The sequence below is a fragment of the Poeciliopsis prolifica genome, unplaced genomic scaffold (assembly GCF_027474105.1).
Source record: "Poeciliopsis prolifica strain line A6 unplaced genomic scaffold, Auburn_PproV2 SCAFFOLD007, whole genome shotgun sequence".
Taxonomy (NCBI): Eukaryota; Metazoa; Chordata; class Actinopteri; order Cyprinodontiformes; family Poeciliidae; genus Poeciliopsis; species Poeciliopsis prolifica.
Genome location: NW_026562382.1, coordinates 1,486,161 through 1,688,558, shown reverse-complemented (window position 1 = coordinate 1,688,558; position 202,398 = coordinate 1,486,161). Strand labels below are relative to the sequence as shown.

General features: G+C 41.1%; 11 protein-coding genes across 19 annotated transcripts; 3 read left to right on the top strand and 8 right to left on the bottom strand.

Annotated features, from left to right (window-relative positions):
* The first annotated feature begins 3,967 nt into the window (after positions 1–3,967).
* zmym2 (zinc finger, MYM-type 2) lies at positions 3,968–38,165 on the top strand. 2 transcript variants are annotated; one of them, XM_055031874.1, is made up of 26 exons: positions 3,968–4,054; positions 10,004–10,174; positions 11,399–12,112; positions 13,676–13,838; positions 15,113–15,267; positions 15,864–16,012; positions 16,164–16,326; positions 17,657–17,869; positions 17,981–18,125; positions 20,246–20,361; positions 20,762–20,881; positions 21,238–21,388; positions 21,601–21,773; positions 21,887–22,052; positions 22,563–22,591; positions 23,092–23,233; positions 24,366–24,487; positions 25,408–25,543; positions 25,674–25,820; positions 27,819–27,943; positions 28,034–28,214; positions 29,815–29,957; positions 31,437–31,551; positions 32,620–32,862; positions 33,520–33,661; positions 34,413–38,165. In XM_055031874.1, exons 3-26 carry the CDS (start codon positions 11,414–11,416, stop codon positions 34,627–34,629), a joined length of 4,155 nt encoding a protein of 1,384 aa, XP_054887849.1. In that variant the 5' UTR covers positions 3,968–4,054; positions 10,004–10,174; positions 11,399–11,413; the 3' UTR covers positions 34,630–38,165. The 2 variants fall into 2 exon arrangements, with proteins under 2 accessions (XP_054887849.1, XP_054887850.1); XM_055031875.1 differs by lacking the exon at positions 10,004–10,174 and having other exon boundaries at positions 3,972–4,054.
* Positions 38,166–44,709: 6,544 nt separating this feature from the next.
* LOC129361409 (gap junction alpha-3 protein-like) lies at positions 44,710–52,286 on the bottom strand. Its single transcript, XM_055032236.1, has 3 exons — positions 52,138–52,286; positions 51,643–51,704; positions 44,710–50,655 (listed from the first exon to the last, which is right to left on the bottom strand). The coding sequence occupies exon 3, from the start codon at positions 50,618–50,620 to the stop codon at positions 49,232–49,234; it is 1,389 nt and encodes a 462-aa protein (XP_054888211.1). The 5' UTR covers positions 50,621–50,655; positions 51,643–51,704; positions 52,138–52,286; the 3' UTR covers positions 44,710–49,231.
* A 1,228-nt stretch (positions 52,287–53,514) lies between these two features.
* On the bottom strand, positions 53,515–58,743 carry gjb8 (gap junction protein beta 8). The gene is made up of 2 exons (XM_055032244.1): positions 58,586–58,743; positions 53,515–57,423 (listed from the first exon to the last, which is right to left on the bottom strand). The coding sequence occupies exon 2, from the start codon at positions 57,395–57,397 to the stop codon at positions 56,615–56,617; it is 783 nt and encodes a 260-aa protein (XP_054888219.1). The 5' UTR covers positions 57,398–57,423; positions 58,586–58,743; the 3' UTR covers positions 53,515–56,614.
* A 1,902-nt stretch (positions 58,744–60,645) lies between these two features.
* Positions 60,646–73,827, bottom strand: cryl1 (crystallin, lambda 1). Its single transcript, XM_055032463.1, has 9 exons — positions 73,714–73,827; positions 72,803–72,910; positions 72,328–72,454; positions 69,936–70,097; positions 69,138–69,233; positions 68,606–68,704; positions 63,965–64,073; positions 61,455–61,561; positions 60,646–61,078 (listed from the first exon to the last, which is right to left on the bottom strand). Exons 1-9 carry the CDS (start codon positions 73,752–73,754, stop codon positions 60,974–60,976), a joined length of 954 nt encoding a protein of 317 aa, XP_054888438.1. The 5' UTR covers positions 73,755–73,827; the 3' UTR covers positions 60,646–60,973.
* A 328-nt stretch (positions 73,828–74,155) lies between these two features.
* On the top strand, positions 74,156–92,288 carry ift88 (intraflagellar transport 88 homolog). Of its 6 annotated transcripts, none has more exons than XM_055031400.1 (28): positions 74,156–74,341; positions 74,502–74,564; positions 75,713–75,772; positions 76,093–76,146; positions 76,286–76,349; positions 76,555–76,624; positions 77,394–77,484; positions 77,707–77,811; positions 78,038–78,127; positions 78,232–78,334; positions 79,084–79,430; positions 80,325–80,395; positions 80,496–80,582; positions 80,786–80,885; positions 83,075–83,161; positions 83,321–83,507; positions 84,251–84,359; positions 84,515–84,665; positions 84,761–84,876; positions 85,157–85,209; positions 85,305–85,370; positions 85,470–85,576; positions 87,530–87,593; positions 88,884–88,934; positions 89,465–89,479; positions 89,611–89,655; positions 91,687–91,797; positions 91,974–92,288. In XM_055031400.1, exons 1-28 carry the CDS (start codon positions 74,261–74,263, stop codon positions 92,093–92,095), a joined length of 2,670 nt encoding a protein of 889 aa, XP_054887375.1. In that variant the 5' UTR covers positions 74,156–74,260; the 3' UTR covers positions 92,096–92,288. The 6 variants fall into 6 exon arrangements, with proteins under 6 accessions (XP_054887375.1, XP_054887374.1, XP_054887376.1 ...); XM_055031399.1 differs by having other exon boundaries at positions 87,530–87,599; XM_055031401.1 differs by lacking the exon at positions 78,038–78,127 and having other exon boundaries at positions 87,530–87,599.
* Positions 92,289–92,405: 117 nt separating this feature from the next.
* il17d (interleukin 17d) lies at positions 92,406–97,883 on the top strand. The gene is made up of 2 exons (XM_055031430.1): positions 92,406–94,499; positions 96,042–97,883. The coding sequence occupies exons 1-2, from the start codon at positions 94,186–94,188 to the stop codon at positions 96,361–96,363; spliced, it is 636 nt and encodes a 211-aa protein (XP_054887405.1). The 5' UTR covers positions 92,406–94,185; the 3' UTR covers positions 96,364–97,883.
* Positions 97,708–100,609, bottom strand: eef1akmt1 (EEF1A lysine methyltransferase 1). Its single transcript, XM_055031429.1, has 5 exons — positions 100,555–100,609; positions 99,423–99,651; positions 98,989–99,071; positions 98,191–98,480; positions 97,708–98,105 (listed from the first exon to the last, which is right to left on the bottom strand). The coding sequence occupies exons 2-5, from the start codon at positions 99,567–99,569 to the stop codon at positions 97,978–97,980; spliced, it is 648 nt and encodes a 215-aa protein (XP_054887404.1). The 5' UTR covers positions 99,570–99,651; positions 100,555–100,609; the 3' UTR covers positions 97,708–97,977.
* A 1,884-nt stretch (positions 100,610–102,493) lies between these two features.
* Positions 102,494–150,327, bottom strand: xpo4 (exportin 4). Its single transcript, XM_055031397.1, has 24 exons — positions 150,055–150,327; positions 146,437–146,542; positions 145,411–145,552; positions 144,856–144,994; positions 141,995–142,111; positions 141,757–141,909; positions 131,844–131,957; positions 120,382–120,539; positions 114,936–115,110; positions 113,804–113,980; positions 113,564–113,706; positions 112,660–112,805; positions 111,405–111,582; positions 108,472–108,631; positions 108,220–108,389; positions 107,156–107,330; positions 105,879–106,085; positions 105,389–105,475; positions 105,015–105,195; positions 104,807–104,928; positions 104,573–104,703; positions 104,269–104,386; positions 103,859–103,951; positions 102,494–103,102 (listed from the first exon to the last, which is right to left on the bottom strand). The coding sequence occupies exons 1-24, from the start codon at positions 150,145–150,147 to the stop codon at positions 102,905–102,907; spliced, it is 3,483 nt and encodes a 1,160-aa protein (XP_054887372.1). The 5' UTR covers positions 150,148–150,327; the 3' UTR covers positions 102,494–102,904.
* A 5,541-nt stretch (positions 150,328–155,868) lies between these two features.
* Positions 155,869–184,130, bottom strand: lats2 (large tumor suppressor kinase 2). The gene is made up of 9 exons (XM_055031398.1): positions 183,934–184,130; positions 175,613–176,299; positions 166,462–166,594; positions 164,547–166,111; positions 163,480–163,707; positions 163,020–163,374; positions 162,337–162,519; positions 162,126–162,232; positions 155,869–161,306 (listed from the first exon to the last, which is right to left on the bottom strand). The coding sequence occupies exons 2-9, from the start codon at positions 175,949–175,951 to the stop codon at positions 160,764–160,766; spliced, it is 3,453 nt and encodes a 1,150-aa protein (XP_054887373.1). The 5' UTR covers positions 175,952–176,299; positions 183,934–184,130; the 3' UTR covers positions 155,869–160,763.
* Positions 184,131–188,974: 4,844 nt separating this feature from the next.
* On the bottom strand, positions 188,975–192,900 carry LOC129360906 (uncharacterized). 3 transcript variants are annotated; one of them, XM_055031411.1, is made up of 2 exons: positions 192,625–192,900; positions 188,975–190,686 (listed from the first exon to the last, which is right to left on the bottom strand). In XM_055031411.1, the coding sequence occupies exons 1-2, from the start codon at positions 192,800–192,802 to the stop codon at positions 189,338–189,340; spliced, it is 1,527 nt and encodes a 508-aa protein (XP_054887386.1). In that variant the 5' UTR covers positions 192,803–192,900; the 3' UTR covers positions 188,975–189,337. The 3 variants fall into 3 exon arrangements, with proteins under 3 accessions (XP_054887386.1, XP_054887387.1, XP_054887388.1); XM_055031412.1 differs by having other exon boundaries at positions 188,975–190,629; XM_055031413.1 differs by having other exon boundaries at positions 188,975–190,614.
* A 444-nt stretch (positions 192,901–193,344) lies between these two features.
* Positions 193,345–199,311, bottom strand: ska3 (spindle and kinetochore associated complex subunit 3). Its single transcript, XM_055031408.1, has 11 exons — positions 199,076–199,311; positions 198,909–198,970; positions 198,425–198,596; positions 197,875–198,301; positions 197,443–197,498; positions 196,922–197,115; positions 196,637–196,840; positions 195,253–195,429; positions 195,078–195,136; positions 194,059–194,195; positions 193,345–193,832 (listed from the first exon to the last, which is right to left on the bottom strand). Exons 1-11 carry the CDS (start codon positions 199,191–199,193, stop codon positions 193,675–193,677), a joined length of 1,764 nt encoding a protein of 587 aa, XP_054887383.1. The 5' UTR covers positions 199,194–199,311; the 3' UTR covers positions 193,345–193,674.
* Between the last annotated feature and the right edge of the window lie 3,087 nt (positions 199,312–202,398).

The following is a 202,398-nucleotide window of genomic DNA, read 5'->3' as shown; positions in this document are numbered from 1 at the left end:
ATTTGATCAAAAGAGAGAGGAAAAACACGGTTTACGTTGGCAACAGTGAGTTATTTGGGGTCAGTCGGGACTCGCCGCCACCACACAGGGGAAACATATTGAGGTCGGACCAATCGGAATTCTGGATATTCTAAAATGGACGCGGAATCTGCAGCAAAAGCTGCTCTTAAACCACCAACAGTGAAAATGTATCTTGGTCATGTATCTCTCTTGTGATTGCACTATGATTGTGGAAGGAATCCACATGTTTATGTTCAAGATAAGTTTCAGTGAATTATTTATATAAAAATAAAACCTCCAAATCTGATTCTGCACTTTTAAAAACTAACAACTGAGAAAAGCAAAAGAAATAAATAAATCCATTCCCCTCATCCCCTCATCTATGGATCGGTCGTAGTCCAATGTGATGTGTTTGGGGGGAAAAAGTCAAACAGCATAATTAACCTTCACCCTTTGGTGTCATAGATGCAAAAAGTAAGATCAGGAACTCCTGGAAGCATAGATTTCTTTTAAACTAGGCTGCTTTGAGGAAAAAATCCAGTGTGGTGTGATGGAAATTTTACGTGAAAGACAAACACTAAGAAGTCCAGTGGAAGGAAAGCAATTTACAGTTTTCTTGATTTTCTTTCAAATTAATTTTTGAATGCTCCTGAGTCGACGCTTCTAGCTGAAAGTCTGTTTAGCGGTGTGTCTGTGTCAATTTTGGACATGACCAAGCTGAAATATTCTTTTAACGTGTCCATAAAGTTGTACATTGTTCCAGCTGTTCTCCAATCTGTCCAGTTTTGAAAATTAACACGTATCAGACTATGTGACAACACAAGTTGTTACCAAAATCGTGCAAGACCCAGCGTCTTCGATGTGTGTAAACTTCTGAAATTAAAGAAAGCTTTTAAAAATTCTCCAAAACAAAAAAATACTTACCATTTTTTGGTATTTATTAAGTAAAATACCATTGCTCATTCTCAGTGAGGTAAAACTTTTAAAAATTACGTTCATGTAACAGCAAACAGTAAGGGGCATCTCTTTGTGTACAGTGCATATGCGCAGCATCTTCATCAACCCCAGTAACTCCAAAACATATCGCCAGAACTACAGCTGAGGGGTTTAGATCATAGTACGTTGATGTGTCAGAATGGCCCAGTCAAAGTCAAAGTGAATTTCTGAACAGACTTCAAAATTTCTGCATGTGAAATTTTCTGCAAAAGTGATCAGTTTTCATTCCTTCATTTTTGTCATTGAAAGTGTTAAAATAAGATGTTTTTTTTAACCTGGACATTGATCTTTGCGGGTTCTGGAGGAAGATGTTTGATACATTTCAATAGAGAATAAGAGAAGGTTCTTTCTATCTCTGCTAAGGTGAAGCTCGTTTTTTTTTTTTTTTTTTTACTTAAGGCGTGGTACTCTCCCACTATAAAAGGAAGCGCATGTGATGCAGAAAAACTGAGATGGTCTAGATAACAAAGGCTTACTTGTTTAACAGCCAACTTAGCAGAAGGAAGTTATATTGAACGGTGACACCTTTTCAGGTTTTCAAGAGCTAATAAGTACCAGTTAAAAAAAATAAATAAATAAAAGAAAATCCTGATGCAATACCTGAAAACATTTTTTTTTTAAATGTGGCACATTAATCTGACTGGAGGGATATTTGCTTGAACATAAAAGTATGCAGTGCTAGTTTACTGTGCTCTTTTCTACACTTGTTCTGTCGTCTCTGATCTGTCTGCTCATGGAAAGCAGGAAGGTCCTCTCTGTGAAAAGGAGGTTGTTAGTTTTCATGGTTGCTGCATGCTTTCACAGGATGAGAAAGTGACCTGATGAAAATAATGGCCCTTTTTCAATACTTTTGTTCTAGAACCTAACTGAAATCTGATTGGTTGAATTGTTTTTGTTAGCTTAGGTTCTATATTTCTGAGTATAAACCAGTCTGTTCACCCACATAAATAAGGTGAACTAAATTAGTTTAATTAGGATCACAGTCACATCTGAATGTTGGATTATGACAAATGATAGGACTGAACTGAATTATATGTAGCTGTATTAATGTGAGCGGACCCTAATAATAATATTTTGCTTTACATAAACACAAATAAAAATGAATCACGTGAGTAAAGTCTAATGCTTTCTGCATATGGAGTTCTTCCAGGCATACACACACGGTGTTAGACTATTATCATTTCATCCAAATTTGTAGGGCGCTTATCTTTGCGCACGTATGCAAGCGGAAATCTCTGACATTTTGTGCAGGACACAATAGGCAGATCTGGCAACCCCGGGAGCGACTCCATGTGTCTGGTTTGGAACTAATAAAACGAGTCCTGGACCCGCTCTCTGGAAAAAAGGTGTCGCGTTTTCGGGATGTGTGCGGCCGCATAACCAGGGACGTTTCCTGCACCGTCATCTGAGGGCACAAATCAGGTCTGCGCATTTCGGAGAGATCTGAACGCACCTGGTCCGCCATGTTGCCATCATCTGTTCACAAAACGCGCCAGATTAACCCCAATAAAAGCCATCATGCGACTCAAAACGGATCTGCTTTGATCAGAGAGAAGTTCTTGTCGCACGAATATGCATTTTTTTTGTCAACATCCTGTCTTATATTTAGCGCGAATTAAGAAGGTGGTATTTTTATTATTATTATTATTATTTTTAGGTCTTTGTGGTTATTAACTGCTTTTCCTGGCCTCTTGGTTTCTGGCACACGTCTGGATGAAATTAGTGGGGAAACCCGACGTCGTACCGACCAACACAGCTGAGAACATGAACTCTCTCAACCCTGATCCCTGCTTCTGATTGGACCCGCGCGCGCTCAGTGCAGCGCAGCGACTTGTTTTACCTATGAGAGAGGAAATAATAAATAAATAAATAAAAACAGCTTTCCAACTTTAATAAACGCTCACTTCCGAGCTGAACTGCGGAGTCGGTTGTCATGCGAGACATGATATGCGTCGATAAAATGCAATTAACGTAATGGCGCGTTTTAATTGCCAGCCATATACCGCTGATTGCCGCCGCTGCCGCGCTTGCGCGACGGACGAAAGAAATATTGAGGAAAAACGAAAAGAGAAAAAAAAGAAGAAAAAAAAATAGCCCTTCAGATAGGATAACGTGTGTGAGAGGGTTCACTCTGCCTCTATTTCTGCATCAGTTTTTGTTGACGTTTTATATGCCAATTGACCTGCGGCTGTTCAAAAATCAAAGCTTTCTGAAAATTACATAAAATCGGTGAAAAATTATATTTTATACAGAATTGTTGGAAGAAGAAAATGTTGCGACCAGTGTTTTTCAAAAATGAGGGCCGCGGCCCCATGGGGTGCCACCAGGAGGCGCCGGTGGGACCTCAGAAAACTGGAGGGGAAATTTGAAAAGCACGAACAAAAAAGAAGAGAATCAACTTATAATCAGAAAATAACAAATATCTTTCATCATAAATCTATTTATTCAATTATTACATAATGTAAGTGTTTACAGAAATGTTATTTAACATCTTCATCTTTTTATGGATAGAGAAAATTTTTTTGAGAAAAACCATGATGAATGTTTCTTTACATATTTTGATGTGGTACAGGACGGTGCCATCCTTTTCAATTCTAATACCTTGCACTCCATTGATCCACTAATAACTGCTTCATTCTTTGATCGCCATAAACTGGAAAGTGTTCAGCGGTTTTTGCTAAAAATGGTTTAAAATAGTATGTGGCTTTATAGTGATGTCCCTGAGTCCTTACTGTGTAAGACGAATTGTTGCCATTACAACTGGACACGTTTTGAGTTAATCTGTTGGCGAAGCAAATAAAATTACAATAAACTGCATCGGAGAAACGGTCTGAAATGTTGCTTCATAATAAACACAAAAATTGAAGAGACTTCTCTGGACCGTGATCTCTGGACCGTGACCCTCCTGAGACCACGCACTCAACGGGGAGTGAGCTGCTTGTGCTGTAGACGATCTTTGCGAGGAACGTGAAGGGTTCTGCGTAGTGCGCACGCGCTTCCCTCTCGGATTAATGTCAAGGCACAAAAGTGGCGCTACAGCGTTTCGAGCTCTCCTCCGGTAAGGATATTTCCCACAAGGGTTTTATTTCCCACTTTCGTGCCTAATTGATTAAAGTTTCGGGAACTTGTGCGGGGGGACCCGTGGGGCTCCTAGGGAGACTCTGTGGAGCCACAGCGACCAAAGGAGATGCACTGAGAACTGAATAAACAGTTAATTTGTCTAGCTTTCCTCCCCGGCTCCGCGTACTGTGGCCGCTGCCGCCTCTAGTCTCCAGTATTGTTCCGTTGGTTCCCTAATGGCGGACAGCAGGCAGTGCTGCTTTCCGCTGGGGGGTTGTGGGAGGTGTGTGGAGGGGGTGGGAGAGGGCTCGCTGTTATCTGGTTCCGTGACTAATGACTAACACCTGGATTTTTTTTGTAACCGTCAAGCATGCAACGTAAATGCGCTTTATTCGCGTCTACCATCTCCAGCGCATGACATAAATAAAGGCAGTTCATGTGAAGCGAATGGGGAAGGGCGCCCCTAGTGGAGGCCGGTATATTTGCCACTGATTGCGCCAGGGTGGACTATGTGCAGGCTAACTTTCCAATTAAAACCCCAACGTGACAGGTAGCGTAAATGTTGGCGTTTTTAGCGGAATTTCGGGCCGGTTTTGGTGTAATTGTTACATGTGGCGCACCAGACAGCACAAATGGGCCCAACAGGATGGGGGTGTGCGCGATTATAAGCGTTTGCAAAGGTTTTCTTTTGGGGAGGGGAGGAGGAGGGTGACGGGGTTATTTCTGGGTGTCGAGGTGTGTATTGTGTGCAAAATTTGCTTCCCTGCGTTTCAATCTTAGCAAGTAGTTGTCGTCTTTTTTCTTTTCTTTTTTTTTTTTTTTTTTTTTTTTGCGGCGTTTTAACAATGGCGCAGTCTGTGTCGGCTCTCCTCCCCTCTATCCACCGCTAATCCAATGGCTGTTTGCGCCAGGAAGGGCAGGCAGGGGTGGAAACGGAACACCCTGAACCACGTTTTCTCCTGAACACCCCCCGCCCTCCCCTCCTTCCAACTTGGAGGCTAGCTTTTCCTCCAACTCGGGTTATTTATGGAAGAGTTGCGCAGCCCAGGTAGCTGGCCTCACTGTCTTTGATCAAAGTTTTGGAGCAGCTCTAGTCATCGGCCAGTCGAGACAGGATAAAGCGCTGAGAAGCGAAAGGGGAAACGGAAGGAGAATTGGGTGGAAGTGGAGCGGGAGCGTGGAGGGGGGGTATAGTCCCCCACAGCCCCCCCGTGGTAACCGGGCCCCTGGACCTCATTTGCCGCTGTGGTGGCCGCTCCAAGTCCTGGTAAATGATCAAGGACACGGAATCCTGAAATCCTGCTACGTGCTGCCTTCCTGTGGTCAATGTACATTTTTCCTTTTCACCCCAACTCATCAGCTGCTGTGATGCTGTGGTGGCCGCGCATTACGCATCACATCCTCAGTGACATAATACTTATATAATGAGCTCACGCTTTTTGATTTGAATAAGATATGCTGTCTTCTTCTTCTTTAGAGCAAACGGGGGGCAAATGCTGTGTATCTCCGTGTTATGACTCGCTGCGCAAGCCGGATGGTGCTGGGAAGGTAGAGGAGCACCTATGGTGATGTGGCGCAGACGCTGTTTTGCTCCCATGAAGCAGGTTTTGTTGCAGGGGAGGCGGGTCTCTGTAACACGCCGCCCGGCCCCTCCTTATCTCTGTCCACCTGGTGTTGATGTTGGGAGCAAGGTTACATGTCAGAGCTCATTAGTACCCGGATCCTCGTTTTTTTTTTTTTTTCCTCTCATCCACGTGCATGCAGACTGTCTCGCAGCTCTGCATTGCAGTCTGAACTCAGTCTATTTTTTCCCCCTTCAGAGCGCCACTGCTTTGCACTGAGATTCATCCATCCCTCCACCTTCCCCCCATTCATGAGGCTGGCAGGCTGCAAAAAAAAAAAAAAAAAAAGACTGGCGTCCATTGCTTTTTGCGGCTTGGCTTTGGGGGGCTGGGGGGGTGAGTAGTGCTGCACATTGTCCACAGTATTTTAACATCGATTACCATGGCATTTGCAAACAGATGTTGTTACCTCAACACATGTGGTCTGATGACATCAGCCTGGTGTTCTGGCTTATGGGAGGTAATGCTGCTCCTGCTTGCAGCTGCTTTGAGAGCGAATCTGGTTTTAGGAGCTGCCACAAAAAAAATCTGACATGAAGATCTGGGACTGACATTTTGTTTTGCTGTGAACTTCCTGTCACGTGAGCAGACGCAGCGAGTTTTCCTCATTCAGCTTCAGTGTTTTGCAGGAAAGCAGATCTCGATTACTGTAGGTTTTAACGTTTCTGCAGACCTTACTAACACATTTAAACACATAAATGCATTGTATAATTGTATTGGTTTTCATTTTAAATGGAAGACCAAGCAGTTATTCCTTCCACTGCAAAACAATATTATAAGGTAACAGTTTTCACATTTCTGTACAAAATGTGTTTCTAAATAGCAACATGTTTCTTTCTTCTACATGAGGGGAAATGCCTAGTGGTTTTGTTTCAGCCAGCTAACCAGCTGGGTGCAGCAAGAAGTGGAGGAGGGGCAGCACTGCTTTACTTCCTCCATAGAGGTTAAAAACCCGCCAGCCTGACACTTCGTCTAGAATCTATAGAGGATGGAAAGTAATTTTAAAACGTCACTGTACCTTTATCGCAGTGACATAATACCAACTGTTAATTGGTATATTTTTGAACCGGCAGCTCATTTATGCTCATTTACATGTTTAACTATAAACTATACTGAAACTGTTGAGTTGTGAGAAAAGCACAAATATATACGTTTACATTTAGGACAATACTGAAATGACTTTTTCTTCATTTTATGAGAATCTTTTATTGGCCCATATTTTGATAGAATCTTTCTGAGATAACTGGGATCATCACCACATCAATATAGGCAGGTCAAGCTTTTTTTAAAGATCGGTGATCGGCCAGAAAACTGCAATCGGTGCACCTCCAGTAAACGTGCTATTAGCTACGGACTGGTAGCCCCGTTACTGTGTTGCATCAGACCGACTGCCGCCCCCATCAAGGTACTTTTTTTAATTTCCCCTCCGTCTTCGCTCCAATCAACTGTTGGCTCCGGATTCACATGCAGCAGCAGCGAATCCATGGCAACCCACCCTGCTGACTCTGGTGGATTGCCAAAGAAAATATGATGCAAAATTGCCAGAAACAGAGACTAAGCTATGCTGCTGCATACATTTGCCATACCAGCTCTTTTACACATTAAAAAAAAAACATTCTATGTTTATAATGGGAAATATTATTTTTCCAGTTTATTGCCTACCTTATTGGGAAAAAACAAAACACAAAAAACAGCTTTTTTAAAAAAAAAATTTAGTGCTGAATACTTCATATTTTTTGCCTTAATTAATGCTATTAAAATATTGTTTCATTTAATTGGTTTATTTTTTCTGTTATGTTGAATAGGGCTGAAATGATTAATCATGATTAGTTGGCAGGAAAACTTGCTAAGCCCGATGCTTGGGGCGCGAGGGCAGTCATTCAGCCGGCCGCCATGTTTTTGAGTTAAAAAAATATTTAAAGTTGACATGAAATTTGAAAATGTTACTTGATAGTTACGCATTTTGGGAAAAGTGGATGATTAATAACTAAACACCAACTATATAGTCTTAAAAAAAAGGCAATAATTTAAAAGAAAAACCTAAAATAAATTAACAATGCTGAGCCTGGTGGAGGCACAAGTCTAAGCCTTAACCTAAAACTATACAAATAATTTTCACATTTGGTATTTAATATAAAAATAAAAAAAATGTGTCTCTAAATGTTTTTCTCAGTTCTCCTCAAAAGGCAAACCTTTAGCTTTACCGGGTTAACATGCATGACAGTAGATCTGTGTTATTGCATTTCAGACAATTAAAATGTTTTTTTTGATTTTTTTATTTAAAGAAGGAATGAAATTAGTTGTTTTAATATTTTTAATGCATTTCTTGTAGTTTAAGTGGTTAAAGTAAAAAGTCTGCAGGATTTTAATTTGATTAATTGTTAGAATAACTGATGACTAAATAATCGTTAGCTGCAGCCCTGACATTGAACATGACATTGTAAATTTTCAGTGCAGTTTTAAATGTAAAACTTTACTTACTTTAAAACCCGATGAAACAATGTTCTGTTTGATTATGGAGTTTAAATTTTTGTCATAACTTTCTTGTGCGTGTTGTAAAAGATTGTCCGCTTGGCTATGTGCATCTCAATAGACTCGTCTTTTATTCTTTGTGATATTTAAGCAGTCAGGAGGTTTTATCATATCCATATTCATTAAAACGTAGATTGTGTGCTGGGCCTCCTGGAGCGTGGCTAAACAGTTGTAAAACGTTTGTTTCTTTTCACTTGCCCTGTCCTTAATTTAAAAAGTTCAGAGAAAAAGGAACATGTTTGGAGAAACAGTGTGTGTCGCTTTTAAAATATGCCCTGAAACTTGACATCTTGGTAGCCTATGATGAGTCTTCACCAGTTAAAGTAGGATGTGTCCCAGTTTAGAACCATGTGACGTTGCACAGGGAGGCCGGGGGGGTCATCCGCTGGCTGCACCCGGCTCTGGTTCAGATCTGGGGGTGAAAAAAAAAAAAACAGGACGGGGATTTTCTCCCGCCTCATCAGGAACTTAAAACGACAGAAAATCCGCCATGCTGAAATTCAGCTTGACTGAAGTAAAAAAAAAAAAGCTGTAAAATAGTTTGTGACCGGACACTTCCTTCCCCCCCCAAACCCACCTCAACCCCCTCCCACTGAGATGCAGCCGTGGCTGGGATCAAAATGGCCACCAGGATGTTGTGGTACTGGGGACGAAGCGCCGCCTGGCCTCTGCTCTGGCTCCGGGAGATGTGTTTGTGTGCGCTCAGGCTCTTCCTGTCTGTTGAGGGGAATGACGAGCTTCAAAGACCAGCGCATCCGTTCATGTGTACATGTGCGTTTCTGCGCCGCAGCTGTCAACGCCGACGTGACGTATGGGGCTCGCAGCCAGCCCGACTGCTACGTGACACAAACGCACCCAGCTTTCACACCGCGCACATCCTCAAAACGTTCTCTGGCTGCAGAGCTCTGCCATTCATCTTTGGTTTTTAGAGTCCTCCTCGCCGTTTAAGCTCCACTCATAAGTTATGTATTACTTTGGTTGATATGGCGATCGCTAAATCAACATCGCCCGGATGAGGCGCGCTCAGAGAGCCAGACTTTTAGAGGCGGTGGGCCTTACCGTCACCCTGGCAACTAAGGTGTAGCTTCACCGGTTGCCAAGGACGACGAGTGAGCACCTTTTTGGCGGAGAAGTGGAAGCAGCAGGTGAGAGAAGGCCTCCGTTTGGTGCAGGTGTGCTGGAGCAGGGATCTGTCTGAAGGTAGCTCTGCTGCATTAGAGGTGGGCATTTATCCTAATATTTATCGTAAATATGTTCAGAAACCCTCACAACTTTCTGTGTTGTTGAGATTAATTTGACTATTTTTGCCATGGCTTGTTCAAGGAGAGTATCAATAAATGTCAATGCAATCTGAAAATACAGTTAAATGAAGTGACTGTGCAGTCACTTCTTTGCACACAGTGCACTTCTAGTAATTACTTTGTTATTACTAGAAGTAATAACTAGTTCTTATTGTCACTTTATCACAACAGTGTGGCAAAATATGGTGATAAAACTTGTACCTTCATATCGCCCCCTCCCAGTTATCCTGAAATTTTTATGATATAATAGAAAATTGGATTTATCCTCACAATAAATTCCAATTAATGTTGAAAATCCTCAAATGTTTTGTTTTGGGTTATTTTTATTTTTTTCCCACTCTTTGTTCCATACAACCATCAGTACATTAGAAAATATAAAATGCAGTTACCATGTTATGTTTAATGAGAATAATGTCGATTCTTTATGTAATGGTATCTTGAAAAATGTCTATTTGAGTTGTTGTTTGTTAAGAGCAGTGTTTGTGTCCACAGATTTATCGACCAGCCAATTTATCAATGCTGATTTCCTTAATTTTGGGAGATTGGTGATCGGCTGATGCGTGTGAAGCCGACCTTATGCACCTCAGCCATGGCTTAAAAATGAGCCACTGACCTCTTCTGCTCTGCTGTGAGAGAGATTCAACTGATAGATCGGCCCATCAGGTCATGTCTGCACGTTTATAGTTGACAATAGTCACCCCACGGTTGTCAACTCGACAACTTTCTTGTTATATTTAACACTTTTTCAGACAAAAAATATTGGCATAGGCCAAAATCGTCATTGGCAGGTTAGGCTTTTTAAAGATCGGTAATCTGCGATCGGCCTGAAATCAACAGATGTGGTCAAATACATCTTCAGTCTATTGACCTTTACTTTTCCCAGCCGCTGGATTGATTCATCTCTATCAGGCATCTGTTTGTGATCAAACCGAAGCAGGAAGACATCGTCACTGCTTAGTCATGATTCTGTTTACTTCCTACAACTGTTATCGTCGTGGCGGCATCGATTGGATCGCAGGTCAAGATAAAATCTGCGCCATCCCAGTTAAGCCAGTTGCAGTTAATCAATTAATCACAGGATAAGTTGAAATGAGCTTGATAATTTTCATTCTCATTAATATTTTTTAAAGGCAACTTTGTTTAAAGACTTAATAATCCATGATTTCCCTATTTATCTCTACACAGGTTGTTCCTCTGTACATCAGAAACACTGTTGCATCTGTGGTGTTTTTTGTTTGTTAAACACAAAAAAAGTTTTTTGTCCTTCAGCCTCGCTTTAACAAATGACACTAAATTGAAATGATTTAGATATTAATCTAATATACGGCTAAAGAAAGGAAGTTATGTTCAGAAAAGCTAACCCAATTAATTCATCTTTATTTCAAGTAATATAATTTAGATTCCATCTGTGAAAATATTAAAATAGGTTTTGTCAGGTTTAATTTTGCTAATAAGTTAATTACTCAAGTGGTTAATGACATATTTGCTGTAGCTGTAAATAATTGCATCCCTTTTTCATTTGCTTCTTGTAATTGTAATAAATAATCGAAATGCTTGACCTAAATCACGCATGGTCACGACGGCGACGCCAAGACCTGCATTTTGACTCATCCAGAGAAATGTCGCAGATTCTTTGAAGTCAAAGCGCAGAGTTAGGAGAAGCTGAAACGTGACAACGGATGTTTTAAAGGGCTAGTGCAACTAAATTCAATGGGCGGGAAATGGAGAACGATCTCAACCCATAAACAGGGTGAAACCATGGCGACCACGGGTTTTACCTCAGGGGATACCTGAGCTACCTGTCCAGCTGTCAGACATTATAAAACTTATTACTGGCGCAGGCCGCCTCCTAATTGCGTCCTAAACGGCTTCTGTTTGACTCGCCAGGTGGTTGCCTTAGCGATGGATGGGGAGTCAGAGCCAAGCCCTGTTGTGGCGGAGGACGTGGAGGAGAAGGCGGAGCTCCTCGACGCCACTCCCTCCTCCCAGCCACCATCCCCACCTCCTGCTGAGGAGTCTGGGGAGCCGGTGTCCATGGTAACGGGAGACGAAGCCACAAAGGAGGGTGGCACAGAGGACAATGAGGATGATGACGTTGTTCTCGTAGAGGAGGAGGCTTCCCAGCCGCTTCCTGCCGCCGCTGCTGCTGCAACCTCTTCTCCACACGGACCCGACGCAGAGAGTGCCGAGCATGCGGGCGCTGCGGCAGAGGACGCAGCAGAAACGCCTTCCAAGAGCCCCGACTCTCCCCCGTCTTCCAACGCCTCCATGGCGGCGGCGACGGCAGCGGCCCAGAAGCCTCCGACCGCAGCCCCGGAGCCTATCGTCATCGACGACGAGGAGGACTGCGAACAGAAAGAAAACTCTTCCCCCTCACCTGCACTCCCCGGGGAGTCCTCCGCCTCCCACTCGCCCGCCGCACTCAGCAGCAACGACCCGGACTCGGAGATCAGGATCTCCAGCGTCACCACTCTGGGCCCCAGTAACCAGAGGGGCTCGGCGGCCAACACGCCGCCACATCCAGACGATGCCCAGGCTGACATCAACCTGATGATCACCTCGGTGACGTCCCTCCAAGGCGGAGCGATGGCTGTCGGAGAGGTGAGGATTAGCATTGGAAGCACAGGTGGAGATGAAGCGATTCTGTTGGGTGGAGAGCGACTAGGACAAAGAGTTGAGGCCATATGAAATCTGTCTGATTACTTTACAAATTCCACTTCTTCTGTTTTTCTATTCCTGAATTTCTTTTGTTTTTTTCAATTTCAAATCAACATAACTTTTTTTATGTTATGAAGTTATTCCATCATCAGAAACATACCTGGAATGTTGCTTTGATTCTTTTATGGATGTTTGAGAAATCTTCCACTCTCTCATGCCAACCATTGAGCTGTAGAAAACGCCTGGATGGATCTAGCTCCACCTTCGAGGTGCAGTTCTTCCTCAGAGCTGCAGTTTCCAAGCTTCCCTCACTGAGCAACCTTTCCCCACCTTTCCCCTCATTCAGCTCCTTCAGACTAGCCGGCAGCAATTAGCAAATACCTGCAACTGCTCTTTGAGCTACTTCTCTGTATAATGCTGGTCTAAACGTTGCTAAAAGGTTAATGGAGGAAAAATGCGGTGACAATCTCCTAAAGGCGGAGTTTCAGGAAGAGCAGGAATTTATAGAGAGACAAAGACCCAATTTCAAGGTGTTAAATCAGGAAGGAAAATTTCTTTTAAGTCATATTATATACACATGCAACTAGCGAAGCTACCATAGTTACTTGATTATGGAATAAAATGGCACAGTGTGGCTGCAAAACCCATAATACTGCCCTTTCACCTTGTTTTATTAACCCAAGATATATGTAATTATGTTGTGAACAAAAACAATTGAGCAACTCAAATAGCTAGAGTTCCACATTTACTAATAGTCGGTTTCACAAAAATAACAAACTTCTGTGGTTTAACAGAACATTGGTTTTACAAGGTGTTAAAGTGTTTCCCCCCTCATTTGTTTTAAAGAATTCAAACATTACGTGGAAAACTAATAATCAAGTTTTCAGTGGAATACAAGAAAACTTCCCCTTTACTGAGGCTTTCGAGTTTAACCCAGAATTTGGGATGCAGATCAACAGTCGCCTACAACTCTCAGGTCTACTGATTTATTTAAATGTTCAACAATTAACAGACGTGACCAGGTGTTAGCTCGCTTCTTTATGTTTTTGAGAAGTCGTAACCTGGTGCCTCCACGCCAAAGTGCAATGACAAAATGTACAGAAAACGTTCTTTTTTTTAGGTGAAAACGTCAACGCTTTGGATTTTTTTTTTCATTATTATTTTTTCCCATGGCCGACCGGTTCATTCTGTGTGGAGAGGAGAGCCCAGCTTAACCAGCTAACTGGCTACAGGAGCTGCTGTGGCCAAAATACTACGCAGACTGCTGTACATCATCCCCTTTCCTCCAGTATCAGCTAATTCTGTGAAATTCTGCGTTTTCTCATTAATTTAATTTTGTTTATCGAATAAACAATCCCCGTCCGCGTTTTCCGCATCACAGAAGTCACGTTGTCCTTCATATGTCATTGGTTCTTCATCGCGTTGCTTTCGATGTTTCTGCTGAATGGGGGGAAAAAGCAACAACAACATAAAAAAAAACGTAACCTCTGCTGCATCTGTCCTCAGGCGGATGAAAACGAGACAGAGGAGAACGGTCTGCAGATCAGCAGTGCCTTCAGTCTGAATCCTGACACCCCATCTGCTCGACCAACCGCCTCCTTCAACCCCGGCCGAGGCTCCGCCAGCCAGCTGGTCCAGAACGGAGACACGGGGACGCACAAAGGAGCAGGTAACGCCTGGACTCAACCGTTTCCTGTCAGGCGAAGGGTGAGCGTGAAAACCCTCTGTCGATTCGGTCGCTGGAAGATGGGGCCAGCTAGCAGCACTCATGAAGAATTAAAGCCTCCCGCTGCCGTCCTTGGTGTCATCTGAAACCCACACGACGAGTAACGGACTAACTAAACCGCCTCCCAAAAGTAGTCAAGCCTTTTCACATTTTTTTCACATTACAACCATAAACTTTGATTTATTGTTGGAGGGGATGGGGGATTTATCTGGGGAAAAAAAGCACAATGTATGTAGTAGGAGGAAAAACATTGGACATAGAACAACTTGAATAAGTTTTAATACATTTTCAATGATTTTATTAAGACTTCTGTTGAAAGTTAAAGGAGTGAAATTTCTGGGTTTTCAGTATTGAGAATTTAAAATTTTGAGCCTTTAAACAGCTTTGTCTTTGAAAATAAGTTATTTTCCAGTTCTTCATAATTATGCACTACTTGCTCCCTGTTTCACTAAAGATCCCTGTTAGCTTTCATATTGGGAAAATGACGGATATTTATGCAGGTATTGTACGCTATAATGTCTGTATTGCGTAGATCCCCTTAAGGCTCTTTATTATCTACACATTTTGTCTTTTTAAACCGACTGTATGGACATTTCTCATAAATCATGGGGGGTAATTGTGTGGAGTTGGAGGATTAAACAGATGCAGTTTAATCCTAGACTAGGAATCTGCTTAGGACAGGAATTACTTGGCTCTGGTTGACCAGTATGTCTAGCAGCAGCACCACACCACTACATCCAGATTGTCATGATTTACAGTTTTCAAGCTGCTTTTTTACTGCAGCTTCCTATACATCTGCACACGACTGTGGAAATCAATATTTCCAGATTAATCATCATTTATTGATTTTTCTTTTGTTTTCCATTTTTAATTTTTTTTTTCCCAATAAATGATTTACATGGTCTACAGTCCTTTGAGATTTATTGTTTTGGTTGTTTTTAGTTATTTTCTTTCAGTTCAATCATTGATTGAGTTTTGTTTAAAATTTTAGAAATGTCTTGTTTGCTGTTTAAGTCAGCCTTTCAGAAGTTTTTGTAGGATGTATCCTTATTAATGTTAGGATTCTCTGAATGTTTCAGACCTTCGCAGCAGCTTTCAATATGCCACTTTTGCGCTTAGCCTCTCTCTGCCTCCTAGGTTTCCAATAAAAATGCCAAATGAGCTATTTTAAAAGTGCAACCACGTAAGATTTCCTCTCCTTCTTCCTCTTGTTGTAGACTTGTGGATCTCTCAGTCGGCCTCGGTTCCCCGGAACCAGAAGCAAAGCGGGGTGGACTCTCCGTCGCCTGCCACCTCGCTGCCAAAGCCTGCAGGCCAGTCTTCCTCCTCCACCTCCTCCTCAGGCTCCCAGACACAACCCAGGACAGTCAAGGTGGGTCCTGCTGTGTGGGGATCGATCAGTCACATGTGTTAAATCGACCATTTTATAGGAAAGTGCTTTAAAATAATGTTTCAAGCACTTTCCTAATGCTAAATTTGGCTGGATGATAAATTGTCCCAATAATTGCTGCAATAAATGATAATATTGTTGTTTTGAGACTATACTGAAAGGATTAGTTTCAGTATAAACCCTTCCTTGGATGAGGAACAAGACAAAAAATTAAACAACATAAGACATGAGTAGACAGGTATAATACAATACAATATATATTGTATTATTATGCCATATATTGCTAAAGTTTGCCCTCTCAAAGAATAACACTTAAATTTTGCAATGAACATTTAAGACCGGAACTGGGAGATATTTTAAATATCCGAAATAAAACATGACAAACAAAAACAGTAAATAAAATGAAAATAAAAACCTACACAGAATCAAAATCATAAGTAAAATGCATTGTAAACAACATTGGCCTTCAAAAATGACAAACACGCAACTTGAGTGTTTGAAACTACACAATGACAAATGTGTAGTTTCCCTACATTTGGAAAGCTTCCCTCTGTTAAATCTGTATTTTTACCTCCCAGGTGACCTGCGCCAACTGCAAAAAGCCTCTGAAGAAAGGCCAGACAGCCTACCAGCGAAAAGGCTCCTCTCACTTGTTCTGCTCCACCACTTGCCTCTCTGCCTTCTCACACAAACCTGCACCCAAGAAAACCTGCACCATGTGCAAAAAGTCAGCCTTTCATTTTCTCTTTTTATGCCTGAAAACGCATGTTACAAGCGCATGACAAACTTTTCCTTTAGACACAAGTTTTCGTTTTAGGTTCTCATTTTCTGTAGATTTTTTGTGTGTGATTTCTTTGTTGTTTTCTTTCTTTAAACAGGGACATCACACACATTAAGGGCACCATTGTGGCCCAGGTGGACTCCAGCGAGTCTTTTCAGGAGTTCTGCACGACCGGCTGCTTGGGCGCGTACGAGAACAAGAACAACCCACCTAAAACAGGCCTGAAAAACAAATGCACCGTCTGCGGGAAGCTCACAGAGGTCAGTCTGTCCAGCAACCGCAACATCTTGTTTATTTATTTATTCATACATTCATTTATTACTTCTTGTTCCCAAGACGTGAATGTACCCGGTAGAGCTGCGTTTGCAATTGCAATTTTACTGGAAATCGTAAACCTTGTTCCTAAACACAGGCTGCAGTTTGGGATTTATAGGTCGTTGTTTGCGGGACTCCCTGTAAACTCAAGTTGGTGATTCTGGAATCTGTAATTTTTCACTCCACTCAGGACAGTAAAGAGCGTTCACAGGCATCGAGTGCTTTTACAAAGTAAGCTATTGATCCTCGGACAGCTTTTGTCGGGATCCTGAGACAAACTGATCTGTCCATCCACTGTCTCTTTAAACCACAGTATTTCCTTGGTATTCAGAAAAGCAGGAGGAAGATCAAGCATACAGGATGAGGCATTAAATGTCAAATAATAATACTACGGGTCGGATTTTCTGGATATAGAAAACCAAACTTCTTCACTGTTTAGATGTTGTTTTTTTTACTTTAACTTGTTGTGGTACCTGTCTCGAGTGCTGTGTGTCACCAGCTTGGTTTCCATTACAAATGTGGACTGGTGTCCAAAAGAAGCATATTACAAATGGGAATGTTTTTCCAAGAGCAGAATTTGTATTTGTGGGACTATAATTGCTGTGACACACAGTTACGAACATACAGTTACCAATAAAGGAAGTAATAAATGGTTCTTATCACTCTTATCATTATCGCAATAGTACCACAAAATATTGCAATAAAACTTTTAACTCTGTATCGCCCACCACTACTGTAAAAACACAGCTGCTAAACCAATCCAGAGGAAACTCTAATTCTCTCATGCTGCTCCATACATGGCATCTTTCATTACTCTGTAGCATGGCCTCAGTTTTCTGGCATGACTCTACTTGAGAGTTTTGTTTTTGTTTGTTTTTATGACATGCTACATGGCAGAGTCCTGTTGCATTGTCTTCCAGTCATCATTCTCTTGTCAAACCGTATCCGTCATATTGCTATTAATCTCAACTTTGCCGTATTGTATTTCCCCTCACATAATGAAGCATTCATCTTTCGTCTATCGTTATTCTCATCTGGTCTCGGTGTAATCTAGTTCAATCTGACTGACCGCTCTTTCCTGTCTTCTCTCTACAGATCAAATTCTGATCTTTGTTCATTTTGATGCGTATTCTACCATAGAAGAACTTTTTAACCATTAAGTGATGTAGATTAAAGTTTATCTGCGTAGAGACTCCGTTTTTTTTTTTTTTTTTTTCCCTTTTATTATTATTTCTCTGCTGCTTTGTGAGAGTTTTTATTTTCCCTGTCTTCCAGATTCGGCATGAAGTCAGCTTTAAGAACGTGACCCACAAGATCTGCAGCGATACATGTTTCAATGTTTACCGCAAAGCCAACGGGCTGATCATGAACTGCTGCGAACAGTGTGGCGACTATCTGCCCAGCCGGGCGTCGGCCAACCACTTCCTGCTGGTCGACGGCCAGCAGAAACGCTTCTGCTGCCAGAACTGCATCAGGGATTACAAACAGGTAACACCCGCCACCCTGCTGTCTCTTTTTTTTGTTGTTGTTGTTGGTTTTTTTGGGATCACAATGCTTCCGTTTGCATCTTGTTTTGACATGACGTTTTTCCCCTCCCAGGCCCACAGTAAACTCGCCAGCTGTATGACTTGCAAAACACTAATCAAGACGGGGGAGGTGCTCCAAAGCCTCGGTGCAGGCAGTGCCATGAGCTCCTACTGCTCCGTCAGCTGCATGAACAAGGGCAAGCTGACGTCATTCATCAGTGAGTAGTCGGAGAGAGACGCACCGCTCCGATATTAGTATCGATACTGATACTGAAAATAATTCTAGATCAGGTGTCGCAGCCCGATCCATAGGGGCAGATCTGGTCAGTCTAATTTCAGTGACGTCATAGTGACGTCATAATTTATTTTACATTATATTTAGAATTCCTAATTGCACTTTCTGAACCATTTGAAAGAAAGTTTGTTGAAGTTTATTTCTACATGTTGCACCGATAGGCAATCTATTGTCTTAGTTTCTTATTTACTTTACAATTGTTCTTATGCTGCTCTTTGTACTGACTGAACAAATTAAAAGTTGTTTTGTTTTTACATGTCTGACTACACTTATAAAGCTATTGACATATTAAAGTGATGTATTTATTTGATCATTGGCGCAGAGTTATCAAAATAAATTTGTAATTCAGTACATTTGTCTGAAAAAGTTCATTCAGTAGTATTTTTCTGCATCAGATTGGTATTTGCAGATGAACCTCATATATTGGTATCGGAAGTGAAAAAAGTCGATTTGCTGCATCTTTAATCAGAATGCACACTTATCAGGATCTTACAAACTTTTGAACACTTTATTAATTAAAAGCAGACTGGTTTAAGATCAGTTTTAATTCCACGTTTCAACATCTGATGTAAAACAACACCAGTTCGTCAAGTTTGTTTTTAAAGGTGACGGTGGAGAACATGGATTTGTTCCATATTCAGTATAAATAATGAGCAATGAATCAATATGCTTGGTTCTATGTTCAGAAATGATGGTGTCAAAAATTGTTTGCCTCCTTCTTGATTTTGTGTTTTTTTATTTTTTTTATTTACATGATTCTCACTTCAGTGTTTCAGAACAACAAACTGATTTAAGTATTAGTCAAAGACAACACAAGTTAGCACAAAATGCAGTTTTAAAAGAAGATGTTTATTATTGAGGGAGCCTAATGAAGCTTTGCAGCAACAACTGCAGTCAGACGTTTGTGATAACTTGCAGTGAGTCTGTTCCAGCTGGGCTCACTCATCTTTCCAGAATAGTTCTAATTCAGGATTGTTTTCAAGCTTTTTAAAAGTAATCTCAATAGCATTTAGGTAAGGACTTTGACTAGGCCACTCCAAAAGTCTTCATCTTGTTCTTCTTCATCCATCCAGAGATGTGTGAGGAGGCTGGTGTGTCTGGAGAGCCAAAGTTAGTTTCATTTTGACGTCATCTACAGATGACTGAATGTTCTCTTTTGTGGGTTTTTTTGGGTAGAAAGCAGAATTTGTGTTTCCATTTATGACACCAGGACTTCCAGGTCTGGAGGCAGAAAAACAGCCCCAGACTATCACACTACCACTACCATGTTGTACCGCTGACATGGTGTTATCTTTACGCCTGATGTAACGGGGCACAAACTCACAAAGATTACAGTTTGTCACTCGTCGGTCCTCTGAAAGTTTTCCCATAACTGAGCCCAGTCTTGACTTTGTTGTGCTCAGTAGTGGTTTTCAACTTGGAACCAGTTTTGGCCTGAGGCAAGTGAGGCCTGGACTTCTCTGGATGTTGTTGTTGGGTCTTTATGACCTTTTGGATGAGTCATAGCTGCGCTCTTAGGGTAATTTTAGTCGGGGAACCACTCTTGGGAAGGTTCGTCACTGGTCCATGTTTTCTCCATGTGTGGACGGCGACTCTCACTGTGGTTCTCGACGCCATAGAAACGGCTGTGGGGCCCTTTCCAGAGTCATTTCGGTTACTTTTTTTTGTCATTTGTTCCTGAATTTCTTTGGATCTCAATCTAATGTCTAGCTTCTGAAGAGACGGTCACTTTCTCACACAGGGCCAGGGAGATTTTGAATCTTTCCTCCCTTAAACATTCATTTAAGAACTTAATTTTTTTGCTTGCTTGTGTTTCTTTTGACTATTTAAATTGGTTTGATATTCTGAAACATTGTATAATTAATTGAGAAGACAGGAGGAATTACTGTATCTTTGCTTTTTGTCATTTTTCATGAATCAGTTACAGCTTTTAATTTGTGATTAGTAAATTAATAAAAATAAAAATAAATGTATGTATGAAGAGAGGCATAAAAATACAGTGAAAAAGTTTTTATTTTTGTACATGTTTGTGTCTGTTTGCAGACAAGGAACCCACATGTCATTTCTGTAAAAGAAGCTCATTGCCGCAGTACCAGGCCACGCTGCCAGAGGGCGACATCCTCAACTTCTGCAGCTCCCAATGTGTGACCAAGTTTCAGGTGAGATCATAAAACAAAAGATCCTTCTGCTGTGTTGATGCAGTAGGTTAAAAGTAAAACAGCTCTTTAGTAGAGAAGGAAAAGGGATTGTAAAAACAACATATTTCTATTTTATGGGTTTGTGTGTTCGCTTTGGGTTTTTACTTTCTTGTTGCAGCTCAATAAAATAGATTGTTGTTAATAGTGAAATTGTTTATATATTCCAAAGAATAACTTTTATTACACAGATTCAGTAAGCACAGCGTAACATATTTAAGGAGTTCATTTCTGTCCATTTCAAGAAATTGACCCATTATTTATAAAGGCAGGTTTGCCCCATATGAAGTCAATTTGTTTTGTTTCAAGAATTTCACAGTTTTTACGCCTGATCTTTTGGGGTTTTTTCCTCCTTTCTTTTCAGAACGCTTCCCTTCCGACAACTACCAATGGTCAGACGCCCCTCAGCAACAGCTCTGTCCAGCTGAAATGTAACTACTGCCGAGGAGCGTTCAGCCTGAAGCCCGAAATTCTTGAGTGGCAGGTCAGACCTTCAGAAATGTCCCAAAGTAACCCCACTAGTTGTCGGACCTTATTTTGGACAACAAAGGAACAACTAGCAGACATTAGATAAATGAGTTTTCACTTCATTTAAGCATTTCTATCTCTATTTTAAAAGTAGAACTGCTAAAAATGAGCCAGCTCTTTCTTTAAAGTATAAACAACTTATACTAATATTTATTTAAAAGCATTTTCCAGTCACTACAAAATAACTTTGCAATCATTTTTCTTATGCAAATTTAAAGATGTGAGGGGGAAAATGTATGTTTATGACACAAAAACTAATCTGGACCTGAAATGGCTGCAGTAATATTGACATAAATGTGTGTGTGTTTTCAGGATAAGGTCTATCAGTTCTGCAGTAAAACATGCTGTGAGGACTACAAGAAGCTCCATTGCATCGTGACGTTTTGCGAGTACTGCCAAGAAGAGAAAACCCTTCATGAGATGGTCAAGTTCTCTGGTGTCAAGAGGCCCTTCTGCAGTGAAGGTACTGCCCCAATTCTCCTCAAGGACACTTAACGAATGCAGCTTTTCCTTGAGAGCTTGAAGGAGGTACAATTTGAGTGTTTTTCTGAGCTGCTTTAGTGAAGTCTGGTTCTTAAGCAGCTCCTTTCTCCTAATTTAAAGTGATTAAAAATTGAGTAAAATAATTTTTTCTTCACCCTGCTACTGTTTTATATTTGTTTTCTGCTCCTCCAGGCTGCAAGCTGCTGTTTAAACAGGATTTCATCAACCGGCTGGGGCTGAAATGTGTGAGCTGCAACCACTGCAGCCAGCTGTGCAAAAGAGGTATCACCCGGCAGCTCGGCAACATGACCCGGGACTTCTGCAGCGAGGCCTGTGCCAAAAAGTTCAACGACTGGTATTACAAGGTCAGCTCTCTCCTGAAAAAAAGTCAAACCAATTCACAGGTGGTTTATATTTGTTGGGGAGAACGGGGGGAAAAAAAGACGCGGGTGTTGACGTTCCTCTGCTTGGCCACCAGGCGGCGAGGTGCGACTGCTGTAAGGTTCAGGGAAACCTGACGGAGTCGGTGATGTGGAGGTCAGAAATGAAGCATTTCTGCGACCAGGAGTGTCTGCTGAGGTTCTACTGCCAGCAGAACGACCCCATCATGGTCACCCAGAAGGGACCAGAGAACACCATGCTGGGTACGGACGGAGCCACTTCCTGTCTATTTTAGTGATCAATTATTCTAGAAATTATTTGATTAATTGAATAAAAAAACAGCAAGTTCTGCAGATTTTTCATTTTGCCACTTAATCATACAATATTAGAAATGCATACATCAAGTCTGATTGGGCAGACAAGAATTTTCTTTTAATAAATGCAAATTGTATATATTTTCTGTACAGTTTTGGCTCTGAGTGTGTTCTTTCAGCAAATAGCAGTATTTAGAGTCTGTGTACTCCAGTTATTGATGAAATCGATTACTAAGTTAATTGAAGATTATTTCAATAATTGATTAATTACGATTAATCTGATTGATGGTTTCAGCCCTAATACATTTGGCTGTTTTTAGGGAAAGTTTAAGCCTTTCGACAAACTGTTCTGCCTCAGGATCTCTGGATCTCTGGACCATAAAGTTTCTTATTCTATGTACTTTCATTTGATCAAAATTAACTCTTTTTGTGGAAATCTTTTCTTTTCCCTTCTTATAGGTATAGACATGCATGCCGCAAAAGCTGGGGTAAGTAAGAATGAATAAATAAAAATTAAATACCTGAGAACATGTAATTATTTGTAATGTAAGACAACTCAAACCTTCCACACCTGCAGATGTCGCAATATGTAATTAATCAGTTAATGGCATAATAAAAACAATGTATATTTCTTGAAGAGCAATTTTGTTTACAGAGACGTAATCAGTTTTACTTATGTGTTTGGTTGTGTGTTTTTTATTTCTGTTTCATTTATTGCTTTTGGTTTGTCGTGTTTTTATTTTGGATTGTTAAAATATCTTTGCGTACCAGTCTTAAGTGTTTGTTGCAAAATTAAAGTTTATTAGCCTTTGAGAGAACGAACTTGAGTTCTTATGCCATTATTGTCTAAAAATGGTCTCCAAACCACAATGTTATTGTTTATGGCAGTAATTACTGCCTCAGTTTGTCGTCGTGACCGGCCTACCTGCAGACTAGCCTGTGCTGTTTTCCGTTTACGCTAACCGCTCCATTTCCTCTCTTGTTTCAGCTGGTGAACCAGAGTGCTGTGGCGTACTCCAGTGGAGGAGTGATCAGAGATGTGAAGAATAAGGCGGTGCTGTGCAAACCGCTCACCCTGACCAAAGCCACCTACTGCAAGCCACACATGCAGAGCAAACATCTACAAACGGGTAAAATGCAGCACAGATGCAGCCAGTCGAACTTTGCCCTCATTTTGTCACTTTGCCACCACAAACCCTAAAGGGTTGCAGCTGTCCTCAGAGTAAAATGGGACTCTGCAAAGTGTTGAGTTAATATCAGCTACTGTGATCTGTCAATTATAATTATTTTAAATTTTGGTGTACCGTGACAAAATATGGGAAAAAGTAACAATTATTTATTATTGTTTTTTGTGAGGCTGCTCTATTAATCAATTTCTTTGGTTTTTGAAGATTGAATATTTTGAGAATCTAGGATTTTTTTTGGGCTTTTTTTCCCCCCACAAAAACACTTCTTGGGTTTCCATAGTTTAGAGCAGGGGTGTCAAACTCCAGTCCTCAAGGGCCACTGTCCTGCAGTTTTTCGATGTGGCACAGGAATACAACAAAGCAAGCGCAGACGCTTCAGAAACGAGTCGGCTCAATTAAACCTGCCGGAATGAAATGGCTTAATTACCTCCTCCTTGTGTAGATCAGTTCTCCAGAGCCTTGCTAATGACCTAATTATTCTATTCAGGTGTGGTGCAGCAGAGGCACATCTAAAGGTAGCAGGACACCGGCCCTTCAGGACTGGATGTTGACACCCCGGGTTTAGAGTGATGTCAGCACTCCCACGGCCGCCATCTTGTTTGGCAAGCGGACCTTACAGCTTCTATGTATTTCCATTTTGATGTATTTCTACAGTGGAATATAAGGGGTCAAGCTAAGATGTTTTGTTTTTTTGTTTGATTTAAACATAAAGACGTATGACATTAAGTCAAAATAATACAAGGATAAAGTGTTATTACCTGAGTGAAGTCCTATTATTAATAGAACAAAGTAGTAATTTTATGAGAACTCCAAATATAAAAAAAATATTTTTTTTTAATTAAAACTTCTCAAATTTAAAACATTCTTCCAGTGCAAGAAAATATTCTGACTGTTTTCTTGTATTTAAACAAATAAAACTCACAGAAGGGACAATTGGAATAAAAAGACGCTTTTTAGAAAATAAAAGCAATAAGGAAAAAAAAAACAATCTGGTATGGGGGAAAAATAGAAATATTTATATTCAAACTGATTTCCTCATGCTTTACACTGTGTTGTGGGATTTCTCTGTCTGCAGATGTGGATGACGGCGTGAAGCGGGAGTATATTCCCGTACCCATCCCGGTACCCGTCTTCATCCCAATGCCTATGAACATGTACGCCCAGGTCACCCCCACTCCATTCTCTATGCCTCTACCGGTGAGCTCCGTGTTTCATCAACACATTTATTGTTAAAAGTAAACACACACACACACACTCGCATATTAATTTGAAGGTGTTTCGGACTGGGGGGTCCAAAGTGAGGCCACAATTTGTGGCGGCTGATTCGTAGATTGGAGCAAATCTGGTTTAAAGCATAGATGGGTGATTCAGATGGACACTTTCATCTTTTAGGACACAGGTGTCAAACTCCAGTCCTGAAGGGCCGGTGTCCTGCTACCTTTAGATGTGCCTCTGCTGCACCACACCTGAATAGGATAATTAGGTCATTAGCAGGACTCTGGAGAACTTATCTACACAAGGAGGAGGTAATTAAGCCATTTCATTCCAGTGTTTTGTACCTCTGGCACATCTAAAAGCTGCAGGACAGCCGCCTTTGAGGACTGGAGTTTCAGACCCCTGTTTTAGGGCAATGTTTTGGGTTTTTTTAACAGATAAATAATATCCTCCTAAAAAATATTAGGCACAACATTTTTTTTGCATTTATTAACTACGTTTTTTTCCACTCATCTTAGATTTTAGGTAACTGGAACCACAAACGTCGACCTAATTTTTCTTGAAAGCAAACTTTACTTCAAATTGTGCAAGACCTTTTTTATATTTGCTTCTGCAACAATGTACCAATAAAAAAATCTGACAATTTTGTAAGTTTGATTAAAATGTTTTTTAGTTTGTTATTGAGGAGCTTGAATAAAAAAGGCACCACAAATGTTTTTTTAAAGAATGTTACAAAAGATATTAAAAATTGTGGCCCAAGTGCTTTCATCTTAACAATTTTGACCCTCCTGGTAAAATGTTTGGACACCACAGAAGGATAAATTTAAAAAATAAAGCCTTCTGGAATTGGAAATATTCAAGGCGTTCCGATTTTCTTAAAACCTAAATCTTGCTCCTTCCAGGTTCCTGTGCCTGTGTTTCTGCCCACCACGCTGCAGGGGGCAGAACAGATTATTCACAACATGAAAGATCTGAAAAGCGAGGCGCCCTCTAATACCGCAGAGGCGGCTGTAATCATCAACGACGATGAGAAACCAGGTGAGAGTCTGCCGAAATGCGGCGAGTCGCACGCGGCTTTGTTGAAGCGCGGACGCTTCAGAAACGAGTCGGCTCAATAAAACCTGCCGGAAGTGTCGACAGTAAGAGTCTGCCTGGTCGAACGTTTCAGATGTGAAGCCGTTGGTGGTGAAAAGAGAAAGTGTTAAGGAGGAATCCTCCAGCTGTGGCGGCAAAAAAGAGGAAACGGGGAAGGAGGAGGATGAGGAGGAGGAAAAGTATGAGCCCGACCTGGACCTGGAGGCGGATTTCCCTCAAAGTAAGCACCGTCCTGACTGCCGGGCCGGCGCTGCATCAACATACTGAGTCTTCAATCGTATTCACACCCCTTGGAATATGTTAGTTTGTGACTTTTCTACCTCAGACTTATTTATTTATTTATTTATTAAACATTATTTTTATTAGAATTTTATAGGAACCATTCATACATTTGTTACATTCTTAATAACCATAGAGATATAATTCACACAATTCCAAGTTTGCATGGGTTCCAGTGACAGTAACTGTTCAGCAATCAACACATCGTACCTAAAACACCGTTCTGTCACCATCATGGTGTCGGCCAAGCTCTAGGAGTCGCTTTTAACTCAATCTGAACCGTGACTCTCTGTTCTGCTATCTCACTTCTTGTGTCACATTTTTATCTGCAGAGGAAGAACTCAAGCTTTAGCACATTGTGGCCTGTTTGTTTATTCGGACTCATCCTGTTAGCAAAAAATGAAATCTCTTTGTCACCCAGGTCCCTTATGATCTTCTCACTGACCGTCTCTGTTTTAGTTTGTCTCTTAATGGAGCTTTTATCTGGCGCCATCTGAATCTGTCAGTAAAACAGCTGAGGCAAATATTTCTCCCTCTGTGGGTTTTTTTTTTTCCCAGCACTGTCGACGCTCATGTTTTTAAGGGTTGGATTTTGTCAAGGGATTTGGAAAAGTGCTGGAGTTGTCTCATCATCTCGCTTTATATTTGGGTGTGAAAAACTTTTCTTGCAGGATGATTAAAGGTTTATTGAGTTATCTTGGACAGCTAGTCCCTGATTGCTCACATACAGGAGAGAAAAAAGTCAAAATATTTCATACACCACAAATTTCTTGATTTAGAAGGTAGCATTATTTATAACAGAACAACAGATTTGTAAATGAGCAAAAAACAAAATAACTGGAATGTATTTAATGATAGATGTCAAAGTGTGCCCTATTACACTAAATACTTCAGCTGTACTTAATGCTGAGCTTGTCCTCTGTGGTGGGTTTGCCTTTGAAAACTGAATATCTGATCAGAAACGTAAGATCTGCATAATGGAGCTGAGAGCAGATATTTTCCCACCGAAAATCTGGTGCTCTGTTGAAAATGACTCCCATCTTTAATAGCTGCATTTCCATTACAGCCATTGCAAAGAATGTCCTGCTAATGTCAAACAAACAACTTCACAATGGAGTGTTTCCATTAAATAAGAAAAGCAACTAAAATCCTTTGAATGCGTTTTATTCACAGGATAAGTCCTTAAAAGATATGTAGCGCTGTCGTCCTCCGATCAATTAAGAAAAAGACCTATTGTCTTTTTCTTAATTGTTAGTCTGATTGTGATGATTTAGTCATGTGATGCAAAATTGTTAGTCATGTGATGCAAAAAATATGTTTGCATTGCAGTTTTGCCAAAAAAAAACAACCTCATGCTGGTGGCAAAACTTAGCCATTTTTTTATTTTTTATTTTTTTTGCCATTTTTTTATTGAGGAAATGTACTTTTGAAATGTCAAATTGTGTTTCCAGCTATATAGTCATTGGAAGCGCAGCTGTAGTTGTCACCTGAATTTGAAAGACAAAATTTTAGTCAAGTTTATTTGTATAGAAGTTCAAAGAGCTGTAGGTAACAAAAACATCATCCAGTCACCAATTGGGAAATGAGCAATAAACATTAAGTTTTGTCAGATATCATCATAAAAATCATTAAGCAAATATAAATAAAATATATCAATCAACTTTAGAGCATTTTTTCAGTTTTCTGGAAGTTCAGTGGAGAATAAGAACTGAATGCTGCTTCTCCAGTTTTGGTTCTGGGGATGCAGAGTAGAAACCCAAAAGTTTGCAGCCTGCAGCATGATGGGAAAACAATTAGGCCTCACTGTTAGGCTCTTTTAGAGAGAAGTGTCAAGAAGGACTTAGGATTTCCCTAATTGGTTCCACATTTTAACTCATTTCTGCATATTTAAACAAACTGGTGAATAATTCAGCTGATCTTTTGTGCATACTGTCCTCAGCGTCGGATCCTGTCCCGGTGCTGGAGGGAATGGACGAGGACATGAGCTTTTCTCTGCCTCCGGTCCTGGCAGAGGAGAAAGAGGAGCTGCAGGAATCTGCGCCTCGACTTCGGTCCAGAAGACTGGTGCGTTCGGACACGTGCACGCAACCGAGTTATCCTCCAGCTCAACACGCAGCCTGATGACTCTAAATGCATGCAACTATTGTGTTACAGGGGAGTAAGAGGCAGGCCGTGGAGGATCTGCCTTCATCCTCTCCGTCACGTCCAAGCAGCAACTTGGAAGGAAGATCGCTGCCCCTCAAGTCTCGCTATGGCATCAACGCCTGGAAACGCTGGGCGCTGTCCCTCTCTGACCAATCAGAAGACACCAAAGAAAAGGATACCTCCAAACCAAGTGAGCTGAGTCCAGACATACTCTGTTGGAGGAGAATGTAAATGAAAAACTAGAATGCAGATGTGAAATGAATAGTTTATAAGCTGATGTTTACCAAAAGAAAAAGGTTATGTTGGTCTATTTCAATGACTTTACTCCTACACACAGGACGTTTGTTGAAACTTTAACATCTCCACATTAATGTTAATGTCAGCTTCGGTTCTGTAACGCCTACAATGTGGGATTTTGATTCAACTTTATATTTGAATCGAAATATAAAAAGTTGCAGACTGTTTTTCATGATCGTTAACAAAGACGTTTGACAAAAGGCTCTTCCAAACTGCAAAATTCAAAATCAACTGTGTTTTTGTTTAAAAACCTAATTTCTTAAAGATCTCAGAGAATTAAGTTTAGGATTTCATTATACTGGAAAATAACGGTATCCGTAACTAAACAAGGTCCCTGCTTGGCCTAAGAGTATGGAGTTTTACTTATTATTATTTTTCAAGTCCAGATAAGGTTTTGAAAAAGACATGAGTCTGAAAGGTCTGTAGATTTTTTTTACCTTTATTCTTTTATCTAAATGATTAAAAACTTAATTTGTGGAGAGAATAGAAAAGGGGATTTTTTCTTTTACAGTTTTTAAACCGGGTTTGGTTGGGACACCAAGCAAACTTATATTTTTCCAAAGCTACATAAACGTGGCTTATAAACTAAGATTTAAATAAAGTATATTTAATGCAGAATTTTTACTGTCGTGATAACAAATTTTGCTGGAGGATAAATTGTCTTAAATATTGTTGTTTTGAGACCATTTTCAAAGATTATATTTACAGTGACATAATAATGCAAGTTCACCTCCACAAATACCAATAAACTTTAAAGAATACTTAAAGCTGCAACTGGAAGGCATTTTAAATATTGAAATTAAAACACGACGACCAAAAACAACAAATTAAAATTGAAATAGCAACCAGACACAACCAAAGCCAAAAATAAAATAGCTGATGAAGCAAATCCCGACCATTTGTGTGAAATATAGTCAAAGATTGGATCCAGGCTGTTTTCACAGCGCATGGGGATCATTACTCTGAATTTGTTTCACAGGATTTTTCTCTACTGTGTGGGATTTATTCGCTTAACGACGATGGTTATTTTGTTGTAAGCACATCTCGACAGTCCTGTAGACACAGAATGAAAATAACTGGCGTAACAAAATGGTGGGACTGCAATCTTTTGGAGCAGCACTTGAACTTGTTCTCAGCAAACGACAACTATGATATCACCTCCCAGATGATGAGCCCAGTGCTTTATCATCAGAGCCATGTCATTTACCTAAGTTTATTTTGTCAGAAAATTAGTTAACTCACTTATGTTTATTGCTTTTTGCTGTAACCTCCCCTTTTGCTTCTCCCTCCCCTGACACATAAACACTTTTAGAGGCTTGGAGAACTTTCCTGGTTGGTGGTGGATTTTGTTACAACCTCAAGAAATCTACGCAGTTATTGAAGACGTCTGACTTTAGACAACATGCATTACTTTGATGATATTGATTCGCTTTCCCTCCCTGTTCCAGAGTTTATTCGTAATAAGAGCCTCTGTGTGTTTCCGTGTCTTGCAGCTCGGTCGAAAAGCAACCTGTTGTCGTTGAACGCAGAGGAGCTGAACGCCGCTCTGTCCCGGTTCGTCAGAGAGGCGTGCCGGCCAAACGGGGAGCGCTACTCTCCAGACAGCATCCTCTACCTCTGTCTGGGAATTCAGCAGGTCAGTGCACTGAAATGTTTACTACCAGATCCCGCAAAGCTTCAACCACTGAGCAAAAATAACTGGTACAAAAATACCCAGAGGTTACTGTGCAAAGCGATGTCGGCTCCCAAAAAGCATTTGGTTCAGTGTCCATGTCAAAGGTGATACTGGGATGTTTTTGTGTTGCGTAAAGTTGAAAATGTCTGCGTGTCTGCACCTAGTGGTCACGGACATGAACTGCAATTTGTCAAAATGACTGACGACATCCAGATAAGATAAACGGTTAATTCAAAAAACATTTGGTTGATCCGCCTCCTGCACTAACCATCCATGATGAAGCACAGGTCTCTGGGGTTTTTTTCTGGAAATTAGAGTAAATTGTGCTGAAAAACCTTTTTAATGCTGTTTTCTTGTCGACTGCTTTCACCGGTGCTGTAGACTCTTCTGCTTCCCGAAGTTGTGCTTTTGGGTTAGTCCACAAAAAACAATCATTCATAGCTTCACTTTTACCAACAACACACATTTTACGTTTTCTCTCTATAAGCTTTTACTTTTCGAGAAATATGAAACTCTTAACTTGCAGAGCTTCATGTCGGTTTAGCCGATTGGTCGGAAAATGACGAAGGGAAAACTCAAGATTTATAAAATAAAATGCTGTTACTCTGCAGGCTAGCAACAAAGTCAAACTCTTTTTTAAAACATTACTGATTGCTTGTAATGTAGTTTATCTTGTTTTTTTTTAGGATTTATATTTTTTGTGTGTGAAAATATGTTGATGCTGACATTGTTTTTATTTATATACTCCAGAAAATGCCATTTACACAATCAGTAAAGGATCTTTTTTTTTTTTTTTTTTAAGCAATCTTTATCAGCAAATACTTAATCTGATCATGTGTATAAATTAGCAACTTTCCTCATTTTGCTGGCTCTATTAGTAACAACTGTAATAAAATAGGGTAAACAATTCAACTCTACAATTTTGAAAATAAGTGTAAAACATTAAAAAGGCTTTTGTTGACATGTTCTGTTTTCGGCGGTAGGAACCAAATTTAGGGTGAGTGTTTCCAGTAGGACAGGTTTCGGTGGTGCACAGCCTTTTCCCTCCTCTTCACCCATGTGGGGATCAGATCATGGCTGCTGAGAGGAGCACACTTTTATCTAAACTCATCCCATGTTGGAGTTTTCTGGCAGAAAAAAGTGAGATCTGACTTGAGGTTTTTTGCTTCAAGTTTTCTTGAACGTTTCTAGAGTATTTTGGTTGAAATGTTTTCGTCTCGGACTTGTAGTTATCCTCTTTTTGTTTAAAATATGGTGATGTTATTTCTGTAAGCCTAAGTTGCTGTTGTGTCCGGTGACTATATCCATTGCTGTTCACATCCTGACCAACTGTGATGTTGACCTTTTTTTTTCTGAGGACACTAAAGCTTCGTCCGCAGACAGGTCTCCATGTTTGTCCTCTGTTCTGATGAGCTTTTTTTTTCCCCTCTCTGTTTGAAGCATCTACACACCAAAGGCCGGAAGGATGATCTGTTCAGCGACCCGTGTTACCAGCAGTTTGGAGAGGAGCTCAACAAGGTGCTCAAAGACTGGCAGCCCAGTGTGCTTCCTGATGGTAAGAGGAGCTGAACTCAACCGGCACACCAAATCTTACTGCTGGAAAATTGTGTGGGCTTTTTTTGTTGTCACTCCCTTAAAGTGACTATTAGCAGCAGTTTTTAAACGCAGCTAGACCACGTGTGTCAAACCTGGGGCCTGGGGGCCAAATCCAGCCCACCATTTCTTTCTATGCGGCCTCTAAACTCCAGAAGGATGAATGAGTAGATCCTTCAAGAGACGTTTTGTGCTTAAATATCATTTTATCAATCAAATCAAAGCAGCTTTTATATCAATCAGTTCCTCCAGTTTTTTGCAATTCCACGATCGCAGAAAATTACGCAAATCAAAAAAAATTCCTGCACTTTTTTTTTTTGCAGTAATGCATAATTGAGATCATAACAAATTTTTAACAGAAATGGGACAAAGTTGTCCCATTTCTTGTATTATTGAATTATTTCGAATTAAGTTTAAATAATACAAGAATATTACCTCTATATTCTTGTAATATCACAACTTTATTCCCATAACATTATGAAGTTACTCAACTTCATTCTTGTAATATTGACTTTTGTCTTGTAATTTAATTTAATCTTAATATCTTATTAAATTAATGTTTCATTTTGAGAAGTATTGAATGCAGACACAGCTGTTCATAGATATTTGAACCGTTTAGTTGGTTTTATCAACACATTCTGGCTCCTTTGAAGACATTCGTGATGTTGATGTGGCCTGTCGTGAAAATGCGTTCCACATCCCCGAGGCAGAGGCTATCAGTGAAACATGTGAAGCTGCATCTCTGCGTGGCGCCTGGAAACAACATCATCTCTCACTGATAACACAGTGACATGGTGAAGTGGCAGCATGGCAGGGCGCAGGTGTTCCTGTCAGCAGCGGCCGGCCGCACAGAGGCGTCCGGCGGGTCATGTCCAGTGATTATAACCTTTCTGCTGTTCACATCCTGATGCTCTGTGATTGCATTTTTGAAGTTGTATGAGGACATGCGGGGGGGAGGGGCTTCTTAGTCTGTCGCACGGTAACCGTAGGTCCCTCGTAATGGTTACCGGCTGCTTTGTGCTGCGTTCAGGCTCGCTGTGGGGCCGGGTAGAGGAGCAGAGCCTGTGGAGCGGCCGGCACCTCGGGGAGCAGAGTCCGGCCTCCCTGCTCCGCTCGCTGGTCTACCTGAACACCAAATACTTTGGTCTGCGCACCGTGGAGCAGCACCTGCGCCTCTCTTTCGCTAACGTTTACGGGCCCGACACCATCCATCCTGTCAGCAAGGAGCGCAGCGTCTGCATCCGCGTGCCCTCCATCCCTCAGGATCACCACGGTAAATTGGATGATTTGGGTTTCGTTGTTGTTTTTCTTTTACTAAATCTACATGGTGGCAATATCAAGTTAACAGCTGGTTTAAGACTCCTTTAAACTCCTTTAATTGTTTATTTCCCCTCTAGAATATGATTGTTTAATTAGACAAATGTGTTATGTACTTGACTGCAAAAACACAATTTTACCAAATATCTTTTTACACTTGAAATGACAGAGAACTAACTCACAAGTAACTTTCCAGCAATATATCAGAGCTTGTCTTAATATTGGTTAAATCTACAAGCTCCACTGGCAAATTTTTTTTTTCTTTTTTGAACTTATAACAAGACATTTTTTTTCCATCTCACAAGTGAAAAATTACCAGATTTTAGTACTTTTTCATCAACATTAAGGAATTATTTTCTTAATTCCTTAAGTTAGTTTTGTCTTACTTCAAGAGGACTAAAATATTTGCTCTAGAAACTAAACCAAATATACAAAAGTTTAGGTTTTGCAGTGTGTTGTAAATTCAAAGAAACTAACACTTTGGATATCTTTGCCAGGATATTATTTTTTTCATGTTTTATTGCTTCTCCTTGAGTGTTTTCCTTTTTTGCCAGAGATATCAGTTCAATATTTCACTGCCCTTTCTTTCTCAACGCTGTATTTTTATGCTCAGGTGAAGCACAGACAGAATCTAGGAAGAGGAAGCGCAAGCAGACCGAGGTCAAACGGGATGAAAACGAGACGGGCCACCCGCCTGTCCGCTGCCCAGTAAAGAAGCAGGAGTGTGGTCTCTATGAGCTCTACAGATCCAAGTGGTAAACACACTTTAATTCATGCACCACTTTTATTTTTAAAGTTGTAATTATGTATTTTAGCTGCAGCATGAAAAATCAAATTCCCATTTAAATCACTGAACCGAGATTTAAAGTTAAAGTAGAAAACTTGAAAAATGACAATTATTTAGCATAATCTCATTTTACTCTTTTTCAAAGTGGGGGACTTGAGGAAAAATTAGAAAAAAATTGCAACAATAAAAATAATACAACTTTAAGCAGCGGATAAAAATAAATTGTAATATCAAATATATTTTAATAATTACTTTAAAATACAAGTTAAAATAACTGAATGTTATTTGACATTCTGATTGGCTGCCTGTGAAATTTCTGGTTTGAGGTGGTATTTATGCTAAACAAATAAAAATAAAAATATGAAAACTTTCTAAAAGTTATTTCTTCACATATTTTGTAGAATTTGAGAGCCCCCAGTATAAAACACAGACAGAAATGGCCTTAAAAATCTGATCGAACAAACATGGAATCCAGTAAAACCTGGTCAGTCCTGTGATTAAAACTCTTTGCTGTTCACATCCTGAACTTTATGTTGACTGGTCAAAGATGAGGACTGAGAAAGTAGCTCCATTTAGTTTCTCAAATTTTTGGAGTAGATTCTGTTTTGTCCTCTAACTTCTCCTTCTTCACTTCTACCCAAAAACCCAAATCCTTCCTTCATCCTCCCACCCCGTTTTGTCTTCTCTTCTCCCCTCCTCCCTTTGTCCTTCCCGTCCAGTCCGCCGTTGTTATGGGAGCGCCTAGACGTCTTCTACGTTCAGCCGGACCCGGCCCGCGACCCCGGTGACCCCGTCTGGTTCAGCTCCACTCCGCTGGAGCGTCAGATCCTCGAAAGCCTCCTGACCAGAGTCCTCCTGGCCAGAGACATTTACACAGACAAGCCACTCCGGGAGGAAGACGAGGAGGAGCGCGGCGAAGGACCCGGAGGGGAGTAGCGCCCGCTTTCGGACTACCGTTCAGAAACCCGACAAGAGCATTCGGGGTAATCTAGTCGTACGTTGTCCCCTTCACCCGTCTCTTCTCCTCGTCTCTTCACCGACTCTAGTGACTTACTGTTTCCTCCTGGTGAGGGACGCCCACGGCGAGCAGAGGAAGCTCACAGCGGCCCAGACTTCTGCCTCAAACAGGAAGTCAGAGGACGAAGCCTTTGATTTTTTTTTGTTTGTTTGTTTATTTTAGAAGATGGCCACGAGTAAACGGAGTGAGCCAAAGCTTGTTCTTACCATCAACGACCCAAAAAAAAAAAAAAAAAAAGGTTAAACGGACGGTGTGGATGTGAAGGGATATCAGGATATCGTTTTCAAAACGTGCAGATTTTAGTTCTCAGGCCAGCAGCTCAAACATAGGAATGTCTCAGTCACCGCCTCCTCAGGCCGCCACTCAGAGAAACCAGGAAATCCCTCATCACGTTCATGTCCTTTTCACTCTCACTGGATGGAGAAAGTAAAGCAAAAAGTACCGCAGCCTGAACCCACAGGGAAACGTGATCCTTGAAGCAGCCGGTTACGAGTCTGGAAGACGTTTAAAGACGTCCAGCTTAAGTTCAGTCCACATTCAATAATTTGAGTTTAATTTTCTCGATTCTGAAACAAATTTGTTTGAATTTTGGTTCCTCCCTCATAACGCTGTGAGGGGAGCCGGTCGGCGTTCCCCAAACGGTTTTATACAAAGGAGAACATCAAACATTAATTAAAATATTTCTAATTCAATTTCTTTTTAAGTTTTCATCCCACTTGGTTTACTGTTAATGCATTCACACTAGAACTCATCAATACACTGACAGCATATGACTTGTTCTGGTTTTTCTAGTGCTAAAACATGCACAGTGTGCTATATCCAGCACTCAGAGACGGTTTTATATGTATTAGAGATGCACTGATCAGATATTTTGTGGCCAGTTTCTGACATCCAATTTTGGAAAGTTCTAACCCAATATCAGTTTTAATTATTTCTTTAAAATCTATTTTTAAAAACAATGTTTATTTCTTAATTTCTACTTCTTGACACCATATTTATCGTAAAATAAAATGATGTCTAAAAGAAAAATCGGGCCACAGTTTCACAGCTTGCACTCACCTTCACTGAATATCTACATTTTAGGCTTTTTGGCCTGATGCAACTATAAACTAAAAACCCAATTAAAAAGATTGACAGTCTAATTGTTTATTTTTCTTTATTTTTTTCTCAATTTTGAACATCTAATACGCATCATCTTGAAAGACATACATTTTTTGCATTCAAAATAAGTTAATTCTCCATACTTATGTCTAAGAAAAGGCCGGTATGTTTTCATTAAATAGTTTTCTCATTTACAGTTCAAGAGAGCAAACAAGACGTCTTCTGTCATCAATTATTTATACCAGGAGCAGAGGTGACGTCACACCATGTGAGGGAGAGAGCAGCCGATGTTGCACAGCTCTGCGGTCAAAGCATTCCACTATTTGAAAACAAATAGAACATCATCAGTTTACATTTTAAACCTACTTTACTTTAGGGGGCCATCATTTCCTGCTTGAGCCGATAAAGCCGATAAAGTGCAACTTTTCTGCAATACCTTTAGCTTCCTGTTAGCATTGCTAAAACAGTGAACACCTGGAATGTTTCCTAGAACCTTCAAACATCCTTTGCGCTTCCTCTGACTACTTTTCTTTTTAAAGAAAGCCGCATTATGTCATTCGGTAACAGCTTCCACACAAAAGAGCTGCTTGGTTTTTATGTGGTGTGTTTACTGCCTGGGAAAAGAATGGATTTTTTGGGCTGCTTTGGGGTCGATGAATGAGTGAAATCAGCCTGTTATTCCAGCAACCAGACAATTTCTTGGTGCATCTCTAATTTCCATGCTTCGTGATTCTCTTAAGCTATTTTTTAAACAAGTGAATCCTCAGAGTTTGGCCTGTACCAGAAAACTGGTTTAATTATTAAGCTCATCAGAGGAAACCAGACTTTTCATTGCAATAGACGGTCAAAATCGACACCACGAGGAACTCAGAAATGCAGAATTTAAATATCAGAGCCAGATTATTTAGTTTAAACTAGGTCAAGCCATCCCCCGTTTGTCTTAATTTCAGAATGTCCAGATGGTTAAACTTGTCTGTGAAAAGCGAAGGGAGGAAAAGCATTTGCTCAAACTTGCATCGCCAGCTCAAGACCAACTGAACGGCATTTTCTGTAGCGATCGACTTACGTTGACGCTTGTTCAAGGGGCTACTTTGACACATTCTCAAGAAATGTCTTTAGGAATCAGAGTTTAGTTTGTTTTATCTTTCCCCAGGTAAAAAAAAAGAAACCAAGTCATCGGGATGACCTTGAGGTCACGAATGCTTGAAAATCAAAAATGTGACGTTCTATTATGTGTTGTTTGACTTCAGGTGTCTGCACACTCTGTAAAGGTGGTATTATAAAGTCTTCTTGTTTGTTTGTTTTTTTTAACCTCTGCATTAACTAGGCTGCCTTACCTTCCAACATGCTGTGTCTATTGGTTCACCCTCGCTCGTGTGATGTAGCATTACCAGAGTACCGAACCCAGACTGTCATAAATGCGTCCGATTCAGGTTGGTTATCTCACATTGTCAACACAGGAAAAACAACTGCAGCTTGCAAACCTGCAGGGTTGAAAGTGTCTCTAAAACTTATTTATTCCTTTTTTCTTTTTATGTTATTATGTTGGGATTTTGCGTCTGCCATTTTCTTTCTCACCTCGTTTTCACCCATTAGTTGCTGCTGTCTGTCCTGCGGTGGTGAAGGATCCCGTGAAGCATGAAGGATGAGGATAGTTTGAATCCGGAGCACTTCTTTTCAAGTCTCCCATTTTCCTGACTTTTGTTTGTTTTTTTAAAAAAAAATTTATAGATGTCTAGTACTGCAAATTAAGAACTTTTGTTGTAGCAAATTATTCATTGAATATTTTTTTATTCGAAACAGTTACTGTTTTTTTTTGTTTTGTTTTGTTTTTTTTCTACTCGTCTCTTAAATATTTTTTTTGTTTTCTTGTGGAGCTAAAACTCTCAGACTTCAGGCTGCTTCTCCTGTTACGTCAAACTTGCCTTGTGTGCGTATTCCCAGTCGCTGCTTCCCTCGAACTGTGACGTTCTCTGAAGAACGGACTGTGTTTAGAGGCCTGGGTCTGCAGTGAACACACTATGGCGGTGTATCCCCCTGGGAGAATATTGGTCAGGTGGCTCCATGCAGCTTAGAAACCCAAACATTCAAATTTTCAGAGGAAACCAGTTATTATTATTATTATTATTATTTTATTTTAATTTTTTTTTCCCCTTGCTGGACTAAGAGGCAACAACCAAACCTGCCACTGGTTTGGCCCTGCAGTACACGCTGTGGCTGGCTTTAATGCCTAATGTGAATGTGCCTATCTGTATATAGTGAAAGTGAGTGATTGTGACCTGAATCCGATGCTATGTGTATGGGCTGTTCTGCCAATACGGTTATGTTTAATAAATGATTTCCTTTTTTCTAACCAGACTTGTTTGTGATGCTGTTTCAGGCGTTGGCTTACTTATCACTTCTTAATGTTTACTTGTAGTTAAGTTTTGGATTATGAAAGTAAGTTCGGCGAAGTTGATTTGCATCCTTAGGGCACATTTAAGTGAAAACACTTTAGTTTTTGTGTGCAATTGTAATTCAGACTCTAAAGTCTGACCGCTGATGTTGCTTTAGAAGTTTCTTAATGAAAATAACTTAGGAAAAATGTTCTGAGTAAAATAATTTGCAACGTTTCAGATGGAATTGCTTTTCAATGGTACAAGTTTGGAAATGATAAAAAACTGAAGAGAATCCCTTTCCACAAACAAATTAATTTTCTCTTTTTAATTCATATTTGGCGAATGGAACCCAAATTACAAACTTTTTTTTTTTTTTACAAATAAATTATTTTTTCTGAAAATGAACAAGATTCTCTTCAACAAAATGAACAAGATTCTCTTCAACAACCCCAAAACAAAGGCTTTGTTTTGGGGTTGTTTTTTTCAAAAATTTCCAACCTCAACCCAACTCATGCATTTAAATATAAGTACACATGGACAATGTGGAAATTTTTTTTGTTCAGTTGTAAAATTACTTGATTTTAAAATGAACTTCTACAAATTCAAGATTATTTAGTTGACTGGATTGAGACAATTCTGCAGCAATCCCTTATACCAAGCATGCATGTGGTGACAGTGGAGAGGAAACCTCCAGCAGAAACGGTTTGAGAAAATGAAGCACCCACACAATGAAAACAGATGTACTGATCTAGGAACACTTTCAATATTTTTTGAAAATGTAAAGTGTTAAATGTTGGCAATGACTCATTTAATTTAAAAGAGCTACATCTATTTTGAAAAAAGGCCATTTTTTAACCATTTGTTAAAATGCAGAAAATTTAAAGTTGGTCAAAAATATATAAAATATTCAAGCTTATTTGAAGCTAATATTTGATACATTTCCGACGTAATTACCATATTTATTCCCACGCTTTGAACCGCGCGGCTTTTAGCCCGGTGGATTTTTCTTCAACCACCAGGGGGAGCTTTAGCAGAAAGTGAATCATTGGAAGTCAAAGAGAAAGCGCTGATTTTCATTTGAAACGAGCGCAGACGGAGAAATGTTTTCAAACTCATCATGGAAAAACCAGACAAATAAGACCAAATGGTGCAGTTTTTAAGTTGGAGCGGGGGTCCTCTTACGTTTTGACCTTCTTGGCTGTCGTGTCCCGTTTTCACAAGGTGCTGGATGGACACGGCTGAGGCAGCGAGGGTTACGGATCACGGGTCAGAACTCTTCCTCCATCCTGGAGAGCCTCATCCAGCTTCTCAAGCTGCTGAGCAGGAAGCAGGTTGTTCCACCTCAGGAGTCTTGAAGTTTCTCATTCCAAGAAAATTGGTGTCAAACGCTTGGTCCAGCTAAAATGTCTTGTTTATTTATGCCTTTATTTATTATTTTTTAAAGAAGGTTTCCAGAGGTCAGGACAGGTCAACTTTTATGAAATCAAACCAAACTGATGTCCATGTGGTTGACCTTTGGAAAGGTCAACCACAGACAAGGGGTGCTGGTGTCTCCTGTTGACCTTTGGAAACTCTTTTTTAATATCTTGGTCGCACAAACGTTTGGTACCAATTTCGTTTGATTCGGGTTAGGTGAGGGAGAGAGTCTGGTTGACCTTTGAGCTTTCACAAATATCTTCAGAACAAAAGCAGCACAGACGTAGCAGAATCAGACACCAATTGTGTTTGATTTAGCAAAAGTCAGGGGGGCTCGGAGGGGCTGGTTGACCTTTCGTGACCTCTGGAAACATTTATTATGTTTCTGACTGATAAAACACACGGAGCTGCTTTGCACCTCAGGATAACTTAGTGGCGCGAAATAAACGAAAACGACAGACGGAAACGTGCTGTGGAGGAACCGTCTGTATGGGGGGCGGGAGGAGGGGAACCCAAGAATTAAAATCAGAAGGTCATGAGGCAGCATTTACGCAAAACAAATGTGAAAAAGATTGAAGACTGATTAAAAGAACGAAATATTCCAAAAGTGTCTTTCTCTGGCGATCACAGCTTTTCAGGACTTTGGTTGACTTGCATCGTGTGGTTTCGGGATGCAGTTTGTCGCCGTGGTTCGTTGAAAGAGCACTTTCTCATTTCTCCCTCTAGGAGGCGCTGAACCCCCGCTGGCAACCACTCCCCTCCAGAAACGGGAGAATTTTCCTCAATTCCCGGTTGATATCTGCACTACAACAGCATCCAGCCTGTCAAAACCCCAGCGACCATCACGAGCCGGCAGACACACCGCCGTGTCCACGTCGGAACCGGAGCGCCGCCTGCAGCGACCCTCCCAAAACCCTGCGCGCACACCTCCCCTCCGCGCCGCCCCGGCCTCGCCCTCCATGGAGCCGAGCAATCCCTCGTTGCTGCTGAAGGTGGACGGTGACGGTGATGAAACGCCGTTGCGCAACCCGAGCATTTGAAGAGGCCAGCTTTTTCCTTTCTGTGCTCTCGGAGTTGGCCAGGCTCCAATAATTTGACCCGTTGATCCGGAGCTAGAGCAGCCCTGTGCGCCCGCGCGGCCCGGCCTGCGAGGGAGCAGGCAGGGTGTAAAAACATTTTTCCACCCTTGTGTGTGTGTGTGTGTGTGTGTGTGTGTGTGTGTGTGTGTGTTCTTTTTTTAAAACTTTTTTGTTTTTGTTTGGGCTCAATCCCTGGCTCTTTCAGGCGACACAAAGAAAGCGCTGCACTCAGCAGGGTCGTGTGGGCGAGGGCCCGGGGCGAGACTATAGGCGGCGATTAGGGCCTCTAATGTGCAACGAATCCTCTTTAATGATGAAACGACAAAGAACCGCTGCTTGTGTCTCTGTAGAGTTTAAAACATTTGAGATGCTAAAAAAAAAATCTCTAAAAAATTTTATTTTTTAGAAATGTTCTAGAAAATTTTTTTAAAACGTGAAAATTTCAGCATTTTAAAGAGTCACAAATATCCTTAAAAAAAAAACCTCAGAAGTCTTGAGATCTCTCATAAATTTTCTGGAAAAAACCAAGGAAATTTCTGAATATCAGTTTTATTGACTAAGTTCATATTTAGTCAGATTAGATGGAGATCCTCTGAAGATTCATTTTCCAAGTCTGGACTTTGACTGGTCCGTTTCAATCATTCCACTGCAGCGTTGCCTTGGAGGTGAGCCTCTTTCCGAGTCTCAAACTTCCACTTTGTGATTCGCTGTCCAGATAAAGAGGTCAACTAAAGAGGCGCTGCTTCATGTGGTCTGTCACACAAGACGTCGACGCTTGCAGTTTGCAGTTCGCCGAAAGCGACTCAAATTCTTTTCACGCCAAACGTCCGAGACAAGAAAACGTCCCCAGGGCGTTAAAAGTTTCGTCCCGACTCATGAAAGTTTCCGTCCAGCAAATGGCCAGAGGTCAGGCCTCCAAGAAACAAATTCATCACACTCCTGAAATACATAAAGAGGGCCTGAGGTATTTGTGGTGTGGACTGAGTGTGAATTTGTTGGGTGATTAAAGGCTAAATTTAGCCTCCTGTCCGCTGAGGGCCGCAGGCCGCCGAGCCGGTGGCAGACGTTTGCTTTCTCTTTTCCATCACTGGCCTAAGAGGGGCTTTACTGGGACCAAAATGGACAAATGTCACAGCTGCTGGCAGTGGACGTCTTTTTTTTATTTTTCCTCCCTCTCTACACGCTGCAACGTATGTTGATTTTATTAAATATTTTCTTCATTGAAGGCAGTTTGATGCAGCGCAGCCATCATGTGATGCTTTCCCAGCTTTGACCAGTAGGGGGGGGGGGTCTGCTGATTTTATTCTTGATGATCGAAATGTGAAAACTGCCCTTCTGTAAGAAGCGACTTGAACGTAAAATAGAAAACATTTGTTCGTTGAACTTTGCACGTCAGATCAACTGCAACTTTCACAAGAAGGAAATGTGGTGGCGGCAGCATCATGATGTGGGGACACGTCAAAGTTTTTGTATGTTAACACATGATCTAGTCTTTCTTACCAGCAGTCTGTATTACGAAGCTGGTTCCATATAATCTGGCTGCTTGGTTAAAGTAACTCAACCACTTCAAATTTCATTAAGCGATACTACAACAATAATTGCTTTGCTATTGCTTTGTACATGTTAAATCCATGGAAGCGCAGAAGTGCATGCGAATGGATAGATGTTAGCATCCCATTATCCTGACAGTGTAAAATTATCTCCTCAGCCTCATTTCAATGCAACCCAACATGTTTGGGTCCAGATTCAAATACAACCACGTATACAGCAATTCAATTACGTTCTAATTTAGTTGGACTGGTCAGTTGTAAAATATCTATCAGAAAGGCCATCTGATTGCAAAAGTATCACAGTATTGCATTTTATTTGATGTCAAAAATCCAAATAACAAAGGAAAACGAGAAAAGAAAGAAAAGAAGCTCCAGATAACACCGCCCCTTTAAAACGCGGCTCCATGTTGGTGCCAAACATAATGTATTAATGTGTGCATGAATAAAAATGTAACAATACGAAAACAACAAACTTCATATGAACCTGAGATTTTTGTATAAGGTCCAATGGTGAACATGGATTGATTACAAAAGCATTCTAAGTATTGGGGACGCCCCTAAAACTTGGAGCCCTGGGCTACTGCCCTTACAAGCACTTTCTAAAGTCCAGACTCTTTTCAGAGGGTTTCACCAGAAAAATCCCTGTAGATCAATACTTTCTGAAATGATCACACCAGCAAATATAACTAATCCACTTTATAAGTTACTTTTCATCAATTCCTCACTCTGCAGTGAAGATTGAAGATTAGTTGTTTTACTGGGGGGGAGGTTCTATTTTTTTGTTTTGTTTTGTTTCCCCAGCGTCCTATGTTTGGGTCTTCCTTCCTTCATCCCCCAGTCCATGTCACCTCAAGCGCTCAGCAGACGATCCCTGGCTTTCTTTTGCCTGGAAAAAAAAAGCTTGACATTGTTTTCTGCTGTTTGTTCAGCTGTGCACAGTGAAGTCCTGCTTTCTGCCTCAGGCTTGTTGTTGGGGGGGAATCACATTGTGCTCTGGTACTTTTTTAAATAAGTTTTGAACACTTACTGGTGGTTTTCTGCAGCTACCATGTCCAGCTGATTTCTACCTTGTACCTCATGTCGCCATTAAGGTGATAAAGTGTGAGTTTCACCCATCTCTGCCAGGTCTTGAGCAGAGTTGTAAATCCTTTTTTCTCGCGTAGCCGTGTTAGAAGCCCGGCTCTCAGGTGTGAGACTGACACACTCGTCGCATTTTAATCGTCAGTGGTCGTTGTTATAAAACGAGCCGGACTTGGTTCAATCCTGGTCGGAATGTGGAGGGAGGAACGAAGGTGAGAGGTTAAGGAAAAACTAACAGGAAGTCAGAAGGACAGGAAAAAAAAAAAAAAAAAAACCTAGCGACTTTTCTTTTGATGTCTTCAGCATCTAGGCCAAATAAAGTGCAGTTAATTTTTTTTTTCCTTTTCTTTTTTTTGCAGTTTGGTCGCCACAGTGGGGGACAAATGCTTCCCTTCCCCAGTTGCTTCCTCTTGCTCCTCCAGGGAGACGCTGAACCGTCCAGTGACAAGTAAAGGCCGTTCTGCCTGGTAACAGAGAAGTAAAATAAATAAATAAATTCTTCTCTCTATTCTCTAAATTTTTCTGTTCAGTTTTTATCTTAAAACATTGATAACCATGTATATGTTTTTTTTTGTTGTTTTTATTTCTGTCTATTAAATTAGTTTTTTCTGTCAAACTGGCATTTAGAGGAAATGATGTCAAAAATGTTTTTTTTTTAAACTCCTTTTTACAGAACATGTGAACAAGATTTGTTTTTTTTGTTTTTTTGGTTATTTTAAATATTTCTTTTCTGTAATGATGAGTTTCATATTAAATTAAATCCATTTTGTAGGGAGTCACAGAAATTTTCAAAGTGAGGTTGTTCATGATGCTCCAACATGATTAATTGACGTTCATTGTGTTTAAGTTCTGAGGTTTCACATATCTGAAAATAATAATAATAATAAAAAACACATGATCATCTTTGTTCTTCCTACATGATTAAATTCAGGTGAGATGCATGTTGACTGCAGTGAAACTGGTAATTGTTTGAAATTTGGGGTTTAATATGTGCTGGTTGGAGCAGATCATTGTTTAACTCACTTTATTTTTTCCCTTTAACCCAAGTTGCATGATTTTATGCTGCAGGAGGAAACCAGGACAGGAACAGGAAACCCAACAAACTACAAAAGGAAATGTTCCAAACTAATGTTCCCACCAAAAGGCAGCAATGTTAATGTCTCCTCTCCTACCTTACGCATCCTCTGTTTGATTTAGTCCAATCTATTTATTTTTGTGAATGTAGATCAAACTCTGGAATACTAGTTATCACTCGGATTTCAAACTCGAGTCGCTTCCGCAGCTTCGTGTTTCTGCGAATGTTGAATTTCATTCTTTGCGTGAAGCAAAAGACAAAGCCAGAACGGCATGCATGGTACAAAAAAATTTATTTAGTAACAGTTTTTTTTTTTTTTTGTAAACACTTGAGGTAAATTAACATTTACATCAACTTGTCCTTACAAAGAGCATCATTCATACACAAGGCACTTCTCTTGTTTTAAGACAGCGTTTGAAAACAGATTGCTGCTGTGAGCGTCGTGAGATGGTTCCTTCTCCCCGATGGGCCGGAGACGTTGTGCTCCGCACGTAAACGATAAATGGAAAAAAAAATAAATAAATAAATACTGTTAGTGGAAAGAGAGCTCCCAGGAGTCACGGGGACAACGCTCTTTGAACCCAACATCCTGTCAGGGTGGCGGGGTTGGGGAAGGGTCAGCCACCCCGTTCTCTCTGAACGAGCAGGGCTGCCTCGACGTGTGACGTCTGACCAGAGTCCCAGCACGTCTGTGGGAACACATTAACTAAACAAACACAAAAATATTCCAGCTGATTTCTCTCCTTTTCCCAATGTCCGGACACTGTGCTGTCAGTGCGCGAGACGAATGAGCCTTTTGGTAATATTCCTATGTCTGTGAACAGTTGTGGTTCTTAAGACTTTTCACCCTGTCTCTAGCAGCCTTGCGTCACATTACGTCTCTCTGCCTGTTAATACTGTTAGCTCTGCTACTGTAGAGGAGCACCTTTACTTCCTACATGTGCAAGTACCGACCAAAATGTAAATGTTAAAAATCATAAATAATGATAATAGCAAAAAAGCAAATCTCTCTGGTGCTTTTTTTCATTTTTTAATTGAAGTTACAAAGGCTGGTTTTAGCTTTGTGTTTTATCCTTGCATAGTTTTACACCTGTCCTTATACCTATAAATAAGGTATACTATGTTAGGATTATACAGTAACATGATTTTGTAGCGTCTCTACTTTGCCGAAAAGTGAAAAATGTCCTCCTTTACCCTGTTCCTACTCCAGTCTCTCACCGTAGCTGCTGGCAGTGCAGACAACATGTGAAATACTGCCTACATAAAGTAGTATTAAAGGAAGGACTTTCATATTTTTGAAGTGAAGTTCTGTTACATGACTAACTACAGCAGCAGATAACCCACTAAGTCTCTTCGTTTGAGTTGGTCCTGAAGGTTGTGTCTAGTCTAATGTGGGATGAGACCAAACTGTAATGTCCATTGCATTAAAACAACTCTGACGTCAAATGTGTCGGTGGTTCCATAAACCACTAGCGTCATAAAACATAAGTTTTATGAAGAATGAAACCATTTTCACATCCTGCAATATCAACATGTGAAATGGAAGTCGTTGGCACTGCGCCACCAGTGAACTTCATGTTCAAAATACGAACTAACCCTGGAAGATCTCAGGTGTTTGTAGCAGTTTAAGCCAGTGCTTTTTTTGTCCTTTTTGTAGTGCTTAACTTTTGTATTATTTACATTTTGCTATGAAACTGTGCTTAATTCACTGTACACATCTCACATTGGAACGCCACTGGTGGCGTATCAGCTCTGACCTCCATCTCAAGTGTAAACCCCCCAGCAGTTTAAATAGCCATTGACTGCTAATAGGAACAGTTTTAAGGTTGGTAAAACAGCGTTCATGCTGTTTCGCGATTTGAGCATTTATAAGATGGTAGAAGACTGGGAACTTTTTGGATTAGCTAGCTGCTAGCTTCTTCCCACTCAGGCTGACGCTAGCTTCTAGCTTCTGTCTCCAGGGCTATTTACTGTGGATTTACGCTGATGATGCCTCAAGACTCATCTATTGCAAATACGTTATTAACTTTATATGCCTTTAGCAGAATTTCATTTTAAAATCTTTGAAATTTCTCTGAAATCTCACAGATCGCCATTTCGAGATATTAGGATTTTTAAAATGGTAGAAGACTGGGGAGTTGGTCTTTTTGGATTAGCTAACTGCTAGCTTCAGTCTCAGATGCTAAAGCTAGCCACTAGCTTCTGCCACTGAGGAAGAAGCGAGCTACTAGCTTTTGTCTCCAGAGCTGGCTAATGTGGATGTACACTAATGAAGATGCCTTGAGACTTATCTATTGCAAGTAAGTTAACTGCTTATGTACCTTTAGCAGAACTTCACTTTAAAATTCTAAATTTTGAGATTTCTCTGAAATCTCAAATAATGCCATTGTGAGATATTAGGATTTTTAAAATGGTAGAAGACTGGGGAGTTGGTCTTTTTGGATTAGCTAGTTGCTAGCTTCAGCCTAAATAGCTTCTTCCACTGAGGCTGACGCTAGCTACTAGCTTCTGTCTCCAGGGTTAGTTACTGTGGATTTATACCAACGAGGGTCCCTTGAGACTAATCTATTACAAGTAAGATATTAACTGCTTAAAAGCCTGTAGCAGAACTTCACTTTAAAATCCTAAACTGTCCCTCTAGTCCTTCATTGTGGTGTTATGCTCAATAACATGTCAGGTAGGTTTTCACTCAGGTGCCCTGGTGAGGACAATATACAGTAGATTTAGGTTAATGTAAAATGAAAATGCTTGCAGCATGGACAACCGAACAGGACAGTGACACACCATGTATACAGAAGCGTGGCGGTTGGTTGATGAGTGATGAGATCACTTCCCAGGTTCTCTGAAGGAGTCTTTCACTAACTTTAAGTATCGCGACGAGCACGGGAGAAATGAAAAGCATTAGTGGGGGGTACTGCACAACAGCGTTTCAAAAACGCACAACAGCTGTTTTTGTTTTTTTCTTTTTAATCTGAGTTGCTGCTCAGTCAAAAACTGACTGCTACAGGGATGGGGCGTGTGAGTAAAATTCAACTCAGTTTCTTAAAAAAATAGCACTTTTCAGAATAAAACCAATGAAGAAGCACATGGAGTGTGTAACAATAAAAAATAATGAAGCTTCCCAGGTTGCTATCATTGTTCAGATGTGATTAAAAAGGTAGCTGTGGGTAGCTGTGGGCAACTACAAAATAGTTGTTACAAATCCTTAACCAAAACCCTCTGGGATGCTATATTTTGAACATTATGTTGGCTGGTGTATTTTTTGCTTTATATTTTAAATGTTTTTGGCATGCAGTAACTATGTGCAATATGATTTGACTTATGTTGGTTGAAAGCAGAGGCAGGTAACCATTTTCCTCTGAGAGGACAAGGTCAATTATGGGAATCACTTGGTTCATTTTGACCTGCATTGTTTTTGTTTTTTTTTTCCTTCATCCTGATTTATCAATTTTGTAAAATATTGGCAAAAAAGACACATAGTGGATTTAGGGTCAAACTAGGTTAATGTGCCGGTGCATCGGTGAGTTGAAGAACTACACTTTCTGCAATGATCTGTCTTGAAAACAATTATGTTGTCACTTCTTGTTCTTCTTCTACAACCTTTTGATGTGACATTGATTTCAGAGTCTTTAGTAAACCCTCACAGTGAGCAATAAGTAAGCTAACATAAATTGCAATAACATATCATAACATAGAGCACTGACATTTTTGTAGAACATCAATGGTGCTTCCTGCAGCTGAAATGCAAATTTTCATTCTCTATTAGGCCGTATCAAGGAATACTAAGGCTTTTAAGTTTTCTAAAGCAATAAATTGTTCTGTTATGCCACTCCTACCATTTCAATCATCTTAATAAAATCTCAGAGAAAGTGCCAAAGTGACCGGTGCTTTCTCTCCCACTTGTTGCTGCGCACTGCCGGGCAGCTGGCCAAGACAAAGCCACGTCACGTTTCCCTCACTTACAGAAAAGTATCATGGTATTGGAAACTGAAACAGCACCAGCAATCCCTCTTATGAAGGCAGTTCAGTTCTAAAACGACAAGTGGCAAATCTAAAGCGGCTGACCGGATAGGCTTGCTACCTGAACAGATAGCCAAGCTAATAACCAGGTGGAGATGTCATGGACATAGTGGTATTTAACATAAGAATCTCATTATCTTGACACAGACATGAGGAAAATGTCAGTTTGTGCCGACAAATAAGAGTGAAACATCAAGTCTTCCACCGAACCAGGTTGCTAAAATGAACCACAGAGAGTTTTACCTTCTGCTTTTTGTTAAAAGGTGTGATCACACTTTTTTGTGCACAGTCCTGCAGCTCGACAACTCACCGACTGCACTAAGAGGCTGCAGCTGGGGGTGATAGTATTTGACCCAAGACTCTCAACACCACCCTGAGTCCCCAGAGCCTGAAACCCTTCCCGGTTCTCACATGGTGGCAGCTGCCACACTTACAAATGAAAACCTGTCTGTTACAGCTAATGACTAGTACATTTAGTTTGGATTTAAGGTTGACAATTGATATGTTTGTGTTAGGCCATAAGATCAAATATTTGAAAGCCAGAAAAGGACTTAGATTGGTGGGGGCAGGGAGAGACGGTGAAGTCGGACCCTTCTGTCTGGGGGAGTGATTCCAAACTAGCAGCTACATTTTATGCTGATTTGATTTCCTGCCTCTTTTTACTTTGTCTTTTTGTATTTTTCTTAGATTTTGTTCCTACCTAAAGCAAGTATGTATTGCTTTCCTGGCGTGTTTAAAAATCACAGTGTTTGAGGGCATGGTAGAGGGAAGCCAGAGGTGCTGTCGGAGGGGTTGGGGGACCGTAAAGGGCCAAAGCGCTTCTAGACAGCCAGGTCGCTTGGCCTGGCCCTGACGTTGCTGCTCTTGCTCGCCCGGCTGAGCCGTCGAGGGTCTGTGCTGGCCATGAGCGGAGGCTCGTGCATCTCCACTGTCGTGATGGTGCGGCAGACCTCCTCCTGCGTGTCGTCGCCTCCTCCGCCGCCTCTGTTGGTGGCCGGGCTGCTGCCGCCGGTGCTGCCTGAGGCGGCGTTGTTGGTGGTGTTGGCGTTGCTGTTGGTGTTGTTGCTGGGAAGAAGCGGCGCAGCACCAGCCGGCGTCTGCTGCTGTTTGTTCTCATTGTTGGCAGAAGAAGACAAGGATGGCGAAGGGGAACCCATCTCCCGAGTCTGCTGCTCGGTGGCCAGGTTGGCCCAGTTCTGCTGCGTGGCCAGCCTGTGGTTGTTGCTGATGTAGTACCGAGAAGGGGAAGAAGATTGCTGAAGGGACTCGTCCTGCTGGAGGTCACCCATCTTGAACTCGGCTGCTGAAGCCATTGCTGCCGGCTTTCCAGGTGGCAGGAACGCCGTCACGTCTACGTAGTTGGGAGGGTAGCTGAGGCTGGATGGGACAGTTCTGGAGGCCGAGGCCAAACACTGAGGCTCTGCGGCGTCGGCGCGCTGCAGCGACTCGCTGTCAGGGGCGAACTCGTTCGTCATGCCTTGCTTGAGTTTCTTCCATCCGAGGTGATAGATCTCTAACAAATTCAGCAAAAGAGACACGCAAGCCACCACAAGCATAAATATAATAAAAATGGTCTTTTCAGTGGGCCTTGATATGAAACAGTCAACAGTGTTGGGGCACGGCCAACGTGCACATTTGTACAGGGGCCTCAGCTGGAAGCCATACAGGAAATACTGGCCCAAAATGAAACCCACTTCAAACAGGGTCTTGAAAATAATATTGAACACGTAGGTGCGCAGGAGCGCACCTCTGATGCGGATTTTGCCGTGCTCATCTCTGATGGGCGGCTTCTCCTTCTTCCCGCCGCCTCCGGCGTCGCCGCCGTTTCTGTATAGGAGTTCCTTCTCCTCTTGGAACCTGTTCGCTTTGCGCATCTCCTCCTCCTTCTCCTTCCGCTTCTCCTCCATGCGAATGATGTGCAGCACGTGGCCCAGGTAGATGAGGGTCGGCGTGGACACGAAGATAATCTGCAGCACCCAGAAGCGGATGTGCGAGATGGGGAAGGCCTCGTCGTAGCAGACGTTCTCGCAGCCGGGCTGCTGGGTGTTGCAGGTGAAGTCGGACTGCTCGTCGCCCCAGACCTCTTCGGCCGCGGCGCCGAGCACCAGGATCCTGAAGATGAAGAGGACGGTCAGCCAGACTTTGCCGATGACTGTTGAGTGCTCCTGAGCATTCTCCAGCAGCCGCCCCAGAAAACTCCAGTCGCCCATCCTTCCACGTTTCTAGCCTACGGAGAAAGTACAGGCTGGAGTGGAGGGGGGCAAAAAAAACACAAGAGGACAGAGGAAGAGATTATGTCAAGAGAAACAAACAACCAATGACTCTTGAAACAGCTTCAAGGGACGAAGGTTCTTACCCTGAACTGAGACACTGTACATAGACACATGCAACAACTGTTGGCATAAAACCGTCTATACCACTGAATACCTATCAGAAGAGGATCTGGACACAAAGCTGCAGCCTTTCAATACAGATGCTGCTGTACTGTACAAGCCACCTGTGTGATTGAAGCCCAGTTTGTTGGCTTTTCTCTCTGTGTCGGTGTCAGGCCCTGTCTCTGTCTCCCACCTGCTCGCTCCGCTGCCCACCAGGCATGTGCTGAGATCGACATTATTATGTTCGAAAACAGCATTTAGCAGAGATGGGGCTCTGGGATGCCACAACGTGGACACACACACACACACACACACACACACACACACACACACACACACACACACACACACACACACACACACACACACATTCACACATCCCTCCCTCCCCTCACCCCGGTCTCTGTCTGGTGTAACACACAAAAAAACTGCCTGAACCATGAAAAAAAAAAATCTGTTACTGTATTTTTGACATAAGAATATTGTTATTAAAACTTGTTTTAATAACAAGTTTTAACATGTTATTAAAACTTCAAAACAGAAATTTAAAATGACATATAAGTATATCTTAAATAGCATTTTAGTTGAAAATGTTGAAATTGTCTCCAATTACTATTTTCAGGGTCCAAAATTGATGAATTCAAATTTTTCTGGTGAATAAACAGAAAAGTCGATTTTAATCCATTCATTTTCAACGGCCGGCAGCTATATCAGTCATTGCCTTAAACCTTAAATCAACTATTTCCAGTGGCTTTTAAAACTGTGTATTCCAACCCGCGTTTTTGCCAGCAGCTTGAAACGAACGCGTAATGGCCCAAAATTTGAATCAAAACTAAATTTTTAGAGAAAACACTTACTGAAAAACTCTTGAATTAAAGGTGACAAATCCATCGACTAAGGTTCACAACCCGTTTGACACCTAGAAGAGAAAAGCAATGGTCGAACATCAAATGACTGAGTTTTTGCAACATAAAGCTGAACTCGCACTGCAGTCGAACTCTTTTGAGTACAAAATAACACCAAGAAACAGGAAATGGATGGTCACCAGAGACACTCTGCTTGTTACCTGCTGTAAACTTTGCAAGACATAAAGGAATCCCACAGAGGTGACCCTCACCGAGTCAGAAAGTTTTCCTTTCCACTTTTCTGTGGCAAAACCTCAAATTCAGCAAAGTTTGGCGGCATTTAGGCCCAGCAGCCGAACAGAGTCAGGTTCAAATACAAAGCCATGCGTGCCAGACTCACAATGCAGAGTGTGCCAGAGTGCCCAGACTCCCTTTAAGCGCCACAAGCTTTGTCAGGCTTTTTGTCCCTCTGTTGTTCAGTAAAACCCCAGAGCTGGTCTTAATTACCTTCAGATTTCTTCATTAACTCCCTCCTGACGACCAGAAGGAGGGAAAGTTTCGGGTCGCTTCAGCGTTTGTCCGTCATACCTTTGAAGATGTCAAAGTCACACAGGAAGATGAAATCCATCAGCCCGTCAGCGGTGGCATGGTCGGAAAAGCCTTGAGACCTCCTGCTGGGAGGCTCCTCGAAGACTTACTTCTCTGATAATTTCATCAGCTCTTTTTTTTTTTGTTTGTTTTAAGTGTGGCCGCAAAAAGAAAAGAAAAACCCTTACGGACTAACTTTTCCAGCTCCCTGGTCTGTCCTGGGGCTATAAATAGTTTCTGGTAACACTAATAATAAGAGGAAAACGTTGCCCTCTGTTGTCAGTTTATGGAGCATCGGCCTGGTGACGCAGATGTTGCTCGGTTAAACGGAGCTGGGACCCTTTTCCACCCATGTCTGGGCGGTCACACTGTGTGATCACGCATGAGTGAGTCCACGGAGTCATCTGCCTGTCCAGAATCACACCACGCCCCGTGTCAGCCCCCCACCCCACCCTCACCCTCCACCCAAAAATAAATCTGCAGGCAAAAAGAAAAAAAAAAAGGACCAATATTTACATTTAAAGTATTTCCAAATGAAACCAATTTTTTAAAAAACTGCTTTGGGATTACTGCAATGGTAAGAGGAATGCAGAGATGCATGTCGTGATCTTACTTGACCTCATGATATTGATGTGTTTTAATGAAAAAGTTATCTTTTCTACTGCATTTAAAAACTAACGTAAGATCAAGGAATGCACCGATTGCAGTTTTCTGGCCGATCGCCTGCTTGTTCCAACTTTGACCAATGACAATTTTTTTCTTTTTTTTTTGTTTGAAAACATTTGCTAAATAAAGCAACAGAGTTGCTAAGTTGGCAACACCGGGACGATAATTGTTAACCACGCACATGGAGGCATGACCTGTCTGTCAGAAAGGTCTCTCTTATGGCAGAGCAAAAGAGAAGAGTGGCTGATTTTGAGGCTTTTGCAGAGGTAGACATCTTTGCATCGGTGGAGAACATGGGTTTCTTGTCAATCAGTAGATCTCCCAAAATTAAAGAAAATCTGAGCCGACGTTTCAATGCACAAGATAAACATTGTGATGTGGCATTTAGTCAAAGTGTGACCCCCCAACCACGGCTTTCAGAACACCTTGTGTAATGAGAGCATATTCTCCACTACAAAAGTGAATACATAAACGACAAACCACACAGGAAGAGGTCACGAAGTACCCTAAAACTAATGCTCCACCCTCAACTTCCTTTTTTCAGAAAACTCAATACCTCGAAATGATAATATCTGATCTTCTCCACCAGCAAACAAATGAGCAAAAGAAAAAGAAAAAAGAGTCAAGCAGTTGTGTTTTCACTAATTTATAAAAAATTTCTCAAAGGGAACAACAAGTTGAAGGATCAAAGTGCAAGTGTACAAGACATCTCATTCAAAAATCACAATCTGAAGCGTCTCATTGGTTCATTTCTCTCTGTTAGCGTTGCATAGCTGTTAGAATCAAACTATTACATTACTGTGGAAGCAAAGTTAGTTTTAAAGTCTGCAGTGATATGGGGATAATAGGGGGGGAGGGGAATTACATCAGGAGGTCAAAGGTCATTTTAGAGAGGGTTTACAATTCATTTTTTTTTCTTTTTTTTTTTTTTTAACAACTCTAAGTTCCCCAGAGTGCAACACTGTGCGGGTCGCTCCAAACACCAAACAACTGCATCAGCAAGAGCTGTTACGCAACCGAACCACGCTGAGCGTCTCACCCGGCTTTACTTTCTATAACAGGGGAATTTACACATCTAATTGGCGCCGGCTCATCTCACTTAGCGGTCATTGCGCAATCACAGAGTCACCGGCTGGGTGCCTGTTTCGACAGACAGATGTGACTAATCCGTGACGTCTATTCCTGGACGGACGCAGCCCTGTTTGGATTTGAGATTTGTCTCAGTCGGGAGGCCGAGTTGTGATCGGAGAGGCGGCTAAAGTAAGACGCACGCTGAAGGCTGATGGATTCAGGGCGGCGTCGGTACATGAGGTGAATACAAGAAGCAACTGAAGCTGTGGATAAAAGCGAAACATGGATCCAGTTGGCAACATTTGTCGGCATATTTCCATTCAGAAAAAGCGTTGAACTTAGGCAAACCAAACATTACAAAGAGCCAAAACTCACATTGATACATAGTTTACATACTTCTTTGATTCTCTATTTAATTTCGTCTGAATGTCAGCAGAGATGCAGCTCAGCCCATCAAAATAATTCGTACTTCTGGAAGATTTAGATTTCAAATTGTTTCCATTCATCCAAGAGATTTGTTTGTGACAAGAAATGACACAACAGATAAGGAGGATCCGTTTAATGAAAAGCAGTCTTCTAGTTGTATTTTATTAAAATAATCTCAGTGATCGATGGAAAAATATTTAATCGCCAGCCAACTTTTTGCATGTTATTTTGTTGCTTGATCTTCAATAAACTCCAAGTCTTTGAGTTTGGATGTCCTCCTTACCATCACCCTCATCTTAAGGTCCCCCAAACATTAAAATGGCGTCAGAAGTCAGTAGAATCATATTTGAAAAAATGATCAGATTATTTTGAATCTAAATCTACCAGGGTTACGGGTAATTTAGGATTTAACTGTACATATTTCTGAAAACACTATTCATCTGTGCAAACTTTGCAAAAGTATTCACACCGCTTAAATTCTCACACAGTTTGTCACATTACGACCACAAACCGGTCAGCTGTGAAGCATGGTGGTGGCAGTATCATGCTGTGGGTTTAGGTAATAGTGGAAAGAAATAGTGGAAAGAAATCAATTAAAACTTGAGACTACAACACAAACTCATTTAAGAAGCATACATTTTCATGTGTTTGAAATGGCCCAGTCAAAGTCCACGAAAGCCAAATCATAATTTAGAAAAAGATATGAAAATTGATGTTCACGGCCACAAAATGTGTTCACCGCTTTGGTATAAAAGTCCAGTAAAAAAACATTGACGTTTGTGGTTGTATGACAAGACGTGAGGAGTTCAAGTGGAATGAGCTGTTTTGTAAGACGCCGTCCAAAAAAACTGGAGAAGAAGAAAAAAATCTAAAAGTTTAAGAACATTATAATCAGGCAAAAGCTAAAAGATGAATTTGGTTTATTAAATTGGAAACATGACGGCTCTATTCTGTATGCGGCGTCCAGAGAGACTTTTCACACTTTCACTATTAACATTTGATTGAATACCAGACTGATAACTTAAAACGCTCCCTGTATTATTGCACCTTTTTTTATATTTCATGTTTTTTTAAAAGGAAAACGCTGTCTGATTTTGTCTTGTATTTGGTCACAATCTCCCCCCCCCCCCCATAAAACAAAACAACAAAAACATTTGATTGATTTTAGTCTCTTAATAAAGTGGGACTCCTGCATTCTTCTCAGTTAAATTCTCACACACAGAAAACGTAAACGTGAAAAGACGATTTAGTCAACACAGCTACATTTTTCACCAATCCGCCTTTGATCAATTGCCGTGAAAAATAGAAATCCCTTTAATTTAGTTCTCGCCTCTTCTCATTGTTCACCACGAGATGTCAGTGTAGGCTCATTCTCCTCCATAGCAATAAACTTGAGCTTTTGTTACAGCTTCATATATCTCTCGTGTAAAAACAATAATAATCAAGGTATCGCTTGGCATTTTGCAATCTGCTGGGGTTTTCCGTGAGAACAAATTGATATTTTGCTTCTCATGAGCAGCTTCATGCTGGTTCTTCTAGCCAAAACATTGTTATAAAACAAGGAATTATTACACATTTTATGTCAAGTCAAATATGCCTTTGAGATTAAGAGCAAGAAGTCCTTCTGGCTTTAAAGCAACTCTTCAAAATTGTAAACTAATGTTTGTTAAACTGCTTTGATTGTTAGTGAGCTTGCTAGGTAAGTGGCTAGGTAGAACTCAAACTAAACTAAAAAGGAAAAACAGTGCATGAGTGGAAAATTTAAGGCCACACGTGAAAATACACCACCGAGTTCTGCTGCAGGTTAAGACGCAGAACTAAAACTTTCCCACAGGAAAACAGACTCTGTCTCCCACTTGACCAGGGGTGGACAATCCTGGTCCTCTAGGGCCGGTGACCTGCAACTCATTGGATGTCTCCCTGGTCCAACACAGCTGAATCAAATTGCTGAATCATCTCCAAAGTGCAGCGTTTGGAGGACAAAAAGAACCTGCTGCTGGACATCAATCAACCGAATAATGGATGTAATATATGAATGTTTGACGAACGAGGGATTTCGCTTCTTTTTATTTTTTCTGCTAATGACCTCATTGACTCAGGTGTGTTGAAGTAGAGACACATCTAAAAGTTGCAGGAGACCGGCCCTCGAGGCCTGGAGTTGCCCACCCCTGCACTAGACGGCTCTAATGGAGGTCCACAGATGGGACCAAAAGTCCATCCCTCTCGTCGCTCTTCAGCACACGGTCTTGTTGCTGGACGAATCCGTGGAGGACGACAACAGCAGCCTCTCGTTCTTCTTGTTGTCCCTCGACGCGCTCTCGGCGTAGGGGTGTTTCCTCTTGCTCGACCGGTCCATGCACCTCAGGAGCGCCTTGGAGATGAGGTAGAACAGCTCGGCCACGTTCAGCACCATGCAGATGGCCGAAGAGGCCACCATGAAGATGGTGAAGACCGTCTTCTCCGTCGGTCGGGAGATGAAGCAGTCCACCTTGTTGGGGCAGGGCCACTGCTCACACTTGACGAGCCGCGGCATCTGGAAGCCGTCGTAGACGAAGTACAGAGCGTACATGAAGCCCCCCTCAAAGATGAGGCGGAAGAACAGGCTGCAGGTGTAGGTCCACCAAAGAGGGCCCGTGATGGGCAGACGCCTCTTTTTCAGGGTCTCCAGGTCGCAGTTTTCGGTGCCGTTGGAGGCCAGAATGGTCCTCTTGTCGCCGCGCTTCCTGTACGCGACGTGCATGGCGACGAGCAGAGCCGGCGTGGAGACAAAGATGAGCTGCAGGCACCACATGCGGATGTGCGAGACGGGGAAGAAGTGGTCGTAGCACACGTTCTTGCAACCGGGCTGCTGCGTGTTGCATGTGAAGTCTGACTGCTCGTCGCCCCAAACGCTCTCGGCGGCCAGGACCAGGATGGTGATGCGGAAGATGAAGAGGACGGAGAGCCAGATCTTCCCGAGGCTGGTGGAGTGCTTGTTGACGCCACCCAGCTGGGCGTAGAGGGCCCCCCAACTCATTGTGGTGACGAGGTCCGCGGAAGCTCCTGTAGGGGTCAAAAGAAGGTATCAGCTGAGTAAACTGAACCTGTCCTGATGTCTCTGACGACTGGGTACATAAAAAACACCACTATCTTCATCAGTGAAGAAAAAGATGGCCTTAAGCAGGCTTTTGGACACGTAGGAATGGTGTATTTTAAAGTCAAATTGTCACAACTTCAGAGAAGTAACGTCTCTATATGACAAAGCTAAGTTATTAGTTTGACGACAGTTAGCTTTAACAACCATACAAGACTCTGAAACGTTGAGACATCCCGGTTAACTCATAAAAATGGCAAGGAGGCCATTTAACCACTTACAAAGATCCTCTTTATTTCAAAAAGAAGTTTTATTTCAATATTGTTTTATATTTATAAGAACAAAATTGCACTATTATCAAAAATATAAAAGCTTATTACCTCACGTATTACATGGCCGTGTATAAGACGATAACGATATTTATCGTCAGGTTCAAATGTTAGGACCTTCAGCTAATGTGTCAGCTTTGAAATCTGGATATTGTTCAGATAAAGTTAAGCAGAGCTCGTTTACATCATGTTGGACCACACTGACACACATATGGTGACTTCAGACATTGAAAGTGGCTTATAATGACGCATTTTTGTTAAAAAGTCCCACATGGACCAGTTCATGTCTTCTGGCTCTTTAAGAAATCTTATGCATTAACCTATTTTCAGAGTATTGATGACCAACGTTATATTGTGCAGTAAGACATATATGTCTGTACTGCTGAAAACATTGGTCTGCCTCCTAAAAGATTAGGAATCTTTTTATGTATTTTATGTCCTCCTACCTCCTTTATTATTACTATTATTAATTTACTTATATCATTTGAAACTGCGAGTCTGTAATAAAGCCTAACTTTCTACAACTCTATTAAGTCAGAAGGAATAAAAGGCTTAAAGCATGGTTATATAAAAAAAAAACACCAAAAAGCAATATTACACTCAAAATTAGTTGACCAAAAGAACACTATTTAACGAGATTTACATTAACTTTGTATTGTAATGTTATTTTGTATTTTAGAACAGAATCCTACCAAATACTAACTTCTCAATCAATAAAATGTCGATTAAAAATGATCAAAACTATTAAAAATGTGTGTGTGTGTGTGTGTGGGGGGGTCCAACCAGGGTTCCCCACACTTACCTTTTTCCTGTTTGTCCTATAAATTAAGATGAAGGTTTTTCCCATGAAGAAGGAGAAGTAGTTGGTCCTAATGTCCTGCGCGGCGCGGCAAGAATGAAGAGCGTTTGCGGACGAGCGTCTTTGCGCAGCGTTGACTGAGGCGCACCTGAGTCTGCGGAGGCTTTCCATCATCCTTCCCCTCCTGTCGACAGAGAGGGAGGGAGGGATTTGGGGAGGGAGGGATTAGGGAGAGAGGGAGGGGCCAGGCCGGGGCTCAGCGTGGCGTCAGACACATCTGAGGGTCCAAGAGATTAATGACTGATAGGAACAGCTCCACTTCCTCATCATTTAACTGCGTTAATATATTTGTAGGCTAATTAAATTAAATACAACTTTATTCTTTTGTCTAACTCTTTTAGACACTTCAGCAATGTTCAATATTAAATATTTTTGCTTGTGTTACTGCTAATGGCATCAGGTTTCCCAAAAGTGTCTTACTGAGCCTTTAAACAACTGTAAATGTACATGTGCACTATACAGGATCTTCTGTCCAAACTGATGGCAACACGCTTCATTTAACCTCAAAATGTTTAAATCTTGAGGTCAAATTAGTTTTAGTTTAGTTAATACATGGTGTTACATCTGACCACTTTTTCCTTCGAGCCTTGGATGTTTGGGTCATTTGTTTTCATGTGTCCTGGTTTATTTATATTCGTCAGGGCTTGTCGTATTCAGTTCATTTCTCCGTGTTTATTTTTGTTCCGGTGATGTTGCAGCATCAGCTCCTTCCTTTGGGTTTGGTTACTTAGTTTATTTTTGTGTTTTGCTTGTTGAGGATTTGAATTTAGTTCTGTTGGGTCAATGTTTTCATCTTGGTTTGTCATTTCTTTCCGTCTCAGGTCAGCTTCCTTTGTTTTAATTCATCCCTCTCCCTGTTCCTGTGCTTTCTCCCCGCCACGTCTCCTCTGATTAGTCCACCTGCCTCCTTCGTCATCCCCTCATTCCCCTCTCACTGGTTTTCACTGAATCTTTCCATTGCATCACCTGTTCTCTCTCCTGTTCTTCCTGCAATTCAACCTTGTAAATTTTCTTTTTTGTTGTTATTAAAAATGATATATGTAGCATACTATTATCACTTTCTTCAACGTTGACCCTGTTGTGACGAACTGACTGAATATGTAAAACAGATACAAAAGAGATTCAGGAACGCAATGTTTAGATCTTATTCTGCTGGTGTTCTCTATATCTGAATTTGTTTGGCCTTTTCAGTTAGACTCTTTGCTTTTTAAATGACTCGGATGAGTGTTAAGAGACCAGATATCCAGATAAACATCTTTGTGAACCAGGCCTGTCACAATAAACTATTAATCAATTAATTGCATGATAAATGAAAGGAAACTGGTAATTTTCAGTTGCTCAATTTATTGCTTTTCTCTTTTCTTTTTTTTCTTTTTTTTTACCAAAAACTGAATGAAAGAAGCACTTAATCTGCTTCTTTCAGCTCAATTATCCCGTTTTTTGAAAGATAATTTTGTTTACAGAGACTTCATAATTCATTTTATTTGTTGTTTCTGTTGTTTTCTTTATTTATTTTTGAATATCTTAAATGTCTTCCAGTCCCAGTGTTTAAATGTTCATTAGAATTTAAAGTTTATTAATCTATGAGAATATGTTCTTGCATTATCAAGCCATTATCACTTGACAATGGTCTCAAAACAACAATGTTGCCATTTATCGCAATAAGTTCTGGAACAATTTATTGTCCAGCAAAGTTTGTGATGGTGACAGTCCTGCCGTCATGATCAGTCCTTTCTGCTGCTTTCTCTCAGCCATGATTCATGAAACGTCCGGTGTTTGCACTCTGCTCAGAAATCTCAGTGACACTAAAGGTTTTATGGAAGCAGAGAAAATCATTTGAAAACAGGAAATCCACTCAAAGCCCACGGTGCGTTTTCCGTCACTTCCTGCTGTCCCATGCAGCTTTGTGTTGGTGGAAACATTGATGAAAGAAAACAAAAATCACCTCTGCACAATAATGGTCTTCTTGAAATAATAAAAAAGTACAATAATAGAAGCAACTCTGGAATTATTTCTCAGTTTTATTTATCAAAACATCATCTCACAATTTTTCTTTTGATTTTTTTCCTCACATTGAGTGTGATTGTTTTCATCTTCCAGGTTACCAAAAAAAATCTACAAAGCAGACTTGAGAAAACTAAAGCAAGCTCACAAAAATAACGTCAGCGTAGCGAATGCTGGACAATTACGATTAACCGCAAGAAATGGTTTACAGAGAAATTTTACAAAAATCTTCCAAAATTTCATCCTATCAGTCGCATGATTGACAGTGGAATAAGGTACTTCCTGATTTCAGCAGTCCGATTTGATTCTGGCCTTCGCTCGTTGAGCTCAGTGGTCCTTCTTTAGCTTAGCCAGATGCATGAGCAGCAGGTCCCTCCTCTCCTTCCTGGCTGACAGATGCTGCTGGTCGCAGGGAATAAGCTCAGACATCTCCTGGAGACATCAGCAGAGGAAACGAGTGAGAGGAAAGACACGAGGAGTTTCAGGCAGTGACACGGTGACACGGCCTTGGGCGGACTTGTTGGAGTTTCTTCTACACCGGTTTAACGACAACAGAGGAGCTATGAGGCTCTTGGGGCCAACCGGTGGACAATCAACCAGGTCGTCAATGTCAGGGAAATGTCTATGCAAGCAGGAACTACTGGCTTTCACTAAGTCGGAGCCAAAAACATCATCAAAATAACTACAAATGAAAAAACAGGTCAATAAGTCAATTCTGGTAGAGTTTGAAACTCAGGTTTCTATAAACGAGCATCATGTGTCTTTTCTTGACTTTCAGCTAATGTCAGCGAAGGTTCCTCCTGGTTACCTTAACGACGCGCTTGGCTGGCTCTCCGAAGAAGTCCGGTACGGGCCCGAAGGAGTTCAGGAGCCTGGCTATTCCCTCCCCGTAGCGTCTCATGTAGTCCTCCAAACCTGGAAGAGGGGACAGTGCCGGGAATGAGGAGCGGATCGGGGGAGATGCTGATATCTTCAATTAATCATTCAGGATCATGAATATGTACTCCCATCCCATTCAAATCCCATTTAGAGTTCGCCAGAATAAAAAACACATAAAGAGACCAAAATTCAGCTCTATGGATTCAGCAAGGGAATCTTAAATATCTATAAACACTGAATGTAAATCAAATGTAACTTATGTAAGAAAAAAGAAACAGTCTGAACAAAAGGTCTCCGTCAAGTGGAAAGCTCAGTGTTAAATGCCTTACTAATTAAGTCTTAAGTCTCCATTCATCTTCTTTTAACTTTCAGAAAGATTTAATGGAGTAATTCTCTCATTTATTAATCTTTAATGACTAACTTGTGATGAAGTCAGGACCCCATTTGGCTAATAAATGATTTAAGTGCTGATCAAACAAATGGTTACATATTAATCTGTGTGAGTTGTGCATCTGTTCCTCTATAAGACTTGTATGCTGAAAATGGGCAACATTTTTAGAAGATGCTTCAATCCATCTGGACAGCTTTCACACTGAAAATCCATAAACCTGAGCTGTCGTTTATGATTATCAAGTAGGTTTTACCTAAACTCGAACGATAGCGTCGGGAAATGGCTCGGCTCGCTTGTCTAAATGTCTTCGGAGCTGCAGGATCTCCGAAACACCGACGCAGGCTTTGGAGCGGCGACAGCGACGAGGAAGATAGTATCAGAGGGAAGGCGGGCGGTGTGGTATGTTGACAGTCCTCTGATAGGGAATGCTGCTGGAGAGTTCTACATATTTGAATAATAATAATAAATTTAAAAAATCCCTGAAGGAAAATCTGGGGGCTACAAGAAAAGCAATATGTCCAAACGGCTTCAGACTAATTTAGGCCGGGTGCGGCACAAAAGAAAAAAAAAAAGCACTGAAAGAATTTTACGCTGGATTTCAAAGTTGACCATCTTCTGAGTTACTGCTCCCGTTTATTTCCACGATGTGAAAGCAGTACAAGCCCGAGAACCACACTTATCTGTCTGGTATTGTCCTCATGCTGAACCCCGACTGTTTGAATTGTACTCCTACCGACCCATAGCACCGCGGTGCGATAAGTGCCATCTACGGTCAACTAAACATCTCCCTGCGATGAGAAAGGTCGTCCCCTGCACCGGGAAACTTCATCGCTGTCGTCTGAATTTATCCACTTGCACATGTTTTTTGTGGTTTTACAGTAAATTGTCTGAACCTGGAGCACATTTCTGCAACAACTTTACATTTTGTTTACTGAAACTTTGTGTTCGTCAATGATATATAATCATTGAGATCAGTGGTTTTATATGACGCAAAACGATGAATACTTTTTGTGACATTTTCAGTTATTAATCTGTTTCTTAAATTTTGAATTTCCCTTTTTGAAAAAGGTTCAACCTTGTTGCTTTTTCCAAGGACTGTGGATGTCTGTAACCAGATGGGAGCTAACAGCGGCTACAATGTTTTCAACATAACACAACAAACGTCTTCTCTGTCCTTGGCTTATTACCTTCTTTACGCCTGGATAGTTTATTGCCAACACTTGTTTTTCCTTTTCGTCTGATGCAGGTGCTTCTGACAGAAAAGTGGGTAGCGTTGCCCGCGTTTATCAAAGGAGCTTGTGGGACTTCCTTAAGGCTACAATCAGGGCCTTTTTAGTGGGTTACTCCTTTGAGGAACAATGTCCCGCTGTGTACGTTAATAGTTTACAAAAGTGCTCAGGTAGGGCCCAGAGGGACAGAGAGACAGAGTATCTGATTGGACGGATCTAAGAACCTGCAAGACAGACCTGGAGTAGGTCCGAGCAATCCTTTAAGAACACGATACATACGACTGCTTCCTGAGAAGGAGAACAAAAATCCGACCCGTACTGTAACTACACGTAGAGTTGGCACCTGGTTTGAAGGCCGCGATGAGAGCTGTGTGAGTTTTAGATTACTGGTGTGAGGGAGAGCATTCAGCTACCCATCAAAAGGCAGCTTTGTTCGGCCAGAACTGTACTTTATCTCTCTGTGTGTGTGTGTGTGGAGTCAGCCAGGGATACTCTCTGGGTTTCACACTCCCCTTTGATATTCTCCATCACCATGAGGTTTCGATCGCAGTGCGACACACAAACACACACACACACACACACACACACACACACACACACACACACACACACACACACACACACACACACACACACACCATCACAACATGGTACGTTACACAAATGTGAGCCACGTCACCGACATGAGTTACATGAATTCCCAATAAGTAGCCTTGACCTCCACCTGTTTACAGATGAGTGAAACGTGGAATTCAAACTTCAAAACGCATCACTAGCTTAATCACACACCCAATCTACACCTAATGACGGAAACATTACCTTCGGGTGCGTTCAGGTGCATCGTTTCCATGGGACCTATAAAGGCGTAGCGCATTCCCAGTCCCTCTGACATCACCAGGTCGATATCCTTCACTGATATCACACCATCCTGTCAGAGGAAGACATGAAACAACAATAAATATCTCATCTGCAGGAAACTGTATTTGGCTCAACTAGATTGACAAAGATTGCATCAGTGGCTACACTTCCTACCAAAACTATTTGTGGTTCTGCGACAAGAAGACAATTTCCAGCTTGTTAAAAAAAGCTCAGTCTCCGTCAGATTAAATGGAGAGAATCTGAACAGTGATGTTGAAGTCTTGCCAGAGAGTCTCATCCTAACACATGAATATCTTTTGATCTGAATCACTCCGTTGTTGCTCCGGCTGTTTGGATTGCCTTGTATTGAGTTCCTCCTGTGTTCTCATTTGCTCTCATCAGCTTTCCTGGTCCCTGTTGAGCAAAACCTTCCCCACATCATCTCACCATGTGTTTATGGGGATCTGCATTGTCAGCTTTGCACCACACATAACGATTCTGGATCAGTCTTAAAGTTCCAGTTTGGTCTCATCTGACCATTTCTCAACAATGTCGTTTTGTTAATCTGGCCGTTGCGTTTCTATAAAATTCAACTCGATTCTCCTCTCCCTTCAGCGCTCTGTCTGGGATTAGTTATTAGTTTACCTCTGGTTTAGTTTTAGCAATAGTAGCGTAGGAAGTGAACAGTCCGTGTTGGCCACACTTCCAACATGACGAGCAATGAAAGTCAGAGCTTCTCTCTTTGCAGTGGTTGTTTAGAGCGCACACAATTTCCGGTAAGCTTCATAGAATCAAACTGCCGTATTATATACATCACGGCCAAACGTTAGCAACTGGGTAAAATCAGATCCAATTATTGAAAACTTCATCAGAGTTTATGCCTCCAGGAAACAATTGTTTTTCAATAGCAGAGGGTCCAACGCTCTGGATGAACCAAATTGAAGAACAAGGTTTTGTTGGCTGTAGTGGCCTTTATTTGCAAGAGAAAAGCAGGTAATGAGAGAGAAGGAAGACATGCACCAAAGGTCAACAGGCAGGGTGTCAGGTTAAACTGAGCAACCCAACAAAGCTGCAAATTTTTGCTTCTAATGTCTTCTCAGGGCCAAGTTGTTCCTGATCCCGTTTTTAAACACTCTCACCATATAGAGTTTCTCTGACCCAGCAGCTTCTGTGCAGGGAGGAGACAGCCGAGGATGGAGGGATGGAAAGAGGGCCAGACGGAGGGAGTGGTTCAGGTATCTCTGGGTTTGAGATGCCTGTTGGCTGACCACAGAGGAAACAGATACAGAGAGGTGGAGGAACAGGACAGGGTCGCCTTTGTTTGGCCCCTACGTCCAACAACGGCGCTGTTATCTGAGAGAGATGGGGTCTTTTCTCTCCAGTAATCACTGGGAGTAACGAGGCGCTTTCTCAGCCGCTCTGCTTTCCACCGCTGGCCTCGACTCAAGGCCCCGGTTTTTTTGTGTTTTTTTTTCTGGGTTTGTGTGCGTTTCAAGGGGTGAGAGAGAGTTTTGTTACGTAAGGAGGAACGTATAAGATTGCAGCCAGAATGGTGTTCCTGATAACCGACGCAGACCTTTGTGTCCTGTTGGAGTTCTTTTTTGTTTCACAAACCCAGCAGCTTTTTTTTTTGTACTTTTACAGCTCATTTTGTTTCTGATGAGGGTTTAAGTAAGAAGTATCAGCAGAAAGATACAATGTGCGCTGTTGCTATTATTTTTATCCGCCACCTTTCCTACTTTTCCCTCTTTTTTTAACTTTTTTCCCTTTTTTTCAGTTTTTTTTGCGTGAAACAGGCTGATGAAGCCCACTGTGAAACTAAATTTTTCTGACTGCAGCGACTGGTGATGGAGTGTTTAACAAAACTACGCAGCTACATTTAAAACTGCACTCAGAAAACATCTTGGAACTCCTAAAGCTAAAAGAAGGCTAAAAATTTCTATTTTGAAGCATATTTTTGATAAAGTTTCTAATAGACAGCAGAGGTCAAATAAGTTTTATATTTGAGGGTTTTGTTTTTTTTAAATATTAAACCAGTTATGAATTTCATGTTGCTTTTCTGATCATGGAAGATGAAAAAAATAAGCAAATTAAATACAAATTTTCTAAATTTTAGGCTTAAAAATAAGTGAATTTCAACTTTGTTGAAAATACCTTAAGGGGCCACTACAATTTAAAATCAACTTTTTAAACTTTACATTATGCTATAATGTTGTTTCCTCATCCAAATCATAGAGTTGCTGCTTTGATTCTTTCGTGCATGTTTGAGAAATCCTTTAATCTTCATGGCAACCATTTAAGTGTGCAAAACGCCTGGTTGGACCTAGCCCCGCCTTCGAGGCACAGCTCCTCCTCAGATCTCCAGTTTCTAATCTTGGAGCCTCTGCCTCACAGAGAAGGCCTCCCCCACTCAGCTCCTTCAGACTAGTCCGCAGCAATTAGCAAGGGCCTGGTGGAACTCAGCACCTGTTAAGCTCATTATACAAGCTTCTTTTCCGTTGATAAAGGATTAATAGAGGAGCCATGTTGTGATGACTTCCTGAAGATGGAGTTTCAGAAAGAGCAGGAGTTTCTTAAAGAGACAGAGAGCCAATTTCAAGGTTACAAAGTAAAAATTTCTTTAAGTCGTATTTGATATAGGCAGCATTTCTTTTATAACAACTGAAGGCGACATTGTTACTTGATCATGCTAAAAATGGCACTTTATGCCCAGAAAGCACATATGCAAAAAAGTTAAGCGATTCAGATATGAATGATGTAGCAATTCTAACTTTTAAACTTCTGTTAAGAGCAAGTTACATCTACAATGGTAAGTAAAGATCTCCAGCCCTCCTACGTTTCCTGTCATCCAAACCTTTGTCCAATCCTTTTGTGACCTTGAGTAATGTTTGCTCAGGCCTAGCGGAGGCTTGCCTTATTTTTCTGCCTTCTCGTCTTCTACCTGGAAAATCTCGCTGAAGCGGTCTGCAGCGAACGTCTCTCACATGCAGCAGCGGACGTGACAAAAACAGCGAACTTGTGCCTACTGCTTGCATTAATGAGTCATATGTATGTAAATCAGCTCAGTTAGACACTTACTGTGCTTCTAACACATGTTGGCAGTCGCTGAGCAGGACGCAATTTCCCCTCGTTTGAGCTGATTTACAATGAGAACCTGTTTGACTGAGCTGACAACACAATGAATCTGCTTCAATTCATGCGTACTTTATTTGATGTACAGTAAAAAAGAAAAAGAAAAAGAAGTTGCATGTTCATTGCTTTGTTTTAATACTTTGCTAAGCAGAACAATAATTTCAGTTTTACATGATGTTTCAGAGACGCTTCATACAAACCGATGTCGCGCAGCTCCACCCAGTGTGGACGCATGTCACTTACAGAACGTAACAAGGCAGTAACTTTAGTTTTGAGTGTCGACATGCTTTTCGGAGTGCGCCTCGCCTAGTGACTGACTGGACGACTTCCAGCCTCCACGCTGGAGCGTCTTCAAAAGTGAAATTCAACGCTTCTACAACAAAGTGGCATTTAGGCCAAATGGGACCCCGGCACAGCCTCGGAGGTCGCCCTACCCGATGTAAACCTGAAAATGAAGTGATGAGGAATGTCATGAGCCTGAAATCTCGAATTTCCTTGAAGTGACCATCTGTGCTTTAGTTCCTAGAAGAGGAAAGTTGACTGAACGGCGACTGTTCAGTTGGGTAACAGTGACTAACACAAAGTGCGTTCTCACCTGACTGCAACCCTCCTCGCCTCAGCAGTGGGATGAAAAGCCACTCGTTCGCTCAGTGACTCCTCAAAATCTCACAGCTGTGAGGAGAGCTTGTCAGATCTGTTTTGCTGAAACTTAAAGAATCTGCATGGATAAACCTCAAGAAGCTCAGTGCGCAACCCCCCCCCCTAAGCAAAATGCTCGATCGTAAAAAACCAAAACTGTATTTGAAAGGATGTTAGCGAAACTAGCTCAAGTTCACAAGGGTCAAAGTTCAACAATGAATAGTTTGGAATCCGAAGCCGCAGCAGCAGCACTGACTGCTGGCTCCCAGGCTTACTTAATGTCTTGCCGGTCTTTAGGAGGAAAGACTAACCATTTGCACACATACTGTAGCAGAGCTAACTTTTTGTTTGGCGCTTTAGCACATGAGCTAACTTTGAAAAATTTACCGGCGGCATGCTTAGCTGCAGTTTACGTGGCTGTTTTATAAACTTTCAGTTGAACAAACGTCTGTGTTGACGTTTTGTTTTTGTTTTTTTTGTTTTTGACCGCTTGCAATTTTTCAAATAGACGTTTATATTCGTGCTCTTATTTTGAAGGGAGCGAGTGACGTTTCTTCCGTGCACAGACTGCATCGCTGTAGAACTAGTTTAAAGTCGACTGAAACTCAAGGCGCTTTCTGACCCAAGTCCAGTAGACTGGTGCACCTCATCATCAAGAAAGAAACATCATAATCATATCTCAAGAAAACAGCCGAGAAGTTAAAGCTCGGGTTCAAATGACAGACAGCAGTCACATTAGTTAATAAATGGGTTACCCAGGTTCAGGTAAAAAGAAATGTCACAACTTGACTTCAGTGACAACACAATAGCAGACCTCACCCTGACACTCACCTGAACCAGCCTCCAGGACTCAGCAATAATGGCTGCCTGAACTCTGTTGACGGCAAAGCCGTCAATCTCCTTCCTCAGCAGGACGGGCGCCTGGCCGACCTGAACCAAAACAGACCAGAGTTCAGGCAGGAGAGCCACAGAACCAAAACCTGAAATTTAAAGCTTCTTCCTGGGACAGTTAAATTGTTTCATTTGTTTTGATTTAACAGGTAAAAAAAACCCAACTGAATCAAGATTCACAGTAAAGCTTTGACTTCTGGGAAAAATCTCTGAGTCGTTTTCAGGGATTAAAGGTTATGAAGTTCAACTTTAAAGTCTTACAAAGACCTTCTTTTAAGCAGTGATTTATTGGTTATGGATCGGCAGCTTAAACAGGCGTTTTCAGCCGTCATGTGGAAGACGACTCAGTACCAATCAAGCCAACCTGCAGAGTTAGTTTGAAGTCACGGCCTGTTATACCGGCCAGTCATTTCATCACCCCGACATGTTCTAACTTCAACCATCCAGGGGAAGTTTAATCTGCAATCTGCACCTTGGTCATCAGAGAATGGGTGGCGTCCATAACGGCTGCTGCCGTCTCTGGGTGAGGCACCAGCTCGACCAGTTTCACATAGTAGGGTGGGTTTACCTGGAGGGAGCGAGACACGAACGAGGAAAGCTGGTTATCCTTTTATCAGAATATTTGCTATGGTCACAAAATCTATTCATTCTTCACTGTTGGATGTCGCGCAGCTGTTAGTGTGGATAGACACCCTTCAATTTTTATGCTTTTCATGAAGATTGTTGATTTGTTTCACATTGCGTTTGTGGTCGGAGATGGAAATACAGTGTAAGGAGATGTATTACAGCGGTCGTAGATATAAAAAAAAAAAACAACAAAAAAAGCCAACAAAGAATACATTTCCACCAAAAAAAAAAAACTGCATGTGTTTTGAGATTAATCTCAGAAATTTTCTGCAATCGAAAATATATGGAGGTCTCTGAGTTTGAAAAGTTGCGCATTTGCGAGAAAAAAACTCACAAATTTTGATTTTAATCTCAGAAGTTTTCTAGAAAAGGCATGGACATTTCTGAGTTTGAACAGTCACGCAGTTTCGACTTTTCAAACTCAGAAATCTCCATGTTTTTTCTAGAAAATTTCCAAGATGAATCTAAAACAATTTCTGAGTTTTTTTCTTGCAAATTTCAGACTTTTCAAACTCAGACGTTTGCTTGCTTCTTCTAGAGAATGGGGGGGGGCAGAAATGTACTCCTTCTCATTCTTTTTCCTAACACCATGCGCTGGTGAATTAGAGCTCTTCTTCTGCTGCGGTTCTGTGTTGGCACCAACCGGGTGGGACACGAGGCAGCGGCTTCTCTCCTCCACTTTGGCGAAGACGCTGCTCGGCACCAGGCAGGAAGTGGAGCTGCTCAGAATCGCCGCTTTACCCACGAAACGTTCGACTTCCTGAAAGACGCTCTGCTTGACTCCCAGCTCCTCGAAGACGCACTCCTGGAACAGGAAGACACGCGCAGATTCGTGACTGGACCGATCACTTACTGCAGCACCTTAACCTAACATCATCTGTTCTTACTTCTCAGCCTTTTCACAGATTTGTTAAAAAAACAAAGAAAGGAAACGAAGGAATGACCTTTCTGACGGTTGATACAAAAGACCAAAATAATAAATGAATCCATGTAACACTGCTTACAAGCACTAAGATTATGATACAAAGGCATATTCTTTATTGTCACTTCGAGGAAAATATGTCTCAGACTCAAACGCCCTACGCTTAACAAACAAGACAAGAAAAATACAATATTATAAAATAAAATACAATATTTGTTGTTTTTGTCATCCCAGAACAACTAAGCCATGCACTTAATATGTCCTCAAAAGATAAAAACTAAAAACAATTTCTCACTTTTATTGTTATCACAAAATATCACAACAAACCCTCAATGTGAAATCGCGGATCTGACCGGTGAGGATCAACGCTAGTCCTGCTAATGACCTGCAGTTTGAGCGGGGAAAAGCTCTCGTGCTTCCTCCTCTCGACTAGAATATGTGATCAACAGAAAAGTGACCCGCCGGGCAGCTTCACATGGGAAGAACACGGGAAGTGAACAGCGATGCCAAGGAGGGAAAACCTTGTTTTGTGTCGCGTTTCCTCGTCTACATTATATCTTGGAAGGCTGCTTCAGTGAAAGTGAGCGCTCATTTTTTCGCCCCCTGCCCTCTTTCCTCTGATCATATCTGCAGGGAAGAACAGCAGCCTTGTCTTGCAGGCCTCCTTTGGTTCTTTGTTTAAAAAAGGTCAGCTTTCTATCCGATTTCAGGTGACTGGTACTACATTTTAAAAGGGTTTTAGCGCTGATTGTGGTTTGGGCTCCCAAGAGTGGTGGGGGGAAAAAAAAGGAGATTAGGAACTTTCATCATCAGGAGGTCAAAGTGTGAGTTAAAAACCTCCTGTCTGTTAAACATCAGAGTAAAAAAAAACACTCCCTGCATATTCTCTTTGCTTTAAAATGCAAGAAGCGTTTGGTCAAACGTCAGACTTAGGATGTTGCACCATATCACTAAAAAAATCTATTTTGAAAACCTTGGAGTGAGCCCCCTTGATGAAAAATATATTCAGTACCTGCTTAAAAGTTATTTTCAAAAGCTACTTTTAATCTGACAAACAAAACCCGTTCTTATGTTCTGACTGATTGAATATGGCTTTAGATATTTGTGCCTTTCATCTGTCTATTCATCTCTTCTCTCACAATATGTGACTGGGGGAATAAAGCTGGAAAACACAAATATTTTCCCCCACTCCATTTTCTTTTTTGACAAACATTATGGAGCAGAAAATTTGAGAGAGCAAATTCCACATTTTATTATTTTCTTTTTTTTGCATTTGAACTCTGTACTTTGTCTGTTTTAGCTCATCTGATTTGTAAGAGCTCTACAATCATTGGAGCTCAGTTCTGGGTTTAATAGAGACCAACAGGAGCCCTAACCAGGGCAGGATGTGATGTCACTGGGAGTCTGCAACCTAATTGTTTCTTCCTCTTCTCCAGAAATTTCTCATTTCCGACAAAAACAATCTGCAACAAATAAAACCCCAACACAGGTCAATGCAAAACCGGCCATATATTTTTTTTTTGTTTTCAGATTTCTCTGAAGTCAAACTAAAAGCCGTTTTGCTCCGCAGAGAAAAAAAAAAAAAAAGAGCTCATCTGCATGTGTTGGTAGACATTAAATCTCTGGTATACATTTCTTGTTTTGATGTTGCTGTTTTGACCAGTGAGGTTTTTCTGCTTGTTTCCAGTGAACTGCTCCTTTAATTAGCAAAAAGCAAAATCACACAAGAAAAAGAATGTTTTTAGTCACCAGATACTTTTTGTTTGCTTTGGTTTTAGAACAAGTAGAGTCCAGAAACCCCCCAAAAAATATATATATATATTTAAGTAATTCATTTAAAATTTTAAACGAATATATTGAGTTGATTTCACTTAATAAAGAGCAGGAAAACAATGTGCTATTCTGCCCCCTTCAGTATAAACAAGGCAATTAAAGAGCCAGGATGTTTTGCACTGAGCTCAGTGTTCTCAGTTTGTTGAAGTAAAGATAAGATAGCACCAATTTCTTTAAGTAATGGAAATCACTGCTGTCCAACCACATTCCGTTTGAAATCAGCGCAGCACATCCCCCTTGGTTTTCAGGAGACGGACGCAGACTCGTCTGTTTGCGTTACCTGGACGAAAAAGGCTCCCTCCAGCGCTGGGGCCAAATCGTCGTAGGAGGAGAGCAGGGCGAGCTGCTGCACGGCGCTGAGGTCCCCCCTCAGCATGCGGGCCTCTTCCAGCTCCTCCAGCTGCTTCCTGAACCCATGAAGAAATATGTCAGAAAACCTCCGACGCAACCAGACGGGCTTCGGAGACGACAGGAAGCATTCCTACTGAACTTCCTGGAGGAATTGTTAAAAAAATGTAAGCTGTTTCTCAATGCTCTCCAGCCTAACAATAAGGATATAAAATGTAGTTCATTTAATAGACAATCTAATGTGAAAAAAAGGAAATCTACAGAGATTGCATATAGTAACTGCTAGTATTTAAGGTCTCTTCGTGCTCTCTTTCATCACATGGTATATACAGTAATGTTGGCTTTTAACAGTAAAGATTTAAAGAGCCTCCCGACAGGAACATATTCCATGCACATCCGTAAGTCACCTGATCTCCGTGACAGCCCTTGCAGCCTGCCCTGGCTGGTTGTCGTAGATCTTTACCTGGTAGCCTCCACTGATGAACACCATGGCCCAGGAGCGGCCGATCAGACCACTAAACACACGCAGGAAGAGAAGAAGTGTGAGGAAAAAACTATTGAAACTTCACACTGCAAAATCTGGCGTGTGATGTTATTTCTGTAAAATCACATATGAGCAAGTTAAATGCATAGCTAGTGCTGTTTATTTGTGCTTGAACATAAAGTAGGCTTCTGTTTACCTCCTTCTTATGTCTAACTTAATAACTGCTAAAGATCATTTCTGATCTCCTGAGAATCTCCCACTGTGTAATGATACATTTACTGAGATGAGTCCTTTAAAAGAAACAAAAACAAAATCAAAAAGGTTTTCAAAACATCTGAGTCACCAAAATTGATACACGACCTGAAGAAGACTAACTGCTGAACCTGAAACAAAATATTTACCATATTTCTATGCAAGCTATGAACTTTTGCAAGCTTCCTCTTGCTTATTGGTGCAACTGCTGACAATTCAAACTAAAGATGACTTTGTGTTGACGTGACCTGTCAACAGAAAGGTCACGTTCAGCTGACTGCGCAGAAATGCTGATCAGGGTACAAGAAATGGGTTAAAATGTAAACCTGTACTGACAGGGATCGCAGGATACAGACATGCAGTCAGCACGGCTGCCAATGAATTAAAGCAATGCTGCAGTCGAAAGAACAACTCGGACAACTCCAGCTGAAAAGGACAGACGCAAAAGACCCCCAAAAGTTGGCATGCAAAAGACAGACTAAAGCTGCGTGCAGAAAGCAGCGAACTGAAGATGAAGACAGGCAAACTGGAAAACATCCAAACTCAACCTGAGCTGCTGTCATTTTTCTGTTGTTTGCTCACCTGCCGATCACAGTGATGGTTTTCACCTCAGACGCGCTCATTATTTGATATTATAGAGCCGAAGTCCCTCAGTTACCACATTATATCCTGCACCGCCCCTCCGGGGTCACGCTGTCTGAGCGGTACGGCAGCCCAGATGGACAAACATACTTTGGCAAAGAATTCAATATTAAGAAGATGTAATATGTTTGGGTAAAACATCACACTCTAATAACTTAACTTGATATATTTGTTATGCTATCGTTTTATGACTTAATATAAATAAATAAAACAACTGAGTGCTAAATAAAACACATCGATGTCGTAGCTTCCCCGCGTATCCTAGCAACCAGTGAATTTCTTCATCTTTATCCAATCACATCAGGCCATCAAGTGGATTGACGTCTAGACACCCAATCAGAACGTCGAAAAGAGACTTTAATCCCGCCCGTGCCGCGTTGACTTGTGGGACTGAACTCTGAAACGTCAACAAAAATCTTTCTGCTGTTAATGTTCACAGATAACTGCTCGCTTTCCGTTCAGCTCGGTGTTTCCCCGCGAAACAGAGATGGAGAATGTTCACCTGGCCGTCGAGGAGGACGACCTTTATTCGGGTTACAACGACTATAATCCCACATTTGACTCCGAGGTGAGTAAAAAAAACAACTCCAAGCTGCGTTGACGACATTGTTAGCCGTCGGTGCTGAAGCTACCGCATTATGCTACATGCGTAGCTGTAAAGCTACAGGTTGTTAATTGATAATTGAGACATCACGGTATATAATCACACATGTTGTGACCTTTTTAAGGAATTGGAGAACGATGTGGGCTTCCAGCAGGCAGTCAGGACCAGTCATGGAAGGAGACCTCCGGTGAGAACAGACTGCAGCAGTTCTGCTAAAATGTTCATGTAATGAATCATAAAGATTATAAGGATGAGTTTGTCACTAATCTGACAAATTAATAAAGATTAGTTTAGGCTAATCTAAACTAATCTAGATTAGTCTAACCTAAAGATTAGACAAACTTTACAAACTGTAAAGTTTGTCTCTTTACAGTGACAAACTATAAAGATTAGTTTAGTTCTTTCATAACTTTTTCAAACTATAAAGATTAGTTTGTCACTGGAAATAAGTCAGCTCATGTAATTAACTTAGCTAAATTAAGTCATAAATATTAAATTATATTTATCTTAATTTTTATTGTGTACTATGCTGGGACAAACAACATTTCCCCTTCTGTGCATCAATAAAGTGTTATTTTATCTTATTTTGCTTATTTTATTTTGCTGTAGTTTCTCTACCATAAAATACACAAATTTTGGAGTAGAAACGTAGTGGGTTAAAGATCCCTCTGTAAGTTCCAGTCTTGTGTGAAATACTAACGGTGAAGAATATAGTAAAGCTCTAAAATTGTTCATGCTCCAACAACTTGGATTTCATTGCTGAACATGAATAATAGAAAATCCCAGTGGAAATGTGCTGTAAGAAGGGTTAGATCACTGTAAAACCCTTTTCCACAGATTTTGAATAAGGCTGTAAATATGTTTTTGACCGACAATTATTATGAAAATGTAGATAAACAATTTCCCCCCAAACAAATGTGTACTCCTTTTTCATCTTTTATTATCTTTTGAGACATCCTGTCTCAAACAAACTTCTTGGTTGAATGGATCTAATCTGAACCTGCAAGGAGTATGAATAACTTTGGTCTTCATGTGACATTAAATACGGAGGACTTACAGGGTAACAGCAGGGGAGCCAATAATTGTGCAACAGGGAGGGGAAGAGTTGTTTTTTTTTCATAACTGAGTAAATGTTAAATTGAAGTTTGGATTTTTCTAGATCCTTCTAGTTTTAGACGATGTGATGACAATAAAACATTATTTTAGCGTTGTATTATAATTGTTCATATCCAAACTTTTCCTTAGTATTCAAGTAATTTGGGGCTTCATTGCACATATTTAAATAAGTAGTGTATTCATTTATAACCTTAGAAATTGTTTTATTTAATTATTTAGATGACTGCGAAGTTTCCAGGCACCGCCATCGGAGGTCGACCTTTAGTTTCATCTTTTGGTGTAAGTATAATGTAGTAATAACACATAATGCTCAGCAAATAAACAGCCTGGTTTTTTATTATTGTTTTTTGTTTATCTGTGCATGAAAATGTGTTGTTTCATGAGTTTCATGATGTCCCCTTCAGTGATCATTTAATTCTATTGTTATGGAGAGAAAAGAGCAGAGAGTAAAGGGTTACTCTAAATTTACTGTGCCATACATGTTCTAGGACCCACTGTCCAAACACAGACGTTCTTAATTAAATGAGATAACCACATGTTTTTGTCTGGTGTCAGCATGTTAGGTGCTAACATTTCTTTGTTTGTGTTGTCTCATTTAGTCCCGAATCCCCATGGCTTCATCAATGGGCAGACCCATGACTGGAGCTGTCCAGGTGAGAGGAGAGTGTTGCTTGCTTTTTGCCCTCACTGTTCATGGAATAAATCTTGGATGGTTGTGTTCAGCTCATGCCCAACGAGGGCAAAAACAAAAGTGTGTTTTCTGATTTTAAGTGTATTCGTTTCATTTAACAGGATGGCTCCGCCCGTCCGATGACGGCTGTCAGAGCTGCAGGTTACTCATCCTCACTGATGCGTGGTAAGTTTAAACAGAAAAGGTGTGCTCTTCTTTCTGCTGTGTGGTTATTTATGACCCAATGCATACATTGATATTTGTTTTACCCCTGATAAGAGTCTTTTGAATGAACAAAGCTTAGAAGACCATGTTGCCCTTGACAATTATTTTTTCTATGAGCTGATTGTAGATGTGTATAAAAACTTAAACAGGACATTTGCATTTCCAGGCTCAACCTTTGACCCCCTGGGACAGTCCAAGGGGCCTGCGCCTCCACTTGAAGCAAAGAATGAAGACACGTGAGTTACCTCACTTTGTGAAACAGTGAACGCTGCTTACAGTTGTGCACTGGGTACAATAGTTTTCACAATTGAACCAGGTTCACGCCACACAGACAGTTGGAATATTGGAATAATACTTTATCACTAAGCAAAAGGTATGAAAAAAACATCCAGCTGTGATATATTTGGTAGATACTGTGTTGATGATATGCATTGCGATAAATCCAGATATTTTTTTTTAACCCTTGTGTTTCTGCTCATTAGGGTGAGCATTTATCATATTGTTTAGCATTTATTGTGATAAATTTCTTATCATGAGAATAATTTTGTTGTATTGTTGCTACAATAAATTCAAATTAATCATGTTTATAAAAGAAACACAAAACTTTCTGAATTACTAGTTTCACTGTTTTCTCCGCTAAATGGCGACATCATCACATATCAATATATCAAGAAATATGGTTAAATGGAGTTCAGTGATACAAATCACACTTCTTCATGTAAAAAGAAGTAATAAATAGTTTTTATTGTCACTTTTATCATTATAAAAATACCACAAATGAACTTTAAGTCCGTTTCACCCACCTCTGCTGCATAATATATTGTGCAGCCCTAATTAATAATTAGCAACAACTTTTGTAGTTTTCTAGTTATGCCATCTAGCAAGTCCAAAATATTTGTTCTGCCACAAGTTATAATTTTATTAAAAGAGAAAGGATGGGTGTTCTTGTGAAAGGACTGGAAATCGACCCATATTTAGTATTTTTCTACCTTTTGGGTTTTGCAGGGCGGAAGAGAAGATCAAGATCCTGGAGAAAAGAGTGAACGACCTGATAGAGGAGAGCTGCATGGCACAGAGCATAGGCGCCTTACAGCTGGTCAGATCCCAGATCTGGTTCTCAACATAATATTGATACTGCTCATGTCATCTCAAAGCTGACATTTGGCGGAATATCATCTGTAATAAATCTTGATTTTGCCGTGACCGCTCATTTAACGACAGAGCGAAAGATTTCCTTTTCCTTCTGCCAACCTCAGACATACGGCCTCGTTTTTTGCTGATCGGTGTACATGTGTACGTTTGGATTGGGTTTCTGCAGGCTCTTGAAAAAGCCAAAGAGGCAGGGAGGAAAGAGCGAGCGCTGATCAGACAGAGGGAAACGTCCGGACAAACGGAGCACATCAACTTAGACCTCACTTACTCTGTGAGTAAAGGTTGCACTCGCCCACAGTTTTGATATCGTCCCTCATCAGTCAGTTATTAACAGAATCCCTCACATTCATGATTCTTTCCGGGGGGTTTTGTCCGAAAATAATGGCAAATTGTTTGATTCTGTGTTGCTAATGTTGAAGTCACATGCGTGCAGGTTTTAGTCTTTTTACTGCTGATGCTTCTATATTTGACTGTACTGATTTCTTGTCACATTGTAGGGAGAGGTAATAAAACAGGGATCAAATATGACTACCGTGGCAGCAAGCATTTCGACTCAGCTACACTGGCAGTATGAGCAGAGAAAAGCTGTAATCTTAAGTTTTTTTTCCCCTCTTAAACCGTGCCGTGATTTGGAGGCTAATGAAACGAGTTCACTCCGCTCCTAAGGACGTGTTGATTCTGTTATTACCAGGTTCTGCTCAACCTTGCCAACCAGTACGCGAACAATGAAATGTACCCGGAGGCTCTGAACAGCTACCATGTCCTCGTGAAAAACAAGATGTTCACTAACGCAGGTAAGAGAAACGGCGTGCGTGTTTTCCCGACATGGCAGCTCCACTCTAAAGTGCTGGTCTTCAAACACTTTAAACGAACAAACAAAACAACGGTCCTCATTTTGTATTTGTAGTGTTTGATGCTGCTGCTATCTTAACACTGGCTGTTGGGTTGTAAGCCAACTCTCTTCCCTTTCTCCGTGACTACATTTTTCCACAGCAGTTGCCTTTAACTGACTTATTACTCCAAATGCTCCGTCATCCGCTCTTTCTCTTGACTGCACTGCAAAAATACAAAGATCTTACCAAGTATTTTTGGTCTAATTTCCAGTGCAAATGTCTTAGTTTTGTCTCATTTCAAATGTACTAACTTACAAGTAACTTCTCAGCAAGACATAGGAGATTGATTCCTTAATATTGATGAAAAAATGTACTTCTTCCACAGGCAGACTATTTCACTCATAGCATGGAGAAACGGTCTTGCTATAAGTGTAAAAAAATACTAGTTTTCATTTCATTCATATTATTCATATCAATAATATACTACAATATCCAAAGTTTAATTGTGTTATCTTTAAAAGATAAATTAATTTTGAGCATTTCTGTGTCACAACACTCCCACTGCTAAGTACGATGGAGGTTTTGTGATGCTGTGTGCCTGATTACATTCCCAAAACTCTGAAACTCTAGGATTACATGCAATTGTGGACTACCTAGATTATTCAAATGGAAAAAAATTAAAAATAAATCAGATTTTGCCCTTCTTCTAGGCCGCCTCAAAGTCAACATGGCCAACATCTACTTCAAACAGAAGAACTACCCCAAAGCCATCAAATTCTACCGCATGGCGCTGGATCAGATCTCCAACGCTCACAAGGAACTGAGGATCAAGATCCTGCAGAATATCGGAGTGGTGTTTGTCCGCCTGGGTCAGTACTCGGACGCCATAACGTCCTTCGAGCACATCATGGCAGAGAGTCCCAACATAAAGACCGGCTTCAACCTCATCCTGTGCTACTACGCCATTGGAGACAGAGAGAGGATGAAGAAGGCCTTTCAGAAGCTCATCTCTGTTCCACTGGGCATCGATGATGAAGATAAGTACATCCCAGCCAGTGTAAGTTACAGAAATGCTAGTAAAAGTACAAAATTTGACTCATTGTACAGCACAAATTTATATGTTCAGACCTGCTGAACCGCAATGGGCAGTCCAGCAGCAGCGAGTGTGACACTGGGGGAAAGCCTAAATTTTATTCTATCATATTGGCACTTTGGAAAATGTAGAAGGAGAATTATGTATGGTTTAAAGCGTCTTTTAGAAGAATCCCCTCTGAGTAGAACCACCTTTTGCTGTAACTAGATTAGTTTTTTTGGAAAACGCCTCAAACTGCTTCGAATATCTAGAAACCGAAACTTTCTCCTGTTTTTGTCTTTGTAAAAATTAGCTTAATCTCACTCAGATTGAGTAGACAAAGTCTATGAATGTCAGCTTCCAAGTCTGATTGTGTCGTTCTGAACCATAATCAGTCTCTGGATTCAGGGTTGCTATGAGGGAAGGTGGAACTCCACCGAGCCTCAACTTGCTACTTCTAACAAATCTTTCAAAATTTCCAGCGTGTTTAGCTTCATTTATAATGTCAAATTGGCTTTTCTGTCTCCCTGAAGAAAAGCATCCGCAAAGCATGATGCCGCCGTTACCATGTTTCACTATGAGGATCATTTCCACAACATACAGTGTTGTGTTGCCTGATTTAATGTTGTTTTTTTTCCTCTTTTGTAATAAAACAATCTCTAATTAATACATACTTTGTTGTCCACATTGCAGCCATCACTGCTCTGTGTTTGTTCATCATATAAAATCCAACTGTGAAGTTTTTGGTTGAAAAAATAATGACTTGTATTTACACATTCGCTGTTATTTCCAATTGAGGTTGAGATTTTAGCAGATATGTTTTGGGGTTTTTTGCTGTTGTTTTGTTGCCCTTCATGTTGTGTGTTTGACCTTTTCCAGGACGAACCCAGTGCAAACATGGTCATTGAGGCCATTAAAAACGACAAGCTTCACCAGATGGAGAGGGATCTGTAAGAGGAACTGAGCTCTCACCACTCATCCTCGGCACCAGCAGTTTGTTCTTAGTCCTCTAAGTTGTTTGTACTTTTGTTTTTGTGTTGCTGCTCGTAGGAAAATCCTGGCTGAGAAGTACATCATGACTGCAGCCAAACTCATTGCTCCGGCCATCGAGACTTCCTTCGCTAGCGGCTTTGACTGGTTCGTTGCTGTAGTTCATTTATCATCCTCCTGTCAAGAAATTTAGTCTCCATAAAAAAATCAAAATTATTTTGAAATTGAGTTTCATTGAATTTACTTGTCTTTAAACCTGAATCTTGCTTAACTATGTATCCATTTGGCTGATTTTGTTGCTCAAAAAGTGTCCAACGTGTAACATAAACAGCATCTCAATGTTTTCTAAGGTGTGTTGAGATGGTGAAGTGCTCGCAGTATGTCGAGCTAGCCAATGATCTGGAGATCAACAAAGCCATCACCTACCTCAGGCAGAAGGACTTCAATCAGGTGAGTGTGTCCAGGTTGTAGCGTGGTAAAGGAGAACACCAGGTTTCAGTTCTGCATCCTCTGGACTTTGTAGTTTGTGCACTTCATCTGGGACATTGTACTGGGAAAAGTCATTTTTGGTGCCTGTGTGCGGGACGCATACAGAGCTCTTTATGCATCCTGGTTAAGATGTGTGAAAATGTCCTTACATAAAATCTGTTTTGTTGCAGTCACAGAGACTCACACTAAAAATGTTAGGGATTTTTTTTTTATTCTTTCATTTGACTTCATCTAATTTAAAAAAAATAAATAAGAAGAAGCTTTCATTGTTAAAAAACAGAATAATTGTGTTAAGTCCTAATGCGGCCCAGTTTTGCAAGTAGAGCAGCTCTGGACTTAGAGAGACGGATTGAGAGGGTTTAGTTCTGCTAAAAACTATTTTCCTAAACGTGAAACTTTTCCAATATTTGTTCTTTTTTTCTCAAACCAGTTGGATTTCTCAAAATGTTTCTGTGTGAGTATATGATCCTGTGATAAAAAGTGAATTATTTTAAGGTTTTGTTTAGGACATTTTTACCAGGTGTAAGAGTAAATTGCAATTTTGTGATATTAGGTTAAGAATTTGCTTTATTTTTTAGTATATACGAAGGATTTGTTTTTCGTGTAAAGAGTAATGTTTACGGTATCATCTAACCACAGTATGAAAGTGAATCATCATGGTTACAGCATGCACTTCTCATTGTCCTCCCTTCTCTTTTGTCCCATTTTCCTCCCATCTCTGTGGCTAAGGTTGAGGTATGTTTGCTTTTTGTTTCCATGATCACCTAAATCATGTGCTTTTTTTTTTTTTTAACTCTACATACGAGTGTCCAAAAAAGATCCTGCCAGGACGAGTTGTTTTTTTTTTTATATATATATATGTCACAAAGCTGTTGGCAAAACTCTTTAAATGGAAAGGAAACTATTCTAAGTGAGATTGAGGTGCACCCTGACTGTCCAGCCTTGACAGGAGAGCAGCTCTTTAGGTAACATTATGCGCTGGAGGACACTGAGCAGCACCAGCGTCCAACAGCATTACTGTGACAGCATCAGTTTTGCCATTTGTGTTAAAAGAGTGCAGTGAAAAAAGTGCATCACTTTTTTAGCTGATGCCTGAACGTGACTCCTTCATGCTGCTTCCATAACCTGTAACGTCTCTGCAGCTGCAAGCCGTCTGGAGGTTTGACAAAAATACTCACTTTTGCACTCTCAGGTTCTAATTTGATGCAGCTAAAGTTGATAGTAACCCACCGGGGCAGGGAGTCATGTCACTGAAACGGGTCAAACCTTTCAGACGTGCACAACTTTGAATTTTTAGTTCTTTTTTAAAAATCAAAGAACTTGGATGCTTTGAAAGTCTCCATTGAGGTGGTAATGTTTTCATATTTACATGTTTTTTAAGGCCTGAAACACTTTTGTACTAAAGTATTTAATTTAAAAAGTGTAAATAAGTTTTAAAAAGTGTAAATAAGTTTTTGTAAGTTCAGCTATCAACCAGGAGAGGCAGCATGTAGTCAGATTATCTACCGTTCCTCGTTTTGCCACATTACAACCTCGTACTTCATTGATTATTTTTTTGTAACCTAGTGATTTTTTTATGTGGTAGACGTCATAGTGTATCATTTTTCCCCCACTATTAATTATTTAAAGTGTGGCACACATTTATATACTCATCCACTATGAGGCAATATTTTGTTGTGATTTTTTGCTGCAATTACATCTTAAAGACGTTTGGATTTGCTGCAACCATCTTCACACATCTACAGACAACATTTCCTAACATTTCTTCTTGGTAAATACACTCAAGCTCAATCAGATGGGGCGATTAATGATGTATGGATTCCATTTAATAATTGATTATTGAACGTGATTGGTTGGACTGGATTTTATTTATCAGAGTGACGATGATGCAGCCACCATTATTTCTATTTCTATATGTAAGAAAATTCGTAAACTATTTTGACAGTTCAACATAATTTACTGTCTGTATGTTGGTTTATCGTGTAAAATCTCATTTTGATACATGGTTGTGTGTGTGTGGTGTTAATTTGACAAAACGTGTCACTAGGGTATCGATACTTTTGACGCCATAAAGAAAGAACTCTCTTCTGGACAAAAGAGACTCACACGGAGGTGTACGCTCCTAACGTTTAGTTTTCACCTGTGAACAGGCGGTGGAAACTCTGAAAACATTTGAGAAGAAGGACAGCAGAGTGAAAAGCGCTGCAGCCACCAACCTTTCTTTCCTCTACTTCCTGGTAAGATTCTCTTAGCTTCGTAAAACATGTCTGTACTTAAATACTGTGAAATGATAGATCTCGATGGAGTTATAAAAAAAAAAGCAAGAGTGGTAATGCAGAAGTGACGAATAAGAGTCTCAATTTTCTTTTTCACCTTTTTTCTTTAATATTTTGCAGGAGAAGGACTACGATCAGGCTGACCGATACGCTGACCTCGCTATGAACGCCGATCGCTACAATCCCGCCGCCCTCATCAACAAGGGCAACACAGTGTTTGTCAAAAAGGACTACGAAAAGGCTGCTGAGTTCTACAAAGAGGCGCTGAGGAATGACTCGTCCTGCACTGAGGCCCTCTATAACCTGGGTATGGCTTCTGTTCAGCACATTGATTTAAAGCTCAATGTCACTGACACAAAATAATTTTTTCAGCACAGGAAAGAGCTGAACCTTAGACCTCAGTTTAGTTTGGTCTGTTATTACGTAAATATTGGTAAGTTGGAAATTGGGTTTATTTGCATGGTTTCTACAAATGTCTGAAAAATTTGTCCACCTGTCTGCTGGTACTGATGCTTCTATTTCTTAAGAACTAGCCGCTGTCAGAACATCTGTCATAAAATCGCAATAAAAATGATTTTTTTTAGGGGTGCACTGATTGCAGTTTTCTGGCCGAACTCTGATTAAAATAAAATCTGACCTGCTGATTCCGACTTTGGCCAAAACCAAGTTTTTTTTATTTCTTTATTTTTTTGTCTGAAAAGTTGCTAAATATAACAATGAAACATTTATTTTCTTATTTAAAGAAGGAGACTTGAACTCCATACCTTTACTGCATGTCTCTCCTGCCTCCTTTCTAGCCCCTTCCTGCCTGGATGCTTTCAAAATAAAGGCCTCGAGCACAAAAAAAAATAAAAGAAAATGAAAAGGAATCGACTTGTTTGTTGATTTTCATCTTTTTATGTTTTATAATATTGTATAAAATGCGTTTATACAATATAATAGACATCACCGTTTTGTTCAAACTGATTTATCAGATTATCCCTGGTATTTATATCGCATAAAGTGTATAATAAATAACTTGTAGCCATTTTTGCTCTTTACCTCCTGTAGGTTTGTCCTATGAGAGACTGAACAGACTGGAGGAGGCCTTGGACTGCTTCCTGAAGCTTCATTCGATTCTGAGGAACGGCGCTGAGGTCATGTATCAGCTGGCTCACCTGTATCCACCATGAAACCTGTGAGGTCCAACGAGGGAACGCGTTCCCACATAGTTGTAAACAAGACGGTTTTTGTACCCTCACCTGGTTTGGACACGTAAACCTACATCTGTGATGTCATGCAAGCGTCCGTCGGCCCTTGACATCTTGGTTTCAGCTACGAGCAGCTCGGAGACCCTCAGCAAGCCATCGAGTGGCTGATGCAGGTCATCAGCGCCACGCCCACGGATCCACATGTACTGGCCAAACTGGGAAAGCTGCATGACGACGAGGGGGACAAGTCCCAGGCTTTCCAGTACTACAGTGAGGTGAGAGAGGAGCTGCTTCTCTCTTAACACAGAGAAAGATCGAACCTGACGTTTCGGGTCGTTAAATGCTGTTAATTTGCTGCGGTGCTGTTCAGTCTTTCAGGTACTTTCCCTCCAACATCGACGTGATCGAGTGGCTCGGGGCTTACTACATCGAGACCCAGTTCTGTGAGAAGGCCATCCAGTACTTTGAACGAGCAACGCTCATACAGTGAGTCAGATATTTAAAACTAAAAGACTAAAACAATATTGACGATTATTGACAATGACTGATGTGAAATGCTTTTACTGCGTGTGTATCGTTCAGCCGTCAGTCTAGCCCTGGACAACTGTTTCAATTTAACCACTGACTGTTTTAGCTAAATAAGACGTACTTCAAAATAAAGCGACACAATAAATAACATGATGATATTAGTTTTGAAATAAATTCTGCTCACATGAAAGCCAAAGATCATCCGTTCTGATTGGACGTGATCTGTTGTGTCCCACAGGCCAAACTGTGTGAAGTGGCAGCTAATAGTGGCGAGTTGTTACAGAAGAAGTGGTGAGAATAAAACTAATAAATCAACAAGGTCAGTTTGGAAAGTTATCAATCAAATGTTTGCTAACAGGTTTGTCTTTTTTACACCCTTTTCCCAGGAAACTACCAGAAAGCTCTGGACACCTACAAAGAGATCCATCGAAAGTTTCCAGAAAATGTGGAGTGTGAGCCGCTGTTTTGTTTTGTGTCGTACTTGTCAGTAGCACAAGCAAATTCTTCAACATTGCGAAGAAAATTAAAGTGACTTCTGCGCTCGTGTTCAGGCCTGCGCTTCCTGGTGAGGCTGTCGACAGACATGGGACTGAAGGAAGTCCAAGAATATGCCACCAAGCTGAAGAAGGTGGAGAAGATGAAGGAGCTCAGAGAGCAGGTCTGTGTGTGTACTGGGTTTTTATATCCTACACAAAAGCGTTTCACTGTAAAGATGGTTTGTAGTGTGTTTTGTTGCAACCTGAAGTGTTGCATCATGCTGTGGGGATGCTTTTCTTTAAAGCAGAGAGTCTAAATCTGGTCCGTGTTGATGAGAAGTTGGCACCAAATACCAGACAATCCTCAAAGAGCCTGTTGGAAGCTCAACAACAACAAAATGCATGTTTAAGTCTCAGAAACACCCAGAGCCTAAATTCATTTGAGATTCTGCAACTAAAACTGATGTTTGCAGATGTTCTCCATCCATCCCGGCTGAACTTTGAACTATTGTGTTGAGCTTGTAAAGCCCAAAAGACTTGCAGCTGCAATAGCAGTGAAAAGTGGTTTCACAAAGCACTGACTGAGAGGGGCACAGCATGCACCACACCGTTCAGATTTTATAGTTGGAAAAAAAAAAGTTAGGATTATGTCAATAGTTGTGCAATAGTAAAATCCGGTTAAAAACATTAACAATTGCGGTTTGAGAATGACTAAACTCAAAGAGTCTCAGTGCTTTTGCAAGGCGTTGAAACTAGTTGTGAGTAAAGAGTTTGGGTAGATTTTTTTTAATTGATTTTTTGTAGGATTTAACCATGAATCTGGTTGCAGGAAAGACTAAAACAAATGTTCAGCCACATACATCATGCTGTGTTGGAGTTTTATCCGTGTTAGTAAAAGCCTGCCTGTGTTGATGCGTCCCACATCTTGCTGTCTCCTTAATCACGTCACCGTCAGGTCACGGTGTCTTTTTGTCTGTTCCCAAACCCTGATTGAAAACATGCTCTGTGTTCTTATTGCTACAAAACGGGATGTCGGCATCTGGAGCTTCAGAACCAAGTGGGAACCAGATGATCCTCTTCGCTGTTTATCCGATTGTGTCAGCAGATGCTTCACAGCTGTCTAATCCCTGGCTGTCAGTAAGCGAGTGGATGGCTCCGTTTATGCAACGTTTGATCAGTGCCACCTGAAACGCGGGCGTTGGCTCGCAAAATGATTCACATCCTTGGAACTTTGTCACATTTCGTCGTGTTGCATCTGATTGGTTTAAAACCCGACGCCACATTGAACTTTTTGACAACTTTTTTCCTATCCGGCTGTGTTTGGTTGGTCTTCACAACGCTATTTGTTCATTAATTGATGTCCTCTAAGAAAAGAAACAAAAAAACATGAAACCTTCACAGACCAGCAACAGAGACATTACTCAGCTGCTGGGAAACATCCTGGGAATCACCGTTCAGCTCCGGGATCCAGGAGAACGATCACATCTGTCTTCATAGATGCAATGTTTACGATCTTCTCTCCATTCAGTTCCTAATCCAATACCGAGAGGGAATATGATCCGACGTTCTGCTAACAGTTAGGCTGTGGAGGCCGTGAGCGGAGCCAGGAGTTCTCCAGGAGGATGAATTTATCAAACCATCACCAGCTGCTTTAAATCTGGAGAAACAGGCTGAGAGAGACAAACAGAGCTGGAAAGTTTGGCTTCTTAATCTCACAAAACGCCACATGGAATGGTGGAAGAAAACAGCTGATAGCCTGCACTACTTTGCCAAAAAAATAAATAATACTAACCAGCAGTATTTGTATATACTCACAGAACATCTGCTTTCACTAACACTGAGGAATAACCATCAGTATGACGAACTGCACTCGACAAAATGTATTGTAATATAAAACTTGATTGATTGATTGGTTAATTGGTGAGAAGATCCAGTAGCGGTGAAAACTCTGTCATTCAACAGAACCTGTGAATGTCATGCAAATATTTCTGTTTCAGCGTCTGACTTAGAAATGCACCTGGTTTCAAATGTCTGACTTTCCACAATAACTTTCAGGAGCCGTTTGAATCGCTCAGATTGTCTGGCTTTTACCCTGAAGCCTCTCTTGTTCTCTTCTCCAATCGTTCTCCTGGCAGAGGGTGAAGTCGGGCCGAGAGAACAGCGCCAGAAGTCGCAGGGAGGGCAGCACAGGGAGTGCTGGTGAGTGTAAGTCGCCATCACACGTCGTTCTTGCTGCCCCTGCAATAAAAACGTTTAAAATGTCCATTACTTCCATCTGAACCCGAATAGTGACCTAAAAATGACGTTACTTACTCTATTTTTATGTGGAGTGTGGCTTATTTCTCAATTAAGAGGCTTCAACAAATTGTTTTATTTATATATTTTTTTTAATAATGGTGACTCAGTTTGGATTCAAAACAATCCCAACCGAGTTATTTTTGCTAACCCAAGTATGGGCGGATCTGGTTCTGAGTTCATGGGTTTGGATCAGTACACTAGGTTGAGTTTTCAATCCAACAACTGAGTGAAAGAGACAACGGTTTGATGTGAAGCTGACTGAAGAGCGGCGTTGAAAGAGTAAGTCATAACTTGGGAAACTGAACCAAATCTAAATTTGGGATCAAATTTGTGATTTTGTTTTTGTTCTGCATTTAGACTAAAAAGTATTGTTGTGCAACAAGACTTCAACAGCAAGATCACTAATCAGGACACAAAACTTTATAAAACCTTGCCTGTGTATTTTGACATCATGACAAGTTGTCTGGTCGCTAGCGCCACCTTATGGAGCTAGCGACCATAATGTTCATAAGCGACTAGAACATTAGTTTTATCCAATGTTCAGATAAAACTACCAAATGGCAGGAGTGGATTTTTGCATCTCAGTGTGACGTGGGGTAAAAGAAAAAAACACGACAAATTACAAACTAGCACCTTTGTACTTTCAGTTTTCGTGTTTATGCTTGTTTTTTCCACATGGCCAACTTGTGATGAGATCAAACAAGCATTCACTTTTTTTTATTTCATTACAACTGTGACATAAATAGAAGAAACAGATCCAAAACAGATCATGTCTGTTTGGATGGGTGGACAGGAAGTATGAATACGTTTGTGTCTGTTTATAGCTCCAGTGTCGGCCATCTTCTCTACATAATTCTTTCATTATGTAGGGATCCATAATGGAAGCGTTAAAGCATTTTCTCTGTTTTTTTTTTTTTAATCATGGTATCTCCTCACTTCTTTTTTCATTTGATTGCAGTCTGGAACTTCACCACTAGATGGTGCTAACTTAAAAAGAAACAATGTTTTTTTCTTTTACTATTATTGACAACATCATGGGAAGAATTCTACATACTTGTGTTAATAAACTGCGGTTTCTTTTCATGGCTTTTCTTTATTCTTTTTCTCTGACATCAAATGTTCAAATCATTCCCATTTTATTTTTTTTTCTGCTTTTGTCTCTGTCGCCTCTGCTGTTGCTGTCCGCCGCAGCCATCGTCTCCACATCTGTCCTCACCTCTCCTAAGAAGTCCGACGTTACGGGTATCGTTAACTGAGGCCCCATATCGAGCTCTCCTACATCACGCTTTCATAAAAAATAAAAAAAGACACTGGAAACCTGGCTTCATCACATGGTTGTATTTTAAATGCAGTCCAGACAAACTAGAAGTGCTTGTAGCCATGAGAAAGTCCCGCTCCGTCAGGACCCTCTGGTGTTCTTATGTAAATATACAACTAGCTGTCAGCTGCTGATGTGTGTGTTGCTGCCAGGATGTCCATTATGTGTCTGTGTTTGGATAGAGCAGATTAGGAAACCCTGATATTTTTATAGTGCAGTAGAGCCAGAGTATGTAACTCCATCCAGTGTATAAATCCTTTATGCACTAATTCGATCTTAAATGTTTAGAATCTCTCTCTTTCTTTCTTTCTTTTTTCTCTCTTTCTTTCTTCCTCTTCCTTTTTCTCTTTCTTTCTTTCCTTCTGTCCTTCCTTCCTTCCTTTGTGACTTTATTGGTTTGACTAATGTAAATAAAACATCCGATGCTTTTTGTTATTTTCTTGCACTGCACCAGAAAATGCCAAAGCAGGTAAGAGAAGCTGGAGTTTAAAACACAACAAACAAAAAACACTCCATAACTCTTAATTGCCCCTCATTTTAAATGTTGGTTACTTTTGGTTTTCCTTGTCTTGTCTTCTCCGTTTCCTCTCTGCTGTTCAGAGCCTCAACCTGAGCGTAAACAGTTCAGTCCACTGTTGGACTCAGGTACGTACGGATACTTGCGTGATTCCGCCTGTTGGTTGTTGTTTTCTTTTTAACGGTAATTTTACGTTGAATCGCCGGCAGCTGTGGTTACCAGGATCCCATTGATTTTAACTTGTTTTGCAATCAGAAGGCATTGTGATTATACCAGAGCCAAAGTTTCACTGTTAAAGATTTTTTTTTAACTTGAGGGGGGAAAAAATCTAATGTCTTTCCCTAATATGAGCATCAAAACAGCCAATAAAATAAATGTGCAAAATATTGTTTTCGCCGGTGAATTAATTTTTTCACATCAAATCAGCAGCTTTAAATTGTCTTTAAAAACTCTTTATCACTGTTAAATATGCAAACATTTTTTACAGTGCGTACTGAGTGGTGAGTTTGAACTTTGCGAAACTTTTTACGAGATCCAACTTTGTTTTCAGATTCTGGTCAAAGCTCGGCGAGCCTGACCCACAAATCTTCTGACGGGGATTTCATGAAACCTTCAAATCGTTTTTATTACGTCTGGACTTTATTTTAAGCATTCAGGACGAATATCAGCCTTAATACTTAACGTGTCTAATGTTTTTTCTCCGACAGACGTTGGCTGCTGTTTGTAATGTTTCTCATTTGCGGAAATCATGTGCAGAGGCGCAAGAAAGTTGGACTTGTCTTTTTAAGTCTGCTTATGCAATTGAGAGACGAGAAAAACCAGACAGTTTTTATCTTGTTGTCTCCCTGCTGAATATTCTGAGCAAAGAAACGCTTCCCAGTCGCTCCAAGAAAGAAAGGAAGGAAGAAAAAAAAACACAATTTTCCAGCAGAAGTTTCAGTTGCCTGTTAGTTTGGGAGGCCTCGTGTGAGATATTTGGGATTGTGAGTGAGAGGAACATCGGGCCTCTTTCCTGTTCAGCTCTCAGACGTCGTCGTCTGCGGTTGCCAAGGCTACCTGGCAGCCAGATGTTTGTCCTCTGGGCGCCGATCGTGTTTGTCCTCCGAGCCCAAACCTCAGATTTACTGAAGCACTCGCTGGTTTAAAAATAAACACGGGACGCTCCGGCGAGCAGGCTGTTAAAACGTGGGCCAGTGAAATCACAAGAGCTTGACCAGACATGGATTCAGCCTCCTGCCATCGAAATGTAACGTCTGCAGGAAATCGAAGAGCGGAGCCTGGACAATGTAGAGCGAGATGGAGTGAAGAGGAAAAGGTCAAAGGTCCATATGGTCTGGTCATGTGACACGTTTTGCTGCAGGACTTGTTGATGTCTGAAAGTGTTTGATAAAAGCAATTCTTTACTACATTGAGGATTTTTATTTATTTATTTTACTTCCATCTAGTACATATGTACTAATTAGATGTTGGATTATATTGTGTTAGATTATAAATAAAAACTGTTTTTGGGGGGGGGAGGGGCTGTAACTACTGATTGCTTCAGTAATCGATTATTCAGTTGACTGTTTTGACGATTAATCGGATATTGCAGATTTTTCAATTAATCGCTGAAGCCTTTTTTTTCATAGAGTATTAAAAATACATTAAACTATCAGGAAACTTTTCACTGGCGAAAATGCGATGACAGGATTCCTTCAGCGTGTGTCCTGTCATTTGTAGGAAAAACAAAATCCTACAATCAACGTGTGAGACGCTCAGTACTGTGTAGGAACGGTCTCTTGATCATGTTTTGGATCAATTGATTATTGGATGGCAAAAGGTGCTCAACAGGATGCTTGTTTTTCTTTTTTCTTTTTAAAGTATGGCAGCAGGGCGTTGGTAGCTGCTTAAAAACCCTCACAGCGAGACGTCAAATTGATTCACTGGGAAAGTCGAGAGGAAATCGTGGTTGAGCAGCTGCGGCCCGGGTCACAGAGCTGCAGTAAATCCAGATCATTCACTGATTTCCTTTTGAGGAGCGGGGGACTCTTCGCACCACAGCCATTAAAACGGAGCTGCTGGGGGCGGCAGAGATTTTTAGGTTTCCAGTCCTTTTTCTCAGTTGTCTAGCGATCGAGCTGATAACTCAGGATGCGTGTCTGGGTGTGTGTTCACTGCAGACAGCGGCCGCAGCAGCAGCAGCAGCTCTAAGGGGGAGCGTCTGAGCGCCAAGATGAGGTCACTTCCTGGTTCCAATGAGCCCTATGAAGCCAGCAGCCCAAAAGAGCTGGGTGAGGAATCTGCACAGTTTCCATCTAATTCAGGAAAGTACGATGAGCTGCTTTGTTTTCCTCGCAGCTTGGGTCACTCCCTTCACACAGAGCACTGTGTGAAACTGCCAACATGTTGTTTTGAAGCCATTTCAAGCAAACCAGGTTCAGACAATTCATAATTCTCATGGGTGCAGATGCGTCGTACGTGGACCCGCTGGGGCCTCAGACGGACAGACCAAAGACGGGGGCCAAGAAGCCGGCGGATGATGATGACTTTGCAGACGAAGACCTGGGAGACGACCTGCTACCGGAGTAGATCCATCGACTAGGACAGCTTGACCTCTGCCGGTGATGAGCGACTGACCTCCTGACCGGAGACGAGGACAGAGAGGTTCTCCTGTGAAGGATCAAATTAATCTCAGATCTGCATAAAAAGCAAACACACACCTGAATGGATTTAAAAAAAAAAAAAGAATCTGTTAGTCCGAATATCTATGAATGAACCTCTTTAGAAATGGAAAGTGTCTCAGCCGACTGGAGCTGATCCAAACCTTGGCTCAAATGAATTCATATTTATTTTTGTTTGAGTATTTTTTTTTTTGTAATAAACTGTTGTTAACTACTCCAGAGAAATCTTTGAGGCGTTTCCTTGAGAGCAAATTTCCCCTAAAACTTAAAGAAAAAACTTTAATTAGAGCTCTGACCTCACATTCAAGCTAAATCTTTCTTTCTTGATCTCTTCCTTATTCTCAGTTTATATGAAATGTCCATTGTTCTATTCAGAATCAGAGTGACAAATGTGAACAGGACTATTCCTGTAGCACTTTGATCTGTTTCCTGTGGATTTGGACCTCTACTGTCCTTCAGATACCAGGACTATAAACAGACCAGGAGTTTCTTGTGTGCAAATGTGCAACTACGTGGCATGGAAGTAATTTTATGATTTCCAAACCAGGGAAGTCATAAATGAGTCTTAGATCATTTTCTACATCTCTACTTTTAGGTTTTATGGGTTTAAATATATTCATTCAAGGATCAGTACTACGTGTTCTCCAGGCAAATAGTGACATTTTATGGCACTATCAAGTAAATATTTTACCTTCAGTTGTAATTAAAAAAAAACAGCTCTATGTATCTAATATGGCTTAATAGAAATTTGATTTCCTAATTGAATGCCTTGAAATTGGGCTGCTGTCACTTTAAGAAGCTCCTTCTCTTTCAGAAACTCTGCCTTCTGGAAGTCATTGCAACATGGCTCCTCTATTAACCCTGTAACAACGTTTTTACCAGTGTTGCTCTGACATGTGGCTCCGATAATGAGCTCAGCAGATGCTCAGCTCCGCCAGTTGTTTGCTAATTGCTGCTGGCTAGTCTAAAGGAGCTGAGTGGGGGAGGCTGCAGCTCTGAGAAGGAGCTTTGTTGCTTCGACTTCGAAGGCAGAGCTGGGTCCAACCGGGCGTTATATGTAGTGGAGTGGTTACCATGGAGATTAAAGGATTCCTCAAACATGCATGAAAGAATCAAAGTGACATTCCCGGTGTTTTTGACGAGGGAATAACATTATAACATGATGTAGAGCTTAAAAAAAAGAGAGAGAGAGAAACAACTTTACAAAAAGCCCCTTTAAGTAAAAAGTCATGACATGTCACAAAACTGCCAATTAGACAGACTTTTAAGGAAAATATAAAGAAAAGGGAATAAACCGGTTCATTAAACCCCCAGATCAATCAGGATGAATGAGCCTCTAAACGTGTTGATGAAGTTAAAGTGACCGATCCCAGTTTCTCCCAGCCGGACCAGAACAGGGGGGGATCCCAGCCTGCATCAGCTGCTCTCATGATCGCTGGAATGTTTTTATTTTACCGCCACAGGCCGATGTTTGAGAAGGGGGGGATCACTTTCCCTGTCGTCGCCTCAGCTTGATTTAGATGTCCGTGGAAATGGCGCAGCGCGTTGCTCTGCGCGCCCAGCGGGCTTTGCGCCCTGAGCAGAGCAAAGGAGAGATCTCTCTCTCTCTGCCTGTCTCTCTCTCTCTCTTTCTCTCTCTCTGTGTCTCTCTTTAAACAGAAAGGAGGAGATCTAAATCAAATATCAGCATTTCATCCTTCTTGTGACGAGGTTCTACCTGGCGGCGCTGTGGACGCGACGAGCCAGAATGTTGGAACAGTTTTCCTGGCAGCGCGCCTGCGGCTCGGCTTGTTTGTCCGCTCCAGACTCCGGGGCGCAGAGATCCTCCGCGAACAGAGAACAAATGGCTTCTGGGCATAAAGCGTCTTAAAAACAACAACAAAAAAAAAAACAAAAAAACAAAACGAACTTCCTCCTGCTGTCTGATCAGAAAGAAGAGGGGGGAGAAACGACGAAGCGGTCTCAGCTGTGCGCTACGTGGCACAACGAAACGCGGCGATGCGCCGTCGGATCTGCGTCCTGATTCCGCTGCTGCTGCTGCTGACGGTTCTGGTGCCGGTCTGGCTGGCGGAGACGGCGCGGGCTCGGAAGAAAGCCGCCAGAAGCCGGCCGTGTCTGGACCTGCCGCAGGAGGTCCTGGAGCAGATGTTCGGGCGGCTCTCGGTGGGGGTGATGAGCGCCTTCCACTACGCTCTGCAGCTGGAGCCCCGGGAGCAACAGAACCTCACCTGCCCGACCGCGGCACCGGGCCCGGCCGACACCAAGACCCGCCTCCCGGTCAACCTGCGGAGCATCTCACCCTGGGCCTACAGGTGGGGAGATTTTATTTTTGATTTTTTTTTTTTTTGTTCGTTTATTAACTATAACTATTAGTTGCCTGTTCTGATTTCAAAACAGTTAAACATTTTTTTTTTATAGAAGTAACATTTAGTTAATTTACTAAACGTCAGAATTGGACACTTTGCGCAAACATCTGGTTTAAATCCAGTCTGTAAATCACAGTAATTGTGTTTTGATCCCAGTAAACAGGAGAGGAGTCCAGGCTGATCCTAATAAAAAAAAAAAAAAGCAAATTGCAAACAATCTGGTTTTGGGCAATTAAGTGAGAAGTATCTGGAAACCTGCAGATGGCTTTGGTTTGTCACTTTAGCGTAAATGTTTCTGCAAGCATGAGGTGACCGTGGAGAGAAATGACTTCCCTTTGACCTGAACAAACCTGGAGCTACAAATGTTACACAACTTCCACTCAAATTTATACTTACGTTTTAAGCTTTTATATTATGTTTTAAATATCACACTTTTTTCTCTCTCTCTCTTTTGAAAGTCTTCACTTTCTATTCCATGTGTGTGACCAGCGCAACACAGATAAACACGTTTTCCCTTTTATGACGGCTAAATCTGTGGAGGATCAACAAACACTTAAAGGAGCCAGTTGATCCGTGTCTCCACAAATTATCTGCCTCATACTGTGAGTTTCAACAAATATGTAAAAAAAATAAGTCAATTAAAAAATTAGATCTGCTACCTCTGCAAGTTCTTCTTCTTCTGTTTTATTTTAGACACTAAGACCAAAATGTGCTCTCGGCTGAGATGCAGACGAGCAGTTTTACAAATCGACGATTATTTTAGCAATCGATTATCGTGCACAAATTATTTTCATGAACATAGTGTTCAGTTAAAGTCCAACTAATCTAAACATGTCATATTTTTGACCCGCTAAAGGTCAGATGCGATCCAGAAGATTGTGAATCAGTGAGACGACTCCAGTCACAAAAACATGCAGAATTTGACGACACGTTAAGCAGCGTTTGGATGGCGACCAACTACATTTACTCAGTTATTTTTTACTTTTTGGAGTAGTTTGGCCCAGCGGCACTGTTACTTGAGTAACCTCATTAAAACGTATCGTTCCTCTGGAGTCAAATTTCTGATTTCTCTCCCTGCTGTGAGTCACTTCTCTGAACGAGGATCCAGCTGGTTTTAGCCAGGAATTCACCAGACACACATCTGCAGTTCCTGTTATTGTTTCCTAAGTTTTATATCCAAACAAACTGATTTAGAATTAGGCTATTATTATTATTTTTAACTATTAAATGGTTGGTGTTTTGATCACTTTTTTTGTTTTTTTACTTGAGTCATTTCTTGGACGTCAACTTTTCACTTTACTTTTACTTGAGTAAAAATATGCTAAGTGTTGCGAGTTTGACATTTACTTGAGTACATTTTTGGGCACTCTACCCACCTCTACATGTTATAAATTACAATTTATTTACCATATTCAGATTGAAAAAAGAAGAACAAAAAACAAACTCTGATTACAGTTACTTAAGCCTTGTGCTGGATGTGTTTCCCAGGATCTCGTACGACCCGAACAGATACCCCCGCTACGTCCCGGAGGCCTACTGCCTGTGTAAGGGCTGCCTGGTCGGGCCGTACGGAGGGCAGAGCCAGCGGTACCGCAGCGTCCCGGTCTTCGCTCCCTCCGTCATCCTGCGGAGGACGGGCTCCTGTGTTGCTGGACGCCACTCCTACACCGAGATCTACGTCTCCGTGGCCGTGGGGTGCACCTGCGTGCCGCTGATGGAGAAGGAGCGAGACGGCCAGAGCAGCAACAAGAGCGTGGAGGGAGTGAAGCCCAAAACCAGACAGATGTTTTCTACTGGGAAGAAGTCGTGAAGGAGACCTGGAGGGGGTAGGGGGGGGGGGACATATGACCTTTGACACATAGACAGCTTTGGTTAAACAAAAGCTGAATTTCAACAATTGGACTCGAACATTGTACACCCAGGAAGACTTTATTTATAAATTCAAGAAAAAACTGGACGAAAGTGGTTGCAAGATTTTAATTTGGAGCAACGAGAGTAAAGAGGCTGAAAACATTATACCATTAAAAACAGAAAAATACAAATATTTATGACATTTATTTTTTCTTTTTTGCATCGAGCTCCGTCTGAATTTTGTCTTGCTTGCCCCAATTTTGCAAAAAAGTCCACCAATCTATCAATCATCTTCTCCTTGATCTGGGTCTCCTTCAGGTTTGACATAATTTCCCCGACCGATGCCGCCCTCTACTGGTGGGGAAAGTAGCTACAGTTCAGTTACCGAGTTTTATTTACCCGGATAAAACACACCAAGGTTTTATTAAAACGTCCCAGCATGACGAAAGGATTTTGGCTCCTTCAGTTTGTTGTCTTTTTCTGCCTCTTAAACTAAAATTTAAGAGGCTTAATTTAATAACTCGTGCCCACGACTTAATGACTGTAGTGGGAACGACTTGTTCGACTTGTGGCCACGAGTCGTGTTTTTTTTCTCTCCCTTGTCTCCCATTTGTCGGGCTCCCTCCTCTACTCTGATACTACTAATATAAAAACCTGATTTTGAACCGTCTTCCACTTTTTATCACACAGCTGTTTTTATGGAACTCAGTTTATCAGGGAAGCGATTCGATTTGATCCCGATATTTAGGGTTTGAGAAAGAGACAATTTTCGATTAAGAAACCAATTTCTATGTTAGAGCCGAGAGTCTGATTGAATTATGAGGCTGACAAGAGGGTAAAAAAAAATTAAAAACCATTTAAAACAATTCTATATGCTTCCACATTATTCCGTTTAAACAAAAATAGGTTTGTGCATCGTATTATGTAACTTAAATTACTATTACTAAGTTAGCTTAGCCGTCTTGTTTTTCCTAAATAATAATAAAAAAAATTATTAAAATATTTTACAAAAAAAAAATTATCCCAAAATTGCTTGTGAGCAGTTTGAACAGAATCAATTTCTTCCTTCACCCCAAATTTGTTTAGAGCAGTTCACAGAAACACCCAGATTTAAATTCAGATTTACTCAGTCACACAAAACTTATTGGCATCAATGCTGAATTAGTGCATAATGGGGGAAAAAAAAATTAATTTCAACCAAACTATTGTTTTTCTATGATCAGATGGAAGGTGTTGACTTCTGGAAATGTTTCTTATATGAACAGAGACAACTCAAATGAAAAGCTCTGCTTCAGGCATGTGATTCACATATGAGTTCAGCAATCAGTTTAATGGAGAAAAGAAATGTGTTGAATGTGCATGTTTTTTTGAGGTAGATCCACTGAGACACAAGAGCAGAAACGTCTCACTCGCTTTGATGTAATGAATGAAAAACGCATAATAAAAGTTGAAAACACTTCATGGGTTTTGCCAAAACAATACTGATATCTTTTCTCTCTTTTTTTAAACCCACTCAGTAATGTCTCGTCTAATTGATTCTGTTAACTGAATTCAATTGTCCACTTCCTCTTCCTCACAGCAGGTCCGAGGGATAGTTGACGAAACACCGGAACTCGTTGGACAAGTTCCTGTTGTGTTTGGGCAGAAAGCTGCACATTTTTACCCCCAGCAGTTCTTTGGCGACGTTCTCCATGATGGCTCCTGCAGAGGCAGAACCGGAAGACGTTGCTTTAAAACAACAGAGCGTCACAGATCCCGCACTCCAATCAGCTCCTCGTGTTCTCACCTGTGCACAGCAGCACTTTGCCTTTGCTCAGGTACTGGACGGTTCGGGCCACTTTGCTCAGACACTCCTCGGATAAGTACGGCGGGTCGGCGAGGACGATGTCGAAGCTCCGCGGCGCCGCGCTGGACGGGAGGGACAGCGGCTCGTTGTAGTCGTAGAAGATGAAGTCGTCGGCGTAGGCTGCGAAGCGGCGGTCGTACTCCAGCACGACGGCCGACACCCCGTCAGAGCCGGAAACCACTCCCTGCTTTAGCTTCTGGTAGACGCTGGGGGCGCTCACACACGCTATCCTGACGGAACAGGGAAGCAAAGAAGAATGTAAACCACCCGAACCAAATCCGGTTTGCATTTGTCCACAAATCTGCCCAACTGAGTATTACTACAGTCTGTCATAATCCACATCCTTAAAATGTCTTCATTTAAACAATCAAGCTAACATTAAATAAGTTAAGCCCAGGCCTTTTGTATAGGTAGTTTTTATTTGTAGCTCAAGAAGCTACCGCTAACTAGCCACTAAGAATCTCTGCTAGCAAGTAAGTGTAACTTATCGCCAGTCAGTCAGACCATTTATTACTATTATAAAAAAATTATGCAACTTTCTTTTGTAAGTTTGTGTAGTGATACAGGTCTTGAATTTAAATCCTGTTTGTCTTAAAACATCTTAAATTTGAGTTGAAGCCCAGCGGTTTCCAGGAAGAACCGCCTTCCCCGAACCAAAATAAGAGGTGCTGCCATCTGCAGCTTTATCCGGGTATTACATCCATGTGCATCTCGTCCTCAACAACGTGCGAACTTTACCTGCCTCCCTCTCCGGCTTGCCGTACCGCTTCCTCCGCCAGCACTGCTGCCGTCTCGTCACTGTACCAGAACTGACTCATCCGCTGGCAAACAGACAAGTAAACCGGTGTCAATGCAGGTTAAAATTATCTCCACGCATTAGGAGCTTGGCTCTACTTTTCTCATTTCTTCCCTCCACCATTTTACGAGGAAAATCCCAGCATGAAATTCAGAAGGCATGAAGAGCTCACAATGTACAACTCAGTATTAGAAGAAATAACATCACAAGAATAAAGTTAGAATTTGACAAGTTTATTCTTGTGTTTTGTCTTTATTCTAAAAACGGGAGACATAAATGGGAATCTAAGGATCAACAGAAGTCTCATACAAAATCTCTCAGAGAGTTGGTGTGTGAAGAGTGAACTGGTGAACCAGTTCAAAGCGCCGGAGCTCACCCAGTCCTCCTCCACGGCTCCCACGGCGAACGGGTCAGCCGGCGTCCCGTCCCGATCATCAGGACCGGTTCTGGTCTCGTAGAACTCCTGCAGGGCAGCCAGGGTGTGAGCGGACAGGGTGGGAACGTCGTCGTCACTGTCGCTCATGGCTGAGTGAGCAGAGGAAGATCAGGTGGAGGGAAAACCTCTGGGCAGCACAGGAAGAGAACCCTGTGCTGGAACTGAAAACCTGCAGCGTGAGAGGAAGAAAATAAGAATTCAGACATGGTTACGATGATTCCATAAATTTATTTAGAATGAACTAAACAAGCAAATAAAAATGTTTCTTTTCTTCAGGAACTTTCTAGTGTGATATCACAATAAGATGATTTCTGGTCAGAATTAAAACACTTAAGGAGGACTCTAGTAACTTTGTTGGAAATTTACTTCCAGTAGTAGTTCTACTCCAGCATACTTGTTTACTTCTACTAGAAGGATATTAATTTGCAGTTCTACTACTAGAGTACTCTCTTAACTGCATAATATTTCTGGATGTAACTTCACTGAATGAGGAACAAACATGTTTGAACCAAAAATGCGTGAAACAGACACATACCTACAGTTTATGACAAAGTGAGACCTCTTGTTCACGCACAACCTTTGTTGTTTTAATCTTTTCTACTTGTTGAGCCTTTCGAGGCCAAAAAGTCATTTTATATATTGTCGCAGAAAGTACTTTACATATTGTGTACATCTATAGTAGTTCCATAAGTTGTATAATAAAAAAACATTTGTTAAAGTGTTTCTTGTGCCTAATTTGCAATTATTTGTATTATTTTCTTCGTTTTTGTCATTAAACTATCAGAATCCGCGCATAACGTCACACAAGTTGTCTGTCTGATGACACCATTTTGACCTACTAAATCAAATGTTACTTACCTACTTTCTTTTTTTTTTTACTTGAGTAATTTCTAGGCCGGCTTTACTTTGACTTGAGTAAAAATACGTATACGTCTCACAATGTTCTCCAGCTTCCGGTGATCAGAGCCGGAAATGATTTGATCCCGGAAGAAAGAGTTTTGAATATAATGTTGTTTTCTCGTTAGCAGACAAACCGTGACTCTTTTAGTGCTTTCTCCTCAGATAAACCTACCCGACTAGGAACTCTTCTCCTCCTCTCTGCTGCTGCTGTCAACATGCTGCTGTCGCTGGGAGATGACGCAGTAGGGAAACTACGGTCACCGTAGAGGGTCAAACTGGTCTATTTGTTGAGCAAAAGCTAAAACGAGGCTTTAATCTTGAATATTTATTTTTTCTATTCTATGACTATTTTTGTTGCTATTTACTACTAATGTCCATTTAGGACTTACTGCTTTTCTTTTTAGCGCTGGTGTTTTATGAGGTTCTAGTTTGTAAAACGTTTTTTTTAGGTTGACACTGAAACCAATCATTATGAGCCTGTATAGATAGACATTTTTGCCCCATAACTGCTATATTTACAGCTGTATAAGAGGCTGATTTCATAAATAAGTACTAAAGATAATGAATTAAACTGAAATTTATTAAAATTTTCAGACAAGAACATTTACATGAAGACAGCCAGATGAGTGAGTCCTTCCCATAAATATCATTGGATCTCTTCTGTTGTATTCTAAGCAAATATTGCATAAAAACATTTCTCAACACTCTCTAGTAATAGAATACTCCTCCATTTTAACATATGGGGAAAAAAAAAATCATATCTCCACATCACAGGAAAGCATGAAAGGGTTCAGTTCGATTCGATTAAATAAATAAATACATTTTGGTAGAACTGTTTAGTAGCCGCTTGTTGAATCAGGCAGTAATTTCATTTCACTACAACCACTTTGATTTACTGAGAACCAGAAGACAAATAAAAAATTCTTATTCCTTGAAATGCTAACTAGCCTTAGCTGTTGCTTTGTTGCCAAGAAGTAAACAGAGAGAGGAGCAAAAATGATTGACAGCACTAAGACCCGCCTCCTGGCTTGGTTCTGTTGCTTCTAGTTTTTAGATGATCCGTCTCATACCAAATATGTCACATATTTACCGTTTCAACAAATATGTAAAAAAAAAAAAAAAAAAAGCTTTATAAAAGTCACATACTGCACATTTATGGTGAAGGTCAAACCCCCAGAGAACCTGTTTGGACTTTTATCATCTCTTTAATTACAGTTCGGTTTAAAATAAATCAATAAATAAATACTGCAGACAGCACTCTGAAAAACACCAGAGAGACCGGAAGGTTTTTTTTATACAATAACTTTATGTACACTTTTACACTTCATTAACAAAACAGCCATCTACAATAACTGGGACAGGGCTCTTAAGGAAGAGGATTCTGCCTCTAACATAATGCTTCCCTCAAGTGGCTCTGCTCCTTTTTATTTGGTACGTTATTGCTGTCCTTCACTTCCAACAGTCTCTGCTATAATCCAGTGTTTGAGTCGTCGTCCTATGAATGTGCTGCTGTAGAAAAATAACCTGCTGCGCCAGGTGGGACCTGGGCCTTCTTCTTGAGTGGAGCCAGCGGATGCAAAAAGGTCAACTAGAATCCAAATGGAAAATGAAACAAAAAAGAAAAACAAACCGTCAAACTGCTACGGTCAACATGGCCGAAGTTGCTCCCTCTTTAAGCTGTACAACCTGCTGACTTTTACTGGCATATAAAAACATTTCAGTCGTCTTTATTCTTTAAAGGAACATTTCCCCAAGAGTTCCCGGTGAAAACATCATACATTTATAGGTTTACTGCATATATATATACATATACATATATGTATATATATACACAGCCTCTTTATTTTGGTTTTCTGTGGTCGTCGACAAGCAGACGTTCCCTTGTGCCGTGTGGAGCAGCGCTCTCAAAAGAAAAGGCGAGGCCCGGCCACACATCTGTTGTCACGCCGACGCTTTTTTTTTTTGTGCATGCAATTCAAGACTGGAGGTGCTGTACTCTTGGCAGAAGGTAGGCACAGTCTGTATAGTTTGACTCAATGTATGACATGATCCATTCATACACACATCCAACAATCAAGAAAAAACAAAGGCACTCTGGGAAGGACTGGGTGTGTGTGTGTGTGTGTGTGTGTGTCTGTATGCTGCGACGCTGCACTAAGAAAATGTTACATCTCATCCAGGATCTAATTAATGGCATCAGGTCTCACTTGCAGTGAGAGAGAGTGTGTGTGTGTGTGTGTGTGTGTGTGTGTGTGTGTGTGTGTGTGTGTGTGTGTGAACATTCCTTAGAACGAGTCCGTCTGCTCTGCAGTCCGGTTTTTAAGATGTCACTTCATCAGAAACTGTCTTGGCGCCGCAGGAGTCGTCATACGGAGGGGTAAAAACAAAGCAATTAAAAAGAAACATTCAGCTGAGTGGAGGATCCTGGGAGGCGGACGGATCCTGCTGAGCGTAGTGGGATGCAGAGGGGAAGGGGCGGGTCCTCAGAATGATGGAGTATTCGGGGGATTGGTTCTCAGTGGTTACTTCACGCATAGGAGGCCGCCCACGTTGGCCACGAACTCCTCCAGGCTCTTCAGGAAGGCCACCTTCTGTTTGCGGTCCATGGTGGGCGGCGTGCTGCTGGCCGTCAGCTTGTTGAAGGCGTCGGCCAGCCGCTGGTAGATCACGGCGTCCCTCTGGGAGGAGAGCAGGGTCTCCACCAGCTCTGAGTACTCCGCCTGAAACGAGGAGCAGCGGGGATGGAGCAACCAGGAAGGGGAAGTCAGGGTTTCTGCAGGTTTCACCTACTCACATTTAAGGCTGTTTAATAAATATATTAATAGAACATTTTGTATCAAAATAGCACCAAGCTTTTTCTTTTGTCTTTATTTTTTGCCTGGTGCAGGTCAGCATCAGAAGCGATGATGCTGGCTAACCAGCAAGAGTTTGTTTGCAGCTAGTTAGCGGTAGCCTCACCCGTCACATGACGTCTGCAGCAACTCAAACTTTTTTCTGACAGAAAATTCCCAACAGAAAAAATTAAATTACGTAGCATAAGTCGGGTCACAGCAAAATGCAAGACCTGTGATTAATGTATTTAAGGCCAACTTGTGTTTTTTTAAGATGAATTTAAGACATTTGGATATTTTTGAAGATAAAATAAAGTCTAAATTTAAATGCACAAAGTCAAAAGCAAAGTAACAATTATGATTATTCAGCTTGGCTGCGTTTATTTGACCCCATTAAAAATCGTTATGGAAATTATAGCCAGACTTCATTGGTGTAACTGGATATTGTGAAAAAGACAAAGTTATGAAGTAAGCAAAGTTGAAATATTTTGTCAATATGAATCTAAATTCAAACAGAAAACTGATGACAAAAAAATGACATTCTGAATAAACGTGGAGTACGACGCGTCAAACAATCTGTCGCCTTTAAACTGTTCAAGGAGTAAAACGCCAGCAGCCTTGTCGTTTTCTGTGATGTTTTCTCACCTGATGCAGGCAGACGAGCGTGTAGAGGGCTTCCCCTGCCGCCACCGTCATCTCTGTGTTGTGTTTCTGCAGCACCAGCATGTCAAACACCAGCTACAGGCAGAAAACACATTTGTCATTAAAATTCAGAAGGTACAGTATTGTTATAAAAATACAAAAATCATTAAGACCTCCAACATGTGCACACTAAATATGCAAACGTTTTATTTTGTAATGGGACTTCCTGCTATGAGCAGTTCAAACTCAGCACCGCTCCAAGTTGGACCTGTCGAAGTTGCTGTGGTAGTTTCGCATTTACCACGAAAAATGTTTCTTTCAGTTCAGCATTTTCTTTCATAGTCAGCCTAGCAGACCCACGCTAGCCTTTTGTAGCGTCATCTCTGACACGGCAGCCATGTTGGGTGTCCTACCTTGAGGAAGTGGCGCGTGGCGATGAAAAGGGGCGAGTCCTTCTCCTGGCTTTTGGCGCACTGCTCAGCCAGAGGAGACAGAGCCTCCAGACACAGCTGACTGACCTCTGAACTCATCCTGCAGGGGGCGTTAAGGAGCTACACTCATCTGCTCTAAACACTTTCCTGGAAAATAACTATTCCTACCCAAGTGTCATGGAAAAACAGGAGCAGGCTATATTTGACTTTTTTTTTCTTTGTGCAAAATCTATTCTAGATGTCGTAAAAGACAAGAAGTTATATCAAAGACAGGCTTAGAGGATACGAGGTCATTCCCAGCTCCAGTGAAAACATGAGGCTCTTAAAAAGGTCTTCAGGCAGCTGAGGGATCTTTTCTGGAAAGATCTCACAGATGAAGGTGATGAGCTTGTAGTACTGGTTACACAGCGAAGGAAACTGCAGAGGGAAGAAAAAAACAAAAACCAAGATGAAACATTGTCAGAATGAGATCTCAGAAGCCACTGTGTCTCCATGTGGCGTCCACGGTGGCGCTCTTCACCTTCAGCAGGTCCTGAGACATGAGTGGAAGAACGATGTTGACGCCGTAGAGGACGACGTCCGCCGCGGAGACGGTCCGGCTGGACGCCGGCGTGCCCTGCTCCTGGTTTCGGAACACCTCGTCTGGGAACACAGGCGTGGCGAGGTGTGAGGGGGAACGTGGGTGGATCGGGCCTCTCCGCCGGCGGTCGGAGGAGCGGAGGACTCACCGTTGTCGCTGAAATCGATGAACTCCTTGGAGAGCAGGTTGGTGAGCAGCTCCATGATGAGCAGCAGGTCCTGGTACTGGTCCTCCTCAGCCGTGGCGTCATTGCGCTTCCTGCTCTGGTTGTTTTTGGAGTAGACCTGCAGCAGCGTCAGGCAGGCTTCGTACAGCTTCATGGACTTAGTCTGAGGAAACAGAAGGGATATTCTGTGGGTCTAACCCTTTTTCTTCCTAGGACAGTGGTAAGGAGCTGCATTGCTTTAAAACACATTTTCAAAAGCTTGTGTCAGCTGCAAAAATGACTTCTCCTGAGTTTAATCGGAAAAATCCGATTCCTCCACTGTCGTGGCTCTGGGGGAAAAAAACATCGGGTCTCACCTCTCCCAGGTAGCAGATCTGCTTGTGAGCCACTTCCACGAAAACCTCGATGATGAGGTTGATCGTTTCAGGCGTGTTGCTGTAAACCTGCAACACACAAACAAAAAGCTAAAGACATTTAACTCCAGTAAAAACTGCTCCACCTAGTGAGAGGATTCTGTATAGCAATACTTTTTTTTTTTACATCATAAAATCAGAATTTAATTTATTCAGATTTTATGACAAATTGTTTGCTAGTTGCATTTCACAGTAATGCTATTTATGCTTTTTCAGCATTTACGACAGAATACGTTAATACATAATTGATTTGCTCCCTTTCTTCCTTCGTCCATCCAGCTGTCAAAATGTAATCTTTGGATTTACTTTTAGGACAACCAATCAAATCGTCTGTGCTGTAAAGATCAATCCAGGGTCATCGGCTTTTATTTGAAAAGTTTTGCGATCTGTTCCATCGTCCGACACAGAATCAATACGCTGCGTCCTCACTCACCTCCATCAGGCCGATGCAGTTGGACAGGAAGTCCATGAGGAAGGAGAAGAGCGAAGCCACGTTGTCTATCTGCGTCGCCTCGGCGATGCCGCACAGCGCCTCCAGCGTGGCGACTATTTCCTGCTTGACCGCCTCTTCCTGGCTGATCTGAGCGAAGTTCTCCTGGTTGATGAGATTGAGGAAGCGCTGCTGCAGAGGATGGAGCACCTGGACGCGCGGACGGAAACTTTAACCGTCAATTACTGCTGAGAATGCAGGACGGTTCGTCCAAATTCAAACATGTGCTTCACATTTAGTTTATTTGCTTTTCTTAGTGCATTTTAAAGAAAAAGGTTTACGAGAAGATCAATTTTACTGCCAAAAGGATGACTTCACACACACACACACACACACACACACACACACCACACACACCACACACACACACACACACACACACACACACACACACACACACACACACACACACACACACACACACACAACACACACACACACTTACAGAGTCAACAAATGAGGGATTTCATTAATGATCATGGTTCTGTTTATAATTTTTGACCATTTAAACACATTTAAGAGGTCACACACTGATGTGGGACGACATGTCCTGGATCGCTGTCTTTGGAGTTCACTGAGGTCAAGACTGTGACGTCTCGTTCACTCCGGAACCACATGGGCGGTGTTAACGATTAACTTCGAAATCAGGTAATTTATTATTTACTATCAATGAATTTATTCGTCTTCTACGAGATAAAAACACCATCGAGAGTCAAAACATTTTTTTCAAGAAACTCCTGGCCAAGAGTCGGCAACAAAAACAAAAAAAAAATCAACACTTAAAAGAAAATATAAAAAGCTATTAAAATGATTAAATCTTGCTCAAGAACATTTGATTGAATTTTTCTCATTTTTACTTTAATTGAATAATAAAAAAATCGATTGGTCGCAAGCCTGAAATATGAATTATTTTTGAAGTGTGAAAAAAACAGATGAGAGAAATATTTCACATTAGTTTTATAAGTTAAAAAGCAAACTTACATTGAGGCATTTTACCTCATCCTTCACTTTCAGCCTCAAGTTTGAAAGATAGAAACTTTCATAAAACAGAAATTTCTAACCAATGAATCTTCTTAAACATATGAAGATAGACAAATACACACCTTCACTGCATTTTTGTCTAATTAGAAAGTCTGAATAAATTGATATCTCATTCCATTATGTCCTCATGCATGCATGCGTGTGTGTGTGTGTGTGTGTGTGTGTGTGTGTTGGTTTACCTCAGCCCAGTACTGCTGCTTGGTGTCGGAGTCCATGTTGGCGAAGCCTCCCAGGACCAGCGCCTTCATCAGGGATCTCTGCACGGAGCTGGACAGCAGGTGGAGCGGCGGGCTGCGGCTGGCGAACTGCTTCGCCAGGCTCCACCAGCCCTCACACTGCACCACGATGTTCGCCCTGACCAATCAGAGGGGCAGAGTGTGTCGTCACGGTGAGCGCCCGTCCTTACAGGGAGTTTGACCCAACAGTTAGTGGACCAGGTCCGTTCAGCTGCAGCTAACTGAGGTCTGTTACGTCACCAACCACCTTAAAGTGGTTAGAAATGTATTCATTTTCAGGGGCTAAAAATGTAAGTAGGGATTAATCGGATTAATTGACTTACTGACAATTAATCATGACTAATCGGTTACGGAAATAATAGTTTAATTTAGAAAATGATTAATTGTTAACTACACAGGCTGTGAGAACAAACCAAAAACAGTAATTAAATCCAAATGGCACAAAAATATGTAGATTTTATGGTGAAGATAAAAAACACTTCTCCGTCTCTAAATCTATCCAGAACTTCAACTGGTTGAAATAATGCACAAAAAAAAAATTATAATTTAAATCTCTTTACCAACTTTTGCTATCAAATCATTAACTGGCTGATTAAACAATAGTCACAGGATTAAACGTTGTGTTGATGTTACGTGAAGTAGCATGTAAGTATTTAATTTGTAGTTTTTAGCTGCAGATCCGTCTTTTGCCACAAATGATGAAGCTACTGGAATGCTGTCATACTGCATTTCAAAGGCCATAAAAGGTTTTATTTCCTTATTTAGAAAAAAGAAATAAAAATATTAGCTTTTTAAAAAAATTAAAAAATGTTTTCACTACTGTATAAAGAGAACTATGCTGGTCAAAGAAAAACCTGCAGAATGCCATTTATTACGAGAATAATTGTTAGCTGCAAACATAAACTCTTTACAAAATGGAAAGAATTTGTAAAACCTGATATTTGAGAAATGCGACGTAAATAGTTCGACCAAACACAAAGGACAGAGTCTGGAGGTGGAGGCCTCACCTCTCCCGCTTCTCTACCAGCGTCACCAGCAGCTCCACCGTGTCGTTGGCCAGCTCCGTCTCTGAGCTCCACACCGACAGATTGTTAATCACCTTCTCCAGCAGGTATCCCACAATCCACTGGGCTCCCTCCGTGTCTGCGCCGAACGCCGTGCTCAGAGGTATGCTGATCTGAGGACAAGCAGCAGGGAAACGTTGAGGGGAGGCGGGCGGGGGAGGCGGGCGGAGGACGCGGCCGGCGGCGCGGCCCCACCTGCTCGTAGAGCTTCTCGTCCACCAGCAGGTACGACTTGGCCCAGCGCCTCAGGAACCACACGATGTCCTTCCCCATCTGAGGACTGAGAAGCTCCGTCAAGCTGGCTCTGGTCGCCCTGGACTCGACCTCCGACGTCCTCAGCACGGCAGACAGCAGCCTGCGACAGAGGAGGACGGGAATGAAACCTCTCACCGACCGGAGGACTTCAGTCAAACTCCTGACTCGTTCCTCCAAATGCTCAAGTTGTTTTTCTCTCTCTCTATGCAGTCAGTTCCTATTACTGTCATATTAATACGTGAATGTTAATGTGATTATTCCTGATCCCACCAGGGCCTGATTTAGAAGCAGAACGGCCCCCAGAGGGGAACCAGTTTTTGTGCCTTATTCCAGAAAAAAATGAAAATATAAACAAAATCGATAACGCTTGCAAATTACAGAACATTAATAGGAAATTGTACATATTTGCAGGTACAAATTGAACGAGAGCTCAGATATTTGAGTTTAGTTTCAATTAACAAAAAAATGTTTAATAAAATACCAAACATAAAATCAGTCCTTGACTTTAATATCAGGAGCGATGTTTGTAAAACATCAGCCCTCGGCTGCTGCCCCAGAAAGTTCCTCCTAAAGTCTGGCAACAGATCCAACACACTGATTTCTATTTTGATGATTAATATTTTCTTAAGCGCAATTTTTTTTCTGGAGAGTTCATAATTCATTTTGTTTACTTTGTAGGTTGCGTGACGTTTAATTTCTGTTTTATTCATCATTTTTAATTGCTGTGTTTTGGTTTGAATATTCAAAATGTCTTATAGTTCTTTACTAAATTAGAGAGCGAACTTGTACTGGGCCATTTCCAATACATTACTTGAAAACTGCCACAAAACAACAACATTATTGTTCATTGTATGAATTTCAACTAAATTCTGCCGTCCAGTGGGATTTGTTTTTGTGACACGCCTACTTGAGACAACTTGTTTCAGGCATTTATGATATTTTGTAACCTGCAGGTAGTGCAGTCGTCAGAAGCCGTTATGATGAAATGTTTTGGATGTCACGTTTAGTTCACAGGATGTAAAATCACATATTAATGTAAATCGACGAGCTTAAACACCCGATAGTGGAAACGACACGCTCCAGCCTCCTGTTAGCAAGCGCGCGCCATTCCAAGCGGACAATGAATGATCGGGCCTTGGCGGACTGTCATCACGTCGCTCTTAGTGAGTGCGTGTTGGCTTCAGCGAGCCTCACACGCATTACGCAGAAGGACAGGAAGCTTAAAGCGGCTTACGGCTGCGTCTTCCCAGCCTGCCGTTTCACGTTGTTTGCAGAAAACAAAACCGCGCTGACATTTACGAGGCCGAGGCCGGCCGGCCGCGATCAGGAAACCCGACGCGTTCGGCCGGCGGCCACTACGTTCCGCTGTCATGGCTGTCATTCCTCCCCCTTGACACACACACACTTCTCCTCTGCTTAATGAGCAATCCAACAAGACACAGCAGCACAATGACCTTCAAAGGACAATAACACTGGCTGCTTGGAGTGTCTATTGTCGTCACAGTGATTACCAGAGCGGCTGCCCAGATCCCCGAGCAGGACAAGGTCTCCAGCACCGCCGGCTAATTGTTACTGAAATAATAAATCCTGCCTCGTCACAACTTTCTGCTGGGATTTATGTCGGCTTAAGGACTGGACCTCGTTCAGGTTTCGCCGCCTCGTCTTTAGATGGCCGTTATTGATTTTGACAATTTCTTCTAAGACTGAAAAATGGAGAATATTAAAGGCTAATTGTGCTACTCAATGCATAAATGTCAAATTTAACAGTTGAAAAACAGATGAGCTGGTAAAACATTTAAGTGATTTATAGTTGGTGGCTTTTAAAGAAATGCTGTGAAACAGATGGGACAAACTGGAATCTGACTAAAAGTACGTACTTATATGCACCGATTTCAGCTTTTTGGCCGATTACCGATATTTACAAAGCCTGACCTGCTGATTCTGATTTGGGCTGATACCAATTTATTTGTCTAAAAAGTCGCAACATATCAGGGATGAACCGATAAATAAAATGAATTGCGATTTTTTCAGTAATTGATTCAGTAATCGATTGATCGCTAAAAAACGGCCAAACTTACAAAACTTACAAAAAAATGGAAGATTTGCATTTAAGATGGAAAACGCTCTTGGTGAATTTCTTATCAGTGTGGCAGTTTTAGCTTCACCTTGTTCAAATTCTGCAAAAAAAAAAAAAAAAAAAAAAAAAAAAAAAAAGCTATTAATCAATCAATCAAATTATTAACTGCTTAATCTAAAAAACTAATCACCAGATCAGTCCTACACTGCACTGATGTTAATTTGAGCAGAAAGCTGGAGCTTTTCACACGTTTTCTTTTTTTTTTCTTCCTTTGCTACAAATGATCCAGTGTTTTATTGAAGTATTGCTACTCTATTGAATTTAGGCAGTAAAAAGTGTATTTTCTTATTTGAAAAAGGAATGGAATTTCATATTTGCATGTTTTAATGTCTTTTTAATATTGAATAAAAAGGCTCAAGTGGTTAGATAAAACAAAATTTTGAGAATGTGCCCATTTCTTTTTGGACTAATTGTTAGAATAATCAATTACAAAATAAAAATGTTGGTGTCAGCCCTGCTAAAATAGAGCGACAGAGTAGCTAAGTTGGTGACAGTGGGGATAACTGTGATTGAGACGCTGATTTTCAAACGTTTCTTTTCTTTTTCTGCAGATTAATTTTATGTCAACTAATCGGCCATGTTGAGTTTCTGGGTGCATCCTTGCTGAACGCACAGCTGCAACCCGATCCCAAAAAACACAGAGCCTGTTCATCCATCAAAACCCGACTGGCGCTGTGACGCTCTGTGAACTCTGAGCCCGGCGGACCCAGAAACCCGGCAGGACCGGCAGCACTACCTGATGACGGAGTCTGTGCGGTTGCAGCCCGGTATGGAGGAGGCCTTCTCCCCCGGGGAGCCCAGGATCTGTAGCGTCGTGTTGATGTCCACTTCTGTCGAGTGTTTGATGGAGAACTCCATGACCTCAGAGGGGATCATCGGGGTTTCACCCTGAGGGTCGTCTGCCAGCAGATAACCTGGAGAGAGAAGGGAGTACAAAAATGTATTTTAACATAAACATTTGACTTTATTTTGTCTGTTTTTTACAGTTTAACAAAGACTAAAAACAAAAAAACACTATTTCAATGTCTTAACGCATAAAATATAAGAGTTTTTATTTCACTAAGATTGACTAGTTGATGAGAAATTAGGAGAAATAATATTCAAATTAATGTAAATTAATCCTTAAACACAAGCGATGAGGTAAGTCACAAAAAATCTCTAAAAAGAAATGTTCTCACTAACTTTTCTCATGTTTAGCAAAAAAAAAATTACTTTGTGAATCCTAAATAACTAAAAACAAGAAAAAAAAAATATATGTGTCTTTTTATTAGGGGCATAAAAATGTCTGGTTTCAACTATAAAAACGCTTCCCAAATCCAGACTTTTAATCAGGCGTTAGATTGCACGTTATTACAAAAGTGTGTCATTTGAAAAATCAAATACTTTCAAGGACTCTGTACAGAAACCAATAACTTTCCGATCCTTGAAAATATATGGGTATTTTCAAGGTTTGGAAAGTTCTTGGAGCATCTTTACGATTATGAGTTTGCATTAAGTCTAAAATCCTGGGTTATTACCTGTGTACAGATATGCAGAGCTCTGCTGTACTCTATAAAAACATTGTAAAAACAATTAAAACGGATCTCCTCTTTAAAGAGGACACACCCAGTCTAGAGTGTAAGTTAACGGGCCGTAAACCTCAATAAAGCTTTGAACTGCTCTGCAGACGCAGACTGCATGTCACAAACCCACAGTGCAGGGTGGTTTCTCTGGTATAAATATAACCAGTAAAGTTTAATAAACTACACTGGAAAAGTCATTTCTGACTTTAATAAAACATTTCTATTGTAGACGTGAGGAACACGAGTCCTTGTTAAAGTCTAAAGAGTTTGGATCTGATTTTATTGTGGAGCTTTTTGTGGACTGGGTTTTGGATTTCTCTGCAGTGAAGCTACTTCTGATCTGCAGACCGGAGCAGAAACCGGCGCTGAATTAAACCTGTCTTTCTTTCTTTCTTTCTTTCTTTCTTTCTTTAAGAAGCAGCTGCTGACCTGAGACCAGTATGAGCCAGTGGATGTCCTCATACAGGTCGTCCAGGACTTTGCGGTCCACTGACCCCAGGCTGGTCGAGGCCATGAGGTGCTGCTGGGTCCTCTGGAGCTGGCCGTGCAACCGGTTCACCCGGTCCTCCAGCAGGCTGCGGAGCGGGAAGAAAGAAATGCCACATGTATTTTGTTGTAAAAGCAGATATGTATGAAAATGCTAAATACTTCTATTTGTGTCTCTTGCACATATTCACATGTAATACATTTATTTATCTTTATTTATCTAACAACTGAAGCTCATCAAATTGTAAGGGGAGCAAAATCACACTTTAGGTTCTAAATTGGATCTAGGTCTGGACTTGGACTAGGCCGCTGTAACAAATAAAAATGCTTTCATCTCAACCCGAGCTGATTTTGTGATTCAAGAAATAAATAAGGACAAAACTACAAGTTTAAATTTATATCTACTTACAGAAATGTTGGACGCAACATAAAACGATTATCTCTGCAAATCCTTTGGGGTTCATTCTATTGTTAAGGTAACAGTTTTCCAATATTGTTACCACCTTCCTAAATAGTCATGTTTTAAATAAATAAATGAAAATCTTAGACAAAGTAACAACAAACAAAAAAACATAACTCTTGTCAAAGAATATTATTTTAATTTAGACATCAGTATGATTTATAATGTCTCATTACCTTGACTTAAAACAAGCTCCTACTTTAGCTAAAAAGTACATTTGAAATAAGACAAAACTAAGATAAAAACTAGAGAAAGGAAATAACTTGGTTAGCTATTTTTTGTATCGTCAGTGATTGTGATTCCAACATGACAAGTTGAGAAAAGGATCCAGGGAAACCTCCACATATCCTGCATGACGGGGCAGATAATCATCATTCGGTTCGTCACCTTGTGAGCAGAGGGATGCAGTGGTCCGCCGCCACTCGTCCCAGCATGCCGATACTGGACAGCTGGTCTGAGAACAGCTCTCTGTCGTCCTCCTGCAGCTCGTTGATCTCCTCCTCCTCGTGGGACGATATGCCGTTTACGGACTGTTCCAGCAAAAATAAGAAAAAAGACTCAACACAAAAAGAGACAAAAAAGGAGGGAAGGAATCGGATCAACAGGATCACTCTCATGTTGTCTCACCAGGTTCCGCGTGCCGTCGGGAGCGGCCAGGTGGCACTGAATGTAGGAGTTGAAGACCTGGATGGCGGGCTGGACGAAGCAGCCGCGGGGAAAGTGTTCCTCGTCCTGAACCAGCGTGAGCCACGACTCCAGCAGCTTGTCGTACGCCTCCATGTAAACCATGTCGTCTTTATCCAGCTGACGGGAGAAACCGGCAGACAGACGGACACGGCGTCAAATTCACAGCAGAAAATCTGACACCAGTGGGTCCAAAATCATCAGGTTGAGTGTTTTGTCTTTATTAGTAGTATTTTATCATCAGTCTTGCGTATTGTACATTCTTCGCACAGTAAAATTCAAGCACTTTACAAGCTTTTGTCAAGGTAGGCTTCCAAACTTTTCCAACACTTTGGAGAAAAAAATGCAAACAAACGTAAAGAAACGTATCATATGATACCATTTATTACTTACTTGTGTAATTAATTATTCAACTATTATTAACAATGTCTTGTGATAGTAACTGCATTGCACAGCAGGGATAAAGAGAATTAAAATATAACAAAAATGGTTTGTTTTGAAACGTCTCTCATATTCCCTTTACTAAAACAAAACACTGACAAAAGTTAACCTCCCAGCTTCACTAACTTGAATATATAAAGTATAAGACAACCTTTATGTCAGCTGCACAGACCAATATTATTCCAATTAGTTAAATTTGAGAAATATTAATTATGATATAGCCACTTAAATAAATTGTGTTCTTGCTCAAATGAAATGCTCAAAAACAAACAGTTGAAACCAAATATTTACCTGAAAGAAACTATTTTCTCACTGTGTGAAGTAAAATCAGACCAAACTTCTCTTGTTTTAGTGACAATAACCAACATTATTTTATTTCGCTAAGTGCCGGAAAATACAGCACGGACATTTTTTGAGAGATTTTACTTTGAAAGCTTTGTGTCTTTGTGTTGAGTGGATAACAATATCAGGCTTCAACTGTAAATTCCTTCGAACGTTAGATTTGCGTTTTATTACAAAGCTGCAGTCTGGATATCAAGCGCTTTCTCGGACCTTAAACAGAAATCAGGCCCATTCCCACCCTTGAAAACAACGTGATCTCGGTCACGTTGTGAAAGAACGTGGCGTGACTCACCACCTCCTCCAGGGCGGCGCTGCGTCCAAACGAGCAGGTGAGGAGTGTGAGGCAGTTGATAAAGGAGGTGAAGAGCTCGCTGGGCAGCGCCGTTAAAATGCTCCGGGGGAACATGGTGATCAGGTTGGAGATGATGTTGGAGATGCCCACCGCCTCCGAATCCTCGATCTCGATCCTGAGGGCACAGAAACCGTCGGCGTCTCAAACTCAGACGTAAAATAAACATCGGGAACAATCTGCGAGGGGAGTTTCATTCACCAATAAATGCCCGTCTTGTGTTTTTATTAGAGAAGGGAAAATGGAAAATGCAAGAAAAACAAGCTGTCTTTATTTGGTTTAAGGTTTCAAAAAAAAGTCTGCTCTGGTCAGAGGAAAAACAGACTTCAGAGTGAGGCTGAACGCCAATCGTTTTCCAGTTTGTCCACTGGGGACAAAAGAAGATGATGGTGATATAAAAGTCAATCTTTAAACTGAAACTGGCAGGCGGCCTGACCCCAGAAAACGTTCCCACAGCTGCATCCCGCAATCTTATCTGTGCTTCAGGAAAAATAAAAAGTCGAATGTGGAACATTGACTCAAAAGTTAACAGTGGTGGAATTCGCAGCACTGTTTGCAGCAAGAAGCTCCTGGGTTCGATTCCCAGAGTTTGCTTGCTTTCCCTGTGCATGTGTGAGTTCTCACAGGTTCTCCTACAGTCCAAAAGCACAAACAACGTGACCATCAGGTCTCTCTAAATTCTACTTAGGTGTGTGTGTGCATGTTTGCCCCGTCTGTCTGGGTGTTGGGCACTCCTCGATGGATGGATTTCATGTTGCAATGTTATTGCCTCATCAGAAACACACCTTTCTTTCATATATGAGAATCCTTTAATCTCCATGGCAACCACTCAGCTGTTCTTAAAGCCTGGCTGGACATAGCCCCGCCTTTAAGGACGAAGCTCCTCCTCTGAGCTGCAGTTTCCAAGGTTCCACCTCACAGGACACCCCTCTAGACTAGCCAGCAGCAATTAGCAGACACCTGGTGGAACCGAGCTCCAGCTGAGCTCATTAAACACTGTTATAAAACCTTGTTATAGGGTTAGAGTTAGGTTGTTTGTACTGAGAAATGTGACACTGTGCCTGGAAAATACACACCGGCCCTTTAAAAGTTTTGCATTTGATTAGCCGGATCTGTCTGTTACTTTCTCTATAACTAAGTGAAGGGAGGGGGGATGTGTTTAGTTTTCACTCATAATGCATCATTTGGGGGTTTACTTTAGTGCAGAAAAAAACAATCAGTAGAATCTGTAGTGTTTTTCCAAAATCTGATTTGATTTAAGCTAGTCATTAAAACAGATTTTTTTTTTAATGTTCTGATATCCAAAAGAAGGAGTGCTTTTTTTAATTATTAATTTTTTTAGACCGTGGCGAACGGATCCAAGAGATTTTGATCAAAAACCTGAAGATGAAGCAGCGTCTGTTTCTGCTGCCGCTCCGTCCAAGTCAAAGGGCTACATTGTGTGAGGAGCCCTGCTAAACCCTATCAGATGGAGCTAAATTGCGTGCAGGACTGTTCAATCGCTGCGGATCGGCCGTCCCTCTCTGCATGGCTTTCCGATGAGGCAAGTGGAAAAAAGCTCCAAGAATAGGTGATTAAAGACATAGCAGTGGAGCGGGAAAGAGAGAGAGAGGGAGAGGAAGAGGAGAAAAAGACCCTTTTCTCAGCCGGTGTGTGAGGACGTTATTTATCTCAAGCCAAGTAATCGTAGCCTCTTATTTTCAATGAAAAGACAACGTCAACATCTCTCACGCACACAGACTTTATGGAAACAAATAATTATCCCTTTATTTTTTTTTGTCTCTTGTAGAAATCTTAATCGCTAAGAAAGAAAATGTATTTATTTTTTTATTAAAAAGAACTAAAATAAGAAGCCAATAATTATGTAAAAAATGTAAAAAAATAAGTAAATAGAAGAACTGAGCTTGGAGTTGGGTGCTTTAAAACACTGCTCACATTCAGGACCTGCAGACTGACGTTACCATCAGAAATGCGCTTCTGTCGTGGCTGAAATTTAAATCTAAAAGGCGATGAAGTGTTTAAATACTCTGATTTACCGTCTTTTTGGGCCAAGTGACAGCAGGATGCATGCAATACAGTGGATGAAAGCTGCAATGGTCTCATGACTTGCAAAAAACTATGCAATTATCTGTCTACTTTCTTGCAAATGGACCAGGACAGCAAATAATTGGACCAGATGTTAGGGGGAAAAATATTCAATAAATGATTATTATTTTTTTTCGTTTTGTTTAATTTTCATCCATTCACAATTTCGGCAATTATACGACCTAGTTGCTTAGCTATAGTTAGTTTCACCAGAACTAACTGCCGTTCTGGTAAATGCAGCAACATTTTGTGCTGCATTATGCAGCAAGCTTTACCAAAACATGTTACTAGTACTCAGAGCATAACTGGACAGTGCTTTTATTTTTAGAATTGGCCAAAATTTAATGAGTCTAAGCGGTTCTTTTCAATACTGGTGTTGCGATTGTAGAAAACATTTTGTGAAGTCCTTTCTCCATTGTAATCTTCAACAGTTATATTCTGTTTACTAACACTAACAGAGCCTCGCAGTCATCAGCTTAGATTTCAGATGTAGAGCCAGTCCTGAAGCTAATGAACAGAAGCAGGAGGAGTTGAGTTCTGGATGAAAACAACTGAAAGACAACAGCTGCATTTCCATTACAAATTTGTGAAAAACTTTGTTAATATTCTGCAAATGTTAAAAAAATAATTAAAAAAATGAAAAGGATTAATACATTTTCGCAATAACATGCCGTGCTGGCATCCTCCTGCCACTTCCTGTTGTCGTCGTTTTCGCCAGTAGTGACACGTGGTCACATGACTCGCGTCACGCAAATAAAGTATAGCCGTTGCTGAAAAACCACCTCACCCAAATGCAAACACTTAAACAAATGCGAGTTTTATTGAAACTGACATATTTTGGACAATTTATTTTCCCAATTTCATCTAGCTCAGTTTTAGGGAAGCAGAGATGGACTGAGACCAGCTAATTGTCGGCTTAATTGGTGACAGGCTGGACCAAAAGTACTGCAAGCCTCCAATATGTAAACTCTAACATATTGTGCCAAACACAACATTTATCATTAAGAATTTAAAATTGATTTTCTCCCTCCAATCAACGAGGCCCAGACTCTTTTTCTCTGTGTTCGTGCAGCAGGTTCATGTAACTCCCAGGTTTAGACAATCCACTTTGTTTCTACGGTTTCACATCACATGACTCTCATGATGAACAGCCAGATTTTACCACTGACAAAAACCACAAAGATGACGACGATGACAGGAAGTAGTTGGAGGATGTCAGTGCTGCATGTTTTCTAAGGATTTATCACATACAAACTTATTCAGGTGTGATTTTAATTGCCTTTCTTATTTGATGGAAACACCACAATTGTGAAATTGTGTTGTTTTTATTTGTGTGTTTTTTTTCCCCAACATTAGCGTTATATCGACAAAGTTGCTTTTGGAAACACGGCCGCTGTTAGCATTTCAGCTGATTGCGTGTTTCAGGTGAAAGCAGCCATCTTGCATATGTAAGCGTTTTATATTTGAGTAAATACTATAAAACTCTGCTATCTTTAATCCCGTTTACTGTATAGCAGTCGACAAACACTTTATGCAATTTGCAGCCCAGAAAACACACCAAAGAGTCGGAGCTCCATCATCAGTTCAGAGCTCCAGGCAAATCTGAGAGACAAGCCCCTTCGGTTTTATTACAGGCCCTGCCAGCTTGGTGTTCAATTAGAGGACAACCAGTGGATAGAAACACACACCATTATTCGCCCGTGTTTGAAGGAGAGCAAGTTTGGCGTTTTAATTCTGTTTTGTTTGGGGAAAAAACAGCAAGAGGATAATAATTTGATCCACCACGGCATCAACGCGGTTTCAGACACATCTGGGACGCATAAGCCACTGGCTACGCTACGTACTCAATTTGTTACCGAGCTGGAAGACAGGTTCCCATGGTGCAATGAGCGGGCATTAAAACTGAGACTCAACAAGCAATTACTTCCTGTAAATAAAGCTGAAATGGTTCAACACACAGTGTCCTACTGTTGACGTTGGCCTCCGACGCTTGTTGAGTCTCTGAATTTAAACACAAAATGCTTAAAAAAACAAAACCCAGCATGTCTGCTCAAAGATAAGAACTGAGGGTGGTGAGCATCTTCAGCAAATTTCATCCAAACCTTCTGAAAACAAACCGAGACAAATCGAAAAGCAACACAAAGCAGTAGCTGCAACCTTTATCTCTCGGGTTGCGAGTTGCCTTCAAGACTGAAGTAATTACTGAATAATGGCGTTCTCCAGCTCCCTAGCACTTTAATGTGATTGTTGAAGGTTTAATGGTGGAAAACAATGAAAGGAAAGCTATTAAGTTAAAAGCATCAGGCATTAGAGAGAAAAGTTAATTCACGGTTCAGGCCGGCTGCAGCAGCGGCGCCCGTCTTCACAGGGCGACTGCTTTCACTTCCAGCTTTCAATTGATCCCTGCAGGTCAGTTCTTAAGCTGCACCTGTCAATGTTGTGGCTTTTGACGAGAAAAAAGTGGACGACTTGTCAAAATGTCAGAGGAAATCATGAAAGTAATAAAAGTAAAAAAAATTAAGAAGGTGGGGGGAAATAAAAGCCAGGTGAAGATTTGTTCCTGAGGACCAGCAGCAACTGCGACCCACACACACACACACACACACACACACACACACACACACACACACACACACACACACACACACACACACACACGAACACGCGTACATACACACACCTGCGGCTTAAACGTGAACTAAAACTGATCTAAGTGTAAGTGTCCATCTAATATTTTGTATAGATGACAAAATAAAAAAAGTTCCCAAACTGTCATAAAGCAGCCCAACTTTCATCCCATTTCAGCAACATTTTAGAAAAACTAAGGCAAGAGATTGACTAAAAATATCAATACACAAGGGATTTAATAAAAAAAAATCCCAACTACATTTCAGATCAAAAATACTTTGGCAAAATCAGACAAAATGCTGGTAAAGTGAGAATTTACCAGCATTTTCTAATTGAAAATATTGCAACAGTTTTCATTAAAAAACGATTAACCTGATTAAATATGTTAACCGAGTCCCATCACTACTGATTACACAGGCTTTCTGAAATGTTTCATTAAAATCAACTCAACATGTTTGTAGCTTCAGCCACTGTCAAGGAGAGAATATCAATACAATATCCAATACAGCGCAATGTTATGGTGCGTCTCCGCAAAGCAAAAGCATAACACTTGGGACTCTCATTAAAAAAGATGTTAAACTGTTTGAGCAGCAAATTCTGTTCAAAACCTTCGAGTAAAGCATGTAAGCCAATAATGTGACCCCTGTGTCGACAGCGACAGAAAGCTCGCACTCACCCGTTGATCATACTGAGCAGGCCTTCCACCAGGTGAGCCAGGTAGGACACCTGGGCGCTCTCGTCTGGGAAGATGGGCCCGTGCATGGAGGCCAGCTGGGCCAGGCACTGCAGGGAGTCCTGGGCCATGTCCGAGTCCTCCCGGATCTTCCTGTGAATCTGCAGGACAGACAAACAGACGCGTCTGTCTCAGACCGAGCTCGTTCTTTAAGAAACGGATTGGACAATTAGATGTGCAGTACTTTGAAATGTAGCTGGTTGGTCATGAAGAGTGTCACGATGCATTTCGCTGGACGACAAATTGTCCCAGAAATGATTGTGATAAATAGCGACATGGTTGTTTTGCAATCGATTTTAAGTGATATCGTTCTTCCCTCGCAAAGATCAATACATTTTCATTTTGTAAACAAAACCTATTGCTGAAAATGGAAATAATGATAAAGAAATATATTCTAAAAATATATGAAAAAAAAAAAACAAATAAAAGAAACTCACAGATAAGATAGATCATTATGTCTGTAAACAAAATTGGCCTTCATTAAAAATATTATTCATCAGGATGGAAATTATTGACCTTATTTTACTTCATCATGTGATTAATTTAATTTAATTTATTTAATTTGGTTGCTGTGACAGGGTTAGCTGCAGCCAGCAAACCAAACAGCTTATTTCCAATCAATTTACTGAGACTGAAACATTTTTTTAGTATTCTCAGTTCAAACCTGAAAAAAAAACAAAAAAACATGTCAAAAAGAGCTAAAAACAGGAACAAATGCTAATTTCAAACATTTCTGAATAAATGCTAAGAACAGAAGCTGTAACAGATCTACTGCTGCCAAACTTTACAGCAAATCCAGCATGGATCTCAAACAGGGCCGAGCAGAACCAGGACAAAGCTGAGAGGGGACAGAGTCCTGCTGACAACTCTGCAACGCTTAAAACACACCTCAACACAAGGTTTGTGTGTTTACGAGTTTGTTCTTGTTTTTAAAAAATTCAGATTCTACTTCCATTTCTGTTTTTGGCAAATGGTCGATTTCTTACAGGAATGTCGTTTTGACATATGTGACTTGATGGAAACAATAGAAACCTTCAGCCTTAATTTAAAAGCTGAGCATTCTACTTTACTTTAATGCTAAAGTCGTTTATTTTTTCAACTTAACAAAAGTTCAGCACCTTACGATACCTAAACACGTTGCCAACAACAAACCATTCTGTTATTTTTCATTTTATTTAACCACCTGCGTGAAGAAAATCAACAGCAATTCACTGCAACCAAACATCGGACCTCCCTCATAATAAAAACCAACATCAAGCTTCACTTTTATTATCTTCACTAGATTTTATGTGAGAGTTTATATAAAGATGCAATGCCTCAATGCAATCTGCTGGGTTTCCTTCGAAACTTATTAAAACTCATTTGAATAACAATATGCGCTTAATACACTGTTTGACCACTACGGTTAACTGCAACTTTTGTACGTTTGAAGTGAAAAGACAATTTTGGTAAAGATGACATTTGTAGTGAATTGTCCGGTTTGTATTAAGAAACCGGATTGATTTTCACCAAATGGGAGAAAAGTGATGAATTCACAAAATTGCAGCCCAACATTTATTGAGTGTGAAGAGGAAATGACGTGGCCACTGTTTGCTACGTTTTTAGCTGCTGCTGAAAAGATTGTTGGAAAAAGAATCTTAAAGGAAAAAAATTACTTTTTTTCTCCTTAACACAATGGCAATTTTAAAAATGTAAAAAGCAAATCCAGTTTGTTTCTTAAACACTTCTCCTTACTCTTTGAGGAAAGGATATAAAAGTGAGTGGAAGTTTTATTTAACGTGAATTGTGCTCTGATTATAGTTTAACCTCGACACCCGACAATATTTAGCTTCGCGAGGCAAACCTCCACAAGCAGAAAAGACTGTAGCGGAGGTGAATCCGATCCAACCAAAGTTGAGCAGGATTAATACTCACTGGTGCAACAAAAAAACCCCAACAAATATCCAGCTACTCCGACTGCAGCGTGACCCTGTGGTTTCCAATCGATCACTTCAGATTGCGTCAATTAAACTCCTGAGCGGAAAAGATTCAAGTCCCGACGAGAGAGAGCGATGGACAGAGAGACCGCCGCCTGACACGGTCTCATGGCATCAAGCGATCCCGGGATTGATCCGCGTCGAGCCGTCGCACTCTGACGGCAGGGGGAGAAGCTCAGGAAGGGGCGAACGGAGCGCGGCGGGGGCAGCAACAGCACCGCGGCGAGTCATCACAGCAACATGTGTTTCCACTGACGGCTCCGTGCAGATGTGCGGAGCTCCAGCGAATCGGCCAGTTCTTTCCTTCCTTTTTTCCCCCCTGCTTCTTCCTCCGCGTCCTGAACTGTCATCCTAATAAATCCAGAGTGCCTGCATCTTCAGCCGGTGCCTCGCACACAAAACCATCACTGGAGCTCTCAAACTTTCAGCCTCCACGTCTTATTTTCTTCTTTTTCCTTTTCTCTTCTGTTTTTCACTCCTTCTCCTCCTCTTCTCACTCAATCTTCTCCGGATTCCTTCCTGCTTCGTTCCCACACTCTTCCTCCCCCTCTCTCCGCTTTCTGATCTCCAGCTGTGCCGCCCTGTTGCCCACTTGGTAGCGAGCCACGCCGCTCGGATGCTAGCGTGTTCTAGCCGCCACGCTGTAGCCTCCAGTGCCGCCGCTCTCTTCCAGAGCGTGAAGTCATCCTCTGGAAGAGCTCGGCGGGAGGAGGAGGAGACGAGGCAGGCGGGGGGTGGAGGGGGAGGACATGGGGGCAAACTGGTGAGTAAGTGAGAAAGAAAGCGAGAGGGAGGAGTGGGAGAGCAGCACAAGGCCAACAGATTGAACAGCGCCAGCTCTGGAAAAGCAGCTGCTCCAGCAAACGAGCCATACCACGGCAGTAATGTCAGTCGCCTTGGGTTTGCCTATAGTTAGGCACGCTGAATGCTGCGCGGGCATTTCTGCATGCGCGAGGTGGTGCGGGAGGAAGAATTAGGAAAATATCAACGTGAACAAAAATAAAAGTCCTTCGATTCGGTTTGGTTTCGGCAGTAGAGGCGCACCGATCCTCAATTATTGTCTGCATCCATCCTGATATCAAAAACATTAAAAATAAAAATCTAGATTGTGATTGTTATCGTCTTAATTGCACCAACTGGACAAACGAAAGCTTTTGCATGTTTGACCAAACTTATGAAGCTGTTTAAGTGTGGCGTATCAAATGTGTAATTCTGTATGTTTAGTATCAGCCGATACTAAACGTCAGATATCGGGATCAGAAGAGAAACAAAATGCATCCCTACGCAGTACAGCAGTTTCAACTTTTCCATATTCTACTAATGTCTACTAAACTCCAAAATGAGGGGTGAAAGGTCAGCTTTACTCTTCTGTTTTCACTTAAAGGAAGTAGCAGCCACAGCTGAAGATTAAAGAAAACCCTACACCCGCTTTGCTTTTCAAAAATAAACTAAAATTCAGAGTTTTACAAAACCCAGAGCCTCTGATGAATATGCTGTGTACGTTTTATAAAGAACCACATCCTACTAAAACAACGTTGATGCTTAAAATCTAAAATACAGAGTATGACTTTTTATTTCCCTCTTGGTATTTTTGTTGAGGTTAAAGTTTTTGTATCTTGACTACTCTTCTAACGAGTGACGGGTCAGTTTAAGGTCAGAGACCTTATTCAGGAAGTGAAAGGCCTCCCAAATAAGGCCCTAAACATATCTGAGTACCACACCTGTCACAGCGGAGACCTAAACCCAGGTAGATTCTGGCTAAAGTGGATTTGACAAGATCCACATTGTACGCGTAATCCACGACGCGGCTGGTCATGTGACTTAAAGTTTACGTATTTCTCACATGCAGATTTTATTTTCTCACAGGGCTGAAGTTACTTCATGTAATTTATTCCAAATAAGAAAGATCGATTCTTTGATTGTTGCAAGTTAAGAAGCCTATCGCCGACATCTGTGCTGGAGGCATCGCAACGTTTTTGTGAGAAGAAAGTCTGACATTACACCTTCAAAGAATGTCGGCACACTGGATTAACAGCAGCTTCATCAGTTTGTAAAAAAGGAAAAGAATAACCCAGCAAGGAAATAAGAGAAAAGCCACTGGCTGAATCCAGCTCCACTGTGAGCAAGTAGAAGGATTTATATCCTCTGTGGATATCTGCTGCTGAAGGAACAGATGTTAGCTGGTCAATAGTCAACGTGGTGGTTGTGGCGCTCTTGCCCACTTTTCACTTTGGATTTGGGAAATATAGCCAAGCCTGTCGGAATAAGCAAATAATCACAATGAGCTCAATAATTCCCATTTTGATGATTCATATATTCTGAAGGTCAATTTTCTTTACAGAGTCTTCATAATCCATTTTATTTATGGCTTCAGTTGTGTGTGGTTTTCATTTGTGTTTTATTTTGGATATTTAAAAGTCCAGTTCCAGCGCTGAGAGATCTTTACAAAATCAAAGTTTGCTGGTCTCCGAGAGAGCAAACTTGCATTGTTATGCTACCGTCAATATATTACATGAAAGTGGTATCGCTATTATAGGTTACTGCGATAATTACTGGGACAATTTATCATGAGTTATTGTGGCAGGCCTACATACAATCTTAAGAGTTTTTGTAGCTTTGGAGAATGCAAATTAAATCAAAGTTGCCTGTGCATTTTACATGCTTTGAATTATTGTATTGACTCCATCAAATTGGCATCTGAATTGACTCCAATTCACATGAGACATTGAGTACTGAAACTCAAAAACTGGTAAAACTAAGAAAATTTACTTTGTTAAAAAAGTGTAATTACTTATACTCTCCAGTATAAATAAATGTAAAATAATGATTACCCCACTGAGGAAATGGACTGGAAAAATTTAAGAGAAAAAGATATTACGCAGTAAAGTAAATGAAGAGGAGGGTTGACAAAAATAAATAAAAAGAGAGCGAAAGAGAGCCGGTGCCAACGATATTAATAGCAGACAAAGCCTGGTGTCTGTTACCACAGGGGGGCTAAGAGGCTCATCTTTCTGTCCTTTTTTTAAAATCAACACCGCGCTTCCAACTTATTGTCTTTCCCACCATCCGCCTTCCCTCTCAGATTGTGTTACTGTGCGCCTGCAGGGCTCTGCTGCAGCCTCATCTCCTCGCCGATTGGGTTTGTTTGAGTAAACATTTACAACACCAGCCTCAGTCTTCTCCCTTTGTGGGGACAAGTGCATGCCAAGCCAATAAAGAGCAGCAATTTTCATTCTTCTTGCTGCCTAAATTAATCCGACATATAGTTTTATATGGTACAGCCTGTGATGGGCAAATCTGAGATCATTATCAGACCAAAAACAAAACAATGTGTTTTCTGAAGGGATACTGAATAGCAGGAAAGACTCCAAATATTTAAGGGGTTGTTGTGTGTTTTCTTTTTGTTTACTTCAGCCCACATTTTATTTCTCAGACCAATTTTAGTGTCGTGTTTAAAAACACTTTTAATTTTGGAAATCAAAACTGAACAGGGGAAATTAAAGAATCATTTAAATACATATGACATCATGCTGCAAAACCAGAGTCGTTTTTTAAAAACGACTGCAGGGTTCTGGATCATTTATTGTTTTACTGTCGATGGATTGTGTTGCATCCGCAATTTCTCTTCCCTCCCTAAAACTGCTGCTCTCCCACTCAGGAATAAAAACATGATGTTGAAGCATCGATTACAAGATTTAGTGTGAATGTCTTTTGTCATCTGTTTCCACCCCCTATCACTCCCGTTCTTTTTTTTTTGTGGTGTTGAAAAGCAGCTAGCATTTATTCTGAAGGAAAAATAAACGTGTGCTTACTTTCCAATCTCCAGCAGACCATTTATCCCGTAAAAGCTCTGCCGCTTACAATCGCATCCACAGTTCCCCTCTTTACTCCTCCTGTCCACCGTTTCTCTTCGGCTTCCTCTCATTTCCTTTCGATTTGATGCACTGATTTTTTTTTTTGTTCCACATTTAGCCCTATTCACATTCTCTTCTGTACCTCGGCTCGTTTTCATAGTGGACAGAATGATAATTATGAGGCTGTGAACGTCTCTTCAAGCTGGACAGACATTGCATTGTCGCTTAAACGCGTTTCCAGAAAATATGTTTTATTCTGTCTGACAACACAGATCTACGCTCCAGGGTCTGGATAACACAATCGATAATGATCTCACCCCAGTATTAGTTTACTGACTTCAGGTTTTACTGCCGCTCCCGTCACGAAACGCACAGATTAGCTAGAAACCGCTTTCCCCTCATGCGTAACCCTGGAAATAAAAGCTAATTTCAAATCTATTACATACCCGGTTTTTGATTCTTTGCTCCTGACAACACTGTTGCCATAGTGACCTAGAAAATACAATGGATGTTTATAACAGTGCAGCTCGATTTAAAGAATGTCAGTTCAGTGCAGAGTCATTGTGTTTAGGTCAGATCAGGTTCGGTTCCTTCGCTGACAGATTGCTGCATCCCAGGTGCACTAAGGAGCGTCACAGGAGCTCCTTCCTCCCAGCAGCTGTTAGACTCTATTGCAGGGGTGTCCAAAGTGTGGCCTGGAGGCCCCTGAGCATAAGTCAGCAATGCTAAAGATTTGGTTAAAAAAATTCCACATTTTTTATGGGTCACAGATTGTTTTGTTTTTGTTCTAATGAGACAACAGTCTGCATCACTTTTGATATTTTGCATCTTTAATTACGTACAAATTTCATTGAAAAGAAAATTTTGCACAGGATAAAAAAAAAGCAATTGTACTTTAATACATTTTGTAGTTTAAATTTGCCAGGGCAAAAAATTTGCACGTCACTGCTGCCAAGAAAATCAATGAGCATTTACATCCTTGTTAGTATTTACACAGTTTTATTCATTTCAAATAACGTTCCTGATTGTACTGAGCATCTGTTTTCTGCACTGCCTTCATTTTTCCGATACTGTAAATAGTCTGTTGTCAAATATGCACCAAGCACATTAAACATCCTGCTCAGTTGCACATCCCTTGGTTCAGAGTACGCAGTTTCTGATGACCGCACAGTTATGTTTTATAATCACAAAAGTGCTAATGTGGTAATAAAATACTCCATTTCGCCCTTATTCCCATACTGTTAGCAGAAGGTTGAAAAGTGCTGCTGATTCATGTCAGGAGTCATAACGTAATGGTCGCACTGCATGTAAAAACTTTACAGCATCGCAAATAGCGTTCATAAATCTAGACACTAATAGGTGCCACTAAAACGATGAAAGGCATTCAAACAGGAAAGCTGCCTTCAAACGTACAGGGATTGTAAAAATTACTAAGGATAAGATAGACTGTGCTCTCTAAATGCTGCAGTCAATAATCAAAAGAAAAAAAAAAGGAAAAATAGGCCACGATCCTTCACATGAGTGAGTTTTAGTCATCCTCGAGCATGATCCATAAAAAGAAAGGAAAAGTCCCTAAACCCGTGTTCTTCAAATTGAACAAAATTTGGTGCAGGAAGATTTTTGGTTTGTGCTGCTGTCAATTTGAAAATATTGATAAATGTTCCCAGAGGTCATCAAAGGTCAATCATCCGGTCCACATTTACAAATTCAAATGAATTATGGCGTCAGTCAATTGTGGTAGCAATTGTAGTTTAAAGTTGCATATCATTGCAATATTACTGTTTGTTTATGTAGTTATGTTGTTGTTTTTTATTAAAGAAAGTTCAACAGAGATCAACATGTCATGAACAAAATCCCCCCCAAAAATCTATCAATGAAATTGTACTGGATTTATGCCTCTAGAGGTTTTGTAAAACAGCTGACTGACACCAAATCTGCTTATTCTTTGTAAATGTTGGGGGTCAGAGGGGATCTATGATGACCTCCGAAAACATCCGTCTTTAAAATGAGAGCAGCACAAGTAACATTTTTCAGCCGCACACAGGTTTGTCACCTATTTCCTGCAGGTTGACGCTAAGACCTGGCTTTGCACGGCAAAGACAACGAGTTGCTTGGTGGCAGCTGAAACGCAAAACACTTTCAGGATTTTCCGAGTTGCTCCATCAAGGGAAAATGAAGTAGCGATAATTAAACCTTGGTGAGCATAATAAGAAGCTGCATGAAACAGTCGACCGTTTCTCGTTAGCTTGCAACAAGACGGCAGAGGAGCAGAGGAGGTGTGTAATGTAGGCCGACAGACGTCCACCCACTGAGGGAGAGAGCCAGGGTGAGTGTGTTATGGTAAGGTTACTGGGGTTGTTAACAGGGGCCCCTAATCCTGGGGCCAGGCTGTAATCTTGCCACTGGTCGGCAAGGGACATCGACCCTGATGGCACGTGCGTCTGAGGACCCCCCTCAACACACACTTACCCGGGTCACGCACCCCCCCCTCACACAGCTGAGGAGACACAGCAGCTGAGACAGCAAAGGACACCATTAAACACAACACACACAAACCGGCAGACGCAAAAAATGCATCCCAACACAATGATGATGAAGGTACAACACACACACACACTCACTCACACAGGCAGCTGATGGCGCGGCGGCGGCCTTACAACAACAAACAGTTGAGCTACTAGAAATACCACAGCGAGAGCTGAAACCAGAGGCCTGGAAACTGACACCAACACAAAACATGTCCTGCAGATTCCAGCAGCGCAAAGAACCGACAGAAAAATTACAAACATTTTTATTCGCAGGCGGACGCCGGGGACAATCGAGCTTTCCATGCGCCGTCGCTGATCTCATTCACAACCGGAGACGTCGCTGTCGTCTGACTCCTCACTAAAAGTCATCAAATGTTCCTCTAGAAGATCCTGAGCTGTGACTGAATGACGTCACCAGCTACGTTTCCATTACAAAACTGATTGGAACTGATTTCAGAGGAGATTAAATCCCGATTCTGTCACTTACTACTTAGCTGATATTCCACCAGTGTCATAAAACCCACCATTAAAAAAGAAACGTAACGCAAATAAGTTTGTCCCCATTGTGAGTCATAAAATAAAAAAAAACATGCGGCGCCATCATCCTCCAACCACTTCCTGTCGTCGTCTTCGTCCTTTCAGCCAGTAGGGGCGTCCGGTTTTTGATAACGCGACTCGTACGATGCGAAAAAAGTGTCTCCATTACAGTTGTACGAAATACACTAACTTCAATAAAACTGTGTAAAATATGCATCTTATTCTTTCAGACCAGGTATGTAACGTTCAATGACGTGTTTGACTTTTAAAAATAACCTTTAATATCGAAAATAACCCTGTTTTTATATGGTGCGTTCACTGACTGTAAAAAGCGGAAAGCTGGATGTCTGCTGGTTCTGATTAGATGTTTACTTGGAGTAAACATCTAACTAATTATCAGGTGGATTTTCGTCCTTTTCTGGGATCAAATCTAGGGCTGAAACGATTAATCAAATTAATTTTGATTAATTGATTATTGAGCTGCCAACCAATTTATCAATCGATTAATTGTTAACTGGAGCATATGGACGCCAAAAAGACACTGAGAACTAATTAAGCCAAACTCTACAAATAAAACCTTAAAGATGAAAATCTGCTAAAAGAAAATCTCCAATTAAGCACCTTTTGCTCTGGTTATTGATATTGGTGCAGTGATGTGTTGAGCAGGAAGGGCTGAGATTTTTACATGCTGACAGTAGAAGTGCTTCAGCTGCAGATCCATCCATTTCTACAACTGACCATCCGTACACAAAAAGAATGCAATAAAATTTTTATTCTCTTTTTTAAAAAGAAGACAAATTGTTTATTTGCATCTTTTAAAGTATTTCTAACATTGTATAAATAGGATTCAGTGGTTCAATAAAAAATCTGCAGACCCAATTAATCGATTATAAAATAATCATTTAGTTGCCACCAGGGTAATAAAATGGTTTTGGGTTTTTGATTATAGTTTAGCTGTATTTCATTGTGACTTTGTTTATCTAAGTCAGTTTTTTAGAGTGTGTTTGCTTGTTTTAGTTACAAACTATTAGTTAAATATTGATTAGTTTCAGTTTAAATTTAGTTGTAGTTTTAGTTTTTTCATACTGCGATTAATTTTCAGGTGCAAAATTCTAAAAAGTGAAAGTATTGTATTGCGATTATGCAAACATCAATTGTGCAATGAATGGTAACTGAAGATACCATTTTCAAAAACGTATTCAATTTTTGATGAACAACAAAATTTAGGTGTTTCTCCTAAATATTGCTGTGAGGAGAATGGTGTGCCATAATTCGCCAATAGCTGACGTAAACTGCTGGTATGTAAGGGGGAAAAAAATCTATTTCATATCAGCTTGAAAGACTAATAAATAGATTCATGAACACAAAAACGAAGGAAGCTATATCTATAATTTCAGTACGTTTTAGTTAGTTTTATAAACACATAGTCATAGTTTTTCCACATTATTTACCGCTTTTAGTCATTTCAGTTAACAAAAATGATTTTTTTTTTCAATTCTTGTTTTTGCTCGTTTTAGTTAACTACAATGTGCTTGGTTGCAGCCCTAATCAAATTCCATCATGTTGAATGAAAACCACTGTGAACGGTGGTGAGAATCAATTTCCTTCCTGCTCACCTTCTGCCAATTTATCCGATTTTGGCAAGATGCACACAGTGTCCTCCTCAAACTATTCTGTGAACTAAGATAAGACCTGAAAGAAGGAAAAAAAAAAGTAGTATATGTCTGGAGGCCGTTAAGAGGAGGAGCACTATCTGGCGATGGGCAGCTGGAAGTTTTGGACGGATGCTTACTGGAAGAGGAGCTGACCAGTTTGTTCCACTCTTCTATTCCACAGCGAGCGCTCGGCCAGCGTGGGCCACCTCTTTGAACGCGCTGCACTAAAATACACATTTGCTTCACCGGGCGGTCTCCTGAACGGTAACACAGTAACACGAGCTCGCTGCAAAGCACCTATAAATCTGCTTAATGGTGCATTCAGGAAAGCCACAGAAGAAGAACAAACTTAGAAAGCCCCAATGGGGGGGAAGGTTAAACCAGGACTCGCAGCCCGACATGAAGTAAACAAACCACTCCGGAGAGGTCCGCAGAGGAATACTCCAGTACTTTAATGGAAATGTGGAGAAAATATTCCAAATTTAGCAGGAAAAACACAATTTTATATTTATATATTTTTTTTAACTGTGTAAGTTGCAGTGCAAAAAAAGAAAATCAAGTAACATTTCAGGAAGGAGTCAGTAGTGCCTTAATCTTGATAAAAAGAAGTGCTAGTGGCAGATTATTTACTTTATAGCAAGATATTCTGCCAAATCTGCCAGCATAATTGATATTTCTAGATCAATATAAATGAATTACTGACTTAAAACAGGCACCCAAGTCTTGCTGAAAAGTTGCTTTTAAGTTAGTTTTGACTAATATTAAGATATTTGGAAGGAGACAAGAATTGCAACAAGCATGTGACGACCCAACCCGATAAATTAAAAGCCCGTCCAGGACTGTGGGGATACTCACAGAGAAGAAGAGGTCCATGACGCGGGTGTCCAGCAGCGCCTCCCTCCAGGACTCCGTGGGCTTCAGCGTGACGTTCTGCGTGGCCTCGAACATGGCGATGTAGTGGCGCCCCAGTGGTTCGCCGCCGGTTAAGGCCGATAACAGCAACAAAAGGAGGAGGAGAAGATGAAGAATATAGGAGGAGAAAGAGGAGTACAGTGAAAGCAGCAGCTCCGTCTCAGTGGTTAGGTCTGGTTTGTGGGAGAATCCTCTTGATACTTGTTCTTCCTCTCATTAACCCCGTCAATCTCTTTCTCACAATAAGAGTCGGGTTTTCTCAGCCTCCCCTCCTGATCTGCTCCATGTCGTCTTCCTTTCTTCCTCAGCTCTTTATTTGCTCAAGCTTGTGCCCACGCAGTTAAAGCGGGTCCTTCTTTCTCACCCTCCTGTGTTTTCCCTGACTTTTCCAGTCTATGACAGCCCCTACCGCCCCTCGCTCGCTCTGACAGCCTCTTCGCTCCTTGTCCTCTCGCTCAACCCCTTCCCTTCTTCCCGGCCTCTCTGCTTGTGCTCTCGCTTTTCTCTCCTCTGTTTCCTTAAGATCTGAGACTCCGCTCCTCTGGGAGAAATGCCCGAGGCTCCTTACTGTTCTCTCTCTCCAGCCCTACTCGGCCAATCACCGGGGCTTTCCGACTGACCACTTTCCAAGATGAAATCCATGCCGGTTTTTTTTCCCTCCCTATCATCTAAAAAAAAACAACCAAAAACTTCTCAGTTAATCGCCCATTCTCCAACTTGAACTATTTAACGTAAAAACTCAAAGTGGGCTGTGTTAGCCCGTCGCCACAACGCAGACGCAGTGTGCTTATTTAAACCGTTTATACATCCACAACCGGCCTGTTCTCAAACCCACAATCTGTAACTACACAACCGCAACACTTCCCGTTGTTGTTCAAAACGTCTTAAAAAAAAAAAAAACACTCCCACAACAAGCTTTACCAAAGCTCACTGAAGCGCATCTTTTTAAAGCTACAGTTTCTCACCAGCATGAATTCACACAGTTCACACACCCACAATACTCTACACACAAAAGAGACATCTTGCCTCTTGTAATTATTACGACTCACCAAACATCAACAAAACAAAAACGTCCATATGTAAGGGCCTGATGCAGATGCCTCCTTGTATTTATTCCATGTACAGTCTATTTTTCAAAGTCAAATAATTATATATTTGGGATCAGTAAGTTGATTAATGTGTGTCTGGAGACACGCACAGGATATTATAAAGTCATATTGAAGTTATTAAGGCAGGGTTTCCCACAGTGTATTATAAGCCTGGCGGGCCACCAGGCTAAACATTGCTTATTTATTTAAGTCTTTTTAAAATGTTTGCATTTTAAGACTTTTATACTTGGTGTTCAGGTATTAATTTTCCAATCACACATAATCATCAAGTGATATTTTCAAATTTCCTGCCAACTTTACACGCTCTTTGATTCAAAAACACGACGGGCAGCTGGATGAATGACTGCAGGTCCCGACCGCCGGGCTGAGCAAGTTTTCTGGGGGCAACCTTGATTAAGATGCGCCACCACTAATTAACACCAAGTCTAGAAGAATCTTGACATTGACCCATTTCATACATGATAAATTATTTCACACTTTCGTGTCTGAGTACTGCATAAAAAGTAATTTTTATTAGGGGGTGAAATATTCTGATGATTTACTAAGACTGTTTAGAAAACCCCGCTCAACTCTAACACATTTTAAGATTACAGACGGGGTTTTACATTGTTGGGTCAATCATTTCCAATAAACGATGACCCGTTACAATCCCTAATCAAACCAGACTGACACTAACCAAGCAGATACTGGAGGCAGTAGACCAGGGGTCACCAACCGCAGCTCAGTGCAGCACAAGCCGGAAACTTCCACAGGAATGTTTGATCAAAGCCAAACGGCGGCAGAAGCCGACAAGGTCACGCATTCCTCCGACGCCAGTCCGGTCCCTCCCCGGCGCACACGCCCCAGGACCACACGGCATGCCGCACTTTGGGCACAAAAGTTGTCACCTGTTTAAGGTTCTGAAGGACTCTTTAAAAATAGCGAGTATGTGGCAGACGATCACAAGCTAAATGCTTCTAGAGAGAGGGGTAGCTGGATGCGTTTCCACACCTGATAGCCCCGTGAACTCAGTTTGACTGGAGACCAAAATTTCATCATTTGTGACATTTTCAGATGCTGGGGTTTGCTGTTACACTGCAGTGTGTTGAAAAAGCCCAACCTGTTTCCCTCCTCAGCTGTAGGAGCGCTACAACAAGACCTAATCTACAAAACAACACAAAAACCCTCATAAGAAGACCTGAGCGCAGCTTCCTTTTTTGCAAAATGTAAACAAAAATGGAGTGGTGCCAGATTTTAGTGTCTAGAATAATTTCTCCCGCTAACGCTAGACCTTTTGGAGCGGCCTGTGTTCCACTCGGCAATCATATGTACACACGAACCGAACCACACCAGTGTTCACTTGAACCAAGTCGAGAATTCGGATTTCAGGTGGACCAGATTTGGCTTTTTTGAGTTTGATTGCACGTTCACACTTCCCCAAACAAACCAAACTTTTCAGTCAAACAAGCAAAGTGTGTTCATTCCACTGCTATTTGCTCCTTTTTTGGCCTATAAAAAGAAACGCCAACAAAATCTCTCTCTTGGTGCGTTCACACCAAACACGTTACCTTCGTCTAAAGAAAGGGACGTTGCAAGTTAAATGCATTTGCACTTTGAACGCAGACGCTTCATGGTCCGTTCACACGAAACACATTTTGAGCATCAAGCATGTCTGTTTTACATTCAAAATCTATGTGGAGGAGAGTCAAAATCGCTCTAAATGTTTTTCATTGCCAGTCTACACCGTGTTACATGTTATTATGCAAATTGGATTCAAGTGTCAGAAAGATTACATTTTTTGTTGTGCTATTAAATTCATAGATGGTATTGTGTGTCAGGGCTCTTTGAATCACTGTAATTAATTTCAGAGAGCTGGGCTGATTAGTTTGTCTGGTGAGCTCAATTAAAAGAAATCTACTTAAGAAGGATGTTCCGATTATTAAGCAGGCCACAGGTTTCAAGCAATATGGGAAGAGAAAGGGTCTGTGACTTCCTAATGCTGCACATTCAACTAATTTATAGGTTCTTTACAACCTATATTTTATATTCAGAAAATCTGCTGTGCATAATAATTTAGAACAGTGCATTTTGAGTTTTTTATTTTTCAAATAAATACTGTTCTCATGGGGAGTTTTGTTCAGTAAAATTAAATTTACACTGCAATAGTTCATGACTTGAAAATTATACTGACCATCATTTGCATTGATCATTTAAGAAAATCGGAGAAAATATCACTTGCATAATCATTTGGAGCACGATATATTTGACGCTTAAAAAGCTCATAACAGTCCAAACACTTCAAGTCACGTCGCGATAGACACTCGAAGCACACCGTTATGGGTCCTTGACGTGCCTGTAACTGTAAATGTACCAAGAATGCAAAACGCATTTGGTGTGAACGCACCAAAAGTCTGTTTAAAAAAACTGAGAAATTCAATATTGCATGATTTACTTCTTGAAGACAGTACCTTTCTATGCAAATACAACTATCCAGTTGAAATATAGCATAAGCTATTGCTAATATTTGCATTAACTGAATTTAACTTAAGTTCTGAATGTTTAGTTTCCACCCCATCAGAACCAGAAAAAGGAACCGGTCTGTGTGTGTTTGTCATTCCAACACGGTGAGTAATGAACCCGGAGTGACGACGACATGTGGCTGTGGTTTGTGGGTTTTTAAAAGACATCACCTGCTACTATCTCGACCACTCCAGCAGGCTCCAGAATACCTAATGTGACACGTCAATTTTCCACTCCAAAGACGAGACGTAATGACAGACTGTCACACACAGAGAGAGAGAGAGAGAGAAAGAGAGAGACAGAGAGAGGGTAACTCAGCCCGTGTTAACCACCAACCACAAGTTTCAATCAAATGCAAGTGAAAAAGCCCGCACAATGAAAGTTCTCACAAAGAGTTGTCGAGTCTGCAATCACAGAGATGTGTAAACATAAAAGTTAATATCTCAGCCATCAACAGTCCGGAGCGGTACGTCGCAGTACGTTCAACTGTGACAGATTTTATCGTCCATTTCTGCCCTTTAGGGTTCAGCAGGACGCTGGCGGGTCGACCACAGAGTTTTGCGACCTGTAAGGTGCCAACAAGTGCAAAACTCTCAAACGCACAACAGAAAGAAAACAAGGAGTCAAGTTGAAGCATAAGAAAGAAATGTAATGTGGAACCATGACGATGCGAAAAGTAACGTACTGGATCAAACTTTTTTTTTTTTAATTGTTCCAAGCCTTTTTGTTCATGTTTTTCTAAATGTGTATGTCATTTTGACGGCAAGTAATCAGGGATTTCCCTAGGCAAATTGTTTTTACAGCATTTACAATGATGTTCAGAGTTGCTAAGTTTCCATTAACCATAAAATTGCTAAACTGAATTTACGTGGAAACACACCAATTAAAAAAAAAACAAAAAAAACTGATGTTTTTTGATAGAAAAGTTCTGCGCTGAGATGTGTATTGAAATAGATAGATTTAGCAAAAATGGATACGTTGTTTTTTCCGCTTCACACAAATTGCGTGATCAACATTTGTAATAACTTAATATGTGAACAAGATCATTCTTGCGTCATTTTAATTTCATATCTTATTTCTGATTTTACAAACAATAGCCTTGCATTTTATCAGATTGCTCCACATATGAAAACTTTATCAGCAGGAAGTGAATTCATTGATGTCTGTAGGTGTTAAATTAGATGCTGTTTAAAAACACGTGGTAAGCTTTAACTTCGATTTCTTAGTTAACTTTATGTTTGACCAGTAAAGGGTCTTTCACAGAAGCTTTATTTAGGCCAAAATATCCTTTTCCCAAAAAGACAGCATAATGAATGTGATTTTAAGCATTTAAGAGTCTGTATATGTCCAAGAAGTTATTTTGTTTCTGTAATTCAATTGAAAAAGCTAATAAACAAAAATTCTGTTTCTTTGATTTTAATACAGAAATGCTATGTTATTAACATGTTATGGCCCACGCAGTAAAGGGAAACACTGCTGACTTTATAACCATCCTGCAGCAATCAAATGAATAAAAATAAACTGGTTACAGTAGGGCTGGGTGATAAATAGATTTTATTGATCAAACAAAATTTCCGTTTAAGAATACTGAAAAATCTGAATTTTCGTTCTTTTTTTTTTACTAACTCACTCCTTGGGTCAGAGTCAGTTTTGTTCACCTGCATCATGACAAGATTAAATAAACTACTTCATTTTCTCTCCAGATTCAACAGAATGCTTCAAAAGGTTTCAGCTGTTGCACAAAAACCGCATCAATCAACCTGACTGCATTTTGTGGCAGTTTTAAATAGCCAACATCCTGCTGATCCTGGTAATCTCAACATTTTGCAAGCCTGAACAACCTTCACGCTGAAGGATCGGTGGATTAGCGGACTTCTCTTCTATCCCCTATTCATTATATCCGATCAGCGCAGAGGAGGGTCCCGCTGCCCAGTGGTGGGGGGGTTGAGCGGCTGCCAGGGGCCATGCAAAGACCGCAGCGCTATGCTACGGCGCGTGGTGGGGTTTAAGTGATATATCCTGCCACAAGACCGCCCTGCAGCCTCGCCATGTGGAATAACAGTCCAGGAATACCTCCTCTGCGACCTGTTCCCCCCACAATTGAGCCCTCTCCCATCTGTTCAGGCAGACGTTGCCATCAATTCAGCTTCCAGTGGGGGGAACCAATAATAAAGCAATTACACACTGGTTTTTCATGACACTTTTTTTCCCCTTTGGAATCCAAGAGGAGAAATCTATGTAATGCAGTAACATGAGCCGAATACTTTCTCCGTATGAGTGAGCGCTCGCAAATCCCTGATAAACTGCACTCTATCGTAATTTAAAAAGACTCCACCCTGTGCCTTCTTTCAATGAGAGAATGAATGAGCGGCCCGGACATCCACCAGCTTTTCCGATCAGCTGTTTACTCCATCCCACTGTTGTTTAGATAGTGGTCGTTTAGGATTCTCCATGGTGGGTCAGGGCCAAGGCAAACAGTCAGCATCAACTTACACATACCCAGTCCTAACCCTAACCTCGCGGCCACAATGCCCAGAGCGCGACCTTAGGAGAGCTGATGTGAAAACCGAGACGCTCCGACGCCGGCATCCACTCAACACAAGCAAACACTGTAAAAAATAAAACACTAAATCTTAGCAAAATAGCATTTTTGGTCTCGTTTCTAGTGCACATTTCATGGTACACTTGAAATAAAATGAAAACAAGTGACATTTCAGCAAGCTTGTTTTAAGTCTATAATTCCTTGATATTGATTTTTTTTTAAAGTACTAGTTTTCCTAACAGATTATCTCATTTATAATGTGGGATTGATTAAATAATCCAGCACTTTTTAATATAAATATTAAGGAATTATTGACCTAAAACAAGCTGCTATATATTGCTCAAAAGTTATTTGTGAATTAGTTTTGTCTCATTACTGGTGACATTTGCACCAGCAACTAGTAACAAATATTTGGTAAGATTGTGTTTTTCCAGTGTACCTCCTGATTGGGGGCTTGTTTTTGTTTCTACACCATCCATGAAATTCTCTGGCTTCATGTAGGGAAGAAATAAAGAGACGGGAGGCAGCCAGCAGAAATTGAGGTAACGTTACCTTCGTGAGAGAAAAAAAAGTTTTCCAGTCTTTTCAGTTTCACAAACATTTCTTGCGGTGATCTGGCTTTATGATTGCAATGCGCGAAGCAAAACATGAAAAACTACTGGAAAAAAAATGACGCAAAAAACCCCCCAAAACAAAACACCAAAAGAGAAAACAAAGAAATCCTCAGTTTATATCTGTTTGTGCCTGTAGAACTAAATTTAATTTGACATGCACAAGAAAAGAAACCTTCAACTTAACTAAACAACAGGTTATATGGACTTGACTACATGTGTTCCCCATTGGGGCCCACACAGATTTGTCCCAAAGTTTTCAGTAAATAAGACTTTGGTGTAATATTTGAAAATGGTTTTGGTCATTCATTAGTTCTCTCACTGTCTGAATGTCTTTTGCCGCTTTCCCTGAGACTTTGGCTGAATCTCGGTTCATTTTCAGTAAGGATGCATTTTTCTGGCCGAGCGCGATCTTTAAAAAGCCTGACATGCGGATTTCGATTGTGGTCAATACTGATTTTTTTTGGTCTGTGTGCACAGGTGGTGGTGTTAGTTTCATGGAGGAGTGGCTGATTTTCATACCTTAGCAATCTCTAAGCCGATTTATCAATAGCCCCTCATTTTCAGCCCTTGAAAACAATGTCAGAGCAGATTAGACCCACAAATCATCAAGACATAATGATCCACAACTGTGTCAACATCTCACAAAAAAATAATTTATATATATCCGTAAATAACAGTATTTTCAGATAGTCAGCACTTTGCAAATCCTGATCCAAAGGTACAATTTCTTCCAATTTTTCCAGGAAAAAAACACTTAAAAAGCACCAACATACTTCGGCGTACTTCACTCACGTCCACCCAAAGGACAAAGTTTACCACCATGCACCCAATATTTCCAACAATCGGACGACCTGCTGACCAAAAACCTAACTTTGTGGTAATCAAAAGACTTAAACATATTTCAAGAACAATGGAGAAAACATCATGTGTCCTCAATGTTTTATTGCGATTGTCTTAATTCTCAGTGAATTTGTTGTCTGAATTGTCTGAGTAGAGAGCATTAGCAGCAGCCAAAGACGACTAAACTTTGGTTTGAAGAGACGTACCAAAAGCCAGTAAAAATCATAATGCAATAAACAACTTGGTAGGAGGAAACTGGAATCAGACGTACCACTTTCCGATTGTAAAATGACAAATCTTCCCACTGAGTCAGAGTCGCCCTGTATAACTGGAATTGAGACTTTCCTCCCCGGAGGGCAATTAAAAGAAAAGTCTGAAACTGACACATGGGTTTTAGAGGCTCTCTCTCATATACCAGTTCCATCTGCACGGTATAATCAGTGGCTGAAAACAAAGGTTAATGAACCATTATTGAAGCTGTCGAGTCGTCTGACAGTGTTTTGGGGCCTTGAGGCCTGACCGTGACCCCGTCTGCAGTCCAGCCTGGTGTGGAGTGACGCGCGGGGGAGCACGTCTTAGACGTCCGGCCCCCAATCTATGGTGTGTTCGGTTCACACCACACCAGGTCCAGCAGCAGGTGTGCTGCGGCGCTCCCCGACGGTCTTCATCAATCTGTTCCACGTTTCAGCAGCAGCTCAGGCATTCCAGGACTTCACACGCACGGCGGATTTCAAGGGGAAAGCCACTTGATCTAAGAAGTCGTGAGCTATTTTTATGGGCTGAAACGGTAGTCAACATTTACGACAAGTCAACATGAAGAGGAGAGAACGCCTCTATTTAAGTGAACCCAACACCAGCAGAAAAAGATCCCTGTGCTCAGGAGTTACCCAGCGACTTCTGCTTCATTCATTTCTGTTCAGCCGATGATTAAATCATGAACTTCGAGGAACTGAACACACACCGACTTCAGAGCCATGAAAGCTATTGTGTTTAATGTTAATATGCGCTTCAACGCGTGTAAAACGCTCAGGGAACTCAGTTTTGATAGAGTTGAAGTGAAAAATTAAATCAAGTAAGATTTTAATTTCTATAAAAGGCTAAGGCTAGAAATGATAATCTTCCACTTCCACTTTTCCTTTTTCTCACACTCGCTCAGCTCAGAAAACAAGTAGAGTCACTACTAATCAAGAGTCAACAGATGATTTCATTTACTAAAACAGAAAAAAATAAATGACCAGAAACAACAACTGCTGTTCCCTCGGCTTCATAAAAATGCAGCAACAATAAAACTAAATTAAACTCCTTTCCAAAAATCAATATCAATAAACTTTGAAAGATAAAAGCGGGTCTTTGAGAACACAAATCGGGTGGAGCGTGCCTGGCATACCAAGGGGAGCCTTGACAAGCCAAGGCGGGGCTGCCGTGCTGTTGGAATGAGACGGAGGGGGTGAAGTAGACACCCGGAGACGCCTCTTTGAAAATGATCCATGGCTCTGGCTGGCAGCAAGCGCCACTCCAGATCCCCTCCTCAGACAGGCCGAGAGGATGCCAGGCTGTGGGGATTAAAGTCGTAATGAGTCGGGGTGAGCACACAAGCACTCCGACAGAACGCCTCAGTTTGCTCAACAATGCAGCCAACTGCGAACGTAACACGGACGTGTGCACAAGACGCGAACGACGAAGCAAAACCTGCTGACAGATGTGCATCTCGGAGGCAACGTGTATTTAAAGACACAAACACATACACCAGGTTTCACCAACTTAAATTCAAGAGCTTTATGAGTGGAATTTAAGACCCGTATCGTCATATGTACGAAGATTGTCCAGCCGACTGCTGTTAAAGTTGTGCTTACCCACGAAAGACCCAAAAACATTAGCTACCTTAGCAAGGTATTTATGTCAACAGAACTCAGTGGAAAGTCAGAAAGTATCAGGTGGAATTTACGCTAAACGAATGTAATAATTACTGTTAATGAAAATGAGACACAAACAATTCTAAACGTTGATGTTTCTTCACATATTTTGTAGCGTTGGCTTTTGTAAAGGGTTCCCTGACTAGAAGCTAATGCCGTTTGCAGGGCCATGGCATGTGACGTAACAAACCTTACAAAGGTTTGTTATCTCACACCAACGTCATAGTAAGTCCTATGGATTTCCGTGATGCTTGACCACCGACTCTCCATTTGACATAAACCCCTTGTTGATGCAGTAAACTGCATCAATAATCATTCTTCCAGCTAACAAAGGATATGATTTGGAGGCAGGAAGTTCCAGCTCAGGACCTGGTTGGCTAGAGCAAGGTAGCGCTGGAAGACGCAGGACATCTGAGCGTTGAGGTTCTCCCTGCGACTGAACTCCTGCAACACCTCCATGGTCAGCATGAAGATCTGACGCAGGCCGTCCTCCTGAAGGGGGATGAGAGAGAAGAGGGGTCTGTCTGCAGCGGTAGGGGTGGAGAAAAAAATAAGTAGATCGAGGTGGGAAGCCAACCTGAAAGAGGCGCTTGCAGTTGCCGTGGAACTCCATGCTGAGGCCAATGCTGCTGGTCTTGCTGGAGCTGGAGAACTCGCTGAGCAGAGCGGTGAGGATGGAGCAGGCCAGGGTTTGCTGCAGGGCAGAAGATGTGACCTTCTGATTAGCTCAGGAAGGGTGTGCAAATAATTTTACAATGCTTTAATGGCAGTCCCTTCATGCACCATTATGCAGAAAAATATGGACCTTCGTAATGACTTTAAGCCACGTCTTCTCATCCAACATCAGTGTCAAACCTCAAAATTGTGCTTCAGGAAGAACTTGCTCTCCTAAACCTTGTGGAAAGTGTGCCGTTAAAAAAAGTTTGTTTTAGTTGGAACGGTTGGCAGACATCCTGAAATCTAGGGGTGCACCAATTTTTGGACCAGATGATTTATTTGAGTCAATTTTCTTGACTTTGGGAGACCTGTGATCGGCTAATACTTACACATGAAGCTGATCTTAACCACTAATCTCATCTACCTCAGCAAAGAGGTAACTACACCACTGTTGTCAACTCAGCAACTTTCTTGCTACATTTTGCAACATTTCAGATAAAAAAACCAGATATGGGTCAAAATCGGAATCGGCACGTCAGGTTGTTTAAAAGTCCTGATGGGCCAGAAAACTGTACTGCATTATTCGCACTAAAACAGGCACTGGCTTAAAAGGTGCTAATGAATGGTCTAGTTTCAATTTTTGTTAAGTTAAAAAAAAAAAGAAGGTAATTCAGTCAGTAAAAGCACAGTGTGTATTACTCCGAGACACTCCTGACTATGGTAGCCTGACTACGTAACGTAACAAACATTTTGACAGAGCGCCATGAACTTCACAAATCGCTTCGAGGTTAGAAAGCACAACTAGAATTAATCCATTGTGAGGGGGATGTTTCACTCCAGAACAATAGAAAAGGTGCCCCGGATCATAGGGCCTTTTTTAAAAAAGAAATCTAATTAAAGGCTCTCAAGTGTGCCTTATAGTCCGGAAAATACGATAATTAGGGTGCACCTCTAATTAAACCCCATGGAATAAGAATGGTATGTCTTTTAAGTTCATTAGGCAGACTTTATGTTTTTGCACAATATATCAAACCCCAAACATTTGTGCTAAATCAGCCAACAATTAGCTTATGGTGTAACAGTTTGGGCTGGCTTTCAGTTTTAGGGTCATTTTTTGTGTGCAATACATTTTTTAACATTTTAGAATCAAACTAACAGATTTCTTTTTTACTATGGAACATCCTTTCCTCTAAAAGGTGGAGAATAATACAGAAATCAGGAGTAATACATGACTAAAACACAAACTTCAGCTCCGTTGTTTTATTTTTCTTCTTCTTTGAGTCACTCTGTCACGGTTGCAAGGCAACATGAGTTACACTGAGACGGGTGCGGAGCCAGTTGGTGAAGGTCAGACCTGTCCGAATTTACCGTTTCTCTCCTCCGGTCTTAGTTTATTCACGGCCTTGGAAGGAGCCGGTCTGCGTAGACCGATCCTTGGAAAGGTGCAGACCTTTAATTCAGACACAACTTAAGATTTGACTAAACCATCTGTCAGTTGTTTTTCCAACAATTCAGAGATTTTGTCCATTTCAGAAACGTATAGGACCAAATAAAGTTGTAAATGTATTTATTTTTTAAAAGCTTTTCATCTAGTACTAGCCCAATTCTTCTTCTTTACTTCTGGTGGTGTTATTAAAGCAGTCAATAAATACAATCAAGAGTCTCAGCAACTAGAAGATTTTCACATGAGCCACTTTAACTGGTGGCTTTGGCAGCTGCTTTATATGATTATAACATGGGTGCACACAAAGCAACATGAAGAGAGGAAGGAAAAACTGCCTCATTAACCTTCATCTAACAGTGGCAAGAAAGCTTTTAAAGGGTTAATAATAAAAGTCCTCTATATTTTCACCCCGCACATACAATCTAAAGTTAAATTTATCAAAAGGCTTTAACTGTTAGCAGTTACTGATCCCCTGGTTATGATCAACAAATAGATAATGTGCAAAGAAATTAAGTCAACTTGCAGAGAAAAATGGCTATTAATGTCATTTAAAAAGTGTAACTTAAAGTAATTTGTGACTTCAGAAATACCTTTTTTGTAAGGATCTGACATAACTTTCTCCCTCTTTGGGATTTAAATTCAAGCACAAGCACAGTAGTGCCATCTACTGGGCTGAAATAGGAATTTACTTTATTATGAGGGGAACAAGCTGGATGCTGATTGTCAAATGTAAATGGGTGGACAATTAGCCAGGATGTGCTCATTTTTAGATTTTTTTGTGATAATGTTTATGAACGTGTTGCAACGTACATATAGAGCTACTTAGTCAGCGTTTTCTAAATGTGCAGTGATATTTTCTATTTTACAAGCCCTCGACACCAACTGGTGTCGAGGGCTTTTCAAGTATTTTTCAAGTATTTTTTCAAAATACTTGAAAAATAAAGTCTTCTAATTTTATAACAACATGGAACCTAGGTTTTTTTATTATTATTGTTGTTATTGCCAGACTACATTTCTTCAGTTCATTTTGTGTAATTAAAATACAATTAAAAATATTAAGACAGAATAATAACAACAGAAATCAGTCTCTTTGTCTGAGCACAGAATCCTCACATAAAGCCTGAAAACACGCACAGAGAAATAAGGCTGCTGCTGAAATCTGTGATGCATGAATGTCATTCTCGAAGGATTAATTATCCATCTGGGTAAAATGTTTCCCAGACGTACTACCAGAATTTCAATGACAGCATTTATTTAACATTAGAGGCATCGTTTCCTTTACAGCCAAGTCGAGTGGCGTGGATCAGTGAAAGCTGACATGCGTGCGTCTCTGTTACCACTGTGGGGTTCCCGCTGCTGATGAGCTGGCCGACCTCGTGGAAGACGCCTTTGCAGTTGATGCTTTTGTCCAGAGAGCCTCGCTTCACGATGACGGCCACAGCCAGCAGAATCTGCTCACGGACATATTTCTGTAGGCTGCAGGTGCAGAGGAACGGAGGGGCTGTTATCCACTGAGTTTAGAAAAGCTTTCACAACAGAGAGGCTCAACACAAACACAAAGTCAGGATTAAGACACGCCGCTGGATTTTCAATCCAGCTCTGGGAGCTTTCATAACATGGGAAAAACGTGTAATAATCTACCGGCAGAATATGTAGACACTATTTACTTACCCTATCATGTGAAAATATTACTTGTGATTTATTTTGTGTTATTTCAGGTTCACCAAGATATTTCCACCACAAACTATGCTTAAAACATTTGGTAAAACTTTAACGTTTGGACATGCTATCAGCAATCAAACTGCCTGGATACATCACTGGCATGCAGAATGTGAGTGCATGAAACTCAGAAGACAGTATCCAACAAAGACTCCTCTTTCTTTCCTACTCACTTGGGTCTCTGCAACACGTAAGTGAGGAGGAACGCCCGGAGGGACTCGATGCTGGTCTTCTCCAGCAGGATCCATTCCCGCACAACGGCCTCCATGACGGCCGTGGCTGCCTGGAATAGCACGTAGTCCACCTTGCTCGTCTCTGGAGGGGGAAACGCGAGGAGGCAGAAAGAAGGCGTTACAAAACCGGAAAGCGTCCAAAGGGAGCGAATTAAGACGGCGTGTGGGCAGGAAAGTAAAGGGAAACGTGTTCACTGCTTTGGCACATTTACATAAAACAGGTCTGAAACGATTAATCGGACAAATCAGTTACAGAATGTCCAGTTTATCTTCATTGCTACCACAAAATGTCGTTGATGGGATTTTTTTATCCTTAGACATTATTTTTAATTCAAGAAATATTTGAAAGTTGCTCTGAATTAATTAGAGCTGAAATGATTAATCAGATAAATCATAATGAATCGATCAATGATAAAATCTTCAACTAATTTAATAATCGATTAATTGCTTACGTTAGCATACAGACTAAAATATATTAATCAGCAGTAATTAAGCCAAAACTGTACAAAAATATGCACATTTTGCATTTTCAGGTAAAAAAAAACCTCTTTCATCTTAAGTATTTTTAGCTGCAGATGCATCCTTTGCCACAAATGGAACTTAAGGAATGCCATTATTACATTTTAGGCAATTAAAAAAGAAAATAATAAAAAACGGAATTGAGCTATTTGCACCTTTTAAAGCCCCGCTAATATTAAATCAAAAAACTACCTTGAAAAATCTGCAAAATGCGGCAAACTTTTTTTTTATCCAATTAATTGTCAGAATAGCATTAATCGATTATGCTAAAATAATTGTTGGTTGCAGCCCTGAAATACACCACCAGGACTCATAGCAAACTTTGAAAAAGATAATCAGGTTCAATACGTCACCATGGTCCCGCAGTTTGGAACCTGCAAGGTGATTCCTGAACGTCTCTCGTGCACCGCGATACTACGCAAGTTTAGCGTTTTATTGGACAATTACCCAGGATGTGCTTGCAGATGGCGAACGGGGACTTGGACTTCCTGAAGGAGAGGAATACATGTTCAGCGTGCTGCCTCTGCTCTGTGCTGACCATGGACGGCGGTGCCTGGGAAGAAACAGCAACGGCACAGTTCAGGCAGAAAGCTTTAAAAAGATAACATGTACTTTGCAAAACCAGTGTGCTGGAAAATGTTTTTCAAAAAATGCTTTATTGCAGGGATGCAACTCTGGATTTTTTTAGTAATCCATTGTTGTAGGGACGCCACGATTCACTTTTTTCCCTTCCGATCTGATGTTTAGAATCAACCGATATAAAAAAACAGCTGAATTGACCTAAAATGTGTCATTTTGAAACACAGACATAAATGTACTAAACTACAAATTTATTGTATAACTCTTAAGTAGGCCAATAGTGGCACAAACTTGGCCAAAAATGTAAAAACAACTTTAATCTGTTCAGCCAGTGCAATTAGGAGCACAATAACCAATGAAAAATAAATGATAAAAAAAATAGGTGGGCTATCTGGGTCAAAAATTAAAAATAAACTGCAACAAAAAATTTTTTCGAATGGTTCAGAAACTACAATTAGTAATTCTAAATATAATTCAACATAAAGTCTAGCATTAGACTGAAAAGATCGGCTCTGATGGATTGGGCTACTTTGTCACCGAGCGAGAATTTCGATACCAATACAGATATTGATATTGGATCAGTGCATTTCTTGCTCACACAAGACCAACTTGGTTTGGATATGTGTCATTAACATACGTAAGAAGAAATGTTGATGAATATAAATAATAAAACGATTTTCCGATGTGGTGTTTTAGTGAAAAAAATACTAAGCTGCAGCTGAGTTTGCACAGTCTAACTCCTACTGACGATGCAGCTGAAACCCGACCCTACAGAGGGATTAGACAAAACAGAGAGTACTGTAAACCAGCTCTATCAACAGCATTTCTATCACAGCAGCTGATGATGTGTCTATTCCTCAAAGTAGTGTCGCCTCTGTCATTCATAGAAGACGCAAGAAAGCCTCTCATAAGGCAAATAAACAGATTACAGCTCTACGAAAGTGCAAAACAAACAGTTTTTTTTTTAAATACAGCAGTGTCTCCATGATACTGCCCAGCAGGAAAGTCACATTCCAGACCTAATTGCAGTAAAAGCAGCTCAGTGGTTGGAGGCAGCAGAAGGAAGAAAGGCCCTTTTATCTGACAAACTACACATAAAGTGCCATAATGAAGTGACACACAGACAGAGAGAGAGAGTTATAAAAGACGACTACAAGCAGACAGACTCAATGGACTGGACCTAATGCGCTCTGCTGTTAGATTAAAGCCCAAATTTAGGGCGACTTTTTATTCTAAACCGAAAGGGAATCACAGACGTTCATTCAGAGACCCGGTGTGTCAAACGCGCCACCGAGGACGGTTCGCAGGGACGTTTTCCCATTTCGAAATTCAAGACTTTTCCACAATCAGATTCTGGTATTTGTCTGGCAACGTTTTCCTCAGCATGACGGACATTGAGTGTAAAACACTATATTGAGTTTTACTGTCGAATCCCAGAAAACTGAATCTCGCTTCGGGTTCAGTAGTTTGGGAAAAGAAATATTTCACTTTTCTATTTGGTTTTTGACAAGCTTAAGAGTAGAAATGTGGAGGGGAAAAAATCTGGAAAGTTGCTTTATTTTGTGAGAGAAAATGTAAGAATTTCTGGTGATATTCAAAACTTGATCATCCCTAACAAGTTGCCAATAAATCGACTGAACTTACAATTTGTTTTTCCCTATTATTAGGGCTGTAGTTACATTTTTTTGTTTATTTTGATCTGCATCCAGTTGATAAATTTGACAACTTGTCGCTTTTTCCAGCGGTTTGGTTCCTTTCCACACAGAAAAATCTCCAAGCGAACTGGAAACAGATTCTCACCTGGTGAGAATCTGTTTATTAGTCAAGACGTGTCAGTGGCAGGAGAACTGTCCAACTGTCTCTTCTAATTTTAATCTCATTGATAATCCCACTGATAATAAAAAGAAAGCTAAATCTGGGGGTTATCTTCCTGCAGTAACAATTTCCTTGCCGATCAGGGTTGCTGACAATCTGAAAAATATATGTTCTTTAGATCAGAACCGGCCAATTAGGGAAGATTCTGGGTTGGATAAAAGCTATAAGTCCTCCACTAGGAATAGAGACGAAGACTGTTGTTGGCCAGACCAATTATGCTAACTGGGATTGATGATAAGAAGCTAATCCCAGTTTTAAATCATTTTGTCTTTCTGCTGCTCTATTGGTGAAATGAAACAACAACAAACCCTGACACATCTTCTGGTCCTAATATATCAAAGAGGTTTCTTGAAATATTGAATGATTTCACAATCTAATCCCTATAAAGACAAATTAGAGGTTTTTACACCTACAAAATCACCTGATCTGTTAAATAAAAAGTTTATGGAAATATAGAAATAGTCACAACAATAGCAAACTACTACAATTTCAAATGCACCATAAAAGCTAGTGAATCTATGCAAAGGATTTAGGATATAGAGGTTTTTACTGCGTGCATAAATTTCCAGAGGGAGACGGCTCTGTATTTTTGAGCTAAAAAAAACATTATTGTGATTAACAAAAAAGAGGCTATTTTTTTTAGTCATTTATTGTTCTCAGAAGAAACATCAGATTATAGTTTTACCAAATTGGTGACTGGAAATGAACCATGAGCAGAAACACATCTTCTAAAAGTTCAAACATACAACATTTTTCTTGATGTAGCTTAGAGTCTAATGCCAGTCATTAAATTGACAGGAATGTATCATTTTATGAAAGTTAATCACCAGACAAGCAGCTGTTTTTTTTCCCCTTCAGCCTTCATTCTAATTCAGATTCCCATAATCACCACAGCCTGGATTTATGTTGATTACATGTTAAATCAGATGCAGCTCACAGATTAAAACACCTGCAGATGAGTGAAATGTGGACTTTTAATAGCAGCTATTTGACTCACAGTTGTACGGTGAAGAGCTGCCTTTCTAATAAAGTAATTTTGGGCTGAGCTGGGTCATTCACATTGCCCTGGTTTGATTAAAATGGTCACGCAGAGGCAGCAGCATACACACTGACATGCACATGGTTAGCTACTGTCTCCTAGCCGGGCTCTTCTGTCTCATTTGCTCCGGTTCGGGCTGGAATAAGTCAGTTTACCGGGAAAGAGAGTGTTTTAGGCAGGCGAGAAGGAGCAGAAGAGAGAATATAAACAACAGGGACGCGCTGCAGCTGGGTCTGGAGTCCAAGAAACTTGATTTAGCGGCTCAGAGAGAACTAGAAGAAGACGAGCCACGGCGCAGAGACCTGGGTTGGCGTTTAACGTCCAGATACGAAGGAGGGGGACGTGTAACAATGGCGGCATTTAAAGATAATAAACAGGTTTTGTAACGGGATGGAGCCGAGAAAGACTCTGCGCCACGCATCGCCTCTCGCCTGAACACAGTCGCCACCAACAACAACCGGGGCGAACCGAACCGCCGGGTCGGATTTTCACCCGGCGAACCTCTCCTGAGACCGGGCTAGCTAGCGTATTCCGAGCCCGGAGCCGGGACGGAGCAAGGCCGGGGTCCTCACCATCAAAACTTTGGCCGCGCTCTCCAGTTGTGTGATCACTTCTGGTGCACCGACCGCCGCCATCATCATGGGCTCTCTCCAATGACGCGCCATGCGCTCTGCATTGTGGGAGGACTGGGCAGGATCCGCAGCACGGAGAGGCTCGGCGAGTTATGTAACCGTGGAAAAGCGTCGGTCCGCGGCGGAGCGCGAGAGGAGGACTGCGGCGCTAAAACCCACTGGTTTCAACTTTTCATTTGAGCTAAAAATAAATACATAAAAGCAATCCAACAATAATTAGATTTTACTGTAGAATTATTTTTGTTTGTTTTTGATTTTTTTTCTTTGTTTAGAATTTTTGTCGTGTTTTTCTTTTTTTTCTGTTTAGAAAGTTCAGTATTAGGGCCTAATATTTATTTATTTATTATTAATATTATTAATAAATATTGATTTATCTTTTTTCTATCAGGTCCCGATAGAAAAAAGAGAAATAAGTACCCACCAAAAACTCTACGAAGAACGTGAAAATAATAATTCAACAATTATTGAATTAATTGTTCAATCGTTATTTTTTTCCTAAGAAAAAAATAATTAGATTTTACTGTTAACATATTTTTCTTGTTGTTTTTTTTTTTTTTTTTAGAACGTGTTTTGGTTTATTTGTTACATTTTGTTTTTGTTGTTTTTTTTTTCAGTTTTGGAAGTTCAGTACATCGTAATAGGGTTGTTGCAGATAGAAAAGAGCAATACATTTCCGCCAAAAAAAAAAAAACTACAAAAATGTAAAAATAAAAATGACAAAAGATAATAATTCAACAATTATTGAATTAACTTTTCAATAATTCTTTTTTTCCTACAGTAAAATTAATTCTATTTTCTATTGGTTTCTACTTTGTACTGTTTATCCGCCTTCTTGGAGAAACCTTAATGTAAGACGGTGAGAAAATGTGTCCAAACTCTAATAAGTGATAAGTAAATAAGACTGAGTTGACACTTTTTTTAAGCCTCTCATTGATTCTTGGTGACCAAAATGTGAAAGTGTGAATCGTTTGATTGAAATGAGAACCAGTCAGATTAGAAGGAACGCAGCTTTATTTGTTCTCAGTATACTTGAACATCAGAAATAATCATTATTGAGAAGTTAAAAACAACAGATTGTTAATGCACTTCAACCCTGTGAGAATATCAATCACAATTTTTTATTATTTTTTTCTTGGAAATGTTTTTTTTTTTTTTTTTTTTTTGTTCAATTCTGTTCAGTTTTGTTATCGTTCACAGCTAAAAGTCTTTTTAAAGAAAACGCCAAAAATGCAAACGTGGACAAAATCACCTGGACTCCACGCTTCTCACCCCATGTACGACCTGACATGGGAAAAGCAATAATCATTGTATGTGATGAAAATCTGTCTTTCTAAATAAAATTTAAAAAATGTAAAAAAAATAAAAAATAAAAAAAAAGAAGAAGAAGAAAAAAAAAAGTTTCATCAGCACATTGAGCTCCAGACAGGTGAAGGTCTCTGAGATCCTGAAGGTAAAACGCCGACTGGCAGTCGGTAGGACGGACACTGACGAGGCCGCAGGAAGAACCACGGTCTGCAGTTTACCAACATCTGAAAACACATTGGAGTAATCAATGAATTGACACATTCAGTCATTTGCAACATCCTGGCTAAAATTAGCGCATGTATATTCGACACTGCTGCAAGTTTTGTAGTAGTTCCACACAAAAATCATTGTTGGCTCACCTGCAACGACTGAGCCACCTGCTTTCCTCCTGCTGCAAGTTCCTGCTCCTCCTCCTACTTTGCATTTTCTTAATGTTTCAGAAAAATCACAGTTAGGCTATATATGCAAAAAAAAAAAAATAATAGCTCAACGCTTCTCTTGTTCTGTATCAGAAAAACAACTGGCATTAGTCGCATAGTAACAAAGCGCAGCACCACAGCACACAGCGGGGCGATATGCTTCCTCCCACCACCAGGAGGCAGCACCCTGCTACAGAGCCGGGTCGGGCTGGTGGAAAAGGGGCAATAGTCTACCCTGCCAGACTCCGTAACTTCAAAAGTCCAAAATCCAGCAGCAGTGTAAACAAAAGCCCAGGCGCAAGGCGCTACCCAAGCCATCACCATTCCTGCTTCAAACCCATAGGCTTCAGAAGAATAAATCATTAAAGCAATAATCTCCTGAGATCTGAGTATGTCCTTATGGGGAATTAGTCCTTCACCCCCCAGAGATCACAACTTTAATCCGAGTCACTATAACTGTAATGAGGTCTGAACCAGGAGCGTTGGAAGCGCTGACCTCCTCTCAGGCCGCCTGGACAAAGGCCAGATGTTGATGGCATTGGTTCTTCACAGGCCTCTCCAGCATTTTCTGGTGCTGAGACGCTGATTCGAGGAACCGAAAGAGTAAACCATGAAGAGGACCGCTTGTTTGTAAGGACCTTCTCACAACCCATCCTCTTGTTAGGGTTCTCCTCCTCAGGACTCTCCTCCCTTGGCCTCTTCTTGAGGATGTAGCAGTCGGGAGTCAGTCTTCCACGTCGGGAGTCAGTCTTCCAATTCTTTCTCTGCCGTTTGTTGGAGATGGCGGCCGGAGACAACAACGAAGCCAGGCCTCTTTTCCTCTTCCTCATCCTCTTCCTCATTCTGGAGATAGTGGCAAGAAGTGCCAACATCTTTCTGGAGATGGTGGCGAGAGATGCCAACATCTCTTTGGTGATGGTGGCAAGAGACTTTAATGGAGACGGGCCACCCTTCCTCTTCCTCTTTTTGGAGATGGCGCGTGGCGGTCTCAAGGGAGCAGAGTCTTCCTTTCTCGCCATCTGTGTGGATGTAGTGGTGGAAGACGTCAACGGAGCCGGATCCTCTCCAGAACTGTCCTTGACTTCTGTTTGGTCAAAAGACCTCGGCCGATTTGAACCCCTTTCCGCAGGTCAGCAGCTTCTTCAGCAAGTTTTGCAGGTCCCAGATTTCAGCCAGCTCAAGACCATCTGAGGCCCTTTAAGCTCCTCCAGGCGCATCCTTCCAAAATCCAATCACAAAGAGAACCGGGAGACAAGGCGGAGTTTCAGTCAAGTGACTGAAACTCATCAAAAAAAAAAAAAAAAAAAGGGAGAGCCAGAAGTGGATTTCTCCTGATCAAAACAAAGCAAAACTTTTTTTTTTTTTTTTTAATGAAACACTTTGAACAATTATACAAGACCACGTGGCACACACATGAAGACATCAGGTCTTACAGGCTTAAGGTGCACATATACTCATAAGACAACAATAAAAGAAAAGTGAAATAAGAAAATATAAATAAGTAAAATTTGTCAGACATCAAACAGGACAGCAGAACGACAAAAACAAACAGAAAAAGACAAAGGGCCAAAAGTTCTCAAATAAATTCATCATAGATGATTATAGATTTAGAGCTGTATTCCATTTTTTTTTTTATCAGTTTTAATATAATAAAAATAAAAATAATAAAAGGTACAGCTGTTAGGATCAAAGTTTGTCTTAATAGTTCCCTTGATGGAAAAACTCTAAAAAACTCTAAAAAAAAAATCAAAACAAACCAAAAAAAATATTTCTACAGTAAAATAGAATGAATTTTACTGTGATCTGAATGATCACAATATTTCCTTTGCAGATCTTCATTTGTGAACTGAATGATTAGATCACCTGGAGACACAAAAGACTTGATCGTTGGTTGGTAATCACGCTATTGAGATGACAAGATCATGGACAAAAAAGAAACTTGACGACGTCAAGGGAATGAACCGTCTGACTTTCTTTCGCCGACTAAATTTAACCTTTGCGAGTGTTTTTGCCCTCGAGCAAACACATGCGAGTGTAAAAAAACAATATCCATGTGTAGCAACACTTTATAAGTCAATCTATTGCAGTTGAATCCATGCGACAACTGAAATAAAATAAAAACAAAAAACAAAACTATTTGAAAGTGGTCAGGACTTTGGGTCGAACATTTTAACACGCCCAGGCATGACTTTTAACCCGAAAAGTTTTGAACTTTGGTACAACTCTGTCAAATAAAGACACCATGTGTCCTTCATGCATGTAGTAAATATATTGCTGCTGTTGTAGGCAGAAAAAAAAGACACATTTTGTTGAGAATAGCATTTTGCATGAGTTTAAGAATGTTGTTTACCATGGAAAAGTCTTAATCGCATTTAACTTTTAATGTCAAGATATCTTTACTATTTAGTTTCTGTACTAACTAAATGCATTTGAAAACAAAATTGATCAAGTTATTTTAGGATTGCGATTTGCATAAATGTAAGTAAATACAACCTATCTTTTATGCTGAGTGTGTGTGTGTGTGTGGGGGGGACCAGTTAAAATATTATTCTTTCCTGTGAATATTTTGTTTTGTTATTAAAAAGCACTGTGTTTCATTGTCCATGTTGAGCTGAACGTTCATATATATGTCTTGATTCGGTCAAATCTTCCATCCTGTACCGTCCATATTCTACCACATCCACTCTGTGAATGCTCTGCTGGCTGGTTGTCATCAGTCTCTGGTTTCTCTTTCTTTAACCCGCCCCAACTTGCACCTGACTGGCATGCTGGCCTTTCGATGCGGCGGTGCTTCACGATTTCCCCCATGGTTGTTTCACGGAGGAGAAGACGTGGTGACTGAGTTTTACACACCGGCTCGTGTCTATCAGGTGGCAGTCCTGAAACATGAATAAATGCATACAATTCCATAATTCTTCGATCCGGCGGTGATGGAAGTTTTGGCAACATTGTGAGAGCCTTTCATCGCATTTGCCCCACATTCCCTCCCAATCCAGGGATTGTTAGTTACCCAGGTAGATTGAAATGTGGATCGTGTCAGGACAGCACACGGCCCTGTCAGCTTCTCTGTTAGGACATGCATGAAAAAAATAAATTAAATAAAGTAAAGCCAGCACTTGATGTCGAAATCAGACATTTGAAAGGCCTGCAAAAACATGAAACATATCTTCCCAAACAAATACTCTCTTAATAACTAGTCCGACTCACTCTGCCCCTTTGACTCCCATGCGACAGTCTCCACTGATGCTCAGGGTGGAAGGGAGGGCCTCAAGAAGGTTAAAGTGTATAAACTAAAATAAGAAGTAACAGTTTATTTTATTTTATTTTATTTTTTACATTTTATTCAATAATAATAATAATCCTTAGACATGGTTTAAGGTAACTCTGCAAATAGAACCTTGTTTTTTCAGGTAATAATCTGAAAAAAAATAATAAAACTGAAAATATTTATATCATTAATCACATCTATGCTTTTATTTTGAAGTGCTCCCTTTTATTTTGAAGATTTGTTTTCTTCTTGACGTTCAGCTGATCTGTTTTCTGCTTACTGTGGAGACCAGATGACATGATGTTAGTCAGGTGACATGAGTAGGTGGATGCCAATCACCACTGCTGGTATGTTTGTTAATGAATGTTTTATTCTTAATGTGGCTGATTTTCATTAAACTGTTTGACCAGTTAGAGCTGATACCAGGTTTTGCATCCTTTAAATCTACAGTCATTTTATTTATTTCTGTATTTTCAGAAACGGCTTAAATTATTTTTATTTTTTTTTGCACCGTCGACATAATTCTTCAGTAAACCTATTTGAAAACACCCGGATGGCCAGAGTGATTTCTGGCCGAAGCGGTCAGTTAACATCCAGCAACAAATATTTTAAATCTTGCTTTAACTCATATCATGTTCTTCAAAGAGTTGTTAATCATAACCAGATCCTTTGATCCTCCATGGCAATGAATACTTCTAAGCATCTTTTCTTGCACATCTAAAACAATTTTTAACGTTTCTTTCACATATGAACCCACTCGTGTTCAAGTTGGTTAATTTAATTTACACATACATTTTACACACCAGGACATTAAAAGTATTTTTACAATTTCTCAGTTCATACTTGAATGTAAAAAAAAAAAAAAAAGGTCAAAATTACAACATGTATCCATGAATACTGCGTTCATGGTTTTTCAACATTAGCACAAAACTTGGGAAAAAAGACAAAAGAGGATAAGAAGATACCAAAAATATGTATATCTGTATAAATATAAATCTTAAGAGTAACAAGATTGTATCAAACACAAAGGAGAGGCAAAAAAAAAACAAAACAAAACAACTTAAGTGCTTTAGAGTAAAAAATATAAACTGAAGGTTTATAAAAGCCTTAAGGAAATGAGAGGACAAAGTAAGTTGGAGATTGTCAGTCGTAACTCTGTAACACACACATCCAGGAAAACACGACACACACTTTGTGGCGTTCGCTTGTTCTGAAGCCGTCTTTGCCCACAGGGAAGGCGGCCCGGGTTAACGAAGACGGAACAACAGACGGCACTGGGGAACAATGACAGAGCAGCACCAGCCTTTGATCACTGTTAAAACACAATTCTGATTAGTTGGCTTCATTTCTGTCTGTCACAGCCGGCGGCGTTTACATGCATGAAGTCGGCTTCAGTCCGGTTTGAAACTAGCGCTGAACACGTTCATCAAAACAAACCTGGTAATTTCACATTAAGTTATAGCTGCTGCTGTGTAGCTAGCCTATCGAATGAAATGTAAAAATCAAGCAAAAGACAAATTTATAAAAGCCTGGGTCTCACACTTTTTCACCTACGCATGTCTGGTTGCAGCGACATGAAGTCAAGATGAAGAAAAATAAGTGAACGACTCAATCTGGGTGTTTCAATCTGCATTGGATTGGATGGAAACGTTAACTTCAGTCCTTATAATTCTCTGTCCTTGCTCCTTATATTCTCTGGGTTCTGCTGGTCGGCTTGTTTGTTCTGGATCAGAAGAAGAGGAATGTTTGTTGCGTGCCCTTACGAAAAAAATCCCACGAAATTCACATGTTCCACATGTGAGGAAGTGTTTTGTTTGTGTGACCCATGGTTTGCTCAACATGGGATCGCACACGTCACATATTTCTCGCATGTGCACCACACAAGATCAGATTTTTTTGCCATGTAAAGATTGGGTGATTATACTGAATGTGTGATAAACATCTAATCAATTTTACGTGCAAAAATAACATCTGAAAATCATGTGCCACATAAAAATGAATATGTGGTTCACACAAAATTTCACGTTTGTGTGCGATTTTGCAATATTTTGTGGAAACCCCCCCACGTGATTCCCATGTTTTCACATGTGACTCCCATGTTTTCACATGTGACTCCCACATTTTCACATGTGATTTTACCACAAAAATGTCCAAAATCACATATATATGTGCTTTCACATGTGAAAGGTTATGTGAACCACTTGTGTGGTTTTCATGGGATTTTTTTGGTAAGGTGTGAACACAGTGAAACAGAGCGCGCTCTCTCTGTCAGACTCCCCACAGCAAAAACAAGAGACAAAAAGAAGAAAAAAAACCCTACAAAAAACAAGGCAGTCTTAAGATTGTGTTGCTTAGGATAGAAAAAAAAAAAAAAAAAAAAAACGAAGACACATTTACGTGAACAAAAAGTGATATAAAAAACATTGTCAAGCAGAAACAAACCAACACACTCTTGTGCGGAGCCACGTTGAACCCACAGCTTCCGTCACCCAGGAAAAAGAACTTGAACGGTTGTGACTTTCTGATAATAAAATCGCGAGAATAAAGTTTTAGGAGCGGTTTGGTTTCAACCGATTAAGATGAATAATTCAAAAGTCAGTTCAGCATCATAGAGACCATCTGCTGATCTGGTGATTGTCAAACAGCGAAACGACGGGAGACGGTGAGAAGCAGAACTCCGACTCTAGACGGACGACGCTGACGTCTCGGGATAAACAACAGGACGTTTTGTCGAACCGTTTTGGAGCTCTGTGTATGAGAGAAGGCAACATTTACGGATGAAATAACTGAATCCACCTGCATTAACACATTTTTATCTGACGTTTCGGTTCCGTCTTCCTCTGAACCGCTCCGGTCTCCGCCGGTCGGGACCAGCCCGGCCGAAGGAGTCCAGAAGCCCAACCGCCAATGTTCTGCAAACACCCACCACCGCCGTCATCATCATCATCGTCATCATCATAATCATCATCACATTCGCCTACTTCGTCGTGGAGTGGCCACATGCGCCACAAAACCCGGCTAGAGACTTCCAGAGCACAAACACTCATTCTTTAAAACTGTAACAGAACCAGGAGATGGAACACGTCATGTAAATAATATTAACCACAATGATAAGCAGCATCTTCTAACTGATAAAAAGAAAATTATATATTTATATAAATCAAGGTATTTGTACATTTCTGAACTTCTAACATGGCATTTTGTGTTTAGAAAACTATATACATGTCATTCTGTATTGCACATAGTCACACTGTCACATGTTTGGTTCGATTTTTTTTATGGCCGCCTCCGAACGTACGACAGGAGGACGGCTAAGATGCAACACAACTGCAGGGGGGCTGGCTTTTTGCAAAGCAGCTGGAATTCTGTTTCGTCTTTGTGAAAAAGTCCTTTAGTTTTTCGGTTCATATTCGGATGTTTCGCGATATTTTCTAGTTCTTTCGTGATCAGACGGACGAATTAAAGTCGCCGTGACGATATCCTCACCCTCGGTGAAAAGTTTTAAACATGCGAAAAGAAAACGTCTGACGTCAAGAACCGCACACGTAGGTAGAAACTTAAGTGCCGAGGTTTCGCCACACCCTTCGGTGTGGACGTTGCTATTGAGTGAAGACTCAAAGCTAGCTGTTTTCGAAGAAGCCATTTAAAAAGGAAATTATTTCCTATGACTTATGGTTCACTCAGTTTTTATCTCATGAAGCTTTCAACCTTATCTGGCTTGCAATAAACTGGATTTGGAAATATTTGCTGCCCTTTTGGTTTCCCGGGCTAAGTGCTAATACTTCAAAAAATATCACTACTGTAATAATTTAATCTTGATTTTAAAACAGTAAACATCTGTTTTTCTAAGACAGCCCTCTCTTTCTCTCGCTCACTGACTGTGATGTTGCAGTATAAATAAAGATCACTCGTAACAGGAAGGCCACACACACATAAAAAAACATTTCCTATGTAAGAGCTTTCACAAAAAAAGTAGATTCACATAGATTTTTACAAAAACTATGTCAAAAATTGGCCACAAAACTCTGATTGGTGCATTTTTACTTTGTTTGGATATCAGAGCTTCAGTTTATAAGTACTTAGTTGAAACAGGCCCGTGTTTTCTTGTAAAAATAAAGAAAATGTCAAACATAGTGAGAAAAACGGGCCCAATAAGTGCTGACAAAATTTACCTAAAAATAGAACATTTTTGTTTTTTTTAAAAAATTCTTTTTAAATCACTGCAGTGTTTCAGAATAGATCAAAATCTGCTTTGGTGTTTATAAACCTAATGCAAAGTCAAGACCGACCTGAGCTGAACCTTGACACGGTCAGAACAGGAGGACGAGGAGGAGACTCCCTGAATTAAATTTGGCACAAAACGAGGCAGGTTCAACTACATCCGCAAGATGGCGCTAAACACTCTGAAGAACACTTTAGTTTCATTGAACACCTTTTTGTGCTTGTTGAGCACAGCCTGTCCCAGACACTTTGTGAGAGACAGTATCAAAACACTAACACGGAGTATTCACACCTTTTTACATTTTTTGTCACGTTACCAACACAGACTACCATGGTTACTACGTGTTGGACCAACACAAAGTTGGGCAAAACTGTGAAGTGGATGCCTTTTATTTGCAAATGAATCTAAAAAGTGTGGTGTGCATTTGTATTCAGTCCCGTTTACTCTTGATCGCCTAAAATGTAATCTAGTGCAATCCTGAGTGTGTGGAAGACCGGCAAGTCAAAAGTTCAGCTGGGAACAAACCATGTAGACGACCCGAAAACAAAATAAATTATTCCCTGGGAAAGCAACACAAATCGTTGGTTTACATTAAATCCTATTCATGTGTTGGAGTGGCCCAGTCAAAGTCTGGACGTAAGCCCAATCAAGAATCTGTGGCAAAAAAATAAATAAAATGAAGTTGTTAACAGATGCTCTCCTGGGAAGCAAAGTCTCCAGCTGGTAAGCATGCACCGAAAATGATTCAACTCATTGGTTGTGAGTAGAAATGTGTGCCACACTTTTCAGATTTTCATTTGAAATTCTCTTTCGTTCCACTTCACAATTATGTGCTACTTTCAGTTGGTCAATCACATAAAATCCAATAATAAACTGAGGTTTGTGGTTGTCAACATGGCAAAAAGTGAAAAAAAAAAAAAAAAAAAAGGTCAAGGTTCATGAACCCAAGATGAGGAAGCGCTGTACGTCCGGGGGTCATACTGAGTAAGCGTGGCCGTGCGTGTGAGTCATCGTCTTTTTTAGCTTATTTTGCAGAAGCTGTGATAGAGACGCAGTCAGTCCGTAAACTGGTTCCACCCGTCACATCGCCGTGAGTGCAAAGCAGCAGAACAAGAAGCAGTTCTCCAGGTGTTTCAATCATCCGTAAGACCGATGGTGGAAGGAATGGGACAGGAAACCGCTGGGAGAACCAGACGCAGAAAACCGGTCCTCCAGGAATAATAACAATAGCAATAATAATAATAATGATATTCAACTCCCGTCTGCTTCCTCTTGGTTTCTATCTTTCTGCTGTTAGTTGGTCCCAGATTGGAGGAGATTTGCAGTCAGCCCACTAGGGGGCGATGTGCCTCTCATCCTGCTCCTGCTTTACACAGACATGTTCAGCCTCTCCACACCGATGCACACCTCCAGCGGCAGTGAGGAGCAAACGGCTCTAGACGTACACCGGCTCGCATCCCTCCCCTCCCTCTCCTTCCTCTTCGTCGTCTTCCACTTCCTCCTCTTCCTCCGTCTCCTCGCCCTCCTCCGGGCCCAAACTGGGGACGCTCAGGCAGGCGTCGGCCTCGGGGGGCTTCGGGTAGCGGAAGGGGCAGCCGTTGTCGTCGAAGAACCTCCGGAATGTGAACTCATAGAAGGCGTGCTCTGGGTGCTTGCCGTGCGGAGAGCAGAGCACGTCCAGGGCCCGGGTGCTGTCGCCGCTGTCACTCCACGCCCCGGGCCCCCCTTCCTCCTCCACGGGGTCAAAGTTGGACGTGTCCATGGGGTGGGCGATCTTGGGCCGGTAGGGAGCCGGCTGTTGGCGCAGGTTACTGGAGAAGTCTACCTCTGAGAAGAAAGGATGGGCCTTGATCTCGCTGGAGCCGTTGGCGCCCAGACGCTCCTCGGCGGAGCAGCACAGTCGACCGATGATATCCACAGACTCTGGGCTTAGCTTGACCTGCGGCGGCACCTGGAGGGTGCTTTCCCAGTTGATGACCTGCAGAAGTGAAGATGCAGGTCAGGCTTACTATAATCTGTTATGGCTCAGTTAAAAAGAATAAAATCTGAACATTCAGAGACACATCAAGACAGTCACAAAGTCGGCCTTCTATCACCTGAAGAACATTTCCAGGATTAGAGGACGAATGTTTCAATAAGATCTAAAGAAACTCATCCAAGCATTACATTAAAAATCTGCTGCTGTGGTTTCAACCTTCCGGCCCACTGGTTCCTCTGGTTCTGCGTTTTCAAACCCAGTGCTTGTTTTCTTAAAAACTGGAACATTGATCAGTATATTTGATGTGTAAAACTTGATGATGGCATTTGACAAAATGTAATATTTGCACTTTGAACTGCCTTGATGCTGAAATCTGATATAAAGATAAACGTAACTTGACTTTGATCTACATTACCAGTAAATCATTACATACACTCACCATCAGCATGACGACTTACATGCTGATGGTAAAGCCTGCTTTATATTAGGCTTTTCATGATGCATTTCAACCATGTTCTCCATAACGGCTCCAGTTTTTAATCACTTTTTCACACAGGACCACGAAGGCTTCAATATTTTTTCTCTTAATAATAAAGCCTTTCATTTTAAAAGCTGCATTTTAGGTTTACTTGTGTTTTCTTGACTGATGTTTAAATTGGTTTGATGCTCTGAACCACTCAAGTGTGACAAATACGTAAAATAATAGGAAGGAAAAGGAATAATAGGATGGTTTTTTTACACCAATCTTCAGTTTCTGTCTGAGCTGAATGTATAAATTGCTAAAAAAATAAATATCCGGCTTTTTTTTTTCTCACTGACCTTAATCTGAGTCTCTGTAGGTGTTGGAGCGAGGAAAGGTGGTTGTCCCACCAACATCTCAAAAAGAATCACTCCCACACTCCACCAGTCACACAGCTGAGTGTAGCCTGCAAAAAGCACACAAATGGGACGGTAAAAAACAAACAAAAAACAAAACAAAACGTGCACTTCAATAATAACATATGGAAACAACAGAAGCGTTATCGGCCACCTTTGCGCAGCAGAACCTCCGGGGCGATGTAATTTGGCGTTCCAACCAACGAGTGGGCCAGGCAGCGCTGGTGCTGCCGGTTGGCGCGCTGCTCCAGCGTCATCAGCCGGTCGCCACAGCGACAGTTGGACACGTCGTCCCAGGAGTCGCTGGGCTCCATGCTGTCCTGCCTGATGTGACTCCCTGGAGAGAGAAGATTTGTAAAGATGTAAAGGTAATTTATTTATACGGCACATCTTCAGCAACAAGGCAATACAAAGTGCTTTACAGGAATTAAAAGGAAATACAAACAAAATAAACCAAAAGAAAAGAGCAAAAGAAGAAGAATCTCATGTTGATCTTAAGTATGTAAACTATTATTCAGGTTCTATAGTATGAAGAGATGAATTAGAATTTTAGACTCCTGGGAGAACAGGAGTCTAAAATGTAGTTGCTTAGGTATTAAGCAGAAACATACATTTTTGAATTCAAGAAATGTATAGACTAGTGGAGAAAAAGCAAGACTTTCTTGGTGTACTTGGTATCGAAAGTGCTCAAAATCAAAGAGTTTAATAAAACCTTGAGCTTGGGTTATAGCATAATACATTTAACTCTGCAAATAAAATACACTCAGGTTTAATCTGACTAACACTTGCACAAAAAAAGATAAAGAAGAAGAGCAAACTCAAACCAAGGTGCCCAACCTTTCTGGTAGTATTTGGAGTTGTGCGTCCAACGGAAGCCCGTGCAGAGGCCGAAGTCCGTCAGCTTGATGTGACCGTCCAAGTCAATGAGGATGTTGTCGGGCTTGATGTCGCGGTGGATGAAACCCATCTTGTGGACGCTCTCGATGGCCAGCGTCAGCTCGGCGATGTAGAAGCGCGCCAGGTGTTCGGGGAAGACCCCCATCCGGATGAGGAGGCTCATCATGTCTCCTCCGGGGATGTAGTCCATGACAAAGTAGAGGCTGTCGCGGTCCTGGAAGGAGTAGTAGAGGCGCACCACCCACTCGTTGTCTGCTTCTGCCAGGATGTCACGCTCTGCTTTTACATGGGCCACCTAAAAAAAAAAAAAACAGGAACCAGTTAAAACCAGTGAGCTAAGCTGGTAGGGTCAGATTGTTGGAACGGAGCGCAAGTCCAGTCATGTGATGCTTTGAGTCACCTGGTTGCGGTTGAGGACGTCTTTCTTGCGCAGCGTTTTCATGGCATAAAGTGCACCGGTGTCAACTTTCCGCGTAAGGCATACTTCACCGAAGGCGCCGATGCCGAGAGTCTTGATTTTGACGAACATGGACTTGTCCATTTTGGCCCGGCGTAGTCGGTTGTAGTTGGACTCCTTTTGGTTCAGCATCTTCCTCATCTGCTCCTGCTCTGACTCCGACAGGCCAGCCTGGGGAGAGAACGTCCAAAACGGAAATATGACGATTCAGCCAAACTATGAGGGACAATCCATGCACTTAGAGATTTGATCAATATTTTTAATATTTATCGATTCAACGGTGTTATAAGTGGATCAGACACGATTAATCGGGTTAATCATAATGAATTATTGAAATAACAGTCAACTAATTTAGCAATCTGGAGTTTGAAGACTCTAAAGAACAATACATTCAGAACGATTGCTAAGCCTAAACTGTACAAAAAATTTATAGATTTTGCATTTAAGAGAAACAGAAACAGCTATCCAGAACAGAATCTGTTCTGTTCTGTATCCAGAACAGAATCTGTTCTGTTCTGTATCCAGAACAGAATCTGTTCTGTTCTGGATAGCTTCACCTGGATCAAATTCTTAAGAAACAAAATCTCATAGTAAGAACCTTTTGTTACCCAGTGAATAACTGGTTAATCTAAAAACTAAATCCCCAGATCAGACCTACACTGTGTTGATGTTAAGCCAAGCTGAGCTTTTCACATGTTGATGTTAGAAGGATTTATTTCAGCAATGCTGTGTTATTACATTTGAGGCAATAAAATGTTTATTTTGTTGTTTAGAAAAGGAATTTTGTGTTTATTTGCATCATTTAGTGTATGTATTTCATTGTATAAAAAGGCTTTTGTGGTTAAATGAAGAATCTGGAGAGTGTAATTTTTTCCCTCAAATCAATTCAATTAATTTTGTTTACATAGTGACAACTCACAAGAAATCTTAGATTAATAGTTGAATCATGATAAATCGATAACTAAACTACTCGTGAGTTGGGTCCTGGTAGTGAGGATGTGTTTTCTCACCTTGGACATCTCCTGTTCCAGCTGCAGCCTCCGGTTGAATTTCTGCTGGTACGTCTTCATCACGTTCTCGATGTGCTGCTCCATGTAGAACTTGAAGGCGAAAGGCGAGTAGGTTTTGATGCGCGACTCTCTCTTCTCCTCGTCCCGTCCGTTCTTTCTGACGGGAACGGGTGATGTCTGGATCTGCTTCTTGTCTTTCACCGCTTTCTCTCCCTTGCCCGCCTTCGTCTTCTCTTTGACCTGCTGGCTGTCCTCGGCCTTCCCGCTCCCCCCGCTGCTGCTGCGGCTGCCTCTGGCGGTGGCGTTGCTGAGATCTGGGCCGCTAGCTCCGCCTCCTTCCAGAACCCCCGGCTCTCCTGCAGGTATGAGCAGGCTCTTTGGGTACGGTGGAGGGGGGCAACGCGGCTCCTGGGCGGGCTCTAGCGGGTAAGTCTCCTCCGGCATGTAGGGCAGGGGTTCTGCCGCGTCCGGCGCCTGAGCCGTCATCCAACCTGGATGGCACGGACCCACCGCCGTTTTGGGTTCTGGTCGCATCACGCGGATGCTCTTGACTGGCTGTTGGATGGGTGGGGACGTCACAGCTGTGATGGTGTTTGGAGGCCCCATAGAGGAGTCCTGCTTCCCGGCAGTCGGGGGTGCAGTTATGGTCTGTCTAACGCCGTTCGGAGCAGCGGAGCGGCTGTTGAAGGAATTTGTTCTGCTGGGAACCCGTACTTCCCCTCTAAACGGGCCCTGGGGCTGGGGAGGCCTGGCCCCTGGTGTCCCGTCAGCACCCGGGGGGCCGGCCCAATGGTGCTCATACAGGTCCAGGTTGAGGCTGGCTCTGGAGGGGGTCATCATACCCTGAGGCAGGTCTGAGAACTCAGGGCCCATTGGTGGGACGCCGCCGGGGGACCGGGACATCATGTGGACCTGGTGGGATGTGGGGCTGGCCTGGCGGGGGTGGGAGTGAGTGGACAGATACAGGTTGGCCGGGTATCCTCCGCCCGCCGTCCCGTTCTGAGACATTGCCCCTTTCGCCTGCATGTTGACGTAGTTGTCTGGAGGTCCCATTGGGGGCGGTTGCATCTTGTTCTGGAAGGAGGGGGTCCTCTTGACCCCGTATCCGGCCGGTTCCATCATGTGCTGCCTGGCATGAGCGTATTCATAGTGCGGGCCTGGGACGGGTCCCCCCGGTGGCTGCGGCTGGAGCTGCAGCGGCTGACCCTGGTGGTTGTAGCTCATCATGGGCCCGTGCTGCTCCATGCTGCCGGGGTAGGCCTTCTGCGGGGCGCCCGGTGGGTACATGGCGCTGCCCGGGTTGCTCTGGGTGGGCATCACCGGAGGATAGCTGCCCATACTGGGAGGCCGGCCCATCGGGTTGCCCATAGCGGGACCCTGAGCCGCACTCGACGGGGGCATCATGTAGTTCATGACAGGGGGAGCGCCCATGTAGGCTCTGGTCAGGTCGCTCTCAGGGCCGTAACCTGCTGCCCCCATCTGATGATATGGAGGCAGGGCGCCGGCCTCTCCTTGAGCCTCTAAAGCGGGACGGTGGTCCATCCCGTTCGGCATGCCGGCTTTTCCTTCAGCGGAAGAGAAACGTCCTTCATTACATCTTGTTCAGCAGCAGTGTTAATAGTGTTAGCTAGTACAACAGACCTGCATCTTCTTCAAATTAAATAAAATTAATGTCAAACTATGCTGCACAAATTTTAGCTGCACAAACATAGCACAACTAACTTAAATTTAGTTTGATTCTGTTAATATGGGAATAGAGCTGGTTTCTAAAAAAATGCAAACAATTGTTGCTGCACAAATTCAGAACAATGTTTGACAACAATTTTGTTTAACTTGAAGAAGCCTGATGGGGCCAACTTCACTTAGGTAGTCAACAGATGTAGTGAAGAGAAACAGAGTGCTGTGGTGTTTGTACCTGGTGAAGTCTGCTTAATGACCCTAACAATGAGCTCGTTGCGAGGGTCAAGGTAACCCATTTTACTGATGTACTCCAAGGCCGCTTCGATATTCCTGCTTCCAGTCTGCTTCAGTGCCCGCACTGCCATTTCCTGTCAAAAACAAACACAAGAACATTTATGATTGAGAAATTTGTTCATTACAATTAAAAGCTTATTGATCTTTGAGAAAATGTTTTTTTCCATCTCTATGACATTATCAATGTATCACTTGAAAATGTTCTCAAAAGAACATTATAGTTTATTACAATGACTTCTGGGACTATTTATTGTCGATCAAAATGTGTTATTGAGGCAGGCCTTTTTGTAATCGTACTTATTTTGTGAGTTACAAAACAAAACAAAAATCCAAATGTTTTGCTTGGTTTAAGAACCAGGTCCTGTTCTAAGTCCTGGTCTGATATTTGATAACTGATATTTAATTTCCTTTTGGGATCAATAAAGTATTTTGATTTCGAATTGAATTTGAATCCAAGAGGATCTGGCTGAGACATTTAGAGCAGTGATATTGAAAATAAGAAAAAAATACAATATTTTGAGTTTATCGTTTAGTTTTTCAGCATCTAAGTACACTATACATTTGAGGATTTCAAAGTCGACCCAAAATAATACATCCTATTAGCACAGCTCTACTCAACCACACATGAAAATAAGCATATACAGTAAAATATTCATAAAAAGATGCTCGTTTTTGCACACAAGTTTAGGGTTTCTGCTGTGTTTTGCTATAAAACACCCATCCTATGCTTGTGTTGATGCTTACCATGAATCTTTGGAAATGTGGGGAATGGGGAGCAACCAACACAGAGATGCTTTCATGTCTGCTTAACAACAGTAAACAGAGAGGCAGAGTGCTAGGCAGCAAGAAATGTGGGGCCACACCCAGGTGAGGAAATCCCCTCAAATGGCATATGATCTCACTTCAGGCACATTTCAATGCCTGGCTGATGTGACAAAGTCGCTCAGGTCCCCCTACTGGCCACAGGCAGGAATAGCAGCAGCTGATCCACAGGGAACACATCCATAAAAATATGCCTAAGCATATATTTTTATTGTAAAACTGAAACAAAGTGACTAGAGGGCTATCTAGGAACACAAAAGAATCGATTTTCTTTGTTCTGGACAATGAAGGGAGTGATGCCTGGAGACACGTCTTCCCCCAGGAATGCTTTTTCTGACTCAACTTTCTGCTTTTTCTCAGTCAGGCTGGCAGCTTGCAGTTGCCAGCAGGAAACTAAATCCAACCTAAATTGTTTAAAAGCGCAGCTCGCACAGCAATTGTAGGCACACTGAGCTCAGAAAGCCAGGAAACGTCAAGGTCGTGCACTTTCTGTACTTTCTGTAAACTGTGTGTGCCACATTGTGTGAGTGTACTGGACCCTGCAATACCGTCCTCTCCCACGCTGGCATGCACCTTTAAATCTCAACGCTCACCACGCTCACACATCAGTGTTTATATGCCGCTTCCTGTGAGTGCGTGTGTGTTTGCTGCATTCCTGCGCGGCCCGAGGAGAGCGTCGGCTGCCAGAGCCGCCCTGTTGCTGTCACATTTTGTCCTTTCTTCTCTGTGTTTTCTTTTTTTTCCTTTCTTTTAGCCACGTCTGCTCTGCGCTTTCTGGCGATACGTTTCAAAGGTTGCACCAGACCGACCGTCAGAAAGACGTTGGGAGTTTGAGATCGAAGAGGGAGAAATACGGAAGACAAAAGCGGCGATGGTTTTTGTGATGAGAAACTGAAAAAGTTTCCTTCAGTAAACTCTGGGGAAAATATAAAAAATAAGAGATAATATATATATATATATAAAAAGTGTTTCAAAAACACATGCTATAAAAGTCTCCTTGATGAAAGGATTATAACATTTTAATAAGATAGAATATGTAGTCTGGTGAGTGTCATGTCAGATTAAAAGTAATTTTAAGCAGATTAAACACTTTTCATTAAACCCTCATTTCTGTCTTTAAAAATATTCTTTCAATAAGTTGTTGCTAAGTAATAAACCTTTTCTATCTCGCTGTGAGAAGTTGAACACCTAAAGCCTTTCCTCCACCTACATTTCCCAGAATACTGAGCGGTTGTGGTTCAGAGTTCAGTGCAATTATTCTATTCTACGTCTTATCGATTGATATTGATCCTGTGTCAATGGTGATAAATATCACATGGTGATGATTTAAAAACTCAATTCACAAACACACACAAAAAATGTAACTCTCAGAATCGAGGCTTTGACTTTCAAGAATATTTTCTAGATTCCTGCTTAAACAAATGATGAAATGAAGGCAAAAGATTAATAAACAAACTTATCAATGCGAGTGCGTTCTCTACTAGTTTCCTGTGAAATCCTTTTCTTCGTGTCAACGGGGTGCATCAGTGAAGCACCGTCCAAAACATGTTTTTCTGTCATCTTCCGTCTTTCCAATTTTACATCTGAAATATTCAAACCTTCATAATCTGTAATCTGACTTTGATCAGGTCCAGGTTTAGTAGAACCACCATGTCAGGCCCTCTTTCCATCGCTCCCTCCGTCCCTCCACCCCCTCTGGATGTGGGCGGGTCTCCTGACCCTGGTCGTCATGGCGACAGATGTGTCTCGCTCAAATTCCTCGGCACAGGAAGCAGGAATTTGAGCTATTTCCGATCTGGACAGACACCCTCTCTCTCCCTTTCTCGTTTTGAAAATAACCAGGCCGCATTTTGCACCCTTGTCATAATAGTCAGAGAGCCGCAAACCGCCGACTTATCCCAAACGCTGGCCTGCAATTTCTACCAAAAGATGCCCAAGCTGCAGCAGCAGACAGATGCATCAATCCCAAGAGTTTTCCCCTCTGGAAAACATTTCCCAGAGTATTCTTGACTTTTAAGCCTCGTTGCTGACCCAGATCAGACTTGACCCCAGAAATCAAAGCCACATAAATGGCAATCAGGAGTCCAGATGGTGCGGTCCATCCGCTCTTCCTCATTATTGGAACATGCGCAAAGAGATATTTAAGGTATTACATGTTATGACAGGGTCCTCTGTGCAAACACCCAAACATACGATGAGCCGCCCGCCCCAAAGTCACGTCCCATTTGCCTCATTGTTATAGAAAAACACAATGTTGCATCACACGTCGAAAGCCTTTCTATGCTCAGTGGGCCGAAGTTCATCTTAAAGGTCTGGAAAGGTTTGGCTTAGAAAGTCAGGGAAGAAAATGTACAAAAGTCATCAAAAGCTTCCTTTCGTTTCGCTTCCTGGATTTTCTTGTAATTTTGATGCCTGGCATGCCACCCCTACCTCCTACTACCCCTCAAAAACATTTCCTCCTTCAAAAAAAAAAAAAAAAAAAAGAAAGATTATGTAACGTGCCAGATTGGTATGTAGTCTGCAGCTGGGAGAAGGCACGAAAGTCGAGAAGCGTTGATAGGAGATGGGCTGAAAAACAAAGGGCCATCTGAAGAAGAAGTAGTGAGGAAGACGGCGGATTACACTCACACATCGTCCAGAGTAGAAAACTGACGGACCGTTTCCGTGTGAATCTGACTAAAACATTTGGCATTTCTAATTACGCGTCATAAAGCACAGTGTTAATCTGCCGTCCAGAAAAAACACAATTTTCTGTTTGGACATGTTTCTGGTCACAAAAATGCAAAAGGAACAGACACCAATCACAAATGGAATGTAAGAACGTGAAATCAGAAGATATTTTCAGAAATCAGAAGACAGAGGAAGATGGACCCCTGGTATTGTTGGGCTAAGGCACCACTGCCGCCTGTAAACACCTGAAATCCACTAATACTTGAGCCCCCTGCTAAAGACGCTTATGACTACTTAGTTTAATACTTCAAATACCAAATGTATCTTAAAATGCATTGAAAGGCACTGGGCACAGACAACTAATGCCAAGGAAAATGAGTAGTGCTCCTGAATTGGCCTCTTTGCAAACAGAGCAAGAGGTCAGCAGTGTTTGAGCCTCCCAAGCTGCGTTTTCTGATGATATGGCTTCAAAACAAAGGTTCACGTTTGTTTTATCCAAAATTTGTTTTTCAATTTCAGCATGTTTTTTTTTCTCCACTCACTTCCTTCCTTAAAAAACAAACAACAAAACAAATAATCAAAAAAAAAAAACCCTGGCTTTTCTTTCAACCTTTCCTTCTGTGAGTTGATTTGAATTTAAAGTCAAAATGAGTAGAAGTTGTTAAACACGCTTGTTAAAAAATGATGGTAGTTTGCTATCATGATGACATCGCTATGAAGACCCGGGCTAAAGCACAACCTACATATGGAGGCTTCATGCCTCGATGCAGACGTCACAAGTTCAATATCTGGCCTGATGACCTTTGCCACATGTCTTCGACCTGTCTCAATATTCTATTTTCTGTCAAGCTACTTTCAAACAAAGGCCACCAGAGACAATAAAACCTTTAAAAAGAGAATTATGGAAACACCTGGAAACTACCCAGACTTTCTAAAAATGTAATCTTCAAAAACAGAAAACTCAATCGATAAAATAAGGTTGTCGACTAACATATTTGATACGATCTACAAAAACATTCACAAACATTTGTGAATAAGTTGAAATTATGTTCCATAGGAAAAAACATCCATTTAATTTTATAGAACGCCATATATTTACTACTGGCTTGCTTTAAAATAAACCAATTAGATTAAAATATACACTTTAACATTTTCAGTAAGTGTTGTGGTAGCCTGACGCCATTGTTTCCTGACATTTTAGAGCGATGGCTGAAAAGACTGAGTTTCCTCTTTCATATTTCTTTTGTTGAGCCATCTTTAAAAAAGAAACATCGACAAAACAATCCAAGAGACACCGGTCCACAGGAAAAAACAGAGCCAAACACCCTGCGGTGGCGTCTGACAGACAGAGGAAGAGGAGGAGAGGCGACACGTTGGGTGGTGACTGGACAGCAGCAGGAGGAACTGTTCCACCCTGCTGCCATTGAATATTCTCTTCCTGTTTGGACTGACTGGGTCGGGCCTGCTCTGCTCCATTCACAATCGTGGCGGTAATGGAGGTCAGCTAGCGAGAGCGAGCGGCAGAGGAAATGGAGCCAACACGCTCTTTGTGCGGATGACTGACTGAAATGCTGGATAAGCAATAATGTGACACTAATACGACAGATGAGTGTGTGGTTCCTTTAAAAAGGCCCAGTTCAGGGACAAAATGTAACTTTTACATCCTCCTGTTCAACGTGTGTCCAATACGTTTTCTCTCTATTGTTTTACATTATTACACCCAAGTTAATATCTGAACTTATTTGTTTTGGTTTCTTTCTATGCATGGATTACATGTCAGAGGTCAACAGCACCTGGTCTGGTCATGACTTCATCTCAACAGCACAGTTAAACTAGGCTAAAGCTAGGTTTATAGCAGACACGTTGAACTGGACGCACCATGGCGACCCGATCCTAGTTATTTTGCTACCAGCTCAGATTTGTTGCTAATCAAAAACCAAGACAAACATCTGACTTTAAAAAAAAACAAGAAAAAAAAAACAGCTGTGGGCTTCTTGATATCCTAAAATCCAAGAAAAGCAAACAACAACAAAAAACACTACATTTTTAAAATGAAAAGCCCCTAGTCCAGATGTGGAAATAAAGACGCAGAACAAAAGTCCCACAATCAGTAAGCCCTGGACAAACAGTGGGTTTCTGTGTGTGATAAGCTGTGAACAATTTGCCTGCTCCTCTTTCTTCTTCTTTGTGTCGCTGTGACGGGCTTGAGTGGGGGCATTTTTCACATACCACGCTGGATCACAAGGGCTTTTAACCACAGATGCCCCAGATCTTAACTGGACTAACAGCATTTTGCTGGGACAGTTTGATTTAATCACATAGCTTAGTCACCCTTTAAAAATGCCTTGCTTCAATTTCTTCACCTCCCAAAGGAGAAAATGCTGAAAAATGAATTATTTTGAGAGTTCCCCCCCCCAATGCATATGCAGGCCTGCAGAAACTAGAAACAACACAAACCTCCTCATTCAACAGTGCTTATGAAGTCCGATTAAGGGTAAAACATCAGGTTCATGTCTTGAACTTATAGTAATTTAAGGTGATAAACAGCTTCCACTCAACTCCGTGGTGTAAAACAGACCTCAAGTTTACCAGCATTAAAGTCATCAAGTTGGACGCATAGCGGTGGGGGCGAATGCCAAATAGCCCCGTTGAGAAACCCACCTGATGTTTCAATATTTCAACATGTGTTGCTTAACCGAATCACTATCCGCTTGGCAGTGGGGACTTGTATTGTATTGTGTCTAAGAGCACAGAGCGCTCAAGTGTTTCGTTTTGGAGAATGCCGGACTGAAGAAAAAAAACCCCTCAAAATCTGAATGATTAAACACAGCTTTAGACTTGGGAGTTGTGTTTAAAGGTTGGCAGGCCCTCCACAGGTTTCTACTGGAGGAAAAATTTCAATCTCTTTCTTGGCCCAATATTTTCGGCTTTGAATCTTATTGACTGATTTCCAACTAACCCACCGAGACAGAGGTTCCAGGCAACTTGTTGACCTCTGGGTAATATAACCCCATCTGTGGGATTTGACTTCACCTCAACTCCATAATTCTGGAGCTAACATTATTTCAGTAGCTGCTAATTGCACTTAACATTACCAGTGATGGAAATGACTTTGCTAGAAAAATTCAAGGTATTCCTCCAATGTCTGTCGACCTCATCTTTTGACTCCAAACCAGGTCGCAGAAAGAACTCTGGGACTTCCCAGTTCCCCAAAAGAGATGTTTCTCATTTCAAAATGGGACAAAGAAGAGAATGCACCAATTATATAATGGAGAGAGCTCCCACGTCAGGGAATGGCTGCAAGGAAGTCGCTACTCGCCTAAACTTGGGCAAATCTAAAATCATTAAGAAGATGTTTATTGGAACCCGAACAAAGAGGGTAGAAAATACATTTTAAAAATCTATATAGGTTTCTAAAGTATTTTGTCCACTGCAAACCCTTGTAATTGTTGTTGCCTAGCTAGGTACGGGTCAGCTCAGCTCTCCTCTCCACACAACTATTGGTAACTATTGGACAGCAACATCCTCCAAAAATGAAAAAATACACAAATCTAGGCTTAGTCCAATGTTTAGAAGACAATGTTTGTCCATCTGAAAATACAGTACGAGTTTATGAGGTAGGAGTTCATAAGTTTCTTCATTCTTTCTCCTCCTTTTTAACCGTGTAAAGTGGAATTTGTGAAAAATTAATGACAGTAAATGTCTGTTGGTACAAAACATGTGTCTTTTTCATTCCTTGGCTATTATCTGTGTTATTTCATACTGCCATCAAGTTCACATACTCAAAACAAATTAATGATTTCCCAGTGACTTATTAGCCAGGAGAACATCTTTTCTATACGTTTTGTCGGCAGCACATGAGCTGTGACGACCGTTTACACGAGGCAAAGAAGTAAATCGGAATGATGTCCATTATGCAGGTGTGCACAAGGTTTTATGGTTTGCTAGCATCTTTGTGTGGCATATTGGTGTTGAACTCTAGAACATTTTTACAAGAAGACTTTCTTTTTTAAATGTGAAATGTGATACTATTTTGCAGGTAGATAAAGTCTTTTGTTTTTTTTTTAAAAAAAAGATGATCATTTTGAAATAGCTTGTGAAAAGTTCTTGGTCATATACTGTATGTAAGAGACGAATGACAGTAAATGTGGAATTCTTTGTAGATTTGTGGAATTATTTTCCCCATCATTTCACATTTACATACTTTTTGAGTTAAAAGAAATAGAAAGGAGAAAGTAGCATTTAGAAAAAAAAAACCTGGAAAAATTATAATTTAGGAAAACAGATTCCAGAGGACCCGGTGATTATGGCAAGTTTCATTTACTGTTCATGCAGCAAAACATAGAACAATTAAAATACACGTTTTGTCGCCTTCCAGCCAGCAGTGGTCACTGATTGTTCACATTAAGTACTGAAGCTATGATGTGCTACAAAAGTGAGACTTCAGTCACTGTAAAATATTCCCATATACATAATCATAAAGCTCACATCTGACTTTCACATTTTTAATTGGATTGGTTTGGCTAGTGATGACGTAGCAGCCGATGCGTTTAACTTTGCTGTGATACACTCATCCTTGTTCTTGTTAAGTTTATGAACTATGTGTCGTAGAAGATGCGGTTTCCCTTGGACTTTTCTCCAGGTTTCTCCGACCTCTCTGTAAATACTTTGCCTGAAACTGAGAACAACAACTTTTCCAGGACAAACAACCACTCCAAAAAAAATTTCTGCTGTTGGGAAAATATTGGATTGTTTCACTGGTCAATCTCAATCAAGTTGAAAGTAGTCTGAATCCGGTTAGCAGCACTGATGCCTGTACAATTCAAATCGTCCTCTTTGGTTAAATATACAGGTGTTGGATCAGAGGTGACTTATATTTTTATCACAGTATTTTGTGGCAGTATTGTGATAATAAACATGATGATAAGAACTATTTTTTACAATTTTTTAAGGGAATTGTACAGCTTTTATTGCTTGACGCAGCAATCATGGCACAAACGATGCTCTTCAAAAACACACCTGTTTGTAATTTGCTTCTTTAGGACAGGAGCTGTCGCATAAAGAAGTGTGATTTGTAACACTAAGCAGTACAGAGTAACTGCATTTAATCACATTTTCAAATTTATTGATATCTATCAATACTCTCATTGAACAGAGCAAGGTTTCTCCCAGAAAACTTGCCAAGTCCGGTGGTTGGGCACTCATTCATCCAGCGGCAAGTCATGTTTTTGAGTTAAAAAATATTTAAAGTTGAAACTTGACACTTAAAAATATCACTTGATAATTGCGCATTACTGGAAGATTAGAACATTAATACCTGAACATCATCTACAAAGTCCTTAAAAAATGCAAATATTTTAAAAAGACTGAAATAAATAAGCAATGTTAGCCTGGTGGGGGCAGAAGTAAAACCTGGTGGCCCGCCAGACTTATAATACACTGGCCGAAACCCTGAAAGAGTGGAGAGAGCATCAAAACTAACAATCCAAACAGGTTGGGAGGTTTTAAACGCTGGGAACTTCTTGTGACAAAGACAAAAGAAAATTCTTATCAAGTCAAGATATTTATGACGACAAATGATGTGATTTGGTCAGTCTTACCTGGTCGCAGCCAGCGTTGACGAGCTCCTGCAGCATCTGCCTGTTCACCTCTCCGGCCTCCCCCGACTCGTTGGCAAACGGCATGAGGGACCTGCGGATTTCTCGCAGAGCGCTCTGGTAGTTGTTGAATTTCTGTGGCGGCCGGAGCTGCTGCTGCCGGTTGGCTGTGTCCTTCCCGCTCTTTGAATCGGCCGCCCTGCTCCCCTCGGAACGGGAGCTGCCGCCATGCAGCGCCTGGCTCACCAGCTTGGCCGGCTGCTTCAGGCCCTCCTTGATCTCCTGGAGCCTCTGCCGTGTGTTGCCCACGTACGGGGCAGCTGGGAACGTCTTGGGCCTCATGGCCTCTGTGCCCCCCTAGCCCCCGCCCCCGGGCAGGCACCTACTCTAAAACGGGGGAGACGACCGCACACCAACTGGCACTTGCTCAACTGGACCCTCTCCACCCGGCTGACCTAAATAGATAAAAGGCCTCCAGGAGCTCAGCGCAGAGGCCTGGATTTAGAAGCCCGCCTCTTGTGTCGTTTCCCTCTGACTGCGTTTCTAATTCCTGATGGAGAAGACGGAGGCAATCCTGGATACTACAAGCATTCCATGGTGGGAGCCTCAAGGCTCAGGTTGCAGCTTGTTCCAGGAAATGCAGCTGTGGGTGTGGGCAATGCAGAGCCAAACCATGATGCCAGTGTGCGCCTGTGGAGGAAGAGATCCAGTGAGAACGTGCATACTGTGGTCATATGTCATGCTTATTATGGTCTATCTGAACAAACGGTGAAATGAGGAGCTTGTCTCTGAAACACAAGGATGCTATGATTTGACTGAAGACTGGCAAAGGCCATAAAAAGGAAGTATTGTGTGTTTTCCAGACACAGTACCAGTTTATAGCATGCTCAAGTAACTATGTTGCATTCAATTCTTAGAAAATTGCTATGTCGAACGACAAAGGAAATTTATCACCTGGAAATTGGACTTCTGTCTTTTAAAAACTCCTGCTCCTTCTGAAACTCAGCCTTCAAGAAGTCCTCATCTCTATTAACCCTTTAGCAATGTTTTTACCAGTGTTTCACTGAGAAGTAACTCACATACTGAGCCCACCATATACACAGATCCAATAGGTGTTTGCTAATTGCTGCTGCCTCGTCTGAGTGGGGGAGTCACAGAGGATGTCTACTCTGTAAGGTGGAAGCTTGGAAAATTGGAATCTGCAGCTCAGAGGAGGAGCTTCATCTTCAAAGGCGGAGCTAGGCCCAGCCAGGCGTTTTTGGGTTGCCATGGAAATTAAGAGATTTCTCAAACATGCTTGAAAGTATCAAAGTAAAACTCTAGAAATGTTTTGATGAGGGAATAACATTATAAAATGATGTAAAACAAAGAGTTGATTTTACGTAACACTGTTCCTTTAAAAAAACATTCAGTAGCACCATCAGCCATGCTGGCAGTGGTCCGTAAATGTCACAACTCCTATATGGGACCCAGCTGAATATGTTTACCTGGAAACCAGAGTCACATTCTATATCAGTGGTGTTTAAGCGTCCATGCATAATTCAGGAACATCAGTGGTCATAAAGACTTAGTTGCACAACTGAACTGCAGTGACCGCATACTTCTGCAGCGCGGTCATCGGTGAACACCCCTGTGAGAGCGTAGCAAGCCAGCCGGGAGTCACAACAAGTGCGCGGCCCTCCCAGAGCCGACCCCTTTTTGGCTGTTCTGCTCTACAGCGTTTATGGACATTAAACACCACCTGACGGTCTTATCTGAAGAAACATACTCTGGATTCTGCCACTGCAGTGTTACTCCTCCGGAGCGGTTGGGGTGACATGTGGAAGGGCTGCACGCGTTTCTGTCCAGGGGCCTCACGTTAGCAAAGAGGTGAAATACTTGCAATGCAAGAATTAAGAGAACTCATTTCTCCATAAACAGCAGAAGGAGCAACAGCTCTTAAAGCAACTTGATCTTTAATTCATGATGATCCAGTTTACATTAAAACTTCCAAGTTCTAATTAATTGAATAACAAAACCTCCCCATAGCTGATTCAGCCTGTTAGAACTGTATAAAAATATCTTCAGTTATAACACAGAATCTGTTTGGGGTGATACACCTAAACAGAAGCAGTTACATTTGTTGAAACCGAAGAATATTGCATTATCTGCAAAACATGGTGGTGGCAGAATTATGAACAGGTCATGTTCAATCAAGAAGGGTTACTACCCCTAGTTTGTTTAATCTGAAACTAACAAACAGCTGCACAGTTGAAAGTTGGACACAACAGGAGAACAAACTTCACAATGGCTAAAAATATTTTCTGGCTGCCTTAATAGATATTAAATTCTGGATGTGCCAGAAAAGGATTTCTCTTCTAACAACATAAAATCAGCAGTAGCTTCACAGCAGGTCTACAGTGTTCTGTTATGCTAACTTTGCAAAGAACCACACATGGTCCTAAGAGTAATTCTGCAATAAACATAACCACCCGACTGTGCTCTATAACGTTACACTCCAATAAAGATCGAAGGGAAAAAATAGCATTACTCTGTGCTTTAAGAGCCACAACCAGCTGTTTTACAGCGAGTCCATTTTACATTGGACTCCCTGGTTAGCACCACTCTGAATGAGGTACCAAACTTACACTGCGTGCACAATTATTAACCCCTTAACTGTCACCCTGAAGCCAATGGGTCCATGAGGACACCGGTGTCATAATGACAGATAACGGGTTGACACAAGGGAGTGTGCTCCTTAGGGTGGGGCCTAAGGAGGTCAAAACCCTACTTCAAGGGGTGCATCATTAGTAGATGCCTTCTTTTCTTTAGACAAAATGAGCTAAAAGTTTCTCAAAGGGATGGAGGACTCTTGAGATTGCTAAGAATGGGGTCTGATCACAGAACCATCAAACATTTTGCTGAAATGGTCAACGAGGGTCCCAAGAAATATGTTGAGAAAGAAACACCCAAAATATCTGCCAAGGATTTGAGAAGAATCAAGACTTAAGAAGATGATGATTACCAGAAATCCATCATCCTTCACCTCTGTCTCATAATTGCAACTTAAGAGGAGTAACTAGAAAATGTTCAGAGCTCAGAGGCATGGCCAAGGTAGGGAAGGTTGAGGTCCCAAGGCCTCTGAACAGGACACTTAAACTGAACGATCTAGACTGGGCCAAGAAACATCTGACTGATGTTTCAAAGGACTAGATGGACGGCCTTTGAGTGGATAAGAAACTTGCACAGAGCTCTACTTTCAGTCAGACGCCTGCAACGTAGAGGTGGGGTATTGATATAGGGTAGTATTTTTAAAGACAAGTTAGTAGGAGACTTTCAGGTTGAAGATGGACTCAAAATCAACTCCAAAACATACTACCAGGTTTCAGCAATACTTTTTTCAAGCAGTGGAATGGGAAGAAGTCAACAGCTTTCAAGAAGACAGTGATTTTTATGCAGGACGATGCCAACCAGTCCTCCCGACCTGAACCCAATTGAGAACTTGTGGGCAGTTCAAAGAAGAATGGACAAAAGTTTCTTCCCGGTAATAGATTTAGCAATCATGTAAAGCTAATGAGCTTCACTTAAAGTGATTTAACTATCCCATATAGCTTTGCTTTTGTTCAATTTAATGCCTCTCCTATCTTCGGGATTCACTTGGCTGCGTTTCACATCAATGATCTCCTCCAGCCCTCTAGCTGACATATTGGTTTCCCAAACGCCAAACTGATTTAACTCAGACAAAGGGAAAGCGCTGGATAAAAAAATCCCCCTCTGGCAGCCTCGCAGACACATTCATGATATTAGTTTTAATGGGTTTCGCTCTATCTGAAGATGGCTGACAGGTGGAGCAGTCAAAGAATTTTATCTGACTATTACGCTGACATGTGGGAATAAATGATGAGCCGGAGGTATTTCCACAGGCAGAACGGAGACTTCCCGCATCAAGACATTCTTGTTTCTCGACATTGGAAGAATCACAAGGATTAGATCAAGATGGTGGAAATCCTCAACATTTAAGAGGCCAGTAATAATAAATGCTCATATAAATGCTCACTGTAAAACCACCACTTCATTACTTTGACCATTTTTTAAAAACAACCAATAGAAAACCTATTTATAAATGGATGACGCAATATCGGTTTATTAACGCTTCACAATTTATACTCTAACACAAGATGGAGTACATTACACATTACCAGACTCACTTTACAGTTTATTATGCAGATTTCACAACAGGTGATCAGTCGCGTCTCTTCTGTATGTTCCAATTGTGAAACAATACGAGTCTCACATTGCCTTACAAGTTTAAAGGAAGTATATGAACATGTCCCAGCTGGTTTCTGGCATCATGTGAACAATACTTAGATCAGCTCTAATTCCTATCTATACCACTTGAACTTGTCCAATTACTGGATAATCCTACATTTAATGGAGATTCCTTAGAGCAATCTGAATTTTGGTTCCATTATTCAGTTTGTAAAAGCTCAAATATTTGCAGTTTTGCCCCTCTGTTTAAAATCTTAACCAATGAACCATTTTGTTTCCAATGGAAACCCAGACTTAAGTATAAAGTCTGCATTTTTAACAATTTGTGGCCAATATGTTAAAAGCAGCAAATTATTCTAATATTATAGTTATAAAATGCATATATATGATGAAAGGAAAAGATACTGCTCAAAAAAATAAAGGGAACACTCAAACAACACAATATAACTCCAAGTAAATCAAACTTCTGTGAAATCAAACTGTCCACTTAGAAAGCAACACTGATTGACAATCAATATCACCTGCTGTTGTGCAAATGAAATAGACAACAGGTGGAAATTATTTTCATATTTATTTCATTCATTCAGATCTAGAATGTATTTGAGTGTTCCCTTTATTTTTTTAAGGTGTGTGTATATATATATTTATATATATATACACACACCTTAAAAAAAGGTGTGTATATATATATAAGAAGTGTCTTATATACTTCTTTAGACTTTTTTAGTCATAGGAATCCTCCCTATTAAAAATGTTTTACTAATCATAAAGCAATGCAAGTTTTATTACCTTCTTCGTCCAAGTACATCACTACCAAACTACATGACACTCTTTTAAAAAATTGTTTCTACTTTTGAGAAATGTCTGTATTTAGGGCGATTGAAAGTGGATTAAAATAAAAAAAGAAAGTTTTAAAGTTGAAAATTAGTTACTTTTAATTCTTCAGAACTACTTTCAATAATCATGTATTTGTGGAAGCACTGAAATTGTTGATTGTGGTACTTCTGGTAAAGAAAAAGAAAAAAAAGCCTTTAATTAAACTAACAAGTGGAAATAATGACATGTCCATCTTATGGGGGTTTTTTTGCATTAAAAAATAAGATTGTGAGATTTCCAAGCTTACTGAAATGACTCAAGCAAAAACAGATGAAAAGTGTATATTTTAAATAAATACTGGTATTATTCTAACTCGTGTTTAATTTCTATCATTACTTTTACCCGTATTCATTTTTTATAACAGCGGTGTTTCCCAACCCTGGTCCTTAAGGCACACCGTCATGCATGCTTTAGATGTTTCCCTGCTTTAACACACCTGATTCAGATGAAAAGCTAAATAAATAACGTTACCTCAGCGTAACATCAGATCGGGTTATTTAAAACAGGAACTCTGAGGCTGTGGTAGAATGGTTTCTGCAGTGCCCTAAACCGTAAAGAAACTCCACACTGCGATAATGTGCACAGACACATGGAAAATATTATTCCTTTTTATAAATATATCAGCCATACTGCCACTGCCTGGAGCAACAACCCCAGCAGATGCAGCAGCCAAACATAAAAAGCTCCAGCGTACACACCCACCCCTTCCCCTCCGCCTCCCTGGCAGTCTCCATCCCTCTGGGCCGTTTCTGAGAAGGACACTGCCCTCACTGTTTGTACAGATAAACTCTGGACAGACAAAGAAAAAAAAAAAAAAAAAATTCTTTTTATTAGTTTTTTTTTCTGTCTCCGCCTCAGATATGGCTGGGTGGTGGAGTAATCTGGGGCTACTCGGTATAAATGCTCCCCCTCTCCAGCCCTGACTCTCTCCCTCCCAATCTCCAGGATCTCTTGTCTCCATTCCTGCGATGCTTTAAGTGCCGTGTCCGAGCGATGAGCATTCCATTCCACAAGTAACTACAAGTAAAATACCACGCAGCAATCATGGGACGTCCTGTGCAGCTGACCAAAATACAGACCCTCAAACTTAGCCAAGAGCGAAAAACACGAACGGACGACTTAAACCTGGATGCAGGTGAGAGGGAAAAGAAAAATATCCACAAGCAAAGAAGAACAAAATGAAAAAACAGTACATGGAGGCATATTTTTACATTTAATGCAAACATCCCAAAGCTCATTGTCGCATAAAATGATACCTACAGTCTTTTTTCAAATAACTACAGTAACATAGTGACAACTGTTTTTTTTGGGGGGGGGTTTAAACAAGCCCACAAAACAAACTCCCCATGACTCCACTTTTGTTGCAGTTTACATAGTTGCCACTAGGTGTCAATGTTAGTCAAAGAGCTTTGGCTGTAAATCAGGGGTGTCAAACTCTAGTCCTCAAGGGCCACTATCCTGCAGTTTGTAGATGTGGAATAGGTACAAAACACTGGATTGAAATGGCTAAATTACCTCCTTCTTGGGCAGATCAGTTCTCCAGATCCTTAATGACCTAATTATTCTATTCAGGTGGTGCAGCAGAGGCACATCATCTAAAAGTTGCAGGCTGGGCACTCCAGCACTGGAGTTTGACACCTGTGTTGTAAATGGTAAAAACTCACAAAGCTAAAAAAATAAAAGGTTGGTGCAGTTTGTATATGTGTTGCTGGGTGACAACTATAATCAAGTATTTAAAAATTAACTATTTTAAAAGAATTTTGAAGTTGGGTTCAGCAAAAAAATAAATTTAAAAATGGTCTGTATTATCATTATTATTATTATTGTATTCTGGGTTTGTCAGATTATTGTTTAAACTTTGAACTTGGATAAACAAAAGAAAGACAGTCCCTTGCGACTTTTTCATGTGATGAAAAAAGTCTGTTTATGTGACAACAATAACAAGAGATGCATCAAGAGATCGGATTGGACCAAGTTTCCCTCCAATGACCTTGACACAGACTGCCATTTTAAAAATATCCACCGAGACTGTGAACTTTGAAATAAGTAAAATTTACATAAATGTAAATAATAAATAAAAAAAGAAGAAAAAGTCACATCCACAAAGAAAAGAAAAAGTATTTAGCAGGTTGAACCTCAACCAAACACCAGTGCATGCCAGGAGAATCCTGATTGTTGTAATAAAAGATGAACCAAACTGGCAAAGTCCAGACTTATCATACTATAACACCGGGCGACTGTGGCTGTAGGGTAGAGTAGTCGTCTCGCGATCGGAAGGTTGAAGGTTCGATTCCAGCTTCCTCCTGCCACAGGTCGATGTGCCTCTGGGCCAGGCACTTAACCCCCAATTGCCTACAGGTCTGCAATTGGGGGTATAAATGCGAGAGCGAATGGTGAATGTGACTCTAGTGTAAAGCGGTTTGAGTGGTCAAAATGACTGGAAAAGATAAATTCAGTCCATTTACTATTGCTTTAAAATGCAGTTATTACAGGGGATGGTAACTGTTTTTTTTTTTTTTTTTTTTTTTTTAAAGCTTGAGAGCCAGTAGGAACTGATTGATTGTTTCAGTCCCAATTTCACCATACACATCTGAGCAGAGGCAGCCTCAGCCTCCTATGTAAACACTTTAGTGCTCAGTGATTCCTGGATGCTCCATGACAGGCTACCTGCAACACCTCAGAGGCATCATCCTGTTGCTGCTGCTCAGCTCCATTAACATGTCTGACTGGGAGAAGACTACACAATACAACTACTGGCTCGAAACAAAGGTTATTTTAATCCAGTGAGGCGTCATGTTCATTTGAAGGCAGCATTTTGCACATAGATTCACTTTAGTGCAACTAAACAAGTTCACAAAAACTGTTTAGACTGTATTCTAGTCTCTGCATTTGTTTCCTAGACCTTCTTCTTTGTTTAAAGTTACAAAACGGTGTTAATAGTTTATTACTGCCTTCGGTAGCCTCGATATGAAGGCCTTCTCCACTGCACCCCAGGCAGGGCTGGAGGGGGAAGACACATTCCAGTGCTGGAAAAAAAATGGAGGTTGCTCTGTTAGCCCCCGAGCAGGCTTAAAACCCACCGAAAACACGTTTTACACTCTTAAACCGCACCACATCCTCAACGAAGGCATTACTTTAGCGACGAGTCGCGAAATATGTCACGCCACCACTCCCCTTCCCGAAAAAGTAACTCAACTTACCATGTGATAGAAGGAACAAGAAAAAGTCCAGACTGGGGGCGCAAATTCCGTCAAAAGTCGACTTTCGGAGGCCGCTAGGTGCGAACACGGAGTGGAGGAGGTCGGCGAAGACGGGGCAGCGGGCTAAATATGATGAAATGAGCCTCCATTTTCTGCCTAGACTCCAGGCAGGATCAGAAATGCAGCACAAAGTTGGACACTCGCTGCATTGTTAACATTCCACAGGTCACGTGACGGACCAACGCACGTCAGTACCGGAGCAGAGATCGTGTATTAGGCGAACGTTCACTCCGCCTATGATTTGGCGTCGTTAAATCGCGATCCCTCAGCCAGATACCTAATGATATTTGAAACATAGAAACGTCTTAAACAGAGACGAATAATAAAAGGGAAATGTTATCAAAAGTGAGTATATAGTAGTCAAATTTTCATATAAATATTTTTTTTTCACGTGTACTTTGAGATTGCATAAAGTACAATTTCTAAAATAAAAATACATAAAAATTTTCTACATTGACATAGAAGAATAGTCCTTTTGGGAGTTAAAACACAAAACCTTATTTTTTAAACGAAATGGTGGACTGAATTTTACTTTGAATTTGGACTGAAATGTACACTTTTATAACCTTGTCTATTTTAAGACATTTTTTGTCTTTGTCAGATAATCTGCATCAGCACCTGTAGTTAGCATAGCATATACATTATATCAATATCTGCAGAATACTATTAACAGGACAGAAGTGGGTTTCTTTAATGAACGCCTCTATTTCATTTTAAACTAACCGTGGGAGTGAGCCTTCTTCGCTTTCTACTATCTGACCGCACATACTTAAGGTGGAGCCTCCACAAGCATTTGTTTTCTCTTTCATAAATTAAAAGAAATCCATACATTACTCAGTCACTCCACTTCGGCCACAGAGGGAATATTTAGCCATCTGTCAGAGACGACACGACGCTGAGACATCTCACGCCTCCTGAACCCATTTTCGTTTCGCCAAACACAGAAAGAGGATCACAAACGCCCTTCTAAAAGAAAAAGGCAGATACAGAATTGTGCCAAACTTTAATTTTCAGTCACGGAGTCCACATCAGAGGAGTCAGGGTGAAACTTCAACCTTTGACAAGGAAGCACATACAGTCAGAACACAATGAGTACAAGGGCGAACATGTTCAATTCGACTGGAAAAGCTCCTGTTATTTTGAAACTAGCTCGTCAGGAAATATTGGCGTTTCTAGGAACCACAATCCCCCTCTTTACAGAAACTGGAAGAAAACTATTTTCTTACAAGTACATGACAAACTGTCCCCAGCATCTTCCTCTTGAGCAGACGGCTCCAGGGGCATAGATGTGAAGAGATGCACATTCTGAGCCCAAAACGGCTTCTGCTTACGAACTACCACCTGCTGAAACTCAGCAACTGGACCGAGGTAGCCGGCGTGGCCCCAGCACTGGGTGAACCATCTTTCCAAATCCACTTTAAGGCCTGAACAAAACAATGAAACCAGTTCCGTTCCTGGACTTCTAGACATTTTCCAACAAAGAATTACTAAACTCGATGTCTAGTCAACCAAGCGGATTGCGCACACATTGCTTTAGTGGACAAGAACAAGAAATGCAATTTAAGAATGAACGCCAAAGTTGAGCAAAATGTCTAAAAAGGGGTACAAAGCCAGCTATCTGTAGAAAACAGAATGATCTGCAACGTCTTCACAAACTTAGGCACAAGAAATGCAAAAGTTTATGTTTATATATATATATATATATATATATATATATATATATATATATATATATACTTTTAGTTACAGCTAATAATTAGATGACGCTGTGGCTAAAACTTATGAAAATTCATTTCACATGCATTCCCTGCTGAAGTTCATGTGCTTGGCAGAAGAAGAAGAAAAAACAATCGTTCATTCTCATCCAAATATCCTTGGTCAAATTATACCACAAAAAAAAAAAAACATACAGCAAAATAAAACAAGACAATAAAATAGCCATCCTGATATTTGGGGAGACAATTTACACAAAAGAAAGGACGACATTTAATTTACTTGTTTAATGCAGCCTGACTGCAGGAATTAAAGCATGGACCACACGTTTCAGAGTCGAGTGCTTTGTTCTGCTCCCTAATTATAGTGTATAACCAAAGCAACTCAAAAATAATGAAAAATGTCCATCATTACCTTCGCAGGACTCAAATATGAAACTTTACCAGCAGCCTTAAAATAGTATCGCCGTTAAAAGCTTATGTTCTGGTCTAGCTTAACTTCTGCAAAGGAGGACCGTCCCAAAAAAGTCCTTTCAGAGTTGCATTGAAAATGGTAAAAGGAAGTTTTAAAAAAAAAAGTTGCCTTGAAGAAGTTTTCATACCCCTTAAAACTGCCGTATTTAACTTTCATAGAAATGTTTGGGTTTTTTGCATTTGTTTAAATTGTCACTATGTCATAAAAAAAACAACAGAAAAGTCAAACTCGTTTGTCTTCTTCCAGCGCTAACCTGCCGAAATAAACCACTGTCAGGAACGACCAATCAGAACCACGAGAAGTGTTGCAGCGCTGTCAATCACGCCTGCGAATGTGCTGTCATGCTACAGCGTCTTCCCAACAGTGGAGCCTGTCACAGATGCTGAGGGGAGCTGGCATGGCCACCGAAAATGGTGGATAAACCATTTTCCTGGAACTGTGAGTGCTTTCTCCGCTTTAGCACATTTAGCATTTAGCAGCACATTCACGAGTTTGATTGACGGCGCCAACGCGCTCTTCCCCCGGCTCTGATGTTGTTTTTGACTGGAAATGGAGTTATTTCTTCAGAGGGCAATAGTTACTCGAGGAGGAGGTGGTGACTTTTTAAAAATGAGCAAGAATTAAAATAAAATACACTTTTATTTTAGATAAACGTTACATACCGCAGCTTTAAAGTAGTTTCCAACCTAACAATAAGAAAAATAACTGATTTAAAAAAACAAACAGGTAATTTTAGTGTCATTTTGTTGTGGAAATTCAATGATATTATTCCATGACAAACAACCAAACAAAAAAAAAAAACACTTGCATTTGTAATTAAATCAGTTTTTGAAGGAGAATCTGCTGATGGGGCAACTGCTAGTTTCACTCCACAAAATCATCCTCTGTGAAAACAGTGGGGAGAAGAAAATCATTGTTTGAAAGAAGCAACAAGAAGTATAAAATAAAATGTAACGGCACAAAGTATGAACACTTTTGAAAGGCACTGGAGGCCAGAGGGTGATTTTAGTTTGTGCCCATCATTGCTTGACGGAAGTTCTCCGTAGTTATGAAACTGACCCGCCATTATCAGTGAAAATGCTGAGATAAGCACATCTAGACACAGAAACATCAGCAGCTGAGGCTACACTTTTCCAAAGGACCACACACATGCTGGACATTAAAGTGTGTTGTAAATCTGCACCGACTTCTCTTTTCTTTTCCAGTGCTGTGGACAATAAGACCACAAGCTTATTGTGGTCTCACCGAAGCACGTTATTCTCTGCAGTAGCGAGTGACCACGATGAAAACCTTGATGGAAGACATCACGGCTTCACCGTTCTGACACAAACATCTAAAGCAAGATGTGCCCAAAAAAAAAAAAAAAAGAAAAAAGGAAAGAGGAGCAGTTACAGTTCGGCTTGTTACAGATACGAAAATGACATCGATACTTTTATAGCTTGGAGCGTAAATCTTTTCACTCTCACGGCGATCCTTTATAAAATACATTTTCAATTAAAGCTACTTGGAAAAATCTGGAAATGAACGCTACCTCCGTCACAAATAGTCGTGTGAAATGCGTCAGTGTCTGCTTTGACAAAATTGATCTCGAGATGAACACAAGAGTTGGAAGACTAAAAGCAAAATACAGAGTAAAGACTTGCTGTAAAGACTTGCTGTATTTAGTAAAAATAAAAAAAGGAAATGTTTGCAATGGAGAATGTTAATCACTTATTGCAGTTGTTCTCATTTTGTAAAACTGGAAGCTAATATTAGCTAATATAGCTTGACTTTGTCATATTCCTCACGAGTAGGAGCAACTTTACTTTCAACAGAAAGTTTTTGACCAATCGGGAGTCAGCTATTAAAGCTAGAAATTAGTGACCAGGTCCAAAATCTGGACAGAATCTGAACATTCAGAGACACATAAATACAGTTACAAAGTCAGCCTTCTAACACCCAAAGAACTTTCCTTGGATGAAAGGACTAATGATCGAGAGAAATTCATCCACGGGTTTATTTTTGGTTGAATCGATGAATGAAAGTGTCTTTAGGCTCGTCACAATAAGCAATAAATTAAGGTCAATAATTTGCAACTGTATGATTGCTTTTCTCGTGTCTCTTTCTATTTCATAATCCATTTTATTTGTTACTTCTGTAGTTCTGTTCATTTTGGATATTTAAAATGTCTACTAGTTCCAGTGTAAAATATTCATTAGAATTTAAAGTTTTTTTTTCATCTTTGACAGGGTGTGCTTGCATTATTATGTTATATTATATACATTACGTGAAAATGATCTCATAACATCATTATTGTTTAACGCAATAACTTCTGGGAAAATTTATTGTCCAGCAAAACATGTTATTGTAACAGACCTACATGTCCTTACAGGTCTGCATAAAAACCCTCAGCCCAGCTCTACACTGGCCCCCGTAGCTCAGACAATAGACTTTAAGATACTGTTGTTAGTTATGAATCATTCAATGCATTAGCACCAAAATACACCTTTTGTTGTACCGACCTTCAAGGCCATTCACTTCTTCTGGTTCAAGTCTACTCTGATGAAAATCTTGATTAATAATAATTGGAAAAACGTAGATCATCTCAAGTCTTCACAGCAATTTTTAAGACGATGCTTTAAGACAATTAAGATAATTCACCTTGCAATACCTTGTGGCTGAAATGTAGTACACAAAAAAAGCTGACCTGCGTTCCTTTAATAACGGTTTTCTCTAGTTTTCATCACATAACTTTCATAGGAGCTAACTGTGTGTCTGTAAACAAACAAACAAAAAATCAACAAAACAACAGTAGTGATGTTGTGCCAAAACTGGGAATGAAGGGATGACTTCACTCGTGGCTCTGCCCACTCCTGAGCCTTCTGTGGCAATTTTTTAGAGGGACTCTAAACTGTATAAAATGTATGAAAATGGCATCGTTTGAAAACCAGAACACATGCGGACCACCTCTACTCGCCAAACGAAAGGTTGCATTCCTCAACTTAACATGTCAGCAAATGTTTGTGCCAAGATCAAGAATAATCTTTAGAATCAGCAGTGACTGAATTGGGATTTGGTGACAAGAAACCTAATTTTCCTACTGGACACATGACAGTAAGTCTGAAACAGTAAAAAGTTAGGAGAGCAGCATTAAGTGGTGCATTGCTTTCTGTACGAGTCACTCAAGCGGAGCAGCAGAGATACACAGGTTGTTTAAGGCACAAGCGACTTGCACAATCTTATCAAAGGTTGAGAGGTTGGACGTGCGCTCGCAGGCGGTGCTGAAGGGGCTCTCGACGGGGCCTGTGAGCATGTTGTACCTCTGCTTCACCATGGAGATCACCCGCTCCACGTGCCTCTGCACGACCACCGTCTCGGACGTGGCGTCGGGCCCTGGCGAGCCCTCCGATCTCGCGCGAGCTTCACCTTTGCCGGCGATTTTGAACAGAGCTCCGCGGGCAGCCACGGAGTCCGCGATGTCCAGGTCGCGGCAGGCCAGCACGACATCGCCTGGGAGAAGCTTGCACAGAAACCCGCAGCCCTCGGCCAGGCTCTTGTCGCTGACGCTTCCCGGCGCTCCCCGCGACACGAAAGTCACAACGCCTTGCGGAGCCACGCCGATCAGATACTTCAGCGAACTGTGACTCTGCGCCATTCCCTCGGCACGAGGAAGGGTCGTCTCTTGTTGTCCATGCTCCATTCCCGTCGAAGCCGACTCCTCGAGGGGTACAGTGAAGCAGTCTACGATGACGGCGCAGTCTGGGTGGCTTGCGCGCAAAGCAGTGGGCAGGTTTTTCCGGAGTTCGGCTCTGGACGGCCAGAAGACGGCGGTCGGCACCAGAGTAGAGGACATGATGTTGACCATGCGGTGTACTGTTCTGGCCACCGTGCCGACTTTCACCCCGAAGCGGTATCCCAGGTCTTGATTGCGGAGGTCCAGCCGCAGGCGCATGAGGGTCAGCAGGAGCTGCTGGAACTTTGACAGCTTCGTGTTTTTCATCCCGTCCATGTGTGGCGCCAGCAGCCACATTACGGTCTCTAAGACAAAGTAGTTGGGCAAACCGGTGTAGAACTTGACCTTTTCTGCGTCGTTCCTGAAAGCGTTCTCAGACAGGGCCATTTTCTCCACGGACTCCCTGAGCGCCCGGTTCTCCTTCTTCAGCGCTTTCAAGATGTCGTCAAATTTTACGGATATTTCGGACATCTGGGCAAACTTTCCTTTCTTCCTGTCTCTCTCTGAGGCTTCGTCGTGTTCCTCGTCTTCATCTGTGCTGAAGGAAGAAGACCCGCTTTTTTCCACAGCAGCCTCCGGCGCCTCCTTTTCGTGACGCCCACCTTGGCTCGGCCCGACCGCCGCGGAGCTGCCCTGGCCCTGGAGGAACAACAGGGCATTGGCAGCTTCGACCCGCGCCTCCTGCTTGTCCAGGATCTCCAAGGCGCCTGGCTCCTTCATGTCTGGGAAGAAGGGAACTGGTGTGAACACAGAAGGAACATAATCGGGCGAATTTGGATTCTTGACTTGTTTACCTGGATGTGGACAGTCAGAAGATGGTTAAAAGTTACAAAAAACAAAAAAAAAAGCCTTCCACATTTGTAAGAAAACTGCATTTAAAAAAAAAAACAACTTAAAAATCAAAAACATCTTTAATCTTTCTGCTAGAATAAGAGTTCTTAAAAGGCAAGTATTATGTATTTTCCAGGTATATGACATTTTGTTTCTTATAAGTTAAAAATTACTTAAAATAAATTTTACTTGCTAATTTAATGCCTTAAAATTGGGTCTCTGTCTCTTTAAAAATCCCTGCTCTTAGTGAAACTCTACTTTCGGGAAGTGTTTTTAATGGGTGAATAACATTATAACATGATGTAAAGCTGAAAAAAGTAGATTTTATATCATACTGCTGCTTTACAGAAGGTTCTATAGTAACATCAGGCATGCTGGCAATGGTCCATAAATGTTACAACTCCCAAAAGGGACCAAGTTGAATATGTTGTTAACTGGAAACAAGAGAGTCATATTCTACATCGGTGATGCTTAAGTGTAATATAAAGCTCAAAAAAGGTCAATTTTACATAATGCTGTCCCTTTAATTGTTTTTTTTAATGCAATTTAGAAGCCAGATCATTGTCCTATAAGGAAAAAAAGCACAGTTGAACAGCAGTCCCTCCACCCCCCGTTTTCTGTTGTAGATCTGCTAAAGGCTATTTCCACCCCTGCTCTGCTGAGGGTGCTTTGTAACTGCATGGTATGCACACTGTAAAGAGGCAAGAGACCAACCTCTTCCCTAGAGGAATTAAAACATCCTAGAAATTCATTGAACTCCACAAGCTCATCCTGGTAAGAATCTTTTGCAGACGCTGCCTCTGCAAAGAAGCATGAAGCACAGCTCTATCATCAGTTGTTCTCTCTGCTGCCATCTGGGAGGCGACTACATACCAGCAAACATTTTCAGCTCCCTCTCTCAACACGGCTTTTACCTTAAGCAATACCAACTGTTGGTGTCCTATTTTTGTTAATTAACAGAATCATTTTTGCCCAAGTCTTTAAACAGCAAAATAAAAAACTGTTTTCAGTTAAATTAATTAAAGATCAATGATGCACAATAATGCAGTGATAAGAAGAAGTCATTAATTTTCTGTTGGACAGAAAACTTTATCCAAGAGAGAGAGAACCTGCAACATATTTTTTCCTAAAATATATTCCTCAAAAAATAAGTAATCGGAGAAATGCTGTTGCAAAACAGACCTTCAGAAAGAGCAGCTGCTTCTTAAAGAGACAGAGGCCCAATTTCAAGATAAAATAACTCCAACTTTACAGTTCAAGTCATGTTTGATATATACAGCATTTTTTTAACAACTGGAGATAACAAAATTACTTTATTGTGCTACTAAATGGCACTATCTGCCTAGAAAATGCATAACGCTGCTTCTTTAAAAGTGGAAAATTTGTAGATTATTCTTGCTTTGGATATTTTAGTCTAGTTGTCATTAATTCAGGACAGTTACATCTTGAAACACAATTTGATTTGTCTTTTTTTAGAAACATTTTTTTTACATTGTTAAAAATCCTTCCAATGTTCTAAATATAAAATAAAAATCGTTATGTTTCATGTATTTTATATGTTGGCAACACAGTTGGAACGTCATACTGCAAAAAGAAACGCATTGCTTTAATAACACTGAAAACCAGGCCTCAAACATTCAACTCAATAAAATTTAAAGTAAAATCCCGCGGCCTGTAAACTACTTGGACTACACGCAGAGTTGAACCCGAACTTTTCCCTCTTTGCGGTTTGTAAACAAGCCTCGCGAAGGTCTTCCTCTTCCCCTGTGCTAACTACTGCATCTCGCACTGTAAGCTAGCGGCTATCATCACAACGTGAAGTGTCAAAACCCTCGGATAAATAAAACTCCCTTTCCTAGTTTCTCTCCCCCCATTCCCTAAGAGTTGCACTGCATCCGTACCTGAGATAAAGTGGGTGCTACACAGCCGGCTGCCGTCGTTCGGTGCCCAGCCCGCTCGGTTCACCGCAGCCACCCAGCGCCGCTTCCTCTCTGGGTCCCGTGGGAAGCGGTAGAACGACAGTGCGGTGCCCGGCGTCCGTCGGTTCTTACAACCTGCCACCACACATGTGTGAACCATAGTAAGGCCACGGTGAGGCGTGTAGGTGGCCGCTGCTGCTTGTTTTGACTCCCAAAATGGTGACCGACCGGAGGATGCGTAGTAAAAAGAAAACTACAGTTCCGTTAACGGCGTTCGTTTGCAGTCCTCGATCTGATTGGATAGGCCCAGGGTGACGTCACGGCAACTTGATCTCGGCTCGTGCGCAGCGGTCCTCACCGACACCATCATTTTTTGCTGGATTTATTGTTTTTCTAGAGACATTTTACATGCTCATTTTTAAGAGTGGAACTTTTTTGGTTTGATGATCAAACACAGCATTCGCATTCTGATTTATTACGTTATTACGTTAGAAAAACAAAAACATAAAATAAACCAATATAAATTTTTTGGTTTTGGAAAAATATAGTTATGTAAATACGAACTGAACAGTTTGTATTCCATCAAGGCCATCAAATAGTCCCTATTTGCAACCTTATCACATCCTAAATAAAACCAAAACTTTATTGTTGTAATTAACTAGGCTATGAAAATATGATGTAAATCTTTAAAAATATCCAACATTTTAAGTTTATGTTTGCTATTTTTAATCCATTATTCGTGATAAGCCGTGTTTACATATTGCTATTATCAGTATGTGGAGCTCATACAGGTGAATTAGCAATAAGCAGCATATATTTATTCAACATTTAATCATCCGACTGAAGCATACTCATCATGAATACATCCATTTACAAAAAAAATGAAAAATGTGCAAAAAGCTACTAAACCTGCAATTTCTGGCTGTTTGGGACGCCACTTCTGAGTGTCAAGTCTTTCTATATTGTAGAGAATAGGAGTTGTAATGTCCTCAGTAAGGATCAGACCATCAGCTGACCAGCACATTGCCGTTTTCAATGGCCTGTTATCAGTTTGTACACGGCGGCTTCCTGAACCCCATCCACCTGCTTCAGCCTCCGGAGCTCCGTCAGACACAGGACGAACACAGGAGCCATGGTTCCCACACTAATGATCCTCCTCAGATCGTCCATGGTGAATTCCTTCGTTTCTCCTGCAGAGGGCGCCAAAGAACACGGAGTGACGCCTCGTTTCGCTTTGCTAAAACTGCAGTTTACGGCTAATATAAAAAGCTGTTAGCAGCTGTATTTGTGGGGTTTTTAGGTTTCACTGGCTGACAACTGTGCAGCCATTTTGACTCCCAAGCTTGTTTCATTTCCTAATCAAAACGCGTGGGCACACGTTCCTGTAAGGATACGTTTTCTTTCCTGCTCACTCACCATGGTGTTGTGCTGTAAATCTGTTGATGCTTTGGACAGCCTGGTTAAGGTTGCTGAGAGTCATCAGCCTCAGGTAGGATGGCAAAGTCTGAAACTCGCTCTGTGAAACCAAAGCAAGACCCTTCGCAGGAGGAGCACTAGACGAAAGGAATGTCAGAAATTAGTAACTTAAAAAGAAAAACAAACATCTGCCAACGCCATCACAACAAAGTAAAACACACAAAGCTATCTAGAGGAAGAAAAAAGACCCTCAAGAAATTTGATTTCTAAATTTTCTAAGCGTTTCAGGTGATATTTGCACCTATATTTATATTATATTTAGCACCTGAGTAAAATAATTAGCATCATTACAATATCCTCGATATCAAGAGGATAATGTCGGAAAGAGAAGAAATTAATATGTGTTGAATAAACTAACAAAGCAAATTTAACAATGGGTATATTTAAATAAAAGCAACCTTGTTTAAAATGTTAATGTGTTTCAAAAACTGTCAAACACACAAAGGGGCCTATTAGCAGAGCCCACAACAGCCTCACATCCATTTTCTTCAGTCAGAAGCCTCTTCATATTTGAAGCTACACTGACTGCTACCAGAGATATTTACTGTCCACTGCATTTGCTTACTCCACAGTCTGTCAAGATACTTGGATGTCATGAGTTATGACGGCATTAATTTTTTTCCTTAGGATGAAATGACTTTTTTAAATTGAATTCACATCTGTGTGAAATTGATTATTACATACTTTTTCATTCATAAACAAAACAACTTCAAGTGACTTGCAGTTTATTTGTCATGCAGTTTTTGGGTTTGTTTTGCACCAAGATATTTTAGATACCAAAAGCAATGAGACAAAGAAAACTGCAGCAAATCCAAAATCAGATTTTCAAATGATGATTTCATTTATCAAGAAAGAAAAGCAACTCGAATGACAAAGCAACCTGTGTTTCTTTGCTAAAAATCATAAATTAAAGAGAACTTGTTTGACAAAAAAAAAAAAAACTCTGAAGCAGTACGTACTTGTGTTTTTCTGAGCTGACAGATGAGGTAGATTTCTTTGTTTGAGCCTGCGATACAAGCTGCAAAATGAAACTAGAGTAGGTTAGAAAGATTCTAATTATCATCCAATAAATTTATTAAAAGAAAAAAAAAAACAATAGCTTGTCAAGCTTAGCTTAAATGAAGTGACTCCTACTTTACATATGTCCTGTGTAACCGAGCTGAGGTCTGGCATCTCGGGGGTGCTGGGCTCCTGGTAGCTCATCCTGATGCGAGGCGTTTCGAAGCTGAACTCCTGGGTAGGTCCGTCCAGGTCCAGGCCTTTCACGCCTGTGTCCTCTCCCACCTGCTGCGTCAGCATCCGGCTATTTTTCTGCGGGTCAGCACCAGCAAATAAAACAAGACGAGTTAATTTCTGTTCAAGTCGTTCAGTTGGTTAAGCTTGAATACAATTCATAATTCTTTTTTAATTTTTTCTTTTGCATGTGGAGTGATATAATACGTGACTTAATAAGATTCCGCTCAGCTATCTTTTGAACACAAAGGCAGTCACAGGTCGTTTTTGTGCAAGACCGATGCCGCAAAGTTGCAACAGAAAGTACCATATATTTAGAAAATAGGAGAAAAATTGTTCACTTTTTTCCCCCCCCACCACAAATAAAGAGCATCATGTGAATTTGTATTCACAGAACCATCCTCCGATATCCTCAAATAAGATCCAGTGTAAGCAAGTTGCCTTCAGGATGAGCCTAACTACTAAACAAATGTAATGAAGCAACGTTAATTCCATCAACTAAAAACAAATACATAAAATCAAATAGCAAGGCACGACCTACCCAGAGATCATCCTCTATCAAAGTATAAAAATAGACATATCAGTGGCCCAGTCAAAGTTCAGATCTAAAGCTTATCGGCAAAATTTTGCAACTGTCACAATATCAAATTTCGCTGGAAGATAAATTGTCCCAGAAATTGTTGTAGTAAATGTTTATATTGTCAATTTGAAATCATTTTCAAATAATATAAAACATAATGGCTTAATAGTGCAAGTAAAAAATTTATTTATTTATTTTTTAAATCAATCAAACTTTAATCTCTAATTATCTGACACTGGCACCGGAAAACACTTTAAATATCCAACATAAAACAAACGAAACAAAAATAATTCAAATTGATTATGAAGTCTCTGTAATCAAAATTGCATCTTAAAAAATAACAGTCATTCAGCTTAGGCAGGGAAAACAGGCAAAAGTGGCAGGAAGTGCAGAAAAACTTCCTACTGGTGCTAAATGTTTGCAGCGTTTCTCAAAATGGCGGCTTTTTGATGCGACTTATCTCTTTGTCGATTGTTGTTCAAGTAGAAATGATTGAGCTCATTGGTTTGTTGCTCATTGTGACAGGCTTAGTGGTAACACTTGCAAAACTGCCCCATCTATTCAGAACATGATTGAGCAAATTTACATAGAAAACTGATTCATCTTTATCTCTCACTCTATAAAGCAACAAAATCACTTGCTGCTCTGACCGCAGTGACACTTTTTTGATAACCTATTGAGAAAACATTATTATTCAGGTCTTACGGTCTGAAGGGAATTCCCCAAAAAAGACTCCAAGTTGGGCATCTCTGCCATCTCCTTTTCCTCCACGCCAAAGAAGTTCACTTCTGGCACGTTGTACTCGAAGGCGGGTTTCGAGCCGCTCGCTCCGTTACAGGGAGACGTTTGAAGCTTGAAGATGTCACTGTACCCGTCACCCTGCAAGCTGATTGGTTCGGGCTCTGCTGTCTGGAAACGTCACAGAACAATTAAAAACATGCAATCAAAAACCGAGTGGAGGTAAAAGAAGGTTCCCAAAGCATGTTATACCTTCTTGCCGCTGACCAGGCGGTTCACGTATGGAGTCTGAAATGCAGGCACCTCAGGGGTCATTGACGGGTTCCCATGGCGACAGGGGGACTCTGGGTCTCTAGTTTCTTGTGGCGGTATGTGACCGTTTGGCTTTTTTATCTTGAAGCCTGGGGTGCAAATTACAGGTGGTTCCGGAGACTCTAAATTGTCAACTGAACACAAAAATAAATATTATAAGTAGGGCTGCAGCTATTGATTATTTTAGTAATTAATCCTATCAATCACTCTGACATTCAGATAAAAAAAAATAAAAAATTGCCACATTCTGCATTTTCATTTAACTCCTTTTATTTAAGCCTTTTTTTAAAATACAATAGAGGGATTTTAGAAAATACAAATAAACACAATTTAATTCATTTTTAAATAAGAAAAGCGATTTAATTCCCTAAAATGTGACAAGAGCACAACAGGGCTTCATTAATCAGAAACATCTAGCGAAGAATAACACCAGCAGTGAAGCACAGAGGAAACTTTCATACCTTCAGTCTGCAAACTCTCCATCACCTTGTTAATTGATGGGGTATCTTGTGAAGGTCTGTCGAGGAAAAACACACATGTAGCAACAAAACCAATACAGTGATTTTGAAAATATCGCTTCTGCATTTAATGCTGTATACTTAATAGTGATTTCACATAGTAAACCAAGACAAATTAGCATATAGTTGTGCAAAGAATTTCATTCAAAATGTCAACATGCTCTGTGAGGCAGAAGCTCAGAAGGTGGGTAACTGCAGCTCTGAGGAGGAGCATCGTCCTTGAAGGCGGGGCTCGGTCCACCTGGGGGTTTTAATTGATTGTGCTATAAAATGGCACTATGTGCTTGGAAAACACATAATACTGCCCCTTTAAGAATGCATGGACACATTGCTTATCATCAGAAGACAATTCTAGCATTAGTCAGTTGACTTTACTTGTCAGGCGTTAGGTGCTTCTTCCTGAACAGAGCCAAGGTGAAGTCATTGTTCAGACACATCGTGTGCTCTGAGATGCCAAAATCACGCATCTGGGGCGTCTGCAGGTCATCGTCGTCCATCCGCAGCATGCATTTAGGAGTAATGGCCAGAGGTGGTGGCGCGGGCGTACAGAGCGAGGGCTGCGGGAGGTTCAACTCCGGCATAGGAGGAACTTTGGCGCACCACTCTGCTCCACCCAGAGCTCTCTTCATCTGTAACTCAGAGAGACCGAAGTCGGAGAGCTTAGGGGTTCGCAACAAGTCGGCGAGGGTATCCGCCGCTTTTGGAGGCGATGTGGAGTTCATCCTCTCATCATCCTCCTGGTCTTCGTCTTCTTCGGTTCCTAAGCTGGTTTCAGCCTCTTCTGCTTCTTGATCATTTGGGTCTAATGGAGGGGGAGGAAAAATAAAAAGTGTCAATTCAAGTTAAGAGAATCTTATTGGTGTTTCTCCAGGTTTGAAACATTTCAAAGACACAATGAAGGAATGAGACTTCAATCAACGTTTACCGTTTGGAGTTTCTGCGTCAGATGGAGCTTGGTAACCATATTTTTCCAGGTGTGTCCTGATTGTGTGGATGTCTTTAGAGACCCTCTGCTCCATCACTCGACAAGCCTTAATGAAGCTGCTAACCTCGTCCTCTCGTTGTTTTTGCTCAGCCAACTCTCCTTGTAGCTGCGCCTGAACAAGCACAGACCAGAAGACGACCCACTGATTTTCATAAATGTTGTCCTACAGGCTGACGACTGTCTCTTGCATTCATCTAGATATAGTCTATGCAAAAACAATATGCTTAAAAAGAGAGAATTAAGAATGCAGAAAAAAAACAACAAAAAAAACAACACAATTCCAAATTCTTTTATCAAACGAAGGAAATTACATATATTAGCACAGCTACGGCGCACGTAGTTACAGAAAACAAACATTAGTGGCCTAGGATGCCAAGCTGTGTTACGGATCTGTTGGTTAAAGCCGAGACTCGGGCAGGTGTACCTTGAGACTGCTGACGTCGCTGTTCACTTCATGAAATGCTCGCATCGCTCGGACGGCTGCGTCTGAAACGGAACAAACCGATGTTAACATATTGTACATAACGAGATACATGAGAACATGCTTTGGAGTAAGAACAGAGCAGCGACGCTTGTTGCTCCCTCTCTCACCGCTGTCGCCATCCTCGTTTCTTCGGCCCTCGAAAGCTTGCTGAAGTTTCTCGGTTTCTGCCTCTAAAGTCACCGCAATCTTCCTCAACTTGGAGAAGAAGTCTCGGGTCGACTCCATTTTGGAACAGGAGCCCAAATCTACTAAAAGGGATTAAAGCAACGCGTGAAAGATCCGAAAGCGCAGACGACTCGTTTGTTTACCAGCTCTCTCGTTGCCAGAAAACAACTTTTCGATTTTGGCGCCTCTTCCGGCTAAAACGGAAGTACTTTCTTCTTCTTTTACTAAATGTGTTTGCTTTCCCATGTTCGCCCCCTATGCACACTGCGTGGCTCCCCATGACGCACACAAACCGAACCGAAGAAAAAGGCATATTTGATAGATAGATAGATAGATAGATAGATAGATAGATAGATAGATAGATAGATAGATAGATAGATAGATAGATAGATAGATAGATAGATAGATAGATAGATAGATAGATAGATAGATAGATAGATAGATAGATAGATAGATAGATAGATAGATAGATAGATAGATAGATAGATAGATAGATAGATAGATAGATAGATAGATAGATAGATAGATAGATAGATAGATAGATAGATAGATAGATAGATAGATAGATAGATAGATAGATAGATAGATAGATAGATAGATAGATAAAATAATGATAATAGATAAAATAATGATAATATGGTCCTGTAATTACATTCGGTTGCCAGAAGGTGGTGGTGTACATCAGTCAGGATATTCTCTCCGCTACAGAATCAGTCTTTCTGTCACAGACCTAAACAGCCTGGTGTGGCAAATAGCAAATAAGTATTTGGGGTCATTTTAATTATCAGACACCAAACAACCAAGAAAAAATGTAAAATCCCGGTTTTACTTTTCGTCGGGTGAACGTTGATAATAATGGCTACTAGTCCCCCAAAAAAAGTAAATTATAAATAGGGACGTCTGTTAAAAATGTCAAGATGACTGTTAGTTTCTATATCCAGTGCAGCATTCATCATGCTTTTCCAATTCATTAGTTGAAACCTATCAAAGGTCACTAGTACATTTTATTTATTTTTTTTACTAATGTTAGCTGACCAACATGACCAGTATAGATATATTTTGATGTCCAAACCAAATAATTTACATTTTTGTCCATTTTCTTTTTGGGGGGGTATTGTCTTTAGTAGAAGCCCATACTTCATGACTCAAACAAATGTTCTAATGTATTTTTTTTTAATAAAAAAAAACAAACATAACTGGACAATAGCTTACAAGCCACATACAAAACCTGTTATTTTATGCATTATTTTTGAGCAGAAAACCGTTTTTCTCCACTTGTTTCACGTGTCGTACCAAAATGAGGCAGCGGCGTTCCTGCTGACCGAAAAGGACAGCTGGCAGGAAAGGCAGCCGAACGCCCTCTGTGTTCCTCTGATCACAGTCCCGGGCGGTGGTAGAGCAAGGTTGGACACGGCTGCAAGCCCAAACACTGGGTGAACCATCGGAGGCGTGGGGGTCTCCAGGTTTCCCAGCAGGCGTCGTTAAAATTTAATTGTGTCGGATTTTGCCAGTCATCATGTTGAGGGAATCGACCTTCGGGCAGCACAGAGATTCACAAACTTTATCGGCACACACGCACTTTGACTGGGAGCTTGTATCAAAAAAAATAAAAAATAAAAAAAATATGGTGACCCATTTTGATTCAGAGTTGGGTTGTGGGTAGTCGCATTGACTCTGCTACTTTCAGACACAATTTGTTTTACTTTTACTTGAGTAAAAATATGCTGAAGTCGCGCTACTCTCATTTCTGTGATGCTCAAATAAGCAACAGAGGCGTAACAATATCTTATAATGCGGCCTTGTCAAAGCGGCCATCTTGGAAGTATTTGTTTACTTTTCAATTAACTTACTGAGATCCGATATCTGTTATTTAGTACGGCATTGCTGACGATTCGCTTCAATAGACACAAACTATCCATCAGAGGTCAAAGGTCGTAATGGCGCCTTGCTGTGGAGGCTGTCGATTCAGTTTTGTAGGAAGGATATGAAAGTCTCTATCTGTTTACACACGTTTACATTGAGGCTGAATCTTAATAACTCAGGAGAAGCAAGAACCGCCGTCGATGCTATCCTCAACCCAAACGCGTCTGCAAGAGGAGCCACGAGGAACACAGCTGTTCAAGATGAAACCTCCGGTTTCCAGACCAAAAAGATGAATGTGGCAGAAAACATTTGGGTCCTCTGGGGAAAGCAGCTCGCTGCATTCATGTCCTCACTGTGAAAATACAAAGGAGTATTTAGATCATCTGCGCCTCAACCTTGCAAGAAGCTGAGCTGGCAAATATTTTGCCAGCTGAAGGGGAAAAAAAAAAATGTTTTCCTTCTCCGACTAAAAAAAAGAAAGAGTGAAATTAATGAGCCAACGGCTGAATGACTCCAACACTAAAGCAAACAAAAAATATGACGACATTAAAAGCCTGAATGTAATTTACGCTGCAAATCCTAGTTCGACGCAGGTCAGGGCACAAAAATAACCACACAAGTGATGTTATTATGTAAGAAACAAGTGATTACTGAGGTCAGTTTCCTCTGAAATGACCGCTCACATTAGGCTGGGTCTGCGTGAGTCGCCGAGGGGAAACCACACAACGACAGATGGAATGGTTTTCAACGCATTCTATCGGAGACGCCACTATTGAATTTTCTTTTTTTATAGATTATTTGTTTTCATTCACTGCTGCTAAGAAACATTTCTAAACCCCCGAACTGAAATGAGTCCAGAGTGCTTTTAATAAGGGGCTTAGGACGGAGAGAGCCAAAGTCGATGGATTAACGCTAATGCTGAATGAGGCAGAAAATCGGACTGAAATTAGGGAAGAAGCAATGGTTTGGTAGTGCGCTGCTCTTTTGAGGGACTAGTTAAACATACGTAATTTAAAAAAAGAAAATCATGTCAATGACTAACCATCACCGTCACGATGAGCTTATTTTTTTAAGCAGGAACCGAGAAAGTCTCGAGACAGGGATGGAGACAATGAGCCTAAACGTCCAACCAATGCAATGGCTGATGTGTTACAAAAGCCTTTAAGTTCAACTTAGAATCTGTAGAAATCCTTTAAAATGAATCCTCCATGGATCCTCTCTGTCCAGTTTGAATGCTGCAAAAACACAAAGTCTTACCAAGTATTTTTGGTCTAGTTCCTAGTGCAAATATCTCAGTCCCCTTGAAATAAGACAAAATTGACTTACATGTAAGTTCTGATCAAGATACAGGAGTTTGTTTTAAGTGAATAATTCCTTAATATCAGTGAAAAAGTGCTAATTC

Bases quoted from the DNA above. Each gene is read 5' to 3' on its own strand.
- zmym2 (XM_055031874.1), top strand. From the start codon at position 11,414: ATGGATGGGGAGTCAGAGCCAAGCCCTGTTGTGGCGGAGGACGTGGAG. The intron at 15,268-15,863 runs GTGGGTCCTGCT...TTTACCTCCCAG, and splicing joins CACAACCCAGGACAGTCAAG to GTGACCTGCGCCAACTGCAA. The intron at 24,488-25,407 runs GTGAGCTCCGTG...TGCTCCTTCCAG, and splicing joins CATTCTCTATGCCTCTACCG to GTTCCTGTGCCTGTGTTTCT.
- LOC129361409 (XM_055032236.1), bottom strand. From the start codon at position 50,620: ATGGGCGACTGGAGTTTTCTGGGGCGGCTGCTGGAGAATGCTCAGGAG.
- gjb8 (XM_055032244.1), bottom strand. From the start codon at position 57,397: ATGAGTTGGGGGGCCCTCTACGCCCAGCTGGGTGGCGTCAACAAGCAC.
- cryl1 (XM_055032463.1), bottom strand. From the start codon at position 73,754: ATGAGCGCGTCTGAGGTGAAAACCATCACTGTGATCGGCAG. The intron at 69,234-69,935 runs GTTGGTGCCAAC...CGCTCCCTCCAG, and splicing joins GCTGCCTCGTGTCCCACCCG to GTAAACCCACCCTACTATGT. The intron at 68,705-69,137 runs GTGCAGATTGCA...GTTTTGGTTCAG, and splicing joins CCCATTCTCTGATGACCAAG to GTCGGCCAGGCGCCCGTCCT.
- ift88 (XM_055031399.1), top strand. From the start codon at position 74,261: ATGGAGAATGTTCACCTGGCCGTCGAGGAGGACGACCTTTATTCGGGT. The intron at 85,371-85,469 runs GTGAGCCGCTGT...GCTCGTGTTCAG, and splicing joins GTTTCCAGAAAATGTGGAGT to GCCTGCGCTTCCTGGTGAGG. The intron at 91,798-91,973 runs GTGAGGAATCTG...TCATGGGTGCAG, and splicing joins CAGCAGCCCAAAAGAGCTGG to ATGCGTCGTACGTGGACCCG.
- il17d (XM_055031430.1), top strand. From the start codon at position 94,186: ATGCGCCGTCGGATCTGCGTCCTGATTCCGCTGCTGCTGCTGCTGACG. The intron at 94,500-96,041 runs GTGGGGAGATTT...TGTGTTTCCCAG, and splicing joins ATCTCACCCTGGGCCTACAG to GATCTCGTACGACCCGAACA.
- eef1akmt1 (XM_055031429.1), bottom strand. From the start codon at position 99,569: ATGAGCGACAGTGACGACGACGTTCCCACCCTGTCCGCTCACACCCTG. The intron at 99,072-99,422 runs GTGAGCTCCGGC...TCTGTTTGCCAG, and splicing joins GAGCCGTGGAGGAGGACTGG to CGGATGAGTCAGTTCTGGTA. The intron at 98,481-98,988 runs GTAAAGTTCGCA...CTGTTCCGTCAG, and splicing joins CAAGCCGGAGAGGGAGGCAG to GATAGCGTGTGTGAGCGCCC.
- xpo4 (XM_055031397.1), bottom strand. From the start codon at position 150,147: ATGGCGCGTCATTGGAGAGAGCCCATGATGATGGCGGCGGTCGGTGCA. The intron at 131,958-141,756 runs CATATCCTTTGT...GGCGGCGAACCA, and splicing joins GGAACTTCCTGCCTCCAAAT to CTGGGGCGCCACTACATCGC. The intron at 105,196-105,388 runs GTGAGACCCGAT...CTGTTTCCTCAG, and splicing joins AGATCTGCTACCTGGGAGAG to ACTAAGTCCATGAAGCTGTA.
- lats2 (XM_055031398.1), bottom strand. From the start codon at position 175,951: ATGAGGCCCAAGACGTTCCCAGCTGCCCCGTACGTGGGCAACACACGG. The intron at 163,708-164,546 runs GTGAGAAAACAC...TTCTCTCCCCAG, and splicing joins TGGAACAGGAGATGTCCAAG to GCTGGCCTGTCGGAGTCAGA. The intron at 162,520-163,019 runs GTTGGGCACCTT...TTCTCTCTCCAG, and splicing joins CTCCAAATACTACCAGAAAG to GGAGTCACATCAGGCAGGAC.
- LOC129360906 (XM_055031411.1), bottom strand. From the start codon at position 192,802: ATGGTTCACACATGTGTGGTGGCAGGTTGTAAGAACCGACGGACGCCG. The intron at 190,687-192,624 runs GTACGGATGCAG...GTCCACATCCAG, and splicing joins TAGCACCCACTTTATCTCAG to GTAAACAAGTCAAGAATCCA.
- ska3 (XM_055031408.1), bottom strand. From the start codon at position 199,193: ATGGAGTCGACCCGAGACTTCTTCTCCAAGTTGAGGAAGATTGCGGTG. The intron at 198,597-198,908 runs GTACACCTGCCC...GTGCTTGTTCAG, and splicing joins GCGACGTCAGCAGTCTCAAG to GCGCAGCTACAAGGAGAGTT. The intron at 194,196-195,077 runs GTACGTACTGCT...CCTTTCGTCTAG, and splicing joins GTCAGCTCAGAAAAACACAA to TGCTCCTCCTGCGAAGGGTC.